Source organism: Lichenostomus cassidix, chromosome 7, assembly GCF_008360975.1.
Source record: "Lichenostomus cassidix isolate B80296 chromosome 7, HeHo_3.0, whole genome shotgun sequence".
Lineage (NCBI taxonomy): Eukaryota > Metazoa > Chordata > Aves > Passeriformes > Meliphagidae > Lichenostomus > Lichenostomus cassidix.
In genome coordinates this window covers 11,520,659-11,809,016 of record NC_139488.1, presented here as the reverse complement: position 1 = coordinate 11,809,016, position 288,358 = coordinate 11,520,659, and the positions used below count along the sequence as shown (strand labels likewise).

Below are 288,358 nucleotides of genomic sequence, written 5' to 3'. Positions count from 1 at the left end.
ATTGAGTGGGCAGATGCCCTGAGGAGATGGTGTTATTTGTCCCTCTTTATTTATTTATTTGTATGACTTGTTGTAGCACTGTAGTGGGTGGGCTCATAACTCTGGCCACTGCAGACATACAAGGAAGATGATATCTTCAAAGAGCCATGCATGCCAATTTTGCAATGAGAATTACAGGCCATTTTACTGTATTACAGAAAGAAGACAAAATGTAGCATCAAACCGATGTTATCACTGTCTTTAGCATCTGTAAATTTGGTGTTATTTTGTTTCATCAGAGACCTCAAGGCTGCGCACAAGGCTGCTGCTGCAGCTTTCTCTCATTCTTGTTTGTAGCTAATAAGAATAAAATCCTCATCTCCAATTATGCTAGGCAAGCAGAAAGGAAGATTTCTACTTGCTATCCCAAGTCTACTTGCTGTCTACTTGCTGTTTTGTGGTAACAGTTCTGCAGTGTTTTATGACTTGGGAAAAGGAGCACAGAACATGTAATCAAAGGTGTCAAAACTTTTCCTGTGACTGCCAGAGGTCCAGAGTCAGTCAGTTTAGACATCCCACAACCACAATGGAAGAGTTCCAGGATGTTCTCCCAGCTGATGATCCCAGTGATTGAAGAATAGAAATGTGATAGTCAAATGAAATGAACTATCCAGATATCATGCAAATTGTGGGAGGAAAAAAAAAAACCCAAGTGGCTGCCTTGGCAGAGTCACTAATATTTATGTTATTCTTTACAGCTGTATCTGTTCCTAAAGCCTTTCAGTGACGAAGACTTCATAGCCCCCATGCAGTCTAATCCAGCACATGTCTGCTCTCACTGCTGGAGTCACTCCTAAGCTTCGACCTGAACCTTTCCTGAGAACATTTCAGTTTACAAACTAAGTTTACAAAACAAAGAAACTGTGAAAGCACACACTGCAAGCTGCAGAAAAGTACATCACATTTCAGAAGTGTGGCAATTTAGCACAAAACTAAGTTAAGAGTATGCCAAAGGAACAGAAAACCAAAATTTTTACCATTGACTTATCTCTTTAACATAGGGAATGTCTCAGCATATATGTGGCAAAGGCTTAAAAATATATTCCTGTCTCTTAAAAGAGAAAAAGCATCAAACTTAAAACAAATTAAATTTTTGCTGAGTTCAGATTCTGTTCTACCTACAGCACACATAAAGAGCAAGTTCTGTTTTCTAATCCAAACTCTGCAGAGCAAGCACTTGTTTAACTGTTCAAAACTATGGGTGAGAAGAGATTAATGGTGGCATCCTGGTCATCAATTGACAGAGGGTACAATGCAGCTTTTTCTTCCTTAACTGGACAAGGAATCCATCCCAACATCATTTGGGACACAGGGCCATGCTTATCACTGCCATACCTGGAATATATTGGGGTACACTACTTGGTGATAACAGAAGGAAAATAGCTGTGTCCTGAGGTCCAAAGCAAGCTGTATCTCTGAACAGCCCCAGTGTTCAGATCAGAATCACTGTTCATCTCTCTGGATCAGGAAAAACATTTCTCTAAGCTTCCATAAGATAGAAAGCCATGGCTTTGCACACAGCACCTCCTGTGTGCGTCACAGTAAGAGCTGTATAAAAATACACACCCACATGTACATACATAAAAGCCAGGCCCTGCCCTCAAAGCACTTACAATTTAAACCAACAAAGCAAACACCACTTTTTTCAGTAACTGCCACATATCTTCCACCTGAAATGAGACAAGCTGTGTTTTGGAGGAGCCTCCCATACAGCCTCCCTGCCCACACTGCAGAGAGTGTCTGTCTGGCCAGAGTTTGGCTGCAGGTGCCAGGGCTGCCAGGGAAGAGAGAAGAGAATCCAGGAAATAGAGCAGGAGCAGCTAACTGCCCCACTGCCCAGCCTCCTGCACCCAGCTTGGGAAAGCTTAGGTTGCACTGGAGAGCAAGAGTTTGTCCCATTGTCTGCAGCAATGGGACAAACAAACAGGGTACACAGTATCTGAACATGTGCTAAAAGGATGGTGGCACAGTTATTTTAGATGATTTCTGGAACAGAGGCTTCTCATACAAGTCAAAGTTAAGAATAAAGGTAAATCAAACTTGCTTCTTGGTATATCTTTGTGCTGCTGTTCAGCTGGGGAGCAGTATAATTCTGAAGAAACAATTCTTCAGAATGGGTAAGGTGAAGGGGGAAACACAGGGACTGCCAAACACCAGCAGACAAACCGATGCTGGCAAAGGCTGCAAGAGTCTTGTGCAGTGGGAAGACAGGAGAGATGCACTGGGTTACGTGTTTCCTGATTCAGCAGGAGGAAGAGAAGATAAAAGGCAGCAGGGGCTATGGTACAAGTTGAAATCCCTTTGGATACATCATATTAATATGATTATGAGGGCAATGTGTGATCAGTCAAAGTTTAACTATTTGTCAGGAGGGCTGCTGGCCCCCAGAGGTTTCCTGATCCTTCTATTCAAAGACTGGAAGTAACTCATGGTTCCCTTGCTCCATCAAGGTGATGTTTTCACAAACATATGGACAGCCAGCTGTCTCCAGAGAGCAGGAACTGCAAGGGCCTTAGACCACAGCATCCTCCAAGCCAGAGAAATCCTCCTCAGTGGCCCACTATGTGCACAACAGGGCTCTTGGTCACAGACAGCTTTCGGAAGCAGCAGGCACTGCCCAGGAACCTCTGATTAGTGTCCCTGTGTCTGACCTTCACAATGCATTTCTGAGCCCACAGCACTGCCGCGCACTGGAGGAGAGGTGCTCCCCTCATCTGACACACGCTGAGTTACAGCTCAGTTACAGTTACAGTCCTGACTCCATCCCTCATGCCAGCTCCCTGGGCCGAGCACAGAAGTCCACTTCTGAAGGCCCCACTACCCAGCCCCAGCCTTGCCACTATGCAGCACAAACCCCCAGCCCCCATTACACACAGCAAAGGAGTCAAGTCACTTTGTCTTCACTTTTCAGTCAACAAAGACTCCTCGTATGAGAACATACTTACCAGCATGAAGGAGGGTTGCACAAACCAGTCCCATGGGAGAGCAATGTAGTGAACATGGTGTTGCAATATATGTTTTCATATTAAAAACCAAACTAGGAAAGCAGCCAAGGGAACAGTGGCAGAACTTCTCAAGCCTGTTGAGAGTTTAACCCAGAGAGATGGTAACCTAAACTCATGACTTGTAATAACTTTCTGTTCGGGAAACAGAGCAAGACCAAAAACTAGCCATGAAAAAACCCTATTACAGAATTAGAGTTTGTTCCAGTTCCTGAGAGTTGTTCAAATTACAAAAGGCATTAATAGAAGCCTCTGGGCCAGCCTTAGGGTGGGACTAACTGAAAAGCAAATATTGATTAGACGAGGCAAGCATGGAAGACCCCTCCAAGCTCAAGACTGTGTCATTTCCAAAGATTCAACATCCCAACAACTTTAGGGGGAACTAGAGGAGAGATGTGAAAAAACAGAAGGACAAATGAATTAGCTGTAATCCACTATTGCTTCAAGTAACACTTCCATAGCCTTCCACCCACCTATTAGATCAGGGCCACAGAAATACCCAAACTTTGCATCATGGCCACGTAAATCAGTACTGAAGTCTGTCAGATGTGATGAACTTTCTAGACAGGAAAGAAAAAACAGCACAGTTTTCAGACATTTCTGAGGGCATTGAGTGTTTGTTTTGAGGGCAGGGCTCCTGCCAGCAATGTTAGCTAAGAAGCAAAAGGTACTGAGTAAGACCTCCACCCCTGCAGGAGTCTATGTTGTGAATTTGAGTGAGAGTCATCAAATCTCCAACCCCGTCTGTGCATTTTTACCAACTTCTAAAAGTGTAGAAAATGTTACATAGCATGGAGATAATAAATGCCTTTGATCACCTACATTAGGACTGTCAGAACAGACAGGAAAAGGGAATATAGCTTGCTGAGCTTTCAGATACACTGCTCTGCTCAATGTGAGAAACTGCCAAGGTTAAGAAGTCCAGATTCTCAACAGTGCCATAGCATATTACAACCACATAAAGCATTTCTGGATTAAAATAATTTTTAAATTAAATTTGTTACTCTGATTAATTCCTACTATATGATAATAAAAGTAAAATCTAGCACAATCGAAACAAAAAATCCTTTAAGATCCAAGATAATGGAGAATCAACAGATGAAGGATATCTCAACAGAAGCTATTCAGAATCTAAGAGAAGGAAGAGAAATCTACCCACATCTGTGGATAGATATTCTGCTCTGGCACAAGGGGCAATCAACCAGAGGCATCATGTAAAAGTGTGTCTGGGAACACTGTCACTACACTGTGCCTAAGTGACCAGGGAACAAACACTGAGAGGGGAACTTATTAAATGTACCCAGTGCTCTTGAATCTTTAGATCAAGACCTGCAATTTCCTCATGTACCAGAAGCACTGGAGGAAACCCTGGTTATTATCCTCATAAAGGAGCACCTGCTGCTACTGGCTCTGCTTAAAAGCCTGGCCACCAGGGTTAAGTATTCCAGGTAAAGTGGTAAAAATACTGTAAAACTCAGGTTTTGTATTCCTGCCACTGTGAGACAAGCTAAATTTGCCAAATGGCTTTGTGACCCCACCCTTGTAAATCAGCTTGTTAATCATTATCGTCATAGAGGTGATAAAGTTGTTTTATGAGCCAGCACTGAAGCAGTAACATTAACTACTTATGCAGGGGCTGGTGTATTTCTCTGCAGATAACATTTATTAGAAGGCACTCTCTTTAAAGACACAGGTTTGCTCCATAACCTTCTTTTGGAGCACTGAGCAACCTGTTCCTCTTATTCCTCCAGTATCATCTACATGTCAGACACAAGTGACGCCTGGAGGGCATGGGTTAAGTGATATGAAATCCCTAAAACACCTTGAACTACAGGTTCAAATCCAAACTGGATTGTCCTGGCCTCTCCTCCTGACAGAACAAAATTTATGATTATTTCTCAAGGCCAGACGCACACTTGGCTCTACCCGAGAGACAGAGAGAGACAGAATTTGCCAGGAGGCATTGACGCAATGCAGAAGAGACATGAAAAGCCAAGAGGCACTGAGAAAGCAGAAGGGGTGGTAGACACAAAACTCATTCATGATCCCCAATTATGTAAATTGAAGAGATAGAAAGTGCTTTAATTCACAGGAATAATGTCACAAGTGTGTCTGGCAGAAGGAAGCTACCTGAAGGAGCAGTCAACAATCATGCACAGCTTTCCAACATGCTCTAAAGACAAGGTTTCTGCCTCCATTGGTTTTCTTTCTACCTCTGCAGAAAAAGCTAGTCTGAATCAGGCCTTTTCCTAACAAATGCAGAGGTAAGCTCCATCTTTGCCTGGACTTTCAAACACCACAGAGAATATGCTTCCTGGACTGAGGGAAAGGGCAGATGAAATATCCTAAACAGATTGTTTTGGATTCACCACTGGGATGCTCACTACCCTCCAAATCCCACTGGTGGAAGCTTTATGGAGGAGGACCAAACACTCAATAATCTTTCTTCACCTCCAGGACAGGTGAGAAATATGCTTTTAAAAGTAGTACCAGTGATACAAGAAAATAGGACTAGGTTTTCTAAAGGAAACCTCCAGCTTATTCCTCACCCTGCAGCACAACCGAGATGACTGTTCGACTTGCTTAAAAACTTCTCACCAGGGAGACCCCACCACAGTTCAGTGCTCAGAACAACTGGAAAGTTGTTCCTACTGCCTCCCTCAGATCTCTTTTGCTGCAGTCAGCTACCTTTACTTTACACTCTATCTCCTACTCCTACATTGCAACATCTGTTTCAGAAACCATTTTCTGACAAATTCTCTTGTCAGTCACAAGTGATCTCTGTCACAAGTCAGGATGAGCAAAAGCAGACTGGGGGTGCAGGAAAGATACAATGGTTGCCTCTACCTGTTTGTTTACTGGAAAACAAGCAGGTATTTTCTGCATTCATTAAACATGGAAGGTGGGCATTAAAGCTGAATGGGTAAATGGAATCTCTGCCCCACAAAGATTTCAGGGTCAGGATTTCTGTGATAAAAACCCAGACTTGGAGACAAGTGTGCCACAACACGCTTAGCTAAGGATAATGCAAGTTGCAGAAAAAATAAAGGGAAAACATTCCCTGGCTGGGAAGTTCCTAGCCATTTATATCTAAGGAACAGACAATGCTTGTGGACTGCTAATTTCCTTGAGGATTTTTTCTCTTCCGTTGGCCAGATTCTTAACACCACAAATTCTTGTTATGATTTCAATGCACAATTAATCTTTAGTTCAGAGGAAAAGGAAATGGAAGAAGGAAGGATGATCATGAGGTAAAGGTCCCAGAGATGCAGATATCAGATTTCAGGTCTGCCCCAGCTTTTGTGCAATATACTAGTCAGTCAGCTTTCCTTGCTCCATTTTGACTCCTAGTCATCTCTTTCAGACTGCCTGTCTTGTTTATTTAAATTGCAGGTGATTTAAGGGAAGAATGATCTCTTCTTATTTGTGTGTATGCACTCTAGAATCAGCCACTGTGCACTATTATAAAGCACATTTAAAAAGAACACAGCAGTAACTTTAGAAGAGCCCCGTCTTCTGTTGTGACAGGCATGCTATGGGGCACAATCCCAGCTTCCAAGAGCAGCAGTGATACCACCCCACCCTCTCCCTCCTCTTCCCTTTACACCCTTCGCAGGTCCCTCGCTGTCCCAAAAGCCTGTTCAGCCTGTGGTACAGGTGACAGCAGGGTGGGCAGGAGCAGGCGAGGCCAGGGACTCTGTTCACCCACTGCTGACACCAGCGCACATTGTGCCATGCTAGCTCATCACCCACACAGGGCAGAGAGCAACTCAAAAGGAAACCTTGCAATAAACACTGCAAAGAACAAAAGGAACCCCACAAAACCAAATGACATAATAAATCAAACTAAAGCACAGCAAACTAAATGAGTCAGAATTTGAATAAACAGAAATCAGAAGCCCCCTTTGACTTGTTTGCACCAGGCAGCCTGCCTTGATGGCAGAGCCATTTGCTGTTCACGGCTCCTTCCAGAGTAAATCCCTCAGTATTTTGCACTTTAATGTGGTATTAAACAGATAGTCCACAAATTAGCCCCTAACTAAAACAGGCACTGGGAAGAGGAAGAAATACAAGGTCAAGAGCAAACACTGCTAATCTGTGACAAGTACACATATGGAAGGGGCAAGGTGAAGATGGAGTTTTACATTGGTTGGCGTAGAGGACAAATAAACTGGTGACAGTTCAAGTGAATTTATAGCAGGAGACAGAGAGGATGACAAGGTTCCTCCAAACCCTCCCCCACTCCTCTCATTGAAAGGAAGAAATACCAGAAATTTCAGCAGGATGCAAGCTGACACAAGTGAGAAGGAGATGGAATTGTCTCAGTATAAACAACATGCCTGGAGATCACCTGTGCCACCTCCCCAGCCAGCTCTGCAACAAGACTCACACTCACTGGGTTTCAATTGTCTTTCCTCCTTTCACCTTCCCTCAAGGTTTCCAGGCAGCTACATGTCAATTTTGTCACACCCCAAGTTCTCCTGATCTTGTTGCAAGGATGAATTATAGGTTGTTTTGAGAAAAAAGTATTCAAGCAAAGGTTAAAGGCTGTTTTAATCAAACAAGGTTGAAAGAGTACCAGGAATTTGGCTGGTAGAGAACAGAAAGCACTTTACTTAGCTTAAAAACATACATGACTCCAAAATACAGAGGCAAATAGGCACTCAGGCAGAGAGTATATATACGTGCTTTTTTAAGATTAAGTAGGCAATTGCATGCAGAGACATTAACTGACTCTACATGCCCACTGAGCAAGTTGTTATTCCATGAGTGATAGCACAAAATTAGAAACTTTCCTGCCTTGCATAGGACTGGATCTGGGCATTTTAAGGAGGAGTCCTCTGAGGGATTTTAGAACAAGAAAGCAACATACCAAGAAAATGGCTAGGGCTACTCTGAAAAAAACCTCTGTGAGTACAAAATATATTTAAAAGAAAAATCTAAATAAAGTCTTCTCATATCCAAGCAGGTAGCCCTGAGATAATATTTTATTTCTTGGGAAATCTGGTTTCTACGGATGTTAGTCCTGAAGGAATACCCAGCTGGCTCTTCCAAACTATCATTTTATGTGAAGTAGAGCAATGAGCTCAGAGCCCAGTCTTTCACATTGATAACCTGCATCTCCAGTACTGGGCTTTTCATTCTGCACAGCAGAAAATAACGGAAGAAACCTGTTTAGCACAAAGCAGTAGAAAAGGGGCAATTTACATTACTGCTGCTGCTTCTACAGGCTGAAAAAAAATTAAAATATCTCTGGAGATCTCAACTCAAAAGCTCCTGAAAACCACTGGCACCACTATTGGGTCATTTTAAACCTAGTTTCATTCTAAAAAGCCACACTTACCCCAAGTGGCCTAGATTACATATTGACATGGGAAAGGACCACAATAGGACAATAGATCCTGTTGAAAATTCTGGTTTCATGCAGTGCAGGAACCAGCCCTACTATTAAAAATATCTACTAACAACCTTGCTAGATCTCTAGACTTTGCCTGCAATACCTAATTCTGATGAACTTGTTGTCCTGATAGCAACCTGCCTAAATGCTCCCAGCCAGCTCTTCATCCCTGAGCCTGGCTGGCTCTGCCATGCTCTCTGCCTGACCATGAGCCACTCTGAATGACAGCAATCCCTTCCCCAGCAGAGCTGAGGTAAAAAGGAAATGCCAGTAAGATCATTGTCATTACCACTAATTGCAACCAGAGCTGTCAGCATTTTGGGGAATTACACACACACCGGGAATATCAGCTAACCTGAAGCTTCCTGTTCTGTTGAAAGGCAGCTCAGTGCTGGCAAACTCCAGGAAGTGACAGAAATAAATGATGTGCCAGGTACTTTAGGATGACCCTGCTTGAGCAGGGAGGTTGGACCAGATGACACACCGTGGTGCCTTCCAACCTCACCCATTCTGTGATTCTGTGATAAAGGAGCTACAGCCACAGGAAAGTAGGCAAGCCATTTAACTGCTGCTTTGCTATCAGATCTTTTAATATTTATGAAGATGCACATTTTGTGTTTTACCCATCCTAGGACTATTTTCATATTCCTCTGCTAATATAGTTACCACTGTCAATCAGGCACAGGTCATAAAGCATGACATAAAGACAGCTATTAACACTATGCCATTGTGGTCAAAGATGCATCTTCACCTAGTTAATGAAGAGAATTATCTGGTGTTATTATATCGGTACTAACACACTGCAGGACTTGCACCTCTGTCACACATGCTGTGTCAACGTTGGCTTGGGAGTCTGGGGATGTGAATCACTGTTTTCCCAACAGTGCTGAACTCTGAACTGTGGCAGCTATGGCACAGATATTCTGCCTGGCATTTTGCTGCCCGTGTTGACCACAGTCAATTCCCACAGAGAACTGTGACAGACAAATCTTCAGTCATCTCAGCACAGCCAGGCCTGCCCAAAACATAATTCTCCCTCTCATTTGTCACCTCCAACCCCTCAAGCAGAAAAAGGGCTTGCCTAAAATTAAAAGGATCTGCTGGTACAGCTACATGAGTGAACCTCCTTGATAAATAAAAGCTTGAGATGACACAACTTATATTGGATCACTGAATGAAACAAATGACAGCAACAGACCTTCCCACTGACATAACTCAGTTTGCACTAATGCTTTCACAGGCACAGCTATATCCACTAAGGGCAGGGGGGTATTTGTCATGTACCTAGTTCAGTAATGCTTCTAAAACTAGAACAAACCCAACGTACACTAGCCAAACACCATTTTTTCAATCAATATCGCTAACATGCACAGGCATGTGGGTTAGATGCTACATCCCATCCTTTTTATGCATGAATAAAAAGGAGTTCCTGTGCAGGGATACCATCACTGATGGGCTTGGAATTCAACAGGCTGCATATTACTAATCTATACTAAGCATTTATCAGTAATTGTATGAGGACTGAGTTACCAGAAAAGAAGTTTTACTTCTGAAAAAAAAATCAGCAACTAAAAGGCAAAAAAAGCCCACATTTTGCATTCTTTGCTATTGTTGGGACTGATGAAACAACTCGTTTAAATCAACCTAAAGCTTTGCATATATAAAAATACTAGAAAAAGCATCTCCAGTCTCCTCCTTCACTTCTGTCTAGGAGGTCCAATGAAAGTACAGTGTGAGTTAAAAGCCTGGAGAAGTGAAGGAGACCTAATGATTTCTTTGCTGTTCTAAGGCTCTCTAATCCTGATCTAACAATGTATCAAGCTCAAACTAGAACTTTTGTTTCATTGAAGTTCATTTTTATTCCCTACATTTTTGTTAGGGAGCCTTATATGCAGAACATTAATATTTCCCAGCAAGGAATGCTTCTGTGAGACCAACAGTCCACCAAGCCTAAAATGCCAGCAGGGGCTGCAATCAGTGCTGTATGTAATCAGTGCTACAAATGTCAGAGGAAGATGAAATCATTGATTTGTCTGTCAACAGGGGAGACATCTTCCTAATCCCTTCAGTATAGTATGTCTAGTCTGAAATCTCATAATCCCTTTATTTTATGTACTGTAACTGTGGATATTCTCATTATGGATACTTAATCCTCTCAAAGATGATACACTTCTGGCCTCAGTGACATTACTGTGGCATTAAGTTCCTCATGCCCACTGTGTTCTGCAAAGAAGCATTTCCATTAAGGATTTTTATGCATCCCTCACACTCACTGTATGATCTGTGCCATATTATTGTGAGAACAGGGCTCTCCTGTTCATCCTTTCTCTGCACTATAGTTCACATTATTTTAGCTTCATCTGCAGGTAGTCAGGAAAGTTGATCTGAAGTCAATAATGTTTTGATTAAATTTCAACAGATTAGTTTATCTACAATGTTAAAATGGATGATTTATACTACATTAAATCCCTGTATGGACATACACTTTCAGAATGAAAATAGCTTAAATACAATTTATGTCACTTTGCTTCCAAAGTAAATGGAGATAAACCAAATGAAGGCCACTTATATTTTGAATAACAGTATTTACAGTGTTTCAATGTAATTCAACTCTTTTTAAATTCCCATATTTTGTCACTTCATTATTTTCTCCTGAGTGTTCCTGTGTAAATAAGTCTTCAAATTATCATCTTTTTAAACCTTCCATCTTGTTCACAATTTCCACTTTTGACATCCAGTAATTTTTGCCCTTGTGTGGATCCGTTTCATTTTAGCATATATTTTTAAGTTGGTACAACCAGAATGAAGTAATTGCCATGATTAAGAGAGTTTCTACAGTAAGACCATCACAGAATCACAGAATGGGTAAGGCTGAAAGGGACCATAGTGGGTCATGAGGCAGAACAGGCAAGCTGTGGTGTTTGTGCCTTTTAAATCACACTTGGTGTTTCTGCCTGTTAAATCTGAACTCACCTCATCAGTTGTCTCATCTGCTGACACCTCCAATGACACCAGGATTCTGAGAACATCCCATGGGAATGCCCACAGATAGACTTCTGCAAACTTTAATGTAGTCCCTGGGGCCTTGGTCTGCAATGAAACCTTCTGGAGTACAAGTATGCATTTGTGTGCACATACAAACAAAGACAGTCACTTGCTGCCTCTTTGGTTATTCACATCTGCAGTACTAGCATTTGCTAGTGACTCAAGTACTAGCAAAAACCACTGCCTAACCAGGATTTGCAAAAGTTCCAAAACTGGGGCCATTTTGTTCCAATTTTTTTTTTACTCTGCTTTTAACCTCACAGTTAAAGTCTTCCCCACCAGAGCCCTATCCAAATGGATCCATGCAACAAAGCAACAACCATCCTCACACCACCAGATAGTCCAAGTATATACTCTGCTAGATTCATAATATCTAGGCCCTGTTAAGCTTGGAAAGAGATTTAAATTGGATTTCATTTCAGGATAGTATTATAAGCTGCTTCATCTACTGGCAAACAGGCATTTCAACCTTTTTGCAACTAAGACCAGACCCTCCAACCCCATTTTTGAAACTCAGCTGCTTGGTAGGAAACAACCATGTTTTCTAGGATCTTTAAAGGGAACTTGGCCAGGAAACAAATCAGAATTGAGCTGGGACTAACCAGGGTAAAGGTTGCTTATATCTGCAGATTACCCCTCTCTGCTTTTCTAATTCACTCACCATGCCTTATCTTTCCATTAATCTTTAATAAACCTTTTAGTTAATTCCCCAAACACATGCAATCTACATGACAGCAGGATACAGTGCAAAAGCAGTCCATGGATATGAGGAAATAGGCAGCAGCGGAATCAAAAGGAGGGAAAACTTTCAGGATTAAAACTACCCAAACTGCAGGTCAGTGAAAAATGATGAGCAACTGGGAGAAAGCAGCATTAAGGGGCAAAGCAGACAGGAGGGAGGAGCTGTAAAGGGTATTAATATTTATCTGACCATTGGATTCATTCTCTCAAGGGGGCCCTCCTCTCTTTTCCACTCTGCTTCCACTTTGACAAAAACAGGCAATCTGATTTCAAACTTGGAGCCTCTGAAATGTGGAAAACCCTCTCCATGCTGACAACAAGGATATAGCTAGATTAAAAGGCAAACGCAATTTAACCCACCCCAGCAGAAATAGTAATCAAATTATATTGCCTCTAAATATGGTAAGTTTGGGACTGGGGCCCTTAGGGGAAGAGAAGGTGTCTTGCAAATACAAACACAAAGAAACATGTTAAAGGAAACTGCTAAATCAATGCCTGAATTATGACCTCTACCCTCCTTCTCTCCCCCAGGGTGCTTGATAAGCTGCTGATTGCTTCTAAAATATCTACTACCAATGTCAGGAACTGATTAAGCAGCTTAAAAAACACTGGGGGCTAATAGACAGGCCCACCAGGGAGACTGCAGCTCTGGAGTTAAGTAGCTTGCTTTTTCATGGCTTGATTATTAAAGATGAGATAGCAAAACATGCTGAAAAGATGTGAAAATGGTTTAGACCTCAGGCAATTAGCCTTTTTATTTTATATATGGAATCATTTCTACCCTGTGACTTCACCAGCCACCAAAACCCGTATGTTTCCTGCTGTTCTGTAGTCTCCAGCTCTGAGGGGCATCTGAACTCCCTCAACTTAATGCGCCAACTGAACACCCAGAAATGACTATGCTACCCTTATCCTGCAGAAAAGGCACCACTAGAGAAGGGAAACATAGGTGAAAGAAGCTTACATTGTTTTACATGCCACTGGCAATAGCATTAGATTGAACACAGAGGTGCCCATGTCAGCCAGCACATCTCACTTCATTGCTTGCTCCACTGTGCACCTGAGTACTGCAGCACACTCACCTTAGATTCCCTATCCTCCCTTTTCAGCTATTTTTTCCAAATTCTTGTTTAGTCTGTTACATAATAAAATTCTGCTGTTCAGCTAAATGTACTGCAAGATGCTTGCTTAATTAAATCAATATCGATGCAAAGACATGTTTTGCTGGCACATTACCTTTTCCATGGTCACATTTGTCATGGTAACACTGCATGGCTTAGCTCTGTGTAGCAAGCTTGCTGAGGTTTTTTTGGGATTGGGTTTTTTCCCCCTCTTGTCACAATGCTCAGCAGACTTTGTAAATAATCATGTTGCACTAGGGACTTTACAAACTTTAAAATTCCTGAGTAACTATTCTTTCAAGCAAAGAAATAAACACTACATGTCACCTGTAGGCTGAGATTTTAATGAGAATTTATGGAGATGAAAAATATCTCACAGCAAAGTTCTCTTTGCAGACTACAGTTTTCTTTCACAATCTCTTTCCATCCCAGTTTGAGCACTGATGCTCTAGGCTTTCTCTCTCTCATCCCTAACCAATGCCCCAGCTAAGCCATTTTTACACTAAACTACAAACCACAGAGACAATTTGGAACTACAGGTATTTGTGCTATGAATAGCTAGAAGGGAAATGTACCATTAGCACTGAAGGTGAGAACAGGCTTGATGTGTAACAGGTAGAATTAACTGATGACACTTACCTGCTGAAGGTCTGCCAGAGAATAAAGATGGATTTGCTGGAGAAGATACTCTCTGGGAAAGATCCTGAAAAGAGAAAAATGGATGTGTGTCACACCTTTTGACTGGGAAACTAAAAAGTTTCCTCTCTCCACCAAATAACTGCAGAACAGCGATGTCAGAGAGAGAAAAACAGAGATTATATCACCCTTTAAGCACCAACTATTTTACAGCTCCCTGCATGGGCACAACAGTCCCACAATAAGAATAAATTCTGTGCTAGTGTCATTCTCCAACTGTCAGGTCATGTTCTGAAACATTTACAATAGTTGAAACTATATTGGGAAAAAGGTCATGCAGACACTGTTCTTCCAACATAAAGCTGATCGATATCAATTCCCCTTTGCATACAGAAATACATGTATTAGTATAGACTCCATAATGACTTATTTAAGAAAACAGTGTTTACCTGACATAAGCCAAGGTTTCAGGCAAGACCATTGCTTATGTACTGACAGACCTGGTAAGTAAAGCTAAATTACAGGAAACTGAACAGAGAAGAGATGCCCTAATTAGAGTGATTGGCAGTAAAATGAAAAACTGGGTTAAAATAACATTGCAGAGAAAAAAAAGGACATTGCAAAGTTAAGTGGATATTAGCTAAAAAAGTTTATGAAAACCTATGTATCTGCTATAAAGATGTCAGGAAGAGAAAAAGTACGTCTATCTTTGTGTGCACACAGAGAAACAACAATCTGGCCAGCTTCATTTTCCATTCACACGGAACAAATACACCATCACACTCAGGTATCCTGGGAGTGGAGAGTCACAGTACGCTTGTAAAAAAAGCAACTGAGTATCTTAAGAGGTGAAACTATTTCACACTATGCATTCTCTTTCAGAGAAAAATAAAAAAAAGTAAATTAGGTTCCTTCATCTCAATCACACAGTTTTAACGCAATACAGAAATTAAATTCTTTATATTATTAAATGCATGAACAAGGCTCTGGCAAAGACTGGTTTGTAATGGTGGAACTAAATGGCAGTGAACAGAAAGACCACTGCACATGTTCAGAAACACCCCAAAGATAGTGAAAGGTCAACATGAACTTACATGATCTTGATATGAGACTAATGAGAAAGTACACAGTAACTCCAAGAAGAGATTTTAGAAGCTGCAACAACATAACCAACTAAATCACAGATCAACACTACCAAATGCAATCTTTCCACAGAACACTCCATCTAAGAAATAATGAAAACACCTCTGTTCCTTGCACTCCATCAGTTGTCTTAAACAAAGATACTTTTCAAACGTGTATGTCCTGAAGGGACTATGACTTCTCACTGCTGCTAAGGTGGGCAGTACAAAATCTCATTACTTCTTTTGTACTTTTGAAAAAATTTTAAGCTTTATTGGGGTGGGAGGAGAAGAGTTTTGCAAGCAAGGCACTGACAACTACACACCATCCATCTTATGGCACTCTTCTGGGGCTGGACTGTGCCCTTGGTCCTTCTCAGCCACCAAGCATATCCACTCCATCCACCCCATTCTCAGCTGGAATCTCGCTCAGACACTGCCATTTTCCCCTTTCAGCTCTGCAGACTATATTATTGCTCCTTTTACAGTGGACTGTCTTATAGTGCCTCTGTTGCATCACACTTTCATACTACATTTGGCACAATGTCAAAGACCATTGGAAAACAGTCAAAATCCAGACATCAGACAACATAGAAATTTCTCATTTGCACACAGAAGACTTATTAAAAGCTAAGAAGTCAACTCTACACTTTGAAGCATTAGTATTTTTTCAGCTCAGATAGCACTTCTTTTATGAAAATTTACCCACCATTCTCCCCTGATCATACAGGCAGGCACTAAACAGCACGGTAGCTTTGCCAGGAACTGTATTATTTGCTGATGCTCTTACAGCACTGCTAAGGAAAACAATAAGCTAATGAAAGATTTCCTTTTTCAGGAAATAGCCTGAATAGCCCATCAGGCAAAAATTGTCAACAACTAGTATTGATGACTAACATCACATTCCCCTGCCTTCAAGGATGGCATTTTATTTCCTTATTTCCTGCAAGTTCTATCTCCTAGTAAAAAGTGTGCAGGTGAAAAGCAAACTCATGATCAACCAAATTCCTTTGTCAGGCGAGTCTCAGCCAGCACAGACCATGCTGACAAACATCTTTATCCCTGTACCTGTCCCCTTCTTTAAGACATGTTAATTTGCAGCAATAGCTCTGCAGAGCTGGCATCCAACACACCTCCTCCCTTCCAAACCTATTTCCAGGAAAAGAAAGACGGCACCATCCTCCCAGTTTTATGCAAAACACATATATACACACACATATACTCGGCACTCAAGTGAGGGGAGTGATTTTTTCCATTGCTATAGAAACTGAGGCATAAGAAGCCACTCAGCAAGGCCAGTCCAGCTTCAGAAGTGCAGTCCTTCTATTGACTTGAAAAATTAAAATTGGTTCTCTGTGCTGGGCCGCAGAGAAACAGCCAGGCAGCCAAAGCTCACAAATGCAACAGCATTTACAAAAGTCATGAAGCAACTGGGCCAGTCCCTGCATGATTCCCAATACATGCAGACGTGCAAGACACTCCTTCAACACTTGCCCACACCACCATACAGCACACAGCCCCATGGCTGTGAAACTCTGAAACTGCCTAAAAGGAGGTAGCTCAGCCCCATGTCACATAAATGAAATACTTTTACCACACCTGTGGTGACCTGAGCAACTGCTTCAAAAACAGGTCTTACTGTGCTGCATGTCTGCAATTACGTGCTCCTCCAGAAAATTTCTATTAGTTCCATTTGGAAAGAAAACCCAAAGCTCAACAGCTACCTGAATGTAACTGGTGAAGCCACCTCTCAAAGATGCATCTGTTCATTGCCAGTTTTTGTCAGCCTGTAGTGGGTGGGGAACAAGAGTATAACTCTAACACATTTTCAAAACTCAAACACATTTTCAAAAAATGCTCATCATAAAATGCAAACAAATCAGTTGGGACAGGAAATCCATACAGACCAAGCACTCCAGCAAGCAAGGAAACGACTGATGGCCAGTTTCCAACAGTTTGCTTGCCTGCACAGGTTCTCTGAGCCTAATGAGGTCATGGCTTATATAAAGTCTTTTTCAGTAGGAGGCAAACAGGACTAATTCAGAGCCTCTTGCTTCCCAACACGGACACCTCCTCTCATGTGACTAGTAGGAAAGTAGTGTCTATGCCATCTCCATCCCTCTGCAACTGAAATTGTTCAAAGGAAACCAAAGTCAGTAGAGAACAGCAGGCTAGATGGGGCTCACAAAGACACCATGCCACGGCATTAGCACCCAAAGTACTGCAAGGCATCCAGATCAACCTAAAATCACATTCATGTCCAAAAATCTCACAGAGATTCAGAGCAGGCTAAGATAACTACACTTAGGAACACTTCACTAGAAAATACATATTTAGTTTCTGCATGAGGCTGTATGAGGAACTTCGAGCATGCTTGGATTAATACAAGGCCTTGATCCAAAAAGACCAAAACACATGCTTGAATTTTACTTTTCTCTTAATATAAAGGTCCTTTATAAACACCAAATGGGAAATCTCTGATTAGTCATTTGAAAGCAAAATAAAAGATGTCAGTTTTGTAAATCTTTTGACTGATGTGCTACAACTAACTAGATTTTTTTTTTAAGTTGGTCAATTAAAAGTATTCAATAAACAGTGGCCTTTCAGTCAAATCTTAACACAGAAAAGAAACTGGAGTGAACTAGACAGAGGTCAAATGCAAGATGTTAAGACTCATCACAATAAAAACTCAAACCTCTGCAGCTTCAGAATGTGACCTGTGACCCTTGAGAGGCAAATGGCATCAAGTGCACGTCCCACTAAAAGCACCTCCTAAGCTTTCACAGTTTGGAAACTCCCGGACCAGTTTCACCATTGATGAGTCACAGGACTGCTGTGCTGTAAATCCTGCCTACCAGTCAGGGTTTAGCCTGCAATGAACAAACCAAGTTCAATGCTAACCAGCTTCTAGCTTTGCCAGTTACTGTGAACAATGAAATCCAAAGTCTTACTGGTTAAAGGTCTCTAAATTGCTTTATTGTTATGTCCTAGATACAAACACAATCAATGCAAGCAGAAAAAAACCCACACCATCCAAGAGTTTTGGTCTGGATGACTAAAACTGAAAGAAAGAAGTGAGCATTCTCAGTTTCCGATTATTATTCTTTTTTGCTTGATACTTTGTAATCTGAAGTATAACCTTCAGGCAAGACAGAATCAGAAATTTCATCTGTTCCTTTTCAGATGATCTTATCAGGTAAGTATTTGCACAAACAAAGGTTATCTTTTAGTGTCCTCCTGCAAACAGAACTGCTGATAAGACTTTGCTTTCTGCATTTGGATAAAGCGTGTAGTCATGGCGCTTTGTTAGCACTAAGTAATTGCTCTGCATTTAAAGCCTGTTTATCATCAGCGTAGGTAATTTTTCTTCAATGGGTTAAATACCCTGACAGCCCTGCTAAAGCTACAACCAATTAATTTGCCTATGCCTGACACTATAACCAAAGTACAAACGTGATAAGCAGGGAGAACTCTTCTTTTTACAGTGCAATCAAAAGAAATCAAGTTAGTTGCCAGGTGGGCACAACCAAGTCTCCTTTGTACCAAAAAGCCTACTGAAACCTAGTATGTGAGGGGGGAGGGGAAGCTGGCACCACGATTTCATGTGCCAGCCAGGAGTGCCTCGTTTGACCAGGCTGAGAACTGTATGACTGAGCTCTGACTCACAGGGGACGCAGATGCCCCAGTTCTGCACAGCAGCCCATCCAGCCTCCTCTCCACCCCTCTGCAGCAAGCTGCTACACCCACAGCTGGCACAGCACCAGGGCTCCAAGTCCACTTCCTCATCCAGCACAGCTCATACCCTGGCACTGCAACTTACACCTTTCAAGCTACTGTGCCACGCCACAAACTAAAGCAGCTGAAGGCCAGCACATGCTGATTATTGCTGATTATTGTGGTTTTTTGGCCCTGAACAAGGGACAAGAGCCCTCTTTGGTCCCATCCCTGCAGCCATGCACCAGCACCAGCTGCAGCCACGTGCGGAGCAGACGGACAGGACCTGTGTGCACTCTGATCTCACTGAGAGCTGTTCCAATTTTTCAAAGTTTCTATTTGGTTCTAAAAGTACAGAGGGGTATCAGTGAATTGCCAATTATCCCAAATATACAGGGCAAGGTACATAACTCTTGCTGGGTTTTCACTTGCAATTCATTTGACATGGACATTGTCAATTTAAGGTAGAGAACAGCATCAGAGCTGAGGGGGAAAGGCACGATTTTTTCAGTGTTACTAATTCTCATAGTTTTGTTCAAGCTTTTGATTTTGTATTTTCTTGAAAATCTTAGCTCCAGGAAGTTTGCTGGGAGAGAAGAACCCAAACGTTCCAGCCAACAGAAGTTACTCAGGAAAGTAGGGCCTTGGGAAACTTAGTGATTTCAAAGTTAAAAGGCAATAATAAATGAATGAATTTAAACCAAACCAAAACACTAATTAATTTAATTCTTGTGGCATTATACCAGTTTCTTTTTTTTTTTCCCCCTCTAATTCTATGGGTTTATGCAAAAGAGCATTTGTGAATCATTTCACATTCGTGAGGTATGAACACTTCTGGTTATGTTCTGGGAACAGTCACTCCCACATATATTCAGCTGACACTAAGCCCTAGATTTATTAGCAAGCATGTTCAGGTAAGGTATAATTTCATGTTGTTATGAAATTCCCCACGAGCATCCTTATGTTAAAACAGTTACTCTTATCATTCATCAGCAATCCTGAACCAGTTTACAAATTTTCTACTAAAATGCAGTACACCAATTCTCTCCTTTGTGGTTCCTTGAGCAAGGTTACGGTAACATTGTGAAAGACAAGAATGACTACAGATCTAACTCATTAATCAAGTACCACTTTTACTAAAAGCAGAACACAGAGAATTAGAGACACAGTTTCATTTTGTAATCAAAATAGCTTAGATTCCCCAAAAAATTTGAAATTAAGAATACGAAATTGCTCTTTGCTTTTGTCAGGCACTTTAGAACCCTTGCACTTTTCTGCTGGAAGTTCTAATATAAAAACACAGGGATAAAAATGCCACCAGTCATATTTAACATGGTGTCCACATCCAACAGGAACTTGGTTTTAAATCATTATGTTCGTTTTTTTTAAAGCAACCTGATCTCAAAAGGTGAATGGAAACTACCATTGTGAGAAAGATGTAGTATTACTCATCTCTTTGACAAGGAGATACAGGTGTGCCCCCTAGACCGGAAAATGCTAACGTGAACTGAAAGACCCACCTGTCCTCTGGAAGACTTATCATGGAAAGCTCTGGCATGCTCCTCAGCTGGATGCTTACCATGGCAGAGCATTAGCTTGTGCTTTTGACCTTCCCTTGACATGAACAGACAGCAGCACTGCCTCCACCCTGGTTGCTCTGGCACACATCTCATTGCTACAGCTGTTACCTCTAGTTGAAATGAAAGCTCAAATTCCACCTTAACAACACCCCCACAGTTTAGCCAAACACTTTTTGAGATGCTAATTTGCAAAGATCCCGCATACATGGTCACTTCTTCCAAAAGAGAGAAGAGCTGAAGCAAAGGTGTAGAGGTAGTCTGTTTATATGAGTCCCACCAACAGGCAACTTTATTTCAGCTACTGCAATTACTACAGGCATACAGGATCTAAATGAAACAACAAATGGTTTGTGCACACTTCTCTGTGTCTATTTTCTCACCTCTCCTCACTTTGGGTTATTGTTTGGTCTTAACATTGGTTCCCCTCAGGATATAGAGATATCCTCTTTGAATGAGTTTCCCTCTCAGCCTCTTTCCAATCACCCATGCAACAAATTTTCTTCTTCTGTTGGTCTTGCCATTATCTCAGAGCACTGAAATCACATCCTTCTGTTTTTGCCCTGCTCAAACTTTCTTTTTGCAGTTGCTGCTTTCAGAGTCTGTATCTTTGTTCTCCTGCTCTGGAATTTTCCGCTCCCCAAATGGCCTAACCATTGGAAAGAAAGTGGAGAAAACAGTCTCCTTTGACAGTCTGGAGATGACTTAATGACTTTCTGTTGTCCTTGGTCTGAAAGATGACATAGCCCTGGCTTCACATACGTGAGGTATTTGGAGGTATAGTGATTGCGTAAGATCAATCAGGATTCCTGCGATGTGTTTAGACAGGTTTCCCAATTGCCACACAAATATTTTGAAAGTAATCTACTCCTGTGTCAGAAGTGATATGTCTAAGGCCTCACTGTAGGAAGTGACAGGACTCTATTGTTCAGCATAACGGAATTTGGGCTTGTTTCACCTCGTGCTGACAGACCAGCAGGCTCAGCCAGGACCACACGTCTGCAGCACTAGAGGTGTACCTTTAACCTCCTGCTGCTATACAGGAAGACCAAATTAGAGCCTATTTAGACGCTAAGTGATGTATCTAGCACTAGAGTTTTGCTGGGGTAAAACTGATGTATTGCTATTCTGGAGCTGGTAGGCAAATGATATCAGATAGACATGAGTAACAAGAAGGAAACTTTTCCATATAGCTTCTCACCACCCTTGAGATTTACTTACAGAACAAGGGAACTCCAACAAGCACTAATGCACAGGGGAATGTGCTGCAAAACATTTACCATGTTTCACTGGCATCTGTCTAAAGTACCTGGGCTAGCAGCACCTCAACTGCAAGTTTAGATGCACAGCTGAAAGAGCAGAGGGCCCAGAGGGCTCCCCACATGAAGCTCCAAGGTTGAGCTGAGTTACCCTACCCTACAGCAGATATGCAGGCAGCTGAAGATTACCCAAAAAAATCACTCTGACAGTTCCTTGACCTGAAGAATCTTCAATCATGATGAGAACAAAGCAAACCCAAAACAGAACTTGCATCACTCAGCACAGTTTCATGGAATACCCTCATTATTTAATGGACTCAGAGATTCTCACTGTTTCCTTCCCAGCCATCGATTTTACTGACTCCATCTTGTTTGTCTGGGCCATTCATTCATCCTCTCTGCAGGCTGTGGTGGGATCTGTACAGCTCCACTTGAACTAATTCTGTGTTGGCTCTAGGTTTTAGTCCTGTTTGCCTCTGCCTGAACAGCATCCACATGAACAAGGCAACCAAAACAAGTGAGAACTTGTTGAGTAAAGACATTTGAGGCAAATGATGTGTTGCAATACTGAGGTGACAATTACAGCAAACCAGGCATAACAACATCCCTTGTAAAACACGGAGCTCAGCAACAGCCTGGGAGCCTCACATGGCTAACATCAGAGAAACACTGCTGATATATGGCGGTGGAGGGCCTTATTTCACCTCCCAGCCAAGTCCATGTTCCTTATTTTTCTTCCCCCTGCAAATATAAAAGCTTAGAATCTAGTGGAGCAATAGGTGAGAATAAATCACTGTAACTGTCAAAGACTATTTTCATTGTAAGCCTTTGAGCTACTTTAAGGATTTCTTCTGTCTTTTCCTTTCTTCCTTCCTTTTTTTCTTCCTTTCTACTTAGTCACTTGTTTCTTCAAAGTTCACAATGTGGTTTTAGTTCTGAGTTCCCTGCTAGATGCCAAGTTTCAAAATTCTCAAAGTACCTATCTAGGCACACCAAACATTATAAATAACATTTCCACATTTAAGCTAACTGGATCCTGGGCTAACCTGGTTTATAGCCATCTGGAATTCTTCAGAAAAAGTGACTGTAAGCACTGTAAACAGTTTTGTCTTCAGAGAGGACACCAGGAGTTTCCAACTTCATTGCCATCTTAATTTTGTGATCTGGTTTGAAGAGCAAGGTATAGATTTAAAGTAGATGATAATGCAAATAGTATTAATAAAAGGAACATCAGTGTGATCTGCTTTTCCCTAATAAGGAAGGCTCTATCAGTGTCCCAGAGGCAGCAAGGTGCCAATACAATTAATCAGTCTGTTTTTAGTTCTCTGTAGACAGCAATATTAACAGTTTGTTTCAGTCTGTTTATATGGGTCTGACAGGTCTTCAAGATGCTGTATTCACTTTCTTGTGATTAATAGTTATTCACATACTAAGGTAAAGACCAAGCAGAAAAAGAATATTTTTAGAGCAGGACAGATAACTGGATTCTCTCTCCCAGTCTTTCACTTCTAATTAGGAAACAGTACTGAATTTAGGAATGCTGTCTCACCATATTGTTTAAACTCCTCCTTTTCTTGCAACTTGCCCCTGTGATGAGCCAAAGGAAAATTTAAATCACATATTTTCTTTGTTTACTTTTCAGCTGTGCTCTATAAAGTCATCACATTGACAGTGAACGTCTTCACACTGGGATACTAGATGAAGGCAGCAAAGCCATTGGGAGTATTTTGAGCAATAAGTCCTTATAGGAAATGAGCTTTTCTTCCTTCTCATCTCTGCAAACCTCTTGGGGGACATCTGAGGGAATAACTGAGCACCAAAGCCGCCTCAACGGAGACTTCACAAACCAAGAAGGGCTTCTAAAATTAAGTTCACTTTTCATAAAACTCCTGCTTTTACCACAACAAACTCAGTATGAAACACCTTTTGCTGTGCTATGACTATGTATTTTCCAATAAACAATGCAGTATTTCAGTGCAGCCATGTCATGGATACCAGCTGAGCAAGAGACCAGCATAAATCATATGCTGGGTCACATGCCAGGGGACTACATCTGGCCTCTGCCTTTGGCTGAGGTCATATCACAGAGGAGGGCAGAAGTACTGGAAGGGTGCTTAACTCTGGTCCCTCTCATGCTTTGCTACACTCTGAATGTTTCAAAGATCAGTGGCTGTCTCGCTGTGATGCCATGGCAGGGAGCATGAGGTAGCACATCTGAATGAAAATACTCACACAGAGCCAGAAAAGCCTGAGGAGGAGTAAAAGATGCTCACCACAATGTGTGACCCACCCTGGGCTAACAGCTGTCAATAACAACTTCAGATATTCAGACTCTATAAAATAAAATAATTTTCTTTGGCAGAGGATAACCCAGCTGCCCAGGGAAGTCAGATACAAGCACATCTTTCTGAATGGGTAACGCCTTCAGAACTAGAGTCTAAGAAAAAACAAAACAGGCAGCAGCAGAAGCAACCTACCAAGGAAGCCCTATCCTTGTGCTGTATTTTGGCTGTGGTTCTTTCTTACCTTCTACGCAGATCTTCAGCCACTGCTGCTCTGCAGCTGAACAAGTAGGCTCGCAGAGATTTCAGCTGCTGCCTCAGGCGGACAACAGTTGCCAGAGATTCAACATGCTTGTACAACATGGGATTTTCCTGCTGGATATCAATTAATGGCTCCTCATAAACATATTCCAGGAACTCTTTGGCTTGCTTTGATACCTAAAAAATAAAGCAATTTAGTTAGGCTTTTCTCCCAACTCTTTTTAAGCAGATCTCCCCTCTGTGATCAGTCAGCTACTTTATGCATCTGAAAACTTACTCTGTTACCAATTACAAATGGAGACAGAGTTGAGAGAGATCCAACTCTTCCTGCTTATAGCCAAGTCAAACTTTATCAAGCCCTTCAAAATTGAATGTATGTGATATCTGCAGCCACATATGCTTTTGCTGCAGTGCAACATAGCTTACTGGATTTTTTTGAAGTCTAAAATCTTAATAACCATTTTTTTCCCTGTTAGTATTTTTCTGTTTGTTCACAGCTCTCTTTTTGGCAAAAAGCAAGTTGTTGTGCTTTTTAAAATACAGATAAATACAATTTAATCTTACTGGTATTACTCCCATTACTACCATCTGTAAGAAGTTTTTCACACATTTTTCATGATAGTGATAAATCATTTTTCATGATAGATAAATGAATGGGACTTCTGTTCCATTAGAAAAGATACTCCTGTTTCTTGAGTGAAAAGGCCAAATTCCCTCTCATTCCTTATTTCTGCATTTTATCACAGCTGGAAAAAAGAAGATGTGATTACATGAAATGAGCTGCAAATCACCAGAAACCGTGCTACAGAAATACTATTGGTTCCACAATTCACTTAGTCCTCCTGGACCTCTAAGTCAATGTTTACACTGAGACAAGGGAGGGATGAGTTAGGCTAACAAAAGTAGAAAGGGCACACACACCACAGCCTCTTGAGATTTAGGAAGTTATTTCCCTTCTGGTGCTGTAGGTAAGAACAATACACATCCTTATAAATAGCACCACTTCCAAAACCAGCACGAGTAACTAGCTACTGAGAGGGGAAGCTAGCCCCAGATTTAGCCTTTTCACAACATACAATAAAAATCTAAGAAATAATGCCAAGACCAGCCTTCCCACCAATAACTACATAGATAACAAGATGTGTAATTTTAAATGCAGCAGACCATAACTCCACAGGCTCCCCAGGCCCCGAAGCTGTATTAAATATCTCACCTATTTATACTGAACACTCCACTAATTTCTTTTTTTTTCTTTTTTAAATATCATGCATGTACAAAGAACTGTGCCATCTAAGTGGAATCAGAAGCACCTTGGATTTTGTAGAACAAAATTCTATAAACTCCAGACTTACCAAGTTTTTTAAAACTAGCAATGTTGATATTTTATTATGCTTACTGCAGTGCATAAAAAACCTGAAGTTAAACAACCTGCTTTTACAATCATTAACTATTTGACCGCAGTATCTCAGCAAACCCCTGACAATTTTCATATCCATTGTAATTATTAGCCTTCTTCCACCAATTAGCAAATTAAGGCACATATTTCCATGATTCCCTAGGAGGCTTGTGAATGCTTGGCACAGGGACTAGCTCCTCCCACCAGGAGGACCAGGTGCTCAGTGATGCCTTTGTCTATCTCCTTTCTTTAAGGCTCTGTTGAAGTGATGGACTCCTCATCCCCCCGTCCTGCTGTCTTGGGAACTGGAGGGTGGCTCCTGTCTGGATACTACACCCACACCTGTACCCTGAGTTGGGCATCTCTCCTGAGGCGTTAAGAGCACAGAAACAAAGAGATGCCACAACTGAGGTCCCCTGAGTGACTCATACGTGTGCACTATGGTGACAAAGTATTACTGTGGAGCACTGGTGCTCCATGGTCTGAATGCTGCCTTTGAGGAGAGAGGGGCAAAGCAAACCTTTCTCTCTCCTTGCCAACACAACACACCCATAGAGTGCTGCTTGCAGGAAAAGTGGCTTTCCCCAGCATCACTGGCTGACAGGTAGGTGTCAGTTCACTCTGTATGGCTGACGCAGGCACACACATTTGTAAAACATTAACTCACACTGCCAAACACAGCAATGTTACAAGAGGCTGAAACACAGTCTTAAAATGGGAAAGGTCGGGCAGCAATAGTAATTCAATATTTTAGTATACATCCTAGCATACTCATAGACCCTCAGTTTTACTGGGCAGACAAACAATCCTATTAAATCAGCCATGAGGAGCGAGAAGATGCAAGGTACAATAGTGTTTTAGCTTTAAATGTCATACAAGGATGGATGCTAACATTTCCAGGCCTTTCTCTCATAGAGCCCGCAAACCTACAGTTCAAAATTCAATTCACCAGAAGTCAGCTTCTCTTGAAGCCTTCTGGCACAGGGAGTTAATTTCCTACTGTGTTTGTCTGGCATTTTGTGCAGGCTGAAAGCCACCTGAACCAAACCGCAATACTTAGTGGGCTTTGCGTGCAAACAAGGAAACACTTCGCCTAAACAAGAGGAAGAAAGGGTGTTCACTAGACTGCTTCTTTTCTTTTCCCTTCACACAAACACATGAAAAACACAAATATGAAAACAGTAGGAGACACGGGGGAAAAAGGGAACCTGGGGACTGAGTTGCTGCTTTGGTTCTGACAGAAGAAACATGTCTAAGTGCCAAGTCCTTTCAAAGAGCTTCAATTGCAGCCAAGAGGATTTCTCTTTTCCTACCCACATGCTATCAGATGTTAAATGCATTGCTGTTTTTCAAAATCCTGGGTATGGGAAGTGACAGCTCTAGAGATTTTTATTGTTTCTGCTTTCATGATCTGTCTTGCCTAAAGCAGACAAGAACCTCTTCATTTCCAAATTTTGCTTAATTGATCAAACAGTTTATTTTACTGCTCTGCTCAGATGTTGAGTGCATTAAACATAAAATGAGAAATGTGCCTAGGTACACTGTAAAAGCTCATGTCCTACAGTACCCTTTGGTGCCTGCTTTGCCAGAAAGAGATGGGACAAACCCCAGAAACCCCTGTGGAGGTGGGGAAAAGGTGGCAGTGGAAGGAAGTGCAGGTTTGCAAACTCCTCATTCAATTTTTCTTCCAATTTAAGGATTGACAGACACATTTCAGACTGCATAAAACAAAGAAACTTTTGAATACTGGAGCTCTCTTTGAGTTCTGACCATCAAATGTGGTATGTGCTTATTTCCTGCAGGACCTCTGGAGTGTGCAGCCAGAAGCAGCCAGGAGTGCAGCAAGTGCCCCAGTGCAGAAGTTCCACTTTCAGGCCGTGTTGTGCTACCTGCAAGGGGCAGGGCAATGAGTTTATCTTCATTTTGGGATGCTGCTGCACAGTTTTGTGTGGGCACACTGCCCAATTATGGGAGGTGAAATGCTGCCAAATTAAGTGATTTTACTTTAAAAATAAGCCAAAAGAAAATTACTACCGAGATCATCTCAAGGAAGTGAGACAAGATACCTGTCTTATGCTGCAGGTTTAGGAACCAACCCAGTTAATTTTCTGGGCAATATTACTGACAGCTTAATACGTGGTCTTTGCCTTACCATCCACTAGCCCCATATCAGGTCTACCTATACTACCATGCATAAGCAAGTTTAGTCCTTGGTAAAAGCATTCAAAGAAAGAACTTTTAAATATTCCTGACTTCTAGGCATGGGAGGGCTTTTTGTCTCCACACATAGGAGCTTTGCAACTTTGAAGAATCTTACATTTCACGGCACAAGGCTATAATTTTCCTGATGGCAGGCTCTGGCTACCTTTTAATAATCTCCCCGTCTGACAAATTTTCTTCAAGAGACCTGCTTTTCCTCTAATAGGGCATTTACTGGTTATTTTTTCCTTTTCAAATAGCACATAATAATAATATTCGCAGACACAAAACATCAAACAACCTCTCCTAACAGTGGCTGCTAGGTCTGAAGCCCTGGCATGGTCTGGATTCCTTATGAGTTTGTTATTCTTTCAGCATATACTGCCTGAGATGGCAAAACAACACTGTTACTGTGTTTGCCGGTATAATGCTTTGAGGCATGTAATCAGTGCCCCTATCTAGCAACCAGCCACCAAGGCAGCAGCAAATAGCAGATTAGAAAAGTTTTAGAAAAGCTCTTGTGTGGCAAGTGAGCAACTGCAGAGTTTTCTCTTTATGTTACTTTCGTCTGTCTGGTTCAATCAAGTGCTACAGCAATGTCCTTCTAGTGTCCTCAAAATGTTCATGCCAAGAGACAGGACATACTGGGCCTCACAAATATTGCATTTGGTAAGCCAGTTTCCTATGGGCATTTCCACAGTTTAGCATCCATCACTAAGCAGTGCCAATCCTTAGTCCCTGCTGCTCATGAAACAGGTACTCCTCAAGGGCCCAGTAACTGCATGGATTAGGGCTAAAACAGAGTTTGCAGTGTGCTACCTCTCCCTGTCTCTTGAACAATCACATAAACTATGATGGAAGAGAGGAGCATGGCTGCTCCTGTGGAGGAACACCTTAGGGCTAGCAAGGAAAACTGTGATGAAAATACGTCTTGTTGAGAGAGCATGGCTCATTCTGACAAGAGGGACAAAGAAGACAGTATTAGCAGTCAATGCCTGCAACCTTCGGGCTGTCGCAATGTCTGTGTTGCTATCAGCAATTCAGTTCACTTGCTAGCAATCCAACCTGCAGGCAGATTACCTTGTATTTGGAAGTGTCCCAGTTATGAACCAGCCGTGCAGGGATGAGGAAGCTGTCATCCACATGGCAGGTGCTGCAGTAGTACCATCCACTGTAGCTGCACACCTTGGCTTTCCCATTGGACAAACCTATGGAGCGCTGACAGCCTAGAGAAAAGAGGGTGGGAAAAGTCTGGGTTTGTACATTAAACCAGAGATACACATTTAGGATTGAGTCAGAAAGTTATTCCTCCATCTGAGACCCTTTTAATATTTTATTTATTTTACCAAAGAGACACTTCTCATTCCATAAGAAATAGAGAAATAAATATCAGTATTCTTGGACTAGCACTGAAAAAGCACACACTAACTTGGGCATCTGTGACAAAGAGCTCAGACAGCAGTGAAACGATACTTAGCACTTCTCAAGAAACAAAGGCAGAAGACTTACTTGTGAGACACTGGGCATTTAAAAGCCATGGCCATCTGAAAACCATGGTCTGGAGCTTAGACAGACCACAGAAGTAGTGTATGCTTGCTCCAGAGAGCTCCCATTTCCCCCACAACAGAATGGGCCAGCATTGCCTGCCTGCAGGAGTGCAAGCCAGCTTCCACTGACAGCCAGAAGGGATGCTGACTTGGCAGGTAGGATTCAGCCACAGAATTAGCACACCCAAGGCAAGCCACAGTCAGATCATGAATAATAACTGAGCAGCAGTCACACTGAGAATGAGTAGTTCTTGACTAGCAGTAGTGACACAGCCCAGTTTCCAGCAGGGTTTCTCTTTTCCCTTACGATTGCATTACTCTGTGTCCTACAAGGTCTGAGGTCTGCCTGACGCTTTTTTCACAGCTAGATCCCTTGCCTCTTCCCATGCCCTCTTGTGTGGATTCCCTGGGGTAAAACAATGTATTCAAAAGCTGCTGCTTTAGTTGGGAAGAACTAATGCAGAGTTCTCCTTCACCAGACCACCTGTTTTCACAAAACACATAAAAACTCAATGTACTTGATACCTCTGTCTTTCAATAGTGACTAAAACAAGCCAAAAGGTTCATATAATATTAGAGTGCATGGCTGAAGACAGACAGCACAGTCACATTAAACAACCTGTTCAGGAAGTGAGGCTAAAAATGTTTGGGTAAGATAGATCAAGATGTCTGTGGTTGTTAACACCACCTGTTTGACACACCACACGTGACGGTATTTCTGCTTTTCCTTCAAATGCTGGTGTCCCCACATGACATTTACAGCTTCAGCCACAGCACCAGAGGTCTACTCTACCATGTGCTGTATGCTCAGATGGTCTCTGCTGCAGCTGGTTAGAAATGAGTAGCAGAATCCTTGTACATCACTGCAAAACATCACTTGTTTACTGCAAAAACATTGGTTAAACAGAGTTTTTCAGGTAGAAGTCAAGTGATCAATTGCTTTTGCCAATACAACTAATTTTGTTTAGTGAAATTATGTGACTTCTCCCCAAATATTATGACAGTAAACTATTATCACTGTAGAAATAATTTTTGTATGGTAAATATTAGCAGTGCTTTTTGCAAAGCAGTATATTTGAGGCAGAAAAAAAGCAGGTATCCTTTTTATAAGGGCAAAGTAAATTCAAGTAATTCAGCAGTATGTCACCAAAAAAATGACCTACAACTGTTGCTTGGGATCAGAACTCGGAAACCAACAACTTCATCTTTCCCTCAGTGCAAAGCATGCATTTTCCTGTCTTTTCTCTCATGTTCTTTCCTCTTTCAAATAAAAGCAATTTTCTCAGTGGTCATTTGAAGGTTTCCATGCAGTCCTGCTCCACACTATGATGTTATGAAGGGAGTCAGCTGGCACACTGAGTAGTAAGCCCTGTATCAGTGCTATGTAGTACATACAGAATTTTAACCTTTTTTTTCAGTTTTTTACATGCATTTATACATAAAGGTGAAGTTTTAGAGCAATTTATGAGACATGAAATACCAGTCCTGTTTGTCTGACATGATATTCATCTGACTAGCAGCCCTGGAAGATGCTTGAAGAAGATACTCACACTGTTGCTAAGGAGCCCATGTTTTTAAAAGCACAACAGAGGTAAATCTTTCCCCGCTGTAAAAGAAACAGAGAAGCATACCCACTCCTCTCCTCATGGAGCAAGATGAAATCTAAGAAAGAGGGCATTCCCCTTTCCCAAACTAAATGGGAACAAGACCTCAGTTTATGTTAGCCATACCTCAGTACAGCATGTTCTTCTGTGCCAGCCTTGCTAAAAGAAGTGAAGAGTCTGTACCATTCTCCTTACTAGAAAAGCACTGAGTATCTGTACATAGCTCCAACTTGAGCTTTCATCACACAGAGCCAACTCACCTCAGATGAAACAGAGGCTACCAAATGTCATGTATTTTCTATCTCAGTATGTTTGGACTGGTTGACAAAGCACTAGTGGTAAAGCTGTGTCTGAATGCAAGTAATCTCCCAACTCAGTGTCACTGAAACCTCATAAATATTCTCCACTAGCCAACAGTTACTTGTCTGGGGATGAGGATGGGACAGGACACACTGACTTCATCTAACTAGCACTGTGCATCCCCTGCCACTCCACTGGCTGCTACTTTGTCTTAATGCCCTAACTCCTATCTGTTAGACTGAAGGTAAGAATAAGCTAAAGTACAATTTGAACTGCCAAAATTCTAAATTAAAACATTTGCAGTTGAGAACTCACCATTTTAAGGCCTAATTTCTTGCAGTCTCCTTGAGCCAGAAACTCATTCCAGTCCATGGAGAGTTTTCTCAGGAGAAGACTGACAAAGCACAGAAATGCTGGGGCGCTTCTCTCCTCTTCCCTGTGTTCAGCCCGTAAGAACTGAAATTCTCTGGGGTGAGGAGAGTCTCAGCAAGCAATCTTGCGTGCCCTTTATCTTCAGGAAGGGTGGTTTTATGAAGAGGAGGAAGAAGGAGAAAAAATTCCTACCCAAGCAGCAGGCATTGCTTTCTCCCTTGTTACAACCCTTTCCTGAGCCCACATTTGTTTCCTTTTTCTCTTTACACCCTCAGGTGTATATAATGCAGTGTTTTTCGTTCCTCTTCACACCCTCAGGTAAACATGTTCTGCAAAGCCACATAACAGTTGTATGGCTGGAGTTTGTTATATGATAATGTGGTGCTGGCATCCACCTTACATTTTCCCCTACTTTACAAGCTTTGCTGTTTGAAAATCACCATCTTTTCCATTCCTCTCTGTTGTGATTCATAATGATGGCTATTTCTACAACCCTTTCAAATCAAGTTATCAAAGCACTGATTTTCTTTGATGTTATGCAGTTCAAAGTGATGTAGTGTGACAAACATATATCCGTGGCATAGGCCACTTATGCTACTTTGTTTTTTTAAGATGGAAAAAATAGATCAAGAATGAGAGAGAAAGAAGAGGAAGAAGGAATAGCCATTGGCTTAATCACCCTGGAAATCCTGTACCTGGGCATTCAGGTACATACACTTGCCATCATTTTTATCAGAAGCAAAGCCAGTAGTAATTCCTGGCTTTAAACTCTGGAGCACCTCTCCCAGAAGGACAATCAGATGTAGCTGACCACCTCAGAGTTCAATTAACACAATTCAACAAATAGTTTAGGGTTTGGGAAGGGACCATGTTTGCAGAGAAAACACACACTTGCCTATACAACTAGGGAAAGCATCTTGCACAGGATGGAACAAAAAACCATCACAACTTTCACCAAACCTCTCTCACCTATTCCTAATGCTCACACAGAATATTATCTATATAATATCTGTATAAAGGTCTGGCAAACCATGAGCCTAATGCAAAGAGAATACCACAGTGCTAGCACCTAAAATCACCCCTACCTAAAGAATGTTATAGAGCAAGCTACAGAGGGAAGAAGTGTAGCTGTAAGGTACACTGTTAGCAAAGTGAGGGAAGGAGACATACCAAACCTTTCATCATGGAAAATACAACAAAACAGCCTTGGAATCAAGGAAAGAAAATAGGGGTTAGAAAAAATAGCAGTGAGAAAGTGCTGTTGGGTACAGATGAATCTCAACAATATGTCTGTGAGCAGAGCAGGGGTATCAACATCAAGAGGCTCATGTCCAAGTGCAAAGACTTCAGAAAAAAAGAAGTACAGAAAGTGAGGCTAAAAAGTTGTAACAAAACTCTCTCCTTGATTTAAGATGGAGGTCTAGTATGGAGGAGGAATCCAAGACACCTGAACACAATTCATCTTCTGTGAAGCACAGAAAACACCACTTTCAGGTTGCTGCATACGCTTGTGGTCAAGGAAGACACACACAACTACCCTTTTTATCCAGATACCTTTCTCTTTAATCTTTTAGCAAGAAAGGACTGGAGTAGCTCCACAGTGAAGCAGAGAAAGTGGAAGACCAAATTAGAATCAAGTGCACAACTGTTTTCCTTATTCAATCAAGTGCCTTGCTTGGTATCAGGAAAAGCAAGTCCCTTGTGATTGTGTGCCATAATTAAATCTGTGACAGATTATCTTAGAAGCTAATTCATTTAGAAACAACATACAATGTGAAGAAAAGAAAATGAACCACAGACTTCAAAAGGCTTTCAGCTTGATAAAGCCATAAAGCAGACTAAGCAGAAGGAGCACGACAACAAATTTTCAGTGTTAGATCAGACATTCAACATTGCTCTATCAGCTCAGCACAAACAGAAATAAAGTGAGAATTACTTCAGTTGCTTGCTTTTATTTCTGTGCATCTACATACCACCATGGAAAAACTCAAATTCACAAGGAAGACACACTAACAATCCAGCTTAATTCTCTCTTATGCCTACCAAGGGTTAAATTTGCATTACACTTTGTCCTTTGCCTACCATTACTTTCCAAAGCAATTTTATTTCAAAGAAACAATTAAAAACTTATAGACCTCCAAGCAAAGTCTGACACTACTCACCTTGCCTACATTTTTGTGAGCTTCTTATGAACTTTCAAAAAAGACAATGAAACCTGAACAGATTAAAGTAAAGAAAAAATCTGCATTGAAACCATGAGGGTTTGACCCCATCAAGTTACAAGTACCTAAGCAACATATAAAACCCATGTTATGTCAGCAATCCCACTTTAATTATAAACTAGGTCAGCTTCTCCAGAAATAAGGAAGGGTTCACGCATCCCCAGCTGACTCCAAGGGATGGCCCAACTGTTCCAAGTCAATGGAAACTTGACTATCAGCTATAGCTCAGGAGTAAGTGCTAAATAACAGACTTTCCATCTTCCTCAGCACCATTTGAAGATACAATGCACAGGACTGTCTTTCCTGTCTCACACATTCCAGCTCAGCTGACTTAGCCTGCCAGTGTATGCTTGACAGCTCTGGGCTGGGGAGACTGTTCACTCCAGACATGACCCATCCCACCCTACTGGAGATATCTCAAAGGCACACTGCCTCAGAGCAGCTCTCCGAGGCACATGAGATGAATCCTTCCCTAGGCACTCAACCTTTCTTCTAATCAGCAAAGATTGGATCGGTGTAGACATCCAATATTTAGACAGCTGGGGGTAGGTGAAGTAACACCCTTTATGTCAGTCATGCTGAACACAGAGCTGTGACTTTCTCTAAGATGATCAAGAAAAAAAAATCCCAAGTTGGAAACAAGTCAGGTGTTACAGCACAACATTCTTCATGTCTGTATTGTACTTGTCCTTTGTAGAAGACAGCATACAGGCATGCTGCAGCTTACACATCTAAATTCTGCCTTCCCAGTAAAGCTAATAGTAGTTAAGCCTGTAAATATAACACCAAAATTTAAAAGTCAAAGTGTAAGCTTGCATTTCACATATATAAGTCAAGAGTAACATTTCATCAATAAATGAGAATGAAAAATCCTAGCTGTGTCAAATGACAAGCAACAAAGCTATACATTTGGAAACTAGTTTTTTATGTGCTTGGATTTCCCCACTTGAGTTTCATCAGAAGATAGGTTCTTTTACCTTTAGTATCAAATTCTAAGAAGTGGCAAAATTATATTTTTCCCAGAGAATATGCTCTGACAAAATTACAAACAGATTTGAAGACATGCTTTACACATAACCTATTGTTTATGACTCTTAACACATGGCCAGTTTGCATTCTAGTATTGCACATTTTCAAATCCTTTCCCTGCATTCCCAGGACAACAGTGCTGAGGAATAATACCATACACCTCAAACTAATCTGGTATACTTTTCTCCCATGCCCTTATAGGATTATTGTCTGCAATATCTGGTGTTTTGCTGAGACTCTGAAGTGCTGTCTGAAAGAAGGGAGTGGGAGCTACCATGGAATGACTTATTGGCAGGATTCAGTAATTCACAAGCTCTTTAGTCAGGAATGGGAACTGAACACATTCTCTGGGCCAGCTCTTGCGGTCCGCCTGCCAGCTAGAAGTAAGGAGATAATGTGAGCATAATTAATAATGGCATTCCCATTCGTACAGTCGATTACATTCATGCTTGGTTCATATACTGAGAAGGCAGACCAGAGAACAGAGCAAAGAGCAGGCCAGCCATTTGTGTGACCACAACAAACACTGGTGCCAGCAGCCTCAGCTGCAGACAGGCCTCTTAGCAAAATGAGTCTCTACTTAACCCACTTTTCATTTCCACTGTGGAGTGAGTTTGAAGACCACTTACCCCTGCAGGACTCACTCATTTACTTACACAAGCAAAAAAGCAGCAAAAGCTGGCTTGACTGATTAAAAAGATGCTAGCCCAACAAATAAAGCTGTCTCTTGTACACAAGTCATGAAGAACCTCTGGGTTCTCCAGAGAAGAACTGTGGGGATGGTTTATAAGTGTTGGAACTTTTCAGATCTGAAAAATACTTCCTGTTGTCCAGATGTAACTTTTTCATCTCAACAAAGGTGAGACTTGGACATTTAGACTCCCAGGTTTTGGCATTCTTTTCTTTGAACTCTATGCCAAAAGATCCCTCAGGACTAGTTTCACACAATAAATGGACCACAAAAATCCCCAGGCAACCAAGAGCTCTTTGGGGGCAGTACAACTCACACTCACCCACAAGCCAGCAAGAAACAAGGCATAGCCAAGAACAAATAGCCTATGCTTACAGTAGAGACATGTTCACACCCAGCAGAACCAAGCTCACAACACTACAATAAATTAGCAGAAGAACATACTGAAAACCTGCAGAGTTCTTGGCAGGTGCAGATTTAGAGCAATGGGGTCACCTATCCCCATACAGGCAGCAAAGGCTCCCTTCAAGCCTGTCAGGAGGAACACGTACATTTATCAGCCAAGACAGCTGTATCTACAGTTCCTCTTGCAGGGCTGAGACAAAGAAGTCACTTAATCACCAGTCAATTGCAAAGTGCACATGAGGGTACAGAATAAGTACTGAAATGATCAAGTACTTATTCTAAACTGCAATTCCAGGCACCAGCATGCCATCTCCAAACTGAATCCCATGAAGGAGAATCTCACTCTGTGAAGGCGCCAGCTAAATTCCAGGAGGGTGAAGGACCCAACTTCTACCAGCTTAGACAAAGCTGACTGTTTTCACTGTCACTTCCTCTAGTCACACCATCCTAAAACTGGACTGAAGAACTCACCTTATCAATGAAGATTAAATGGTCTCTGTGATCATAACTGATCACCGATAAATAGGTTTAATCAGCTCAAGCATGGGGTATCTTCCAATTCTTTTCCCAAACGAGCTGACACATGGCAAAGAACTGTGGCCCAGCAATCTTGTGTTTTGAAACATGTAGGTCAACTGCAAAAAAAATGCTCCCTGCTACACAAATTCCAGTCATCCTTGTTTGGAAACACTACCCCCCCACCCTCCCAAGTCAGTGACCTTTTCCAAATACTGACTTAGACCATGTTTTTTTCTTTTCAGCTGGTTTAGAAATACCACTGTTAGCAGTGGAAGTTTTACTTCTAAATGAATAGAAACAGGGGCTGACAGTCACATACAAGACTAGAAGAATAAAGTCTAAAGTGAAGATAACTTAAACAATAAAACCTTTACAGTGCAAAACATTCCTAGGAGATTTTACAGAGTCTCAAATACAGGGAAGGTAAAAAGCTGCTGAAGCCTTGAAAGAAAGAGATCAATTGAAATGAAACCAAGCACAAAACAAATAGAGCACTTGGAAAAAGCACAATCCTAAAAGCCCTGGACAGGTGAGAACAATGGTTACTTGGGACTTAAATGTGACAAGAGTGCTGAAAACCTTCCGAAGGACCTTATGGTATTTTATTATTGTGCTGCATTTTCTAGGATTTATCCTCTAGCATTTTTATTTCAGTGACATGATACAAATAACTTTTGGGTGTAATGATGGTTTACAAAGCACTGGCTAAATTCAAGGATGCTTCTCAACTATCTGTATTTGAGAAGTTTCACCTATAAGGCTTTTTCAGAAGTTGAACAAAGTTGACATCACACCTGACTATTTCGTTTTGCTTTGGTTTTAAATCACACTGGCTTGCAAGCTATTAGGAAATACTTTCTTTTCATTGAGTGGGGAGAAAAACGGAACTTTACTTTTACTGCAGAAGGGCCTGATTCCAGATCAATGGGGTGAGCTGGAGCAGGGGTTGCATGAGCTGGGTATGTTGCACTGGGCCATCCCCCAGCTACACGCGTTATCACGGCACTACGTGCGGAATGATTCCTTGAAAGACAACTCTCCACCTGCTGCTTCGTTTGACAGGGCTGCAAGCTCAGGAAATAGCACATTTACTAACCTTGGCTTCTCTGCACCTAGTGTTCAGCTCAGCCAGCCAAGTCATTGAAGCCCTAATAGCAGCATTTATCGTTTTGGCAAGTGAGGAGACATGGAGAAAGCAGGGAGGAAAAGAGAGAAGGCAATCAAGAAGAGGAGCAAGGAAAGCCTCACAGACTTTGCGAATGAGGTGCAGAGCACATTTTCCAGACGGCAGAAATTCCCACATCCATTAGAATTTGCTGTTTAAGTAACGAGAGTTCCTGGCAGACACAACTGACATCTCTAGAAAAAATGTTGTTTTAATAAAGGACGGGGAAAGAAAATAAAAGGTGAAACAGAAGAGAGACATGAAAAGAACAGGAGCTATGCAAAACCAGGAGGCAATGGCAAAGGCCATACGTCTTCCCAATCTATGGAAAAATGATGCCACATGACAAAGAAATAATGATAGTGAAGGGCTCCTTATAGACCTTCAGGAGAGCTCCTCCAGGAGAAATGCCTACCTTTCCCCAGAAGCCTTTCTCTAAGCCAAAAATATAACTAATGGCTGCAAAAGTAAAAGCATTTATAAACCCCCTACCTCTCCACTGGTAATCGGTGGCCTGTTCATTGATTTTTTCAAATTACAACAAATAATGCCCTGCCCTCTGCAGTAAAACAGAGTTAGAAATGCGGGGAAAAGCTTTTGTATCTGCTGATTAGGCAAAGGCAACTTTTTTCACACTGCCCTTCTGACTCCAATGTATCAACAGTTTGTCCTCCCTGCCCCAGGACTACATGTGACACCAGTGCCCTGGCTTATATCTCGAGTTGAAAAGTGCTAGTCAAACTCCAAGATAAACCTGTCAATAGCGAGGCACAGACATCCACATTCTTCCCTACCTGCTTGTGAATATCAGCTGTTTGTCTGGGAGCAATTCCTTGAAAAGCTTTTACTGAGGCAGAAAAGGAAAAGGGAGATGCAGAGAGCATTTCAAACAGAAAGAAAAAAAAAAAAAAAAAAAAAAAGAGAAACAGGGAGGGGAGCCCCACAAAGACTGCAAAGAGAAAATAAATTTTAAAAAGCCTGTCCCCATCAGGTCCTCCCAGCAACCTTCTTTATCTGAGGTTCATTGTCAATCAATTAGCCAAGGCAGCAGGGGTCTGTAGGAAGGGGGGTAGCTCGAGAGACAATGGTCTGCCCTGTTGTATTACTATTTAATCATTTTTCCTAAATAAATAAAGCAGCCCTGAGGTGCTGTCATGTCAAGGGAATTTATAACAAAAAAACCCTTCATTTTTCATTGGTCATTACTTTTCCTTCCCTCCCACCCCTGCATGACCAGAGAGGGTTATTACTGTAGCCTTAAGTTCCATCTTTGTGTTGCTTGCCTTTGATTCCCACTCGGACCTTGCCACTTTCTGGCACTAATTTGTCAGGCTGAACAAAGGAGGGATTTGTACCTCCTGTAAGGTCTCAATTAGGAAAGGCTTCTGCTGTATTATGTGCCATTGGGACAGGACACAAAGACGGTAATTACAGGAATTTGCACTAAATGGCTGAAGAATTCACAGCAAAACTTTTCTTCCTCCCCCTCCTCATCTTTCTCCAAGCTCACCCCTCCCAGCAGCCCTGGGGAAAACCGCTCTCAATGCCTGCAAGCTGTAATTACCACCAGCAGGCCCCTCCGATTAAACAGCAGCCCATGCCCAGAACGGCACAACCTGCCCGCAGGGAGCAAGGAACAAGGAGAGAGGCTTAGCTTGCCCGTGTGCCTCCTCAGCACAAACTTTTTGAGCCAAACAAGTTTCCCCAGTTATAACTAAAACAATTTTTTTCTTGGCACCATGATAACAGCTCCAAGTTCCAAGGGTCTAAGAGTCTCAGGAAGTGGCAAAGGATCTGCTCCTACAGTAAGTGGTGTGAATCCCCATCCTCGGGGCAGAGAATCCCAGTGACCGGCTTCCCACAGACCCTCCACAACTCACATTTCTCTGCATGAGAGCGTTTGTTGTTTGGCAGACTAAAAGGAGACCACAGGAGCATTGGGAATGCCTCAGGTTTACCAGAAAAAGACATCATGCAACCCGAGTCAGAGCACCTTATTTTTGCAGGGAATACATGAGTGAGTACAGTTTAATCATTCCATGTTTGGCAGAGGGAATCCATCCTTTCCCAGAGAAAAGTCTGCTCCCATACTACATAAAACAAGACTAAAACCTGTTTCACACTGGACACATGTATTTTGTTGCCATCCCATGGCCTGATCCTATTTTAGAGGAGGTCATTGAAAATACCCACTTGGAACTCTACTGAACCTCAGTCAGAGAATGAACCAAAATATAAAACAAATTACATCAAGTCATACAAATGTGACCAAGAACAGACCTGAATTCAGGCAGAAGCCCACATACTGTGAATTAATACAGTATCATTAACTGCAATGATGCCAACCTTCATGATGTTCCAGCTGTCAGGTGGGTGCCATGTACTGTGGAGAGATGAGTGGGAACATGACCTGCAGGTGACTACACCCACAGTCAATTTTGAGGGCAGTCCAGTACTTCTAGGGCCCAGGTCTCTCCTGGAATGGATTCAGGCCAGCCAGCAAGTCCTGGACCCACACAGATACTCCCCAGAGTCATGTGCACTTCCAGAGCAATATGAGAACTCCACACCAAAAGCAGCACAGGGAGGAGGCAGGACTATCACAGCTCCCATAAGACAAGAGAAAAACTCTCCAAAAGAGTTGTTTCTGGTTGAGCTGACAAGTTCTAGTAAGTGTAACTATAGCAAGTCAGAGGCTATAGTTTAGTCAAGTTTGCTCCACACAGGTGCCCTTGCTAAAGTAAAATGACAATGAACTGCATTCACACAGGTCCTCTCTATTTTCACTTCATTCCTGAACTGGATAAAATCATGATCTGCCTAGTTCTAGAGTCAGACACCAAGTAAATTCAAACCCCTTTGATTCTGGACCGCTTTAGAGTGTCCTGAATCAAGAAAACAGCTCAGCCACTCTGTAGGGCAGCCCTGGCCCATGTAGTGCTGTATGTGCAGGATCTAATGTTTCAGCACTGCACATCAAAAGCAGACAAACGTCTGAGTATCCTATAGGTTTTTCTCCACATTTTACAGAGAGAGAGGCTAACTACAGCCACAGTGAGAGGCAGGGAACAGCTGTGCTGCTAAAACACAGAGACACACACACTCTTTCAAGTGATTTTCTTTTCCTGCAGGAGTGTAGGTGCAGATGCTGCAACCTGGTTGCTTACCTGCACACTTGAAGCTTTGAACTGTGAGCCCTCTCTCTAGGGACAGTGTGGTCAGGATGCTCAGGAAGCTGGTGGTCACTGACTGGCGCTTGGTCTTTCTAAGATCATTTCTAAAGGCCCGATCTCCAGGTTTGTTCCTAAGTGTGACCTGTGGGTTTTGAGTTAAACTTCGAGTAGCATTGGCTGCTGCTTTCAGTGCCTCCATCCACTCCTGGGCCCTCAGACGGGTCTCTGCGCGCAGGCGCAGAACGTCTTGGGGAAAGATGACCTGAAAGCAAGAGTCACAGCCATCCTGAGTATCTGTCTGGACCGACAGGCACACATCGACATTGTAGCTCAGCAGGGGATCTTCATCAAGCCTACCAGGCTGGAATGCCATGAGATAAGATCTGTTCAAGACAAAAGTAAATGCCTTCCAGTTATTCTGGACAGTTAACCTGTAAAGAGTCCCTGATTTGAGGATATTTTGGTACTCTTTAGTATTTTCAGTCAAATTCATGGATAGGAAGAGCTCCATAGGCTTCTCTAATAATCCATTGGTTTGAGAATGGTCACTGTTATTTTCAGGCTTTGGCACATTCTCCAGTTTCTCCTGCTGTCTCGTGAAAGCAGGCACAGAAGCTCGCACGGCTTCCCAAAGTTTCTGTCCCCAGTCCAAAGTCTCCCACGAGGACTCTGCCTTCAGCTGTAGCTGTGAGCTGTCTGACAGGACAGTGTCCACCACCTTAGTTTCAATGCCACCAGTAACAGTGACCCTTTGAAAACGCATGAGTGGATACATGGTGGGAAGAGTCTGGTTGCCACTGCTGTCCAAGCAATACAGGTACAGTTTGTACTGGGAGAGCTCAGCGTAACATGTTTGCCAGTAGCTGTCATTGTCTCTTCTAACTTCTAAGTATCCCTTCTTCAGAAGATTTGGGAACACTGTCTTGTGTTCTGGAGGAAACAAAAAGAGAATGTTATGATTAATTTTTTTTAATTGTCTCAAATCACCACATCATTCTGGCTTCTACCCATACACAGCATATCTGAGGATAGGATAACAGAGAGACTCATCATCTAACAATCAGTTTTGCTGATTTATGAGAATCAGGCTCAGAAATAGCAGACATGACCAAAAATGAAAAGCAAGAGGCTGCCCAGAGAGATTCAAACACATACACCTGAGTGCCTCAGCATTTCAGATGCTTCAGAGCAGACTTTTCACAAACCCCAGTCCAAGGCAAAGCTGAGGGGAATCGTCTTCATCCCCAGAAAACCAACCATACACAAGTCACTCCAGGCACTAAAGTGACACAAATTTAAAAGGAATTATCTAAAACATTTCTGAGTTTTAAAAAACGTTTCCATGCAAAATGTGTTTCAATCTGATTTGCGCCACTTCAGCCACCACGGGCAAGTAACCTTTTTCACCTTGGGCTAGACACGTGGCTCTGTGCAATTTCTGTTGGTTCCTGTATAAATTCAGAGGCATTCACTGTTACACTGTAATACTAACTGTTACAATTGGCATCCCAAAACAACCCAGGCCTGAGGAACAAACTCATACTCCCATTTAGGTTCTACTTCACCTTTCCAGTAAGGTTACCTATGATGGGTCTTGTCTTACAAACAGTGACAGATTTAACAAACAGAGGTAAAGGTTTCTGCCTCCGACTGTCCATCTCCCTTGGAGTCTGCTATTCCTGGCACAAGAGCAAGGTAGCCACTTGGAAACAGCTCCTCATCCACTGCCCAGCATAATTAGGTCACAAAAAAAATCAGCATCAACTGACCTTAACACACAGCATTACAAGGGCTGTTCTGCTCGAGATTTCTGCCCTGGGGCTGACAGCCTTTGACACAGGGATAGCTGGAGGCACAAAACATTTTCAGCATCTCAGCTTAACCAGTAACTACTCATGTTACCAGGCCACCTCTAACAAGGTTTAGACATGACTTCTGAGTATACTGAGGATGTCTTCAACACAGAGCTAAGAGAGCAGAAATATCTAAACAGGATGAAGCTTTGTGGCTAGCACAGGCTTTTCCCATGAGAATTCTTCTTGTGTTTTATAAATAAAGTTTGGATGTTATTGGAACAGTGTCCCAGAACTTGGATGGTGCAGGCCTGGCCAATCAGGCCTAGGGGAAGGCTTCTGACTGACCAATCTGGGTGACTTTTGAAAACTCTATATATATGATGAAATCAAAACAATAAAGGTCATTCCTTCTTGCCACTGAGAACTGGTGCTTTCATTACTCTGCTAGCTGCTCAACAGCGACAAAGCTTGGCAAAAAACCAGCCTAGTATGGAAACTACAATCCCCATCTGTACTGGGCTTCTCAGTTAATATGGCCCAGATTGCTGGCCGAACTGCTCTCACCATTGCCGACTAAGGGTGGCTGTCTATCCTCCTGGACCACAAGGAGAGTCAGGGACTCTTAAGTATTTGAGGAACTTAGTTACTGTCCAGGGGCTTCTGATACCAACTGGTGCAACCTTGGGCTGTAACCTTCATCCTAAGAAGATGCTCCTGCCTTTAGCTGAAAGTATTCCTGCAGCTAATTCTCAGTTTTCTCTATGGGCAGGAGGAAGAATCAGAATATCAGCAGTGTAAAAGTTTTTGCCAGCTCTTCAGCAAAGACCAACTTTTAAGGATTTATAAGGATTAAGTAGACAAACTCCAGTTAAACTTAATGAACATACCTGAAAATTAATTGTTTGATGTACTTAATGTCAGTATGTAAATCTCATGTGGGTTAAAAATGGGGGAAGGATGGTAGCTTGCAGGCACACTAACGAAAAGGAGGTGCTTAGGTTTCACCTTCACAGCTCAGCCTCAGCTTCCCCATTCACCCACATATTCAGAATGGAGCCTGCTTTTAACACCATGCTCAAAGCACTCCATCTACAAAGATCTCCTGCAGATATGGCTAAAACCATAACAACAATTTAAAAATTGTTACTTTGGCACGAGGTCTAAAAAGGTCAGTATAACTATACCTTGCATATCAATAAACTACTCGAGAGTATTTCAGCTAAATATGAAAACTGAAAGCCTAATCTATAACCCAGAATGGTAGAGAAAAAGCACACTTTGATAGCCCAAATGGATAGATATGCACACACATGGACACACTAAAATAGAACCAATTTTGTTCACCGTACATCTCTGGCCCTGACATTCATTAGTATTTCTGCGCTAACTCAAAAGCCATTAATTTCTCTGAAACCCACACTAATCCCTTTGTAGTGCAGATAATGGACAGCCATTCTAGAGTCATCTTCCCTTTCTATTAATCCAATCAGGGAGGCAGCGCTTCTGCAGCTCCAACTGCAATCTCTCTCGCTTCCATCAAGTACAGATGACAGTTCAAGCTTCTCCGTAATAAGACAACTCATAACCTTCCCCCAGCCACCCCTCCTTCATCTGCACACAGGTTTGCTTTCTTTTGTTGAGTTAGAGAAAGGCTATCTCTCCCTGTCTTTCACAGAGGCACCCCCCTCTCCCCTCCTTCACCCCACTCCTTCCCTTCAAGCTCTGTGAAATTGGCTCCAATGGCTCTTGCTCAAACTGGGACAGAACCAGCAGCCACCTTGATTAACATTCAAATGCCTCTTATTGGTTAGGTCAGGGCAATAGATGCTGGCAGAGACAGGTTGAATCCATATGCTACACATACACACACACCTTACATCTCTGCTCCTTTATCTCTTCCACATGCAGTGTGCCAGATAATACCTTTTTACTCTGAGAGCAAATGGTACCATCTCTCTATCCACCTTCCAAACAGAAACTGCATCTCTTTTCCTCCTTATGGAGACAGGCAAGAGTAAATTGAAGAAGAGTAAAAATAAAGGAAATAATCACAGTAAATGGCCCACATCTGAGCCATTTTGAGTTATAATTTCAAGGAAAGAAGTGGAAGAAGGCAGAGGAAAACAAAGAGAGACTCAGCAGCTGGGGACAGAGTAATATCCTCCTCAGCATCTCTCCTCTCCCTTAGAAAATGCCCACTTGCCCCAGCTAGGAACTCCTCACATAGCACTGAAACCACGACAGGCTAGCACCCACCTACCACTCGCCACACTTGGGGGCAGCTGGTGCAGGCAGCACCCTGGAGAGAGACCAAATGTTGTATCAGCATGTCCAGACAATACATGCTCTGGAACAACTGATTGTACTTGCAGCTCAGCAGGCATGGCAGGAAAACTTACTCAATTTTCCACCACTGAAGCATTTCTGACAACATTAATACCAAGGAACTTGGAAAAGAGCAGAAGCAGAGATGCCTGGTGAGTGAAGAGTTTGTGTCTTGAGGGGCTACTCCTCTCTGAATTCACTAATGCTTAGTAAGTAATGACTCTAAGTTACAGAGTTTTTGTCAATAGTTCTCCTCTCTGATTTTTATAAAACTGAGCAGACATGTTTGGGACCTAAAATGCTCTCAAACTGGGTTGGGTTAGTCACCTTCTTGGTGGGATTTGCCAGACTGGGGACAAACTGTGCCTCAGATCCACAATGTCCACTATCTTCCTACTTAAAAATAGAGTCTTTTCTTCCCACCTATTTTCCCACCTGGGTCTATAGATTTGTATCTTTCAGTTTGTCAGGGTGCAGGTGCTCAATGCAGTGACAGCTCTAGAGTTCCCTAAGCTCACAGGCACAGCAGGCAAAGAAAACAGCTACCTGGAAAAAGTACTACAGCACCCACATTGTCAGGAGTGGCTGTGTTTGAATGATAACATCCACACCACCATCAAGTTACCTGCTGTGTTTGTAACACTGTTTTAAAGATCCAAAACAGCTTTCACTGTATACTACAAAAGCAGTATTCTCACTTTGTTTGCCAGGCCACATGCCCAGAAACACAAGAGCCTGCCTTGAATTTGCTTACAACTTCTGTCTTTGCTAGCTCCACTTCCCGCTTGTGCCCCATAGCACAAACAGGGTTTATTTCCAGCACATGAGCTAGAAATAAACATTTCTACCAGCAGGCCTACGAAGATACTGCCCCAAAAGGCACAGCTTCTTTTCACATCCTTTTCTTTCTCAGCACATGGAAAGGATCCAGTGTCATTTTATTCGTATTACAGTTTAGTGGTAGAATTGGCAGTGCTGGGTTAATGGAGTAGATAATCTTAAAGAACTTTTCCAACCTAAATGATTCTGTAAAAAAGCAAGCAGCAGGAACAGATAAGCCCATAGTAATGGGTATACTATGAAGGCGAGGAAAAAAATAGTGAAGAGTTAAGCTATGCAGTAACTGGGACAGCTTTGGAGGACTGGGAGACCTCTGCAGGCTCCAGAGGGAAGTCCTTTACCGCAGTGAGGACTGACAGGAGTTGCTGAAGCTCCTCTCAGTATCTCATAACATTCATTTAATTTGGATTAAAACCCTGAAAAGGGATGTCTCCAAAGGCTGCAGCCCCTATGACCCCTTCAACCAATGCACCAAGTTTTATCCAACCTCAAAATATGTTCTTCAGTCTTTTCTGGAGAATAACTACAGATAGGAGAATCGCCACAGATACATGTCTGCAAAACCTACTTTCTTGCTTTTGTGCTTCTCTTTTCAGCTCTGCTCACAGTAGCAGCAAACTCTTTGTAAGGCTCTCTTGTAAACACAGAGAGAAGAAATAGCATGGCTACCTTGTAAAATCTGCACAACAGCTGAACAGAACGGGTAGAGGAAACAGGTTAAAAAGTTATATTTTCAGAGCACAGAAGCCCTCCTTCCTCACAGAAGGTACCCCTGCCTTCAAACAGTCCACACAGAAAGACTCTTGGAGGACACAGCAAGCACTGATAACTTTGAGAAGCGGGTCCATGTGATTTAACAACATGAAGTGCTAGGTGCTGCACCTGCATAACCAGGTAACTCCTGGTATCAGAACAAGCTGGGAAATGAACAGATCAAGAGGAGCCCTGCCACGAAGGACTCAGGGGTGCTGGTGGAAGTGAGGCTGGACATGAGCTGGCAATGTGCACCCACAGCCCAGAAAGCCAAATGTGTCCTGGGCTGCATGCAAGCACTGTAGGCAGCAGAGCGAGGGAGGGGATTCTGCTCGCCATTCCACTCTGGTGAGATCCCACCTGGAGTGCTGCATCTAGCTCAGGGGTCCCCAGCCCAAGAAAAACATGGACCTGTTGGAGCAGTCCAGAGGAGACCAAGTTGATTAGACGGACATAGTATCTCTCCTATGAGGAAAAGCTAAGAGAATTAGGACTGTTTAGCCTGGACAAGAGAGGCTTCAGGGTAACCTCACATGTTATATATATTTATACATGCACACATCTCCTCAAATACAAACACTTAGGCACGTGCTTTTCATGCTCCAATATAGCTGACTTACCTGGAAAACCCAAAACAAAAAAGTTTGTTTTAAGCCTAAACAGGCCACCTATTCATAACTGGAGTCAATCCACCATATGCATAGATGCACACTTTCACAATCTCTTGATTTTTCATTAAGCCCTACCTTTATTTAAATTATAAAAATCATCATGGCACTAGCTGCTTTTATTCTCCCTAAGTGCCCAGTCCACTTCTGGCATCTACAAAATAAGTTGTGGAGAGGGAGACACTGGGTCAGTGTTTCCAAAGCCCTGAGCAGAACCTCTTACAGTGCAGTGCTAGGGAAAGGAAAAGGAAGATGTATCACTTGCTGAAACACCACTTCATATGGCTCACTGGAGACGCCTGCCTCAATCTGATAACAACACTTCCTGTACCCCACACAAAGCTGGCAGGGATGCCTTAATATTGACAAGCACAAATTGAGTGCTTGAGTTTCTGTTAATTGTTTATGGACTAAACAGTCAGCATTACTTAAAGTAAGAGAGCAGAGATCTCAGACCTCACAGTAAAGCTCTGTATGGCCTCTTTTTAATGGCTGCTCTTTCACTTTATGAAAACTGCTTTTGTTTGGATTTGCCATTCTCCCAATAGCTTTAGCATTCAAAGCTCTTTTTAAAGTTTGGCATAAATAGTTAAGGAAATTATCAGAAATACATAGCAAATAAATTTTTTCCTGAGTCAATCTGAATAAGATAGAAGCAAAAAGTAAAACAGGCTTAGTTTTTTACACCATGAAAAGAAGTCAAGATTAGTTTAAGAAATGGTCCTTAGGCAGGCAAACAGACACAGCCACATCAAAAACAACAGAGCTATACTGATTTCTGTCCTTTTAAGAGTTACCTCACAGTTGGGCTTTGGGTGTTTTGTTTGTGTTTTTTAACATCCAATTCCTCTTTCAAGACAAATATTAAAACCAAATAGGAAACTCCTCATATAAATAGAAACAATAAAGCACCAGCACAAACCTGTGTTTCCTTGGATGTCCTCTCCCTTGGTTAATGCCAGGTAGGAGAGCAGAGCACAGTTATTGTCCTGACCAGGTGCAGGTGGCTGCTGCAGGGAGGTGCCTGTGAAGACCACTCTCCAGTTTACATGGCTGATATCAGAGCGTGACCTGTTGTGTCCTGGTTTGAATATGGAGGCTTCCTCATTCTGCACCAGGATGTCATTCACTGAGCGAGGTCTATCTCTCCTTCGCTGGCAGATCTTGAAGATATTAAAAGTTGTGGTCTCCCCTTCCCCTGCCCAAGCAAGGTTGTCAGGAGCTGTTCTCCTCTGCACCATGTGTTGGTCTTTGGCAGGGAATGCTGTCTGAGCTTTGGTTTCCAAGAGGCCATTTTTGCAGTGATCCCAGATGAGGCTACTTTTGGCTAAGGAGGCAACATTCCTCAGGTTCCTGCTCTCTGTTATCTGATCAAATACCTCATGCCCAACCAGTTCAGGGACCTCCTGTACACCATACACCTCAGAGGGCTGCACAATCTTTTCAAGCTTAGTATCAAAACTATTGAAAAAGTCTTCAGTCACTTCCAAGGCAGGGCTAATGTCATCCACTTCAAGAGCCTCCATATCCTTTGCTGCCAGTGGGCTCAGGGTGTTGCGATGCGTTAGGAAGACACCGCATCAATATCGACAGAAAGACCTGCTTCACATCTGTCCTTGGCACACCATTAACTTAGAGGTGGTGGGCAAATACAGTCACCAACCCCAACCCATAGTGGTAGAAGTAATCAAATCAATTTGTCTTCAGAGGGAAGACCTAACACTCACTGAGATCAAGTGGGCTATGGTCCCTGTATGACACAAGTTCATAGTGATGAAGAGTACCTGTAAAGCAAAGCAAAACATCACATCAGTAAGAGTCTCTTCCCAGATAAGTACATTTAATCACATCACTCCTTTCACAGTCATAGTCTAACCTTCTGTTCCAATTGGCACCAATATTACTGTGTATGAAGAAACCCTTTGTGGTTTCTGTTGTTCACTCTGTATGAACTCCGTGTATAATCACTTCTTGAACTGAAACTTGCAGAGAGCAGGATGGGGCACCAGATGACAGGAAACCAAAGCGTGACCATTTATTAACCAGAAAGCTGCATTGAGAGGCAGCCACCTAGGGAATGCTTCATACAGTTTCCCTTATGGCTCTAAGAAAATGTTGACAAAAGACAGGGTTGTAAAATAGGCCAACTAGCCTCAAATAGTTTGCCTTTTTGTCTTAGATTGCTTGAACTCCCAATTTTATGGAGACCAACATGAGTTTTACAGCAGCTACTTTGCCTGCCCATCTGCATGAACAGAACTGTGATATTTGCCAAATAAATCAATGCTATGAGGCCACTGCAGAGCACTGCACATAGTTTCTTTCTAGAATATCACTGTGAACCTAAGTGAAGCCGTGCAGCAACCTAAGCCCTAGAGAGACAATGCATCCTACCAGCAACAAAATATACCATATCCTTCATCGTTGCAAATCTGCTGATCTTCACTTCTAAACTGTTGACTAACTGGGCAAAACATAAAGCCAGCAAGGAGCTTTAAGGCTGGAACTATTGAAAAGCTGTATTGACCACCTGAGCTTACACCTGCAAGGAGGAAGGAAGGGGAGTTTCTACTCCCTGTGGTGCAATAAGGGGAATATCCCATTGCTGACTTCTGTCACACCAAGTCTGCTGCTGCCTAACTTCTCACTCTTGAAGCTCCATTACCAGTGCTGCCATGCTGAAGGAAAATGCACAGTAGGTATGTTTAAATGGGGGTAACCTGTCAAATGTCTGCAAGTTCTTGGGACCTGGAGATTGGGCATTTGTACTGGCAGGAGAACAGCCCTCACATCTCAGACAAATTGCAGCAGTCAGAGCCTGTACATGCAGAGCAACTTAAAGTCAGAGTTTTGAACACACCAGCTCAAATCCTAGAAGTAGCAAAGCTACATTAGCTCAGAGCTCTGCCTAGATTAATACACTCTTAACAAAACTAATTAGCCTGGGCTGGGCTGATAATTAGTGTCTCATTAGCTTGTGAATGTTGCTGAAGTGCTACCAGGACCCATGAAGACTTACACTTAGCAGGAAAAAACATCTATTAAACAGCATCAAAAGCAGATAATACTTCTATTTAAGGTGGTGGGTTTTTAATCCAGAACAGTCTATTAGCCTAACCTCTATTAGGAAAGCTGCTTAAATAGGCACCCTTTCCTACAGCAAGCCAGAGGGAGAGAGGAAGGTGTCCAGCAGACCCCCAAGAAGGTGGCACAGAATTCTGTAGCACAAGCCAATCCCCTCCACAGTCCCCCTGTGGCTTCCTCCCACCCCTGCTTCAGTTGTAGCCAGCCATGGCTCAGTTGTGCTCAAAAGCAGCAGCTCACCCTCCCTCCTAACAGATCTACAGTTCAGACTATGAACTCCACAAAGACACTTCAAGTAGATAACTTTCAAAAGCAAAAACTAATCACATACACAACTCTGGAACATCAAGCCTTTAGTGTGAGATCTTTCTCCCCTTAACTCTTTGCAAGGATTCATTTTGCTAGTCTCATAGTGAACTAGGGTAGGATCAGCTTCAGTAAGTGAACATAGACTAAGACACTGAAGGTAGAGACAAAACCACAACCAGAGGGCTGAACAAAACAGACCTGGAGTTATTTCAAATCAGAACAGTATGGGAGCAGACTCTTTGCAAAGCTGTGCAACTGTGCCAGTTTACAACAGTGGGAAATTAAGTCACCTTGGGCACATCTGCATCATCAGCTTAATGCAGCATGGAGTTCACTCTTGAAGCTCATTCCTGCCAGCAACCCCAGAACAGTGTTCTGCTCCCTGGTACCACAGAGTCTGGGAGCTCAAGGAACAGCCTTAGGGACATAATGTGGTGCAACCTATCCACTCATTCTACATCCTTCTGTGGCATATTTTTAAAGCAAGAATGGTATTTTGAAGTTGCAGACTGGAACAAGCATTCACTTGAACAAAACCAGCACTAACATAACCACAGGCCTGCAGTGAAGACTACAGCCTGGTCCATTCAAAGAAGCTGCCCCATTGGGATTGGCAGAGAATGCAGCCTTGCAAGCCTTGCACTCCCTCACACAACTGGAGTGGCAATCACTCCAGAAGGGCTTGTGACATTGCCACTGCAGCATTCCAGTCACAGCAGATATACTGCTGCTCTGTTCCTTATTTTAAAACACTAGAAAGGGTGGAAAGCAAGGGGAAAAATTGACACTTACATTTAACAAGTTCATTTATAAATGCCGGAGGCTTCAGGTGGCTGAACGTTTCCCTAGATCCTGTGAGACTGGAACTGTCCAGTGTCACCCAGCCAAATGTGGTGATGCCAAACTACAAACTGACCTCATATCCAGTAGGATGCTGAATCACATGGTGATGAGAAGATGACAGGCCCCTGCATCACATGGTTCACAACCTGCAGCATTTATGCCTTCCAAACTAGTCTATTTGCCCTGCTCAATAAAGATGTGAAAGGTGACATCAGTGGTGGTGAACTCATCCTTTCCTACATCACCAAGAGCTGGGCCAGTAATTCCCACTAGCGCTGGGATCCTGCAATTACGTATCCTCCATAAACCCTGTTAGGCACTTTCTGACAGTGGCACTGAACAAAAATTTAATTCAGATGTCTGCATGGATTTGGTGCCAAACAAAAGCAAACTCTGACATGGCAGCAAACAGTTCCATTAGAATCTCCTACAGGAGGGAAAGCAGTAAAAATCACTTCATATGAAGGGAAAAAAAGGGAAACAATGGGATAAGTTAAACTTCTTTTAAGTTACTGTAAGATGTATTGCCTTATATATTATTTCTTGAGACACCTTAGATTTTCCAAAGATATTCATTCTAAGGCAGTGAATATGAGAGGAAGAAAGAAGCAGCTGCCCAAACTATTAAAGGCTGATGAAGCTATGGGCAACTATAAGCCTGGATTTGTGCTCATCCAGGCCCCTGGGAACAAGTCTGACTGAAAAAAGGATGAAGCATGCTGCACTGTACTGAGCAAAAACTGCTGGACACAGGGATTGCAGCAGCTGAAAAACAGTTCTCTGTATGTCTGCCCAGCATGAACATACAGCAATCAGATAATTAATGTGCACTTACAACATGAGTAAAGTCTTTACTATCACAGGTTTACAGTAGCCCCATTACTCACATGGCTGAGGTAAACAGCAAGGATTACTGGTCATAGCACACGAGACACTGAAGTTCAGTTTAGTAAAGATTACCTCCCTTGGAGAAGCCACATGGCTTAAATTAGGTGACAGCACGGTGTGATGGCAGAGAAAAATCATGAATGACAAATGCCAAGGAACATACTCTGGAAAAGATCATTTAATTTCCTGATTTGTTTTCTGGATCCTCATGGGTTATTGGAAAATATCCAAGCATGGCATGGCAAAATTTAAAAAGCGCAGAAAATGTAAGGCTAGAAAGTAATCTTGCAGGTGATACGTGCCACCACAACAGACACCCATCGTGTAGCCCCAGCTCACACACGACATTCAGGACTGTTCAGTCAAGCTCTGGCAGGAGGGAAAGCCAGACCCAGGATGTGCTTAGGAACCAGTGACTGAAGAGATCCAGTAGGTTCACAAATCCATACAGGAAGTGTATATATAAAAGAAACACCTTTCAGTTGGGTTTTCTAAGGAAACAGTTTGTGCCACCATCCTGCCTATTGGCCAGTTATTCTCCTTCTCTCTTTTTTGAACTGTGTAGGTAATTTCCACTAGATGTGACAAAGCAGTAGTGCAGATCTTAAACTGCTGTTCAATACTGGACAGGAAACAAGTCCAAAGTCACCCTGCTACTAACAGAGTAGCAAGCAAAGTTCAGTCCCTTGTCCTCTCTAGGAAGCCAATTTCACCACATAGGTCCCTCCAAATTAGCCACGGCACAAGTGGTTAATGTGAGATGGATCTGAAAACACTGTGAAGCAAAGGAGGAAAGCAGGAAGGAAGAACAGGAGACATCACACAACTTGGTAAGTGATCTTTTTGATTTTGGTGCTTAGAGTACTTCCTACCTCTATCCCAGGTAATAGAGATGTGTAACACAAGAACTGATACACAACAGATAAACAGAGACTTCCCTTTTTCTCTGGTATTTGGAGAGAGAATTAGAAAGGAATAATCAATGATGTTCATGAGGAAATGCATAAATTACAGGAGCTCTCACTCAGTAAAAGGTAGAAAAAGACAGGTAATATTAAAAGTCCCTCAAGTTTCATTAATTCTTAATGACCCTTGGACTCAAATTCCTGGCAAAGATTTGGGTTTCTGAGAATTTTATCTTAAGAGCACAAAAGGAGTTTTTTACAAGCTACCTGTATGCAAACAGAGAGCAGGGGTGCCTCAGGCACTGGGGAGTTTGCCCTATCCCCTTCTCAACACAATGGAACCTGCTGTGGGAACCAGCTCTGCTTATCTCACACAGCATTACAAGTGTGGGCTAAAACTCCAATGCCAAGAAGGAAAACAGAGATTCTTTTAGTTGGGTAACAATTGGGTAGCTGAGCAAATTCAAGCTTCCTTGGGGACATTTATTTCTGTTATGCCACAAGTCTGGACCACTACAGTCCAGCTTCTGGGTTGTGACAAACCCCTGATCTGAAAAACAGGTCACTTGAGGAAGAGGTGGATGCACTGTTTCTTTGAATACAATCCACTGGGACTGGAGCAGCTAAGTACTTACTAAGCTTTTCTGTCAGTCTGAGTAGCCTCAGACTGTGACCCAAATGTCTTCCAGTGGCACCTCAAACAATCACAACCTACAGGTTTTGTTGCTGTAAGAATTTCTGACCTGCTCTGTGGGTCACATCAGACAAGTACTGCCCTGAATCTAAACAGGACACACTTAGGTCAATGACCGTCCTTGAAAACCAGGCTCTGCGGTGCAGAATCCCTGAAGAAGTTTTGAAGCTGATGACTTAGGTGCTACCTACTAGTTAAGAAGTGGAGCTGTATTTGTCAGGTGGGCACACCTGAGTGGGCAGAAGGGAGAACAAGGATGCACAGATGGCTGTTACACACACAGCCTTTAGCATTGCCCATGCAGTTGTGCACATCACTGGCACAGACTGCTTGCACAAGGAGCTGAAGAGCTGACAGTGACAGGTATTGTGGAGTGGCCACTTTCCAGCACCCCTGCTGTAACTATACAACAGATGATGCTTTCTTTATTTCCAGTATAACAAGGCCTACCCAGCAAACATGCTCCATCTCGTTCTGCCCAGAAGCTCTTTCAAAGCATTATGGCATCTTGGTCTCTCTGCCAGGCAAAGCCTCCTCTCCCTCAGCTGTACAGCAGCACAGTGTCATAGCTGCTGTGGATGAAGCCCCAGCATACAGTGTCCCCAGTCAGACCTGCTGCACTGTGTGCCACACAGATGTAATCAAAGAGCAGTCCTGGTTCAAAACACTTCCACTCCAAGAGATTATGAACCCCAGGAAACACAGTGGCCACTTCCCTGAGCAGCAACTGAAAGCTGCACTGCTGCTTGCCTGTCATACTCATCTTGGAGAGGCAACTGATAAGGAGGAATTTCACAAGCAACAACTGTAGACAGTGAGCATCAGCCAGGACACTGTCCTTCTGTAAGCTATCATGTTCTCCTGTCTCCTGGCTGTATTTTGTTCCTGTAACACAAGGCAAGCCTTTTCCCAAGTGATTCCAAAACCCCAGATGACCTACTGCTGTGTACATCAAGTGAGACAGAGCACACAAGCTTGTTAGATTCACCATTTCAATAGCTGGAAGAAATTTACAGTGCCTTGCAAAGAAGAGAAAACTACAGGAAATTTTCATACACAGGGGATCACAGTTTCAAAAGATTGCCATATGATAGCCAATGGTTGGTTCAACATCACCTGGGCAATTGTCTTCAGATCACATTTTCAAAGCCCCTCTTCAAAGGTCTCTTTCCCCAAAGTGAGAAATTAACTAGTTAACTTTTTCAGACCATCCCAACTTTAAAGAGCCTCACAAAAATACCTTTTGACTGATACTCCTGCACAAAAGCACTGACAATATTCAGGAAAAACTCACAAAAACTGGAGAAAGATACATCCTGGTCAGGAATACTTGGCTAAATGGTCAAGAGAGGAGAGCTGAATGTAAGCATAACCACTTCCGTGTTGCAAACCACCTGTTTGCCAGTCTCATTGCCCTTAAGGATGGAATTAACTGCCAACATTTATCAGTGAAGAAGAGCTCCCACATCCTGTCTGCTAGACCTAGGGAGAGGCAAACAGCAGGAACAGCCGCAATTAACTTGGTGCCTAATTACAGTCAAGCTAAAAGACAGAAGTGATCTCTTCTACTTGACAGAAAACAAAACAAAACAAGTGAGAAAAAATGAACTGAAGAAAGAGATGAAACCAGGTAGGAAAAAGAATGCCATGTTCTGAGAGAGGAAACAGAGCCTTAGCAAGGACACATGAGTCTGGCTCTGTGAAGCACAGATTTTCCCCAGCTGCTGATCTCACCCAGTGTCTCAAACAAGGAAGCTCCCCAGGCATCCCTCCCTGTGGAGAGCTAACACATCACAGCTCCAGAACAGCTCATGCAGTGATGAGCACACAGCAATGCACAATAAACAGTGCTTACAATACACATTATCTTTAACTGCCATTTGGAAACAGTGATTAAAACACAAGAAACGCTAAGCTGCAAAGAGACAACAGCCTGCACCAGAACAAAACAGGGCCAGAGGCTGAAGAGCACCTGGGAGTGGAACAAGACAGACCACCAGAAGCATTTCTTTTCCAATTGACTGCTGGACAGCTCTCCCAAGATCTTTATCGCTAATTCGTTTGCCTTGCCGCCATCTGACACATATCCCTCCTGGCTAGGGAGCACCACCAAGTAATGAAGGGCTATATCACTTCCTGAGGATGAGTAACCATTTAAAATCTCAGCAGCTGGACTGGGAGGAAGCATGAAGGACCTTTAGAAAGGAAAAGAACAAAGAGCCAAGCAGACTGACCAGAGAGGAGTAACTAGTGACACACAGTCCAGGCTGCAGCCAGCCAAACCCATCAGCACTAAGGCACTTTCTTAGGTCACATCAGACTGAAATCCAGACCACCCCCCTCTGCATGCTGCCTAGTGGCTGCCTGACTTTGCAAAATCCACAGGGACAAACAGAACAAAGCAGTGCAATAATTTGGACTGAGACATGGATGTGGTCTTAAACACACACGAACCCTCAAATAACAACCCAAAGGAGTGAACAATTTCTGTGCTTATATTCCAGTTTTGTCTAAAATTGTATGACTTGGATTTTACACGTTGTCCTTATCTACAAGAATGCTGCCTGTTTTGCCAGGCACACAGACACTGCAAAACCTCCTGAATTCAGCGCAGAGTACAGAAATTGTCATGGAACAGGGTATCCAAGCAGGGCGATACAAACTCCTCCAGGACAAGAGGAAACATGATTAAACTAGACAAGCAGGAAACAACAAACAACATGACTCAGTCTAATACTTCTAACTGCATCTTCCTCTACGGAGCAGGCCAACTCCTGCTAGGAAGTGAGGCAACTTTGTATATATCAGGTGAAAAAAACCTTTTCTTTAAAAAAAATAACCACTTCTACTTAACACAAACTGAATTTTTTAAAGTATCTCCTCACCGCACATTTTCTAGGACTAGGCTGAAGAGGAAAGACAGTCCTTAAATGCTTGACTTTTGTTTTAAGTTCAGAAATTAAGATATTTTCAGTTTGTCCTTTTTGAGCTGTGAACAAAAATAAAAGGCACAGCTAGGAATAACAGCTTCCACTGCCCCAGACGCCCAAAAGAAGTTAAGAAACTCAGCATCTCCCACAAGAACACAAGAGACCATTTCAGTCCTGAGATCTTGGCACAGCTGTCAAAAAATACACTTGACATCCAAATCTGTACTGCAGAGAGCTTTCTGAATAGCCCTGATCTGCAACTGGAGCTAACTCCTCTCTCCAACTGTGGTACCCAAAGAACTCACTAGGATAGTACAGACCATTCTACAGTGAGACCTGGACTTCCTGTAACTATTAGTGGTTGCATGCTGACATTGATGGAAATATAGCGCTTAATAACAAACTCATTTCAGATCTCAAACTAAGTTCTTCCCTCGTTTTTGAAACAGCCAGGACCACAGAGGTTTGTCACATCAATTGGCAGGGGAAGGACAAGAAGCATTGATCCAAATAATGCTGAAGTTCAGCAATCTACCACAGCAACTCAAATGCTCAGGTCCTGGCAGCCCTGCCACAACAGCTGACCCTGTGGGATGGTCTCACTGCAGAGTTGTGAGACTACTCAGCACAAGTGCTTGCTCTTTTCTAAACTGAACTACATCTTCATTACAGAAAATCTCAGCAGAATCATTACTTCATTACAGAAAATCTTAGCAGAAGCCTTGTAGAAACCTCAAGGCATCTGATACCAAAATGCTAACACATAATGCGACTTCAGTCTGATAAGGTCCTGCAGGAATGATGTATCTAGCTACTATAGACTGATGAGAACTTTCATTCTACAATATAGTGTCCTGTTTCACATTTTAGATTTCTGATTTTTTAAATCCCAAATTGAATTCATTAATTTTGAATATGACATAAAGGTGGCAAAATGAAAACTACCATTGCTTAACGTGTATGAGCATTGGTCCCACTAAGATTCAGATGCTTTCTTATTCTTACATACTGTGACATTTTGTAGTCACTTAGTAGAGCATGCAGTGCTGAAAATGAGATTTGTCTGTAAAACTTTGTGGGATGAGGGCCATTTGTGCATATTTGCAGAAAAGATCAGGAGCAAGTCATGATGCTGTACATAAACGCACACTCGAGTTTCCTCCCATCCCTTACCTCGCACTGCCAGCGACCCTAGCATTTCTGGTGATACTCCAGATAGCTCACATTCATTCCCACATAACAGAGACTCGGTTGTCAGGCCTATTTGTTTCCAGAAGGTATAATTCCACTGTCTGTGCCTGGGTGCCTGCTCCTTAAAAGAAGCAATTTTACTGCAAGGTAAGAAGAGCACAGCATTATGTCATACTCTAGGCTATTACAAGACAGAGGGATGTCAGCATCCTGAGCCTACACACAGTGGAGTCTGACTCGGGGAGCACCCAAATTCCTGCTGAGACCATGAGCCGGGTGGGAGAAACGAAAGCAGGGGGCCATTTGATGCGGAGGGGAACGTGTCCTTCCAGACGGGCACATGACCGCAGGCGTGTTTGTGCTATAAAAGCAACCGCGGCCGCGCCCGGGCCCTCGCACACCGCCCCGTACGCTCGGGCGGGCGGGCAGCGCGGTGAAGGCTGCGGGAAGCCCGGCCCGGCCGCCCGCCCCGGAGCCCCCTGGGGCCCCGCCCCGCCCGCGGCGCGAAGGGAGGATTTATTTACCTGCCGCCGGGGCCGCGCCGTGCCCCTGCTCCGGGAGGAGCCCCGCGCTGGCCCGGCCCGGCGCCCAGCGCCCAGCGCCCCTCCTGCCGCCGCGTCCTGCCGCAAAGCCGTCCCGGCCGCCGCGGGAAACGGCTCCGCCGCACCAAGGTTCCTGCCGCCGCCAGCGCCGCGCCCGCCGAGCCCCGGCCGAGCCGCCCGCCCTGCGCCAGCGCTCGGAGCGGCCGCCAGGCCCGGCAACCCGCCAGTCTCACTTCCCTTAAAAATACAGCAATAGGAAAACCACAGGCTTTCCTGTATAAACACTAGGGTAAAGTTGCGCCTTTTCAAGTTTAAGGCGGCCGAGATTCTCGGGGAGCTGGCACTGGACTTCAGGAGAGGTGGGAAACGCAAAACGCTAACCAGATTCTAAGAGTCGCAAGTGCAAGCCCGTTTACCTAGGCGTGAAGGGTGCAGGGAGCAGCATGGTACATGAATCCATATCGCCACAGGGCAGCAAAGGATCTCCAGCAGAACCTGTTACCCAAGGAAAACAAAGAGTTACAAAACAATTACAAATGGGTTATTTCAGGTAGCATGGCAACCCACCCGGCAATATTGTTCCTGTAAAAATAACCTCATAGCAAAAAACAGCCCCATCCAGATTAGGCATGCACTTGGATTTTGCCGTCCTGTGTACGCAGACCACCTCTGAGTAGCCCCATGCACATGTCTGCACTCACGGGCGTGGTGGTGGTGTCTCGCTGGCTGAGCCCCGGGGGAGTCGGTGGTGCTCTGCTGAGCAGCAGAGATCAGGTTCGTGCTGAAGTGGAACCACACGAAGATGTGGTGCTGAATCGAAACCATAAAGAGGATTCACAATCCACAGCCAAAGGCAGGTGTTAGGTCAGCTTACATCAGTAGTTTATCATCTCCTCACACATAAACCATTTAGTGCAGAGTGCAAAATGCAACTGGCATAATTAACAAAGTTGTATTTGTATGGGTTATCTAACTTCAGTGACAGCGAGGATGAATGAGAGCCTTTGGCACAAAAAATACCAGTTAATCTGATTGAAAATTAATTAACTTTGGCCTTTACAAATAACATTACTAGACCACCATACATTCTAGGTCCTGCTCCCAAAGAGGAATGGCTTCGTCACTGAGTAACAGTCAAGGACCGATCTTTTTATTCCAATTCAGCTGTATGCACTGAGATCCCACAAAGGACAAGGCAGTATCATTACCTGCCATGCTATTTATCACCATCCAGACTTTTCTCAAATGGTACTTAGTAATTTATCTCTTGGGCTTCTTGGAAGGAGAGAGACTCTCTATGACTCCTGCGTCAGACAACGTTTCAGAACTTTGCCTCTCTTCCAGTTACAAACTAAAAGTTTCCCTTCCAGGCCCAACCAAATTGTGCACAGGGCGTGTTAGTCCATTACCTGTGGGGACACAAGTGTCAGGGGAGAGGAGCAGGCAGGCAGTGTGTGCTGTATAAAAATCCATCCCTTCCTTACTTCTGATTCCTCTAGTTGATTTCTCTAGTCGAGACTTTCTTTCCTGCAGTCTGTGTGCTAACAGAGAAAGAAAAAAGAAAGCCAACCAATTATCAACATTATCTTTCAAAGCTGCAGAATAACACTCTCATTTCTGAAGAAATAAGAAACTTTGAATTTTTTTTGGTTTTATTACTATATTTATTTTTCAGAATGCATGTTCCAGGTTTTGCAATTTTCATTGTTTCAGCATATCACTGTCCCCCAACATGAAATCACAAGCTGTTTCCAGTAGGATATACTAGTTTAAGACATCGTGGTGGCTGCGTATCAAGAACCTTCCACGCAGCTTGATTTCCAGCTTTGTCTCCATTGCTCACCAACCATCAGCACATGGCCCAGCACTGAACTGTGCATGGAACCATATGGTAGTCACCTGTATAAGTCAAAAATGTGTACCTTATTTGTCCATGTGACAAAGACATAAAGGAACTCATTTTCCTGCTACTTGGAATGTGTTAAATGTCAGTTTTTCCTCAGTGTTTAAGATTATGGGTCTGCAAAATTAGAGAGTTACACTGAACGAGGGGAAATATGAGTCTCTTTAGTAATACTAGAAAGTTGAATTAGCTGCTTTCCTTGTGGGGAAGTTTGCAAGACCAAGTGCTCCTTCAATCTGAACATCTTCCATGACTACTGCAGAATCATCTTTCGAAGACCAGATCATTGTAGCATGTATCCCTAAGTCTGGCTCTTGTTAACAAGAATCTGAACATCTTTCTCAAACTGGGAAACTTTCAACAACCCTCTGGGCACATCCTTTGCTGGCATGATGTGGAAAGAGCAATGCCTATTTATTGTGGCCACTGACAGACTTGACAGCTCATACCAGCCAAGCATTAAACCCACCGTCTTCCACTACCTCTGAAAAAGTGGCCTTTTTTCACACATTTTAATTACTGACTCCCTACATAGAAGCTATTTCCTCAAAAAAGGCCATTAACTAGAACGTACAGCACAAGATGAAGCCTTTCTGATAATTGTTCCTTGAGCTCATGTTTGTGAAAATAAATATCATCAGATGATTAAATTAAACACCACAGCTAGCCCAGCTATACACTATTTTCACTTATCATGCAGAAGGGGAGATCAAAGAGAAAGGCTCAGGTAGAGTTATCCCAACTCTTCCAAGTTTGGTTGATAGCAACCCACTGAACACACTAATTAGCTTCCTGCTTGGGGTGTGCAGCACAAAATTAACCCTCCCAAAATTGGGTGGTATAGCCATTTTCATGCTCTGTAATCAACTGGATGCAGAGCAGTGAGTGTCTCATCTCCTCTGTATAGTAAAGCAGCAGCACTGCCTGATTCTGATTTTGGGGACTCTTGGGCCTCCATCCCCTTTGGAATTTCATGCGGGTGTGAGAAGAGCTGCGCCTGGAAAACACTGGAGGCACTCCAGTCCTGCGGGGTTTCTGCCTCCCAGCTCTTCCCTTCCCTTCTAGTGAGCAGACACGCCTGTCTCTGCACTCCTGCCCTGAGAAGCAACACGGCTCTCACCAGCCCCCTGGCAAGGGGGCTGCTTAAACAGGGAGATGGTTTCCAAGATGGAGTTTTGCCCAGCACTTGCCTGCTTTACTTCCTTGAGCCCTGGACGGCAGGAGAGGCGAGCGAAGTAGTGGGCAGCGTAGCCAGTTCCCACTGCGAGCCCGCTGTCCTCCCGTGAGCACACACACCCACACAACCAGAAAGCTCTGCTATTCTTCTGCTAATGGGATTGGCACCGCTTAAAGCAGTCTGCGAGGGTATTGTCTGCAACCACAGCAAGAGAAACATTATTCAAAGGCTATTCAGGCCCCAAAAGAAGCGGCAGAGCAGAGTAATTATCGAAGACTCTCCATTAACGAGGGCATCTTTGCCTTTTGTCTGTGTTGGTTTAATAAGGGCCACTAATGGGCCCGGGGGAGGGGCGCACTAATGCTTCTAAACAAACCTCCTTCCCTTCCCCACCCCCGCCCTGTGAGGAGAGCTGCCTTTATGGGCACTGACAGCCGGGCTGGGAGTTACCATATTGCAGAGTGACCTTCGGGAAAACTTAGTGTGAACCCAGCCGCATTCAACCCCATCCCCACCGAGCTGCGTGGAGCATCGTTTGGGTAGCTGTTCTCTTTTTAGCCTTTCCGTATTTCCCGATGCTTGCCAGACCTTTTTGTACACCCCCTGCACGACCTCTCTCATGTCATCTTGTGACCCTTCGTAGCTGGACACGACGGCACTGAGTGGCAGTAATGAGGGACGACAGTGTAGATTAAGTTCTCGCAGCAAAACCTGGGGCTGCTGTCCATTATCCAGCAGCTGTGACTGGGAGATGCTGCTGGGAAGGCAGGACTGGAGCAGCCTCCCCTTCCCACACTGCTGGAGAAGGCAGGCTGGGACTCAGCATGGGCCAATGTCTCCTACTTGTGGCTGTGGGAAGTTCTCTGGCCATGATGAGATGGACTGAGGCAAAAGCAAGCATGAACATCTATCCCAACGTTCTTCAGAGCCACTTTAAGAAGCATGCAGCTAAAATTCTTCTGAGGGCTACTACACTGCCCCCATCTCCAGTTCTAAGGGGCCAATTTTCGAGGCAATTTGCAATACTACAGGCCCAGATGCATGCTGGTCACTGAAACAGTGAAATGGGGCCAAGAGGTCTCAGGAGGTGTCTGCAAAAGAAGGCATTGAAACAGCGAACTGTAATGGTACACACAGGTGCAAATAACGAACGATGTAGCTTTTTCCAAGGTGTTGTGGATACAAGGTTGAGAACTGCTAGACTCATTTTCAGCCAATGAAGAATCTTGAGAACAATAAAAGGAAATTATTCCCCCAATATTTGGGAAGGTCTTTTACTGAAGCCAAGCCATGGACACTGTGCTATTCTATCTCACCTTCAAATCGATGCTTGTACTGTACAAGCAGTCCATGGACTGCAGATACAAAGCAGGGCCTGTGTGCTCATACATGTGCAGGGCAGCAGCCTTGAGAACCTCACTGCTGAGCTTCTTTTGTTATGCTAAATTATTTTATTCAGGTGAGGTTTGGAATCACAAAATTCTCAGTACAGACACCCACCCAGTCCTCTCCACTTAGGCAAATATCCTGGTATTAAAGGTTTATCACAAGCAGAGCAAGAAAGATATGTGGAGACTCCTCACTTCTTAAACCACACAACTCTGTTTTGAAGAAACAGCTTCCACAAAGGATTTTACCCTTGTTTCCTCAGGGCTTGGTAGTTTTGAAATTTTCATGATTTCGGCCTTTTCCTTTTAACATTTCACCAGTAACTGCTTCTCTTCTGACAAAAGAAACTTTTCCGAGGTGTTCCTCTGAGCACCATCTCTATAGGATCAAAACATCTCAGCACAACCTTGCAAGTCAAAGAAAGAGCAATCACCCTTTACGGATAGAGAGCTAAGCCACAGTGAAATTAAATAATACCCGAGGTCATTCTTGCCATGGCAGAGCTAGGAAGTCAATACAGTTCTTTCTCCAGAGTCTTGCTGCACTGTAACAAGATCACTGGCATTCCTTCTCCCTCTTTTGAATCACACTTCTGATACAGAAAATCCACCCTGTTTTCAGCATTTCATTCTTCCTGTTAATCAGTTTCTGTTCATATTCTTTCTTTTTCTTCTTAAAAGAATAATCATTAAACTTGCACAAAACAATTATTACTAGGAGCACAGGACCTGGCCTCTGGTGTGGGTTTTGCTTTTTAAGTGTCTTTAAAAGTTCTTCTTTGCTACTAGCAAATAATGCCGCCAGCTTTGTTGCATATGAAGACAATATTTGAATAAAAACAAAACAACAACTCAGAGGGGAGAACTGAAATGTCATTGATATCCAAAGCAAGGAGAAATGAATAGAAAGGTGGAAAAAAAAGTTGGTTTATGGCTTAGAAGATATGGGTACCACAAAAAAAGTAGTTGCAGCATGTAAAGGAGGGATGGTCAAGGCAGAGATTTGTCATGAGAAAGGGGATTTTTGAGACCCCACGTGAAGGAAATCTCAGTGAGCAGCTTGTGCTTGGCAGGCTGAACTGAGATGATCCTCTAGAAAGGAGGAAAACTCAGAGTTTCCTATCTTCCAGTGACAGAGATAGGATAGGCAAGGAGAGAGCAGTGGATCTATTTCTTGAAACTTCAGCCAGACTAGTACAGCTGAAGGTGAGGTATGAAAGAGATGGAAACTCAGCAAGTAAGGTCTTGGAAGCAAATCTTCAGTCTAAGAGCTACCATCTTGTCTGCAAATCTTTGTCCAATTTATTCTCCTTCAGGCCTAACTCCTGCACCAAGCAGGGAATGACTGCATCAGACCTCATCAAGCCAGTTCTCTTTAAACTTGTTCTTCCACACCTATAATTTAGTATGGAGATAGTCTCTCACCACCTTCCCCCCGCTTTTTTAAATTATTATTAATTCTGCTAGCATTTGAAACTAGCAGACAATGAGTGTAAGCGGATTCCTCCAGGTTGTTCTACTTCACTCTACTGCTGTTATTCTGTTACACTGTAAATAAACTATCTAACTGGGATCTGAATCCTACTAAAACAATGAAAAGGCCTTCATTGGCTGTGCAGTTCTGGATGGTGTCTTGAATTGTGTTTGATCTCACTTAATGTAGATTTGAGCCATTTATTCAATTGCACCTGTGCCTTGAAACCCAGGGGAAATTGGACAGGAGTGAGGAGGAGTAAAATACGCATTTCCAGAAAATCCTTTGTGTATGTTTGCAAGGAGAAGACATATTATATGGGACAGGAAGCAGCTATTAATCTCTGCAAGTGCATCCTGGTTTAGTTCAATGCAACTTCCCTGCTTTGTCTTTGTATCCTTGGAGCTCTTCTTTCTCTACAACACAGGTCTTGTTCTGCCAGCTTAGCAAAAACCTGTCCCTATAATGCCCTCAACTGGTGTTTCCTGCACCTGCCCTCTCCTTTTCATTCCAGCAAGACATTCTCCTGAATAGCAGGAGTGGTACACAGAAGCACACACTCATTTAGCAGCCAGGTAGACCAATGACCCACAAGAGCAGGGGAGACAGTAGCGACTGTGTGGTATTTTGCCTGTCCAAGGAGCTCCACTTGGAAAGGTTTACAGGCAGGAATGCCAGATTAGGGTGGTGACTTTCTGCTTTTACTCCTGTGCTATGCCATGGGCTTCCTGTGAGTTTAAGCAGGCTGCTTTAGTCTCCACGTCTTCATTTCCCTGTCCAGAAAGGGGAATGCTGCTGCAAGGGTACATTTGAGAACACTTAAATCTACCCTGAGAAATTAAGTTGTTCACGAACTCCTGTTCTGACCAGGAGTGGCTGCTGTATCCCTGCACCATGTTTTTGCCTCCCCATTTTATGGGGGTACAGGCAGCCTTAAGGGTTGCAGCTGACTGTCCAATACTCTCATTTCTTGTTGCCTTCTGCTCTGCTCTACCTGCCTATGAACTCTCCCTCCTTGCCTGCCTTTGTTCCAGGCCCATCTTTATTCTTGTCCAGGCCTCACCCATGTCTTGGCCTTTTGTGGCCTGTTTTGGTGCAGTCCATGGTTTCTTCAGCTTCCCAGTCATAAGCATTGACCTTATTCTGTTGTCAGGAAATTTCTTACTCTCCCTGTCAAGTCTTTAATACAGCAGAGAAGAGGAATATCTGTACTATGGGAGGCAGCTCAGCGCAGATATTCCCCTATCCAGCACCGATCTTGCCAGCTTTGGGACTGGGAGGAACACTGACACCTCAGTGCTGTGCAACACTTCACTCACCCCTGGGCCCCTGTGAGCAGCCATCCTGCACCCACAGCCTGGGCCAGTCCCTCTGCATAGCAGCACAAAAGTGTGGAGCCTCCAGCCAATTCAGGGATGTCTCACAAGACACTGCTTGCATTCAGTGTGGATACAGCCTATGAGAGCTCCTTGCTGGGCTGCAAATGCTGTGGGAAGGAAAGACTGAAGCTGGAGCGAGATGAGTGAACAGATGTTACACAGCAATAACTTCCACCCCAATTCCCCTGGAAAGGTTTGGAGAGAGAGCCCTGACCCAGATCCCATCTAGAAGAAGTCTGAGATGCCAAAGCCTTCACAAACATAATCTCTTGACTCTACCATAAAAAAAAAAGTCTGTAACAACTGACCACTCATAGTTGTGGCTGCTAGGAAGTTGGTTTTATTTTCTCCTAAGAAGCTACAGCCAGACCTTAAGTGTCTGCCTCTGCACTCCACTACAGTGACTCTTCATCTTAATCCTAATTTAATTAGCAAGTAGCAGAGTGGGGAACGCTGCCTGATGTTTTAGCCTTTCAGATGCAGTTGCAGTTACATGGAAGTTAGAGCAGCCTCAGGGCTCTTCTTCTCTCTGGCAGGAGGACCAGAGCTCTCAAAAGCATAAATGTGGCCTACAGGTATAATAGCTTACAACTGCTATACAAATACTGTCCTGAGACCTGAAATCCTCTTTACTCCATCTATACTCATGTTCAGAGTATATGCAAGAATATGGTCAACCTGAATAGTATGTGTTATAACAGTCTTGGCCTTTTCCATTTTAACTTCTAAAGCTAGGGCACAAATAAAAAGGAAGGCTGACAGAATTAACATGGAATCCAAGTAAATAAAAATTATGTGTTGGTGTTCATGCAGATGAACTTCTTTGGTGATAAAGGAACATAAATTTACCTTAGCCAGAGAAGTCTCTACAGTGTCACCTATAAGAGAGTAACAGCTGGTTCTGGTACTTACTGCATGCTGTAATAGTAAAGCCCAAGCAATCAAGCTTTATGCAACTGTGTCACAGAATACCAAGGGAAAAAACTTAGGCACTCTGAATCCGAGTACAGCCTGAAAAAGGCTGAAGTATCTCCTACTCCACAAATCAGAGCTGGAAATCATCATAATCAGTTAATGCTGGGAAAACTGTAGTACAAATAAAGTGAGTAAAAAGTAAAAAATGTTAGTGCTTACTTACTTTACAAGTAAGTAAAACTTACACATAGGTATCTATGAAGTCAGTGCTATTGCAATGCCTTCTCATCTTCAGCCTTTTGCAAGAGCCCCGTTGTTTGGCTTCCTTAACAGGATCTTTATCCAGCAGGACAGCGTATTTCTGGCAGCAATATTCCACTGAAATACTGTGACTTGCATTTGAGGGCTTATTGTGTGCCGTATCTCACATCTATCTGTCTATATGGACCTTGCTATCCAATATATTGCATTTTCCCCACCATGGCTACTCTGCCGGAGCACATAGCCGGGCATCACTGCCCTCTCCTGGGCAGAGCTGCCCCCGCACCAACACAAGACTTGCTTTGCCTCAGGCATTGGAGCACTACGGTTGTCCATTTACTGTTGCCCTGACACTTAAAGTAACCTCACCGAGCATTACAGTGACAGCTGAGCTACTTCTGAAGGAATAAAGATTGACTGAAATGCAACTACACAGGATAGAGGTGATGCTCCCTAGGATTAGAGGTCCACGTGTCAAGAACTCTGAATGATGAAATGGATGTAAATTAAAATTTGCTCTGATTATGCAAAGTTATCTTAACTAATATATTTAAGCTAGGCCAGTTCAAGTGTAGCTGCATTTCAGCCTCCAAAGACCCCAAATTCTGGTTGCTAATGTGCTGTCTACTGAACTGGTATAGTACAGAACCATAGTGGCAGAAAAACCAGGAGATGGCAAGAGTCAGCCAGTACCTTTCACAATGTTACCTTGTGTTTTCAAGTCTCCTCCTGGGTGCTTTGGAAAATTTCACTTCAAATACTACTTTGTGTGTATATATATACACACACACATAGTAACACGAGTGTTCCCTGTGTTACAGTCCCCATGTGTTCACAGGCATACCAGACACAACCTATTTCCTCACAGGAAGTTGGGAAGATAAATCCAGTCAAGCCAGAGAGGTGCTCAGATACATAAGAAATTGCAGCTACAGCATTTCATTATCTGAGAGTCTCTGAAAGCCATGTGTAATTTCCTAAGCAGATACATTCAGCCCTACTTATTTTGCCAGTGATGGAAAAAGGTGCATTATAGTAATCAATGGCACTTTCTTTTCCATCTGTGTTTCCTCAAGAACTGTACAAGAGTCATGATTTACTCTGACTGCTCAAGCCACGAGCTCCCTCTAGCATCTAAAAGGATTAATGCAGTTGGTACCTTCATCATCCTCAAGGAACAGGGAGCAAATATAAGAAAATATCAGTAAGATGAAGGAAGTATGACCTTTTTCTTCTTTTTTGACAAAAACAAACAAACAAAAAAAAACCCCAAAACAACAAACCAAAACCAAACCACACACACACACAAAAAAACCCCAAACCAAAAAAAACCAATCCAAAATCCTATTTGTTAGTTATGTGCATAGATAAACACTGTCACCCGAAGAAAGATGAACTAGGTTTCATCACTTTGCCTGGCTTAGTATATATGAAAAGAATTTAGTTGTTTTGAGTTTCAACTGTCTTTTGGAAATTACATAAAGCTTTCAAGAGTTGAATTTCCATCTTTGTGATTAAGTCACACCCTTGTCTCTGAAAGACACTGTGATTCTTTTGATCAAGCACAATTATAACATCACCAGGCTCCAGATCAGGTTTTTGGTCACCTTTTTTATCTGACCATCTTTCATAGCTTTGTCAACATGAACTTCTATGATCTTTTCCTGTCCTACAACCTTATTGCCATTGTAATTGTCACACCTGTCCTTTGGATTGATTCTTTCACCTTGGTCTTTGCATTTGGGACACACAGTTTGGATTTGCTGCACCATGCCAGGTTCAATCTGCTGAACTATAGCTTGCATTCCTCTTCTTTTACACACAGAACATTTTTCTATTGCCCTTCTCTTTCTGCTGCAACTTTCACACCTTGCACAAATAACATTTTTTAAAACTCGCAGCAGAATGTCTAAAAAAAGTTTTCTTCTGCTGACATTTGAGTCCCCATTTCTGTATTCCCAGCTGCTCACCTGGGGTCAGGTGTCTCTTTTATCTTTTTCTTTCTTAAATTGTGCAGACTTCTTCAGGATCTCACTCCACCAGCTTGCTTGGCTGAGGACCACTGCCAGCTGCTCTCTGATCTGCAGTCTTGACCCTTATCACATCAGGGTCACCATTTCACAGTGGACTCATGGCTGCCACTCACCAAGGTGGCAAGCATCAGCTCCTTACTATTTCCTGGTGCACCTTTTTATACCCTTTCTTCACATACATAACAGGTGCTTCTTATTACATGACAGTTAGTAAACTACCCACAGCTGCCTTTTCTAATCAGTCATACACGTTTGCATTCTCTGCTCCATTCTCTAACAAAGCTGTTTACCTCGCTTGTTTAGGGGCACAGCTGTAGCTTTTTTAGGTCTAAGTTGCCCGCAGCCTTTTCCCATCTTACCACAGGTTTCTCTGAGTGCACAGGTGGCTCCAGGGTCTCTTCTTTTTGCAAATTCCAGCCATTGAAAATTAAATACAATCCTGCTTTCCCTACTTGAAACCATTTTTGCTGCAGTCATTTCAAAATGGTCACTTCATTGCTAACAACTGCTGACAATTCTCAGAGAAATGGGAATTAATCAATTCCAAAACACAGATAAAAGGAGTGAATACAGAATGTGAAGTCTCTCAATTGTCTTCTAATAATTAATAATAATATTCAACTTTTACTATTTGCTAGAAAGTAGGTGAAATATCATGCTATGAAGAACTTTTGTATTATGCTTAAAGTATTAACTCTAACTTACGCTACGTAAGAGATCAGATAAAATAGACCCTACAATGGACATGCAAAGGAGTGAACACCCAGTAAAACCTTGACAAAGCCAACAGAAACCAAAACCACCATAGACTGGTATTTTACAAAGTGTTTTATTTCCCAGTTCTTTCTGCAATGGCTCAGAAAGATTATCTTTGTTTGCAAAATCAGAATAAACATCAGTATACCATCAAAAGTATTAGCCTAGGGTTAATCTCTGAAAGATCTTACCTTACTAATGTTAATTATGCTGGCTGACTTTATGATACATTTTGTTAGCACCTGTCCACAGTGAAACTTTTCCATTTTTGCCGTTATTAGCTACTCTCACTAGAGATCTCTCATTTTGCAAAGGAGTCCAGAAGTCTGAAATAAGAGGAATGGAGACACTTTTGTTCATAGATTAAACTAGATGAAGAGAAACATTTCACTATGAAAACATAAAACTTTTTACAATTGCAACTGATGTATGCTAGGTCTCAGCTCCTGAAGATGCTAAATTTGGTTTTTTTGGTTTTTTTTTTTTTTAAATGTCAAATTCACTTTGCCTGTTCCAAGGAAAAGTCACAAGTTTATGGAGTATTTCAGCGTGGAAGATTTTTTGGTAGCTATGGAACATGGATAATCATGGATTTTTCCAGAGCAGCTGGTGGCTAAATGCAAAATGAGGCATTTCTTTCCCTTTTATAAAACTTCAAGAGAAAAGAGAATTGCCATACGTATTATTTCTATGGCCCTGACATGGGCAGAAAAGCTTAATGAATAAATTATACAGAAAATAAACAGTAAGACAATAATTAATAGAGTGAAATCATTGGAAAAAATTACTTGATGAAGGTATAATGACAGTGCAATTCTTTCTGAAGCTCATCTAGATCATCATCAAAGAAGTCCTTTTCATCCACCATGAACAGCTTTATGGACAACTAAAAATTCACCATGCTCCTTTTAACAGAGGCTCTTCCATTCATATGTGAAGAGAAGGGAAGAAAAAAAAAAATATTTACCTAATGTTACCTAATGTTAGGAAGCTATCCACCAGTTTTGTATTCCAAACAGTGCCCCCATTATAAACCAGTAAATGTGTCATGTCACCTAGTACCCTGTCTAGATACCCTTGGTGTCCAGTGCCAGGTATTTTCCATAGGTGGTGTAAGAATACACATATGAAACTTACCCTCTAAAGGAAGTTCCCTTCTCATTCATGAAAAAAAAACCTCAGAAAACCACAAGAATATGAATCTCATTCCCAAACTCTGCCTATTTCTTTTCCTAAAGCAAACAGCACTTTCACCAAAGATGCCACTCACCACAAGCTTTGCCTCATTCTGAAGCACTGCGAGACTGGGAAGATGCTACATCCTTAACATCTCTAAGAACAGCTTTACCAAAGTAGATAAAGTAGAACCTATTGCTGCAGCATCCCCTCCTCAGAATGATTCTCCCATGCTCAAACCTGTACAAATATGGCTGGTATTCCCTTTCAGTTGAAATGTAATGGATTTGACACGTTCCTGAGTTAATTCTCCAGCTGAGATCTACTCTAGTGAAGAGGTGAATAAGCAGAACTTGAAAGGCCTAACCAGAAAATGGCGAGAAAAGCAACTCCTGACTCAGACAAGGTACACTCCTTCCTGCACACAGAATAAATTCTTAAAAAACAAAATTTGATCTATTTTGTGTCTTAAAAAATTAAAGGCAACCATGACTTGCAGTGATCAAATAGAAATCAGTATTTTCCACTGTGACTTGTGTCCAGATGTAAATTTCAATATTTGAATGAACACAAGGAAAACTAATTTCATTTATTGCCAATTAAAATAGATTACATCACTGAGAAACAAAAGCAAATTAAAACTGCACATTCCCTTAATGTTCCCTTCTTTCCTCAGACTCAACTTCACACTTTGAACCCCCAACTTCTCTGCTTCCCCTTGTCCAAAGCAGCACAGGGCAAAGTGGAATATGGGGGTTGCAGTCAATCTGTAACAGCTTTGTTCTGTCACTCAATCCCAGGTCCTCTCCACAGGCTGCAGTCCTTCAGCAGAAGTCTGTTCTGCCATGGCTCCTCCCCATGGACTGCAGCTCCTTCAGAAAAATCTGCACCTGCTCCGGCATGTGATCCTCTGTGGTCTGCAGGGAAATCACCTGCTCCAGCACCCCAAGAAATTCCTCACTCTCCTTCTTCTCCAACCTTGGTGCTCAGAGGACTGTTTCACCTTCTTCCTCACTCCTCTCTGCCATGCAGCATTTTGTGCTTTCTTACAAACACCTCCAGAGAGGTGTCCCCAGCTTCATCGATGTGCTCAGCTATGTCCTGTGGTCAGTCTGTTGCAGAGCGGCCTGGAACCAGCTGTGTCCTGCACAGGGCCACTCACACCAAGGCACCTGAACTCAATACAGAAGCCCAAACTGAAAATTGGACATCAAGAATTTCCTGGCTGTCTCCTGTGCTCTGTTTCAAACTGTGCCCAAAGAGTCATTTGTAGGGACACAATGGGGCAGATCCACAGACTGATCTGGATTCAGAACAATCTAAAGGGGACAAGGACAGATCTTGGTACTGATAACATGCTGCACTGTCTTACACATAGTGCAAGACAGTGCTCTCATCAGCACAGTTCTGCAGTCGTGCTGGCCTGTGTGGAGATGCAGGTGCAGAAGCAGAACCTGTGGCAGGTGCGTCCTGTGAGGACTTCTAGAGTGAAGGGCCCAGCAAAGCTCACCCCAGTATTTCCCATTCCTTAAGCAAAACATAGTGACACCTTACATTTCAGTCATGTAAGAAATCAAACTCCAGCACAGTAAAGCTGAGAGGAAATTAATCCCCAAAACATGGGAAACTGAGGGTAGAAAAATTTTTTAAAACGAGAAATTTGTGTCTGTGCTGCTCTGTGTAAGAGAAAGAGGCAACAGGAGAAAGGCAGAAAAGTGGAAAATGAGAACATGTTAAACGATTTCCCCACTCCCAAAAAGCAGTAAGTATGAGTACACTGGTAGGAGACAACAAAAAATATGGGTAGGCCAATTACAGGTAATTTTATGGCTTGTATTGTGTACACAGTTAGACATGCACTAGCACCTGACATGAAAAACCTGTACACCCACCAAATTATTGTGAGAATATTGATTATAAACCAGTAAAGCCCTCTTTCCACAGATCATCTGTTCTCAGTAGAAGTAAGGTCAAGAAGGTTCCCAGTTTCTCCATCTCCTTCCATGTACAGAACACCTCAGATGAGAGAACAGCTTTGTCAACAGCCAAAACCACGGAGTTGTCAGACCAGTTTGCATCCAGAAGATAACTAGTGCACTGAAGATAAAAGCAAACATACACAATTACCACTCCAGCTTTTATTAGATGTGAGCTCAGAGCATAAATAGTAACAAAATTAACAACTAAAAAGTAGTATATTAATAAAACATTTACCATCTAAAGGGAGCCATTTCAGCCATAAAAAATTGCAATCTTGAGCTGTAACTTTGAGAGCTTTCTATCTCCCGCAAAGCAGCTTTTTGCAAACTTTTCTTGCTTTTCTGTTCTCTGCTTTGGTTTCTTGACAGCTATCTGGAGTACTCTCAGAGGTAAGTGATCCTGAGAAAACATCCAGTATATAGTGAATTAAGAGATAAAAGTGGAAGACAAGGAGGAAACACCTGCACACTTCAGAAAACTGAAGTATCATCTGCAAGAAACAAATACTTTCCAATTCTCTCTTACATTTAATTTTAGCTCTAAGAGAAACAGCTATGTAAAAAAGTTAAATTAATCTAACTTAACAGTGACCTGACAAAGCAGAACTGAACTTAGATCTAGGACAGATTTTTAGGCCAAACTCGTGATTAATTTGCAGAAGCACTGTTCAACTGTAAGTTGGCAATGGGGAGAAATTGAGATTTGTTTTCTTCTCACTGCTGGTCAATGTTTGTCAAGAAACATGTTTAAGAAAATGTATTGTGTAAGGACAGTGCTATGTAAAGAGCAAGAATGCTTACTTTCACCATGATATTCTTCAGTTGCTTATTCCTTCTACCAGCTCCTGTTCTTAAATTAAGCATGCTTGGGGGTGACTGTTCTAGGTGCTCCCAACTATCTGTGTACATTGTCCATGAAGTTTTCATATACAGACCTCCCTTAAGCTAGAAAGCAGAATTCCGTAAGCCTTCCTTCAAGAGATTAATATGAACAGCTTTGCATCAGGTAGAAACACAAATGCACCTGTTCTTGGGAGCTGGAAGGTTTTTCTACTGCTCAACAAGTACTGCAGAACACAGGGGCATAGCCTCAGAATTTGTCCCTAGCTCAGACAGAGCTCAGATTAAGATCAAATCACAGCTGAAGGCTCTCAGTTCATGAGACTTGACCACTCTCGCCACCACTGGTTTCACTAAACCAATGCAAACTCCACACTCAAAGAAAATTCGCCACATCTGGAACTGATGAGGCATCTGGAACTGGATGTGACACAGATGTTAATAAACCACCTATGGTTTGCAGACATTGTTACTCACATGCTGTTAAGTGACCAGGTAGATTATGCAAATGAAAAAGTGCCCTCATGCGATGGGATAGGTCATAACTATGGATTCTGGTGTTATATGTAAGACCCTGAACATGGTGATTTACAGCACAGACAGAAGATCACCTACAGAGGAAGAAAACTGCCAAACCTTTCAGGCTCTGAGCACAGTGGTTTTGAGGGGTAGTTTGGAATGCTTCATGCTCTGGATAAAAAGAAAAAAAATTGAAAAGGCTTTTGTTATTTTAGGTTATTAAAGGGTTAGAAATATACAATGTTATTAATTTTAAGTTAAAGTTTACTCTGTAAAAAGTATATATCTGAAAAGACTCTGGATAAAAGCTCTCTACTGTTTCTTTATAAAACAAGCTTTCATTTACTTTAAGAAAATACACTCAGATAATAGAAAGATCAGGAGGTGCCACTGGCCTACAGTTTCAGTATGACATGCAAAGATGGCAATGTATGAATGAGTATTCATTAACGTTTTGGTACACACTCATAAAAATATTCAGATCTGTCTAAACACTAGGCATCTTGTCAAGCAGATCAGACAAGCAATAATACTAATATTCTGAAAAGGAAGATTTACTTCAATTCTCTGTTGAAAAATCCTCTTCCTCCCACCAAAGAAAGTGCGTTACATAGAAGTCATGTCATCAAACTTTAATCTCCTCTGTTCCATTCCTCCAGGTCGTCTCATAAAATCTTACACACCTTCATGCTCTCCATGTCCCTTGCAAGCTTGTAGAACTTCTTGAGTGGGCAAGCAGAAACAGCTAAGTCAGCACACAATCATTATCTCTCAAGGATGCTTTCAGGACTAGCACAGAGAATGTTAGTCTGGCCCAAGGACAATGGGACTAAACTTCTCCCCTCTCACTGATCTGCCAACACACACCTCTCTGTTTCTGGCTCTCCTACTGCCATTTGATTGCCACACTTAATTGCATTTTAAAGAGTATCTACAGACAGAGACTGTTGTCCAAAGAGCAGAAGCATTCATATGATTTCCTGGAGCTACTGAACTATCAACGTTTGACCAAGGGATAGAGTCAAAATTTTAACAGTATTTTAGTGGCACTTTAGGCTGTATTGACACTTTCCTGCTACAGAAATCCAAGTACATTAGACAAATAATGTCCAAATGGCAGAACCAACAGCATATACGCTTTTGCTCTCTAGTTCCTTCCTAGTGAGGATCCAGAAATCAAATCCTATGAAAGCACTATACTACAAACAGATTTTCATGATGAGCCTTATCAATCCCTGTTAGAAAAAAGATCAGGAAGAGTGAAAAATTTAATTTTCTTAGAACAGCATGCTCTTGTTTAAACAGGCAGAATGTCATTAACAGAAGCCAGTACATGCCAAATGACCACCTGAGCTGTGCTGCAGAGAGCGAATGATGGCTGTAGTAAAAACATTAATTCCAATTATCCACATTCAAATATCTGATTACATGTGCCCTAAAATATCTACATCATTTAACCACAGCTAAGTGTAATTAAAACTGTATTAAAGAATTACATGCAAACAATTATAGTCCTGTCTCCATTTTATTTTGAGGTACATATACATATATATGTGTGTATATATAGATATATATATATGCATACATATTTTAAAACTATTAAGGATCCAAGGGTAACTTGTATGAAGAGGCTACCTACTTTTGCTTTTTGCAAGATTTCTTCTATCTAGAAGAGGCTAACAGACTACTGCTGAGAATTACTCCCACAGCTCCTATTTTCCTGTCCAGGGAAGACTCCTTAGTACAAGAACAGGATGGGGTCCTAGATGACAAATATGCACTAGTACTTTGCATGACACAGCAGTACCATTTATGATCACTCCTTTGAAGACTCTCCAGAAAACACATCAAATCCCTTCAGAAAATAAACATGTCATGTGTCATGTGCATTAGAAATGGAATGGGATACTAAGATGTAAGAGGTTATAGTGGAAAAAAAAAGCATGCACATACATTGCTGTTATTTGCTCTCCCCTCCTTCTCCCCCCAGATCATACCTCAGTTGCTGCTGTTGGATAGACCAGCTGGATAGCTTCTGACCTAAAAAATGAACACCACCTGTTTTACACAAGGCTTGTTTCATTCATTAATGAGGTGCACTGCTGCTGGGAGAAGATAATTGTTACTGATGGGATAGGCTCTGAAGTCTGTTCCTAGGACAGCTTTGTTCAGAAAGACGGGGCAGATCAAAGATGATTTTCTCATCAGAGACACATAAAGAGCAGTAACTTTTCACAGCATCATCTTCAGCTACATCACACTTTCTATCCCTAATGGAACAGATTCTTCCAGCCTAAACATCTGAGAACATATCTGCTTGCAGAGGTTTAAGGGAGAAAAATGTTCATCTCCCAACAGACAGACAACAGGCAGCTACCTTCCACAGCCAGAATCAGGCATTCAAGTGGTATGAAAGAGGCCAGCCCTAACAGCTGGCTAACAGCTGGCAGAAACTGTCCTTTCCTCCATGTTTTATCAAATCTTTTCAACTGCTGTGAATGTAAATGTCCTGTGAAATGGGGCTCCTTCATATTCATCTATGTAATGATGACAAACCCCTAAGCAAGCAAGTTAACAAACTTAATGCAATTTAAAGGAACATATGTACTTATGATTGTGGGGAAAGAGGGAGAAAAACTGATGGGGGCAAAGCTCACCAGTGTTTACTCGTGCAGTGAACTCAGCAGCTCCTTTAACAGTCACACGGTTAAACACTGAGAACTGGAGGGCCTGAAGGCAGAAAGCCTTAGTAGGTGTGAAGAAAGAGACATTTCAGCAGATACTGAGCTGCAGTCAGCGGGATGAGGAGAGCAGCAAGTTAATTCAGTTAGGAAGAAAAGGTTTGTTTTCCTTCGTAACAGGTAAAGAAAAAGAGTCTGCAGCCCTGAGCTGAAGCTCCAAGAGGAGTTTCTTCTTCATATTAGAAGCTAAGAATGGGCACCTCACACTATGGGGAGTCATTTATCTGCCTCTGGTACTCACCAAAACTCAAGCAGCTTTTTTGTTTTTAAGGGCAGGACAGGCTTCCCTTTTCTTCCATACCTTTAAATTCCTACCATAAATTCACGCACTCCACTACCACCATAGGGAGGACCATGGATAGATTCAGGAGCTGCACCGAGCCTCTGGGCTCTCAACTCCAATGCCCCCCCAGCACAATCCCCATCAGCCCTCCCAGCAGGTTCCTTGCTTTTCAGGAACTTCTTTCACCTGGTCTCCCTGGAGCTGTCCTACTTGCTTCTCCATCATTTCTGAAATCCCTAAAATCCACTGTCCTGAAGTATCTCTTGCCTTTCTCCCCATGAGCCCCCACAACCACGACACAGACCATTACTTTAAAAAAACAAGTAGTTTACATTTGAATAGAAATATTATACATTAAGTTACTATAGAAAAAAAAGATATATATACCCACACATTCATATACAGACATTTGCGCCTCTAAATTTTGTAGGAACTGCAATAATTTTATACCACAAAAAGCACTCATTACCAGTACTGGTTTCCATCCAAGAGGCTTCCAGCCTTGAATGAGAACTATGGATGTGTACCTTTTTACACCTTCTCTACATTTTAACAAAAAGTTACTTTTGCATGCACATACAGAAGCACAGCTCTTCTTGTAAAGCAACCAATCACTCTTACAGACAACCAACAAAAAGGATAACTAGAGAGTAAGTTGTTTGCTTACAGTATTGCTGAAGGTCAGGAATTCTAGGTTTGCAAAATAAGTGCTTGCACACAACAACCACAAGAACACAAAGTAAACATCAGAAAAACATCAACAGTTCCAACACAAAGGAATAACTAACTACTTTGCATCAGCTACATAGCTTACTCTGAAAAACCATCCTTGAGTATTCTATTTTAAACAAATTGAACCATTGAAAGTGGTAGCATTTACTTGTATGATTTTTTCCATATACATAGCATTTTTTTCTGTAAAATTAAGGTGGATATTAGTGAACAAAGGTATTAAATTGAATACAGAGACTGGATATCAGTGATGAGTTCATGTTCCTCTAGCAACATGCACAAAACAAATGTAAACACACTCTTTGAAAAAGAAATATTACATTAAATTAAAAAAAACCCACAGTAATAAACTATGTATTTGAAAGACAAAGAATTGAAATTCTGTGAAAATGAAGAAAACTGAAGACAAAGATGTGAGTACTGGCTGAAGAATAATTTAAAGTAAATTTTTCAATACACAGAATTGCAAGTCTAATCCCTAAGCAACTAATTCTTTACTTAATTTCTTACTTTCTTTAAAATTCTTCCAACTTTTTCTTCTATTATTTTCAGAGTACCATGCAAATCAGGATAGAACACAAAATTAATTTCAGAGCCTGCAATTCAAGATGGACTACAAGAATGTTTCTTCCAGCTGTAAGCACTAGGTCAAAAACAGAAATACCATCAGAAATACTGTTCAGCACAGGGTGAGACTGCATGATGGAGAGAATGGCGTTAAAAACCAGAATTGGTAATGAGGGAACTAAGCAAGAACTGATGGAAATGTAACTTTTCTTTCCTTAAACTTTTACTCCCATCATAAATGTCTGCATTGAACAGAACTAAAACTGAAGTAACCTCTTGCTGGTAATCTTTAGCTGTAATTTATTCTTTTGAAAAGAAGCATTCTCAACAATGAGGAAAAATTATCAAAAAAAAGAGCAGTATAAGGCAAGATAATATAGTTTGGAATGCCCTAGTTTAAACTTAATAAAAACTGAAGGTGATGGAATTATTGAATACAGCACAGGGAAGGAGGTATCCATTCTCGTATTGAGCTGGAAAAGAGAAGGTGACTGCTGGCTGAGTGTTCAAGAACTAAGACTGCAGCAGTGAACATCCATCTGGGAGATATTTTCACAATTAGCTAAAAAAAACCTACCAAAAAAACAACCAAGAGACAAGTAAAAAAAAACAAAAAGCCCCAACCAAATTTTAAAAATCCCACAGGTGAGTCTTGTGGAATTTTTCCTGGCCATATATGGGTAAAGCATATCACAAAACAAGTCAGTGTAGGTACTAAATATGACAGGCTCCAAAAAACTGGAGATTTTTTTATGCACTTGCATGGTAAAATTCTGGCTCTTATTCAATAAGAGCATGGTGCTGTTGGAAAATTCTAATGGGAGCTAACCCATAAACATTAGCTTTAAACAAATAGTGTTTACAATGTTAGTTAACCTCAGGGAAGTTACTCAAAAGAAAATGAAAAAATAATTTTAAATGGCCACTATTTAGAAGATTTTTGTGAATGCTTGAATGTAAGTTAAATGTAACAATTTAAATGTTAATATTTTGGTTCCTATAATATTCACAACACTTTCTTCTCTACATAAACGAACTAATAATTTTCTTGGGGTTCTTTGTTTGTTTTCAAGTCTGAAAAAGAGAAAAGTCCTCACACTGCATTCTTCTACAGCATGCAGAAAAAACCCTATTTTTATGATGAAGCTCTCAACCGCATAGTAGGACCTAATAACAGAACAGCTCCTATTGCTGTACATAATCTACTCTGAATGTTGCTCTAGGAATTCAACATATTGGAAGCAAACAATGCAATTGCTTAACTTGATATCTATGTTGGCACCAGTCTCACTTCATTTACAGCTTCAACTTGATTCCATGTTATTTGTAGGTGCAATTTTTTTCTTAAAGAAACTTCTGTCACACATTACACAGCTCTGTGCTTGTCACTTATTATGGCTTTAACATAAATATTGCTAAAAGATAATTTTTATCACATTCAATTTTCTAAAGATTCCTGGTAATAATTTTAATGATATGGACCACATTAGTCTTAGAAGATGTCACTGTTGAGAAAGATGAGTTTGTTTTCTGAATGTTATGGTGACAGAATACTTGGACATATTGCTTTGATTGATATTACTTGCTTTGTTTTCTTGGGCTTCTCTTTGTTAGGAATGTGTCCATAAGCCCTACCCTACACCACAAACAGCAGCAGGTTAAATCACATTTGTCTGAGCTGATAGCTTTACATGCACAAAGCAAGAGGTAGATAAGCTGAAATGGCAGCATCAATCATTTTCCATGAGAAAGACTCCTGCATTTAATTGTTATGACCAACTGCAAATACAGTACCACTGCAAAGGAAGGCTGCATGCATCAATGAACCTCATTATAAAGCCAGAACATAAGTTCAAAGATGTCAAAGTTGAAAACATTCACTGTTACAATTCACACACTTTTCTTTATCATACAACCTTAAATTCACCTGGCAACCTCACCTTTCTCCTCTCCTTGATCTTCACACCATTAACATTATGATCAGGTCAAAGTTGCATTTTCTTAAGCATCCATGTTCTTTATCACTTTGAAGTAGCATCCTGGACCTTCCTTTTGTCACAAAACCATTGCCATACTGATCCACTTTGCTGTTGGATTCTGCGATCTTGGAGCTGACAGATTCTATGGTCTCTGTAGTGCAATAAGAGTCAAGGGTCTCAAGGAGAAAACACAAACCCAGCATTGTGACCCACATTTTAAAGCTAAGGAATTAAATTGTGGAAGACCTTCAGAAACAATGAAGAAAATGGACCATTTGGATAGAATCCAAATTATTCAAAACTTGAAACAGAAGAGAGAGGTGGTGCTCCACGGGACAACTGAATGACCTGGAGTTGGCAGTGAGCCACATCAGTCAAACCAAAACAGCTTTCTGTCAGAACTACTCTCAAATATGCTTAGTCTAAATGTCATAATACAATTATAAAAGAATGGCAGTACTTTGAGAGCACCTGCCTTTCCTTCCAAGACATTTAGAGTTCTCCAATTTGAAAAATCCTTCCAGGCTTCACAGGTGAAGGCGAGGAACTATGGTGAGGAACTGTGGCAGTCTCTGATTTTATCTGTCTCCATAGACAATGCTTTTTCTCTTGGTTCTTGTTTAACTTGGCTCACACAGGTAACAACACCCTCTGTAATTTCTTCAGCTTGAAAACAAAACAAAAATCAAACATTGAAGTTCAAACTCCACTGTGCATTTAAAAAAAGTATTTCAGGAACTCAAGGGTTCCTGATTAATAGGTAAGTTTACCACTATTTAGCTTGACAGACAGTTATGTCACCTACTGTGCTCTAAAATATGACAAGTTGACATGAAGTTATGGCAATAAGGCCCCCCTCAAGTAACAACATTTGAACCAAATTATTTTAAAAAAATATTTGGAGATAGAAAATCCCCTTCAAGCAAAATGTCCTTCCTCTTTCCCATGGAAAAACAAAGCTACCATCTTAATTTTTGGTTTTTGTTGTGAGGCCTTTTTTACTTGTTTTGCAGTGGAATGGAGAACTGGAAGTGCCATTGCTGAAAAAATTAGCTCTAAAGCACGTTGATTTAGAGAATGACTTATACTTCAGGCACAACTGGCCACTCCTTTTTGAGTAAAATAACATTTCTTTAAAAATTCACTTACAATATTTGTCACATACAAAAAATTTTGAGAGACATCAACATCTAGCCTGAACAAATGGGTTAAACATTTGAAAGGTTCTCTGAAATTCTTCTACCCTGGAGAAAAAAGATTTTCTCAGGAGAGAAGTCAAATTCAATTATAAAATAGAAAGCAGCCACTTACACAAACTTTTGAGTACAAGTGGAAAATGCCTTAAGTTTAACTTTGACAATACTGCCACAGCAAAATACTCCATTATTACCTTAACACATAAGAATTTCAGTATATTTCCTCATCTACCCTTAATTTGTACTAAATGCTGTAATATTCTGAAAATGAAAATATAAGAATACATGAAAAAATAAAAAGGTATAAAGTTTTGCTGACCTGCAAAAGTCATTGGTACTTATGGAGATAATTATTGCTATGTCATTAGGAAGGTGTAGCTATGACCTAGCACATCTTTACCTACATGTTCCTGCAGAACGACTTAAAAGTCATCTTTTTAGAAGGTACAGATGACATGAAAAGATAATATAGAAATAATAAAGCATGGCACACTAATGTTTCATACTCTGGGTACATAGAAGACCATGTTGTGCTGATTTCTGTGTGCTCCCTATCTAATAGATCTTCTTCACCGGGCAGTTTATGACAATGCAAGCATCCATTCCTAATCAGGTTCCATGGCTGAGAACTCAGAGATTGTATCTATATTTGATAGCAATGGTTTTAAAGAGCCTTCTGTTTTCACATAAAGTTATTTATGGTGTTTATCAGGTATTTTTTTAAAAACCTTTTCAAACAGGAGTTTGATATTCCAAGCAATTATATACAACTCTATCTGATTATGTCTAAAGCATATTGATTACTACAGAACACCAATAAAACATTATTGAAAATTTTCAAAAATCTGCTGGGATTGTGTCATGAAAAAGTCTTCAAACCCCCCATATTTCTTTCCAAAGAGTTCTAACTAGATTCAATATTCGTTACTTTCTATTCTTATTTCTCCCTAAAAAAATAATTTTGAGGATCATAATTACAGCTAAATATTAGGATTTCTGGCAGAAATACCGTGCTTAACATACCAATTGGCATTTGGTCAAAGAAACTGATTAGCATCTTTTTACAGCAAAAAAAAAGTTTGGTGGGGGAGTTGTGGTTTTTGGTTGTTTATTTATTTTGGTTTGTGGGTTTTTTCCCCTTTTTTTTAAACAGTAAAAGCTAGTTAGAATCAGGTGAAAGAAGTCTGTGTTGGCATTCGCCACTATTAACACATTTGTCTCTCTTCTTCAAGACACACAGAGCAAAATCCACTGTATTTTCTATATTTACATATTATTGAGAAAACTGCAACTTACTAAGTGCTGGATGACTGTCCACAATCTGTACTGGAATAGTGTGTACATCTCCCAAGAGAATCTGATGGACTCCTCCTTCCAGGCTTCTGGAGTCATCTACTCCTCCAGCTGGTACCAGCTGGTCCATGGCAACCAGACCCTGATCAGAGCCAGGCAGAGTCCCAAACACAGATGTAGCAGCACTATGCTGTGTTAGGCCAGCACCTGCTTGCAGACGATGTCCCTGACTAAGTGCTAGGGAATGGCTGGTTATTGCACTCCCTAGGGAATCCAGGAGACTTGCAGAGTTCGGAGGAGAATGGTTATTTACAGCTATCAGGGCTGTTGATCCGTTTGTCGAGGTAAATGTTGACTGCAGCTGTAATCCCTGTGAAAGAGAAGGCAGAAGTACCAACATACCAGTGTTTACAGTAGAAGGAGTTTGCATTTAACAACATGTGTTGCATTTTGGAACTACATAGCTTCTGACTTCCTACTCATCATCTCTTTTGAACAGTCAATCCCAGCAATTCTAGGCTCAAAATGTATTCGAAAACAATTAGGACAATGATATCCAGCAGCATCTAGAAGACTGCTTATGACCATAAAGCTCTGATTTTGGATTGATATTCAGTTTTAGTTCCCCAGTACTTCCCATTCTCATAAGAGATGGCTACTATAAGCTAAACACACTGCTTTTAAGAGAAATGGTGTGAGGTGGAGCCAGGCTATCCTCAGAAAGAGGAAAACGGCAAGTAGAACAGAATCTTACTACAGACTGTATTTCTAGGGAAAAGTTCATGCATTTCGTTGGGTTCAAGAAATACGAAGGCAGCTTTCCAAAGTAGTTAAGGAAAAAGGATAAGAGAGCCAGCTTTGAAGGGAGATGAGCTTTAGAAGAAGCTCTTTTAGCATGACATTCTTATCACTCCCTCTTCAGCCTTTCAACCTGCAAGTTTACAGCTCTGAGCTAGGAGCAGTTTTAAGATATTTTTGTAAGAAGCTGGAGAAGGATTTAAGAGGAATAAACCAGACTGCCTTATCTCCCCGCAGTTTTGCAGCATTTTCATTATGAAATGACTGGACTGTGTGGAAAATGAAAAGGTTGTTGGTTTGAAGTAGAAACTAACTTCGAAGTGTCAAAAGACAGTAGTGGGATCCTCTGCACCACAGCTAAATGCTAAATGTGACATGCAAGAGCAACCAGTAGCTGACAGCTACTTCAAAGTTTGTGTCACCCAGCTACTGTTTGGGATCAGCTGAGAGGGAACTTGCTGTTCTCAGCTCACCTTCAGCACTTCGAGCACAGAATGTTTGATGTTCTGTAAATGACTTGACTGTACCTGAAGTTGTGCAAATATCTTGGGCTGAAGTGAAGAGAGTGAAGACAACAGCTGAGCTGTTTCTGGTATCAAGGACTCCCCGCTCTGGTTGGAGTCTGCTTTGGTGATGACTGACTCTCCTCCTGAGCTCCCTGCAGTGCCAAAGTGAGGAAGCAGACAGTTATGACAAATCTCTTCCGTCTGTTTAATTAAAGCCTCCCCTGCGACCCAAACAAACTCCCTTTAAACTCAATACAGATATACAGAAGATATATATACACATACATATATGCAGAACTTGGATGCTGAAAAAAGGGCTGGGTCTGACAAAAACACCATACTGCAGTTTGTATGTATCTGTACAGAGCAAAAACCAGAGGCACCAGTAAATCTGCTCTTGAGATTGCATTGCCCCCTACACTGTGCAATCAACATGTGCCAAGACATGCTGCTTTGAATTTGTAATTATAAAACTGAAATGTTTCTAGCAAAACAGCAAATAATTTCACAATATCTACACCTCAGCAAGGGCTTAATAACAGACAGGTATCAAAAGAAAGCATTGTCTTCCAAAATAAAAATCTACACAGGAAATTTTCTATGTCTCACCACTCCCTTCCCATCTTTGTGAAATCAGCATAACTTCTATGCAGTATCATCCAAAGTCCATTTATCTTGAGCCCTTTCAGCCTACAGATTACATCACATCCTCAAAATTCTTATTTAATGCAAGAATGATGGACTTCATTTCCTGAAGGCTTGTGAAAACTGAGATTCGCTTGTAGCAATTTCTGCAAGAAAACTTCTCATGAGATCATTGCATTTCCTGTTTGAGCCACCCAGAACATTTTGGTTAAGATTTATGCAGACACAAGTAGACACTGCTCAGCTTCTTATTTCTCAGTTTCACTGTTATGAAGGTAAAAGAAGAACTTGCACTGTGAATGCAGATTAGTCTGGTGAATGCAAAAAAAAAAAAATTGAGAAGGCTCAATTGCAAAACACTCTCTATCAGAAAATCATAGAAAATGTTTCCAGCAATCTGACTGAAGGTAGATTTTTCAACATATATACTGATCTGTAAACTCTTAACTCTTTATCATGTCTGACCAGATGATATATATAAATTTATAAATCTTCTTGAACACAAGTACTTAAAATATTTAGACTCTTAAATATTATACAGAGATCCCATATGCATATGTGAATGTTCACATGCAGGAAGAGATAGTAGTTCCGTCCCTAGGCTGTATTCTACAGCAACACCCCTAGGAAAAAAGGCAATAGATCAATTCCTCCTCTACCCACTACAGAGAAAATTGTATCACATGGAGATAGGGAGTTCTGTACAAACAAATTCTGTTACTGCCTGATTTCTTAAATGTAAAGTTGTCCCCTTTTGGCACAAGTTGAAATTAAAAAAAAAAAAAAATATACAAAGAGTAGTCTGAAAAGTCAATGTTGTTTTCCCTTGCTACCACTTCACAAACATTAATGAGAGCTCATTTTTAGGAAGTCAGGTTTCTTTTTTGTAATACAACTATAAACCTGTGTTGAAAAGTGTACAAACATATACCCACACATATAAGGGGAGAGAAGACAAGCTGCAAAAAAGAGTTTCTGCTTATATTCACCGAGCTGGTGCCCATGTGCAGAAAACTAAACAAATCTCATTGTTTTTCTTCCTGTAAAATTCAGTATGTCACTGGATGGATGCTTACACATTTGATAGGCTACTTTGTTTTAGAAAATTATCTGTGTAAAACAAAGAAAGCAAAAATTGGTCTCCTGAATGTTCTCCAGCATTCAGTTCATACCAAAAGTCATCCCTGCTAAGCTCTATCAGAGCTGTTGAAGGCACAACTATTCTGTGTCTCTCCATAAAAACACAGTAATGGCAATATTAATGTAGGCATGCAAGCTTCAGCACAGTAAGTCTGTTCACATTGCCAATTTCTTTTCCCTTAAGAAACATAACTTCCTTAAAAAAGAGGGACACTGTTCAATCTGTGTCTAAGAATTAACCTCTTGTTCTCTCACAGCTGTAAACACTGGAATTCTTCCCTAAAAGCACCAATCACACCTAATGCTTTTCAGTTCAAATTAATCCATTGCAGCAGCAGCCAAAATAAGAGTTAAAAAATCCCAAACAAAACAGAGCCCAACCTTGGCCTTTTTAAAACGGAAAATGCACTGGTGTACATGAACTGTTTCACATAAATCAGATTCACCAAGTCATTTAGGAGAACTCATGCAGTGAGCCAAACCTCTGGGGGTTTATATTTCCTGCTACAACAAATAAGGAATTGGCTCACGTCACTCTCTGACCTAAGGGGAAAGGGATACAAACATATCAGGACTTCTTCAGGCAAGAACCACAGGACAACTGTTGACAGAAGTAAATCCTGAACAAGACAGCTGTGGCTGTGCCCCTTTGGTCCCTGTAGACTTCTCTTGTCAGTTGTCTAGAACATAATGTACCCACCACCATGTTTCAGTTAAATAGGAAACAAGCTGGCTACTGAGATTAAAAACATCTGTGAAGTCTGCAGCATTATCTGAATGTGTGCAAACAATTAGAATCTTCCACCTCACTTCAACCATATCTCTGCTAAAGGCCAGAGATGAGTTCTGATGAGTTTCACATCAAACCTATTAAACAAAGGATGGGGAGAACATCCACAAACAAAGAAAAGTTCTTTTGGTGTCACACTAGGCAAAATATCCTTCAAACAGCTGGGAACTGCAGAATAATCTAATTTAAAACTTATTACCAGCCACCACAATCCAACAGAACATCTTAGCCTACATGTAATTCCAACTGTGTGGGCAGCAAGTAGATCTAGTTACAAACACCTGTATTTTTTCTTAGCACATATTTTGAAATTGAAGTAATAGTAGTAGGGAACCACTTTCAACAAAAGAAAAACAGCATTAACGTCTTCAAAAAAACCCAGTCCTTTGACTAAGAATGCATAAAAGTAAGTTTATCTAGAAATCTACCATATCTACACTCTAGTTTTGCAACACAGTGGGAAAAAGTTTAACACTCTGTGGCTCAGCAATCACAGGGAAGACGTGATACTTGGGTGTTACATTAATAAAGAAGTTACATCACAAAAAACTGAAGAAACACATCTCTCAGCCCTGATGTCCCTCAACACCTGTGTTTCTGTTCTAAGCATCAAGGAAAAATGGAAAAGAATGCTCTCGATTCCGACAACAGAAATACTTGTTGTTCAGCGCCTGAGCCCAGCACTGGAATTCATCAAGCCAATGGCTTTGCGAGAAGCAGGAGTTTCAGTGTGCACTGAAGTTCTTTTCACAAGACATTGAAGCATATGTGAAGCACAAACCATCTGGGAACTCAAGTACCCAGCTGGATCCTGGATATTGTGTCCCCTGACAGTCCGATCTGTTCAGCAGGAATTTAATTCTCTCTAGACAGGTGTTATTAGCACCTTCATCCAAGGTGAAACATTCTTCCCACATAACCATCCCATTAAGATCTTTGATTGCTTGAAGATGCTAAATAAAAGCCAAATTTATAATTTTAATACTTCTGCCAGTAACATCATGACTACACATTTTTTCCACACATGCAGTCAAATTGTTTAAAAAAAGTAAACCAAAATAGTTATAGCAAAATAATCCTTCTTAAGTTCACCTGAGTGACAGGACATGACAGCAACCTCCCTGTAAGGAAACTGAACTTCTGTGACATAGCTAATAAAACACATTTGGACACAGACAGGTTGTACATGCAATCCTACCCTCTGAAGGTGGTGAGGCAAACGTAACAGTCACTGTTTCTGTGAGGACATTCCCACTGTCTGTGGTCCATTGCAGCTGAAAGGAAAATGATCTCAGTTCTCAGAAAGGATGCAAGCTTGTCTACTGCAGGAACAAAGGTTCAGAACAGGACTGACAAGGAAACAGTGTCTAAAACTACATTTCTTACCTTTTTATAACTAGGCATTTTGGGAGCCCTTGATTCATAAAAAAAAATTGTAAACATACACTGTATCAAGAAGGTTAAAGTCTATTTATGACAGTTTAATGACTTTAAAACAGAAAACAGTCAAACCATTTGGCTAACTAACAAGCACACTTGCTCACCTAGGTTACAACAGTGTAGGGAGAGGGAAAAGACTGATGACAATACTGTTTCTCAAAGCTGATTTTAAATCAGCAATTTCTTAGCAGTCAGTCTCATAACTGGGAAAACTACGATCACTGTGTACCCTTTATTAATCAATACATGGAAGAAAATTAAGGAACAAGATTTAAGAGCTACTGAGCATTTGGAAGAATCAACTCCAAGCTTACCTCACTTGCTCTAAAGTGCGTTTATTACTATTTACACATTCAAAATATTTTTTTAAGTTCTAATTTAGACTGCACCTGAGACACACTTCATCCCCATTTTTTCAGACACTGAAAAGTAGTAGTAACTTCTTCGAAACACAGTGACAAAGCCATGAATAAAATTTTATGCCACATGTCAATTTTTCTACACCAATGGGTTCCAGTTCATGCAGTTATCAGGAAATGCTAGTATTGTATAATTTATCAATCAACTAGCAGCAATCTAATGCTGATGAGATAAATAGTGAATAAGGTCAGAAGGTTTTATTCACATTTAATCCAATCTTGCTCAGCCAGAGATTCCACTGAAAATACTGCTGCTGGAAATATAAAGTCATAGAGAATTTTGGATGAAATACAGCTAAGTGGTAAAAGTTAAGATTTCCAGTATTTAACTCCAAAAATCAAAAAGATACACAAAGGCCAACATACCGTTGCTGGGATACTTTCTGAATTATACACCATTTCTCCATTCCTTAGGGATTTCTGCACTTCATGAATGTGGTTCTTGATGTCATTCACAGTGGGGAAGAAGGACAGGTTATGTCTTTCTGGCACTTCATCAGGTGTGAATAATTCTTTTTCCACATACTTTCTGTCATATGTTAAAGGACATTAAAATACACATATTTAAATATATTCTGCTATTTCCCTCTGTTAAGAGACACTGCTACCTTCTCCCTCCCCTTATTGCAGTGACAAGACAAAAGCAAGCTAGATGGTCTTCTGAGCCACTTTCTTGTGCATCTGCTACAGTCTGGAATTTAAAACCCCCGTTTATTCAAGTAACTTTAAAGAGTACAGCCGCTCTTAGTGGCTATCTACAATGATATGGCAAGAGACAAAAGCTGAAAGACAACTGGGAAATAGATTCAGTAACATGTCAGCCCTTTAGTTACAATCCAAATTAATCAAATGCCAAAGTAGATATAGCACTACAGACTGAGAGCACTGCAGACAGTTCTGTACCTTAGTTGCTTCCTCACTGCATAGACCTGCTCTATTCCCTGAGACACCAGTTCTCGGATCTTGTCTGCCACTTGAGGATGAAGTCGAGAAGGCAGAGTACTGTTCTCATCTCTAACAACTTCTTCCTCCTCCTCAGGAGAAGACACAGAAAAATGGGAGGGTGAAGGAGGGAGGCAAGAAGTTTCCATTTCATGATATTGGTGGGCTTGCTGAGTGGGTAACTGTACATACCACCTAGCAAGAAGGAGAGAGTTTATACATGCTATTCTCAAACAAAGGCAAAAAAATTAGTGTCTTGGGGAAACAGTCTGACAGCTACAAACAACCTAATCAGAGTGACTAAGTTTTTACAGTCCCTGAGCAAGAAGATAATGTCTTTCAGAACTAAGGGCTCTCTCACACCTTTCAATGCAAAATAAACTAGATTAAACCCCAAAATAATACAACTATTTCTATAGATTCCCAGCATGGAAACACCTGCTTAAGTTTCATAACTTGGTGCTTAACACATTCACCAAATTAATACTCAGTGACACAGAAGTCTTACTGATATTGTGGAGGTTTTTGCTATTAATATTAATCAGGAGTCTTAATAAGTGACTAAGTTAAAAAAAAAAGGAAACCAAGTACACTACTGCTTTTTCACTTCATTTGTGAAAATAAAGAAAAAAGCGGAAGTTTCACCTGAGGACACCACCAGCATCTATCAAGTTCTTCTTCAACATGTTGAATGCTTTCTCTTGCTCCATTCTTATGATTTTCTTGTCAATTTTAGGGTCAGTAGGAACCCTGTATTCTGGAAACTTTTGAACCTTTTTAATATAGATCCTTCCAAGGAGGAATAAAAACAATTCTCCATCAGTATACTTTGTCCTTGGGAGGGGAAAGGCAAAAACCCCACCTACTTAATATCAGGCATTAGTATAGAAAAAGTTCAAGCAGAGTGATGCAGGGTGTGAGGAGTCTCTAAAAGAACTGTAAAATTCTTCAGGACACATCAATAGATAAGGATGCAGACAGACACACTTCTGTTCTGCTCTGGAAGCCACTCAGCCAGAGTGATTTTACTCCTCAGCAAAAGCCCTTGTCCCTCAATATAGTAAAAGCACAACACCAATTGTGAACAGGCTGCAGCTCACCCAGCTATGCACAACTGAGCACATACAGAGCTAGCTGCAACTACTCATCAAACACACTCTTAGCTCAGGAAAAACTGAACAAGCACCCAGAAGAATGCTCAAGGGTGAGGAAAAAATCATTAGCGTTGAAGGAGAAAATCCCAGTGAACAGGAAAAGCTGTAACTCTTTCAGCACATAGGACACATGCTGAACTAGGATGACTGACTGATATCAGTGCAATTAAAAGCCTGAAGAAGAAACAACAAATAAGATGACAAAGTTTTAGGAGCAGATATAGTCACTAAAGGACACCACAGTGCCTCATTAATGCTTAGGTAGATAATGAATCCCACATGTATTTCATAGAGTGATGTACTGCTACTTTGCATCCAGGCAACCTATCAAATTTCAGGCTTATTCAGTCAAACAGGACAGTGTTTCTCCCTTACCTCTAAATGAGTATGGGCCTCAAGTTATCAAGGAGATGAAGCTAAAGAGCTACAGTGAGTATCAGCTACCACCCCAAAACAGTACTCTGTCATGGCTCACAGAAAGAATGCTTTCTTAGGATGCTCAGTCACTCTTACAGCTTTATAGATAATTCTTACCTTGCTGGACAAGTGGCTTTGTACAGCTGGCCAGAAGTGCTTTCCTGCTCACCAGCTTTTTTGGGCTGAAATCCTTTCCTTCTTGGCCCATATTGGCACTCCATTACAATGGCTCTGCTTCCTGGAAACAGAAAATAATACACTCTATTCCAGCAATCACCAAACTCATTACAGTAAAATAGTAACTACAGAAGAGATGAGAGTTCTGAAGCAATGATCTGTTTGCCATCAGACTCTTCAGAAGACAGAAACCTTAGATATAGCAAGCAAATACAACGCAAATGTTTCTCTCACAGCACGTACGAACACAGAGCACTTTAAACCATTTCTCAAACTCACTACACTTCACAGCGCTCCTGCAACCTATATGAAAGCAAAATATTGGATTCTCCCCTGGTGAACACCAATATTTTACGGAATGAGAAGTCTTGAAAGGTGCCAAAGGAGCACAATGCTGGTAATAAACATAAAAAGCAGAACCCCCAAAATAATGGAGAAAATTCACAGCTGAAACCAAAGGTGGGATGGTTCCGGTTGGGATAGGGCTAACTTCCTTAACAGTAGCCAGTATAAGGCTATGTTTTGGATTGTGCTGGGAACAGTGCTGGTAACACAGGGCTATTTAGTTACTGCAGAGCAGGGTTTATACAGAGTCAAGGTCTTTTCTGTCTCTTACCCCACCCCACCAATGAGGAGGCTGAGGGACACAAGAAATAGGGAGGGGACACAGCTGGGACAGCTGAACCAACATGACCCAAGTCATATTCCATGTCATATGGCACCATATGCAGCATATAGAGCCAAGGGAAAAAGGAGGTAGGGGGGGATGTTCAAAGTTACAGTGTTTGTCTTCCCAAGTAACCATTACAAATGATGGTGTCCTGCTGAGCTGGGGATGGCTGGACACCTGCCTGGCAATGGGAAGCTGTGAGTGAATTCCTTTGCTTTGCTTGTGTGTGTGCATTCTCCTTTCCCTTTTAAACAGTCCCTACCTCAACTTATGAGTTTTGTCACTTTTACCTTTCTGACTCTCTCCCCCATCCCACTGGGGGAATGAGTGAGTGGTTCTGCGGTAATTTCCAGCTGGGGTCAAACCACAAGAAAAAGTCAGCAGCCATTTCCAGTTTCCTGGCTCAAATCAACACTTCAGATCATGCTGTCCCATAAAAGCTCAGCCTCGCAGTTAGGAAATCTTAAATAACATAGTTTCAGCACAGCATACCCACACAAAACCAGACAGGCTTAAACAAATACTGCTTTGCTCAGTATTTGGAAGAGACTTCTTCCAGCCAGCCCTCTAACAAAAGGGATTGACAAGCAAAGCATTAAAGTGATCAAGAAAATAACATCTTCCAAATTTCTCCCACATAATTTTTAGTTATTTTTTAGCTGTAGTTCATGCACTCCAGTATGCAGGCAAGGAGCTGCCTATGCCACAAGTGAAATACCCAAAAACCTTTTTAAGTATTGTAACAGCAACATAATGTGTTTCTATAAGATACCAAATTACCTAGATGAAACTAAAGATGTCTCAAACGCATGTTGGAGGACAAAAAGAGTAAGTTGCTTTGATTTTATTCTTTGTTTTCTTTCATCTCACAGTTTACGGCTGAAGCTTTAAAACTGGTGCTAACATTTCTCTTTTTTAGTAACTTTCAAGGAAAAAAAGAAGAAAACACTCCTAACATAACCTACATTCCTGTCACTCATTTTCTCTATGTAGCAATTAAAGCCTATTCATTTTACATCCAAATTAAACTCTTAGTAATTTCACATATGCACTGCACAAGCTAAATATGTAATTACCAAGCTGTGAAGTCTGCATGTACATTTAAAAAAAACCCCAAAACCACCAAAAGTCTCTCTGCTGAGGTCTGTTGATGTTTATGTTGTTTGTTTGTTTGTTTGGCTTTTTGAATTTATTTATTACTTTAAAGGTTGCAATTTAAATAATTTGACTCCTAGGGAACAAACTCTCCAAAAGATTATCAAGTTAAGCAAGAATAATCTAACAAGCTCTTACCCTCATGAGAACTTTCATGCCCTAATAGAGCAGATGGGACCTCCACCTAAAGACCCCATCACAAGAACCCCCATCAAATGGTGCTTAGCTAAGTTCTAAAGAACAAAAGCAAATAATCACAACAAAACACAAAAAAGGAAACAAGCTCCTTCAGACTCTCACAGGAGCATCCAAGCTGTTCCTTTTTATATGTTTGTGTCTTGACCTCATCAAAACTAAGGAACAAAGATTCCTCTTTATGGCCAGCTGGCAGCTGATGCTGAAATTTTGAAAGTAGATATTAACATAAAAGTTAGTTACCTGCATTGACAAAGGGGATCCCATCATATGGGACATACTGAGATTTCCACATCAACCGTGTGGCAGGTTTGGCTGGGCTTGGAGACTGGCGTGTCCCCCACACACTCTGTGTCTGCTGCTTGTGGAGCGTGAGAACGCTCTCTAACTCTGTCTCACTCACACAGTAGCCGCGGTACGAGTCCCCAATTCTCTGCATGGAAAGGATGGGAAATAATAGGATTATTCACCCATCTGACTGCTGAACATTACACAAGAAAGCAAAAGCAGTCAGGGACTCTGGGAGGTGAGAACACAGGCCTAGATTTTTGGCATTTCACAGTTTCTGCCCCACACTAGTATCCTCATAAAGAGATTTACCATAGGATTCAACATAAGAGTGGTCTGCACTGAGGTCAGGAGTTTGTCAGCCATTCAAGACCCTAAGAACACCAAGAACCCCTGAAAAGGTTACAGTCACTGCCAAATCTGATTTCCAGAGGTCAACTTCACGCCTGTGGTTTACCCCCAACACACACTTCACTTGCAGTCACTGACTAGACAAATTAGTATTAGAGGAAGTTTTTCACTTGACTGCCATAGAGAATCTCTGAATCACTAGTAATTTGTCTCTCCATCTACTGCAACACACACACGCTGCACTGTGCTGAGCTGAAGCAGAATGCACCTGCTCATGCCACCAGTCTCACCTACTTAGTGCACTAACTTTGAACTGTCTCACACAACATCCCTTCCAGCCTTCAAGGCACTCTTGATTCTCAACATTACCCAGAAACATACTATACCAGATTTGCCATGTCAAACTGATGATGGTTTCAATGAACTCTGCTCATATCTGGGCAACTCCACAAAAACTGCATCTAACTTGACTCAAAGCAGTTAATCCAACTACTCAGTGCCACCACACACATAGTTGGTTCAGTGCTGGTCTACCAGGGCTAGCCAGCAAGCAACAAAACTACTGGGATAGAGAAGGACTTTCCATCCAAACTCAGAAAGCCATGCTCGCTTCTCTTTATATGCAGCTCAGGGTCAGGCTAGCCAACCAGCTGTAACAGCCAGAGTAGTTTGCCTGCTCAGTCTGACAGTGCATCTGTGGGACAAAGTCATGTTGAATGAGTACTAAGGCCTGACATTTATTTTGCCACCTTCAGTGACAGAACAGACAGATGTTTAAATAATACTGACAGCAAAAGCAGCAACGGTTTCTCTCCAAGATTCTCACACAGCTATTTTAGTGACAACTGCTTAAAAGCTGCCTCATAGTCATCTAAGAAAAACAAAATGTCCATGGTTAGCAAGACCTAGAGTCAACAAAAAACCAATGAAGATCTTGTGAATGAACTGGGCCAGCACAGTGCTGCTGTTACTGCAAGGCCAGACACGGAGGTTTGTGTGTGCATTGGGTGTGTGAGTCACTGAGACACAAGCTGTTCACACCTCAGAGCTCACTGCTCTGCAGGCACCGTTGCAGCAGCTGCAAAGGCTGCACTTAAACGGCTGTGGGAGCAAGGGACCTTGGCAATTGTTCAGCTAGAAATTATGAATAACATTTCTGTCCAAAACTTCACCTGAAAAATTCAGGAGAAGCAAAGCAGCTTGAGCAGTACCAGAACTACTTTCTTTCCAGAAGTTTCTTTGCCTTTTGGAAGAGGGATTACAGCACCACTCCACACAATAAATACTGTGCCACCAGCTGGGCTTTTTCCCCATATCTTATACCAGTCACTATAAATCAGCCACTGACCTTATTCCAAAGAGATGAGAAGACTGACAAAACTATTGTGTCAGAAAAGTAGCAAAAACAGTTAAGGCACACTCTCCTATTCTGGCTTTACTTTTGCACAAGTTAGATCATTTTCCCAAAACTGGTGGGAGGGAAGGAGGAGAAGAAGAAAACCATACAGTACATAAGATCTCTGCTCTCTACGAGCTTCACAAGGAGGAAAAGAATAGACAAATGAGACTATCTACTTCAGACAAATACATCAACTTAGCTTTGTATAGTTAATTAATGCAGTTTTCAATTACACTTTATTTCAGTATGCTGATACAGTCAAGAACTACATTCTGATCAGACCACTGGAAACTAAATACATCATTGAAAGTAACCGTTAATTAATTCCTTTTAAACAATGCAATTACCTTGAAGTAACTGCATACTCTCCAGCCCTTTGACTCCAAGGCTCAAGCCAAAAAAAAGGAGCAATTCCTTCTCTCTCCCCTGGCCTTGCCTTAGCAAAGGTACATATAAGCTTACCCCAAAGTACACAAACCAACACTGCAATTTTCCTTGAGGAAACTAACAGCAGCAGGGTACCAGAGGCATTACGCAGTCCAGACACAGCAAATGTAAGCTGAACATTTCAAGGCAGTCAGGGAATCAACACCAAACACAGAGCTTGCTGGTAATTTGGATGACTGTAGCTTTTACTGCTCCGTGCTTGCCTGCAGCACTAACTGCCAAAGGAGTCACTGCCCTTTGGAGTGCAGTGGCTTCACCTGCTGACATCTTGTTGCAAAGTCATTTAGACCTCAACACTGTTTTAAGTTTTTTTCCTATTCTGGCAGGCAACTGAAATAGTGGAGTTGTGAGCTGACATATTTACCAGCATCTCTCCAAACTGGATCTCCAAATTCCAGTAGGACCCTTCAATTCTGTTACTAATAACAGAACATTTTGGCACTTGAAAGATAAATACCTCAAAATCCCAATGTCTCTAGTCTGTGCCCAAGAAAAGGCACATACATTCCAGCACTCCCTGGTGGATCAGGAAGGATTAATGCACACAGGAAACAGTTCTGCTGAACAGCAGAGGGAAATGGTTATGTCCACAGAACACATTCAACGAGACATTATTTCTATTTACTTTTCTTTACAAATAAGAACTTTTCCATACATGCTGCTGTGAATTTTAAGCACAGCAGGTGAAATTTCTTGTAACAGATAGACAAAGCAGATCAATCGTAAGTCCTCTGATAATATGATACCAATAATAACAATTCAGATAAGCCACATGGATGTTAAGACAGGAAAGAATATGCCACATAGTGCTAAAAACACAACGACCTTTATCAACTAACTGGCCGACTGAATTAAGAGACTGATTCTATAACAATGGTATCTCCACCATGGAAGAATTAATGCTATTGATTTTCTGACCTCTTAACATTTAAGTGGACATAAAAGTGGACAGTACCATTTGTGTTAAATAAATAGCAACACACAAAAGGAATAGATTAATATATTTAATTTTAAAATTGTTTTAAGCTGATACCAAAAGAAATTCAATTTCTAGGTCCCTCAAACTTCCAGTTATCAGTGGCCAAGCCAATGGGAGAAAAAAAAAAGAAGTGCTAAAGATATCTACAGAGATTAAGCAGCTAGACAGTATGAGCTTTCCTTTTAAAAAGCATTAAGAGAAAATAAAATAAACATCTATCAGGAAGAGTCTGGTAGCAGGAGGAAGGGGTAGTTGATCTCTCAAGAAACTTCCCATCTCCCTTCCTGTTAAGTAACTTATGATACATTCTAGCTGTTGATAGCATCCCAGTCATCAGGACAGCTCTGCAGACACCTGACAATACGCAGATAAAGCAAGAGCTGTGGTTAGGTCAAAAGCCATTACAGAGAATGAAGAGAGCATTTTTTAACAAAGGAGAAAACAAGCACATGTAATCTAACCTACTGGGACACAAAAAATAAATCAGCAAGAATATCTAAAATAGGAATCCTTAGTAAAATATTGACATTAGGATGCTTTAAGTCTCAGACTTGACACTGGCCAGTCACATGCGTTTTGATTTCCGCATGATAACACAAACCAATATCAACAGTTGCAGAAGCCAGCAAAGTTTGCACTGTAGTTCAACAGCAAACTCTAACAGGGCACACAGTGGCTCTTCCCAGCATGACAAGGTATCAGGTTTTCAGGTATCACATTTCTCACTTTAGGACTTGTTGATGGTCAGTTATTCTGAAATTCACAAAACAGAAAGGGATTTCATAGCATTTTATGTGTTTAACTGTGCTAGCAGTACCGGTACTATATACCAGGAAGATTTAACACCTCCACAGCTATGAATTATCCCTTTCACAGAATAGGATCATTATGTCAGAGCTAGATGATAAAACATCAAGTCAGAATTCTTTGTGGCCCACCTCACAGTTCCTGAGACGGCGTGCCCATGCAGGTGTATTTAGTGGCAATGGTTGAAGAGGGATGGGAAAAGGATCTTCCACTACACTGAAAAAAAAAAATAATGGAAGTATATACAGACATTCAGAAGAGCAACAGTTTAGTCTAAACTAGAGCCAACATCAAATCAGTGTATTATGTATAACCCTGGAACAGATGATCAAACTATGGCTGTCGTATCAACACACCTTAAAAACTGGGGTTCATTTTCTTCATATTCTATTTCATTGTTAAAATAATTTACAAGGAATAAAAGGATTTTAAATCCCCACCGTCTTCTATGTTTAAGTCCTCCAAACACTTAGTATTCTTAGCATTGTTGTCTGATAACAATAGACAAAACACAGTGAAACAGAGCAGCTGATTGTCTTGATAATTTTCTCATGCAAAATGATGGTAAAATGTGGAAGATTAAAACCAGTATCAAACACCTGTTAAATGCTGCACATTTTAATATATTTTAAGTTACTGAAAAATAGTTCCAGTAACTATTTTAAGTACATACCTAGTTTCTCCATTCCCTAAATCCTGGGACAGAAACAAAGCTTACTTGCTGTTAATTACTCCAAAACAAATGTATCAACTCCTGTCTATACAAATATGTCTAATTTCCAAGATTATTTTTCTGACATGTAGAGACAGTGTGCACATTATCTGTCCACAAACTTTTCTCTTTGTTTTACATGTTTCTTAAATACATACAATTTATGCTTTAGTAAGATTACTCGGATCTTTTCCTCTTCTTTGAGGAAAAGATTTCTAAAGAGCATAAACCAATGCAAAGCCAGCTTGCAGTCCACACATAATTTCTAAAGAGCATAAACCAATGCAAAGCCAGCTTGCAGTCCACACAGCAAATGTCTTCTTTGGGAGTTTGTTGTTATTGTCATTATTTTTCATTGCTGTTGTTGTTTTATTTGGTTGGTTTGAGGTTTTGAGAGGTTTTTCAAGTAAAAAAGAATTCCAGAGCATTCAGGAATTTAAATAGTAGGCAACATTTAGCATGGGGAGAGAATCAGACTGGTATCAAGTGCAAAATACATAACAATCAACTAACTTTGGAAACTTGGCTAATCAATCTGCATAAGCGTTTCACCAACATACACCATTAGAAGCTACTTTCTCTTTTTCATCAAAGGACGCTCAAGGAGTTATCCAGAGAACAAATATTAGGCTCTCACAGTTAATGCCAACTACTAAAACCTCCATCTCAAAAATTCATCTCTACAAGTAACTGCTCTTGTGGGAGCACAGCTTGTATAGGTTCTAGAACACTCATCCAAGAAACTCTTCTGCCTCAAACATCAACTTTCCCTGCATTTCCTTCACCGGGTCACTTTCAACTCTTGGCTGGCAGTAAAAGTACCTGTTTAAAGTAATTTCAGTAATTTGCACTGTTTTACTTGAAATGCTCACCTATTCCTCTGGAATACAGGTACTTCAACTGCTTCTATTGCTCTGGCACATACAAAAGTTGCCTGAAATCACAGTTAGCTACACATCATTCACTAACACTATGCGTTCATAACCTCTGTTCCATGGTAATTTTGTGATAAACACTGCAAAAACAAACAGCAAGAAAAAAAGGCAGTGCTAACAGTGGGTCAAAGTGATTGCTCATCCTTTTAACTCCTGACCTACCTGGTGGTTGTTTTTTTTGATACAGTGAGAGATGCCTGTGGATGTAGAATGTAACTGCTTGCACTGTCTGCTATAGAAGCCACCACCACAGTCTGCAGGTTCCCATCACCACACTTCTCTTCTGAAACATCTTTACAAAAATAAAGCAGCTTCTTGGTTAATAACTGAACATAGAATGGGGAAAAACAAGCTATGATTAATGTGCGTTGTTAAAGCAAGCCTTTTGACACAGGAAAGAAGTCCTGTAGATGATAAAGTAGTCTAACAGTTGTGAATCAGTGCTTAAACTCCTGGGGCACATATGAAGATACACTTGATAAGGTTGCTTACATTTAAGGACTTTGGTAATCATGCTACTGCTTATGAATCCCTTCACAACAAAGCAAGTAATCAATAATCACTTGCAAATTACTCTGCTTTACACTTCCAGGAATACATATAGGAATGCACAAGTATTTTGTTCAGCTGCAAGTCACATACTGGTTGCTTTTAAAATAAGAAAAAAATGAAGTAATGATACTGTTTTGTGCTTAGAAAAGAACACTTAAACAAGAAAAACAGGACTCTTGTAATTGAATCTGACATGCTGTTACAGCAAATGTTTTAGCCTTTCTTGGTAAAGGGGAGCAATCCGTAAGCCAAAAATTGCTCTTAGATTGAAGCCTGTGTGTACAGTTAAACAAAAACATAATGGAAAACTGTGAAAGCAGACATTCGATATGTTGGTCTCTTTAGGTGAGAGATTTTTGCCCTTCAACTATGAAAGTTTATTTCTCTCATCCAGACAGAGAGTGGTAAGCTATTGACACAGTACAGAAACGGATCCACAAGAAAGCTCCATAAGAAGATTCGTAAGTGTGCACTTGAATTAACACCACTCTGGCTCACAGCACTGGTTCCTCCCTATAGATGTGCTCTTAAGACATGACAAGGCTACTCTGAAGTCTGCACCATTTCATGCACAACCATCATGCACAAACAAGTGAAACTCAGGGGCTGACAGGCCATTCTCCTTCCCCTTCAATCTCCATAGTAAACCACTGAAAAGTCTTCCTAACTGTCTTTTAAAGATCAAATAACTACAAAGTCTTTCTCACAGTAAGTCTCTAGAAAAAAACAAAACAAAAACATACCACAAATGACACCTGTAGCACTGTTGTAGAAAATGTATTCAAATACTATGACACCAAGCCCCACGTTGAATGAAAAATGAAGATGAAAAAATACTACTTAGTATTGCAACTTAGTGCTTACAAAGAGCAGCAATTGTTTCATAAGCTAAGGCTCTGTCAGCTTTGCAGTCACGTAAGACTCTGCTGTAACCAAACATAGTCCTATCTCTGCAAGAGCTGGGGAGGGAGCGAAGGCATTAGGGTAGGAATAAGCCTTTCAATGCAAGGTCATGAAACCATACTGCAACCCTTAGTGAAAAGGGCTAGATCATGACTTGAACCCCAAGTCTTTTTCCATCCACCCAGCACCAGGACTCTATCCTTACTCTGAGCTATCACTCCACAGGAGCACTTGATCAGTGCTCAGATTTTGAGAGTTTTATACAGAGAATGAATAAACAGTTTAAAAAATATTTGAGTTTAGCAGAACATGACCACCTAGTTCATAGTCTTACCCTGTGAACACAAACTAGTACACAGCATTTTGTCATCCAGCAAGGACTGAAGATAAATAATCAACACTTTCAGATTTCAGTATGTCCATTTCTTGAGAAAACCCTAAAAAAACCCACTTCTAGTTGTGCATCTTAGCACATGTTTAAAATGTGACAATTAACACATTCCAATGAATGGAAAGTTACATTTCATTTTCCTTGACTGGGAACTGAATTTCTACCTAGGTGATTCATTCCCGGCTTCACAAAAGATGCATCATCACCAGTGATCGCTGGAATAGAAGATTTAATGTTCTTCTGGCTGGTCTGCACGACAGGAATTAACTACATTCAAAATGAAATAAACAAATACTGAAAATTTGAAGCTGACAGTACATCTGATGTCACAAATGTCCTTATTAACATTAAATAAGGCAAGAAACAACTCTGTGCTTGATATGTCAATCTACCCATCACATACCCTTCTGAAAGGGGGCATAATAGCTCTTCTTTCATAAGGCTTTTGTCCAACAGAAAATGTGGTGTGTGAGGAGCCAGATTCATAATTAGAAAGGAGATTCAGTGCATATTTTGTCTTACAACTGACTAAGGAAAGGAAACACATAAAAATAAGGTGCTTAAAAAAGATCATGCGGGATGTACTTAATCACGGAGCACACACCCTCAAGTCCCACAGGTTAAACTCACCCTCTGTGCTGGTCACATCCAGAAGCTGACCTGGAGGAATAATCACTTGGGTCACTCCTGGCTGGGCAGAAGGAATGACATGCAGCACCTGTCCGTTTTCTGACTGGCTGGCAACAATCATCTGTAAGGTAGTCACACAGAAGGATGAATGGCACTGGTTTGTATGGTGATCATGCAGCACAACTGGGTTTGCTTATTACCAGAACAGAAAATATTTTAGAATATAATTAGGGCCTGTAAATTTACTTGACTTTATGTAATAAGAAAACTGTCTCTCTATTGTCAATGTCTTAAAATTACTTTCCCCTTTTTAAATAGCCCTTTAATTAAAGAAAACACCCCACCACTGTATATGATTTTATAATGAATTACACACTTATTTGAAACTTACAACACTATTATTAAAGCTATCAAACACCTGAAAGCCATTCATAGCTGGGTGTGCTGTAAATCCATTCATGGACTAGCAGAACTAATCATAACATAAAAATTTTGACATTTACTTCTAAGAAACTGACCTCTGGGCAGCATTTAATGCAAAACCAGAGAGAAGAAAAGCTCCAGAACTTTAAAAAAATACAAATTCAGTCACCTGGGATTCTGAAAAACTTAAACAACTCTTTATGGTATATTTTCCCCTAATTACAAAGGACTTGACCCCAACAATATTACAAAACCTAGAGTAACAAAAAATATCATCTTGTTTCTGATTTATATATATAACATATAAATGTTTCTCCATTTATTATAAATGGAGGAAGCATCTTTACTGAGAGCACAATACATGCCAACCAAACTCTCTGGGTGAGAGCATTACCTTTTTTACAAAATAGATGTTACAGATTACAAAGCAACATTTTAAGAATTAATTGAGGGCTGAGGAAAAGGTGAGACATAATGACTTATTTCTAATGTTCTGATTCCCCCCAAGAAACCAGAGACTTATCCATGGAATATAGAGCAAGCAGCAGCAAGAAGTACGCGATCTTACCACACTATAGCATCCAGGTTTAGTACTGACAAAATACATCAGTTGTTGTTTAATAAGATTAGTAATGGCTGCAGACAGGATTTGCCTACCTGAGGAAGGGCAACTGGAGCATGAACTGAACCACGGAGAAGTTTTAGCATGTTGCTAAAGTCTGAACCAGATGTTGCTACAACAAAGCACCAGGTAAGAGAGCTCTTCAAAGAGCTCCCTCATCTGTGAACACAGCCCCAGCCCTGTTTGCAGACACTCACCATGGGTGCACTGGGCCCTCCCAGGGGCTGCAGCTCACAGAGGGGCTGCAGCTCACAGAGGGGCTGCCTGCTCTGCTCTGCCAGGTGGAATTCCTCTGCAGAGTGGGACCGTGGCTGCGGCGGCCGCGCTGGCACAGCTGATGATGGAGAACTGCCCGAGAGGGGGACTGTGATGGGCAGGGCTGTGGGAGAGTCACTCTGGATAAACAATGGATCCCTGGAATCCATGCACGTTAGCTGCTCTCACAGAAGAAAACCAGTAAAATGTACTTCAAGCAGTAATGTCTACGAAGAGAAAAAAAAAAAAACCCCACAAAAATAAAGAAAGAGAAAAGAACATTTAAAACCAGTGTGCTGGAGTGTATACTCAAAGGTATCTCTTGTCCTTTTGATCAAGATGCTAACACTAGGAGTTCTACTTCTGTTTTCCATTTCCATGATGAAAAAGTATTCATATTCCTACTTCCTAGAATGAAGTCTCTCTACCAAATCAAAAGAAAATCCCTTTCACTCAAAATCTGCCCCCCAAAACCACTTATCACTTTAAAACGTCTCAAGTCTTTCCAGAAACTGAGAAGACTTATATCAAAACCAAAACTGTAAAATATTCACCAGCTTGATTTGACTTCAAAAGAAATCCTAGATACTATTCCACTTGGCCTTTCCATACATGCATTTAGCTATGAAGAAAAAAATCTCTATACATTTTTTTAATTCCTTACCACTGAAGAAACACAAGCAACACAACCTCCAATTCAAGGCCAAGAAGCGTACAGCACAAGGCCAAGAATCAGATCTTCAAAACCTTAAAAAAATAGAGCTTATCCTCATCAAGTTTGAAGAGCCAAAGACTTAGAGTACATCCCATTTTAATTTAATTGCATAAGCACAAATATTTGTCTTGGTGAAACTCTGACAACACAAACATTAAGCATGTAAAAATAATGTAAAAAATAGGCAGCCCCTGTGTACAATAACATGCCAGGCTGTTACTTGGCCAATGCAAGAGAGGCTGCAATTTCTTGTATTTCTTGCAGCAACTGCACAAATGATTCTGATGTTTTTGCGAGAAAAAAATTAATACACTATAAATCAAAGAATGAGGGAAAATGTTTCTAAATTTTATACAAAGTCAGATTTGTCCTAAGTAACTTCATAAAAAATTCTGCAGGTATAAATCTTCTGTGCTGAAACTGCGTACTATAAACTACACCAGAAAAGCAGCAGCAAACAAATGGCACTTCTTGTGTTAGAGATACTGTGCACAGACCATAAGCACACAACTAAATCACTACCTGAACAACATTTGATGTTAAAAGAATGTTCAGCAGAAGAGCATTCACGCACAGAAATCTCCCCAAATAAGAATATCTGGCAATATCTGATAAAGAATACATGAAAGACTCCTCTTCCCCAATATCTACACAGGTGTCCTGTGTCCTTACAGTTTTATTTGTCACATTGGGTCACTAAGCAATGTGACCTAATTTTCAAGTGTTCTGAACTTCTCCTATTCCAACGCACGTCATAAAGTATTCTTTATTTAAAAGGTTTTGTTAACAAAATAAAACACGCATTTCTTCAGCACTGTAACAGGACATAATTACTGAAAGTTGTCATTGTAACATCTGGATATTCATCAGTTCAAAACTGAAAGGCACAGGAATCTAAGAGGAGGATGTACATTCTTAAAAGACATGAGTTTAGTATTATTCTAAAGGCAAGAAAAAAAGCCTGCATTGGTGAAACAGTATATTTTAAACTCATCAGAGTGGATGTAAAGGAAGCATCTACAAGGACAAAGCACTAGTACCTCACCTGAAAAACCTGATCATCTGTTTCTGACTCTCCTGTACCATTACAGCTGCCTATGAACAAATTGTTAGATCCTTCCATAGCAATGTCATGGTCAGCTCCATTTTCTTCCATTACAAGGTGACCTGAAAAGGTTATAAAAGTTCATTTTAGCCTTCTGCCAAGAGATCGCTGCAGGTGTTGTCTTTAGGTCTTATACTATTCAGAGTTAGAAGTTCTAATGCTGTTGCAAGGTAACAGCAAAGTTCTCAAGAAATCCTTGCCTCCTTATCATTGTATTACTCACTGCAGAAAAATTTCCATGTGCTGCTCCAGGAATACAGCTTAGCCTTTTATATGAGACAATTTGCTTGGTTTGTCATTGCACACACAGATACAAAACTCACATACACCCTGCCATCACTTTCATCTGAGTATGTCCACAATCACTGAACTAACAACCAGAGAACACTTGATATTTAAACACATGTCAGCAGTGCTTTATAAATACATTAGTCACCTTCTTCCATAATCACCAGACAGAATTTGCACTATGCAACTCTGTCGTGCAAATATTTTGAATAAAATAAATTTATTTTAAAGGCTTATAAGACAATTTATACTTATTCATTTATAAGTATAAATGAAATAAAATTATTATTGTTAGTCTACAGCAGTATGCTTTGGGCAGAAAAAAAATCACCAGATATATGAAACTACATTTGGCATTTATCATGTGATGAAAGACAAAAAGACAGATCACCTGGCACTTCAGAGATCTACCTCCTAATCCTAAAGAAAGCTTCAAAATGCTCAGGTGCCCACTACAAACCTTCCAGCAGACAGATATTGGACAGTGAATTGCCATATGCACAGGATAATGCTCTCATGCACACAGCATACCCTCTAATGCAGCAACCAATCCCAAATACTCACAAGCAACAGGACAAAATGACAATTAACTTGGTCCCTAACTTACAAGAGTATACATATATCAGACTACACACATAACATACCCAACTGAACAGAAGAAAACTTAACTCCTGTAGTTTGGGGTGAAGGAGGGGGAAGGATGCTCAGGATGTTTCCCTCCAGTATTTACTTTAAAGACAGGCTGCATTATATTAGCATGACTGCTACCAGCTATATCTTCTTCACCACACCACGCAAGTAAGTTCCTCAAGATGGACCTTCTTGGCTGTGGTATTTCAACTGTTTACAGCTTTACTAAGGAGACTGTAACAGGCTAGAGAGTAACTTCAAAAGTACTGTACAACTCTTAAAGCACAGATTTATTCTGCTTTGCAAAGGTATAAAGGACGCAGGCAAAGTAAATCCACATCTCCTTGGCTTTTGAAGCTGAATAAAGCATCCTGCTGATACAAACAACATTGAGAAGTTAAGCTGCTCATATACTCAATATATTAATACTTTAATCTAAAGCAGATTTATTTTTCCACTCAATTTTCAAGCGATGACACTCCAGACCAAGTTCCAAATGAAGTTACCTCATGATTACCAAGTATTTTTGAGCTTTGGATCTGAGAACAATTATAAGAGGTTTCAGTTACAATGTCTGAAGCATGTTAGCAGCAAATGAAAAAAACCCCCAGAAGACTAGATTTTTTTGGTTGAGCAACATCACTCAACCACTTCCTCTCAGTTCAAAGATGTAAAGAAGACACAGCAGTTTTGCTAAAGCAGCACATTTGAGATAAACTGAGTTTGTTCCAGAGATACTGATGATAAGTACTCTGAGCATGTTGGAACCCAACAACAGAACACAAGGACAGCTGTATAGGGACAGAACAATGACCCTAGAGCCCAATATCCTCTATCTAACAATGATTAGTAACAAAGCTCGGGGGAAAATATCCAGCAGTAGGGTAAATACACAGTGATATGTATTCAGCTTCCTTTCATAAGCAGCCCAGAAATACCTGAAGTTTTATTTTTGTGTTTAAAATAATCCCCGTGGTACAATTTTGCCCCATGATTTTGTCTAATCACTGTTGTAATCCAGGCAAACGAGTGACACACACATCATTTGGAAAATTAACTTCATGGTTTAATCATCCAGGTTTTGTTAACCTAAGTGCTTGTGTGCAACCACAAACAAAGACTATTTTTAATCTTGAAGAAATATGCTTCTACAGATGTGTACAAGTACATACACAGTTAATAGATCTTACACAAATATTGCTGACCAATTCCCCAAATAAGAGAGTTAAATCCTATGTATTTATGTATATATTTGGATACTTTGTCATGAACGTGTAAATAACATGCAAGTATCTCAATAAATATTAAGTGAGCACCACAGAAATTCCCACTGTAACACCACTGTATCACATATTGATTAGTGGACTAAAGGAGAAAAATGGAAGTTTAATGTAAGTGTGAAGTGGGAACAAGAGCTGCATCCTCAGAGCACACAAGCAGCTCTCTATGCCTCAGCTTAACCTTAACAAAATTCCACCCAAACCACTTTGTAGGCTGCTTCCCAAGCCCAGCACTCCAGGGCTATTTCCAGCTCACAGGTTAGCGCATTTTAACGACACAGGTCTACTTACTTCACCCTGCCTCCATTTGGGAAGCGCTTAGCCCGAAATAAAAGGAAATCTGTGGCCATTGTTGTTCTTGGTTCACCTCTACAACGAGAGCAAGCAGCCACAGAAACTGCTAGCACAGGCAAACACGATAACCATTGTGAGCACTCTGTGAAGGGTGTTGGTTATACTTAATAGAAAATACATGCAGCTGAATACTTCACCATCAATCTCTTTTGGGTTTTCAGTGAAATGTTTCAGAGGTTTTATAAGAAGACTTCAGATAATTGCATAGCTTACAACAATCAAAATGCCCTCTGAAAAAGCTCTTTCTGAAAGCATTTCTCTACAACCATCCACAGTGGCCCAAATTCACAAGGACATGAATTACAGTAAAACTATCAAGGAGGAAATTAGAGCATAGCTATACTCTCCAGTAAAGGAGTTACAATTAGATTCGTTAACTTGTACCAGGTTTGAGATTTTGTATATCTCTCTCATGGAGGAGCAGGCAATGCTATTAAGAATGCACAGAAGATCTGGGGACTCCCACTTAAAAGGTTTCTCAAGGCAGTTTTGTGTAGGCAACACCAGCAACTGGAAAACGCGCCATGACAAACAATGTTAGGTCTCTGAAGTATGCCTAAGAAATAGATGAGATTTCAGTCTCACGAAACACCAGCACTCCACACCTGCCCACTGCAACCAGCGGAGTCACCAAAACCCGAGTCACCACCCGGGAAACCCCAACTGCGCCTAGAGGCCACGACGGACTGTCAAAAACGTGAGGGGAAAAAGTCATGCACAACCCAAACACACAGCAGCTCCTCACACAGGCAGCCTTCTCCCCAAACACCGAGTCACTTACAGCTTCTTTTAAAGTCCACCGCGCGTTGAGTTTATTACTTCTAGTAGCAGTTTATTGTGGGTGTGTCGCTTGACATGCAGAGAAACAACGCGAGCGGCTCCGAGCAGAGAGCAGCACTCGGGGCAGAGCCCCGCTCGGCACAGCGCGGCGGCCCCGCTCAGGAGCAGGCTCAGGAGCAGGCTCAGGAGCAGGCACAGCAGCCGCTCCAGCACCTGCCCGGCACACCCGAACGCGCCCCGCGCCCCAGCCCTCAGCAGCGCGGAGGGCGCCCCAGCCCGAGCCCGCCGCACCCCTCGGCAGCGCAGCCCCGCGGCGGGACGCGCCGGTCGGTGTCCCGTCGCGGCGGCCCGGGGGCAGCGATGCCGGGAGCGCGTTACTCCACCTGGGCTCGGCTCCCGCAGCCGCACCGCCATGCGCGCCTCCGCCCCGCGCACGCGCGCCCGCCCTCAGCGCGGAGCGGGGCGGGGGCGCGCGGGGAGCGCCGGGAAGGCGGCGGCGCGCGGGCTCTCGGGAGCGCGGCGGGCGCGCGGCACGCGGGCGGCGCGCGGTCCCGCGGGGGGCTCGGCCGGGGCTCGTCGCGACACGTGGTCGGCGCCGGTATCGGCGACAGCGGTGATGGCGCAGCTCACGGCGCGGTTCCGCACCGAGAACCGCAGGTGAGGAGCCTCCCCTGCCGGGCCGGGGGCGGGAGCGGGGAGCGGGTGACGCGGAGCGGTAACGGCGCGCTGTGCCCGCAGGTTCGCCGTGGAGGATGTGCCCTTCTCGGTGCCCGCGGCCTCCGAGACCACCGACCTCAGCCACCTCATCAACAAGCTGCTGGCGGCGGCGCACGGTAGGTTCCGCGGCGGGGCGGCGCTCGGAGCCCGGCATCCCTCGTGTCCGGCCGGCCGGGCCCGGCACCGGCACCGCGCGGCTGTCACTGCAGGCCCTCGGCGGGACCGCGACAGCCCCAGCCTGCTGCCTGGGCCTGGCTGCCCACAGCAGGGCTCTGCGGGAACTTGGTCTGAAACCTGCGCGTACCGGGCTGCCGGGCACTCCCGGGAGAAAGGCTCCGAAGGCTGGAATGGAATACTGTGTGTGCTCGGCGCCGCAGGCCAGGCTGCCACGGCAGATGGGGATGGAAACGTTGCCCAAAACCTGGCACAAGAACTAAGGAAACCAAAAGCTTGGTTTTTATGACAGCCTGTAAGAAAACTTAAGCTATTCTGTCAGTGCTGAAATGGCCTGACTGACTCGAAAGGTTATCTGGGCAAGAACGCTTGTGCAATGTTGCTGGAAGGTCCAATTTTGTATAACGAGTAGAATATTTTCTATTCTTTTGAACAGAAAACTAGTGCACAGTGCAGTGCTTCTGCCAAAATGCAGAAATGACAAATGTCTTTGTCATTTATGCCATTACAAAGGAAGAAATATGAACCAAAAACTCTTATGGTTTTCCTACTGCTGCCACAAATACAGGGCTCTAGCTGGTGTTACAAGTGGCCAGATCCATGCGGAACAGTCAGGAAGCACCACTGGGGTTTGATTACACATAGCTACAGAGGCAAACAACTCTGTGAACCCCAACAGCAAATTTTCCTTCCTCTTAACTTAAATAATCCTGTGGAAGTAATGAGCTGCCCACTTAAAATTGGGAGAAGAAACCAAGTGGTTGGGTTTTTTGTTCTTGTCGTTTGTTTAGGGGTTTTGGTTTGGTTGGGGGGTGGGTGTTTACGTTTGGGTCTTTTTTTAAACACTTCCTGACTCGATTTTCCTGAAACAGTCACAAAATTATTCCGCTCTTGATGGTTTCAAATCAGTAATGACACCTGAACATGGATTTTTCCTAATTTGTTTCAGCGGATCACAAGTATGTGGAATTTGACTTCCTTATCAATGGCCAATTCTTGCGAGTGCCGCTGGTCACACACATGGAAATGGAAAATATTTCCACGGTAAGTCATACTCAGTTTCTCCCCTTGGACAGTAGAACAGACTTAGCCAGTTAACTTCAATCTGATTTAGGTATTACACTGTCAGCTAGGTAGATTTCCTTGCTCAGTTTTATTTCTTTTCTGATTTTCCCAGGAGAATTCCCTGTATTTTTAAATCCATTCTGAACTGCAGTGATTAGAGACTACAGAGCAGTGCAAGGAACATCATTATCCAAACTGTTGTCTGTATACAGTTAAGAGGAAAAATTCGTGTCTTATTGAGTTCATCAGTAGTATATTTTTGTCTCTTATGGGGGGGCATAATGGGGAAGGATAAATACTATCTCTAGAAGATGTTGCAAAGTGTTTTAGTTACCAGTTTTATAATAGTAAATATAGAAGAAGAAGAATGTAAAGAAGAATGAACTCACTTGCTTTTGCTTCCAGCTTGCTATTAATAGTAATTTGATAAAAATATGGAAAGCAATATAATTTACACATTTTTTTCTAAATATCTTAGTTCCACTGATGTGGCAAAGGACTTGGATACCAAAATCTTTGCTCAATAAATTGAGCACACTACAGTTTGCTCAATTTATTTGTACCACACTACAGTTAGATTTTACTGTTACTGCTTAAAAAAACAAAACCATACTAAATCACTGAATAACTGTTTTGTCTGTGAGCTCAGGAAGAAGTGGTGGAAATAGAGTATGTGGAGAAATACATGGCCCCTCAGCCAGAAGAATGCATCTTCCATGATGACTGGATCAGTTCTGTTCAAGGCACTCAAGAATGGTAACACACAAAGCCAATTCTAAGTTTTGTCTTGCTTATTCGTGTTCCTCCATGGTGTCAAATGGAGCAGTATTCTCTCTTTAATAGTCTCTTGGGTGGGTTTTTTCCCCTCTGGTCTTTCTGTATTATTTTTTTTTAACCTGTCAAGTCAGTCAGCTACTTGCTTTTGTAAGCAGTTCACTGACAGTGACTTTAACATAATTAGAAAACAGCTAGAGACACTGAAAATGAGAAACTGCTTATACAAATGAACGAAACAAATGCTGTTTAGCATTCTTTCTCTTAAAGGAAAGCAAGTTTTCCTCATCTCTTTTTTGCTTAAACCCTTGACTTCCAATGTCACACCCATTAGCAACAAATAGGATAGCATATCTTTGTGCAGGGATTTTCCTTAAAAAAGGCCCAAGAGCCATAATTGTCTTTTTCTACTGTGTTTGCACATTAATTTTCCAATCCACTAGGTAATGTTCATGTATTAAGTAGAGGTTTGAAAATGCTCTTAGAACCTCTGGCAACATATGAAAAACAATAAATTAAATTTTAAATAATGTAAGCAATCTTGAGTCTCACCGATCAGAATGTGCAGTATTCTCTATGCTTGTCTTTCTGGCCTGTACTCTTGGCCTCCCAGTTGCAAGGCTTTAATCAAGCTTTGCTCTATAGCAAAAAGATTTTTTTTTACTCTTCCAAGCTATTTCTTTTAAACCAGTTATTGTGCTAATATTTTTCCAAGTTTTTACTTGAAGCTATGTTTCATAATTGGCCTAATGATGTTTCAAATACTGTACCCTGTAGGATATTAACTGGCTGCTACGATCAGACTGCTCGGATCTGGTCTGTGGAAGGAAAATCCATCATTACAATAGCTGGGCATACAGAAGTAGTGAAGGATGTGGCATGGGTGAAGCAAGGTCAGTATACATCGCAGGGGAATAGTAGTAGTTTGATTTATTTGGGGAGAAATGTTAGTATTCCTTAAACATGAATATTTAATTATCTAAATGTAATTACTTCAACCTCTGTCAGTGGTGTGTGTAAGGAACAAAGTCATGGTATGCATAAATAGTCCTTAAACAATAATGAATACAGTTACTTTAAGATGGTTGTTGTCTATCTACCTTGCAGTCTTCATTAGTAAATACTGGTGTATATAGCTGTATTAATTGTACTTGCAGGGTAACATGATGTAAACTGAAATACATACGAGTTTCTGTCTATCTGCAGTTTCTTCTACGATTAGAATAATTATTCATAAAGACTTTGGAAAGCTGAGTTGGGCATGAGTGTAACTTTTTTCTTTCTCAGATAGTTTATCATGCCTGTTACTCAGTGCTTCCATGGACCAGACTGTCCTGCTCTGGGAGTGGAACGTGGAGAAAAACAAAGTGAAAGCCCTTCACTGCTGCAGGGGACACGCTGGGAGTGTCGAGTCTGTGGCTGTTGATTGTACGAGAACCAAAGTGAGTGACTCCTGGAAAGAAACCCTTGTGTTTTGGGATTTAGCAACTTGTACCTCAAAAATCCTCCCTTTGTCCCTGCATAGGTATTCTTCACCATGATTTTAGAACACACTGATAATTTTCCAGTCTTGTTATAAGTCGTGTTGATTGAGAATTTGGAGTGTTAAATCAATGCTAAGCCATAGAATCACAGAATCATTTAGTTTGGAAAACAAGTTAAATTTTAAAGTATATTTTACTTCAAGTGCATGTGAATTTTGTGCTATAATGAACTATTTTTAATTTGACCTAACTTTTCACAGTGGTTTTGGTGGGAAAAAAATTTCTAGAGTACTTGGAAAAAGCAGGTAGTAAAGAGGTTCTTTGCCTTCATCCAGGAATTCAACAATTATGAGCACTCCTACTAAAGGTGGAGGGAGTCATTGCTCCCAGCTCAGGCAGGTGAAAGTAAAACTTTTTGGTGCTGAAGGAAATAAGTATTTTGTAAATATTTTTCCTACAAAGGAAGTAAAAAGAATAATTTTATATGTGCCAAACATTTTTGAGGTTTTTTTGGGACCCCAGCACTGTTCTTCATGTGTTACAACCCAATAGTTAGTTTTACAAGCAAGTCTCTCTTCCAAGGTCTGTCTGGATCAACTTTTAACAAAATGTTTCTGTTCATACAGTTCTGCAGTGGATCCTGGGATAAGATGTTAAAGATATGGTCTGCAGGTAAGATGGAAATTTGTAAGGCTGTACATCACTAGGCTGAGTTACTGGTTTGGTTAATTACACAATTTCAGATCTGGTTATTACCTGCATGATGTTTGTAGGCACCAGAAATTTTGGGATTTGCTTAATTACGTACACGGAGATGGAATACAAAGATCTCTAGCTCAAGTCTGCCTGTCTTCTGTCACAGTACCTACAGATGAAGAAGATGAAATGGAAGAAGCAGCTAACAGACCACGGAAAAAACAGAAGACTGAACAGTTGGGACTAACAAGGGTAAGATGAGCTCCAGGTTTGTCCAGGATTTTTCTTTAGAAGTGTAGCCACAAGAAATAATTTCTCTTTGCTGAAGGTGACTGTAAAACTTCTGCTGGTATGTCTCAGGCTAATCAGACATTTTTATTTGTTGAAATAATAGATTTTTTGATGATACTCACTCACATCTGTCACCATTAAATTTTAGACTCCCCTGGCAACTCTCTCAGGCCATACAGAAGCTGTCTCCTCTGTACTGTGGTCAGATGCTGAAGAAATTTGCAGTGCATCGTGGGACCACACCATTAAACTCTGGGATGCTGAGACTGGAGATCTCAAATCAACTTTGGTGAGATCATTATACCCTATAGGTTCAGCTGAAGTCCAGCTCAGAGAAAAAAAAAAGAGATGTGCTTTATAAAGAATGGTAGCTCCTGCCTTAGAATTACTGTTTTCTTTTCTGACAGACAGGAAACAAAGTGTTTAATTCAGTCTCCTACTCACCACTGTGTCGACGTCTTGCATCAGGGAGCACTGACAGACATATCAGACTATGGGATCCTCGCAGCAAAGGTGAGCTAAAACGTGCATGGTCTCAAAGCTTTCTTCAAAATCAGAACCTTTTCCTGTTGAGAGACATCTCACAAACTGTTTTCTGGTCCCTCTGCTTGAAACCAGTAGTTTGGGGGCTTTTATTAACTACAAAGGTTACATCTATTTTCTGTATTCCAGTGCAAGACTTGTTTTAATTTCTTACCTAATAATTTAGAAGTCTAACTGGGCTTAGGTTTTCCTTTTTTTTTTTTAAACTTACTAATGAATGTTCAACTGTGCAGTTGCATAATGAATTTTTTTTTTGTAAGGTTCAGACTTAGGCTGGTCTGATAATCATTGAAGTGAAATAGTAGTCACTTGGACATGGTACTATATATCATAGACAGATGGAATTATAGATACTATGACTGACCCTACTGGCTTTATTTTCATAGACATATTTCATAGAATGGTCTGGGCTGGAAGGGGCCTTAAAGATCATCTAGTTCCAATCCTCCTGCGCTGGGCAGGGACTCCTTCCACCAGCACAGATTGCTCAGAGCCCCACCCAGCCTGGCCTTGAACACTTCAGAGCCTGAGCAGCCACAACTTGTCTGGGCAACTAGTTCCAGCGCCTCACCAATCTCTTATCATAGTAAAAAATTTCTTCCTAATATCTAATCTTAACCTACTCTCAGCTGGAAGCCATTTCCCCTTGTCCTGTCAGTATATGTTCTTGTAAATAGTCTTTCACCATCTTTCTTGTAGGCTCTGGTCAGGTACTGGAAGGCCACAAATAGTAAAAAATGTTTAGCTTCTGTAAACCTAATCCAGAGTTCATTAGCATATTACATGTTGTTAATGAAAGCATTTTTTCTTTGCTTTTAAAAAAGATCTTTGAAAAGTCTAGTGACACAGAAATACATTTTGAGGTGTTTGGGGTTGGTTTCTTTTTTGTTTAGTTGGGTTTGTTTCTTTGTTGTTTTTTATCTTCCCCAGAACTTGTGTGGCTTGTGTTTATGTTCACTTTGAATAAAATTCACTTAACACTTAACAAATCCCACTGGATTTTGTACACATCTTAAAAGTGCTGGTTGCAGTTGGCATCTGCTGATGTCTGTTTTTTCCTTTTTCTATTCAGATGGCTCCTTGGTTCTCCTGTCTCTGACTTCTCACACAGGCTGGGTGACATCTGTGAAGTGGTCACCTACCCATGAGCATCAGCTGATCTCTGGTTCTCTGGACAACATTGTGAAGCTTTGGGACACGAGGAGGTAAAATAAACCTGTGTTAGTTGCTGTTCAAAGTCATGTGAGCTTATAGGGTGAGCTACCCCTCGTGAAATAGCACAGGCAGTCAGAGACTTCAATTGGAAACACCTGTGGCATTTGTGAAAACCCTCTAGATTTTGGAAGTCAACCATATAATGAAAGGGAGAAAAATACTTGTAGTCTACCAGAGGGCTGGAAAATATGCACAGTTGAGCAGCATCTGGAAGAAGGAAACTATAACAAACTCTTCCTAACAACTGGGTGAATTTCAGTCTCAAAGTTGCTTGTAAGCAGATGAAAAATGTTGCTGCTTTTCTCTTTGGGGATGTAGGAGAGGATAATACTAATGTGATCAGCTCTGAGAAAGCATCACAGATGGCAGATACCTGTATTCTCTCAAAGTGTTTATAACTTCTTGACCACATGTACTGGATAGCATTGTGATAGCATTTCTTCCTGGGACCAGCTGTTTCCTGTGATTGCTGACATAACTTCAAACCTGTTTTTCACTAGTTGCAAAGCTCCTCTGTATGACTTGGCTGCTCATGAAGACAAGGTTTTGTGTGTGGACTGGACAGAAGCAGGGGTAAGAATCTGAAGAGCAAGTTACTCAATTTATATGCGTGGTGTCCAAGGAGAGAGCTAAAAGCAGTCATGGACTGTTTCTTCCTTATGCTTAAAGCTAGAAGAGAACAGAGGGTTGTAGTTGTGCTGTGGTTGGTATCTGGGTGTTGGTGTCCCCACACTCTGCAAAGGGGAAGGGTGGGAACTGAAGCTCTGTAGCATTAAGTGAGCATTGTACTGATATTCCAAACAAGGAGAGATGAGAACAGCACTGCACCTTACTCAGAAAATGCATTCCAAGGTACTGTTTTCTGGTTCTGGGATTAAAGCAGCAGCATGCAGTAACAGCTGGGGCATGGCAGTCAGGACATGTACAAGGGCAAAACTGTGTAATCGTCTACAACAAGCTGTTCTGCTACTGTAGTGCTACACATGTGTTTAAAATGACCAAAAAAACCCTTTCTGTTAATCTGTAACTTGCCTACAAAAATTTCACTTCTAATTTTAAGAGAGAGTAAGAGACAAAGTTGCTTCTGTACTTTGATTCTGGGTTTTAGTCATGCATTAACAGTTCACAGTAGTGAACATTATCATTACCTTTTCTAAAGGAAAGAAAAATTGAGTCCTTAACTTTTGTGTACTTGCTTTGCTTAGCTCTGGTATTAATCACAGTTTCCTTCTCTCACCAGTTGTTACTGAGTGGAGGAGCAGACAACAAACTGTATTGCTACAGATACCCAGCTACAGCCTCTGATGTTGGGGCATGAAGGTCAACGGGCAGAAGACTTTTTTTTTAGAAACCAAGATTTTTGCAGCAGTTGCTCTGTATTTGCATCTCTACACAATCAGCTTCCGAAGAAAGGAGGAGTTTGTTGCTCAGAGAGCTGTTGTTCCTGGCTTTGAGTGGTAACCTATATCCATATTTGTCACAGAAAAATAGCAAAGCCCAAATGGGATTAATATGAAACAAAGCAAAGGTCATTTCCTCCCATTTTGATGGCTTTGCAGTAACATCTTTTAAATGAACATTTGTATAGCCCTTTTAATGAGAAGTAAACTGTTTGGTGATACTTACAGAAAACTACTTGATTACTAAATTATTTTTTGAGTTTATTGGCTTTCCGTTGGGGAAAAAAAAATAAAGCTTTTATCAACAGTTTGTTGGTTTAGTGTGTCATTCCAGATAAAAATGAGATCTCAGCTCTCCTCTCAGTCTGGCTGTTGGCAGTTCTTATGATTTGGTCCTTAATTAATGAACCCAAGCTTCTTTCTAGGATGAAGACTTGGTATGTTTGCAGTGCAGATGGCATGATATAGAGGAACTTGACAGAATCACTGGCAGATGAAATACTCCATATTTTAGTAGCTCATAAATTAGGGCTCTAGATTATAAGTATGCCAGCCCTGTACCACAGTACTTGTGTTGCAGTATAATTAATGTGGTGTTTTCGTCCTAAAAGCAGATGTGTAGAAGCAAGTGGTAGATCACACAGAGAAGGCAGAAGAATAAGTCATTTGTTCTTAGAACAGATTTGAAAAGTTGCAATAGCTTTTAGAGGATAAAAATTTACGACTGATTTTACTATTGAAACATGCTCAATTTTTCTGCTGGTGGTTTTGCTTTCAGTTCAGCATTTAAATGAAAAACCTATTACTGCAGCATGTTGAATGACATATGTGATGCTGAACCAGCACATTGTTAAACTATGTGGAAACCACACTTGAATATCCTCACCACTGTCTTGGCTTTCAATCATTGCAAGACCTGTACAGCACAAACAAGTCAAATGCTTAAATTAATATTTTTTCTTTGAAGAGTGAGAACTCTGATCTCCAGGTTTATAATAGAGACATATATTGCTGTATATAGACTAGATGTATAATACATGTATAGTTCTGAGTAAGGAGTTTTAATAAATATCAAAGAGCAAAACTGGTGAAAATGGCAAAGGACAGGGGAAGGAGCTCTGAGCCCTTTGCTCTGTAAGTACTGTAACTAACAATTTATGTGCATATGTCTGAAGACTCATGAATGCAAGATGGGCAACCTTAATATGGTTTTCTTGCCTTCCCAGATTGATTTACAAAATACTTTTTAAAAAGATCATGTCACTTGAAGTGTCAGCTTACCTTAGACTAACAATATTTAGACTTAAGAAAACCCAGCTGGCATTAGTTGTTTCAGTGAATCCATTATCTGCTATAGGCTCTAATACGCAGAACGTACCTAGAAAGGTAGGTTTTGACAGACCACAGTTAAAAGCAGGAGTATTTTTACACCCAGGAAAAGTACTATGGCAAAAGAACAGACAAAGAAGGAACTAAGTAAACCACATTAACATGAAGTGATACCAGTGTAAATACACTATATTTTTGGAATTTATCTGTATTACCACCATCCATAAATTATCCTGAAACCAGTACTTTTTCTATTTGGCTGAGAGTTTTTTGGATAATCTGTAATATTAAATAAAATGTTTTTATAAGACTTTCCTTTCAAACATGCAGTCCTTTCATTTGAAATAATGATGTGACATTACAATGGTCAACAGTAGCGGATTTTAAAATTGCAGAAGAACTCAGTCAAAAGCATGGTAATCCAGAATCCAGGTGCTGATGGTGACTCACAAAAAAATACTTTTTCCTCCCTTTTTAAAGACCTAGTGCCCTAGTAGCATAATACAAAACAGTAAAGCGTATTTATGTACTAATTGCTAGTTTTCCTTAAAACTGATACTACAAGTGAGGGGAACAAAGACAATAATCAACTACTGTGAGATTGACCTACATTTGTTTTTTTTTATCAGTGGGAGGTAGGGGGTTGGAGTAGCTTACATTGACAATTTATATGCCAAAAAAAAGCCCAGTCAAGTCTGAATCACCAGTTTTGTCTGATGTAAGCTCATTGGCAAAGATCTCAAATTACATGCAAAAAACTCGAGTTGAAATTAATTGTCACAAAAAACAGTTTAAATTGTCCTGTAAATTGCAGGAAATAAATGACTTTTCAGCTGCCAGTGAGAATATATGGGTGAGTCTGGTCTAGGAAAGACAGCTGCTCAGTTCTGATGAGTCTATCGAGCCATCCAAATCAAGACATGTACTGTATGGAATGCTGAAAATGTAACTCAAACCACAAAAATGTAAATTTCTGTACCAATCTCAATATTCATACTTGAAACTTCAAAATGTCAATTTTCCATGTCTTTGCAATTTATTCCATGGGACAAGTAGTCTGTGACCAACAGGGGATCTCAGTACAAGTTTAAAATGCTGTAATTCTAAATAAACATTGAAATAAGTGCTCTGTGATTACTACTGATACTTTCAGCCTATAATGTGTAATTTAAGCAGAGAAATTTCTTTAAATGTTTGAAATTATCTCTGGATGCAAACCAGAACTCACAAAAAGCTTTATGGAAAAACATGATAAACCAATTATAGCAAAATATCCCAATAATCTCTATTGCTTACCCAAAAGAGTCAACCTCATCATGCTTCGTACTGTCTATGGTCTATAAATATAGGATAGGGAAGTACTGATCTTCAGTCAGACCACAGCTGTTCTAAACTGCATGTGAAAGACAGCTGAAATCCCTTGGAAGAGCCTTCAGGAAATGCTCAGTGAATTAGTTCCTCTCTTTTAACTCCCTCTCTATCCCAGTTCTTGACAACTATTCAAGTTTGTTGCACACACATGCACAAACCAGAAGTCTCTCATGGATTTCTGCTCCCAAGACAGATCAGAAAAACAGCTGCCAAAGTGCAGAAGAAATACTGGAAATTGAAACATTCACAAAAGAATGAAGATGAGTATGTGATAACATCTGATGCAGAGCTGGATGCCAAATTAGTAATAAACCTATGGACCATGAGCAGAGTTAGTAAGAATTGATAGGCAGAATATGAATACATGAAAATGGATCATTTGTTTTCTAATTTAAAGAGCACAAACTTCTATCTCTCTCCCATTCTTTTCTTCTCAGGTTTTGCATCAACTTTAGCCCAAGTGTGGGTTGGTTTGTGGAAATCTGAAAAAATTTTTTGATCTTATAAAAAAAAAAAAAATCAAAATTTGACAGAATTTCCCTGAGAGAATTTCCACTGGACAGATCTTGTCTCTCAGGTCTTTGATTGGTAGTTTGTTATTGTGGTGGACTCTGAGCATAGGATGAGGTGTTACAACTCACTGGCGGTAGGCTTTTAATACTTGGGAGTAGGGCTCAAGAACACTTCTTGGTGTTACACAAAAGATCTTGTTTCCATCTTACATCAACATGCAAATGGTCCTCCTGATATATGCACAGGATTTGAAAGAATCATAGATTTAATAACCATAATGTTTTGCCTTTAGGTTTAAGAGTATACAGAGACCCTCAATGGATACTCTCAGTTGCTTGTCAGAAAACAGTACTTATCTCCTGCAGCTACAATACTAAACAAAGTGTTTCCTAGAGCTAAACAGCACAAATTTAAACAGATCCTGGTTTCAGTTACCCCTCAGTTAATATAGTGAAGTCTATGCAAATCAATTGAATTAATACAGATGTACAGAGGAGCTTACATTCAGTTTACCTGCATGTAACTTACAATAATTGGATCTTATACCTTAATGTAGCTGAAAACTGAGTCAGAACCAGTCTCCAAAAAACCAAATACTCCATGTCAGTGAAACCTTTTCTGACAGGAAATAAATAAGATTTGTCTTCATAGTAACTAAGCTTTGGACAGAATGGTGAGGGGGAGGAGATGATGGTTTTTCTCCCCTTCTAATCCAATCTATGTAAACAGAGGAATCAAAACAACAGATGTTTAGTATGATACTGGCGCCACAGAATCCGGCATGAACTCACCGAAGATGAGGAGACTACAGTTTCCCTATTTCAGTTTTCCAGTCTCTAGCCTGCTGGGATTTAAATGTGCAAGTCCAAACGGTCATGTTACAAAGAAGCCATGACTTTTGCAAGGAGAGCAGTTCCCAAGCTGTGCACCATCCCACCACACACCATTCTGAACCTTTGCTGTATCTATAGGTATTGCTTGCTACATGTAAACAGAGGATTATGAGAAAAATCTGACCAGATCATCCTTGAAAATAATAATATTATACTACATACCAGTGAAGTCTGCTTTAATGAAAGAAATCTCCATTTCTAATATTTTTCTCAGCCTCCTGCAGTATAATGCAGCAACTGAAAAATATTTGCACTTTGGGATGTCTGAATTGTAATCTTTTATATCTTGGCTGACACATTTGAAGGTAATCATTTTGCTTAGCTATCTCAAGTATTGCTTTTGCCATTTCCTACCATACTTCTGTATTTATCTTTTATAATTTATGATACAACAGTCTGTAGGGCTGCTATTTTGAAAAGTTAGAGGGAAACATAAGCTTTTTACATTTCCCTCTGCAGCAGCATCTTCTTGCCATTTACTCTCCTTATTTTGCTGCCCACTCCATGTTTTATAAGCAAAGTATCTGGTTTTTTATTCCTCACAGAAGTATCAAGATCAAGAAGGTAAAAGTCTTCCTCTTTTGAAACAGCCCTTTAGGCTAATGCTCCAATACAGCAGACACTGGGTGTCTAATGCATTGCCACTGTATTTCTCTTCCCACACGTATTTCTAACCACCCTGTGACAGCAGGGCCATGGCAGCAGGCAGTATTTGCCTTTGACACACCTTTTGGCATTTACATTTGCTCTGCATGCGCCTGTGCAGGTAATTTCCCCCCACCCTTAGCAGAATTACCGAGCACCTGAGGAACAGGGGCAAGTTAAAAGGAAGCACAGCTGGTACGCAAGTGATGGAGCAGCAGCCCTGGCTGCTGACACCAGTCCTGTCACCAGCAGCTGGGCAGAACCACTGCCCATGGCCAGATGTCTGCACACCGGTAGCTTAAGCCATCCCCATTCTCCAGGAGCTAATCCTCCCTCTGGGTCTGTGCTCATAAATACCCTTGATGAAAGGCACAAGTAGCTTGAGCCACCACTCTTCTGTGAGCTTTGTCTTGATTGCATTTCATAAACTGTCTACAGTTATGAATAGCAAGTAGCACTCAGCACCTGTCAGTAGTGAAGTTGGACTCTTGTTTCTGTTCTTTTGTTGCTGGGAAGCTTGGTTGCTATGAGATAACAGAATACTTCCACATACTACATTTTCTAGTTTTACATTCATACTGCTTATTTACATGCTTATGTAATTAATAGTTTAACTGATTATGTCCACAAAATAATAAATCAACAATTTCCTTCCAAAAAGTGTTATTTTTTAATATTCTTCCATTCAAATGGCCTGTACAGATATTTACTACTGAGTAGTGGAATACTGGGGAATACTGATGTAGACTTTATGGTACCATATACAGCAAAAGCTTATCCTAGTCTCAGGTTCTTCTTTCTTTTCGCCTCCTTTTTAGCATTCTTATTATTTAAGTAAGTACTGAATGTGTAATATTAGGGACATACATATAGCTATATAGATATATATTTTTATAGTATATAACATCAGGGTACATTAAAACATTTATGGTCTCCTGGGGCAGTCTCTGCTTAGGATTGACCATTGAGAGATTAGGTTTGAGATTTCATAGAAAAATGCATTAATGCTGCATTTTCACAACTAGAAGAATACAAAGTCCTCTGTTAAATTATACTTTGCAAGGCCTATTACCAAGCTGTAATTGTAATGAATAAAGACTTTTCTAATCTTTGAAAACTTCAATAGCACATTATACTAAAAAACAATAATTATGGATTAAAAAAGATTTTATGTCTTTCCAATTAAAAAATTAAATGCCAGCATAATAATAGGCAACTGCTCATGTGCTATTCATTACAAATCATACATTGCAAAATGATAACTAACGTGGAAAGTTTTGGAAAAGAAATTCCCCCTCCATTGCACCTTTACACCTCTTCATCCTTAAAAAAAAACCCCACCAAACCACCAAAACCACCTTGAGATAGTAAAATCAATATTTTGCAGATATATTAATAACATTTAAGGGAAATGGGTATGAAACTAATATTTAAAATTATATTAGAAATAGCCTTTCAAGCTGCTGTTTGCAATGAGCATTTAAAAAGTGTTAAATATTCCAAATTCTTTTGAAATGCTTAACTTATGCATAAAATCATATACACACATGGTTTCTCATTTATTTTAAAAACTTTTGTATTTTGTGTTATTTTTTGAATTATTTAGATATATAATTTACATATAAATCTATTTCGATATTATATTCTTTTCTAAGCTTCTGTAATTCTCAAGAAAAAGAACAGAAAATGTACCATTATAAAATTCCTGGAAACATTACTGGGAACATCCTCTTAAAACCCAGAGTTCAATTAAAGACATTTAGTAGAAGCCCAGCAAAACCCACCATATTTAATAATATGGTAAAATATTCACATTAATCTTCCTTTGTAGCATACCTGTATATCCAGTTTTTATTCCCACTGCCTATCATTTTCACCACTGTTGCATAAGAAGTCTGATATGCACAGTGGTGACTTATTTTTTTAATTCACTCTTCCCCAATCCCAGGCACCCCACATCTAACTGCAAATGTTGGCAAAATCTGAAGGTCATCTTATGCACCTTAGCACTTTGAATAATGTGCTGGTTCTTCCACCCCCAGAGTTCTCATATTAATAAATAAATAGTCAATAAATAGGAATTGCCACACAATTTCATCTTCCAATTACTTTCTTTTTTATAGCCATATATGAGGAAGAAAATAAGCTAGGGCTCTTATCAAAGTCTTGGGCAGATCACAATGCAAGTGAAGCTGGAAGAAGGACAGATGTCAAGGGAAAGGTTTTCAATTTTTCATTTTTGTAGTTCCCTTTCACTCACTTGAATACACTGCTGTTAATTCAATTGGAGGATTAATCACAAGTATAGGGTGCAGAGGTATTTGGAAGAACACATGTCAAAAGCAAAAACCATTTCATACTTGAGGAGAAAACGACTTTGCTAAACTTTGCTAAACTCTGATGTCTGCCAAGCTCACAGGTGTTGAGGATCTAGTGAGAAATGTGAGCTCTGCCCCTCTCCTCCCCAGCTCAAGCTGTGTGCCTGCTCTGTGTCTTTGCCACACATCCTTCTCCTGTTCAGACTGGGCTACACAAACCCCTCAGAACAACTGCTAATATAAACCCACCCAGAGATGCACCAAATGCCAAACTCCAGCCCTGTGCAGTTCTGTAGGAGGATCTTGCTGCTCAAGTGCCAAGGCAACAATAAGCAACAGCTGTTACACATTCCAGCTGTTCTTGGACATTTCCAGTCAACAGATTGAAGGGAAGTTCAATGCAACTGCTGGGCAGACAAACACCTTGCTATCAAAACCAGATCCTTCCCCCACGGGCGACTGTGAGTTGGCAAGAGCAGAGAAGTCATTAGTACTGTAGGACATTTTAGTTCTATTGATATTCAGAACGTTGGGAATTCCAATTTTAAAAATTGGCATTGCCTAAGTTGGTATTTGCAGTGTTCTGATGCACTGCTGTCCACAAGCAGGTAAACAGGTTCCTGTTATTGCTGTAAATTCAGAGCTGCATTTATGGAACACACATCTCTGGTACTTTTACACTTTGGGGCATGGAATGGCAGAAAATCAACTTCATGTACCACCTTCTAGCTTATCATTTACTATTGTTCTTGCTATGTGTTAAGAAGGCAGTGAGGCGCAGCCTGTATGTGAAAGCTGAAAAACTTGAAGACTAAAGTATTAACTGTTTGTAGTTATAGCAGTCCATTTTTCCCACATTTCCCCAAAACATTCTACTCACTTGGGGTCTTGCATCTTTTTACTATTTTCACTTATTTTACACATTGGCCTTTGTTTCACCCTTGGCAGGAACTACTGACATTCTGCCATAAAACTACAATATTGGATGCCCTCTGGCACAGAATAGAGAGAAGCAATGCTGTGGATGAAAGATGAATCCCACAAGTTGTATTCCTGACAAGAGCAAGCAAAATGGAGAATTCAGAAAAGTAAACATTTGTTCATCTATCTACTGTTTACACTACAGGAAGTACTGGCTGCCAACAATTTCACCATGAATTAACTGGATGCAAAGACATGTCACTAGTAGCTAAAATACATACTCAGATGTTTATTGGATGTCAAGAGTGAGCTCAGCAAACAAAACAGAACTAAATTAAACCCTCCACACCTGGAGAACAACTCCCTGTTGTTCTCTGTATTTGTTATTAAAACAGAAGAATGTGCTCACCACCATGAACAAGTCACCGTAAGGGAAACCTTGCAACAACTTGCTTACTCATGTAGACTCATGTAGCTTGCCTTCCAAATGTCTCTCCAGTAGTCACTCCTTTAAGTGCTTTTTCTGAGCAAACCAAAGGGTAAAGGAGAATTTCTTTCTCTTTTCTACCTGAAACAGTCTCCTCCAGGATGACAGTATAATTATATGCAAAGTGCACAGTTAAGATTCTGCAAAATAAAATGGATCAAAGCCAAAACTGCACATTTACTGGTAGATTACTGTAAAAGACTACCTGCACTTCTCAGTTCTAACTTTTAGGAAGTGAAGAGGTTATAATTACCATTCATCATTTCTACATTTTTCTCCAATAGATGGTCAATGTCTATGGAATAGACACGATCACATTACATAAGCACAAAAACCCTCATAACAACAGAAATCTGTAGGCTAGGACGTATTCTAAGTTGTTTTAAATTGACAGATTTTCTAAGCAGAAACTGTTGCAGGTAGCAGACTGAAGAGTAAGAGTCAAAGACTGGTCTCCTTTTGCCTTTGCATGTTCCAGTTTTCACAGGTTTAGCTACAGATGGAAGTAAGGGTTACCAAATCTGAGTTTGAGAAGCTGAAGGGGTGTGGGCCAGAAGGTGAACCTGCTTTAAGGCAGTCCCTGTGCTTGTTGTCACATTCCCTGCCAGTCCATCAGGTATCTGCTGTACCCAGACCCCCCTGCTCACCTGCCTTTGCCAATTCCCCATGACTGAGCGTGCATCTTCCCATGGTAGGTATGGAAGTGATGCTTTTGTCTGTCTGCCTGTGGGAACAGTCTCTCCTGAACTGCACTCTTGCGCAGTTTACTCATCCTTTTCAATGAAAGAGAGCAAATGTAACTGAAGTATTTAAAAATTTATTTTCAACTAAAAAAATATGAAGAATTCTGCAGAGCCTTCTGGGAAGCAACACAAGGAAAAGCTAAGCCTTAATTCCTTGTCTTCCTCCAAGCAAATAAAGATTCTGTGCTCATTCACTTCTGAGTATTCCAATTATCCTTCTATCCAAAAACTACATGCACAAAAATACCTGGACATGAGAACTGCATGCTCAGTAGTGAGTTTTCCAATTTTAGAATATGTTAAGCTTTATGAAGAAATGGCTATAAGATTGGATTGTATTTTGCAAGCTTGAGATGTCACATACTTTTTTTTTAAACTAAACTGAATAGGAAGCCAATTGTTTGAGATCCACATACTATAGAACCAGGCAGTTAAACAAAATGCAAATAGCAGCCAGCTTTAAACTTGTTTAATGAATTATTTGCCTCCCTTAGTATCCTTTCTGTGATTCTGTAAAATAGCTCAGCTCACGTCCAAAGCCCTTGAACAGCCTGAGGACTTCCATCTATATCATTCTGTTGCAAGGAGGCGAATTTCTTTTATACTAAGAGAGTGGCTTTCTTACAGATGCTAAGTTTCAGAAAAGGAGAATGATGAATTCAGCACATTCAAGATTATTCCCCATGGTCATTTGCCAATCTATACAGAAATGTAAAACATTAATTCTCCTTCTCCCTCACTTTTTCCTCTTTTAAATCTCTCTGGCCATATTGTATATTAAAATTCCATCTATAAAAGTGTTTTTACAGAATTAAGAAATCCGATGAAATTAGTATACGACTATACAGCATTGTGACTCAGAAAATGGAATCTTCTTGTTAAGTGTGACCGAAATTTTGGCATACCATCATCTTCCTGAGGAAATATAAACAGTCCCAGTGCTATGAAGTATAACCAGAATTTCCATAATAGTTTCTAAACACATTATTGAAACTATTTTTACAAGCAGAAACTTGAGAGAACATCATCATTACACATCTTGCACTGGAAGAATCAATAAATTGGAGCAATGGAACAATAGGTCAACGTGTTCTTTCTTTCTTAAGAAAGATTTTTTCCTAGCCATTACAGAAGTCTCCCTTATGCAACCCCAGTGAAGAATGTGGAGAGAAGAAAGATGACATTTCCAGAAATATCAGTAAGCAACAAGCACAAAAAATAAACTGCACTCCAGAAGAATCATAAACATTCTGTACATGTTTCATTAGAAAGGAAATAGCTGCTTCCCAGAATTCCTGAAAAAAACCCAAACCCCTCAACTAAAAAAAGACTAATTTCTAATCTTCTTCTTCAAGTTGCAGTCTTTAATTTTATTTCTTTTTCATGTTCTGAACACATTTGATAGTGTGTCTACTCTTTTACTTGGCTAACTGAATTACCAGGAACAGGAAAGCTAACACTTATATTATTTAAACACTTGAAATACCTAAGATAGTTTTCCTGTAGATTGAATGCAAGAGTTTAAGGCCCAGGACCACAGTGATGGGGTCACACATGATTGCTGCTTATCCTGGGCCACCTCACCCACAGTGCCTAGCAGTTCCCTCTGTACACAGGGCCCACATCTCCAGCCCTTAGAATTGCAAGCCCACGACTTACTCATCCTCTCTAAAGTGCAACTCCAGCTCTCAGTATTTGAAGCACATCAGAGGTGATCCCCCAACACTGGTGATACAGCACTGGGGTAGAGTTGGCACAGGCAAGAAATTGGCTCTGTTTTCACCTGATCCCCATTTGGGAGGAAGGCAAAGAAAACAGTTTTGTTTTTATTCAGATTTCAATAGCAGCTGTCGGAAAGCTGCTCAGCAGTTTGGAATGTCAGAAGTAGTCCCTTTGGAGCTGGATTAGAGGGAGATGGAGACAGCCAAGAGCACTAAGCAGATAGCTCTGTAACCATGGAGTAAAACTTACTGCAGATTCACAGATAGAAAGAACCCTATTCTCTGTCACATACAGTTCACCCTCAAATCTTGCAAGGCCTAAACTAAACCTATTCTTCAGGCTTGTCTAACCTACTTGCACTAAACTGTATAAGATACACATTGGTACAAGAACTCTAAAAATAAATCTGCCAGTCTTATTGGAGGGGAAGCTACAATGTCTGCAAGCCAACAAAAATAACAATTTCTCATTCTACTCACAGTTCAGGAAAAATATTCGTTTGCCAAATAAAAAAACCGACAAAACTGATGGGAACGGAAAATATTTTCATGCTGAAAGAGGATATTACAAACAATGGAGACTCAAAGTCAAATCTCTCTTTATCCTTTTTAAAGGAACTTTCTGAAATACAACACCCAATTTTTGCGAGAATGATGTAACCTTTAAACAATGCTACTCAAAATACTTTGTCATCTAACTTTTATGTAATTATTTCTTTAACAAATAATGATGGAGCTGATCCACCCATGCATACACATTTGTTTGAGAACTTCTTCTGGCCTCCTGGCTTTAATTTTCATCCCTTCTGGCAGCATTGAAAAAACTGAAAAAGAGCTGAAAATCTCAGGCCTACTTTTATTTCAGGAATTATTCCAGTAATTCAGAATACAGAAGTTCAATGAAGAAACAATTTGCAGATAAGCAAGCCTGATGATTCCCTGATTTAAGCCCAGAAAATGGTTAAAAAAAAAAAAACCCAAGAAAAATTGTCTGCAACACCTGTACTCAAAACTACTTTTTGAGTTTCTTACTATTATTCTTCAAAAGAGAGGGTAGGTGGAACAGCTTTTCCATGAGCAAAATATATACTCTAGGGCTGAACTAGACAGCACCTAGAACTACCTGCAGTAGGATCACTGTTCTGAGGTCACCTGGTCTGTTCAGCTGGAGAAGGGAAGACTGAGGAGAGACCTCATTGCAGTTACAACTTCCCTGTGAGAGGAAGAGGAGAGGCAGGCACTGATCTCTTCTCCCTGGTGACAGTGACAGGAGTGAGGGAATGGCCTGAAGTTTTGTCTGGGGAGGTTTAGGCTGGATATTAGAAAGGTTCTTCAGCCAGAGGGTGGTTGGGCACTGGAACAGGCTGCCCAGGGCAGTGGTCACAGCACCAATCCTGATAGAGCTCAGGAAGCATTCGGACAAAGCTCCCAGGCACATGGTGTGACTCTTGGGGATGGTGCTCTGCAGGGCCAGGGGTTGCACTCAGTGATCCTTGTGGTCTCTTCCAACTCAAGATATTGTGTGAGTCTATATAAATCATCATTCCCCTCCTCTAGCTGAGATGGTTTGAAAAACCCAACTGGTTCACACTGAAACACGTTAACAACATCATTAACATTTTCCACACAAAGTGCTGCAAGAGGAAAAGGAGGAGGGAGTGCTCCAGCCTGCAAGACCAGGAGTCATCCAGCCCCAGATGGTAGCACACATTTTCAAATGCTTCCCAGTCAGAGGCACACGCATGATAATCTCCTGCAAAAGAGAGGAACAGCTGGCTAATTAACACATTAGCCACACCCAATATTAGGATGAATCAAACCAGCTACAGCTTTAAAAGTCCCAAAACAGCTACAGAGAGCAAAAACTTGGCTCTGCCCTCTGTATAGTGGCCAATAAGCTTGTTCTATGCCACTTGCAGAATCTAAACTCCAAAGCATGAAAAAATTCCTGCAGACCCTGGACTTTCAAATGAGAACATGCACTCATTTAAAAAATGCCAATTGAAATATAGCAGCAACCAAATGAAAACTTCACTACTTATAGAAATTAATTTTTCATCTTGAAAGTAGGTTATGATACAGTTATCTGAATAAGTTTACACATAAAGACATTACATCCCACTGTCCTACTTTCCACATTGCTAAGTTTTGCAGGAGAGAAGACAACTAGAAAATTGAAGAAAGTAAAATTCTGTTGTGTTCTGGCAACTAGAGAATTGAAAGAACACAATTAGTCAATTCTCAGTAATGATAATATTCTGGGAATCTGTATCCCTTACTAAGTCCTGATTCGTTCAGCATTGAAGAGATTAGCCAGCAAAGTGAAAATACATTCTTATGTATTGGGTTCAGAATTTTATAATTTGAATGCACACTCTTCAAACATACATTTTAAAATACTCATCTGGGTTTCTCTGTCAAGACAAAGAAAATAAGAATCAGAAATAGGTTTGGACTGAGTAGATTAAACTGAATTCTTGCAGACTTTCCAGTAAATCCACTAAAAAAATTAATTTTAAAATTTAGGTGCAATTGTCTAGTATGCAATAAAAATAGTTCTAGTGTTCCTTAAATCTGTATCAGTACTTCAGCAAAAAAAAAAGAATCACCATCTCTAATTCTCACAATAATCATAGGTCTTGTAAAGCATGTTTTAAAATGTAAAATACACAGTGTTCAGCACTACAATAAAACCAGAAAGGGATAAAAGCTGATGCAGTTAATAATATCTACTGGGGCATTATTTCCTTAAGCTGCTCAGAGGAAAGACAAAATCCAAACAAGTGGAATAAGTACTAATTTATAATAACTGAGTCACCACAGGGTAGCCTGTGCCTTGTACTCAATCTAATAGGTCATATTTTACAGCATCTTAAGCTTGTAGTTGACATCCAATTCAATACTTCCCAAAAAGTTATTAGCAAAAGTGGTAACATCTGAATTTGCAATGGAAAAATGAATCAGCATAGGACCTCTAGTCCTACTGACCTTTTAGGCTCCCACAAATTCATTTTTCTCTCTTTTAGAGGTCAACCACATTTTGCACTTCCCAGTGAAAGCACTACACTACAATGTTAGACAGCAGTACTACACTCTTGGCTCAGAGAGAGGATTTGTTCTTTACTTTGCATGCTCTTAAGTTCTGCTATCACCAGAAAATGCCAGTAAGAGAAGGGGAAAAAAGTAACATAAACACTCTTATCACACAGTATTTGACACTGCCTGTGCCCAGCCTCATGTAATGGAACTCATGCTGAAGGATGGAGAAAATGTTTAAGCAGATTGTGTTCTATTGGATTATGAAATATTTTTTGTAAGAAACACCAAGTTTGTGCTTTATTAGGACCCCAATTCTTGGTGATCTGAAACATTCTTTGAGTTGCATTCGACATGTGAAGCAGCTCAATCTACCACTTCACTGCATGTACCAATGAATTCAAGTTAGGCCAGAACTTCTGGTTTGTTGAGACAAGAACATACCTTAGTTACTTTTTGTTTGCCTACAGATATATCCTGAGGTAATTTAAATATTTTATTATTTAAAAAGCTCTTATTGTATTTAACAACAAACTTTTTTTTTCTAGCTGTTAGATTATCAAAAGTGTATCAACATAGTTCAGTGGTTTGCAGATGTGAATCTCCTTTCAAATCCAGATGCCACTGGATATTCAGCAGATGAAATGCTTAATATTTAGATAGTTATTCTATGGGCAAATATTGACAGTATTTTATTACAGTGATCTTTAAAACACACCAGTTGCATTTTACTACTATAAAAAGTGTTTAACATCCTGCTACAAACACACATCATCATCTGGTATGATGGTGGACATTCAAGTTCCAAGCAGAACAGCATTAAGGGATTCTACTAAGAATTTCAAAAGAAAAATCAGTCTCTAACACCCTGGGACATTTTGGAGCTTTTTGAAAACCTATTAAGCTGGTATGGTTCAATGCAGATAAGATTTGATTTGTGATGCATCACAGAAGATAAAAACAGGGGGGGAACTAGATTTAGCTAATTATTTTTTATCCCAAGGCCTTCTAAAAATAAAATCCCTGGGGTTGCCAGGCAAATACTAGTTCCAGGAAAATACTCCAGGGCATACAAAGGATTCTTTTTAATTGTTCTATCTTCAAGGAAATCACATGCTTACAACTCACACCTGAGACAGCAAAACTGTATTTGGGACATAAAAGTGGATGTGATGATGGTATCACTTCCCAACCCTGAGAAAGCCATGAATTTTGGTTTTTCACAGAATCATGTAACAGCTTTGGTTAGAAGAGACCTTGAAGTTCATCTTGTTCCAAACCCCTGCAGTGGGCAGGGACACCTTTCACTAGACTAGGTTGCTCAAAGCCCCATCCAGCCTGACTTCCAGGGATGAGGCATCCACAATTTCTCTGGGCACTTTGAAAGCTTTGGAATTGTTCTGCTGGCTATCTGCCATTTCCCAGGACCTTCTCTGGCAACAAAGGTGAGGCTGAGCACAGGTTCTGCATTGTTTCTACTGCAGTTACAAGATGGACATGGTATGCCAAAACCGAGGCATGGTTGAAATCTTGATATTGCCAAAGAAACACACAGAACACCCATCCAGATTAGGCCAGGATGTAGCCCTTTTATGAATTTGCCCATGACATGCCTCTGCCTTAACTTGCAATTAACTTCTTGCAGCACCAAAACCAGCATCAATGCGCTGTGGGTTCCAGTAAGCCCAAGGCCATGGAGAATTACACTGCAGGACAGAGTTTAAAGATTTCCCAGGAACCTGAAGATCAACTTTATGGGCTGAAGGCATTGCTTACAACTTGGATCAAAAGTCATCACAAAAAAATCATTTTCTGTGCGAGGAGAGAGAATTGTTCCATTGAAACTTCAGGAACATGCTATAAAACAACCTCTTAATGAGGAATTAAATATCTATGATTCACAAAAGGTTGAGAATGTTAAAAAAAAGAGCCCAGAACAACCTCAGACCAAACTGCTCTATTTAAACTAGAAATAGAAACAAAAACTTCATCTCAAGAGTAACTCATAATTATCTGACTGCTCAGCCTTATTTGTGGTTAATGATGTTAACTGATGTTAACTGTGTTCACTACAGCAACTACAGGGAATTTTGCAAAACTGCAAACTGTAAACCAAATTCTGCTGTGTCCTTCATCTATTCTACACAGCACCTGACTACATCATGCAGCTGAGCAGTGCCTCTATGATTTCTGTATACAGAAGAATATTTTTCAGGCATGATTAAAATCCTGTAAAAGCCACAGAAAAGATTTGGGCTAGGCCAGGATGTACCTTCTCTATTAATTTGTCCAGTACAAGATATTGTAGGTCAAGTTCTGTCCTAACTTGTAATTAACTGCAGAGATTTGGAAAGATAAAGGACAAAGAGAACATATTCTTACCTGCTGCCTGCCTGACACACACAACTAGATTAATTCTGGCAGTGCTCACTGTTCAGCTACTTGCAGTAGACACCCACTGGCAGGAAACAGAGAAACGTCCCTAACAGCCATTTCCACCAACAGTGAAATTAGTGCTTACAGTGAAACAGTATTTACAGTGGTCAGCTACACATCTGCAGTTGGAAAAGGCATCCACAACAAACTGTGCAAACAGTTTCTTAATCAACAGCCTAATCACAGCAGTTAAACACCCATGCTCCTAAGTGTAGGAATTAATGAGCAGTGTTCTACTTTGCTTGCAGTAATGAGGTTTTAATCTACTACTGAATTTTTTCTTTACTACAAGCAATGTCACACAATGTGAAATTGCTATTGACCACAGACATGCTCCTACATCAATACAAGCATCAGTTACAGGGCTGTGACCCAGTTTATGTGGAACAGGGTTCTGTAAACAGTGCAGGAGGAGGCAAATCAGGCTTGTTTGGCAGGAGTAAGACTTGAAATAAGGCTATATGCAGTGGTGATGAATCTAGCCCATTTCAAATGTGGGAGAATTTCACCTAAGTTATCTCCTCCATCCTATTCTAACTTATGTGTGCACTACACAGCACTTAACCAGTGCTTCTCTAAATGTTATATACAGATGAAATAGTGTTAGATGGTAGCACTTGAAACGTTTTGAAGTCTGGGAGGGATGACCATCTTATACTATTTCCAAATGCTGAGTGGAGAGCCAGGAGGAGGCAAAAGGACAAGAAGGGAATGTGATAAGACACAACAAGCCTTGGCTACAACTTCTATAGCAATTTGCTATGCAGTCAGATCTAACTCTTAAGAAAAAACTGAGATACCTGAGAAATTCTCCTGGTAGTCTCCTGCCTGGTTATCTCTTAAAATCTCAAGGGAAAAAAAAAAAAAAAAAAAAAGAAGTGCTATTTAACTGAAGATTATAACTGCTCATAATGAAAACAGCGAATCAAGAATTGGAAGACTGTTATTGCTCACCACAGAGTTGCTCTTTCCATTCTCTTTGTCTTCATAGATGATCTTCATCAGCTTCTTAATGTCTTTTGCAGTTTACCTATATGTAATGCAAGGTGTGAAGATACTTTAAACACCAGATACATTTACAGTAAAATCATTCCCACATGCATAAAACCTTAAATACTAGATCTGTGATCAGTGGTGAAGAAACAGTTTAATGGAGAATGAAGTCACAGCCTATTTAATAAAGAAACAGATCCTGCTCATCTGGAGACAGGCAAACATCCACAGACAACTGAACAGGTAAAAAAGACTAAAATGTGAGAAAGCATCAAATACAAATTCATTGGCTGTGAATTCCTCTTTTAGATTTCAACCAAGTTTTGACAAATTGACTCATGGACTCTAGCTGTGAAATGCACAATATTGGGAATTTGATGCTCATGTCACATTTATTAGCCAAAGCTTTTCCACCAATGAGAAAGCACAAGCTAGCCTTGCCTTGAGGAGTACACACTAGCAATCCTTCAAGATTCCAAGAAATCTACCCCTCTGTTCTAGAATGAAATATAGCTGACACTAACTTTCCAGAAGGGGAATTGCTCCAAGCCTCTTAGACAAATTAGACCTAAAGTTAACAAAAGAGCTAGCAAAAAAAAACCCCAAAGCAAATAATTTATCTAGTTCACCACTTCTAGTTTAAAGGAATTTTGGCTCCAAATCCTGCTCATGAAGAAAGATGCTTGTTTTGAGTAAACAGACACATGCAGAAAAGGAGACTATTTCAACAATCAGCCTAAATGCCTCCCCAGGTAGGCTTCAGAAGTCGCATTCTACTGAACAGCAGAATGAACATATCAGCAGCAATCCAGGGCTTTTCCTCAGTCCTGCCCTCATACCTTCACTCCCAGCAGAACACATGCTGAATCCTTCTGTTTACAAAATTCAAGACTTTTAGCACCTTCCCCAATAGAGGAATTGTAGTGTCCTCAGGAACTGATCAAACTTACTGCAGATGAAGACAGGGAAAGGCAGAATTTTCAGGACTGTTTTCCAGGATGCACTGGAGGAATGAGGGCATGGATTAAACAAAGATTTCCATCATGACGAATTTCCTCCAAAAGGGTTAAAAAAGCACTTATTTTATTTGCAGTAAATGCCCACCACCCTCAGGCTAAATGCTCAGGCAAATCTTCAGACAGTGAGAACATAAAAATCCCTTGTTACTAAAAATAAATCCAAGATTAGCCCATAGCTCGAAGTGACAACTTTTTATTTTAGGCAGAAACAAAAAAAAGGCCAAAAACATTCCGCTATTGCAGTTTGTAAAATTTTCACTGTTTTCAGTAGAAACAGTTCACAAGTCAGAACGCAATATCCAAATAACATTGTGCAAAATTTTACTGGCATAACTACACATAGCAAAAAGACTAGTGTAAATCAAGAATTCCATTGAAATTAGTTGAGCTGCTCCAGTTTTACAACAGTGTACATCACCTCAGAATAGGCCCTTTTTTGCAGAACATCCCTGGAATTCCTCTTGCTTACAAAAATTGCTTTACATGCAACAAGTAACCTATCAGTACAACATAAGCAAGAACATCTCCACAAGTTATCACAGTGTAACAGAGGAAAACATATCAGCCAATTTCATACAAAGGCAAATCTAATGGCAGTTTTGAACATCCCTTGACTGCTACCCTCAAAAATTGCACATTTCAATAAATGAAATAATTTAGAATGAAGCCAAGCTATGTTCTTAACTATCAGTACATTGACAATTAGGATGGATGATGTGTTCAGAAGGGGCTTGTTTTCTTTTAGCTCAGTAGATTTTCCAAAGAGAGTTGTTTCAAAAGAAGTTTGTGTAAGAAAGTTTCACTTGCAGTGTTATCAGGCCAAGTTCTCTTCTGCTATTCAGATAGACCTGTCAACACTACAGAAGTCTCTGTAGTCAAATACAAATCCCAGTGAAGAACTATTAAACAAAGACCTCACCTGCAGTACTTACTGATGACATGCAATGAAAGCAAGCAAGCAGTAACAGGACTCCATTTACATTTGGAGCATTCAGAAAGAGACAGTTGTGGCTCAATTGGGGTACAGGACTGGAATATCAAAAAACACTTGGCAATAGTTAACATTCTCTCCCCATTTGAATGGATGTGCAAAGTAACAGTTTCCAAACAATGCATTAAGTCATTCTTTGCATGAACAGCACGTTAAGAGTGGATTTTCAGAGTTGCTGAACACTCACAAACTCACATCAAGAAAATACACAGGTATATCTTGCAGTGATTGGTCACTTTGTTTTCCTGTATACCCATATTCAGAAAAACAGTTCTATAGGAACTCTTTGATCACAGTAAAACCAATTGTTGCCCAGTGCTTTCCAGCTCCGTAGCTTACGAGTGGCATACCTTCTATTGCCTTTCCTAAGAGCAAACATTTTTGGTTTAATATATATCAACCTGGCTCAGGTCTAAGCCATCTGATGAAGGGCACACACTTAAACTACGGAATTATATGGAGAAAGCACAGTCCCAATATTCTCAAGTGTTTCAGTGCTTTTATTTCCTTTTTGCAGGTTATATTCATCTCATGAGGTCAAGTAAGAACAACACACAAGCTTTGCTTTTGAGATATATGTAAGTATGCATCAGTTCTGGAAGAGAACAGGTCTGCAAGTCTGTACATAGGAAAAAAAATAACAAGAGATTTCTCAAAAATACCAGCCCTGCCACCAACCATACAGATAAAAGAAGCAGACCTATGCAGACTATATGTGTGCATGCACACAATGAGTCAAATGGAAATCAAGACACCCAAGAAGTCGCCCTGCAGCAATGATCTCTGTAACTGCAAGTGTCTGGTGACAATGCATCCTCCTTTGCCCTCTCAGCTTCACGGAGAAGCTGTCAAGTACTCAGCAAGGAAATATTTAGGAAGGAAATATGGATATCACTGGCACTGAGTTTCTGTGAAGATATCACTGGCACTGTGAAGATATCAGTTAGCATTTTGGAGATGGCAAGGAAACGGAACAGATAATACTTTTGCAAGGAATTACTGTGGTACCACTGAATTATCTTAAACTCAATAAGCAACAAGAAGTTAGGCCTGAGGCAGAGGAAAGGTTAATGGATATGACTTTGTTTCCTTCATCCCAAAAAGCTCAGCTTCGGTGTTTTTCAACAGTCTCAGACTCTGAATTCCAGGAAACTGTATTTTAGAACAAATCAAAAAATAGCCCTGAGACTAAACATACTTTATAGGAGCTGCTATTGCTTTACATAAGTCAAACACAGCAATCATTTACTTCCACAGTATGCAATATTTAATTTTCACTCCCTTTTTTCCTCACTTCGGATGTGTACCTGAAACCAAGAATTTCTCTCCAAGAGTTATGTACTTAAGCATTATCTGTTAATTTTCCAAGTACTTAAATGCTACAGGATTATGGCACCAAGCAGGGAAAGAATAGCTGACGCAGATCAAACTTTAACAAAGGAGCCCTCTTCCCTTGTGCCTTGAGTTTTTGAAAAAAACAATTCCAATAATCACAGCTGCACCATGGACTTCATTACAATGAACTCCTTCCTTGTTATTTAAGTTGAATTTACAACTGGAGTAACATCATTTAGTATATCTCAAAATCAACTGCCAGTGTTATTGAACAAAACCACCAGTCTAAGTGTGGCTAGAAGTGTGAAATACCAAGGAAACAAGAATATCAAGTGTGTCAAGTTGTGCATAAAAAGAGACCTTTACATTTTCTTAAGCTACAAAGTAGGCAATCAAGGAACTGACTAGGTCTATGCATAGTTCGGATTTTAAGTAAGCCAAAAGAATTTGAACTCTTTCAGTAAAAATGTGCTTGTGTAATGCACAGGTCAGCTCACCCCCAAAAAATGAACATCCCACTCTATACATAAAAGAATCTTAAAAAAGCTCCATGCACTCTCAAAGCTATTTGCAAATTGATTTAAATACTTTAGCTAACAGCTATGCTATGGCACAAGACAGCACATAAAAAATTTAAGGCTATTTTTTGTCTGCACATATCAAAGCTGGTCTCAGAACAAGAGCTGTCACATTTTCTTAATTCTGAGTCTTTAGTGTGGATTCATAATAAAGTTGAGCTGCCATTGCAATAGTAGAGTTGTCCTGCATATAAAAAAGACTGAATGTTGTCCTGAATGCAGTTTTTTTATAAAAAGCAAAAACTTCACACATTTACATTTGGTTTTTATCAGAGCAGCTCACTAATTTGTACAGTACATTGTCCAATAACATACAAGGTAAACTACCAGAGAGATACTCAAAGTACTACAACAACAGGTGCAAAAGAAAGTCCCACGGTAAGAAAGCCCACTGCTATTTGGGAGAGTCACACTGTGATGAAAACAAACATCAGAATGCATTTTGGTGAAGTCAGTTAAGTGTCAAGGCTGTAATAAAGGCTTTGTTAACTTTAGCCCTTCGGTTCTTAACCATTCAGTTAAGATCTCCTAATAAAGCACTAGGCAGTTTGGCAACAATGAAGTTCTTTACATGCTACTGTTCCAGAAATAGAAAACAGACTTAAAAGCACTTCCTTCACCTGAATATGATCTGGATTCAGTCGCACCAGGTTTAAACAAACCTATCTAAAGCAGTATATTTTAAGACTTGAAATTGAACTGTTAGTGTTTCAGAAGAAACTAATTAATATACACAAAGCCTAGAAAAGAACTATCAACTGACAAAATAACAGAAGTTTGATGCACAAAGCTGCTTATTATGAAACTCTGCTCCTCAACAACTTCAGGTAACTGACAGAGTCAGTGCAAATCAAAACTGTTACTTCAAAACAATCCTGTCCATTTTCATGGGAATATACATAGTAAACCAAGTTATGCTGGTTTGCTAATTTAACGGATGTAATACTTTAATAATGCCTGGTACAATTGTAATTTACTGATTTTTTTGCATAATGTTTTAAAGATACTATAAATAGAGAACTTGCACATTCTAGTATGATTTACACTTGCTGAATAAGTACACTGCAATCATAGTTACTAATACAGGATTTAAAGGAACAGCCAATATGCATCAAAACTGTGATTGTTATCTGCACAGATATGCAGGGTTTTTTCTCTCAAACGAAATGTTTGCAAGCAAATTCAGCATAATAAGCACTGAACAAGACTGTTATATTTGCAGTATCACCTTTAAATAGTTGCCATTATGAGGAGACCTGAGAATGCAACTGATCCATGGAAGCTATGTAGATATAAGCTGGGTAGATGCAAGCCAGTGAGAACTGCTTGTAACAGACCAATATTCAGAGACTGCCCACAATGACACTAACTTTGAAATTACTGAATCTAACTCTGTTAAAGAGGTACAAGATCAACTTGTTTTGTAAGCAGATATGACACTGGTACTCAGGTCATTGCAGTTTTCTGCATATTTATATTGTATTAACTCAAACCCAAGTAATGCAGTCCAGGAACATAAGAAACGTCAGTGAAGTTCCTAGACAGTTTCTGTTTGCAGTTGCCTTTCCCCCCCCAGATTTTTGCTTCTTACTGTAATTTCAAAGCAACCATTAACTGCCACATTATCAGGACAGACCAAGTATCAAAAAAACATCAAAATCCTCTGTTTTGCATGCCAGCTTAAGCTGCTAGTCCAAAAGGGAGAATGTATCTGCTGCTGTAAACTTCTGGGTAACAGATATCATGCCTGACAAACCATCACCTTCAACGGACACACAAACACCACTATGACGAAAGGGAGGAAACCATGCACAGGTACTTCAGTATTATGTGGCCAGGGTCTATAATACAGTGATGAGTCACATCAGAGCAAATTTGTACCAAGAGTGATTAATGATTCAGGCTGACTCATAAGTAGCTAAGCAAGCCTGTAAGAGACAAGTATTTTCTGGAAGAAACAAGACCGAGTAAGAGGATAATATGTTTTTTCCCTAAATCTGCACAAAAATTCTATGGACAAACAGAACAATACTGGGGCAAGTGCTTTAAAATGCAATTTTCCAGCCAATAAAGCAACACAAGTAGGAATTCTGTGAAGAAAGGAGTTTTACGAATGTGACTTACCAGAAGCACAAATTTTTGATATAAAAAAAATGTACACTATATACTAACACTGTTTTTGCATACTCTTCTGTTTTAAAAGTTTCAAACGTATTAACTTGTCTTGTTTAGGTCTGAGGCTGTTCAGCAAGGTCACATAATTTGAGACTGCCATAATAGTCCAGCAATCCTTTGGTCCCATCAGCTGTAAGCCAGCCAAGTATAAAAGAACCTGCCCTACCAAAGGAAAAAAAAAAAAAAAAGGGTAGGGGGATCATCACCAGGAAACACCATCTGCTACAAACCAGAAAAGGCAAAATTTTGTTACAAAATACACATTTTCATACAAAAGACATCTTGCAAAACCATCTGATTGCCCCTCCCTCTGCAGATTACAATGGCAAATGGGATCAGCTGGTTGGTCTTGAGACTTGTTTTAACGGGGAAAAAAAGTCAAAGGACACACACCATCACAACAACTGGTCCTTTAAATGGCAAAGGATTATGACAGTCTTTGTTTTCACCAGTGTTTAAAAAAAGCAGGAGAGAAACAGAACCAGAGTCTTCAAAAGCAGAAAATGCAACAGCATATCAGCTGCTGCATCCTCCTGAACTTCTCAATGTGCTACCAAACTGTCAATTATACAAACAGCTCGATCATGGCAGTGCCATAAATTGTTAAAACAAAGCTTGTGTGTGATCAGAAAGGTCCAGTCAACTGGCTCCACCTTTTTCCCAGTAGTTGCCCAGAAAAATGTCAAGACAATTTAAATTATTCTTCAGCTTCCTCAATACATCCCGACTGCTGGAGCAGAGAGGTCTGTGGTATTACTGTACTTGTTCCACGAGAGATTCTGTCTTGATCTGTGTTTGTAGTCAAGGAGGCCATAGAAATGGGCTGTAACAAACCAGGCGTCATGCTGGAGGAGACAGTCAGGCTGTGTGTAGTGCCCTTAAGTGTGAGATCCTGTGTGGGAAGAAGTGGCTTGAGGATGCTGACAAGACAGAAAGCAGAGCCACTTTTCGGAATGAAATTCACTTTGTTCTTGTCAGGGCAATAGAAGGCTGGAATTTCATGCAATGGCTTTGGCCTAGAAATAAAATACACACAATAGTTTTATGGAACAATCAAATTGTGCCAATGGCAGGGATGTATTGCTGAATACATCATCAGAAACAAGCTGAGGATTCAATTTTGAAGTTTCAGCTTCTCAATAATGCCTTAATGACACTCTCAGCACACAGCAAACAAGATGTTTTAAACTGCTTGTCCACACGTGCTGCAAGGCAACAGCATGTTTTGGGCAGGCTGTTTCCAAACCTAAGGAACCCAATCAACTTCATGCTGCAGATCACAAACCCTGTCCATGAACTAGCACATTCAATATAGAAAGTATTCTCATTCAATGAGAAAGTACTTTAGGATTGTGTTCTCCAGAAACTTTCACAACCTAACCAGTTCTGCCTCACATACAGACACTATTTATACAGCAAACCCTGTGAAAGAAAGCTGGCACAGCAATGTTCCTAATATTGCATATCTCAAAGCGGTTCACGATGATTGGGGGATCCCCTTTTCTACACTTTTCTGCCTACTTTGCATGTTCACATGAGTGTGCCCTGACTCTCTGCAGAAGATGACCCCACCTTACTAAAAGACTCAAGGCAGAGAGTAAAATGTAGTTTTCATGATCAAGTACCTATAACCTGGGAAGGAAGTGTAAAACACATATTTAGATCCTGACTTGCAATTTTGCCATCTCAGCATAGAACTCAACCCAAGATATGCTTCATTAAAAACAGAGCTGGAATGGAAACAGTGGATGGCACAGGAATGCCTTCTGTGTTCACTTCTAATGCCACAATGTAAATCTACTTACAGCAGCCAAATTCTACTTTAAGACAGAACTATGGAAATCTGCTTTAAAGTCTCTCTTTACTGCTTGAAAAAATTTTTGCTCACTTTTTGTTGTTGCCAGCACTGTCCTTTAGCCTACAACCTCCCCCACCCTTCCTTGTGTTTGTAAGCCAGCCATATGCACTTCTGTCTTTGTTTTACTAGGCCAAGCAAGCCAATCTTCCAGTACACTCTTGTAGAGATACTCTATTCTGAAAAGTAATTCTGATCATGAAATAGGGTAAGTTTCCATGTTAGCCAATTCTCACAAGTGACCAGAAAATTCAACCTCACTTCTAAATTTTCTTTCCAAATGAAAGTCTTATATAGGATTTTCAAACAGAAATTAAGTTAAACAAAGGTTGAGCTTTAAATAGCTACACTCACATATTCCACAAACACAGGGAATTCAAGTAACAGATGTGAAAGAGACTAGAGTGTCTGAGAACTGCCATAGCTAGGTAAAAACTTCTGTAGAAACCTGTTTCACTCTACAGCAGAACGGTCCTACAGCTACACAGCAAGGACTTCCGAAAAGAAATGCAAATACAAGTCAAACTACAATAGAATATGCTCCTGCAGCAAGTGAATCCTATCTATTCTGTTGGCAACATAGTTTACACACACTAAAATAGAGACAGGTAACTTACCATAACCCTTTTTGCATTGCTATGGGACAGGCGATAGAGACCTCTCAAAATACATGTGCACAGGTCAGGCAAGCTCAATTTTTTTTTTAATGAATGTTTATACTAGATGGCATTCTTGAGATAATACAGGCAAAGAGAATTATAACCAATCTATACTCCTTGTGTGATGATGAAATTTTTAACTCTAGGTTAAGATTCTTGCATACAAGTGACATAAGGGCATAAAAGCTCCTCTGAAAATAATAATAAAACATAACGCTCCCAGAATATTCCCAAATGACAAAAGTTGGCTTTTTCAGAATCATCAAAGCATAAAATACTCAGGGTCAAATTCACTTCTCTGTCACAAGAAGTTTCACAGCTACATTGATTTAGCTGAAGAGAGTATGCTCTTCAGAGTCTAGATTACTTGGATGTGCCTGTCAAGCTGCGACATACATTTACTGATGCACCTGCACTACAGCCTATTATTATATCTCTCCCTATCTGATTGAGTTCCTCTCCCACTATCTGCCAGGCAAGAGACAGTCCTTTCATAACAGTCCTCATGACTGGTTTTAAAAAAAACATTTCTCAAGATTTTAATATGAAATTCCTGCAGTAAAACACATTCATATATGCCAGTATATCATTTCACCAAACAACAGAGATCAGGTTAAAGCATGGCTTTAGCAACTGGACTAATAACTTATCTAAAACAAAATCAATGAAGCAATAATTAATCTGATTGTTAGATATTATTTTTTATGTAGCAAAGATCTACTTACAAGTTTTCCTCAAAGACTTTCACCTTTTCACAGCCCTCAGGAGGTTCACGCTTGAACATGTAGCTGTTGTTGGGTTTTGGCGAGGTAGCGTATTTTGGCAAGGGAGAATTATTCCCATTTTCTGCAGGAATAGAGTTTCTCATTACTTAAATGTGTCACACTATAAAAAACCACAAGAGCTACCTTTAAATGCTCCCCAACTTTAAAGCCACTTCATTATCAATGTTACAAAATTAAAAAACATTTTCATTTGCCTTCAAGCATTCATTTGCATACAAACTTTCTTATCTTAATTCCTTTCCTTCCTTCTATTTCTCTTTATTACATTTTCAGGCTCCTCTGCAATCTCTAATCCTTCCTGGACATTTTCAATTTGTAACTGTAAACCTAAATCTATGATTGTCATCACCATCTACCCAAAAGAAATGGGCAGAAGCCACATTCCTTAAAAAACAGAATCTAAAAACAGGTCTATGTTGAATTATAAAATTCTCCTAGAATATCTTAAAAGATTTCAGGTAAAGAAAGAATAATTAAATAAACCCTAAACAGTTAAACTTTTATGGGTGTGCGTATGAAATGCTGTAAGGTTGCCCATTTTGTCCAAGACCATTAAAAATACCCAACACAAGCAAGAGGACTACTGTGCTATTTCACCTGTTACTGTACATTCTTGCTTCTTCAACTTACTTAAAATTCTTGAAGAATCTATTATTTAAAAATAAAAGCTTTTTGGGAAGCACATTCCTCAGTAACATCTACCCAGCTTTAATTAATGTGTACAAGCACAGTATTTGAAGCAATTTGGAAAAAAAATAAATCACTTACAAAAAACCCCACATTCTACCATTTCTCCATGGATGTAGGGAACAAACCCTCTCTTTTACCTTTGTGGTTATGCACACGGCATAAGTTCAGCAGTGTTGAACTTTTAGAGATACACAGTACCTTTATCTCTGGAATCACCAAGCAGATCATCTGCAGAACACGGACTTTCTTCGCTGCCTTCATTACAGATGGTGAGGAATGAGGTTGGAGACACTGACTGGGAGCGGCTGCTGTTGTTGCTGCTCTTGTCTGCTCCACCAGGGGTTTGGGTATCAATGCTGCGAGTGCTGCTGCTGCGCTGCACCAACGGAGGTGGGGCACGGTGCCCGTCTGGAATATCTTGAGGCTGGTAACAATTAAAGATATCAGACAGCTGCTTTTGTCTGGGGAGCAATTTCTTTAAATCCAGTAATGGTGAGGTTTTTTTGGGGTTTCATAAAACCATTTGAAGTAGAAAATTTTATTCATTACACGCAACTCCAAACGAAAATAAGTCAGGATCAGAAACTAAGGACAACAGTTTTTAAGACTTCACTTCATCACAAAATTGCTGAGGTTGGAAGGAACCTCTTGAGATGATCAAGTTTAACATCTCTGCTCAAGCAGAGTCAGGTAGAACAGTGCGTCCAGGACTCTGTCCAGTCCAATTTTTAGTATCTCCATAGAGAATGATTCCATAACTCCTCTGTGCTCCAGTTTTGCACACCCTCGCACATTAATGTTTTTAAATTTATGCCCACTGCCCTTTGCCCTGTCACTGGGCACTACTGAGAAGAGACCAGCTCCCTCCTTTTCAGTTCTGCACATGAGATATTTATATATATTGGTAAGATGCCCCTGAGCTTTCCCTCCTCAAGGCTGAACACTCCCATCTCTCTCAGCTTCTCTTCATATCAAAGACATTGTGGTTCCTTAATTATCTTCACAGTCTGTATTTCCGATACCTTATTAGTAAATTCACCTCTGAAAACCATTACGATAAAATGAACACTAAAAATGGGCAAATTAGGGTTCACCTAGGATGGGGACAGTTCAGCATGGGCAAAAAAGATTTACTACAAAAACTCTCAAAACAGATCTTTTACTTTTTCCCATTTTACTGAGATTTCTTACTTAGAGAAAAAGGTTCAGATTCAAGCTTTAACTCTTTCCTTCCTTTTGCTTTCCAGGAGACTTTTCAACTAACCTTATTAAAGAAAATAATAAACGTAATTAAAACTAATGCCAGACAAATTTAATTCAGAAATGACTTAAACTCAAAGCAAAACCAAAATAATTGTATAGAACAATCATGGCGGCAGATACATACAACAAGTTGTTCCTCTTTGTCTCCTGTCTCCTTAATTATTATCTCAATCTCCTGATTCAATCCTTCTACACTGTTTCGGAATCGTGATCCCGTTGATTTGGTGATAGGTATCACAGGAACGAGAGCACTCTTTGGGATGGGAGCCTAAAGAACCAGAGACAATGAGAAAGCAATGTAGAGTTATTTTCAAAACAAAGTTACTATTTCTACCCAAAAGTGACCCTTGAAACACAACACATCTACACCCCAGTATATCAAGGATTTATAGGAAACCATAATGATTGTGCTCAAATGCGTGCTTTAAGTGAAGAGAGACATCCTGAATTTTGTTTCAAATCCAATTTCCAGCAGGAAAAGCTACACAACCTAGTCTCAAAATGTCCCTTTATATGGTCTGCCTCTAGCTTGACACCACTTTACAAGTAACAATATAACAGTAAACATTTAAATGTAAGTAATTTTGAAGCCTTTAAAATACATTCACATTTCTCCTAAAGTGAGTTATACTACGTCACATTGCTCATTGTTGCATTTACCACGGGTAACCTCATTAAAATTGTATTTCAATGGAAGTGTGTGGCCACATGAAATAACATGACACATGCAGAAGGAAAATTATTCCACAAATATAAGATTGCACTATGCTAGAAATTAAGACCAACATATTAACTATTAAGCAGAATAAAAGGTTGACAAAACAACTTAAGGAGACTTCCACAGAAAGAATAAAATCCCAAACCCAAATGTTAATGCTTAGTTGCTTCAGAATGAAGATTAACATTTTAAAAATCCAGTGTTTCAAAATATGCACAAAAACTTCATTCTCAGAAAACACATTACTGAAGTCTCCCAAAGCTCCCATTGGCACACCACGACTTCTCAAAATTTCCCAATCTCCTCATTAGCACCCGCCCTCCTGTTAAAAAAGTCACACTACCAGAATATTACAAGATTCTGCTCTCATTAATCAGGGCTGTACTACAGGTAATGTACTGCTTCCTGCAAACATTTAGTTCAACTCAAAGAACAGCCCAACACACTTAAGTCACATTAGAATTCCCATGTAAAATTCCTGGACTCTATATCCTGATTAGGATGCCATGATTAAGAGCAGCTCCTCTACTGACTGAAGAACCAGCATTATCTCATCTTCAAAGTGTATTTTTGTGAGAGCGCTTTATTTTATTTTCCTTTATGTAACAAGACTACATAGACACCAAAGCGTTTCAATTTCCTGTGTATGTTCTCAAAAACCACACAAAGCTTGCCTGGCAGAAAAGCTACCTTAGAAAAATTAATGTAAACAAGATAATTTAAAGTGCAGATCATACTGGAGACTTCTTGTCACAATCACAAATCTCTACAGCAGCAAAACTAATTAATTACATTGGTTCTGCTTTTCTGAAACATTAGGTTAGCCATAGAAAGAAAAAACTAAAAAAGACTTGCACAAAAACTACAAAAGCATCTGTTCAGGAAATGCTTGTCACTCTGTTTATGTTGACAAAAATGAAACATTCTCATAATGGCCAAACTTATAAAGAGTTTCAAAAGCCTTGCCTGAAGATGAAAAAAAACACTGGGGAAGAGCAGAAAGAAGTCTGAGAAAGCAACCCTGCTAATTCTGTTCCAAGCAAGGCCCAGGATCAACAATCCAGTAAACTAATATAGATAGATATTCAGTCATTACACAGGTATATCAGCACAAGTTCAGGGACTAAAGACTGTTTATGTACCCAGTTATTAAATATACATGTTCTTAGGACAAACTGAACTTGTTAAAAAGTAGAATGCAAGTACGCTTTAAGATTTCAGCAGCCATTAGCAAAATGTGGGAATTCTTAATCTTTTAAATGTGATTGCCTACCCCAGAAATTCTTAGATTCATGTTATTATTTGAAGAGCTCAAAGTAGATTCAGTAGAGTTCAAAATAGCTCAGTACAGCCTGTTTCGCTTCCAAGTAAAATAATATTCTGTACATGACTGAGGATGATTTCTTAGCCCAGAGTGCCAGAGGGTGGAAAAGGAAGGAGGTATCATGACATGGGTAGAACAATCAGCCTCAAAGACAGAAACTTTTTATTAGAAATACTGCCTTCACAGAGGTCTGCATGGAGCTGGGCCCTGACATGCAGGAATTAGGCTACCAAGCTTTGACTAGTCACCTGGATACCTGGAAACGCTCACAATGAGGCAAGCTGACAAACACAGGATAATAATTACTGGGCTCACACAGTAACACACTGGCAGGGAATTTTCATGCAGGACTTTTAACAGCTCTGAAACTTCTGAAAGGCATGGCATAAACTCACGAGGTAGGAAACAGGGGTAACAACAAATCTATATTGCTCACAGGCATTTCGGGAAAGATGCCCTAAGCTCTTCCAATTTTTTAACAAGTAAAAAAACTATAAACAGAAACCCAGGTCTCATGATGCTTTCAGATACTAACATTGAGTCACCTCTAGGTTGAGCAGATCATGGTAATTCCACTCTCAAAATGAAATGTTCCACCAAATGAGGCGTTAAGAGTGATACAAAAAACCCCAAACCCTGAACACAGCAAACTGCATGCAGTTGGTCTTGCTATTATTATCAATCTATTGGTAAGACATTAGTGACACATGGTTCCTAGGAAAATGAAAAGAGCAAAGGTCTTAATGGTTCATAGTGTGAAGTAGAAATGTAATATCAGCCAAGTGCACTGAGGAAAGAACATTATGTTGGAAAAAATAATCCATTTATTCTTCCATCTGGTTTCAGTTCTGGCCTCAAATCTAGTTTCTCTGTGACACCAAGACTCAGAATATAGAAAGATCCCACTATTTTGACTCCTGTTTACAGGTTTCGTACCATGCAATTAATTCAAAATGTTCTCAGAAGCATCCTGAGATCACCTGAGGAGGCTATGGCCTTTCTGCAAACCCCTCTTCCAGTTAAGAGAGACAGCATGGAACATTTCTGGCATAATGAAAAAAATACACAAAGAACATTCATTTGCTCTGAAAAAAATTGTAGCCAGCAACAAGGACTTGGATCAAGGTCCTCACCAACTATTTCCTGATTCTGAGCAGAGGGTCAAGAGCAGCTAACAAGTCTATTCTATCGAGATAGTGTGGATTTCTTTCTTCACACAAAAATCATATTAGAAAAAGGCACAAATAAGCAACCAATTATAAGCTTAGTTGGCAAGAGCCACTAAAAATTTTGGTAGAATTCAAGAATTGTGGTAAAGTTTAAGTAGGGAAGAAAAGAGGAAATAAATGCACTGAAATTTCTTTTTTTAACTAGAAGAGCATGCCATTTTCCAAATGTTAAGCAGAGTTTACCCAGGCTCTCTAAAGGAACACAGTTTCCTAACACTTTTTCTCACCTTGTCAGGAATCCAACTCCTTCAGCTCAGAAATCTTTACATGACCCTTTAAAGTCAACAAACGCAAAAGTTTCCTTCAAGCTAGGAACACGAAAAAAAATTCTAAATATTCTAATTACTAAATTCTAGTTTCCACACAGTCGTTCCCACAAATCCTGCAGGAACTGAGCTGCTGCCAGAAATTCTAGTTTAGCAGCTCTCAAAAAAAGAATGAGAAAATCTAGGAACTTTGCCCTTGATGTTACAGATTTTCACTCTGACTTAGAAAACAGCTGCTAAATGTCATTAATCTAAACCCTTCACTTACTCTTTTTGAATCCTTCTTTAACTTCTTCCCTTCACAAGTAGCTTGACACAGCTGGCACAAAATTCACCAAGCAAAACAACATTTTGTTTTCTAACACAGTCCTGGAAAAGCTGCTTTGCTTCAGTTTAGATTTTATAGTTTGTTTCACAAGCCCAAAAACTAATTATCCATTGTGCAATATTTTATTCACATACTCTAAAATTTGGCACAACACAAAGACACCCATACAAGAAGCAAAATAATAAAGTAATTATTATTAAAAATGAAAGTTTTATACATAATTTGGGGGGTATTTTTCAGAACAGCAGCATCACAGTTCACGTTTGCAATTAAAACCCACTAAGATTATCTGTACTAAAGTGATAGTACCTTAGCACTCAGAAACCCACAGGTTTGCAGAATGCCAAGCAAACCCCTTAGACTGCATGTAATTCTCCAGTGTACTAAAAGGCCTACAGCAAACATTCCTCAGTAATAGTTTTTGTTTGACAATGTCCTCTAGTTCTGCAAATTTGGATAAAACACCTTCATCAAGTATGTTGAACTGCCTTTTGGTTTGGTTGGGTTTTGGTTTTTTTTTTTAACCAATAGTTTGACACGTTGTATGTTGATTTTCATGAATTTTCTCAGAAACCCCTAGAAAGGGATTGGGTCATTTATTTGTCTTCCTTCATTCATATTTTGGACTGCTCTGACTTGAGCAGTCAGTAAAATCAGCAGCACAGTACACTGCACCCACACAGTAGACTGTACCCATACCTCAGTAACCCCTAAATTGTTATGTCAACAAAATGTAATTCTAAAAAAATCCTAAATACTTCCAGCAACATAGAATCCAAATTACCAACAAACCGAATTCAAGAGGCACTTAAACCCTGAAAAGTCATGACTCCTAATTAAATTACCTACAGCAGGGATAAGAAGGCAGGGTCTGAGACAAGAATTCTAATGACTTTTATACAAAGTAGGAGTTAAGAAGAACAGAGCAGAGGAAATTCAAAACACTATTCTGTTTTCTTATTTTCAGTCTTGAAGCTGAACACATTCACTTAGACACCTGACTTTTACCTATGAAAGAAGCTGGCCTAAATTACTTCCAGGAAGATGGAATGACAGAAATGAAAATTTTTATTTTCTGTTGTCAAATTATGATATTTATTAGGACAATTAATGGTATTTCAGGAGTAATTGGGAATATGATTAGATTTTGAGAGAAGCTTCACAGCTGAAGTACTTCCTCAATTCACAACACTAACAGTTTCATAGTTTCTTTCAACTACATTGCCTTGCCAAGGCTATCATGAGGGATTTGTCCTTTTTGTAACTGTTAAAAAATGGTGTGTATCAAATGTACATTCATGAGATATCAGTAGGGAGAGAAAGAAAAAACATTTTTCTGCTGAAAAAATGACCAAACTTTTCTATTGGTTTTCTTAAAGTTACTCAATCAAAACACACTTGAGAAAGGATCTGTTTCTAAAAGCCTATAATTGTTTTACACCTGTTTTCAATTGAGCTAAAAATATTACACTTCTGTCAACCTGACCTCATTAGAAGTCTTGAGATAAAATTGAAACTGCACACAGAACATGTGGTGGCCTAACCATCACAATTTTTGTAGAAGAGATTACTACTTTAAGTCTCAAGGCATGATAAATGACAGGGAAAAAAGAAACTAAAAAGGCTGAATGAAGTAATGAAGTGTGCAAACAAATAAATAATCCCATGGAATAGCCTTTTGTCAGGTAAACTCTCAATCTCATCACTATTAGACAAGTGTCTGGCAAGACAACAAAATGTGGTCAGAAAAACTACCTTTTATCGGTGTATACAGTTTTACCAGCAGTTTGCTCCATGCCATATTCTACATGCAAAGTCATAATTGTTACAGCAACATGTAATGAAGATGATGATCTACAGTTTTAGATTAAACTTATCTGTCATCCTTTTGTGGAACCTGCAGAATGCACTTTGTACTGAAATTACCTGAAAATGGGAGTTCAAAGCCAGCTCACCCAAGTAACAAAAAGATGTGGGCCCCCATTTACTCAAGCAGCCAAAAGAAAGACATCTATTTCATAGAATTCACCTACAGCTACAACATATTTAGCAGTCTGTGGTATTAATAAGTTCCCTCTAAGACAAATCACAACCTTGAAAGGAGCTAAAAATAGTATTAGTTACCCAATATGGCGAAAAAAGCACACAGCCTTACCTGACTGTGGTTAATGGCTGCATGGTTCCCATGAAAAGGAGACTGTCTTTCCTTGTCACGGTGATGCCTGCTGCTGTGTTTGCTTCTCTGCAGCTGTTGACGCAGTTTTGCAATCTAACAAAGGAAAAACTCACATTAGATTTCAGCAGGTGTATTCAGGTACACACATAATTTCATCCATTTATTCCATCACTTAGTTAAAATTATTTACTAACACAACAGTCATAATTATTGCCAGCACTAGATTATACTCAAGTTTTTGCAAATCTAATATGTTAGCTACTAGTTCAGGTGATGCTCAGAAGACACCTCTGGAGGTTTAGTGAAAAAACTTGAAATACATAAAGTTTGAAAAAAGTGTGGTCATGGCTGTCATTTCCTCCTTTGATGAAAAAATGTCACCTGCATTTAACACCTTCTTTCCCACACATTCAGATAAAAAATATTAATACACCTGCATTGTTATATTAAATCAATATCAAATGAACAGCCATTTCTTATTTTTTACTAAGCCCACCATATGTATAATTAAACAAAGTAATAAAATACTCCTGCCTTCCTGAAGGATCATGGTATCAGAGCATAGAAAAAAAAATTAATCCAAAGGTATCTCACGTAATGGCATTTCTGACCTCCTTGAGTTGTTCATTGCTGCCCCATGATGACGAACGTTTGTGTGAGCTTCTCTTCTTTTCTAAATATTCTTCAGCCCAGGCACTTTCTGTCTGTAGGAAGAAGATTACAGGATTAATTAAAAAAGGTAATTGCTACTTTCTGGCAGAATATTTTGAGACAAATTAGAAAAGAGAACATTTAAGATATGCTAGATTCAGAACTGAAAGTGAACAGCAGTAACCCAACTAGAGCCTTTCTCACAGGTAAAGTACAAAAAAGGTGAAGTGAAACTATATAAATAAAAAAAAAGAAAAACAACAAACCCACAACTTTCAGACCTACTCTAATATAGGAGTGTGCTAGTTTCCCTTCCAAATTACTGAGCATAAGGCAGTATTCACAGCCAGGTGTACCACCAGCTGCTGCAGAGCTCTGAAGTACCAACATGATAGTGCCGAACTGGGGGGAGATGGTATCTTTTATTTCCTGCACAGATGCTGACCTTGTTATTTCTGACACATTAGCAAGGGTGGCTTGGTGTAAACGCTGTGAAAGCCTACGCCAGCAGAGCTCCAAAATCCTGTTCTTGCTCTCGAAAAGTGAGAGTAAGAAAGCAAGGCATATAAGCACCCCTAGAGCTATTGCAAAGCAGGGTATTAATTTATTAATGCCTCGAAGGGTTCCAGGTTCATAGCTGTCCCAGGTCAAGCAGAAAGCAAGACAGATAATACTAAGCTGGTTTCATTAAACCAACAGAGCCATTAGTGTTTAATAAAAAAATCTTGCAAACATACTGTGGTGAAAGAGTTCTGAGAAATGCAAAGTATCCTTAAGACACACTGTATTTAGGGTAAGAAAATGCACAGGCAAGCCTGTGATAATACTGCATGCTTTATGGGCAGTTTGTATTCCCACCTAGCCACCTCCAGGAATGTCTTCAAAAGCAGTGAACTGTAAAGGCTCTAAGACGACAGATAGTAACATCTATCAAGAATCTCTGTGCAGTCACACGAAACACACCTAATGAAGCCAGGGGAAGGATTTCTGCAAGCAGCTCACACACTGAAAGAGACAGCAAATTCCTTGAAATTCACAGTTGCCACCATGCAGCTCCTAGCATACAGTGGTGTTCTAGCTAACTTCATTGTTTGGATATTTCACCTTCTCCTACAGAGAAGAACTTTAATTGCCTCGAAGTTTTGACATCTGCAGTGTGCAGTGGTTGTTCTTACATGCAAGACTAACAGCTTGCAAAAGCCACAAACTGCACTTACTTACCCCATCTGCACTCACATTACAGAAACGCAAGTCTTTTGTGATATTAATCCCTATTTTGCAGGGAATATGGAGTCATAACTCCACATATGCAGGCTGCAAGGCCACCAGTTTCAGTTACAGACACAAGCTCCATACAAATGAAACCTTCACTATCAGTACTTTTTAATCTTCATCATTCCAAATCAAAAACTAACTAGGACAAATCTGAATAATGAAGTTAGTAGGGTTGCTTTGAAATTCCTATTTCATAGCAAAATCAGAATCCATTACAATCTGTTTTTCTAGAAAAGCCCTCACTGATCTTCATCATAAAATAGAATAATTGATAACCCCCATTCTCAAGTACCAATCTTTGTCTAGTCAATTCTCAAATGCCAGTCAGGAGTATCATCCTATCCTCTAGCTCCTGGAACAGCAAGCTTTAGCTACTAAATCTAGCTTCCCAACTCAGCACAACCATTGCACTTGCCTACAGGAGATTAATTAACACTCTAATTAGTCTTTGCCTTTAATTTATATTCAAGACTTTGACTCAATTCAAGAACTATTTAATAAATTAATATCTGATTCATTTTAAAGCATTAAAAGTTGCTTTGATGCTCATCCTCAAAACAAATAGTTAGAAATCTTTTCATATTAAACTAAAGGAAACCTGTAAATCAAGACAAGAAATGCAATACTATTTTAACAAGTCACCCCCTACTTATGCCCCACATTTTGTTTATAATTCTTATTATCAAGAAATAGACCAAATAATCAAAAGGCACAGAGGGATTTCTATTTCTCCAGGTTCTTAAAGTACTACTAATTGATTATTAGTTGTTACTATTTACAACATCCTCCCCCCCTCTCTGGAATTACAAAGAATTTAGTTTAAGGCTAAATTTATTACAGATAGTAGAACACTTCAGGAAAAAAAAGTTCCAAGAGGCAAAAACTTTGTAGTCAAAATGAATTATTAAAGACCTTTAAAAAAAGCCGAAGTAATTGTCTAGTTTTAACTTGTAAGCCTAACAAGTTTCCTTCAAAAGAAAAAAGACAAGATTACTAACACCAGTTATAGAAGCACTCAAAACAACATGAGCAGGTATGAATTCTAGCCAGACCCTTGGATATTCAATAATACACTTATTCATTATCCAACACATATTCTTCAGGTACATAATTCAGTTTCGTTTTATAGACAGGTTTCATCCAAAGAATCAGTTGAAGGAGGAGTCTGATAGAGAGACAGTCTCTGTGTGACCTGGCATCTCTAGCACAGTTCTCAGCTATGACCCATGGGCATCTCTGCAAAGGCCTGCAAGCTCAAGTGTGCCACTAATTGCTGTCTCTTCCCAGTCTGCTTCCTGAAAGACTCTACTCCCTATCCCATAACTCCCCAGAATCAAGATATCTGCTCACTCACGTTGAAAACATCTTTGTAAATTCAGTTCCTGTTCTCTAAATGCTTGAAATCAGAACACATAGGTTTCATGTCAGACTTTGTGAAATCTGATATTACACAGAACCAGAATATCTTACAAATGAAGCTTCATCCAAATATGACATTTTCAGAAAAACTGAACAATATAAATGGGCAGCCTATATTATCTTGGGAAACTAACTATTGTAAGTCACATTTTAAACTTTTCCCTAGCTCCAGTGGTTGCTCTCAGGCCCACCAGAAGATTAAAAGCAATAATATCTCATCAATGTCATATCAACATCAGCTTTGGACATACAGATGTATGTCTATAGCCCTAAATTTTCTACTGGTTTGATAAATGTTAAATTAGGAAGTGCAAACAGATCATTCTAGTTCTCTCAGAAATGCACTACTGTAAATCACCACTAAATGTATTAATTCTGCAGAAATATCTAATGCCCTTTACAGTCTTCCCATTAACCTTTCAAATATATTTCCTCTTATATACAAAAGCCCCACTACCACAGCAGTTAGATGTGTCAGCATTGGAAGAAAAAGAAAAATGCAAGCTAAAAAGGACGATATCTGAAAAATACAGAAATTACAAAAGCCCAACCATGACTCAGATTATATCAAAACCAACCTGAACGAGATCAACTGAACATAGCAAATACTTTGGCAGCAGTACAGAAATATAACTATTTTGAAAAAAGTATTATTCTAAGAAATCATATATGAAAATAAATTGTAAGGACACCCATACAGGTTTAGTTCTGCCCTTTAATGATGCCTTTTAATAGGTAAGCATGAACAGCCATTCCTTGTATATCATATACCTTCCTTCATCCTCCTCCTCTTACCTCAATTTGCTTACTTTTTTCACCCTGTTTTCTAACCATTTTTCCAACTCATTTTCCTGCACAGAAAACTTGCTCCTCAGCTGTCCTTTCTTCTTCACCAGTTTCTAATTCCACCTTATCCACATAGGCGTATTTCCCTACAAAACACCTTCCTTCTCTACTGATGTGCTCCTTGAATTGTGGTCCTTCCCACAGAAGGCTGTGGATCTTGAAAAGGCCACATAGTAACACTGCAGACCTCAGCTGCTCAACACTCTACACATCCTTAGATAATGAATCCTATGTGGACACATTTTTGCTGCTGTTACCAAACCTAACATGGGTTCAGACACAAGGACGTCCCCTCCCACACGCTATCAGGTCCTCTTCCAACTGCATTGTGTTTATGTTCTGGGGAATTAGCAGAGACCTCTTGTTGAAACCATGTTCCAGGAATATGGATTTAAAATCTGATACACTTGCCTCTTTCTTTCACTCTACACCTTCGAGAAAGACCCTGCCAGACTGCATGCACAGAAGGAGAAATGAAACACTAGGGTATTTTAAGGAACAATCCAACTTGAACCACTTCTGCATACAGAAGGGATACGATATAACAACACTCCCTTTAAAGGAGAATGCTAAAACAACTCTCATGTAACGCCAGCTTCATTCAATCATTTGTTGGTTCCATTTTTACAGGTGGCATAGGACTGAACCTTTAACCTTGCACCTTAAAAGCTTGTGAAATTCCGTTATGCAATTGATGTTTATTGGCAAATCAGGTACTTTTTTAATACTTTCCAGCTGAGCTAAATTTCAACACCATTCACGGTTCAACAAGGCAGCTCTTCAATGCAAATGATTCTATTCTTCGTACATAAAACCCAGGTGAACATCAAGGGGCTTTTACAATTAGAGGATGAAAAGTTGGAGATGAACATACATACAAGTATATATCACTAAGTCTTCTGTATAAATTTAAAGTAAACAGTACGTAATTCCAGTGCTATCTAGTCTACTGCACAGTGTAAAACAATGAGCAATAGAGATGTACAATGCACTAGTGTTTTCCTGAGGCAAGAAGGAAGTGGAACACCTAAAAGATACTACAGTTCTCAGCCTTTACTTAAAGAATGCAAATAATTCACATACGCAATAGCAAAGGTAGGATTCCTGTAATTTGAAAGTGAATAGAAATTCATGAGCAAGAAAGCTAAAGCTTTCAAGGGAAAAGCTTCTTACATTTAAATCCTGTCTTCACATTTAAATAGTCCAGAGACACAAAAAATCTGTGCTACCTGTGTGGCTTTGTCTCTCATACAGGGAGCAGCCTGTCCGTGATTATCACGAGGCCACTGTCCAGCAAGGTATGGAGCAGCAAGCGTATCCAGTGACGACGTCCGGCGAACTATACTGGAAGGGCTTGATGAAGGTGGTCTTGATTTGTCTGTTAGAACAAGAACATTTCATTACAAAGAAATCATGACAGAGAGCTTATCCATGTCAATAGCCTACAAGAAATCATACCAAATTGGAACCACTCTGTTATTAAGCATACAACAGCATACTTTTAATATGGAAATTAAGTTTGCTTTTCCAGGCTCTATTCAGTTTGAATAAGCTTTAAATCTGTTTTTACAGTTTTCTTAAAAACATCCTTATGTCAAAAACATTGTATTAGTGCTCATACACCACTATTTACTCCTTTAAAAGTCTAACAGTCATTTGGTCTTAAGTGATGAAGGTGTAGAAGAAACAAAAATTGTTATGTTTACACATACATAAAGGTTAATGAAGAAAAACTGTGTTGAACTTTTTCAATTTAATGCTGAGTTTACAGTTCATTCCACTAGCCCTTCACCCCTTCACCTACTTTACTTCAAAGGATACTATAAACCAGCATGTTTTAATCACCCAGTACATGATATACAAAGTAATCCTTAGATTCAAAAGTCAACTTTGATAAGGTAATGATTTACATTTTACAAGCTAATTGAGACATCTCCTCTTTTTACTGTTGGTAAGTACATTCATATTTGCCTGGTGATGTATCTTCTGCAACACCTCATCTGTAGTGTTTATATCAGTATCCTTTTCCAGAACAATTTAGATACCAAGAGGAATTCTTACTAAAAAAGTTTAAATACAACAACCATAGGAAGTAGCATGAGAAGGAAGGACCTGGTTAAAAACAAAAATTCGTATCTATCCCATCTGTCAATGATGTCTCAGGTAAAGTGGCAGTAAAAGACTACACTGCAAGCTATGAAGAACAAACACTGAAGAAAGTTTCCTCAAAACACTAATTGAGGTTGTTAAATTTAAGAGTTGATAAGCAGCAAAGACCTGGGGTTTAGCTATACATGCATGCTCACACATTCTGAGATGTAAAATGCAAATCCTGAGATCACAATGATCTAAGCTTACTATCTACTCATCTACTCTCCACAAAAAGAATTTCAATCATACTTGAAAGAACTGTGCATTAATCTTGCCTATAATGAATAGAAAGTCCTAAAATACACAGCTAGAACACAGCAAGCATGATTCAGAAATCAGACAGAAGCTTTATAAAAGGGCACTGGAAAACCTCAGTCATATGTCCTCCCTCACTGTGCCTTAGGATGAATTCTGCACTCGCAGTATCAATAACATAGCAATTTGTATTATACATAAACTCATTTACAGGCAAAGGAAAATGTGCCTGATCAGTGTCTGACTGCCAGTCAGAAAATAAAACTATTTACATCAAAAGTCCAAAATTCAATTTCTATGCTGCTGCAATCTACTAAAAACACACATGATAATTACTAATAAAACCTGTTAGGTACAGATTTCAGTGGAGTGGACAGCACCTAAGTCTAGTGACATTCTACACTAAATATCCTCAAGCAAATTTATTACAAATGTACACACTAAAAATATGGGAAATATATCAATTCAACTATAAGGAAACAATTATTAGTCAGGAAACCTCCTCTGGTTTATTATTTCTACAAGTACTAACAATGATACAACCTTACTACTGAGCTCATAGCAGATTTGCTCTCAGGGTGTAGCAGCAAATATGTTTTGGAGTTTGCACTTGAGACTCCTGTATCAAAGAAATTTTCTACTACTACCACCATACAGCACACTGAAGGGTCTGTTTTTGGTATCAAAAGATATCAAAACAATTCCTTTTGTGTGTACTACAGGACAATGTGGCATGCTAATGAAAAAACTACACTTAAAAACTGCGCTTGCTTCCAAAGTTAAATCAAACATGTTATTTGTCTTAGAATTAGCTGACATGTCTTCCTTGTTTGTTTTTCTTGTCAGTTATTATTCTTCCTCTTCAAGAAGCTTCTCTCTTTTTACCAAGGGGAAACAGAAAGGATGTGAAAAGAATTATAAATCAGGAAGTGTACGTAGTCAGCCACATCATCTGCAAAGCCACTGCAGCAGACGGATTCAAAACTGGAGAAGCAGTTTTTTATTACTCTCTCCTCTCCACCACAAAAAAATCCCAAAAACAAAACCAAACAACCCCCAACTGGAAAGACTATTTTGCTGAACATACAGAGAGAATAAGAACTGAAGAGCCTGTTTACTATTTAAGTAAAAAGGAAGCTGTTCATTTCGAGGCACAAAGCCTGTAAATACTCTTTTCTCCTGATTTAAAAAAATCATTCAAGGAATTCTGTTTTCAAATTACTTATATTTAGATGGGAGAATGATGTTTGAATATGTTTTTACTTACTTTTCTACCTTCACAACCTATCTTAATACAAATTGGCAAAGTCTACTACACAATTCTTCTTACTGTTCCAAAACATTTCAGTGGGAACATATACAATGTTTTCATTGCACTTTCCCCTACAATACTTGAAGCAAGTGTTCAGCTGCTATTTTTCCTTGATGTGACCTACATAACAAGAGATCTGCCTCCATAGAGATAACAGTTACAACAGCTGTGGCTGATGAAAAACAATGGAGCTGTTTCATCAAATAGACGCTTCTTAAATATTAGATCTCTTTTAATTGGCCTGATTATCTCCCTAAACCAGTATTTGTGATAAATATCAACCCCCCTATCCATCCACCACTAGTATAAATCTATTTAGAAGTTTTTCTGCAGTCTGGTCTCAAACAAATGAAAGTAATCAAACAAAAATAAAAAGAACATACACAATACAAATCAATGAAGTCCATAATGTGGGGAAATAACAAGCAAGTTGCTGTGTCTTCACCAGTCATTGCTGTACAAGTGACCAACAGAAGCTGCTAGAGGCGACCTGGTCTCACATGCACCTCTTGCAGAGTAAAGCCCAGTGCAAGCTCAGGCACTGTAACAGTGGGACTGCAGAGCAAAATTGAATCAATATAGATGCTTACCAGTAACTAACTGAAAGGTATGAAAGAAACCAAAGAAACATTGTCTAGTACACAGTGTGAGAAAACAAGCAGCAGAAAAGCCCAAGACACCACTGAACTCACAAAATTCCCTGACAGTTCCACTTGAGGCTTTTTTCATACAAGTGGGCTATCCAAAGCAGTGAGAAGGAGTGAGACCCAACTTGCTCCTCTGGCATCAAGGCATACAGCTGACCTTTTTGTTCTGTTTTGGTCAGGCTTTTCCCCAGAAAGGACCTTCATGGGATCTCTTCCATGCACAGCTGGCACAGCCATCTTTTCCAAAAACACAACTGATCTCTGGGGTTTCACCTACTTTTCATGTTTCATTAAAAGAACTGAACAGACTCAGAGCACTAAGAACAGACACACAACTCAACTGTGTATACTCCCTTTGGAACACAATCCTGGCTATCATCCTTACATAAATTTAAGGAGAACCAGTAATTTAAATTTAAAGAGAACCAGTAATTCAAAATTGTCCCACTGTAGAAGAAAGACTGAATTAGTGATGTTTTACAAAACCAAACCTCAGAAAGCCCAAGATGTCCAAGTTCCTTAACTCTAGTAAATTAAAATATTTTTAATCCAAATAAATTCCCCTGAAGTGCTGGCCGCAAGAAACATATACTATGATGCTGCAAAAATGAATTCACTTTCCTTACACCTACCATTTGTTAAACAGCTTAGGTAAGCAGAGCAGGAATGTAATGGCACACAAAGCCTTCTCTCTTATCCTACAGTGATATCTTTCAAAACTGCTGCAAAACCTTGGTAATTAAGATTGACAGGTCTGCAGCTATTATTGTGTCACTCACCAAATTATTAAAATAAATAAATTTTATGGTGAAATTTAAGAATGTAATGGAGTTCCATTTATTCCTCTCTACCTGCAAGGAAAGGTTCACATCTGACCTCTTTAAGACTTCATATACTATTTTCATCATTTCCATTCACACAAGTAGGCTTTGATATTACCCTTCCATAGACAAAAAATTAAAGTTTTGTTCCAGATAAAACTAACTAATTTTTCTCCTTAATTTTCAGAATGAGTTTAGATGTCCAATACAGCCAACTGGAATATACCAGAAAGTCCAGCATCCAGCAAAGAACTCTCTCACTACCTGAAGCCACCTGAAAGTAAACAACTGCTATGGCTCTGGTCTTGACCTTCTTGTTTACACAGCCTGGGACACTGTAACATTTTTGCTGCTGAGCAATTCAACTCCTCTAAGATGTGTTTTCTATAAGAACACAAATAACAAGATCCCATTAGAGGTTTACTCAGTGAACAGACTGAGGCAAAACCAATAAAGATACAGCATACACATTTCTCTATTTCATGCTGCAACAGTGTACTGGTAGGTCAAAATGATGTCCTGTAATGTGTGGTTTGCAGACAGGTAAAGAGTCATATGTGACAACTGAACCAAAACTGGAGATTGCAGGACAGCCATTGCAGTGTAGAAATGAGACCACACCAGAGATGGGAAGGGCAGAACATAAACAGGCAATTAGAAGCTGAATTCTGGGAAGTAAGTGTTAGAGACTGCAGAAAGGGAGGAGTAAAGATGAAAAATGGGTAGTAGCAAGATCTAGGTTCCTGGTCATATTTAGGAGGGAGAGAAGTGGCAAGAAAAGCATGCAAAATTAGAAGTTGTATGACAGAATCTTCTACTTGTAATTACCCTAAAGTCAACAGAAAATTCAGTTGAGTACTTCCAACATCTAATTGCAATTCAGATCAAAAAACAAGGGCTAAAAAACTCCTCCAAAAACCCCACAAAAGTCACATTTGTAAATTCACAAGTTAGGGTTCTCAAGTGCAAAGCAGGTTCATGAAAACTAAGTTCAAAACTATTCAACTGCTTCCCTGAAAAGAAAATCTAAAAACCATGAAACCAAGTCTGAAGTATACAACTTATATTTAGATACAACTTAAACCTAAATACAACCAGTATCTAAACTCAGAAAAAGGTATCATTTGCCTAACCTCAAAGTTCATTTTAACCTAGAAAAAAAAAATCTGCAGCTGTAGGAATGAACAAAAACTGTCATTAACTGAGAGCAAGAAACAGAAAAACCCAAGTTATTCTGCAGTAGATTCTGACCAATACCCTCAAGTGTCCTGTGTGTCTGCACAACCTCATTAGCAAAAAAAGTTCCACCTCCATGTTCTCAACTAACGCTATGTTTCCTCATTTAGATGAAGAAAAAAAACGGACATTAACTCAGCCTCTATCAAGTACTGGACTGCACAACTCAAATGTTAGGCAATATTAAAGAGATTTAGTTTGCTTTTGGGGCCAATACAAGTACTGCTCAGAAATTTGAACATGTGGAAGCAATTAAATGGACACCACTCTCCTGTTTTCACACATCTTGTAAAAGCTAGTGCAGTTATCTTAACACAGTAGAGTGATCAAATCACTTGTTTGCTTCTTTATGTTAATTCTTCAAAGTAGTAAAGAGGCCAGCATGGTTCCAGCAGGCTTCTCCGCAGTGACTACAAGACAGTGCAATTCTTCCATCCTAAGTGGTCTGACACATGCCTTTAAAAACAGTTTTTGGACCTGGACCTCAAGACTAACCATGCTGTTCCCCATTCTGCAGGCCAGGAGACTGCACCTTAGACAAGACTTCTATAAGTTCACAGGAAGAAGACAGGATTTTGTGAGGTGTATAAAGTCTTTCAGATTACTGATTAACGAGAATCGCAAATGAAAAATACGCACATTCCTCGATCCAAAGCCTTAGAATATAGCCTTAATAAAACCTCATTACTCTTATCTGGAAAGTGGAAAATCCAACTCAGAACTTTATCAGTACTCTCTTGCACTAGCAGACTAGCAGGCACAAAGTCATCTTGTACCAACTGGTTATGACTGTCTCATTTGGCAGCATCATTCCTCAAGAGCCAGGAGAGGAAAAAAAGAAAAAACCCAACGTGGTAGTCTGGTTATAATCATTATTTTCGAAAGGGGGAGGAACATTAGGAGAAGCAGAATTGTTAAAGGGAGGGCTAGTCCTAGATTTCTGCATATACATTTCTGCATGTTAGTCTAATTCATTGTTTAGATTACCACAGACAATTCCATGAAAAAGAGTAGCTGCAAGCTTTGGTATGTTAAAAGTAACATTTTTTTCCCCGATTCGAGCACATGAAGACAAAGCCTCACTCATGCACTTCTGAGTAAACTTTTACCCCAAGAAGAAAAGACTTACGTATATAAGCCTCTATGATCCTCAACCTGATGCCAGCTATTACTTCAAGTCCAGCATTCCCATAAAGAATTACTTACTTATTCAAAAACATTAAAAAGCAGTTTGTAACAAAATGTATGCTATCTTCACTGCAGCACAAGCTTGTCATCATTCTCAAGCACACACATCCTTCTGCAGGGTTTGCGTTGAAAAGCACCTAAGAGATCATGAATAGTTTTGTTCTAAATCTGTGCGCCATGCCTAAAGCACCAGTTCTTTAATTGCAAGCTTAGGACACTGTTTGGATCACAACCACAAACACCATCTGGCACGAGGTTCGCAGAAAGGGGAGATGTGAAGGCTTCACAACAGCCCCCAAACACCAAATTCACCTTAAATTTGTGCCCAAGTACCTCCAGTCCATCTGCACCACCGAACCCCTCTCATCTGCCAAGCAGAGGCAGTACTCGCGGTACTACAGCAGCGGTCACAACCCCCACATGGCACGCTTGGCTCTCTATTCCTCTTCTGAAAGCCAGGGCGCAACAGAGCAGCAACAAAAGCAACGAGCCCTTCCCCGCACACACAGCCGGCAAGCCGTGCCGCCGGCCAGAGCAGCGGCAGGGCGGCACCAGCCCGGGCACAGCCCTGTCCCTAGCTGTGCCCCGGGGCACGGCGCGCTCGGAGGCACCGCCGGCCCCAGCCCCGCGCCCGGCCCGGCCCGGGACGTGCCCTTCGCCGCCGGCCCGGACCCCCCGGCGCTCACCTTTGCAGACGGGGGAGCTGGGGCTCTTCCTCTCTGGGGAGCTCCTGCCCGGCTCCGGCGACTGCCGCCGGTGGTGGTGCCGGACCCTGCCCTCCGGCAGCGGAGACACCGGCGAGGAGCAGGGCGAGGGCCCGCAGCCCGGCGGCGGCGGCGGGGGAGGCGGCGGCAGGTGGTGGTGCCGCGGGGGGCTGCCCCGCGCCCCGCCGTGGCCACGCGTGGGGCTGCCCCGCGACGAGGCGCCGCCGCTCCCCGCTCCCCCCGGCGGGGCCGTGGAAGGGCCGCCGCGTCCGCCGCTGCCGGGGGGCGCCGCGCGTGGGAGCCCCGCGCCCGGGCCGCCACCGCTCCTCGTGGGGCTGCCATGTTGTTGCTGCTGCTGCTGCTTGAGCTGGAAGGGCACCGTGGCCCGCATGGGCTGGAGGCGGCTGCTCGCTCCCGCCGCTCCGCCGCCCGCCGCCACCGCCGCCGCGCCGCCTCCCCCCGCCAGGGAGGTGGCGGGGGTCGGGGAGCCGCCGCGCCTCACGCGCTGGTGGGACATTGTCCGTCGGGAGCCGGGGCTCGCGGAAGGCGGCCTGGAGGCGGGGAAGGGCGAGAAAGGTGCCGGGCGCGGGCCGCTCCTCGCGGGGTCCGACGCCTCAGGTGGCGGTGGCGGCCGCCGCAGCCCGGTCCCTGCTCCCGTCCCGCTCCCGTCCCCGCCGCGCCGCTGCGCCCGCAGCCTCCGTGCGCCTCATCAACAATAGTGCCCCGGCCGCGCGCCCCGCCCACCGCGCCCTCCCATTGGGCGCGGCGCCGCTCGGCTCGCGCAGCTACGGCGCGCCCATTGGCTGCGGGGCGCGCGCCTGAGTGGCCGAGCCCGCGCGGGGGCCGCGGGGGGGCGCGGGGCGGGGGCAGCGCTTAAAGGGCCGCGCGCGGGGCCGCGCGCTGCCCCGGCACGTGCCGCGGGGGGGCTCCGGCAGCCAGGGGAACAGAGCGCGCTCCCGGCGGCACAGCGCGCTCCCGAGCCCGCCGGGCGCTCGCCACGGGCACTGCCGGGAGGGTCCCGTTCCAAGGCACCGGTGTCCCTGTGCTGCTCCGTGATTCCCACCCCGAGGTGCTCCAGGAGCGGACGGGGCTCCGCGGCGCTTCATCCAATCGCTTTGCCACCATCTCGGTGTTAGCGATGATGGCACCAGAGACGTGGGCAATATCCAGGCAGACTTGACCCCCTTTTCCCTTAATTGCTGTGTTTACTCTCCTCCGTTAGCTCAGATTAGTTGCATCTTCATTGTTGCATCTTCATTTAATAATACTTGTTAACTGCTGACATCCTCTTAACCAAATTTATACATGAGAGCAGTGAATACGTGCATGGAACAGGCCTTAGTTCATGGCTTGGGTGAGTTCAGTGCAAGATAAACACGTGTTAGCCACCTCAACACAAAAAAGAATCAATGAGGCTTTTTTCTGTCTCTATTGCATACACCTTCTGAGCTACCAGAACTCACACAAATTCTTTTCAATACTGCTCTACAAGTTGCACGTTGCAATTGAAAAGCATTGCTATGATATAAATGGCATGACAACAAATTACATACTGCTCTCTGTTCAGCCTGGTTGTGCTTGGGCTTGGTTTTTCTTTCTTCCTCTTTCCTGTGCTGTTTATGATTGAAGCCCACTTCGCTTAAAAATCTCTGCTTCCCCTTTGAAGGGCTCTATCCTTGTGGCTGTCAAGTCAAACAAACCTGAAAAGCAAGAGTGTGCACAGGCCCTTCTTAAGGATGCCTAGATACTGCTAGATACTGGCCTGCCTGAAGCCTTGAAGGGTAAAGCTCTTGTCAGAGTTGAGAGCTTTTTATGAGGAATCAGACTGGCAAAAGAGAACAGGACAGATGTAGTGACAAGGTTGTTGTGAAGTAAACTCTTGCAGTCTGGATTAATTAAATTTATTTTGAAGGGCATTAGGCTTGCTCACAGGTACTGTAAATGCTAGTAATATGGCCTGAAGGAGAGCTGCATGGGTAAATCAAAACTAGCTACAAGAGGCTGTGTCCATTCTCAAGAATTACCCTGTGCTACCCCTGAAAGGGGCTGCCAAGGGGAAGCACCAGAAGCCTGGCAGGTCACCATCAGTCCTATTGTGTCCTTTTCTTCAACTGTGCAATTTACTTAAGTTACCTCATAAATTACACACAGGGCCACTTCCCAGTCCTTTTCCATCTCAAGCACTGCTGGTACAATGTGGCAAGGCATCAAAATCGCAGATAACCCATAGTTAATGAAATATCTGGGAGACAGTGCTCTCCTCACCAGGAATGGCTGAGAAGCAGAGAACAGTATAAACTGTGTACTGCTGTCTTTGGGGGTTAAGGGATCTCATAATTGCCTCAGTGACTCCATGTATCTATTGAAAAAGAGAACCTCACTTTAAATCTCTCCATGGGTAAACACCCAGGAGGTAGAAAACCAGCACCCAGCATGTCTGGAGCAATAAAAGAAACCTGTCTGCTGCTTTGTCCTTCAGCAGTTTCTGTGACTCATCTGTGGGGCAACACAGCAAAAGAAGTTTTTGAGAAGGGTAAGAAAATAGTGTGAATCCTTCTGAAAGCCAGTTTTGCCATAACACAAAGTAAGGTCAAGGGACAAGGAGAACAAGGTGAACAAGGTTTTAGGAACTAAATGGCAAGATGGACATTGTCAGATGCCAAGGGATGTGATCAACAAAATAACAGCTGTATTTTCACCAACTAACAAAACACCACAGCTGAAGAACAGCCCTACCTGGAGCTGCTGGCGGAAAGCACCAGGGGAGATGTGGACTTTTCAGCTTCTCACCCCATCCCACCAGCAAGAAGGCTGGGGGCACAAGAAGCTGGGGGCACACAAGCAGGACAGCCGACCCCAGCTGGCCAAAGGGATGTTGTGTACCACACAGCATCAAGCTCAGCACATGAACGAGGGGAAAGGTGGCTGGGGGCTGCTGCTCAGGGACTGGCTGAGCTTTGGCTGGTAGGTGGTGAGAAATTGCACTGTGCATCACTTGCTTTCTGTATTCTTCTATTATTGTTATCTATATATAATATCTCTCTATATATATATCTGTAATATCTACTGTATTGTATACATATCTATTATAATAATCATATACCCTATTAAACTGTCTGTATCTCAACCCACAAGTTTTACTTTTCTTCCCCCCCAGTTTGCTTCCCCCACCTACTGGGAAAGAGCAAGTGAGAGAGCAGCTGTGTGGGGTTACCCTGTCAGCTGCCTGACAGGTTAAACCACAACAGCAGCCCAGAACAGTGCACAGTGATCCTAAAGAAGGTTAATTTATGCATGAATTGTTTCACTTCTTTGCTGCAATTTTCAGTCAAGAGCAGAAGATGAGTTCTTCCTGCTGTGACAGCACCCACTCCCAGCAGCTGTACAGCTGTGCAGCAGACTTTCACCCCAGTTTATGCTCACCAGAAATATTGAGAAGCAGTATTTCTCAATATTGCAAGCAGTGTGCCATAAAGATACTTCTAAGGCGCAAAATATTCTGAATGCATTCTTATTGCTATTACTGTTTTGAAGAGGCCAAAAATGACAGGTACTGATTCATATTTATTTTCATGCTGCATGCTATGGAGCCAAGTCACGACTTTGATTGCAGAAGATACCTGTGACAATTATAGTACTTCCCACATTATTGTCACACTGCAGAGATGGCACTGCTCCACACAGTTGCTGTGAGAATATAAAGCAAAGCATTTATGTGTTCTGCTCATCATCAGTTGTATTGCTTTGCACGCAGCAGACGTGAGAGCTCAACATGTAAAGTCATGTACTCAGACCTACTCAAACACCGTGTACTTCTTACGTTCATTTGTTTAAACTGTAACAAATGTGTTACAACAGGATCTTACTCCTACACCTTATGGAAATAATGGAAGGAGCTAAAGCAGGATTATGAACTTGAAAATGGTTTTGAAACTACTTTTCAATTACAAAATAACCCAAACCCTCAAAACTAAGACCTGGCCCCAAAGAATTTTGATTCAGATCCCCCAGACTCTCCTTGTAATTCACAGCTTTCAGGCTCTGGGTTTTTTTCAGCTGTCGCCTTTGTTTCTGCCTGCACACTTTGCCAAATGTGATCCAGGCCACCTCTGAGCTACACATTTCAAATGATTTCACGTGGAGCCTCTAGGCCGGGGTTTTTTCCAATCTGTGACACCTTTACTCTGGCCATCACACCTAATGTAATGGTGCCAACAGTGATCCAAAAAATAGGAATGAAACTCCTCATCACCACAGAGGCTGTGAGCCTTCTACCAGCTGAATCTGCCTTTCAGTGACCACAGTCACTGCAGTGACTCCAAATGCCCTGCAGTCACACTGATCCCACATACACAGCACCCATCTCCATCTCCAGCTCCTCTCTGCCTGGAGGTTTTATCAACCCATTGGCCCTGGGAGCTCAGCAGATACTGGTGTGCTCACATACCAAGCTGAAGTGCCACCCCAGGAGGTGGCAAGCACTCCCACATCCCACTGACCTGGAGGCTCTCGGCACCCATCCAGAGTCGTGCAGAAATGTGCTGCTTTGTTCTCAGTGCTGGGAGATTAAACCCAGACATGGCAGCCACCCCCTTACGTGCAAGATGTTGGCTCTTCCTTAAAATATGGTGTGTGGCAAATGCTGCAGATACAAACAAATCAATCCAAAGGCTGGAAGCATATTGAATGCCCTCAAGGGCAGACTGATCAAACACACAGAGCTGCATGAGCAAATCTGCAACCTGCTGAAAGCAGGGGTGTAAACAAGTCAGGGAACTGGTCAACTGCTAACACCAAATGAAAACCAGAGAAACAAGGGTCAAAGAGGTTTAACTAAGTTGAGAGGCCCAAATCCCTTTGTACAGCTAGTAAAACATATATTATTAGGGAGTTTACTGGTACTAAGGACTGAAAATGTGTGATGAGTACTGCTCGCTGCTCATAATAATATATATGAAAAATGTTCTGTTAAAACAATAGCAGTAATAGTAAACATTACAGAAAATGACTATACTTCAAGCAGCTTCAAATATGTTATTGTCTTATTCTAAAATTAAATAAATGCAAAGCAGCACATGTAGAGGAGCAATCTACTGCCTGAAATTGTTTTTTTACCTACAGTTATTGTAAGCAATATCGAAGGTTGAAAGACTAAAGATTCTGGGAGTCTAATCTAAACATTAGATTATGCCTTAGGATATTTCATTGCATTTCTCATCTCTCCCCTGCAGAGTGAGTTTGTTTTGCATGTTTATGTGGGTGTTCAACATCAACTGGAGAAAAAGACATTTAAAAAAATAGGACAAATATAACAGAATTTGCTTCACACAGAACCTGTAAGAGCCTAGTTAATATTCCAGAATATCTGTGGGGATTTGAGAAGGCAAACAGATTGAAATAAGGTATTAAGATTAAAACAATAAAAAACAACAGATGGGACCTTGGACATAAATCAAACTCCATGCAATAGGAAAAATGCAAAATGCACTCCTGTCACATTTTATAAGGTACAGTCTTTAAGAAAAGTTGTCATAGAAATAACATCTAGAGGCTTCAGTGCCTCGCTGGCATTAAGATAATGCATTTTTGACAAAGAAACTCAGTTCTCAATGCAGTACTTACCTGCAGGCTTGGGAGATGCTCCCACTGCACATTCCTGGCACACATATTTATCTGGGAGAAGTAAAACGGTGATTTCATTAGAAGCCAGTGCTAAGTTCACCTACATGTGACGTTTTTCCACACATACAGATCAGTTTTCTGAGCATGTGTTCAATATCAGCAGCAACACAAGGCAATAACCTCGTGGTGAGTGTCCAGCTGCTGAAGGAGAGGGGCAGCTGGAGTCCTGCTTGCTTCAGTGATGGGAGCTGAAACTGTCCTCACATTGGGATGAGGGAAGAGAATGAGCAGCAGGAAAGGCAAGATGTCCACCTCATGCTGGAATCTTTTTTCAGTAACACTGAGAGAAGTGGCCTAGTTCATTTAAATAAGGGACAGTATAATCTCATTCAGGTATCCTCCAAGATGCTGAATTATAATCTGCACATGATTCCTGCCCTTCAATAAAACTTTCCTTCCTTTTAAGAAGCAAGGAATTTATCTTTCAAAAACTTAGCATTTTTAGCTCATATTTATAGAGCTTGCAAATATAATAGATTTGTCTGCATTTGTGTTGTGTATAGAGATGTAATATGTTTCTGTATTTCTAGTCTCATGTTAGAAAAACATGTGCAAACTATAGAAGGAAATTCTTGATTTAAAAACATTAAACACTGAATTCTCCTGCAAGTCACCGGCACAATTTCTGTACAATGAGTAAAATGGAATTAAATACTATAAAATATTTCTTTCAATTGTTGACATTATAGATTAATTTGGTATGTGACAATATTTCAATTATGTAGGTTTTATGACCATGTTGTAGGATGATAAATATCCTGTATAAATGACAAATACTAATAAAACTACAGATACTTAAGAGAGCAGAGAAGACAGTTCCCTGTTTCTGATTCAGGCCTACAATCTTGTTTTGCTTCTACTTGCTCATATAACATTTAGAAAAGCTAAAGAGTTGGTGGAAAGCATGTTGGCATGGCTTATTCATGCACTGAGAGGCACTGACAAAATGATTTTTCTTCTCTCTCCACAGACATACACTAGATCTGTAGTTAAACTAATTAAATTGAGCAGAGTATGTGATGAAGTGTGAGCATGTGATTCTCCAATTTGAAAAAACACTTACTGGGAAAGAATGGATCAAGCAGAGTTCTGAGTCCTCCCTTGCGCTCAGCCATGGGTGGCAGGGGAGCTTTTGACTTGTTTGGTCACAGCTGAAGCAGACATCAGTTTGTCTCCGTGGTATCATCCTGTCCTCATGCACTGCACCTCCCATTCAGCCTCCAGGAGAGCCAGGGATGTCATCTTGGGCAGGAAGAAAGCAAAGGTGGGCAAAGCCCCAATGCCCAGTGCTGCTCACAGCCAAGCGCTCAGACAAGGTCTCAGGCCCATGCTGCTCAGCAGCAGCAGGCACACATCTCCAGCAGCTGTGGCTGGCATGACTAAGCTGGTGCTTCATCATGGCAAGCCTGGAGGATATCTCTTCTCCTTGAGCCCAGCTGAGCTGCGTGCTGGGCTGTCCCATCTCCCCCAAGGAGGGGCACCTGCCTCATGCTGCGCGCTGAGCAAGAGCTTGGCTGGCAAGAGCTGCTCTCAGCTCTGCCACACACCAGCACGGAGCCAGAGCTCTTCCAGCTGGCATCCCACCAGGGGCTCATCCTGAAACAACCCTGCCCTTCCTCCTGCTTCCCCAGCAGAGTCCAGTTCCTCTGGCTGCCTCCTGCACCCCAACCCAAGACAGGGGAAGGATTCTCAAGGCTGTTGTTGGTTTACCACAGGAGAACCTGTGAGCCTTTCCTGTGGCTGGCTGCTGAGCTGGGGTTAACACAGTGCCCAAATCAAGTCTTTGTGACACTGCTGCTTGCTTCTGCCTGGCTGCAAATACCTCTCATGTCACTTACAGTCTCAGTTCACAGCTTATGTAAATAGAAGGGAACTTCTCTGTGTCTGTACCTTAAAAGCACATTTCCATCCCTCATGATCACAGGGTGAAGTTTAGTTTACTTAGTTGCACTCCGGTTTTCCAGAAGCAAACAATAAAGTTAACCTGTTTAATAGTGATTTTAAGCCAGCCATTTCTGAGGCCTAATTCAGAATTGTTAGTGGTCCTGCAAGAAAATTCTTGGCATGGCAACAAAAATACAGGTTCCCAATAAAGTATTTCTACCTCAGCAGAGATCCATCCTGCAGGAAATTCTCTGGTCACCCATACACATGTTGGCTGCACCAGCACAACTGATGTGTGCATCAGCAATGCCTACCTCCTGGGCTAGTCAGACCTATACCCAGCTACAGTGGTTTGGGTCAGTTCTGATTTTTTGACTAATCCAGAGATCTGGAGGTGCTAGAAATTACTCTTTACAACACATCTGCAGGGATCAATTATTACCTTTCCAATAAAATGAAGGGAGGAGGGGGACAAAGGGAAAGAAAGGGAAGGAGATGGAGAAAAGAGGTATAATTTCAATAATTCAGCAGATTGGCAAAATACCAGTCCCTGCAAAACATAGAGACTGTCAGGAACAAAACCAGGAACAGAGCACAAGCCAACCTCGCTTCCCATGCACACAGTCCCATGTGCACAAAAGTACCTTTTGAAAACTGTATTTCTAGTCACGCTGATTAGGAAATCTGATAGCTTGTGGCATGAACTTCTCCCAAACAAAGGCTGCAATAAGTGACAGGGGAAAGCAAACAGGCCTGTACCATTCCTAGGAGCTGCTTGCAGGCCTGTTTCAAGCAGTGGCACTGGTAAAACGAGCTGTACAACCTCTGTACCCTCTTTATCACAACGCCCTACACTATCCTTTCCTGTTAGCACTTGGCAGCAAGAACAAAGAAACTGGGCCAAAGACAAATGCTGAGTTCTACAGCATTGCTGATACCTGAAACAAATCTCTCTAGCCTCCCTTCGTGCTTTCTCCTTCCTCAAATCCACCTCATGTACTTGAGGTGCTGCCCACTGGCTTTTGTCCATTATCTGCCCAAACCACCTGCCTGCTCTCTATTGACTGTATGTCCTTGTTCTCAAAAGGACATGGGGGACCATGACAGAGGGTGCTGGAAAGCTCCTGTCCTGTGAACTGAAATGCACCTGGATCAGTTGTTTCCAACGTTTCTCAATATTTGCATCTTTAATATTTTTCCAGTGCTCATGTGAGCCCTGTCTAGAAATGCCATTTGCTCAGACACTGCATAGTAAATACAGACTTGCTTTCCTTAATCACCTCCTACAAACCAGCTGTCCTCAGGCAGCCTTATTTATTGTCTTTGTAAAAGAGGCATCAGTGATCCCCAAAGCATGACTTCAGCTCACATCACCATTTGTAGATTTCTCACAGACTTTCCCTGTGGTACTGAGAGCTGAAAGAAGATCCCCTGACATAAAAGCATATAAAAGAATACCTGTGTGCACCATTTAAATTCCAGGAATCAAAACATTTCAAATCTTTATTGGATGGAGAATGACAATGTTTCAGGTTAACATGAAAAGCTTAATTTATACAAATATTTTGGTATAGTTGAGTTTTCTTGCCTGTGGAAAATTAACCTTCTTATCCAATAGAATGTGTTTTGGGTCATGGCAGTGAGCAGATGTCTATAATCTCCTGCACGTGGAGAATTTCCATAACATCAGAATTAGCAAGAAGTAAATAGGCAAAAAACCCCTGAATGGAAACAAATGGAAGACTGACGTGGCTGTGTTCCACAAAGTACGTTCTGCAGCTGCATCACTGCTCTGGAACAAAGGGGAATATAATTATTGTTGTTTTACTTTCATTTCCCATTGGCAAAGAAAAAGCAAATAAAAGGGGTTGTTATTTCTGCAGGGGAGAGCTGGTGGACGTGTGTATGAGGTCACAAAGGGAAATTGTGAGGAGACTTAAAGTCCAAGTAGCTCATGCACCCAATGAAAAATCTATCAGTAAAACTCACCATTAACACTGTTCCTGCAGGGCTGAGTCAGGCCTCTCAGATGCCCTGAGGATAAGGCTCAGCCACACCTGCTGGGGTAGGGTAGGACTTGGCTGCTCTTACTGTCAGCCAAGCCAAGAGTGAGAATTGCTTTTGGGGACACATCTACTTTTGTCACACTGGCTCCCACTCCCTGCTTGCAGGGAAAGCATAGTCCCTTTCTGTAGCCAAAGGTTTCTAGGTTCATTTGTGGGACTGAGATGATTTGCCATACAAGCAGATACTCAACAATACACTACTTGCCTCAGTTTGTTGCTTCCTCCTTATTTATGACAGCTAGAAATGAAGCTCCTCATACTGTCTCCCTTTGCATTTTGGAGTTAGTTCTTTGGCCAGAGACTTGCACCAGTTATTTGCTTGCAAAAATCATCACTGTGGATAGAGAAAAATAAATTAACAAGAAAAACAACAATGCTACTGAGCTGCAGGATGAATTCCACCTATCCGTGTAGAGTGGAAAGCACCAGTCAGTGGAAATTTGCAGAATCCTTCTACTATAACTTAATCCATCTTTTTCAGTTCTGCTGGACAGGACAGCGGCTCTGGGCTGGGAAAGCTTCTGCTTTTAAGAATGCCAGGATATTGTCTCTTCGTGGGGAGGGAGAAGTGCAATAGTTTGTGTGGGAAGGGTGAGGGGCTGCTCTTTGAATTCCTGTCCCAGCGGCAGAGGTTGTTGCTTGCTGTGTTCCTCCACGTGCCTGGTTGCCATCAATCCTGTCCTCTCTGCACACACCAACCAAAACTGAAGGAGAAAAGTATTTAATACTTCCTTCTCCTGCTTTCTTTTTCTGTTTTTCTGCATTTACACTTAGCAAGCAGACAAAGTGTGACAAGAGGTCATGCAAGGCCTGCTGCTTTGAAATATCTGCAAAACTGTGTTCAGTTCCAACACAAGCACCTTGACCTGGCTGGCCAGTGAGAAAGAGGGAAGAAAGGAGCAAAGGCACTGCACTACTCCAGCAAGGGCAAGCCCTTCCTCTTCCTCTCATTCCTGGAGCATGTTACTACTCATGGTCAAGAATAACATGAAAAACCAACAAAAGACCATGCTTTTTGTCATTAATATGATCTTTAATAAATGGAATAATGCACCATTTTACAGCAAGCCTTTTCTCTCAGGCCTAAAGAATAGCCTTTTAAATGTTCTTATCCAATGTCTCTGTATCAATACAATCTCTTTATTTAGGTTTATATATAACAAAGCAATTCTTACAAGTATTCATAGAAAACTCTGTAGTGGCTTTAACAATGTCAGCTTTCATAGTGGCATCCACAGATGATTAAAACCAAAAATTAGCTTTTTATTTCATACTCACACTGTTCCATGAAACACAACTTATACAGCATAGCAAGGGTATTGGGCAGCTTATACAAAAGAAATAACTGAAAGCAATTATTTATAAACTCATACATGATATTTCCTCAGTCGTTTGAGAGGAAAACCAAAAATACCCGTTAACAAAAGGGTTCTGATGAGACTCTATATTCTAGGATTTCTCCCCCTCTTACCCCAGAAAAGCTCGCTCAGAAAGTAATGCGCTCTTTACAGTCTTTCATAAGGAAAATGGCAGTTTCACATCTTCTTATTTCAGCTTTTACAGAAGACCAAACCCTAGAAATTAATTCTTGCCACGTTTATTTTCCTCTTATACTGCATTTAGGGGGGAAATAATCAACAGCGATTGTAAAATATGATTCCAGCTTATATAAATGTGAATAGAGCACGCTTTCCTCTAGAGACAAAAAGCAGACAAGAAACATATACATACAAACTGTTTTAAATACATTTCAACAGAGTGAAAGAGAGAGAAGAGTCACCAATCAGGAAATTCAGAAGTGACAAATGAGTCAGCAATAACTTGGACTTGCCTGTTTGTTCTTGCGACTTCTTACAAATGACAAAAAGTAGAAACATTAACTATTTTCTGAATAAGCAAGACTGAAGTGTGATACTTCATGATACAGTTCTGAAGCACAAAAAACAAAGTGAATCAAGTGCTCTAGAAATAAACCTCACATATGTTTGCTGTCTTAAAAACAAGTGAATGGGCTACAAAAGTGGACGTTTGGGAGACCTTGGAACTAGGAAGTTATAAAGGCTAATTATTTCTGCTTTAAAAGAGTTACCAGGTGAGATGCTGTGCCCCTGATGGACACACTCCAGTGACACATCTGCAGAAGCCTGCAAGGACTGGGAAGAAATCCTTCCTTCCTGTGCCAGTCACTGTGCTGTGGAAGCATGGTGTATGCATTGAAGTTAACCAACTGAACAACTTGAGAATTCAAACAATTGCTGATGATCAAGAGGCTTTGAAAAATATCTGATGATTACACTGTGAATTAGCATAACTCCAACTAGTTCCCGCTTATTATGCACACATGTATATTAAACCATAGTGAAATGAAATAAAGAGAAATGGCCATAAGAAGTAGCTTGTATTAGTAATGCACTGCTAACACAGACCTGTATGGAGACCAGATCAACACTAAAGAGCCTTGGTGTAAATGAGGATTTATCTTGAACCCTTCCACTCCCACTCCCCCAGTGCAGTTGCACTTCCTGACAACAGCCACAGCTGCCCTGTGCTAACCCAGCCCCACAGCCTGAAACCCCAGCAGCAACACCCAGCAAGGCCCAGGAGCTCTGGCTGTCCCTGCAGCCCCACATTCCACATCAGCTTTCCCAGGGCTAATCCTCCCCAGAAATGTTTAACACCACAGCCAGCAGACCCCACCCCTCCTCTGCCCACAATCAAGGGCAGATTGCTCTGATTCCAAGAGCACTGGGCTCAGCTGTGAGCCCATGAGGTGCCTGTTCCCTCAGATACACTGGTGCTGAACAGAACATCCATTAGGATTTGCAGGAGCACCCACATCTGTTATTGCAGACATGGAACTTCTGCCTCCAATTCTACTCAGTACAGAAGAAACCCCAACATGAGAAATCGGATTTGTTACTCTTTCACATCAAAACTGAACCTACTTGGGGTGGGTGAGATCAAAAAGGGATGTATTTCTATACCTACAGTTTCATATGACAATATAGAAGCCTAAAATGTAATTGGATTTAATGGACTAAAATACTATGTTTAAATGGCAACCACACACATAACTATAGCTACTACATAAAAGCCTTGTAAAAATTATCATGTGTTAAGTGTTTTGGGTTATTCTTTGACCTTTGAGAGAGGTATCTGAAATTCCTCAGCTTCAGATATAGCTTGTCATGTGCATTACCAGGCTTCTCTCTCTCTCTCTCTCTCTCTCTCACACATAAGTCCATTGCACCCAAACAATCAGTGACAGGTCTGTGATGGGAGATCTTGAACTATTGGACTGTATGTCACAGTCTGATCCCAGCTTTACTGTCATGCACTAAAGATAATTTTTAAATGGCATATGAAAAAAAAATCCCACATTATACTTTCTACCAGTGCTACCATCTGATGCTGTAACTCACAGAATTTAATCCTGGAATTTACACACAACATACATATGCATCTAAATACATACAGAGTTTACATAAAAATATATATATCTGGCTTCACTGCAATATGTATAGTTTTTTTACTGAAGAAAGGCTTGAGGTTGAACAAAAAATAGTAAGCACATTTTGAAAAGAAGGTAACTATATTTACCTGTTAAAATGGGTACTGGGAGATCAGACAGAAAAGTTCAAATAATCCAAATTGATGCAAAATACTAAGTTGTCCAGTCTATGATCCAATTTTTGAAGACTGATCAATCCAATTTCAATTTACTTTGCTACAAATTTTCCAGTTAGACATCAGGTCATTTATATGCTACTGTGCTTGGCAATTATTATTTTTATGGCTTAATCCCAGCCTGTTTCAGCAATGGGACCAGCCATTGTTTTTATACAAATAAAAATTACAGCATAATTAATTTCCAATGTATAGACTAAATAAGTGATTTTAAAAAAACTCTCCCTAATTAGGCTAGAAATGTCCACAGTAACATTTCAATGGCAGAATGGCTATGAACTTTTGAGTATTTTTCATTAAAGAAAATTGTAATCTGAACATAGACACAGTAATGTTATATTAGTGGATATTTTTTAACATTTAAAAAAGGAATACCATTAGAGCAAAATGCACTGAACACCAGAACTATGGCATATACAAATATACATATATATTTTTAAGTAAGAATTCATTACCATTAAGTTTGGGCCAATAGCTTGTTCCATAGAATTAAAGAACTTCCTTATTCTCCTCTTGGAGGCAGGCAGGATTCTAGATTTCTTTTAGAGAAAGCTGACAGGTGGGAGGATATGTATTTTCTAAACATATTTATGAGGTGGTTTTTTTTTGTTGTTGCTTGTTTCCTGAAACTTGCCAGCATCTATCTTGCATTGTTTTGTGCCCAGTGCACTGAAAAAAAATCAAAATGTGTTGCCTTTGAAAATTAGGTAATTTTCTAAATGGAAACAAGAGACAAATGAATGGCACCAAGAAAGCAAAACAGGAACAGAAATGTTGTTTCAGAAAATATTCTAATTAGGATACTGTCAGATGGTGTTCTTTTAAATTAGGAATCCCTTTGCTTTAGCTGTGCAGTTTAAGTGCATCCTGGAGTTTCAAGAAAGGTCTTGGTAATACTGATTGTTTAGCATATGAAGCTATAAAGCATTACAAACAAATTCAGGGGAAGTGTTGCAGGTAACTTGACTTCTACATACCAATTTCAGAAGGAAATAAACCTGACTATGAGGCATGTCTGTTCAAATGGTTAAAATTCACATTCTAAAAACCATGTTATGTTGGTATCTCTATTACAGGAAACAGAACAAGAGACAATGCATTAACCTAAGCAACTCTCCTGGCTTCTACTAATAAGCCATCTTCCATAACCAGCAAGATTTTTGGATTTTGTCTTATTTAGACAAACATCAAAAATGTTTGCTCTACCATTTTATTTGAATTATCCATTATAAATTACCATAACAAATATTCTACTATTGCCTATTTGACAGTGGCAGAATTAATAGGTATTTACACTACCATTCTATTTTCATTTTGCTGTATTTATCTTGTCAGCAATATACATGAGAAATTGATAGAAAATAATCAACTTTCATCATTATCCTTTTTTTTTTCTTTAAAAGCCAAAGAAACAATTCAAAATCATAACCCACAAGGAAATAAATCACATTTGTCTTCCTTGTTTATGGTACATCTATCAACTATCCCTGTGTTGGATTTGTAAAATTTTTTCTCTTACATGTACTTTGTTTGGCTAAGGATGATTCCCTATGGAACGAGATAAAATTCAGTATCATTTAACTTACAGAGAAAGTGTTCTATGGAGATTGGATTATGTGCTGTGAGGAAAAAAAAAAAGGGCATTACTAAATTAAACACTAAAACCAAACTACTAATCTGATTTCATCTAGCTGTGCAGAATTAGAGTATTTTGGTACCTACTTAGGAGTTTGCTTTGACTGAACATTAAAAATGGCTAGATTTTTCTCTATTTAGTCTATGGGGTATTTTGTGATAAAGTACATTTTTCTTTCATGTTACAAATTATATTTATCCATGGTATATTGCACAGCCAATCTTGCTACTAATTATAACTCATTCCAAAGGCCCTCCAGCAAGTGATAGAAATAGACAAAGGAAAAAAAAAGTATTGTTTAAGGATGTTGAAGAAAAACTGCAGAACAAGATTATTAAAATGATTTTGATTGCATTGATCACAAAAAAGTTGGATTTCTTACAAAGGCCTGGCTTGCAAAGAAAGGCTAAAAGACTGGTGCAAATCTGTCTCAGCAGAAAGAACCAGCAGAGAAATAACTTTTCTCTCCCCAGAGTAGCTTGAGTTAGGTAAGAGTCGTAAATACTCTTTTCAGCCCACATTCTGAAATGCTGATGGATGATACATGCAAGGCAAAGCAGAAGTCATTGGGAAAGGAGTGAAGAATCTTCAATTCCACGATACAGTGCTCACCACAAAACAACACACTGCACTCCAAACAGAGACTCACAGGAGGCCAGAAGAGAAGAGAAACACAGTGAGCAATATGAACAGAATGCCAGAAATTCTGGTTCAGGTCTTGAAACCCAGCTGAGCAACTGGCAGGTTTTCAACATCTGGAACATGAGATTGCAGCAGATGGGAACCCATAGAGCAAATTCAAAGTCCAACCAGAATAATGCTGTATTTTTGAAAAGGGGAGATATAAATGTATTATACAGGGGGAAAACATAATTGTGCCTCAGAGACAAGAGGTACTATTTGAACTGGTGCTTAAAGAGCATAGGGAGCTCAAAATGTGCCTTGTGGCTTGTATTTCTACAACTACACTTAATCAAATTCTGGATTTATAGTGCTATCTCTTGGAGATATCTAGGAGAATCTAAGAAACCTTAAAAAGCATTACAAGAGAAAATCATAGCAATCAAGCACAAGCAAGGGATTTTGGGGAACGGCAAGAATCAGATGTAAGCAAGGCATATATTAGGTTAGTTGTATCAACAGATAGAGAAGAACAGGATTGGCAAAGTTTACCTCGGGGGGAAAAAATAGTAAAACAGCAAGGAAACAAATGAGCTTAAAAGCAGAGAGCATCTGCTTCAGTCAGCTGAAAGAAGACAGGCTGGGGGAGGCAATTGTTTGCTGCCAGTATCCTGCCACAGGAGTCTGGCAGGCTGACTGAATTGATTTTCTTTCTTTGAACATCACCAGTTTTCAGATGAAGTGATAAATCTTTGCTTGTTACCAAAGACTGCTGTGTTACATCTTTTTATATCTAAATAGTTTTTACTGAAGTGTTTTCAATCAGAAAGAATGTTTTTCAGGTGGAAGGCTAATTCTTAGGTGGAAGGAGGTCCTAACTAATAAGGAAATCAATTTTCTTTTAGTAGACAGTAAAACAAATCATTCAAAAAAAAAAGGAAAGGTTTACTTGAGATAGTGAAAAAACAATTTATCTCAATACATATTACATTCACATTCACTGACAGCTAAAATCAATGTGCATACAAACTGAAAGAAGGGACTAAGCAGAGGGGAAAAATAAATCCCCAACCCTCCCCCACAAACACCCATGAAGTTTAAAAGCATGCAATAAATTTTAACAAGATGAATGAAGGCCTCTAAAAACTCTGAAGGGAGGATGAGTTTCAGCTCAACTTGGCAACAACAATCAATTAGGATGCACCTACCTGCATACGTAATCAGGCTGATTTTTACCCCATACTGTAAGGAGGTAAATCAGGAAAGACTTTTGACTCATCACACAACTGTTTTGTGCCAAGTAAGATTCATGACTTTTTCTCTGTGTAAACAAAATACGTTCACAACCTATCTTCACTCAAGCTTTTAAGTATGATAGTTATTAATATTTCTGAATAAAAAGTATTTTTCAATGTACATCACTAGTGATCTAAATAAGGTTTTACATAAATACAGGGGGTGAAACTGCACACAAAATAAAATGGAAAAAATGGCTGACGACGTTTCCTTACATTTGTTCAACATCTTGTTACTCAGAACTTCACCGGCTGGCATCTACTACTGTAAAGGAAACACATTTTGATTTGGAAGGATCGAAAGAAAGGTACAGAGCTCAGATTTTTTTTTTTTGTTCCTTTTTCAAAGCCCTTTCAAGTTGGGGAAAATTCATGCATTGTCACCTCTGAGCACAATGTGATATTGGCAGCTGCTTCAAGCTGGCTACGATGTGCAAAGTTCACTGTCATGACCGGCTGACTGCTCAATTGTCAAGGAAAAATTAACAAATACAAAAATGGGAACATGTGGCAGTTTTAGAAACACACTTCTCAATAAAGCCTACTGTGAACTATAGACTATTGCACATTTCAACATGACACAAGGAAAATAAGGGGTTCAAAAGAGAATACACTTTGTAACATAGAAATATACAGACTAGCTTGTGCACAGAAATCAAAACATGGTTACAAGACACCACTGCAGTCAAACCTGTCTTATAGTCTGCTTATGATCTTAGTGACCTTAAGAAACTGGTCCAAACTGATTATCAGCAATACTTTTTTTTGTAACTTTTTTTTAAAAAAATATTTTGAGACCACATCTTTGATACACATATATATATTCCGTGGTCAAAACAGACAGACTTAACTTTAGCGATACTAAATAAAAGTGCAAAAACGTTCAAAAATAAAACAAAATAAAAAAATATGGAAGCATAAGCTAAAAATTTTCTGCATAGCTGAAATCTATTTAAAGCGAGTCCTTGGTAGGGGTTGCTGACAGGAGGAGAAAGCAGTTTTTTAAAATGTCTTCTGCATGTTTGTTTCAAATAATGCAAAAAAAGGGTCATTTGTCGGCTTTTGAAGTATTTCACAGGCAGTTCACCCCTGCGTCCTTAGAGACCATGGTGGTGGCAGTGCCCCCCTCTGCAAGGTACACAGCAGTGCTGGATTTGGGGGGCACTGCCTGCTCACTGCCGTTGTTGTTGACCTCGCAGTGCAGTGGCTCTGTGGAGATGACCCACGTTGATGGACGCCACCGCTTGAGAGAGTAAGGAGTTTTCACTCGTTTCTTGATCTTCTCTCCTGAGCCTGATTTGCCATCCTGTGAGGAGTCACCTACTGGAGGAAAAAAAAAACAAACCAAAACAAAAAAACAAAACAGAAAATAATATTACGAGGAGGGTAAGATTAGACTGGAGTCCAGGGTTGTTACTTATGTGAAACAGAACAAAAGAACAAAATCTTTAAACACAGAAACAACTGTGTGGCAGAGGCACGACAGGTGTATCAACTACAACAGCTGCCACTAAAACAAAGGGTTAGATTCTGTTCTCTGTCAGAAATTACTTCAGTGAAGTAATTTGTGTTACCTGGAATGCACACTGGCATGAAACAGGAGAATCAGCATTTGCAATTTGAGGGGCTTTTGCAATCATAGTATCTTACATTACCTGTAATGGGAGGTACAAAAAAATGTTGCTACTACAGGACAGGAAAGGCTAAACTTTAAATAGTGCAATTAAATGTTAGGTCTACTAATCCTACTCCACCTGGCAAAGCATTTCACCTGAAGACAAAATGGTCCATTCTCTGTTAAGATCTTAAGTCAGGATTTGGAATGCTGGGTTGCAAACCCAACTTTATTGTGATAAAACTTCAGCAGTAGAAATCTGATTGGTAAAAATCTTTACACAACCCCTTCTTTTAACTTAACCTCCAATTAAAGGAAGACACTGTGATAATATTTTTTCTTTATCTCAATAAGATTTCAACTCATACCAAAATGTTAAGACAAAAATTAAGGTTTCTTACTTATAAGGAAGGCTTAAACATTCCATTGTTGAATAGACAATAACATTTCTTGAAAGATATGTTCTGGTTTGGTTTTAAACCTTTTATTTCCAGAGATGCCTGGCATCCCATTTTATTAGTATCAGAGCATCTTTCTAAATAAACACAGTCAAGAGATTTGCAAGCACCTTTCAAGACTACTGTGACTTCTGGAAATATATTTTCTTTAAAATGCACACCAGGAGGTCTTTCCAATAGCTCAAACAAGCTCAAATGCAGAGGATGTACCTAATTTAACTATATAACTGCATGATTATATTCTTACTGTAAAAAAGGAGAGCCCCATTGTAACCTGTTAGACCTCTGGCCATAAAACTCTTTAGGAAGTAATTCTGAACTGGACTATTAAAATAAATTCCTTCTCTAATTACTTGAATTAATTTTTATGTACATAGTAAATTGATGAAGAATTACTCTAACAATTCTCATTGTTAGAGCAAGGACAGCAAAATAGAAAATGCCTGACCCTCCATTTAGGCTGGGCTAATACAGTAAAATCAGTTGCTTTAAAATCAGGAAGCACATAAATAGTTACTTATAAATTACTTTAATCAATGAGTCTTAGAGACAGCTACTCTTGATAGAATGAGGAAAAGTAAGGAAAAGAAGGTATAATGTGCCCCTGCAGAAAAAAATAGGACTCTTTTTCAATATGCTTTGCAGCTACCAAAGGAGCCTTGTAAGGAATAATGAAAGTTAACCTAGAGTCAGAGTAGATGGGTTAGAAAGAGACAGATTTATTTTGTGTATGTGAAAGGATGATAGTGATCTAATATACTGGAAATGATGGAGACAGGACTTTATCAAAAAGACTGAGATCGTGTTGAGAGAAATGAAATTTATATGAGATTTAATAAGTATGCTTTGAGGAGAGACAGGAGAGACGGAAGTAATTTCTATTCAAGCAGATATATGCAGTTATTAGGTAGAAAAGTGTCAGGGAAACTGTTCAGTCCTGCAGGCACTTACACTGCATACTACTGCTATCCAAACTACTTGTGGCTGACAGATCCAGCGAATTTGGCCTCTGTGCTCTTCTAGTCTGGGTCTGCCCAGGGTTCCTCACTACATTCTGGATGCTGGCTGCAGCTGTGTCTGGACACGGGTTACTGTTGTTGTTGTTGGCGTTTGTTCGGCCGTTATCCAGTGGTCGCTCCCTCCTGTCTACCAGGCGGTCCAGAACACCTTCATCGTGGCCAACCTGCTGCTCCCGCCGCAACAAGGGCTCGTGCTCATCGGGGCTGGAATTGATGTTCAGCCGACTATCCTCCCCACTGAACTGGTTCTGAAGCATCTCCTGGGCCCTCTGTGCTACTGAGCTGCTGGGCTGGCCGGAGGGCACCGTGCCATTGGCATACTGGGTTGTGCCAGCATGAGAGTTTATGCCGTGGCTCCTCCCAGCCACTCCATTCATGGTCACTGTCACGACGTGAGGTTCTGCAGCATTGATAGTGTTCATCTTGGCCACGCCAGTTTCCACTTGCTTCAAGTTTGATTTGTGCTTGCCACCAAATTTTAACCTTGACTCCTTTGTTGAATTTTTGGTGTTTAGAGGGAGGCTAGTAGGCCTCTTCGGAAGATTCTGTTGCTTGGGCAGAGGATAGACCTGAGCAGATGGGACATCCGGAATCAAACACGCTTGACCATTGCCAGCTTGTGTGAAGTCCTGCTGTCCTGTCACCTCTACTGCAAGTTTTATCAGTGGATAAAGCAAGCTGGAACTAGTGCTGCTGAGTGGATCTGGCCCACTAAACTGCTTAAGTGAATGTTCCATCAGATTCTCATCAGAGCTTTCTTTCAGGTTCTTATCCACTTCTTTTGGATCCAATTTATTTGTCTCCAAGTCCTCCTCTGTTAGCTGCAGACAAACAGGGGTGGGCCCACCTGGCTGCATGACATTTGTAGTATGTAAGTTTGTTTCATCCGAATAAGGCATTTCGGATATGGTGGTCATGCCAGTGCTAGGAGTGAGGCCTGTTGTATTGGTGGTGGACAAACTGGTGACACTTGTCTCAGGACTAGGGATGCGAGCTTGGGCTTGCTGTCGCTCGTAGTTAATGGAATTTCTGTTCTTTTCTCCTGAAGTCAATGGTGTAGTGGACATTGAATGTTCAGAAGAAATGTTCTTCACTATGCTGTCAGTGTGGTGGATTGAATCTTCAATGTAGGAAGAGGAAGAATAATCTGGATATGGCCTTATCTTTGAGACACGTCTATGATGTGACAGATTCCTTTAAGAAAAAATAAATGATATTATGATCATATATGTAAAAATCACCTCATACTATAAAGTCTCTCATTTAACAGGGCTGACTGTCTTTGTTTCTTTTCATGCATAAACTAATGATAGATACAGAACAATCTGAGATATTTTGGCAACTTCCTTGAAAAGGCCTGGGGAGACAAAAATTGGGTTTACTAGGGCAAAATTTCATCATGGATGTTATTTCCTAAGTGAACAGTAATTTTCTTCTATTTGTCCAATATGCTGTTTGTCCAGTTGACTGCTAAGGTACTCTATATATAGAGAAGTGATGCCGAGGAAGGCCAACAAAAACCCAACAGACACCAAGAAAGTGATACTGGGAAAATGTTACAAGGTCCTAAGCCATGAAAACTACTATTTTGACAATTTAGGTACTCTATGATTTGAACATAATTTTTTTCATGACAGTAAACACTGTCATATACAACAACATTACTCTTTTCTCAAATCCAGATTTCTAGAGTATACTATTAAGCACTAAAGTCAGTTGTGCAAATTCTCAGTCCCTCTGGATCATAGCAGAGAATGTGCAGCACTTCTCTGCTGAGGTCAGAATAACAGCAACTTAAACAATGGCCCTGCAGTTTGTTAACTGAAAAACTACAGGTTTGAGACTTGGTAATTTCCTGAACTCATACTGACTGCAAATTCACCATTTTTAGCAGAACACTTCAAACAGAAGTTTACGCATCATTTAGCAAGTGTACTTAAAGACAATTCACTTTGTCACTTCATATCATGGCAAGCCTGCTGAGGCAGTTTGCCTAAGCTCAGTTTAAAAGGCCTCTCTGTGAGAAATACAGCTGTTTACATAAAAGGTGCCTGAATTCTGGGGACACACTGGAGATCTTAATAACACAAGCAATTGGAATCATGTCACGCAATACCCATATGCAGACTAGGTCACGTAAAACACTCCACTTCATGGGTGCAGCAAGCGGTAGCTTCTGTCCTGGAGCAAGCTGAGCGCTGCATTGGGTATTTCCTGCTGACTAAACCCAAACGTATTCTTCTCTTACCTCTCATTTTGCATGGCAGTTGACATAGGGTTGACTGTCGGACTAACTGATTTATTTCTCTCCCAAATCATCATGAGTTCTGCCATTCTCTCCTCAGCACACTGTGCTGTTAGGCGAGCTTCTGCATCTTGATCCCAACAGTCTTCAATTGTTTCTTTAAGTGACCTCACAGCCTGCCAGGAGACAAAACCCCTTTATTTTGAGTTATTTTACCTTTATATTGTGCTTCTAATTTACTGTTTTATGGCAGCATTCTGCACACATGAAAACAGTCATAAGCTTGTGAAAGAGAGAAATAGAAGATACAAAATCTCATTCAAAGCTAATTTAACCTAATAATAGCAATATGCAAGCCTAATATTATCATACCTCACACACACACATCAATTGGGAAGACAATTACGTAGGAAAAGCTACATTCACCAATGCCCATACAACCTTCAGGCAGCTCTCTGATGGACACATGTTCAGCTCACTCTCCTTGCTTTATGAGAGCTGTGTACTAGATTGCTGATATTTTGGAAATGCTGCCATGACTATCTTCACAGTTCTGCTAATGGTTACTGCCTTGCTCCCCTGCACTGTATGCAAACAACACCGTGTTCACCCTTTCATCATCCTTTGCTTCCTCAGTCCAACACAGTAACATTCAACTGTCTCATAAGTATCAAGGAATTTGTCTGCGCCACGGGAGGAAATTTTTGTTGCACTTGTTTTACAGGTGGAGAAACAGAAATACACACAAGTTCCTGGCATCACACTGTGGGATAAACTGTACAGTCAGGATCAGAGCTCAAGACCTCCAAAATGTGCTGCCATATGTTCAGGGAACCGGAGAGGAAATAACCAAAATTACGAGCACTGAACATTTGTGCTTCCATTTCATTGGGAGTACAAAAGCCAGGCAGACATTTATGGGCTCCTGCTGCCAGTCTGTGTCCCATGGAGAGGATCTGGTTTGCCAGAACAGCTCACATCTACAGCCCAGCTTTAACCTTTCCAGCACTGAGGACTGTGCATAATCCCAGCTGGCTAAGGCACTCAGTGGGTCCTGCTGGCTGCCTTTGTGCCAGAACTGCCTTGTGCCCTTCTGGCACTGAAGGCAGGACTAGCTCTGAGTATGAGCCAAGAGCTCCTCACCCATGGAGCAGGCTCCTGGCATGGCTTGTGTTTGGCAATCACTGCTGCTTGGCCATGCAGCTCTGGCTGCACAGGTGGGGATGAGCTCCCCCACAAGCAAACCTTTCATCTCCCTCTCCACAGCAGATCACAGAGGGGATAAGCCAATACCTTCTTCATAGCTGAGGGACATGAATTTAAAAGCACCCTCAGGGACAAGGACAAGGACAAGATAGGGTACTGGATCCATTTTCTCTCCCACAATAAAATGCCTTCATTCAGCTTTTAGGACTTGATTTTATCACAATTTAGATAATATCTAAGTCAGTGGACACCCTAATCTCCTGCCTTTCCTCTTTGCAAGATTCTGTCCTACAGGTTTCACCAGCAGCAAATTCAACCAGTGTTTCATTTAATACTGTCTGTCCTCTAGCAGATCCTTTCCTTTTGATGTTTTAAGGATCATGAAAGGAGCGGTAATGACTGTAGAGACAGTTAGCAAAACCGAAGTTCTTGAGCTTCACATTTACCACAAATACGTGTTTTCTATTGCTTTCAGGTTTAAAGACAACTATATTAAAATGCACTATTTACAAGTACTAGCACTCATCAAAAAGATAGAAGGGACCAGAAATCTGCATTATTCTATTACTGTGTTAATATCCTTCAGTGCTGACCTCTGAAGTCAAGCATGGACCTCACTTAAGCAGATTGAGACTGCAGAAGTAACCACAAATTCAGGATTTCACATCTTTTGAGTGCCTTAATTATGTGATCTAAAAAATAAACCACTTTTTTATTTGTATTCCTGAAATAAAAAAGGACAAATGCACTTCTTTAATAGATGAATTTGCATGAAGGTGTTATAACCCATGTCAGCAGAGCTTTAAATAATGGAAAAAAGTCTTTTATCCTAGCCATTAGATAGAGGAGGTTAGGACCTTGGTCCAGAGTGAGGTTATCTGGAGCTTAGTTTTCTACACTATCTGCCCTAGAGTGCTCATTCAGATGTTATCCTAGACTGGCACAGGGTCGAGGAAGTTGTTTGATACCCACTCTTCTCTTAAAGCAATGGTGTAGATCAATCCTTAAAGCTGGAGTTATCATCACCATTTTGATTATTGAGAAAAAAAATCAGTAACAACACAAAGAATGTATTAGGCAGTTTAAATACAGGGATCATCTAGTAATGCTGGAGTCTATCAGCTTGTTAGAACATAATTAACATTTAAAACGGTAATCTGCAAAACAAAACAGCTTCTTGAGCTGTTTTAGTTTTAACTGTCTTCAGAAACAGCTGTCAAGATTGGTTCTTCCAACACTGCATTTGCCAACATGGCTATAGTTAAAACAGCTGTTGTTTGATTTCCTATATACTTTGGGCACTGATTCCTTTTTTTTTCCTCCTTCCCCCCTTTGCCCCAGGACTGGCTGGCCAAGAGTGTGTACTAGAAGAACCTCTCTGCAAAGCTCTCAGCTCAGTTACAACATGTTTTCCTGCAGTGTACCACTGCAGGCTATGCTCCTCTCTGCAAGCAGGTTCTTACATATTTACAAGTACCAGCACAGGTGAGGCCTTGGGCTCCTCCTTGTCTGCACAGTAGCTACAAACTTATCAACCACCAAAGTCTCTGAAGATTGAAGGGCATAATTTCAATAAGGGAATAACTGGAAGTATCTTTTTAAATAACAGTCAAATATGCCATTTTCATACATGCAATTAAGCTACATTACCTAAAGCAAGTTACCATATATCAGGTGCAACCCAGTAACTGTTTGCATTTCACATTGCTTGTAATAAAAGACAAACAGTCCCCTCCAAGCCAAGGGGATTCGCATTACCTGACCTTTGCTGCAGATGAAAGCAAGCACAGACTCTCACCAAAGTTCAGCTGACTTGCCTTAACTTGTTGGCCTGCAGCAGCAAGGCTCTAAGCCATAGCTACACTACTTCAAAACAACAAACAATATTATGATGTTTACAGTCTTGAAAATAAAAATTGAAGATCAAATGAAGCCATATAAAAATTTTGATGCAGTTATAGTGAAATGATTGCTAGAAGCTTTAGCCTCTGCAAATTCTGAAGATGATACAAGTTCAAAAAAGTTTATTACAATGTTTACTGATTTTACTTTTGGAGGAGTATATTGACATTTTTGCCAGTTATTTTAGGTTTTATTAGTTTACAAGATGTCAAAAGGCAAAAAATGCCTTCATGTTTCTCATTCACCACACAGAGAACACATGGGCATTCCAAGCACAATAGTACGAATAGTGTCTAAAAATTAATGAAAGAGGTTATCTTTGGTATATCACACTGCAGCATCAAACAACAACAATAACAATAGTATTTTTCTTTAAAAGAAATCTGGTTTTCATGTCAATAACTTTTAAAAATGGAATTAAATATTTAGGAAGTCCAGGCAGAAACAGCTCCCAGTCCTTAAACACTTAAAAAGAGGAAAAAACCCCAAAACCTGAAAAATTGCTTTTAAGAAATGAGTACATCCTAAAGCTGGTTAAATCACTGTTTCTTTGAAAATATTCTATCTCACCAGACTGTTCTCCTTCCATGCTTCTGGGAATTTTGGTCTTTGCTTCTCTCTAGACACCAAGACTTGCATATCTTCAAAAGTGGGATGGTTTCCGACTTCAGTCTGGAAAGCCATCTGGTACTCTGGCACAGACTCTCCTGTTAGCAAAAGAAAGGAAGGAAAAAAAAATCAATCACAGATTAAAAGGCAGAGCAAAGGCTTTCAGTTGATGAAAGGCATTATCAAAGTTGCTGTCTACCGAGATGTTCCCCACTTTCCCCAAAGTCTGACTTCCAAAAAAAAAAAAAAAGCTGAATTAACTGCAAATGAATTGAGTGCTGTTTAGAGCCTTTCAAAGGATAGCATCTTCAGACTTTGCTGGTTCAGTGGCACATTTGGAATGTCTTGGAGCCTGAGGATGACACCTACTTTCTGTGAAACACCATTGACTGTTTATATTAATGTACTTCATTCAGGAGGAAGCCCAGAAAGATTAGAAGCCTCTGCACATAAAATACAGCTGTTTGACTGTAGAGAGAATGCTGCATTTTAGATTCATTCTATATGCTGTAACTTGGGAAGAAGATGGTGGATGTGGCACAATCTCACACTTAAATTTTAAGTCTGCTTCCTTTGGTTTTATTTTACAGGTATGGAGGATTTCCCTGAATTTTCAATGTCACTATCATAAATAAAAGTACGACTGACTAAAGTCTACATTAAGTCATAGCATTTTTTCAGGAGGAAAGTCTGAAAGACACTTCAGGCACTTCTATCAGTTCTAAGAACTGGAAGCACTGCCTTTGCCATCAGCCTACCTCTCAATATTTTTAAACTCTGGACAATAATAACAACAATAATAAGGCCCAAATAGCATTTAGCATGAGGCCTGCAAACTGCCTGAACAGGTAATTTCAAACCTTTCAGCAGCAACCATGTCTGGCCCTCAGATGCACTGTCCTGACAAGCACCACCTCGAACACTAGATGGCACCGACTTAATGGCAGAAGCAATTGAGAAAACTACTTCCCTTCTTCACTGTCAAAAGCTCGGGCTTGGGAGTACCTTTGGTTGCTGGTGCCACTTCTACCATTATGGTTTTCTCCAGTTGTTTTAGTTACCTGGGAAGAGGTCTGTACATCTCATGAATATCTCCCAGTAGATAAGGCCCAGTGCATACATATCTACTTGTTTCAAAGCAGATTCACAGTCCCTCAAGTTCACTGCTCCTTCAAGCACTTCTGGGGCCATATAGCGGATCGTACCGACCTGGGAAAACAAAACCAAGGCTTCACATCAGGAAGGAATTTCCAAACTCAATTTATTTTTTCATACACTATTCTGCTTGGTATTTTCAATATTTAAGGAAAACATAGCTTGCTCCTAATCAATGTCCTCAGCTTCTAGACTCTCACCAGTCTAGTAATAACAAAACCCTTCCCCTACTCACTCTTTTGTATGTACCAAACCAAATTATTTTGCCCCTTACCTAATGTTCTCATATGAAATATGATATAGTAGATATGTTTCTTTTTCCTGAAAGGACTCTGTTAAACTCCAAGGTATGTGTCATAATGGAAGAGGATCCTGCTGAATAGAAAAATTTGTTCTCTATTCCTGGACTGTCAGCAAGGCTGCACCCTACATACTCCATTGTCACAGGTTATTAACAGTCTTGGAAGACACCTATTCATTTTCACTAGGACATGTGTTAGATTAGAGCACTTACTCTTCAGTACTTGCAGGACAGTATTTTGCCAAAGGATTACTGCTGCATTTTAACCAGCAGTTTCCCTGTTCCTTTGTTCAGTATGGGGAGATCTAGAAAGACCTTCTGCACTCGGTATTTTCAATTTAGCACTTGCTTTCTAAGGGAGGGTGATTAGCACTGTGAAAATTTCTTTGAATGGCATATGAAGTTCTTCTGTAAAAGCACAGACAACAACTACACTGAACCACTAGGGACTCTGTTTAAAACAGTCTCTGTTTTAAAACTGTATTTCGGTCGCCTGTATTAGATGTCAAGTAGAAGATGTAGAATGTGGTATGTTATCATTTAGGAAAACTTAACACCAAAACCACCAAAAAATGTTTGGTCTTCAGTTAGCACTTGCAGTACAAGACTAAAGGGACCTCCACCACATTATCACAGAGAACGTGGTAACCAAACCTACCTTGTGTCTTCTCATATCTCACACAGAAACTTCAGTCTGCCAATCTGTCGCCTTTCAAAATGGCAGGTTTGTTTTGAGTATTTTGAGAATAAAACCAATTTCTTCCTACGGAGGCTTCAGCCCCTTCTCACCCGTACTGCAGCCATTCCCCATCACAGAAATTGTACTAGCTGAACATTGATACAACCATTTGTACTTACCTCACTAATGGCTGCATTGTCTTCCTCACCTGGTCGTACCAGTCTGTTTCCAGTTAACTTCATGGAGAGCCCAAAATCACTGATCACACATGTTCCATCATTCTTTACCAGTACATTGCGGCTGTTCAAGTCCCGATGGGATATTGCAGGTTTGTAATGGTCTATTTGGACACACAAAAGTGCTCATTACTATTTGAGCAATTCTACTGTTTGACAGAATGAGAGAGCCTCATTATGTCTGCTCAACTATTATAAACAGAGAATCAATTTATTTTTTAGAAAGCCGATGTTTCTGCTTCTTTCCAATGAGCTCCAGAGTAAGCCATCTAGAGAAAACTGACTGGCATTCAGAGTTGCACTGTATCTATCCAATATATTATGCTACTGCTATATAGAGTTTTAATGTTTGCCAATAATCTTCTTCCCAAGGGATATTTCAGCATGATTTTGGCAGTGGAGACATTGTGTACTTAAACACAGACCTGCTGCCACAGCCCTAACAGCCATTCCAAATACTCTCTGTCATGTCCACACTCCTGTGTCAAATACAGCACCAATTATTTACGTTATGATTGCAATTACCATTGGCACCTAGTCAGAAGATATGCAGACAGTATTATTCCAGAGAGTCTGAACATGTTCATCTTGCAAGTGATCTGACCTTTTCCAAAGAATAACATCAATTATCCCCAGTTTTTATTTATTTTGTTAGTAAAGCAGTATAGAACTCATTTTACTGTGGAATTTATTCTATTTCATGGGCTCCTTTCTAGCATTCACAGACTGTGGCTGTCTCTCCTTTATGATGGAAGGCGTACACATTTTTCTGGCTGCTAATGGACACACCTGTCTGCACATTTCAAAACGATGAAGTTAAGATGATAGCTGCAGTTTCAATGGCACATAGGAATACTGATTTGAGTATTTTAATAGCATCTTTGGTTTTCATTCTTTGCTAGTGCTGATCCTTAACATTTGAGATATATAGTTTGAAATTTTAATCCATTCACACTTTAATGTAGATATAATGAAACCAGTCTTTTATTTACTGCCAAAAACCTAACACTTCAGTGCTAGGCCATATTCTGCAGCCTGATACATCACAGATCTAAGAATATCTACTTTATAATTATGATACTTCAGCTGCTGAAATACTGGCTGAAGCATGCACCCAGAGATATAAAGATACAAATCAGTATGCTGTCACAGCCAGTACCCTAATAAAGTACCAGAAGTCCAGCAGTATTGTTTGTACACAGCAAAGACTAGGCCCAACCCTCAGTCAAAAATCCAGAGACATGATAAATAAACCTACAGTGGAGATGGAAGATTTAATTATAAAATGTACAATTCACACGCAAACTAAAAATGGCTTTGGTGATTTCTTTCTGAACTGCAAAAACAGACACAACACCTCACTTGTTTGCCCTCTGCTAGAGAGCCAGCCAGTGCTTCAGGTCTTCAGTAATCTGTTGCCATGATACAGCAGCACTGCACAGCTCTGCCTCCTCTTCCTGCCTCTCTCTGGGTCTCTCCCAGCTCATACTCGGTATTTTCACACAAGGGTCACAGACAGAGCCCACAACACGGGGTTGTTCAGAGGGAAGGAACATATCAGTAGTTCTGAACAATCTCTACTTGCATTCATAATTTCCTACTCACAGTACTGTCACAGAGGAGAAAAGAGAAAGGCTGGAATCTGCTACCTGATAGAAATAAGAATATATTTGAGATCTTGGCATCGCTGCCTGGCCTTACCTCCTCGAGGCAGCTCCGTGTGCAGGTACGCCAAGCCCCGAGTTATAGAGTGTGCCAAACGACAAGAGCTCACCCAGTCACTTGTGTGGAGACTCAAATATTTGCACAAAGAACCCTAAAGAGAACCCCCCAAAAAAAGACAAAACAAAAAACAGGGATTAAAATCACTATCCAGTAGAATAACTCAAAATCATTTGGAGATTCAGTTTTATCCACTGCTTCTAAAAGGTATAAACGCACAACTCCTTATGCGTTTACCCACATGTCCTACAACACAAGATTGGACCAAAGTTTCATTAAATTCCAGGGCTGCCATTTCGTTTCTCTAAAGTGGAATAGAAATTTTATCACAGAATAACAGGGATTGCCTCTAGAAGAAATGATATTAATTATAAAAGTCTTCTTGCAGAACAGAATAAAGGTAACCGCAGATGTAACAGCCTGGGTTTCTAAAAAAGTGGGCTTTAGACCATTAGCACTTACAGAATACTTAACACCTCCATTGGCCTTGCTATAATCTATTTATGTATCAAAACAAAAACAGCCCAAAGAAAATTCCAAATAGGAGCAAGTCCAAATGAACTGAAGAAACATGGAAAAAAACAATGTAATGTACCCCTTTTCTTGAAAGAGAAGTTACATGTGTAAAATGGGGGATATTCTAGTAATTTGTCATGAAATCTCTAAGAAAACCAGAAGGAAATGTGTCAATTATGATATTAAGATATTCTAGAAACTGAGACTGCTATCCAAAATTAGTCAGACCCTGCAAACTGACACCTTTGATGCACAGTCCCCCATGACAATATACTCAGTTTAAACGAACTAAATCCTCAAGCATGAAGACCAAGTCAACTGGCCAATTCTGCATGCTTATTATATTTTTAGAACTATGAACTACCCTGGTTTTGCCTATTAAAGTCTGCCATCTTAAAGACGCACCATCTTATCAGATGCAACTAAATAAATCTCCTTGCAAAGTAAGTTCTATAACGTTTGGTTCATAAAAATTTGGTATGAATTCCTCTGGAGTTGACACTCAGGTATGTTAGGCACGCACAATTCAGATGGAGGCACATAGGTAACAGAATTTAAAGTGACCAAAGTATTAGATTGTTTTTTGATCCAGTGCTAAGACTAAAACCAAGTTCCTGACAGTCCTTAATAGAATCATGAAAGTCTTACACCTCTTCAGACTTAGCCTATGCAGAACAAGGAACCCCTAAATAGACAACCTCAGTGAAAACACAGACCAAATGTCACTTGTGCAAGTTTACACAAGTATTTTTTCATTATTTTAAATGCTGTTATATGAACTTCAAAGATATTCTGTAATACATTAAAAAAGCTGTAAATCCACCTAGAAACAAAGGAATTTCACATTTTTCCTTATTGTTCACAGCTCTTTATGAAATACAAGCACTCCTATTAGCCTCCAAATGTCATCATCTTACATTTTTTTCTTGGCTTAGTGGGTTGAGACTGAAGCCCATTCAAACAGAGACCACAGGACTGTTGTCATGATGTGACTGGGAAATACTCACTGTATAAACATCTTAAACCAGCTTCAAGATCTTTCTGCTGCAGAGCCTGACCACCAGCAGATGTTTATTAAACTAGCTGAAGGCTCTGATTTTATGTTTTTAGTGAAGTTCAATATAAATTATAACCATGGGAAGTCTTAGTCAGGATTTAGAGAGATATATATTTGTAATTAAGACTATCTTGTCAGAGTAATGAATTACACATTAAACTGGGGATATCTGTTCTGATTATAGCTTTTGATAAAACTGATGGTTTTAACAATCAGAGATTCCACTGCCATTTTAGAACAATTTTTCCTTTGTTCTAAAGGGACACGTGTGTCCCTCAGAGTGTCTGACTACTGAGGAGATAATTCCGCAGCTATTATGTATTTCCTATGTCATCCCTCACAACCTACTCCCTTACTGACCTCCTACACCTCAGAGTCTCATCAGAACAGCATGCTGATTGATAAACACACATAGCATTCCTTTCACTTGCCTATTTCCTTCAGTCTGAAGGCATGTTTGGATAATAACACAGCCTAGGTCAAACCTATCTGTCTTGCTTTCACCAAGGTAACACCAAGGTAACACCAAGAACAATTTTCTGTGTAAAAATACCCTGGTTCGTGTGTTCTTATTTCCAAGAAGAAAAGTATTTTGAGGGAGAATGATGTTTTGGATGGGGAATATTTCACCTGTACATATTGTATTGGTTAGTCCTTATTGAAATCAGATTTATGGCTCCAGTTTGAGCAGTGCAATTCCCTTCTAGCAGAGCTGCCACAGCAGGCTTCCTTTGCTGCTAACTCCACATACAGCAGAACATCTGCTCACTGAATTACAGATCACACTGTGCATTAATTACACCTGCTGTGCACTTTTTCCAATGACTTCCAAACAACCAGTGAATTGATTTTAGACTAATCTTGCTGTTCTTAATACCACATTGGGAAAGAATCTGGTAATATGATGCCATAAGCTTCATCTGTACATTTAATCAGGTCATTAACAGATCCTGTTTACATAAGCAACAAGACACAATTTTCAATCAAATTACATTGCAGCTGAAAAACCTTTCATTCAAGAAAACAGAAAAACCAGATCACCTGTGAAGACAGTTATGCTATGCCCTCCCAGGAGTAGAATACTCACTTGATTTTACTTAATTGTAAATGTAAATATGCCACTTTTATCAGAGCCACATGCTTTGCCATTGTCCATCTGGTATGGGCATAACTGACCTTTTTCATGCTCACTTCTAGTTTCTGCAATCTCTTCTTAGATGCCTGTCTCTTACAAGCTGACATGATTGTGTTCTTACTTAAAAGTTCCAGTTAAGATACTCTTTATATATTGGTGCTTTGTTGCCTTAAGTTTGTATATAGTGTATATGTGTGTAAATACATACCTGTGTAAGGTATGTATTTCCACATGCATTTAACTTTCAAAACAAACATATACATAGAGCCTAAAAAATCCTAAGACAGGCCATCATTACTGCTATATAGCACTGCTCCGCTGCTTTTTGCTATGCAAATAAGCAGCTTTTTTCCTACTGCCTCCATAAAAGATCAGGCTTCAGCCATCCCCTTTACATCCTGCAGGAAGTGCAATATGAATTTGCTTACTTGAGACCAAAAAGCCCATTAAAAAAATTATTTAACTAAATAAATTAAGTCCTTTCCCATACACAGGCAACCCCCCCCAAGATAAATTGTGACATAATTTTTTGCCTTTTCATATATATATATAATGCCCATATACATTTTATGATTTTTCATGAAAGCTATTCACATTCACATTGCACATTTTTAAAAATTTCTGTTTCTGTAGATGTGTGTACACACACAGAATATTAAGTACCCTAATCCATGAATCTGAGAAATATAAGCACTCCGTCAGCTGAGGAGATTTGAAAATATGGTTCTGGAAAATAAGGCTGCCTTCTTAAGACATGTCCTACATCATCAGTATATGCCACAGAAAGCTTTAAAGAAGATAACAGGGTAAAAAGGCACAATGATTTATTGTACCACAAACTAGTTTGACAACAATCCTGGATCTATTACATTTCACTGTAAAAAACCCCACTATTTACAGCTACTGAGTGAGGTCATAAGACAGAGATCATGCCTTAAAATCAAGACGTTTTTAATTAATTAAATTATTTTTAAGTAAAGACAACTCTTCAAATTTTGTTGTTGAATAAGGACAGAATTGACTAAAAATACCTTGCACCACAACCAAGAGCAAAAGCTCCAGAGCTGAGAATTTGTAAGACTATGTTTGATAAAACTAACTGGGGAATCTCAAAGGGTATTACAGTAACCCACAGTAAGTTGCATTAAAATTGTAATTTATATGGATTATTTTTACATTACTGTGCAAGAAGCACCACCAAAACCTAAAGTACATCCTTTTTATGTGGCTATTCTTAGGATTCTTAACCAACCCAATTGATTTCTTTGAAGCACTTACATTGGGGTAATATTCCATCACCAATAGATATTCCATACGGCCGTCTGCAGTGAATCTCTCATCCCCCACAATGAAGCGGGCGATGTTATCGTGTTCCATCAGTGGAATCCTGTAAATGTTCCTCTCATTGACAAAGTTCTGACGATTAGCAAAAGAAAATACTTTCACAGCAACTGGACGTTCATCTAGGGAACCTTTATACACTGCTCCATATCGTCCCCGGCCAATCAACTGCAAAAAATAGAAATAATTAGTTCACTAAATAATAGATGAAGACAAAACCCAAGTTTTCAACTCTACAAGAATTGTATGCCAACTTTTATCTTGACTTGTAGTATAAGAATAGCGAAGATTGTGAGTATTTTTTAATGAAAACCAGAATTAAAATGCTGTCATGAGGGCTATTTTGGAGTTGGAAACCTCAGCACAAGCCAACATAGCTGTTTCTAAATTGATCTATAGTCTGAATATCCATTGAATATATAATAAATAATCTATGCAGTACTTTTATATACAGAATCAATAAAATACACGTTTTGTGCTGCTAATTCTCTTACTAACTTCTGCCTACTAAAGATTTATAGCTTTTATGTGATCAATTTCATTTCACTCCAGAGATCACAGATATTAAGAGAAACATGTTAGGTTTAGGACAGTATATAAGCTGTACCTTTCAGGTTAGTAATAACAAAATATGCATTTGTAGTGCAAAATAGATGCCAAAAGAGTTAAACAGATTTTAACAGAAAGACGAAATTAATTCCTGACTACCTGTGTGTCTTTATTCTAGCCCCCACTATGTCAGACAGTCTTCAAAAATGACCTCTCTCATCTCCATAGTTACTGCAGAAGAAAGATGAGATCTCTGCTCTAAAGCAAAATGTAGGACCACCTTCAGGAAGAGCCCTAATTTCTAAAACTCAAAAAATCCCAACTACATAAGAATTTAAGCACCTATTTAAAATAATTTTCAGGAAGACCCATACATGAAACTGTAAGGATTTCATTAGCCTTTTCTTTTCTTTTTAAATACTTACAAATGGAGGGGGAATGGAAAACAGAAGGGATAACAAAAGTAGCGTTTCTAAAGACGATAAATTGTCTTATAGGAAAGTTTTCAAAAGTAAAGTATTATTTAATGGAGAGACTTTCTGTTTCTCAGTGTTTTCATATCACTGGGTTGCAAAGCAGCAGTGAGTCAGTTCAAGGTACAAACCTGGAATGCAATCTACCCACAGAGATGTCAAAAGGCAAGCACAGGTTAAAACATTTGTCCTGCAACACCCTGTGACAGAGGGTGGGGGGTCAGCTCCTTAGGATACAAGAAACAGGGCAGAAGACACCACAGCAGATCTCTCCACCAACAAAAGTGCTGCTTTCTCCAAGACTGCATTATCAGCACGAGTAATTTCATCTGGGGCTTTACACACTTCTACAATACACATTGTTAAACTCCTTTAAACTCTGCCTCAAGTACTTTTTTGTTGGCAGAAGACACCCAAGATTCTTTGTTCATTAGTCTGCTGTCATTATTTCAGCAGCTCACACTGCACACCTGCAGTCTGCATCTCTACATGCAGTTTCCATCAGGAAAAAGAAGAAAAGTACCACTCTGCATCTCAGTCATTCTACTCATATTTTTCCTGGCTAAAAGTTTTTTAAAATTCCATATGTTCCATTAAGCATACCAACTGGAAGCATAACATTTTGCAGTTTTGTGATGATACATCTAACATCAAGCTGAGTAGAAAGTTCTGGTTGGTCTCTAGTTGTCATGGAGATACATAGTACCCCAGACTGAAGCATTACTACATATAAAGGCACCACTACTGAAATACACTGCCCTATCTGCAGTACCTTCTATATTCCAAGATTGTTACTAAAGAATTTCAAGTTCCTACAGTAGGGCACTGTACTCAAAGCAAGCTGTGTCAAGCAAAAAAGATGGATCTTTTGATGCAATGCTGAAGTGCAGCACATTCTAATTTTCCCCACTACCTCCCAGTGTTTCTTCTTTTGTTCTCAAGGTAAAACATGCTCTAGCTAATACCAACAATATTACTAACAAAATGAGCCAAAATCTAACTGCAGTAACCCCTTTTTTATTTTCATTTCTTCTTGAAACTGTGATTTAGAAGTGAACATTACAGGAGCACTGATACATTCATTTCTGTAACTTTGCCTGGGATATGACCACAGGCATTATACTGAATAAAAATGAAGATTAAGAACTGAGTTGAATATTTACCTCTAACAGCTTTAGATTATCCAGATCCAATGAGGGCTCTGATGCTGCTGCCTCCATCATGTTCATACTGTGCAAACCTTGTTTACGGTCTCCTGGGGAAGATGGTGAGGAGAAAATTAGACAGTTTCCTTTCTGGACATGCTCCAAGTGAAAAAATGCAACTTACCTGGGACCTGGCAGAAATACATTGTAGGCAAGGATGTGACAAGTAAAAAGGAGTCCTGTAAAATCTTATTAAAGTCAGCAAAAAGAGCAATGAAGGTGCTGATAAGCTACAAACTACAGATACCTGCTACACAACTATTTCCAGAATTCAAAGTCACTGGCAATAACTATAAAGCATGTTCACCACCTCACTTGAGCTGTGCTGAGCAGAGGATTTGTGGAAGAAAAATGGGTCCCAAAATGTCAGGTTGGAGAAATCACAACTCTCTCTAAGCTGTTATGAAAGGGATATCACCATAAAATGTCAGAGAGGAGAAAAGGGAGCATTATGTACAAGCATATAATAGGGACTGGGGAGAACAGAAGACCTAAGTTTAACTTTGAGAAACAGCCAAATGAACAGCTGAAAAAAACAAAGCCAAAAAGATCCTCAATCCCTACCTGCAAGCATCCTGTATCCAAAGAACAGAGCTGCAATCAGGACAGCCAGTACAGACACAGATGCCAGGGCAATAACGATGGTCTCATCTCGATGAAAAGAATGAGAAGAATCTGAAAACAAACAAGACTCTTAAACTGTAAATTCAAAAGAATCAACACTATAAAACATGGAATTGTTATTACAACAATGAGAGGAAGAAATGTACACTGGATTGATTGTAAAACATCACACTAAACTCTTTTTCCTCTCAAAATCTAGGGATGGCAAAAGAGCTGATCAGCCCAAAACCAGCTGGGCACACATTCATCAGCAGCTTTTCCCAGTTTTCCCTTGCCATGCAGAGAGAGGCACTGACAGCAGAAAGTGACTCTTCATTCTATCTGGCCAAATTCAGCCCTGCCATACAAGGCCAAATTGATGCAGGCCTGCTCTGCTCTCTGTGCTTTAATCCAGTTTCCCAGTATGAATCAGATTGGTAACTTTTACAAGTTCCTTTTATTGTTTTTCCCAGGACAAAAGTCTCAGAAGAGTCTGCTAATTGGGCTGACAATATGATGAATATTCAATGTTTCACATTCAAAAACCTAAAACATATATAAATCCACCTATGCAAATATTTCAAAATACTTTGGGGTTCTGATTTGTTTTGCGTCAGCACTCAGATAATTTTGGCGTAAGTCTTATATCTTAATACACAAAAGGACAGGACTATGTCTACAGACTGCAGCAGGAAACCTGAAAAAACAATAAAACACTGAACAAAATTAAATAAAACTAGTTTTATTGAGCCTCTTGTAAAATACCATTTGATTTTTTTGTCAAAATGTGAGTATCTTGCTTTTTCAGGTTTTCTTGGTTGGGATTTTTTTCCCCCAGAGGGGAAAATGATTTCATGAAAACATTTGTTAGCGCCTTCAAATGCTTCTCCATGTCAGACTCCAGTCTTGCTTCTTGCAGGCATATAAAATTCCAGCCACTTTAATACAAAAAATTTTTAGTGCAGATACTTTTCTGATGTCAGAATCACTGGAATGTGGCGCTACAAGACCTCATTTACTTTGGCTTCAAAGCCAAGTTTGGGAACTATGTTTAAACATGTCTTATATAGTGCAAAAAGTACTCCTTAAAAGACTGTAATGAGACCTAACTATGCTAAAACCACAAAATATAAAATGCACACAAGACTTAAACATTGGATAAATCTTTAGGTGAGACTGAAATACCATTCATCCCAGTCTAGCTGAATAAACTGACAAATTCACTTTTCTTGAATTGCATTTAAAAGAAATTAAACATCATTCACTAGTTCAAACCAGTGTGGACAGACTCAAGAGAACCAGTTAAGGGAAAGCAAATTTTAAAGACAACTGTCATTTTTACATAACCATAATGGTGAGGGAAAACAATGATAAGCTGGTAAAACAGAATGCCAGAGAGAGTTTCAGCTGTGACAGAAGTATGTGAAAGATCATCTATCAAAACCCAGATGCAGCTCATATCTGATACCTTTATTTATCCTTTAAATAAGAGGGAGGTTGTGACAATCACAACACCATCAAATTTAAACTTGTTCTGTTAAAAGAATCATCACTACTGGTTTTGTTAAAAGAAGTTTAACTAAGAAAGTAAGTTATTGCAATAGAACACTAATGTGGAATAAGAGCTGTGACTTCCATTGCAAGGAGATTAAAAGATACACATTACAACTGTCATCTAAATTATGAATTCAAAACATAGGCATACATATATATTAAACCCCACAACATCATAAAGGAAACTGTTACACCATACAAAGCCATATGAAACATTACACAAGTGTAAGAAGATGAATAACTGCTGGCAGGGAAATGGTAGTTTTGACTTTCATATTTTTATGAATGGAAATTAACATTTTATTGGGTAATCTTTCAAAATATATATAAAATGTGGCAGGTTTTGCATCAGTTCAATACAGTGTCTAGTATGTACTAAGAAGTAGCAGGTTGTGAGAGACTAACCTTTTTGTTATATCTCAGCTGTATTTTCCTTGACTGCACAGCTAGAGCACAGCCATTTGCTACCTCCCCATGGCCAAACAACCAGCAATCATTTCCACCACTGTTTGCCAAACAATATCTGTTGCCTAGGTAGGATTACTCTTCTTTAGTTTTCTGTGCAAAGGGTTAACAGCATGCCTCCATCAGGGTCTAGAGGGCCCTCTTCTACCCTGGAATGGGATTTTGCTGTTCCTCCAATGCTAGCATGGCCCAGGGCAAGGGCATCCTGAGCAACACACTCCCCAGCAGCTCTGGCTGCCTTGGCACACTCCCATTAAAAGCCTGTGAATGGTGTCACTCTGCAGGCTGAAGAGATACTAGAAAATCTTAAGATAACATTTTGCTCCCAAAAGCAGCTGAAAAACACAGAGAAAAAAGATAATTTCTTTTTCCTTCCTTGATGGATCATCCCCTCTGTGTGCTTTTTCTGTTTAGTGGGTAGCTGTGCAGCCACCAGGTAACCTCACGGACCTCCCTGGTCTTCAAGAGAAAATAATGTTTTAATTTCTTTTAAGCAGAGCTGTTTCTTAAGAATCTTAGATTGAGCTATATTGAACTAATTTTCTATTCCTATAAATATTTTAAAATAACACTGTCAGCATTCCAACAGGCAAATCAGTCCTACAGGGCGAGTTACTACTGTCAGGATGATGAGCAATATTTATAAATTTAAGAATAAATACAAATATCTTCGTAAGGGTAAGTGATCACCCCAACTGAGTGATAACACACAGCTCAAAACCACACGAGTAAAATACTGTGTGTGACAGCCAGCCATTTCCCAGCAAGAATAACTTCATTATCTTTTGCTTGTAAATCTACCCAAAAAGCAAAGCACAAACCCCCACAGTGACAAAAGGCCCAGACAAAATCCCACAGAAGGTGTTATTCCTATCAACCCTCTATCCGCTTTGTAAGACAGTAACTTTGGATGTTGTCAGATTATCAATCTTTCTTAAATAGAACAAAAAGGATATGTCATTTATCAACCCAGTTTTAAAACCTTCCAAAACTTAAAAAAACCCTTATTAACTCACTGAATTTATTAATCCTTCTCTTTTACACCATACTTAACTTTAAATGCCTAACTAAGAACCCTATAGGACCTCTCAATGCATATACAGAGGCTCACATATCCTCTTTTATCTACTTCTCAGTAATTAATACATGTTTTTTTATATACATATGCACAACAGTCTTATTCCTCTTGGTATTATTTAGAGATGCATTTAAACGAACTCACCAAAAGACACATCACTGTAGGTCAATAAAAGTAATCACTAATCTTTAAGCAAGGATGCTTTTTAAGAATGTAAAATGCACATGTATAGGTGTTTCTTTTCATGCTTTCTTCCATGAACTTATAGTCTGGGACAAAACAACCATGACTCCTCATGAATAGGACATTCACTATGAAAGCTGTGATTTGATATTGCATTTCCTATCAGTAGCTCCAGATATATGACAGGACACAAACAAATTTTTCTGAACTAAGACTTGGTTTTCTTAAGTTCTTAACAACCCCTTCCCCAAATCAGTGGACTGTGCTTTTCAAGTTTATTTGCACGGACCAGACACCTGCCCTATAGCTTCAGTGTTTTTTCATCACGTCATTGTACAAATTGACTTCAAACATGCATAACAACCACTCAACAATCTTATTTGAATTTTTAGAAGCATTACTAGTATTTGGGTACTTAACGACAAATACCAATTGATTTAAAAACAAATTGTCCAACACTGTTTTCAAATCTCAGACCAGGAGTGCTGCTATCTCAGTATTATTCCCAAACCAATGTATAGCATAAATAAAGCCTAAAGCACAGAATTAGCTGCAGACTCTGGAAAATCCAATCATTAATGAATTGACTGCTGAGCTAAATTCTACCTACAGTTGTACACAGAAGATCTTGTCAGAGCTTCCTCAGATTTATGTTACTGTAACTGAAAGCAAGGCTAGTGCAGGTGCTTGTTTCACTGCCATCTGCAAATGAGGCTTTCATTTCCAACTTCAGCTTAGGCTCCCTGATCTACAACAAAACGTGCCACAACAAAAAATTAAAGCCAACAGCAACGGCTGTAAGGCCCAAACAACCTTAAGAGCTAATTTCTTATCCCATTTGGATGGGAAGGCAAGCACTGCTTACAGGGCTACTAACTCTGCAAGCAGTAAAGCATAGACACCACGAGGAGGACACCCAGCACATACACACTTCTGTCTTGAAACATTTTGCCAGAATTTCTGATAGTAGCCAGCAGTTTACTGAAGTCTACCAATCCCATCACAAAGAAATATCACAGCAAATAGTGTAAGTCCTGTTTTCTTTTTTTTTTTTTTTTTTGTAAGAAAGAGAAACAAAGCACGACTCATTAAAACAGAAGGACAGCCTCCTTCTGGCTGGGGAGCAGCTGGTAACCGACAAGCCACCATTCCCAGAAGCATCCTGACCTCATCATCAATAAAGAGCTTGTTTTCAGATTCCAAAAACCCGAGTACAACAGCTCCTGTGTACAGAGAAGGTACACACAAATAACTGGGAATGCATTTCAGGGAGAACCGTGAAAGGGAATGCTTCTAGTATTCAGTTAGAAGTGAGTCATCTGGCTGAACACAGCCCTGCACTTGGGATACTCCCTGCAGGCCCTTCTACCACATTAAGCATTTCTCTCTCTTTTCTCAGGCATTACTGCCATTAACAGTTTCCAAGCATTTACACAGTATCTTTGATAAGTTTTTTAAATTAAGCTTCCACACTGCCACACATGGAAGTTGTCAAAATGCTGCCTTCCTAAACTTCCCCAGGAATGACACAGAATGAAGAATCCCGCCAGTGCTAATGGCATCAGGAAGAATAAAGCTTTTTCTTCAAAGTAACTTTTCCACTATAAACATAAGCTTGTACTACTAATTAATGCAAAAGTATTCCAATCTGTGTCTATGCTTGAAAAACTTATTTCCCTGTAATATAACTTTCAAAAATTAAAGCCTCTTTTGCAGGCTTCCTGTTTCCATACTTGAAAATTAGCATTTATCCTATGACCAAAGAATGTTGTGAGAAACCAGAGAAAACTGAGACAAAGCCAGGTGACACCAGACAATGGCAAATGAGTCTGTAAACATACAGAACTCCTTCCTGGGAGCCAGAAAGGGGATGCACGATTCTTCTATCTTCCTTCCCCTTCAGCAAACACTGTGAAACCTGCAGACAGGAGGCTGCTCTGGATAAAGCACCAACTAACCCAGCACGACCCACGTCATGCCGTCAGTTCATCACACCCGTGGCTGTGCTCTTGGAGGGAAAACATTCCACCCTGACTGATGAACTGTGAGGAATCCATGCAGAGCTCTTGTATTTCCTACTTCACCATTCAACATGTTTCCCTGATACTATTACTGAAATGAGGAGGTATGAAGCTAATGGAAGAGGGAGGGAGGGAGGGAGGGAGGGAGGGAGGGAGGAGGGAGGGAGGGAGGGAGGGAGGGAGGGAGGGAGGAAGGAGGAAGGAAGGGAGGGAGGAAGGAAGGAAGGGAGGGAGGGAGGGAGGGAGGAGGGAGGGAGGGAGGAGGGAGGAAGGAAGGGGGAGGAAGGGGGGAGGGGGAGGAGGAGGGAGGAAGGAAGGGGAGGGAGGAAGGAGGGGGAGGGAGGGAGGCAGGAAGGAAGGCAGGAAGGAAGGCAGGAAGGAAGGAAGGCAGGAAGGAAGGAAGGCAGGAAGGAAGGAAGGCAGGAAGGCAGGAAGGCAGGAAGGCAGGAAGGAAGGCAGGAAGGCAGGAAGGCAGGAAGGAAGGCAGGAAGGCAGGAAGGCAGGAAGGCAGGAAGGCAGGAAGGCAGGAAGGAAGGAAGGAAGGAAGGAAGGAAGGAAGGAAGGAAGGAAGGAAGGAAGGAAGGATCTCCTCACTATGGCAGCTGAAAGCTGTCCAGAAAACTTCTCTCTACCACTATACCAAAGGTGCCACACCACGATGGCCAGAGAGCTCCCTGGGACACCAGAGAGGTCACTCTTATGATGAGACATCTTAAGACAGCCGTGAGAAAAGGCAGTAAGTGTTAACCAAGTTGAAAAACTAGGAATCCCAAGGGGAAAAATTTGATTGTATAATTGAAGGCTGTATCCCAACACAAACACACAAAAGGATATGGCCTTGAAACCGTGCAAGCAACAACATTGTTTCCTTATAATATTTGAATGTGAAACCTGAGGCTTTAGAATGTTGTTTCAATGCAATATATTTACATGGTGGTGCTCATATAATAAAGGACATTTACACATAAATCTCCACCAGATCTCTATATTGCTATTAAAGCTTTTCATTCCATTTTCAGAAATCTGCCTGCTCTTCATGTAAATGACTCACAGCTGTGTATCTGTCACACAGTAGTAAATAATTCTAGAAAATATATGTGTGTATTCAAGTTTAGAGAAGCATTGTAGAAAAACATTTTAGAGAACCACACAATTATTCTATAGAATGAAAATCAGTTTTAGAAATAATTACATATGCTCCCACTGAATTTCTGGTAGCTATGTATCAGAAGCCAAGTGGTCTTAAAGCTGATAGGTATCAAAATATCAACATTTATTTAAGTTGCCATATCACATGTAAGTAGCAATGTTAGTCTCGAACACGTAAGGAAAACACCATCCTTTAACCTTCACAGCACAACAGTAACATCTGATTCTTCAAAACAACTACAGCTGTATGGACTCTGATCAAAGTCAGTAAAATTACACAGGGATTCAAAAGATCTGCCCATACAGATCACTTTAAAAAAAAGCAGAGTCTTCACGCCATCCTACAACTATTTCTTTGATGTGATAGATTCAATATGTTCATTGCCAATCTGTTGCAGCAGTTGCTCTTGCATTAAGGAATCTCAATGATATGGAGGATGAGATCAGAAGGAAGAGGGAAAGCTTTCAGTTCCGTCACCAACACGGCGTGAGATGGAAGGCTGCAGTGTGGGGGCAATGTGGCCTTCAGCTGCTGATGACTGCAAATATGCTCTGCAGATCAGAAAGAGACCTTTCAAGTGTATTGAATTCAACTTGCTTTGAAAATCACATTTCTCTTCACAGTGGCCCTGCACAGTTTTTATGACAGTGATAAGATCTTGGTCCTTTGAAAAAACATACAATTAGCAATCTTTTCCAAGGGCCCACAGACCTCAATCATAGTCCATTCATCTGTTTTGTCTACACAAAGCTTCTATCAAACATGTCCTTGGAACTCTCCACAACCAGTAAAATATGCATCCCTTACTGCATTCTAGCAGCACATTCCAACCAAACCAAAACACCTCATCAGGTCTTTTTTCTCTTCCTCCTTTCTGGACAGTAATCAGCATTTCTTTCCAGCCAAGTGACCACTGCTCCATTCCTGATCCACTGTCCTGCAGCAAGAGACTTCAGTCTTCATATTAGAGCAAATGACAAGAAAGCCTCTGACATAAACATTATGCCAAAATGACCCAAACTATTTTATGTAAATCCTAAATTCATTCAGTGCAGGGAACAAAATGTGTAGAGAAGACAAAAAAGTAGAGAACTTTCAACAAAAAAATACATTCATAGCCTTTTAGATACCAGGGACATAGGTCAGACTATCATTTAATGAAAACAAGAACCCCATACACACCAATTTAATTAAAAGCATTTAAACCTGTATTTTTAGTTAAGTTGGAGCTACAAGGCTGGAACACTGTTAAATTATACACTTAAAATGAACTCCAGCAGGAGCTGTTCCAAATTTGCTATTAAACCTATGTATAGCTGAGAATGATGAAAAGAAAAAATAGCATTTCCTAGCAACTTCTGCTACTGACCTAAGCTTTTATAGGTGCATGTTTTAAAATGACTATTACCCATATTCTGTTTTATGAACCCATGTTTAAGAAGTAAGGTTGCATCTTTCTGTAAGCATTTGACAAACTTCATAAAATTAAGATCCATGTCCAAATTTTGCAATAGGACTACAAAATGTTATCAACATGACCGTGTTCAATACTTAAACCAAAGTTAAGATAACGAACACTCTTTCACATAAACTTTTTAGAGGCACTTGAAGGCATAATGAAGTTAGTGAGATAAGTTCTATGGAAGAGAACCAAGCACGGTGCTCATGCAGATGGAAAACAAAATGGGACCTGTATTTATTGTGGGAGATGGTGCAACATTCTTTAACAGAATAATTCTGCCAATCCACAGCCCTAAGGCAACTTTCTTTCATAACTGAAAATGGATCTTTTCCCTGGACTTAAGAGCAAGTCTCTGGTTTCTAGTCTACTGGCTTAGATGAAACAGAAAGTTTGCACTTGCTTCCAATCATGCCAATATTTGAAGAAAAGATTTAAACAGTCACCAATATGTTTCCACTTTGCACTTAGCGTCATCATATTTCACCAATTTTAACTTCATATATAAAAACTTATATACTTATTGTCATAAGGTGCCCTTTATGACACATCTTTTCATTTTTTTCCTCCACATCAGGAGAGCTAAAATTTTAATGCATTTTACACATAATCGCATCATTGTGTGGAACCTGGACTGTCAGAAAGCACCAGTTTCTCATGAGACTTGCAGTAACATCATAACCTGGCAATCATGCATCACAGATCCCATCTGCCTCCTCAGTGAATGCCTCAAAACATCATACAGCTTGGGCTGCAAAATTTATTTCCCATAATGTGCTCCAGAGGAATCCTGCTACAGCTAGAAGTCATTCATCCATGATGGCAGAGTTTCAGTGGACAGATCTCTACTCAAAAATCTGCTGCTGGAAAATGCAATTTGGATTTGAGCTTTGCCTCAAAGAAGAGGAGTCCCTCGCTGTCCCTGCAGCCAGGCAGTTCCAGAGATGGAATCTCTTCCCCAGTCTCTGCCCTCCGCTGCACTGGCTGCCACCAAGCAACCAATCCAGAGCCAGGTTGTGGGGTTTAGACTGGCCTTTTCTGGTTCCTTTTGAATACTGAAGGTTGAAGTGATACATGAAATTCAAAAATGAAGCATGAGTGGTGATAATGTCTTTGGTAGGAGAGTGGGTTATGAAATCCCTAACTGCTCTTTCTTTGATGACTAGATACAAAGAGGTGAATTAGCAGCTTGTCACATTTGTGCAGAAGAAATTAATGAGCTCATAAAAACCCAGCAAAACTTCTCTTTCTGCCTTTTCTTCTGGGAGTTCAGGCATCTTGAGTATAATTTCTAACACTACTGAATTGAACCTTATAATCATGATGTATGTAAAATAAATAGCAATTCAAACCCAAACTAAATTTGGGTTATTCTTTCTGAAGTTTCCTATACACCAATAAATATTTGATTACTAGAGAGATAAAAGAAATATCTTGGTTCTATAGTCAAACTGTTTTTGAGTACACCGCAACCTTACCTTCAAGTGTAATGGAAAGCTAATTTGAGCACTTAACAACATACTGGGGACATCTTCCATATTAAAATAAAGGTCAGAAAAATGTTTTTTAATAAAAAGGCTGAAAACAACATTATCCCCTTATATTCATCTTGGACCAACAGGACTTCCTGCTTATCAAACCAAATGGTAACACCAGCTTTAACATAATGGCACATTTCCAGCTTCTGTAACACACTGCATCAAAAAATACATGTGCGGCAATGGAAAAAAAAATAGTACTTCAGAAAGCCTCTTTAAAGATATTTGAAGTTATTTTGAATACAACAAACTTGATAGCTACATATTTCATGTCTGTAATGTTCACAGGCACTAAAAATAGAGCCCAAAAAATTACATCAAAACACCGAAATGCCTGCTTTTACATGGGTGAGCAAACCACCAATCCCCCCAGATCCTTCAGAAAAGGCAGCTCTGATCCCATGTGCTGCACTTTCCATGGCTTCAAGAGTGCAGAAGCCCAGGAATGCTGTCTACCTGTCAGTCATGATCCCTTTGCTCCTGCAGAAACCCACGTCCCTCCCCTTGCCAGGCATTTCCTTGGAGGGAAGGCAAGCCAAGCCCAAGCAGTGTGGGATGTCTGGGCCTGTCCCAGCAGGTTCTCGCTGGGCACACCTGAAGGAGTGGCAGTGCTGTGTTCACAGCCACAGCACAGGGATGCAGTGCTGCTCCCGCGTGGGCAGCAACACACAGCACTCACATCCCATCAGCAGCGCTGCACACCTCTCATTCACTTCCAGCAATATTTTTTTTCTTGTCAGACTTAGCAACAGGCAAGGAAGAACAAACTGATTTAATGGACATGATTGTACTGGGTGTTTATTCCAAATCATTTCCACAAGCATGCAATGAAATCTGAATTATAGCACAATTTTGGGCAGCCAACCTGCTTCAACTATAAGCCCAAGATCAATACCAGCAGGGTGAGAACGAGTTCTGACAAAACCTTTCATTATGCTTTTGGTTTATGTCCTAGCACTTCAGATGTAATACCCTAAATCAGCTTAATATTGTAATCCTCAAGTGTAATCCTCAAGAGTAGCAAGTAATTTAGTACTAAAACTTAACTTTTCCTACTCTAATTGAAGAACATTTTTCTATACTTTTAGTACAACTCAGTTTAGCGTACATTCTTGTACATAAAAGGTTTTGTGATTTTAAATGTGAAGGCCTAAGCTACAGTGTTGTGAGTTAAACCTGTCTGATATTTTAGAAACATTCACAGTTAGTATTAATAAAAGACTGTGCTTGTCTGGCTAATGCAAACTCAGGCAATGCCCATAGTATTCCAAAAGCTATGCATCTGCTCTAGCTCCTGCTATCATGGTTTAGAAGTAGCATGAATGTACATGTCCCATTTTCCCATTAATCCTACCTATGCTCTTATTTTCCCCAGCCATCTTCTCTACATGGACTTATCATTTCTAACTTTGGCAAATTCTTTTTCTAGGCCTTCAAATATATTTTAGAAGTCTTCTGTAGCTTCGACATGACAATAATCCCTACATTTCTCCATGCTCTAACATCGTACTGGTTGGTCCTACCAGGTATTTCCCAGATGAAATTGTTATTAGGAGGAACTGAGCAATGAAGCAGAAAGTGGGAAGTTGGGACCAGACAGAAGTCCCCCTCCTATCTTGCTCCAGGGTGCCTGAGGAATGCAGTGAACAGTATCTCCCCTTCTCTTCCTCAGGACCGTGGGCACTCTCATTCAGTCTGCATCAGTGTCTCAGACCAGTTCCTTACTTGGTCCCAAACAGCACTGGCCATCACTGAGGACACTGCTGTCCCCTTTGTCCATGCCAGTGAGTGGAGGAGGGCGGCAGAGCAGCTGAACCTCTCTTGGTTCCCGCTGAAAGCTGCCTCTCCTTCCCAGCTGAGAGGCCTTAGCAAGGGCTATTTCCCTCTGTCCTTGCTTAAATGGAGATTCAGATGGTTTTCGGGCAGGAGGAACCTCTCTCCCGAAGATACTTCACAGAGACGAGACACAGCTATCTGGGGACATCCTCAAGGATGTGTGTGTGGAAACAGAGGGCAGAAAAGGCTGTGGGAACCTGAAAGGGCCCATGAGGAGGAGAGGCAGAGCCAGCATTCAGCAGGGCAGGAGCTGAAACAGTGAGAATGGCCCAGAGAGGAGAAAGGCTATAACCTCACGAGAACCCCAGCAAAATCAATAGTCTCCACTGACACACAGCTCCTGTTTCCAAGGCACCAGCTGGAGGGACCTTCTTCAAACAGAAAACTGCATCCTGTATGAGGGCACACAAGTGCATGCTAGATGCATGTAAATGCATTTTCTTTTCCTTAAGGAAAGAAAAATATTCCAGAAGTTGAAATATAAAACAAAGAGAAACTCAGCTTGTGTTTCTGGCTCTGATACAGACTAGCCTGATCTTAGGTAGGTTACTTTGCCTCTCAGTGCTTTATGTTAGCTGGTTATATAATGGGAAAAACAGTACCTTCCCTAACTTCAAAGGTTATTCTGATTACTTTAAAATAGCATGAAGATGAAAAAGGCAATAATGATAAATAGTAATCCTTAGTTTGCACTTATGCAAAATGCTTCTACAGATCTAAGTACTTGATTTCAGATGAAATGCAGCCACCGTTTGATGTTCAGCTCTTGCAGCACAAGTGCCAGCTCAGGCATCCCTTGCCTCCTACTCCCAGGTGCCTGTTCCAGCCCAGCAGTGCCCAACAGCTGTGCTGCACAGCCACGGCTGTGCTGAGCAGGGAGCAGCACGGGAGACAACGGGGAGACCATGGGAGGGGAGGAAGGACCATATCTAAGGCAACATCCCTGCCAAAATAAATATACATCAATCAAGTACAAAGGCTGGTATCAAAGCTATCAATTCGTGTTACAGCTGACGTCACTTGTATAACATGTTCTGTCTGCCCTACAGTAACAAACTTGTTTCAAACCAGGAATAAATATTTCAACACAAATCTGAATAGGTCATGAGGAGACATTTCATAATCCTATGGAAATTACTTGCTAACGACGTTGGAATCTGCATGATTGCAGCTTCTGTAACTCTTTAACATATTTTCCATGTAATAAAATTTTTCTTAAATCAATCCCTGAACTGGTCACAGTCTTGAGTATTGGTTTCAGCTATTTTAATGATGCTGTACAATTAAACTGTAAGTCTGAAACCGGTACCTTCACAAGACACTTATTTACACAGATACTGTAGAAATTAGAATGGAAAAAGCAGCCTTTTTAAAAAAATTAATACAAAGAAGTCTTCTGTCAATCTAATTTACTCAAATCCTGACCGTACCATGAAATCCTATTAAATAAAAGGCAAAACCCTCAAGTCCCATTAAGCAAGTAGAAATCTTTTTTTGCAAAACAAACAAACAAAAAAAAAGAAATTTGAGACTGACTCCTTCCTGACAGGTGCTCCTACTTTAACACATCACAAAATACATGCCATCACAGGCAAGTTTTTCAAATGGTTCTTCTGGTTCCCAACTGGTCACCATAAAAGCATTTCTACACTTCAGTGAAGACACTTTTTAATACATCCTTGTTTGGTCATTCAAAATTTAAGACGCCCTCAATCATTAGTCGAGGTTTAGGAATATGCAACTCCATAAGCTTCATCAAAGTGAAAATGCATAACCAGGACAAAAATGAGGATTTATGATTGCAAATCAACTTCATGCTTTCAGCCTTAATTATGGTTTTGTTGTTGGGGCTTTTTTTTTCTTGTTTTCCTTGCTTATTCCTTCTAGAAACTCACAGGTAATCACACCAGTTTTGCCTCTGAGCGGATACTGTCCTATTATTGTTTTAGACAACAGTTCTGTTTCCCAATCTATCCTTTAAAAGGAAATCCACGTGTTCTGTGAGTTCCATGATGCTTACACAACATACTTTCTATTTTCCTTTCTAAACTGCCATTTCCTGAAAGGTTTCAAATCCTGGAAAGGTCTGTCAGGAGCCCAGTTCACCCCAAAAAATTATGAAGTTGTCAAGTACTTGACCACATTTCTACCAAAAAATCAAAACATAGCTCCATTACAGGTGGAAGTTGATGGCATTTCCAAGAACATATCTGCTTCTCAGAAAAACCTGCAGCTAACAGCACCTACCTGGTAACTGTTTCATTTCACAACCATCTAGAAATAATGGAAAAGCTTGCCTTCCAATCTCATTTCAAGGGCTCCATTATAACACAGGCCAGCATCATACCAATAGCACTTTTGGGAATAAGACATAACCCATTACAGTGATTACAAAGACATTAAGGCAGTGAAGAAATTCATGTCATGCTTCTGGCATCAGATGCGCTAGGCTGCTCATCAAGTTCAACTTAAGCAGAAACTTTAAATGCCTAAAAGGTGGTAATTTCAGTTCTTAAACAGGTAGAAAAAACTAGAAAAACCTCCAAATTTACCTGTTTATGTCCACCTACCAACTCATAAACTAACACGTAAGTGTGCAGGCATAAAATGAACATGTCCTCGATGAACATTTAGGTGACATATGATCTCAGCTAATCAAATCCTCAGTGCTATGTTCCCTTATGTTACAGGAAACTTCTGTTCCACAGCAATCATGGCACACTGACCACACAGCCAAACTCTTCTCAAAAGTAGGACTGTGCTCACCTCCACTCCCTGCTCTGAGTAGTCTACTACAGATTATAATATGACACATCATCTCAGTGTAGGATCAAGCTCAGCAGAGCTGGGAGAATCTGTTCAGACTGATATCTTTAGTATCCTATTTCACTTGGTCTATTCTGGAAAATCTTAGCAAAATCAAGGAGTCATAATTTATTACTTTTCCCCCATTAGCAATATTTAATTATTCTTGTCTTCATCACACGTATCTAACACCCCAAGACTATTATGAAAACTTTCTCCTCACAACAGAGCTTGATGTTTTCAGTTTTAATGAAAATAATAAATATAAAACCAAACCAAACAAAATGCTCTCCCCAAAACCCCAGACATATCTTCCTGAAAAAAACATTTAACTGTAGAAAAAAAATTAAAGTAACGTTAGCATACCTGAGCTATACACTGAAATCTCAAATTAGTTTCAAACTTTTTCCTTGATGCACTCCCTCCCACTGCTACTACTCACTAACTATTCTCTCAGTGCCAGACAGTAGTCATCTCCTATTTAACCCGCTGAAGCTGGGCAGGGACAGCCTACACCCCTCTTGGCTCTGTCTCCCTGTGCCAGCCCTGGCAGTGCTGGCAGAGCTGGGGACAGCACCCCCCAGAGCGCCTGGCACAGCGCTCAGAGATGTGTAATGCTCCTGGCTTCCAGGCTGTACTTACTGCACCCACACACAGTTTTAGTTTGCTCCAGAGACGCTGTGAATGGCTCTGCAGCTGGGAGTGTCTGAGGCAGACACTGCCACAGAGCTCTGCTCACCCAAACCACGGGCAGGGGGGCAGATCCAGCCTCACCTGCAGGAAACAAGTGCAGGATCTGCTGACAGCGCTGATATGAGCAGAGAAACTCAAGTTACTCTTCAGACTCATTAAAACAAACTTCTCAAAAAACAGCTGAAACATTTTCTAAATGTTCATCTGTCATTGATTTCTCTGGCTTTTCATGCCTTATTTCGCAGTAAACTGTCACCAAGTTTTCTCTGCTTTCCCATTGCACTGCAGAACAACAGTGTCTGGACCTGCATTCAGAGGAAGAACATTGCTCCGTGTAATTCACTGTGGCTCAGTCAGCATCATCCATTTTGCCTTAGTCACAGCAATTATATCCTCAGAGAGCAGAAATGGAGGAAAACAGAACCACAGTTAGAATATAACCAATTTGTATTTGCTGCAGTTTGGATGTCTACCCTGTAGGGAGTTCATCTTAGTGTGACTGTGGATATTTTCTTAATGCTTTGGGGTTACTTTGTCTGTTTTTTCTGTTGGGGGGCAGGGCGTGGATTTGAGTTTTGCTTCTTTTTAAAGTTTTTATGTGTGTGGTTTTGGTTTTAGTTTTTTTTCAAGAGTGAAAACCCCCAGGTCAAAGGAATATATACATAAAAACTGTGCTTCTGTTTTGTAACCCTAGTACTAATTTGTTGGGATTTAAAGTTCTATTTCTACTTGTATCAATACTTGTAGAGCAGGTTAATGCTTTAATAGGAGAAACAGAAGTACAACCAAGCAAAAATGATCACAGTGGGTCCATTTAGTTGGTTCAGCTGTGTAGAGCACATATGACCTGTGTATTCCTTTAGATAGACACATCCAGTTTGTGAACAGATCAACAGACAGGGCTCTGAACCACAACTCAAAGATAAAAAGAAATAAGATAAACAGAAATATTTTTATTTGGCATAGGGTAAAAAAATCACTTTCACTGCTACAGCTCCAACACTTGTATTTCCCGTTCTAGCATTACAAAAGTAAGAAGTGTTTTTACACAGGATGCAAGGATACCTTACACCCTTGCTCAAACTATATATAGTTTTAATTCAATATGATTGTCTGAAACAAGGAATTTTTTGCTAGTCTCAGAAAATACTTACAGGCCTGCAGGCACATTTTAAATGAGCCTCCTGCCACCAGTCTAAGGGAAGACAAAAATCCAGGCCAAAGTCAAAAGCTGTCTAATATCATTCACAGGTACTTCAAAAACTTTTAGGAAATAGTGTCAAGAAACATATATCCAGTATTTTGTAGGCTCAACCTTTAAAATACATAAAACTGTAGTGATTAAACATTGAGTCCACCTCACTGGATCCTTCAAAGGAATTTAAAAAAACTGGATCATGAGCTCCTATCTCACTGCAACTTGATATCAATGTCTTAGAAAAAGAAGTCCTTCCTCAGATCTCTCAGAAAATGACAAATCTATCTTTCTTCTTCAAAATAAGAGAAAAAAGCTAAAGCGCAATTAGAAAAAGAAAAAAACTAAGGTAATCACAAGTCTTCACACTTCCCTCTTTCAGTATGTTCCTTGCCCTTAAAGATTGAATTCCTAACTTCTCCACTCTAGACATATCTATATAGCAAATGTTTTTCCATTAATTGATTCTGCATGGAGGTATATTATGCAAATAAACTGAAATTTAAAAAACTTAGTAAGGTAAATTTTAAGGCTAATTAATATATTGCTTTCTTTCAAATTAATAAATGTGTTACAGAATAAAACATCTTAGTATCCCAAAAATGAAACTGTGATAAACAAACCAGGACTTCTGAGAAAAAAAAGTGTATGGACTGTCTACAAAATCTGATGTTCAGTTTTGAGAAAGTTCAATACATATTCTGATATTGAAAACAGGGAAGCTAAAAAACAACAACAAAAAACCTGCAGATCTCTAACAGCTGACATCAAAAATCAGATTTCATACCACAAAATTCAGTCCTAAGGAGAATTGCAACAAGGGAAAAAAAGGCTCTGTCACACACAAAAATAGACACAACAGTCGGTGTCCCAACTCTAATGCTTACGTATTAGTGACCATAGCAACACCTCACCATTCATTTTATTTATTAAATACAAACCAACAAAAATAATAATAGTGAACGGTATACATCAACAACAGCTAATTCAGTACATAAGGAAGGAACATTCCCTGAGCTATCAGACAGAGAACAAAACTGCAACATGACTGGGAAGAGTAATACCACAAAAACACCAAGATAAAATAAAAAGACACAAAGAAATACTCAGTATGGATATACAGAAGAAGTTATGGATTGAGGAACTCTATACTGCATTTAGGTCTCCTTATAACTGTTTCAGGAACTCACCTCACCCTAGTCTGCCCTATTAGCTTCAGTAAGCTTTCTTCATTATACAACCAACAAAAATGTAAATAGACTTCCGGTATCAACCTGAATCGCTGTTTAAGGACAATTACATTCAACATAAATCTTCAAGATTTCAGTGAATATACTGTCATCATCTTGCATTTGGACAGCAACAATAGGAGTTAGTTCAGGTAGAAAATTACAGCTTTGAAAAAAGCTGCAGTTGGTTTATTATCGGTGTAACGTGACCAGGAGCACACTGATACGATGTTTTCTGGGTTGCATTGGCTTCCCTGGATGCTCTATGAATGTTTTGTTTTTCAAACACATAGGTTCTGTTAACCAGAAAGCCAAAAGATCATCTCAGGTGACTTCAAAACAACCCTGACATCTTAATTCTTCAGAAATAATGGAGATATCTATAGCCAGGATGACATACGTCAGGAGCTAGATGCCCAGTTACGAAACTTCACATTCAGAATTCCAGAGTTAGTCACAAGTTCACAGTCCAAACACTTGAGGCACTTGCCTGAATTTGCCATTAATTTTTTAATAAAAAGGACATAAGCCTTTCTTTGCAAGGAAAACTGATTTAAAACACTGATCCCCAATATCCATCCACGTGCAAAGATTTTGTCTGATTCAATGAAGGGATGAAGGGAAAGAGACAACCTATAGCTTCTATTAAGTATAGCTCCTAATCCTTTTTTATACTCCCAACAGAAGATGCTCCAACAGCACAGTTGTGAAAGAAATCAGATGACATAAAGAAGAGTCACCTAGTGCATATATGCAAAGATAAGCACAGACAGTCTCGAGTTCAGGCTTTGGCTGCAGCACCTGCAAGCCAGATCCAAGCTGGCATGGTGCTGCCCTGCAGCCTTTGCTCCCTGCTTTGGGGGCAATGTGGCTAGCTCTGCTCCCAGCCTGCTCTGCACCAGCCTCTGCTCTGCAGGAGCCACCTGGCAGCTAACCCACATAACTACAGCTCTTTTGTCTAAAACTAAATTAACTGTCCTTAAAAATAACTGATCACACTGTTAAAAACCAAATGTTTTATCTACCTAGAGCTACCAGGATTGTGCCAGACTGAAAGGTCATTAGCATTTTACCTCCAGATAGCCCCCTCTCTGAAGATGCACTATATGCTATAGCTTAAGGAAAGGAGCCAGAAATCAATGTTAAGTAATGTATTGGATTTTCTGGATCACAATGCTTTTCAGATAAAGAAAAAAAAATACCAAAAAAGGCTCAATAAGGAAAGGTGATTAATGACCAGCTTTGAAGGGCCAACATATTTTAATTGTCTGTCTGGACTCTCAGTCTCCTCTGAGGCATCGTGCTGAGCTATAGCTGCAACTCAGGTAAGAACTGCAAAGCAGCTGGGCTAACAGGCTATTCTAAGGGTAAGTCAAATGCCAAGAACCAAAAGCTTTCTTTATAAATTGTATCCCTTTGAAAATCATGGGGGTAAAACCAAAATACAGGATCAGATTTTTGTCAGCAAACTTAGCACACAGGATAGAAACAAGTGTGGCTTACTGAAAATGTCTAATTAAAGAGCAAGAAAAAGACATGAAAGGTTTTCCATGGTCTAAACACTATTCTACCCAGATGAGCCTAACAGCATTGAACAGCAAATAACAGCCACGACATTTATAAGTGATCTTCTGTTTTGCACTCCCTAGTCTGCCTCTTACTATGTCAGTAGTCTGAGGACAAAGACTGTTACTGTACTGGGCATGGGCTGGGAATTTATTAGTAGTAGCTGGCAACACCTAGCAGTGCTTTATAACCAAACTTCACAGAACCCTTGCTCCTTTTAATCTTAACTCCATTCATTTCAAAATTGTTCAAGAAAACCAGAGCAGAGCCATGCTAAAAATTCTGAGGATTGCTCTGTGGGTAACATGGCAGGACAAAGGGGGTTATGAGAAACAGTGCTCTCAGCCCAGCAGCTCCAGGCTGCCCAGGGAGACACAACTACAGTATTTTGAAGCTAATGCCCTCTGTCAGGAGCTGGAGCCTGTGCACAGCCATTTCTGCCATTCCAGCTCATTGCAAGGAGCCTTTAGCATGACAAGACAGGGAAAGCAGGAGATCAACACAGCCAACGTGAAAATAAACATTTGAAAAAGCACAGGGACACAGACAAGTAGAACATCCACAAAACATAAACAGTGCTTCCATTTTGCTTGGCAGTGACTTCAACGTACACTATCTCGGCTAATCCAGTCAGTGTACTTTGTTGAGGAGAGTTACCTAAACAAAATTCACAAGTCTTTAAAGGAGAAATGCTCTCACAATGGTGTAGTCTTAATTCCCACTGAAATGTTAAAATTTACAGCACCCTATTACTACCACTACTACACCATCAGAATGCCTGTCAATCCATGTCACCCGAAAGTGCATTGATATGTCAATCTGCCTTCCAGAGAGCTCCTACGCATTTCTCCAATTATTTGTGTTGTTAAGTAGCAGTGTAGGGTTTGTTTAGATTAATGATGATATTATATATATGTATTACATTGCATATTGCAGCATGTGAATAAAGACATAAAAAGTATAGCACCCTTGTCTATTCTCCATTTCACCTTGAGAAAAGGCAAAACAATTTGTTATGCACTACCTTTTTATTTACAGTCCAGCTTTCCACTAATACATTCTGAAAGAGTACCATTCTTAGGAGCTTTATCTGCTTTTACCTTGTGTCTATAAGGCATTCACAAGAAAGCCCCAACATACACTGTCACAAAAGATATCTGCTAATGATGACATTGAATTCATTATACAACAATATAAAAATCTGTACTCAGCATTCCCAGTAAATGGAAAAAGTATCTTTACTGTATTTGTATTACCCAAAGATATTTGCAGATCTTTAAAGTCTTAGAATTTCATAAAACATAAGCAAGTGATTTCCAGCTGAGATGCAAATTAGTGCCTCAGGAACTGCAAATGATACAAGACTGCGAATCACTTATTTACAGATATTAGTTAACTTAAAATGCATGTTTTCACTATTACTGAACGTGGCAAAACCCAGTGATTACAGGACAAAAAAATTTGTGTTTTGTTTCTTAATTTTAGATCTTAAATATGAATCAAACAGTCACTGTGTAGTACTAGAAATAAGCAGGATACTTCAAGGATGACAAAGATGCAGATCAGACAATAATATCAAACAAATAATCTAAAAGTTATGCTCACAGGTACTTGAGGAATTGAAATCTCTAAGGACTCAAATATGTCTAGCCCTCTGAAACAAGGCACAAATATAGCTCTAGCACTTTATAAACACACTATATTGCAACGTCAAGATACAGAAAAAAATCCCACCTTGCATCCAAAAAAAGCCATTTTTAGATTCCAGCATATTTTAAAAAGAACTTTACAAAGATCCTTGCTCTCTGACCTCCAGGTCATAATGCAGCACTAATTCCTGCAGTTACCTTTCCCATCAAGTGTGCTCCAACAGTAGTCTGACAAAGCAATGAGGAATGCACTTATAAAAAGGAAAAAAATTAAAAAGAGGGTTTCGGTTTTTGGATTTTTTGGTAAAAATAATACTTGAAGTGTTTCTGCTTTTTCAAACAAACATGTTTGCTCTTTTAATATGGTTTTCAGCATTTTGTGGGTTTGGTGCACAGCAGAAATTGAAAAACATTTCCAAAACATTTCAATGTCAGTGCAAATAAAACACTTCAATTTTGTCTTCCCGATTAAATGTTTCTGTGAGAGAAAAGAATTACATATACAGTTTTCTGCCTAAGGAGGTTCTGCTTTCACAGCTAACACTTCATATGCAAGACTACAATTTCACATCAAAGCTTTACTTTTAAATTCAGTAAAGATTCAAATTTAATCTCAGGAGACTATGATGTCTTAGAAGTTAAAACAGTAAGTGCTGCTACCAACAATCTTTAAGAGATTCTGCTTTTGATAGATTCAGTTTTAATGGGAAACTGAAGTTACTCAACAAGCATTACCAGTTTGCTTGGGAGACTTGTAAAACATTCCACTGATTCTACAGAAATTAAGGTGTTCACCTGAATTTCTAAATAACCTCCTATTGCAATTGCTTTAATACTGTGTTTCCTACTATAACTTGCACTTCTACTCTTTCTTCCCTATACTAATCGACAACACCATCACTTTTCCCTCAGTTGCAACAACACATGACACAGCCTTAATTAGCACATGTTTCCAAAATCTTATCACTAAGCATTTGTAGCAATGTGTACCCAGTGTCACAGCCCCCTCAGCAGTTAATTAATTTCCTGTAACCAAACAGCAAAAAAAACCCCCACTAAGCACTAAATTTCAGACAGAAAGGCAACCGAAGGCTCAGGAAAATACACAATTGTCAACCACTGGCTAAAAATCAAAATACTTCATAATTAATCCAGTATATAAAAGAATTATTTTGATAAGCCTTATTTTTCATTTTGCCCCTGTATTAGCTGCTCCACAGACAATCTCTTAAAACAGAGACACATACTAAGAAATCTCCAAGCACATTCACTTCTATCTCCTTCAGCAGTTCAGCAACTTCATTTTCTACAGCTCTCTAAAATAACTTCCTCAGAGGCACAGTATCATCCTCGTGCATGAAATGCTTAGCTGTCTCAAAGTTAACTTCTTTTTTGAGAGACATTAAGGCCCTTAACTACTGTCTTTATATTTCCTCCCCTGCCTTATAACACCATGAAGGTACATGAACGACATGGACTGCCTTGTCTCTTCACTGAAGGGAAGAGGTGCCTGACTGACTTCTCTATCATTTCAAGGGTACAAGGTTTAATCCTTATGTAGATCAGTCCCACCTTCATCTTCTAAAACCTAAGATCTGCCACCTTGCAAAAGTTTGTAATTTCCCCTTTACATCTAAATCACTTGAAAAAAAAAAATGCACATGAAGGAAAAAGCTTTTTTACAGAGTATTTTTTTTTAGATTAGACAGATCAGAAATTAAAGACCAGCTTAAACATCAGCTACAAACATAGCTGATCAGGTACTGCAACCCAGCTAAAGTAAATGCATTTCAATTATAAATTAATATCGGATGCTGCTCTCCGGAAAAAGTACTTCAAGACAACTGAGAGTGAGCAGGGTTACAACTTTCCAAAATTAGCCTGACATGATCTAATTCAGCTTCAGTGGGAGTTAGATTGGGCCACGTGCCCACAGCTATGTGAGTCAAACTGATGCCTCTCAAAAACAATAGTTAAATGAAAACTGTCTTATTACTACCATAACTAACCTGTCCCAGGCATGTACGTTAGTAATTACTTTTTTTTTAATGGTAGCTCTTGTCAAAGTTTCTCTACAATTCCATAAGCACTTCAAGACAGATTTTTACATACATATTTTATATGCATAGCAAGAAGGCTGGCAAAGAATGGCAAGGATGTGACACTGGAAAGATAAGCCTCTCTATCAGTGTTTCAGAGTAATGAATAACTTCCTTCACACAGAATAACTGTGTGAGGTGGTCTCTTTCTATCCACAACTCAATGCTCTTATTTAACAGAAGTTTCCTAAATCCTTTAAAAATTACAGCACCACTTGCTGTTATGAGATGCAAACCTGATATAATTTTCAACCCCATGTACCAGTAACTCTCAATGGTTGCTGCCAGGGATTTTTCTCCATATATCACACAAATACATTACCTGTCATACAAAAATATATTCTTAACACTCAGTTGCTGCTACATTAATTTATTTGCAGCACCAGGAAGCAGCCTTGAGGGAAAAAAAATAATTAAAAATTGCTTTTTCATCATGATGTTATTTCAACATGATTATTTCATTACAGCAATACATCTATGACCAACGAGGGAGATCATTTAAGTCTTTAGCTACTTAATTTCTATTTAACTGGCCATTATGAATGAGTGAGGAAGTAATGAATTTGTCTTCAAAACAGGCTCAGAATTTAGGAAGCATTTTGTAGTCGTAAGAGGCAGACACTTAGCAAGTCTCAAACTACTTATTTAACAAAGTCAACGAAGTAAACACATCTCAAAACACTGATCCAGGAAGCCATAGCTGGCCCTTCTCAGATAGGGTTAAGGGGTATATGAGTACACTGGCTGAAGTAAAGATGGAATTTTTTTGGGTCAATTCTTTGTCAAAATGTAAGATGGAAGAATAGTGAATCTATTTGTGAGTGATTTATCACAGAAGAGGAAAGTGTATCTTCCCCAAAAGTGCAAGCTTAAGATTGATGGTGAGTGGTTGTTTTTGAACTTCTACATTTGAGTAGCTCCAAACTCCGCAGGCAAATCTCGAGATCAGAAAAACACACCATTCCCCAACCACTACTTCTCCTGGCATCAGGAAACAGCTATCTTAATCTTTGCATTTTTAATACCTCCAGACTGTGGGTTCTAGACTATAACCCATCCTACAGCATTTGCAAAATTCTAGCTGGAGGGATTAACAACCAACAGCTACTCAAATCTGCCTGGATTATCTTTAAGATAGAAGAGACGAATATTATGACTACTCACATGTCTGATTGTTTTAAATTACCAGCTGCACATTAAGAAGCAGTAAGGATTAAATTTAAGGCTTCAAGAACCTGTTTGTCTTCAATCTTATTTTTCATTTTTATATAAGTTTCATTACAAGACAGGATGGATTACATATATTTATACTCTAATCAAATATGAATTAAAAAAAAAAGCTGTACTGTTCTACAAAGATACAGTTGTGCGATAAATGTTTTGACATCCTAAAAACAACACTGACATTATCTCAAGTATTACACTTAATTTTTCTAATTACTATATGTTATGACAATGATAATTTGATATATCTAACATGTATTAAGATCTTAACTTATTTTTCATCCTCTTGAATCATTTACAGTCTAGCTACATCTTTCAACACACCACTGTTAAGTGTCATAGAAAAATTGCAACCAAAAGATTGTATAAAGTAATTGTTTTATTCATCCATTATTTTTCTGGATGGACTTAGCTCAAGGGCCTAACAGTATTGTGCTGTTTCCATAGATCCTTGCAGATAGCTGCAAGAATACATCTTTAAAAGAAAAACTGCAATTTTCCTTTAAAATTAAGCTTTAAATTGATTAGGGTAATCAGCAAGGTCTTCAGGTTCCATTAGTTTTTAATCTATAGCTGAATTTTTACCTGCCATTCCAGGAATTTTTTATTCTGTATGATTTTACTAAAATGAGAAGAAAAACATTTACAAATACTTAGTTAACTCTTGGTTGAATTCATCAGGCTTCACATAATTGTACACCAACCACCTCTGCTTTGAAATTTTCAGCATCGTAAGTACAGTTCTAGGAGGCCACCTACCTTCCTTTGGGCCATTCAAGAACTATTATGAAAGATACACATAAAAAATAGTGCTCTTACAGTTCACAGGCTATAGTGGAAGGACCTTCTGCAGAAGATTTCCCATGTGACTGTGACCTGTTCAACTTAATCATCTAAAAGGTATGGTAGCACAGATTGCCACAGCCTGTGCAGCGAACCTTGCTAATGTCCTTACAGCATTCTGACAACTATAATAGAAAGGCTGGAAGAGTGCCCAAGAAAGGTACCTAGTAGCTAATACAAAACTTTCCAACAATTCTACAAAAGCTCAATTTTGCCAAAGCAAGAATTCTGTGCTTAATGTTGAGGTGCCAAAATATAATCTTAGATCACCCAAATGGGTTCTGGAAGGAGCTGAGAGACCACGAACAATCCACCACTTGGATTGGAGGTCAGTAACATTGCATGGGTCTGTGTGCTACAGTCTCCCTGCTTTTTCACCCTTCCAGCTTCCTCAAGTATCCTGTACCTCCACAGCGCTACCAGTGTGCTGGATATAAACAGCCAGGAGCAGTCCCATCTCTGTCGGATGCAGCAGTGGTAGAGCTTTACAAATAAAACACCAGAGTGGCAAATGAGGCCATCCTTGCTGCTGGAATAGCCCATCTCCATCTCTTAATGCAGTCAAAGCAGACAGACAACTGTGCAAAGCAACCTACTTTGCTTGTGCTTACGCCTAAAGCCAAATTTGCCTATTATGAAAATGGAAGGTGACACAATAACACAAAACAGCTGGAGTCAGTAGAAATGTACACTGCAGCACTCAATTACAGCTGGGTGAATTAAGGACTGTGTTACAGATTTACTTGCCCCGCCCCCTACCTTGCAAGTCAAGATAGATCTTTCAGCATTAAAAATTCCACTTAAAATTATTTTAAGATCTTATCACTCAAGAACTGGATTAATTCATCTTGTAATTTTAATCCTTGGAGAAGAATAAGCACATTATTTGTAGGAACCTGGTCTTCCTATTTTACAGGGACAGAGAGGGACAAGAAATTATCTCTACACCTGTTTTTCTCCTGTCTCATTTCCCTGTACAACACTCTAACTCCAGTCTCATTTGGGGAGCCCAATCTGATGACTCTTACCAAAGCCAAGAAGAGTCTGTTCTGCACTGCACAGTGCTCAGACACTGATTCCAAATGGTGAATATTTACTGGTTCTACAACCCAAAGGCACCATGTCTTACCTACTTTCTTTACCCATTCATATTGCAGGCACTTTCCAAGCCAAAGGCTGCTGGTTTTTAGCAAGCCAAGCCCTCATTTTGATCAAACTTCCTTACAAATATCAGACCTTACAGCCATTTTTGAAAGCACCAGCGATTAAAGTATCAGTATCTTTACATGGAAGTTAATTCAAATGCTATCATTCCTAAACACAAACTGGTTTTTTGCATTCTGCAGTTGTAAATGCTATCCAATCAGACATCTTCATTTCAAAAAATACTTGCCATTGATAAAGAACTCTTGACATACAGAACAGTTGTGCCTCCATTTACATACCTAACTTTATCCAACTTCCATTTCACAATTCTTATTTAGAAAAGGCTATCCAAATGTTTAAATTAGGCCACTAAGTCAGCTTTTTCACAGGTTCTTTGGGATCACAGCATAACAGTGTGCCTGCTAGTTATGATCTTGCTTCTGTCATAGCAGGTTGAGGGGTCTGAACCCTTGATTTGGATCTGTATGTTAGGGTGATTTTATAACAAATAACTTAACAGAAAATTACATTGCTCAAACTAGTATTCTTTGAACATTATGTCAAAGTTAACCCTTGCCAGCGATATGCAGAAGAAAGCAGTGAGATTTCAGAGTCTGTTGGAGAGAATCTCAGCAGTCTGATACAAGACCAGTTCTACCATGCAAAACCACCTGTGATTCATGACTGAACAGACAGGCCAAACTCTCCAAAGGTACCGTAGTGTTAATGAAACTACTGGTCTGTTTTCAACAGAAGTCATGAATCCTTTTGAATGCCTCCACAGGCTAATGAAGCTGGGCACCCAAATATCAAAACACACAAGATTAGAGACCATTTTGGAAAATATAATCTGCATTCAGCAGTTGCACATACAAACAATCCTCTAGAAAGCATTTAGCTCATTCTTTGAGGACCACTGTGGAATATGAGTGTGACAAACTTTATAAACTCTGTTCTCTTTGCCACCTTGCTGACATAAAAATAGAAAGGTCACAGGTTTCACATTAAACAGTACCATAAAGGAAAGATCTTTTCCTAAAATCTTTACAGCATAGAATGACTAAGACAGAAACATCTGACTTACTGTAAGGTGTTGTATCAGTAGGGTCAGGAGGTGGGAAGTTTTCTGTGAAGTTGACATTACACAAGTCTGTGCTACAGCAGCAGAAGCGGTATGTTCCATTCTGAATCAAGGATGGCGTGGTTGTAACTATACACTCTTCAAAGTGACACTCCTGTGGGTCTCCTATATGAGACCAGCAACCTGTAAAAAGAGGCAAATTACAGTGTTTTTTTCAAAGTAAGTGTAAAATTAGTTCTACTGACTGGATAAACACACCTATAGAAATCCAAACATTACCTAATTAAACATTACAGAGTGGGGTGGAGACAGTTGTCATAATTTGCTTGTCTGACTTTACTACCAACTTTTAAACCAAAACCTACAGAATTTCTTTCAGAACTCCCCACAGCCAAGGAGAAGAAAACAGAGATGAAGACCAACATCAGAGGTGACCAGCTGTCATCTTAATATGATAAAACCTGAATTATTGAGCCTTCTAAGTAGAATGATGCCATTCCCCATTTCCCTGATACCACAGACCGTATCAGCACCCTCTGGTCCACAGTCTAGATGAATTGTGACCAAGTCCCTTCCTTAGGCCACAAGACTGCATCTGTAGCTTGGTGCTTCTTGCATCATTTTCAAAATTCTGCCCTTCCTCATTGTCAACATCACTGGGCTTTTCTACAGAATCACAACTTATTTCCTGGTTAATATCAGGCCCTTTGTCCCTGCAGCAACCATTCCTTCCCAAGTATGGTCAACATCAGTTAAATGTCATTTATCCACAAATACCTGGAAGGGAAAGAGAGAACAGTGGGGCAGAGGTGAGCAGTCAGACTGCTCCCTTCAGCAGATTGCCGATCAAACATGAATCATGGACTACAACTGCACAGGCTGTTTGTAAATACCAGCTGCATTTTCATTCAGCCTTACACTACATTAACTTTCATCTAAGTAAAACAGAGCAGAGTTCCTGAGAATGGTAATCAAAACATGTCTCCAGCAACTCCAAGGCCCTTCACCCCTTACCTTCACTCTCCCCACAGAACAGCACTGAACTACAGTACTGACATGTGACAGTTGTGAACTATAGCTGTAATTTCCTATGTAAACAAGCATCCAATCCATATGAATATACACTTTTCACTTAGTAAGACACTTACTGTTAAATTTGTCATTACATCAATACATACACTGAAATTCAAGAAAGCCATTGTACTCTGGACATCCCAAGTAAAAAGAAATTTGAATGCTTTTTCTTTCAACTGTGCATTGATGTCTTTGGTCTCTTTAAGGAGTCATTCATTTCAAACAACCTTTCTGTTGACATTCAAAATTGCTAAATGAGAAGTTTAAAATTATGCATTTTGTACAATGTGTGAGAAGTATAGTTTTGCAGCTCATCTTTGCATCAGCTGGCTAGATCACAAAACAGTGAAATAAGTAGCAATACTACTTCACTTAAACTGAACTGTTACATACCTTGTTTTACAAGATGTATATCTCCTTCTCGTGTTTTTTCCCAAAGTCCATAGCAGGTACTACCTTTCATGCACAAAATTGTGCCATTTTCCTGGGAGATTCGACTCTCACTGATTCCATGGTCCTGCTGATATGGGTCTTTAAATGCACACAGCCGCTCCTCACTCTGTGTAGCTTTACACAAAGAAAGAAAAATAATTTTTGTCAGTGATTCTACGCATAAAATATTAACTTGAATAAAAGAACTATTAAGATCTTCTGAAACTATACATTCAAACTATCCTGAATTACAGATATATGTTCTTTAGACTGTATTCCCACAGTCAGAAATAAAAATGAGGTCTATCCTCAGGTTTCTTGCACACAGAGGGCAAAAAAAACCCAGCAGATGTCATAAGATGCATGTGCCAATGAAGTTCAAAGGCACAGAATAAAAATTTCATTGCATAGTCTGCCATCACCTGCATTGCTTGTCCTCTAGCCTAAGTTACATGACTGTTTGCTGTTTTGTCCAATGATCACATGCACTACTTAACCGTTTCCAGATCCTAAACCAAGATGATCTTTTGCAGACTGCAATCCAAAACAGTGCCTACCAAATTCAGAGGGCTTTTTTCCACTCTCCGCTATTGACCTATCTCTTTTTTCTCCATGTTAGTCAGCCTTACACTGACACTTACTGCTTTTTGCTCAGCAGCCGAGCAGTTTGGGCTCTTTCACACAGCTTCACTAGCAACCAACCACAACAACACTAACAACAGAATAAAGCCAATACAACTGACTGGCAGTTCTGGGAAACACTGCCTGTAAGCAGGAGCAATGCAGCACGTAAAGTCTCCCCGTGAAACATCCAGCAGGAACATCATAAATGTACAAAAAGAGCTCAGAACCAAATACTCCTTACCACCTGAAAAAATTGTGGGTTTTTTTTCCTTAAGACAAAGCCAAAGCCACCCACAAAAAGTATACTGATTTTCACACAATTATTTAATCAACAAACTCCAAAAATGTAGCACTTTAACTTAAATGTTTTAACTGCCTCTGTCATCTTTTCGCTAGGAAGAGTAAAAACATTCAATCAATAAATTCTTCTGAAAGGCATCAAGTTCAAGATAAATAAATCCTACATTTGTAGTGACTATATTTAGAATATTTTCACTCTCCTGTTACTGATTTTACAAAATGCATGGAAAGCTAGATGTGTAACTACAAGGCACTTAAATATTATTCAGAATACAGCTCAGCAAACATCCAATCACAGTAAGAATTTGTACTACATATTTCAAGAACTAGACTTCATCCAGTTCTTTAACTCCCATCAAAGCTTTGGCAGCAAAAAGATGCAAGATGAAGTAGATTGGTCTTTTGGGAAAAGCATATTTTGAACTTAAAATAAAATTATAGCATATGTAACTGTAAATTATTAAAGGTACTGTAAAAAAAACTGTCTCCTCACAGATGGTTTATTTATTTGATCATTCTTCAGCACTGGCCCCAAAGAAGCCATGTTTTAGCAAGGCAGACTTACTGCAAAAACACTGCCTCACTGTGTCACTGGCGCGGGTGAATCGGTAATAAAAAGAAAAACCAAGAGACTTGGATACATGTGTCTCACTTTTAAGGCTGTTACTACTCATTAAGGAGTCAAAATTTGTCATTCTTTTATGCCGAGACAACCATAAATCGCTGCAGTCTTCAGGCCAGCATTCTGTCAGCGTTTCCCAGTTTATTCTGTGGCGGCAGTAACTGAAATAGCACAACTTCGCTGATTTTTCTACTGGTCTGGTAGGGCGGGTGTGATCAGTTGAGCTGTGTGTCAGCTTAGTGGGGGTAAAGCTCTCAGCTGAAGAGACAGGAACTTCTTAAGCCAGTGTAATTCAATCACAGCTCCATGCACTCCCAGCCCATGCTGCTCACCCACCTCTCCAGCCTCTGGTCAGGGCACTATTAACACTTTGCACCTGGAGCCACACTTCTGCAGTGATAAATGCATTGATGATGAAGCAGGAACTTCCTCAATATTCACAAAGTCAGTTGCCTAAACTTCATATCCAATTTTTTAAAAAATCTCTGTGAGCAGATTTAGTCAAGTAACTGAGTGCAAAAAGGTCACACATTAACAGCCAGCATATGCTGCCTCCAGCAGAACTTGCCAGTTGCACTCTGTAGTTTTATTCTCAGAACAGCTGAGTATGCCAGGCGTGAAGCATCTGTCCTGCATTCTCTGCTCCATGACATGGGACTGGCTAAGAAACAACATATAAAAGGACAGGACCCCACTGCCATAAGGGAACTGGATCTGACCAACTTTCTGAAAATTCAAAGAAATAAAAACTATAACAGAATTACAATTTTCAAGACAGAATGGGATGGAAGTATATAGCCTTGTGAAATAGGACACATCTGCTCCAAGGGACAGTACAAAGGTTTTAAAACCTGTTGCATACGATAGCTGAGTGGGGCTAAGGCCATCCAAGATCTGGGTGTTTACAAAATGCTCAAATTGCTGCAAGATAAGCCCTTTCATAACTTGCTTTTATTGTGAAAAATAAATTTAAAAGAACAGAATTTAAGAAACAGCTACTCAAATCTGGTTTCCTTATTAAAAAAAAAAAAAAAGTAATTCCAGGGAAGTCCACTTTAATAATACCTTAATATGTTTAAAAAAACCAAAGAATCTTTTAACCTATGAACTAATGGAAGAAGGAAAAAAAGACCAAAACAAACCAAAACTTTTCGGGTTTGCCTCAGACTCAGAAAAAAAATTACATGTATCATGTCTGTGCTCCAGAGTCTGCTTTAATTGCTTACTTTTCAGGTCTCAATCTTTCTATAAAACTCTTTTATACTCTATTAAAAATAAAAGTTTTTAACTGTCATGCTAGATGCTGTCCAACCATACACGTACTACAGAAAATAAAAGTAACTACCAAAGGCTTTTCTGATTTAAAAAGACTGTTTTGTCCTGTAAGTATATCCCCCCCTGCAGAGGGAAGGATGGGGCAAGCATGAGAAAATACAACACGCAGAGCAAGCAACCTGAGTGTCTATCTTTATCAGTTCTCTTGCAAAGTAATAAAAATACAAGTTAACTTGACACAATTTAATGTCAGATGATCTCAGTGGGAAACTTTTCCAACAAAAAATAAAGGTTACTCATCCAACAACTAGAGTTTTCATGCTGATCACTGCACATTCCTGCTTCGATTATAACTTGGAGAAGCACAGCCCCTGGGGGAGCAGTACCCACTGCAATACTCTGCTGACCCCTGCCCCTTCCCTGATGGCATGGAACATCTGGAGAACAGGGGACATGGAACAAAAGCCACTTTATTTCTCTCTGTGGCCTCTGTATGTTCATTGTTGAAGCTGTAATGCCGAAGAAAATTGGGTAGGGCAGTCAGATGTACAGAAAGCATCTTGAAGAAAAACAGAATAGATGAGCTGCTTCAGTTACTATGTATGACTTGGGTACATTCCTGCTCCGGGATTTCCTTCTTCCAGGCAGTGGAAACTAGTCAGGTTTAAAAACTTAATACTGGAATACTTCTAGGTCAGGTCTTGAAAGCAGCTTCTAGCCTAGGTGAGTATGCTGTATGCCTTAAACCTTGCCCAAAAGAAGTACTACAAAGTATTAGTACAAAAACCACACAAAAGTGCTAGAGTGCCTCTTGAAAAGTTGATCTGTTTCAACAGAAATCTTACTCTTCAAGGTAAAATACCATTGCTCATTTGGATTTACACATGTTCCACATGGATGACTTTTTTTGCCAGTTTTCAGTCCTCATGGGAGCCAACAGGTATGCAGGGTGCACTCAGAGCTGAAATTCCATCTTCCTGTCCCTTGGGAGCTGTGCACCTGCAATAGCTGAGGGCAGCCGCTAACACTCTCTGTAGCAGCTTCGCTGGAAACAATTCCAAAGCTGCTTCATGCTTGGAGATACTAAAAAACCATCTGGATATAGTCCCAGGCAGCTGGGTCTAGGTGACCCTGCCTGAGCAAGCAGTTGGACAAGATGACCTTCAGAGGTCCCTCTCAAGCTCAACCATTCTGCAATTCTTACATGTCTCCAAGCACTCAATGTGCAGCAACCAGACAGAAAAACTGTTCCTCAGCTGAGCTACTTGGTCTGTTTTGGCTCTGAGGCAGGCGAGATGGTAGGGTAAGACTAGAACTACTGGATTCTCTTGTTTGTCTTCAGTTCAAACAGATCCAAACCCAAGGAAATACCTTAACGTTAAGATCTTCATTAAACAACAAGAGCAATTAAATAACTTATCCTGTGAAGACTGAGGCTCCTGAACTGCTCTATTCGATACATCTGGTTCATTTGCTACCTGCTAGAAACATGAAGGGCAAAGTCCCTGCAGACAAGTGTGCTCACCAGGTATTATGAAGCCATCAGCAGTTCACTGTCCTGTGCTTCTTTCCTTACAGATTTCACAGACCCAAGATGCACCAGCAGTGTAACTTCAAATCAGCAAAATGCAGAAGCCATTTACAGATCAAGCTATGCAGGGTATCTGCCCAGACATGAAATGTCCCAGCATACAAACACAACCAAGACCAAGCACCAAAGTGGCAACATAGGTTTCACAGGACATCTGCGGCATGGCTGAAGTCATCCTACAAAATCCTGAATTTATCTTTATAAGGCAAATTTTATAATAAACTCTGCTTGTTCATCACATAGAACTCATTATACATTTAGATCTTTTCTAATCAACCCTTTAATGAAAGATCATAAGAGATTTTGAAACAAAAAAAAGGCAACTGAATGCCTAAGTGTCATACCCCATCGAAAAATTTGCAACTGCAGACAACTGTAGAAGGAACAGATAGGCTGACACTGAAGAGCACAAAAAGCAAAACTTAATAAATTATGAAGGATTTATAATGAAATGTCAATTTTTCATTCCTCTTGTGTACCAGACTATGTCAAAATAATTCCACAGAAATAATAAAATGAACTCAAGTGTCTGTTCTCTCATCCTGCAGAGATTTCCAACAAAGACAAGAGGGGAAGGCACCATTGCCAGAAGTTCTACCAAGGGAAAAACCAGCAAGAGCATGGCAAGCTCTTCAATTCCCTATCATAAACCAGAAAAACATCCAAAAGCCAAAACGAGTTCTCTTGCTCTCCAGCCTGTTTTACACCTCTGTTTATACAAAAAGACACTTTTATATCCAGTTTCAGAAATGAACAGGAGTGGCATTAGAATTGAATATGAGTGCTCCAAGCAGTCATCTAGGAAACCATAAATGTTCTCAGCTTTCCTGCTTGGCTGCCTTTACCAGTGAGTCTGATCACCATATGCACTTGTAACAGACTTTACTTAAATCAGATTATGAAAACCTATTGTCATATTTCAAGAGGAGAATGGGTAAACAGACTAAATTAAATTACTTTCCTGAAATCACAAAGGAACTGGGAATAGTCCATGGTTTCCCAAGGTCATCCTGTGGCTCATGCTTACTACTTGTCACAGTGCTCTGGGGGGCATGAAGTTCATCCCCGTAACACTATGCAGCCTCAAGAAAGAGGACCACGGCTTCAGGATGTTCCTTTTGGCATATGGCTCAGGTTTTTATGTGATTTATCATCTTAGAAGTAATCAGTTCTATCGTCAACAAAATAAATCTCAATGTTATCACAGAAAAAAATGCTACATAGATGTATTTTCACCCTGTAATCATGCTGCTATTTCCAGCTGCTCAGAAACAGAGAACTGATTCACACTGATAAGTGAATTCTGTCTGTTCACTACAAAAACATCCTGAGATACTATTTGAATATTTGCCTTTTTCCCCCACTAAAGACATTTCTGAACAGTAAAGATCAAAATATATTTACAAGTGCATCTACTTTGTCAGAAATGTTGTGTGCAACTAATTCATCAGTACTAGGATGAGTTTCAACAAGTGTGTCGCTATTGTTTTTAATATAGCAATTCTTTCACTATCACTGTGTGTTCTAGGAAAACAACTACTGAAAACAATGAAAAAGAAATACCAAAAGTTACAGGAATCCAAGTGCAAATCCTTAGAACGTGAGTCATGTTTTCACTAATAGCATCGGAAGTCAGTTCCATTAGTACTTCACTGAATGACACTTCCTGACCTTCATCTACTCAATGCAGTACATAGAATTCACATCAAGTGCAAAGCAAAGGGGAAAGGAAAAAAAAGACTCGACTGTCACGCAAATGCTAATCCATGGTCTAATGGCTGGGATTAAAAATAAATACATACATAAAACGTTTGCCACTTTATGATTAATGCCAGGCAAAACGTTTTGTGACTCAACAGTCACAAATACAAGAATCTGAGATAGCAGTCTGAAGACAAACCTGCATATAATCTACAAGAACAGACCTGCTGGCATCACAGATCACACACAGGGGTACCATGTAGGTAATTACACCAACTGCCTTCAAGTCCATATAGGTGAAGACTTGGGAAAAAAAGGCAAAAAAAGAGAACAGTTTCCACACATTAGTCTGTAATGGAATTTCTTTAAATACAGGCCACCATACATTCAACTGGGAATCTCAGTAGGCTGCAACAGATTTGTTTTCAAAGACTGATGTTTTTTCTGCAACTTGTCCTTTCAATTACTGAGATTTTCATCAGAACAGCCACAGACACAAAACCTGTTTTATTCTGGCCCTGTCAGCTTTCTGTGGAGTTCTTTTATTTACACAATATGGGGAAACACCATTGCCCTTGAGGCAGGGTTATGAGATAGCATGTGTCTTCATAATGCAAACTATTATAAGGAAGGTGCACATCAGGAGGCTCCTCTGAGTGTATCTTTCCAAATACTGATAGCTGAATTCTGCTGTGATGTATAGAGAAACAGAATCTTGAAATCATCGCTTACCAAAAACTCTAATGCTGCTTTTTTTATAACTTTCTCCTCAGAGTTTTCAACTACAAATATTTCTAAATGTGTGTCCACTTATATTAAAATGTATTATAAGCAGATGTCTTTTGAAGGAAGTCATGCTTCTCCAGACAGACCATCATTAATACCAACTTGGAGTGCAAGGAAAAAAGCTAAACTGCTGGTAATGTTCTATGTATTTACACTTCCAATATTCTGCTTTGTAGCATGTTTGACCAACTGCACAGCAGGGATCTGCACTGACTGGACAGAAAAACAAATAAATTGTCTGCCTAAGGATTAGGCATGAGGGCATGAAGGTCTAAACCAACCCAAAATGGCCTGGAGACTTTCTGAGCAAGAGGTCAGGAGCAGCACAGTGCAACACAAAGCCAGGGAATGTTTGGTCAGGCAGGCTGCACAGCCTATTGCTTTACAGCAAACTTCCATGTCAGAAGTCCTCCAGATGGGCTTCAAAATGCAACCGCTGGACTAATATTTTAAAGATATGAAGATTAAATAATGGAAATTTGCACAAGAGAATACAGCAGAACTTCTACGAGGGAGACAGGAAAGAAAAATGCTTCAGAAATTTACATCTGTGGTAAATTTACATGTTTTCCTTCCCTCCCAAGAAAAAGAGGGAAAATAAAAACCATCACAATCATTAACTATTTTACAAGACATAATATGTACCTCAAGATATACTGTAAAATATATTTTGACAATAAACCCCTTACAGTGTTAAAATCTGGAATAATCTGTTCACAGTACTCCATGTCCTCAGCCTTCATTGATGAAAATTATTTTGGTTTTGTCTGCTTTTGCTGACTAACATCACAGTTTCAAATGCTGGCAATTATACAGAGCCAGGCTTTGATTGAGAACTAATGCCAAAACTAAAATGAATGCTAGTACTGATACCCAGTTTGAAGTGATCAACTGCACATGCAGATGACAAAATAACTTATGTTCCTTACAAGGTCCTTTGCTCTCAAAACAGCATTAGACTAGAAAATTCAAGTGTCTTTTTTCTGTACACGATATACATAGTCTTTCCCTTCTCCTCAATCTAGCCTTCAAGCAAGCAAGTAAATCTGAAATCTGGTTTTTTTCCTTGCTCACTGTCTAACAGTGTTGTGGGCTGATCAAGGCTAGCAGCACTGATGGAGACAACAGCCTTTTCCTGTCGAGTTTTCTTCAACAGTACTTGAGTATCTTGGTGTTTCAGCCTCATTCTGAAGAACCAGTGTTCTGGTAGCATTAAATCAGTGCAACAGAGCCAGATCATGTGGCAGCTGTATAGAGTTATGTTGTGCACAAGGTTCATGCTTTGCTTCCCACTCAGGCACTGCTGTCTCAGGGCACTTTGGTACATAGTCCATGGCCTCCTCTGGGTCCCCACCTGGGACCAGCAGACCCTCCTGGCACAGCCTCACTGGCACCTGGCTACCAACACATGCCCCCCCCCGCAGCTTTACATTAGTATTATATACCTCTGCCCAGATGCATCCACCATAGCAGGAATTTCATCAACTGGAATTCATGTAAATGGAGAGGTATGGAGAGGCCAAAAAATAAATTGTCAACTCAAATTCTGTACTGAAGGCCTTGTTCTCCTTTTACCGAAATTTACTCTCAAAGGAAATGTTACCTTAGAAGAACCCAGCTTAAGCAAGAGGAGCGATGCAGCAAAGAACCAGGATGGCAGAGATTTATTGCTAGCAGCTGACAAATTATGTAGTTCCCAAATGCTGCCAGATTTTATGAAAAAATACCTGAGCTTACTGCCAATAAACTGTGTCACTGCCTTATTTTTACAACTTTCTAAATGTGTCTGAGGACCACCAGACCACCTTGTTATGCAAACCTCCCCCAAACCAGACACTACCACAGATGCAAAATTTTATCCACGTAGTTAGTAAGAGCACAAGGCTTGGTGGCAAGAAAGCAAGAAACATCCGTGTTTAGGGTCAAAATTCAAGAATGTCAAGTGAATTTGAACAGTTAATACTGCTTTATATCAAGAGACTGAGGCATTTTTCAGCTGATATGGGAAGGAACAGATTTGAGCTGAATGTGTAATGAGGATATACCTCATTGACTCAGCCAGGGTCAGAGAAGGACAAACTGCAGAATTAAACCCAAGTGGCCTGAAGTCTCAACTACAGCCACAAACAGTTGACCTCTAACTACCTTTACTTGGTGGCCACTAATCAGAACTTCCCCCAACTTACAAGATCTCCTCAGCAATGTATACAACTAAACAAGAAAAAGAACCTACCTCTCACAGTGATTCAGCATTTTCCTTAATATTGTTTTATAGCTGTGTTCAGCTGGTACACAGTTAGGACATTTGTTTTTATTTTATAAGTCTGTCTAGTTCAGCAGGTTTCTTCCTTCCATCTTTTCTCCCCTCTGCTAAATTCCCATTGATTTTTAACATGACATAATTAAAACAAAAGGCACATAAAAAAAGACAGTGGGAAAAGGTTATCAATCTGACCAATATGAAATTCCTAAATATATCACCTGCTAGCTGTGGAAAAAATCCTCTGGTACATTAAAAAAACCTGTTAACAGTATCTTAGTTCAGTGATTACACAGGACTGATGACATTTTATCGCACAATTTAGCGCTTAAGAAGCAGTTAAAGGTTTCATAGCAAGAGACTGAGGCAGGTTTCTTGGTGTTGTAAAAATAGTAAAATGTCATGGCATTTCAGCATGCACTTCGTTAAGCTTTAAAATACTATTTTGTCACCAGACTTCAACTTAGAGCCATTTTCAAAAACTTTTCATATCGTAACAAAATCCAGTCAGTGTGGTCTATGTGGAGACACAAGGGTCCAAGCACATTCAAAAAGTCTTCTGAAAAAGCTTTTAAGCTCAAATACTCGAAAGTAGAAGCAAATTAGCATAAAACATGATTAAACCATTAAATACTATAAAAGTGTCAATTCACAGAATATGTTTAACACTCACTTAAGGGAGAATCCAATCTAAACACACTGGCGGAGGACAAAGCAAAAAAAAAAATTGCCCTCAACTCCAAATGCTTATCTTATTTAAAATAATCTTAGAACTTCCATGAAATTAATGAAGTCAAAGAAGATGATTTTCTGTGCGAATTCACATGGCAAAAAACATTCCTATGGGAAGTCAAATCACATTTATTGGTTTGCACTGCCTTCTTGTCTCAAGATGCAATGATTACTTATGTTACTCCAGGAGCAAACAGGAATTACAGGCTTTACACATAGTTGAATCAGCTCAGAGAGAATCCACTCACAGACTCACAATGTAGAACAAAAGAAAAATTTTCAACAAAAAGCATTTTGCAAGCCAGCTTTAAAGTACACCTTCCACTTCATTTAAGATTAGTCCAACTCATACTAAAGGTTATTTAAGCCCAGATCTCTGGAAAAGCACAGGGAAAGAAGTTGCTGGCCTTCGCTGGCTTGATAGGATTTTGGACATCCAGCTTCTTGAGGTCTCCTGGAAAAATCCTAGTCTACATTTAATCTGAAAGCATGACTAAATTACAGGATTTAAACAAGTCTAGCATTTTTCCAATTATTTTTAATATATTTTTCACTTCCTAAATGACTATGTCTCCATTCAAAGAAAAAAAAAAGTAAGTTCGTGTTGCTGTTTAGCAATTATGTCAGAATAGAAATCACCACAGCCTTAGTCACACATAATCTTTTCCAGTGGCCAGTTTCTATTCATGGAACTGAAAAAGCCTGAATTCTTTATCTTTGCCCTAGACTGGAGTTCAGGGATTTTTTTTCTGGGTATGAGCGTCTGGCTTTTGTTTATCTGGGCTGTCAAAGTAAAGTATCTGCAAGGAATAACACAGGAAACTCTGCAGTAAAAGCAACAGTAAAGCAAACTAATGATGTGGTATTTATGCCCCAAACTCAGATGTAACAGACTTCCCACAGCAAAATCGCTTATTTCAGAGTCTCCTTTACATTCCCTCGAAAAAACATTTGCTACTTGGTAATCCCCTAACACGTCATGTACTCACGTTTCTACCTAGCAGGGATGCCATTTCTACTGCAGATATTACTGAAGCACTTTCGGGAGAACTTTTCAGTAGCTTAAATCTGGAGAAATATAGTACCCATACAGCCTGTCTCTTACAGCATATTACAAAAATTCTTCCTATAAACATCTTTTAGAGAACTTACACTACTGGCAATATCCTGAAACATTTGAAAACTGGCAAACATTCTTCAACGTGAAGCTACAAGGAAATTAAGCTCCTTAATAATCATATTTTGCCCTCAGACAGAAGCATAATCTATTTGGCTTTGAAATCTTAAACCCTGAAGAAAACAACAAGAACAGCAAAAGGCAGAAATTAGCTTCTACCCTGACATGCTTTATGAGGGTATGGAGCCTCTCACCTTCTCAGAATTCCTCACTGAACATATGTTTAAGTTCAAAAACATCTCAAGTCTTTATCTTCAAGGCATTTATTAGTATGCCACGGAATACCCCACAAACCATTGTTATCTTGAGTCAAGAGCATGGTCAACATGACAGCTCTCCAGGCACCTTAACGCAGCCAGCGCAAGGTAAAAGCCAACTCATGCTGGGGACAGACCATTATCAAGGACCAGTAAGAGACTGGGAGCTGCTACAGGAACTTGGGACCTACTTCAAACATTCGTACTCTGTATTCCTTAACTGAGAGCAGATATGGAAAGAATTGTCAGCTAAAGGTATTTATGGTGTTTGTTGAACTCAGCAAAACCAGAAAATAGTGACTTTTGCTTCTGTTAGACTTCAAGGTTATCAGCCCATTGAATAGAGGTCTCTGTTCATACATTTCTTGATGTTACAGTGCTTAAATTGCTAGAAATCTATGGGCACAACACTGAACTATTCAAAATCAACTCATACATTTTCTTTATGCATTTATTCTTTTCCATTTAAATCTTTGTTGTACCAAAACCAACTTCACTGGCTAAGAAGATGATACAAGAAAACTTTTGCAGACTTTGTATTGCCAGGAAAAAAAAAAAATCAGTGTCTAGTCAAGACGAGCTCTTCATTAACTTCTGATTTCTAAACTTACACAGCTAAAAAGGGCGTGGTTGGCACATGCAGACAAGGCCAAGTTACTGAACACACTTTTGTTTCAAGTACTGGTTTCACATACTGAAGTACAGTATGTCACACCAAGGAAACAAACTTCTGGGGACAAGGAAACAAAAAGAAGTATTTTAAACAGAAGAAGATTGTTTTTTATTATCTTTGTTGATGCTAATGACAGGAAACATGGAAAAGGGCACTCCCAAAATAGGCACTCAAGGAAAAGACTGTAATCAACTTGCTTAACATTTTGCATTGCACACCTGAGGACGATGGCTAGAGTTACACTCATAAACCATCTGAACTCCTCACCCTATCTTTGTACCTCAGGTAGCACAGGTTAAAACACCTCACAAGACACAGCAGTAGTGTGTGACAGCAGTAGTGACAGAAAATGTCAGATTCTTCAGGTCACAAGGCAGCACAACCCACCAACCAGCTGCTGCAGAGGTGAGCACAGAGCCAGACTGTGCGGGGGCTTCCCACACACACTGCAGCTCTCCACCACAGACACAGAAAAAATAGCATTTCAGTCCGGGAGAGTCTGCATTGTTTCTGATTCCTGTCCCTACTTAAAGGGCAGGAAATAAGCACATACAGCATCTTGGCATTTGGGACGAGTGAGAAAGGAACAATGCCAATCTCATTATGACAACCAAAAAAACCACAGTGGCATAGAGGCTTTACAATGGCAGAATTTACAAGTTAAGAGGGGTTTCTTCTATGTTTTCACTTTTTTGGAAAGACTTTAGTCTTTCAACACCACAAAGTGTTATATACATTAATACAAGGACATCAAACAAATATCACTTAGTTGATTTGGTGTCTTTTGAAACAAAACTATGATCAAAGACTTTGTTAGCCACTACTGAGAATGTTTTCACTTATGACTGGGGACAGAGTTGAGTGGTGAACATGGTTGTGCTGGGTTAATCGTTAGACTTGTTAATCTTAGAGGTCTTTTCCAACGGTAACAATCCTATGATTCTATGAAATGGTAATTTTTTTCTCTTTCATTTGAACTAGAAGCATTAGAAAGCAATATAACGTGTAGCAAATATTTAAATAGGAGCTTTAAATACGTTCAGATCAGGCTTATTAACTCATGTACTTACTTCCTAGCAAACTGGCTCTAATTTATGAAAATTAAAGTGCAACATTGAAAAACACTCACCTTTGCACATGCATTATTTCGGCTATGTTTCTTTTTAAAAAATAAATGGTTGTACAAAATACTGCATATTTTAAGTAATCCACATGTACTTACAAAGTAGGTTTTCTATTCTTTTTAACAGATTTGTATGAAGGAAAACTTACTTGCAATCTCTCTGTAAATAAGAGATCCTGATCTGAGCCTGAATTACTTGACAGGGCGATAAGCCAGATAAGGACAATTTCTGGTGATTAAAATACAAATCATTCCAGTGTTAAATGCATTTAAGTTCAATGTTTTGCTAAGCAGTTGTAGAAAAGACAGGTCGTTTTTTTTTCCCCCTTTAAACATAGCTATCAGAAAAGGGAAAAACCCAGAAAATACACAACTCATAACCTGAATATGTGTTTTAGAGTCTTAAGGCAAGATATAATTTATTCTACAATATTCACTAAACACATTTACAGGATCAGACAGGTTTTCAGAATCTCTGAGACAAACTAATACTGCAATCAAAGGATTAGCAAACCAGCTGCCTATGTGCCATTACAGCTGATTATCATAGACTGTAGACAGCTAGCTTACTTGGAAAGTGCTTTCAAGAATACTCCATTGTTGCCAGAGAGAAGGGTATAGCAGGGTAATGTGATAATAACTCATTTTACTTATTATACATAAAAAGGGAACTTATGTAATATGAATTGCATGGAGTTTTAGAAAACCTTGTTATAAACTACATTTACAGTAAAACCTGACAAAATTAAGAAAAGACTTACTAAACACTGCCATTCAGATCTAATGATGCTGTGCAGTGAAGGTTTGACTTTTCAATCTTCTCTCCCAGCCTTACTAAAAACTAAACCAATGTCAAAGTTCATCTTATCATGAGACCTTATTACCTTACATATGCTTGAATAAAATCATGGAAGGAGAAAAAAACTGAACAATTTGGAAGTCAGAAAATCTTCAAAATCTTCAAAATCTTTTCAGGTATCTTTCCAGTTCATCACAAGTAGAAAAAAATTGTGAAATAGAAACTTCCAATAGCCCTCAATAAAAAAAAACTGTCCTTGTTATTAAATAGTCCTCTAATAGTTTGTTATGTCCAAATACTTTTCCCTCCCTAAGGCTATGAGAAAGAATTATTGTTCTTACTGGAGACTGAGCTACTACCAAACAGGAAAGCAGCAGAACTCAGCATATTTAAAAAGATACTGATGTGTTTATAGCATTGCCTACAAAACAAAAACAGAGAAGTGTCTTCCATTTTCTAATACCTTGGCATCATATTCTTCACTCCAACTTAACACAACTATAAAATTCAAAATTTATTTACTAGGAAGAAAATTCAGATGTGGACAGAAATTATAGTAGTTTATCTGGTAAAACCACTCCTTTCAGATTACACTGATGCAAACACAAAACTAGTAACCAACTGACTTAATCCCTCACATAGTTAGTAAAAGAAATAATGTTAGCAGAGGAGAGTTGTATCTATCAGAAGTATGGACATGGTGTTCTTTCTGCTGCATATGGTTTACTTTGACTAACACTGGCTTTAGTCTGTGTAATTTGAAATTATATATTAAATTCTGAGATTCCTGTACAGGGAGAAAAACAGGATCATCTTAATCACAGTATCTAGCTATTGATATGGCTTTTGCATCTCAGAAGAGGAAGCCAAAGTCAGAATTTCACAGCCAGTCAAGAGAGGACAGACTGCCTAGGGGGAACTACAGAAGCATAAATATGCACCAGTTATTCAAAGCACAGCTTTCCAGAAAGCTTTTAGATTAAATAGATTATTCCTTCCTACTTGCTTCTTCTCTAGTTTGTCTTTCCTCCCTCACCTTCTGGAGATTTAAAGGTCTTTGAACATCCTGTGTCGGAGATGAAACAACAGCCATTCACAGTTTTTAAATGCTCTGTCTGAACGAGGCAGAGTAGTTAAAGAAAAGCAGCTTACCATAATTTTATCCTCAGCTTCTTTGTTTACAACATGGTTACTCTCCAAATCTTACTTGCTGTCTCTATCCCATAATACTGAAAGGTAAACCTCTCAGGTTTGCAAGCTTTTTTCACTCTTACATAAAATCTCTTGAAATCCACCTCCCTATCCATTCATCCAACTAAAGATGTCTAAGAAGGTCTAAACACAACTTCATCCACGCTGCCTTTGTCTTCTTTATTTTTAAAAGCTGTATTTTAAATTACACCTTGGTTTTTTCTAAATCACAGTTGCATGTCATTGAGGACAATGAGGATGAGAAAAGAGGAAATACTTTGATTGATGTGGGGGTTTCATGTTACCCAGTCACTGTATTATTCAGGGACCAGAAAAGCTAACAGAAATTAAAGTGCAGAAGATCCCAACAACAGAATCAGTTGGATCTCACAGAGGAAATACAAAAGGAGCTCATGCTCAGCTTCATTAATCCTTTCCCCCTGGCCCCCTGCCGCTAATTAGTATGTGGTAAGTGCTCTCTGAGAACACTGGACCATAAGGACGTATGACACAGGTATCAATGCTAAATTGAAAGTAAAATAATGAAAATGTTGGCAGATAAATAAGTCTCTTCTATGTGAAGAGAAGAACACAAAACACAAAACACAAAAACAAAAATCCGGGCCAAGTTACCTTTGCAGAGTAATAGCAAAAGAAAATTTAAAAAGTCCAACAAAAGAAATGTGCAACTGTTACCATCTGACATTAAACAAGTGACGACCAGTTACACAGAAAAAGGAGCATTCCATGGATCAAAAAAGAGGAGTTTAATTCAGTCACATCTGAGCTTTCTCTACCTAATAAGCAGAAACACATCATTCCCTTCAGCTGAAGCTCTCTTGGTTGAATACAAAGCCAAACGAGGAAGCAATGGACAAAAGTAACTAAAGTTCTAAACAAAAATAATTGTATTTTTCTCTATGCAAAAATCAAGTTTCAGGGTATTTCCAGCATTACAGAAAAATGTTAATAGGACACGACAATTCTCAAGCTTTGCACAAGATACTAACTTGTAACTGAAAACAGACAAGTACAATGAAATTCAGCAATCTCTGAACACACTGAGTAGCTTACTTATAAAATACTATCTTTATAATAGTAGCACTTGGACTTTAAGAGCTACTGAAACAATGAGTGCAGAATCTGTCCCACGACATTTAAAGTTCCAGGTAGTTTTACACCACTGCAGAGGTCATTATTATGTACCCTTCCACCTCCCTATTGCACCCCTCAAGCAGTAAGGTTCTCCCTTGCTATTCCTCCCCTTGATGCTTAACCACATTGTACTTCCACCTTACCTTTCAAAGTCCCACTACATTCAGTCCCCCACTGCTCTTTCATCAATCTAGTTATCATTTCTTTGCCTGCTCCTCCCCTGATGTATTTGATAGCAGATGCCAGTTTCTCTCTTAAGCATTACTACACCTTTTCTAGGTCACTCTATACATACAGCACTGTTCCTGTGAGCAGCCGCCAAGTCACAGTCACTCTCACCTAATTTTATCCAAGCTTGTGCAGAAATCAATTTCTACTACAATGTAAGTCCACAATGAAATTAGTTCCTCTTTTTTAAACCATTAAAAAAGTACCAGCAAAACCCCCACACTAACAGATGCATTAAGTTGACACAATATATGGCTCCATTTTGACTGTCTTTGGCATCCTTCAGCCTGTGACCTGGCCTCCACACTTTGGTATTTTTTGCCGAGTCATTTCACTGTGTCGTTATTCTGATTATTAATAAACTGAGGCAGGATCCAACTCATGCTTTCATCCAAGTAAACATCAAAACCAATAAAATAAGAAAGATGAACTTCATCCTGCTTACTCTAATGTCAAAATGCTTACCAAAGTCCCTATTCAGAAGCAACTTGTTCTCTCATTTTATGGGATAACACATATAACTCCAGAATCTGAGGGATAGAGTTATAAGGTGAGATAAGGTGAGAATATTCTAGAGACCTCTGTGGGCTCCAGTGAAGTGACTGGCACAAGCACTCACAGTGGAAGATTCTCTTGGTGACCCCAGGTGAGTCTGGCAGCCAAACCCACAAACTGGAGCAGGAGCTCACACTGATATGCATTCACCAGTGGATGGGCACAGGGCTGCAGTAAGAATGACAGCAGGGGAGATTTCTCCCACGAGGTTTGTTTCTACCCACACAAAAATCAGTCCCTTTCTTAACCCTGTGTCTGCTCTATAACTTAGAGATACCAGATGCTAAAACAGCAGAAGTTCTTTTTTTCAGACTCTGTCCTCCTCTCCTGCCCATCATAAAATACTGCTCACTTGCTATTTCCAATCAAATTTGACAGAAAAGTGAAGACCTCGTGGATACTCATTTCTCCAGGGTTCAATGAAAGCATGCTGGATAGAGGCAAGTGGCACCAGAACCACTCCAATGGAAAGAAAAGTTGCTTATTAGGCACAAGAGATTTGACAGCTGAATGAAGATTACTTAGAAGTGCCTCCTACTTAATCCTAGCACAGCAGCTCACAGAGGACTTCTGGCAAATACAGTGCCCCCAATTTGGCCAGAACTTCCCCAATCATCAGAACTAATCCACATTTCTCACTTCCATAACATTTTAGCATACACATGTAACCATTTACACTTTACTTAAATTGTACTGAAGTTGTTAAGTTCCAGTCAAGTGACAAATGGCAGCATTAGAGGCAAACACAGTGTCAGGGCAGAGGCTGAGAAACACTGCAGAGGTCTCTGTGCTCCTTCTCAGCAGAGAAATGGCTTCCTAACCAAGACCAGTTGAAATGGAGCAGGAGAGGAAATGGAAGTAGAGCCACATGCCGTGTCTTGCCGTGTGTTAATCTAAGCTCAGCCATACGCTCCTCACAGCAGTGTCCATTTTCAAGGCATTACAAACAATTGAATCCTATGGGATCTACATACACACACCCCCCATCACCTTCTGCTGAAGCACACACTAACTTTAATCCTACAGTGGCATAACCATCTTAAAAGAAACGAGAATTTTGTCTATTAAAACCCCAAACTTACACTCAGCAGTAGGATGAACAGAGCAGACATTCTTTTCATTTTATACAGTTTTCTTGACATGCATAAATTGATTTAAAAGATTCCACTCCAGACATAATTTAAAGCTAAATGAATCTGAGGCTGACAATTTTTATTTTCTTCAGCTTTACTTTTTATATGTGTTCAAAGAAAGTAAGTACTGAAAAACATCGCTGCAAGCATCACTATAGCAACTGCAGCTCTTGAAATTTCCTTGATGCAACACACTCAGATTCCAGATGGAACAAAATGCCATGTCTATCTTGATTTTCTAAGGAGTCTCTCTTTCCTACAAAGCCTCCAAAGACTGGCAGGGACATCTGCTGCAGAAGTCGCTCTTGTAAAGACCACACAGACTCAGATAAATTCACCTATTTTCACAGTTCTGAAAAGAAAGAAAACAATCAATATCTGCACCCAAATGCCGGCATGAAATGTCACTAGAACAAGAAAAGAGTTATGCAAGCTATTTATTTGAGTCCCTTTACAACCCAACAGTTGACCTCATTAAAGTCAGAGGCAGTTCTGCCACATATTTCAGCAGAGCCAGAATTCCACACTTATTGGAGATTTCTCTAGTAGACCAGCTCTTGGACTCACCACACTGCATCTAGGGTATTTTATAACATTTCACGACATCTGCTGCCAATCAATTCTGCCTAACTACCTGGATGCAATTTGCAGAAAAGGCTATGTATCCTTGAATTAAAATCTTAGAAAATACTAACAGCAATAATAGTAATTAAGGTTTTTTTTAAAAAGTACTATGGAGATTATAAACAAATCCAGGGTTGTTTTACCTCTAGGAAAAGACAAAAGACTAGAGTAAAGGCACCATTGGCTTATATATTTATGCAGCCATCCAGGGATGAATAACAGATAATTGTGTATTTTGTTCGTTGATTCCACTGTTCCACATGAAATTCAGTGTTATGGAAACAAGAAAAACCAAAATATCATTTCAGGTGCCAGTAAAAACTATAACTGTCACTATAATATTCAAGTAAAAATTAAAACACCATCAGAATGCATCAGTGAACCACCATATCCCCATTGCCAAAAACACATGGAATTAAAAACAATGAAAATTCTGACAGATTCTCTGGTTTGGCTCCTATTCTGAAATATAATTATCAAAACATTCGCCCAGCTCTTGTCTAATCCCTTTGTGAGTTCCTCAGTCCCGATATTTATTACACCTTGCAGGCCAAATGAAGGCCCTGGGCAGGACTGTGGTGCCAGGAAAGACGAGTAATTCACTGCTAACGGCAAGCACAGATGCCAGCGTTTAGAGGGCTCTTGCAAGCCACGGTTTTCAAATGACAGTATGGTCATGTCCTAGTAACATCCTTATGCCCTGGAGAGTCAGCCCTTTGTCCTCCAGTTCACATAAATGAAAACAAGTGTTTATGCATCAAAGAATACTGTCTGTAGTTCTGCTACAGTACAAGTTTCTGCTATAGCTGACAGATGGCTCAGTTCTTATGAGTGGAAGAAAAAACATATCCTACCAGACACCAAATATTTGTGCTTCCTTGGCACACTTCTCAAAGAATTCAAGAACAGAAAAATGGGGACAGTATGAATTCTCCTTCTGAAAGGAAAATAAATAATGGAGGGAAATATACAGGTAATTAAATTAATTAATACTGTGCAGGCCATATTTGAACAATACTAGCTAGAACATACATCTGTACTTCCCTTCTAGAGCCCTGGGCATAACAGTCAAAATAACCTCAGCTGCCAATTATCTACAGTCCCTTGAAAGTCCTTCTATCACAGTGAGGAGCCTGACAGCCACTAGTGGGGAAAGCACAATGGAAAGGTTCATGTTACCACTGTCATTTGACAAATCCATAAGTAGTAACTTATATTCTTTTTCTGTAATAGTAGCTTTTCAGTTTCAAAATTATGAATGAGGGAGTGTCTACAATTTCTGATGGATATCCTATGTATGGAGTTCAGGTCTGAGACAAAGTAGTACCAATATCTAACCTGCAAGCAATGAGGAGAAACTATCATCAACAGCAATAACAACTGAAAACATATTTTAAATGGTTGTCTAAATTCTTAAATCAAATACCTAACCAAAAAATATTTTCTAAATTACATACATGGAGCTTTAGGTACTAAATGCAAACCCAGACATGCAAATTTGATTATATATTTCTGGCATGCTATCAAGGCACAGAAAAACACCACATATATTTGTCTGCTTAACTTTAACTGAAGATGATTCTCCTCATAATTATTCATAATATTTAAAACTTTTTTTTCTGTGAGCTTAACAAGTTCAAGGAAATCACCTCTCACTTGCGCATATTTTACGGGGAAAAAAGTAAAATTTCAATGAAATTACTTCCTTCTAACCATCTCAGCTACTTTTAAGTAGCTGATGGCATGCAGGATCTATGGCTGTAGAGTTCCCATGTCACAAAATATGGCTCTAAGAATGTGCAGCATTAAGATCATGTCAAGGAAAGCTACAACCACCTAAACTATCAAACAGATATATCTTTCACATTCTGTATCACAATATGACATTGTCAAGCTTAGATGGGGAAGAAGTCAACAACAAATACTTCTATGAGGAAGTTTAAGTTTGTCCTTCACCCATTCTAGCATTACTAAACAAATAAGCTGCAGTGGTCAGTTACACTTTTCCTACACACTATTATCAATTACTATGTACTATTAATACAGTAAATGCTTAAATCAACTTATCTGTTCCAACTGGAGGAGAAAATCTGAGTTTTTCAGCTTGGTCAGCAATATTTCCAATACTTTTAGCTTTTGACAATGTTATTTTAAACACTTGCAGAACTACCATTCCTTGAAGATGAAATCCAGAGAAAGTAATAGCCATCAGTACGTTCTCCTCTCTCTGAGGCTACATCCGCTAAAAATTAAACCAGTATTCTAGGAGAAATTGTAAATCAACTCCCTCGAGGCTCCAGTACCAACTATATGTCAATACTTGTGTATCAGCTCAGTGCTCACTCTTCTCTATGCATACATGAGATTTACTAACAAAAGACAGTACCACTACACTGACTCAACATCAGTTTGTGCAATCCTTACAGTAATTCTAAATCCCTGTGAAAAAGCAAACCAAAAAAGAAGTACATTTTCTTTCAGACAACTTATCTGCATTGTAAAACAAGTGTTGGTTTAAAAGCTAACTGTAACCACTCAGCCCTGCCTTGCACTGCCCTGCTCCCAAAAAATGATTAACACCACCGTATGGGACAGGCTGCTTCCCTCCTTCATGATCAACCCTGCTAAATTTTCAGACAATATAGGACTATTCAGATCCCCATCCTGGCCTGCTTCTTTATGTCTCTATTAACTGACCTGCAGCTGTTCAAACAGCAGTGTTTCACCAGCATACAATCTCCTTTACTACAATTTATCTCGTTCAATAACACTTCCTTAAGCTTAAATAAGTGCAGCATCTGAAAAACAGTAACAAATAACTTTCAAAACATACTCCCTAGTCTACAAAAAGATACATACAAGTCTCAGTCAGTTAAGTGCATGACAGTCTGTCTACTGCATCTCCACAAAGGGGTTTTGCTGAAATCACAAGTCCTGGGGAGTCTGAGGGGCCATGTGTTAGTTTTATGAATATTCTGACTCATTATCAGGTTCCGTTCTCAAAACAGAAAACAGCACTGTGTAAGCTTTGCCAGAACAACCAACAACAAAAGCCACCATTTATTTCTTCAGGTAGAGGAGGTTTCCCCAGCTGTGCTAAGAATGCCATCATCTTCCTAAATAAGCTATTAAACTGATGAGGGGACTGTAATTTCTAAAGAAAACTCTGGAAAGAGTTGTTTTTTCAAATTTGCAAAACAAGTCAGCTAACACGAGCAAACAGTCCCTCTCACAGCTGACAGCCCTGGCTGGCAGCAGGTTGTAACTCATTTTCATGCTTCCCCCTGCTCCCCCTGCAATCTTTTTGGGCATTTCTGGGTGAAAGAGAAAGACAGAGGAGAAATCCAGACACATCCACACAACACACATCCAATCCACTGTTAAAAGCAATCCACATTACAATGGCTCAGCTACACTAAATTATTCTGGATTGTCTTTGAACAGACATCTCAGGACACAGTTTTTCATCTTAGTTGTTCAAAACATTCAGCAGGGGAACGCTAAAATGAAAAGCTCTTTATATTGGTGCTGCTCAGAGCTACTGTGTTTTTTAGAAAGCCTTAAATCTTATCCAGATCAAAATCATAGGTTCAATACAGAAGGAAAAACGTGGCATCAGAGTTGAAAATCCTTCTGTCAGGCAGAACTTCTCAAAAAATGTTCTTTCCTGATCTCTTAAAAACAGTTCCCTCAGTTACTGAGTTTTTCAGAAAAGTTACAAATTACCTGAAATTTTCCCCATAACTGATATAGAGAATACATTTTTAGTATTAGCCAAAAAATAGCTTTATGTCTTATAGAAATTATTATTTCAAGCATTTGTAGTTTAAGAAAATGGATTTAAATACATTTAAAAACATAATTTACAGATTGCAAAGAAAGGGACTTTAAAAAAAGATCGTATTTTTCTAAGGTGTAGATGTTTACGTCTTTCACACGTTATTTCTCATTTGATTTGAAGTCCAGCACAAGAGCAGTCAGTTTTACCAAGAGTAGGGGAAAACCTTTGAATGTCCTGTTAGAGCTATTGTGTCCCACGAACGCCAAGGAAACAGGCGAGGGACAGGAGGGACTACATTCAACTTTTACAAGAGGCAGCACAAGTTACGGCCTGGAGTTCATTTCCAAGAACTCAGCTAACCCCTTCGGCACAATAAAACACAGCAGTTGATGGGTGAAGCAGTCTTTTCTTTCTCGCCCTCCCTTTCTGAGCTGCGAGAGAAAGCGTCGAGGCTCCCCTGGCCTCAATGCCTGGCTCTGCTCCAAGCTGCGCTTAATGAGCTCCTGGCAACTCCCTGGCACTGCAGACGCCTCTCAGCGCCACGAACAGCCTGCATCAAACACACAGGGACCCCGGGCAAAGCCGCGCCTGACAGCAGGGCTTGTACTTCAAAATAAAGAGACTAACAGACATTCTAGAATATCGCATAGCCCGGACTGGAGCTGAGCTAATCCATGTCACTTCAGTTCTCCGCCAAGAAAAGCAGGCGCTAATGCCTTATAACAATTAACAAAGTTTACATATAATGCTCTTCAAGTCAGCTAACATTTGATGCAAAAAAAACCCTTAACTCTTCTAATTTCAATTGTCAGAAATACACTTATATATTCAATATTTGAGGGAAAAAATAAATCACTAGTAGTGAAGTTCTGATTACTCTTCCAAGCATCACTGATAGGCAAAGCACTACAACAGGAACCAAACTCTACAACGCAGAAGGAGATTCATTCTTTAAACAAGTATCAACTAAAGAAACACCTCAATAATACATTAGTGACACTACTTATTGTAACTTACTGAAGAATGTAATGCTCATTCATACTTCCATGTCTTTTAAATTACAGTAATTTTTATGCTTTGTATCTGTATTTTAGATTATCTCCTTTTCTGACTGACTACAAGCTTGGTTTTAAAAAAAATACAACCTAGCTATACAATAGAGAGCAGTTTCTCTGCTTCCAAGCTGATCCACATTAAGTTTCAAGCAAAAAAAAAAAAAAATTAACCAGGCTATAATGAAGTGTGCACAGAAAGTGCTGTCTCTTAACCAGTTATGAAGTAGGATTTTCTTGTTTGGTTTAGTGCTTTATTTATTTGGAAAGAAATGTCACTTTTCTCTACAAGAATTTGAAAACTTTATTAAAACTATAATTTAATTGTGTTTGACTGGCTATCATAATACAGGGTGTAACCCAAATCCTTGCTAACAAGGCTCAAAACACTTCTCTTCAAAAAGATCACTTGTGAACAGGAGAGACACCCTGCAAGAAACCACACATTCAGATCCTACTAGCAGCCAAGTTCCATCTGAAAAGGGCAACTTGTGTAAATTACCAGCAGAACTAACAAAGAATCCCATCTCCTCAAGCTCAATGCCAGCACTGTCCAAGCTTCAAAACAAACATGTAGGAAGTTTACTCCCTTAACCATCTTGTGCTGAAAGCAGTTCTCAGCTCTAGTCTTTTGTTTTAAACACAAAAATTGCACACATACTATAAATGTATAGTATATAGCAAAGATATTTACTCTTCAAACCTTAAAGACATTCTGTTTGCAATATCAAATGAACATACCAAGTAAATCCTAGGTTAGGACCAGCACTAGCTCTGTCCACCCACACCAGCCCCGCTGGAATGGAACAAGCTTTTCCCACAGGTAAGGGAGAAGGTTACTGCTTGATCATGTATGACTGAACAAGGAATTAGGAACAGCAAGAGATTGTACCTAGCAAAATATGTGGATGAGCTTAAATGAGCACAAAGTGAAGTTGCAATAAATGCTACAGATAAAACCTAATGCCTCCCCACTGCTGAGAGGAAGAAGGGGGTGCAGGTCTCTCCAGATGAGACTTGGCAACACGATACTGCATCCAACGAAAGGTATTTTGTAGCACATTGCTCAGTAAAGCACTGCATTTGGATAATTTTCCAAAGGCAAACCATTTAATCAAATTCAGTAGTAACAGCACACACAGGGTATGGGAAATACGAACAGCAAACAAGAAGTACAGGTAAGGAAGGTTAAGGTACAAGAGAAGAGATACTGGAAGACAGCAGGTAAGTCCATCTGCCCAGGAGTGGCAAAGCACTGGCTGGGTTACCATTGCTGTGAAAATCCATTCCCACATTAATCACAAATTATACATAAATCGGTCATAACACTGCTGTCAGCTGAAATGTAAAAAAAAACTTTTATACCTAAATAATGATTCTGTGTATTAGATATCACTTAATTTTAAAATTAATTAGCAATCCACTGTATGGTACTGAAGAAAAGGGCTGCAACCAACATCATCCTCTCACTCTGTTAGTTTCAGATTATAAAATACATACAAATGAATGCCTGTGAAATGCAAAAAAAAAAGAATTTATATGTAAGGATACTTGAGAAGAGACACTGATTCTGCCTAATTAACAGGATGGAAGAGATGGAAATGTTTGCTCTTCTTAACCATATTCAGCAACCTGTAATTTAGCAAGCTGCTATCATGAAAAACCTGTTATTCTGTTTATCATTTTCTCACCAAACTGGACTAAAATTTTAGTCTGGATTCCATTTAAATCTTTGTAACGGTGCAGGTGAACATAGTTCTATAATCACACCACTGAGTATTTGCTAAACAGGCTATATTTTGAGGAAGGAGGTGAAAGACCTTTTCCTTTAGATACACTAGAGCAGCCTTTGAACCAGACTGAGGGACAGAGTGAAAAGGCATCAACAATGCCCAGATCAGGGTAATGAAGCAGAAAAGCAGCAGGATCAGCAGCAGCAGCAGAGTGAAGGAGCTGCGAGGACACTGGACCTCCCCCACTGCAGGCAGGATGGCACCACCATGTGCCTACGTGACAACACGGTGACAAAGCACTCCACACTAAGGGTGAAGCTGCAGCTTAAGGCCATTCACCTTCCATGTACTCCTTCTTTAGGGAGCAGCTATGTGTTTTGGAAAACTGCACTTCTTATTCATTTGTACCACCACTGGTGTGCAGCACAAATCCCCTGTGTGATACTTAACAAGAAGGAGATGGGAAAATGCACAAGATTGGCCTTTCGTCATTCTTAATATATGGCCAAAATGATCAGAAGACCTTTATTTTCAGTATGAGACAAAAGGGTTTTTCCCAATGACCCAGTGCACATCATTTACAAGGATTATCCTGCTGGTTAAAAGGCATTTCAGCAAGCTCACTGCTCAGAGAATGAAAAGGTTTTAGGGTGTTACATTAGTTTCCCTCCAGCTATTCACTTGGTGCCAGTAACAGTACAGTACTTTTGAAATCCTACACTTATATTGCATATGTTTCTTGGATGATTTCCAATACTGACCAGTTTCAGATGTTAAACACACAAACATACAATATTTTCCAGTACACTTTTCTGGTTTCTAAGCAGGAGCAGTTTAGGACTCAAGTCAGCGACTACAGCATTTTTTGTAAAAAAAAAAAAACCCTCTAGAAAATTTTCCTCCACAGATATGTAATGAGTATCTCTCTTTTGCATCACTCTGTTCTATCCTGCACATGTGCCAACAGTCTTTACAAAGAAACTAACTGTATCAAATCACAACATCCATAGAAAAGAAACAATGGGCCTTACCCAGCTAATATGCAAATATGGATGTCAAGCAATTTAAAATTTTAAATGCAGTTCAATACCCTTTAATGTCATTAATCAATACTCTTTTCAGGAAGGTAATGGCAAGAAAGAGTTTGTACTAAAAACAACAACAAAACATTTTGCTAGCAATGACCTCTTTCAATCTTGGTAAGATTGACATCTTTCTCTAGAGTTGGAATACACAATTATAGCCTTAGTACATGTAAGCTCACATTTAAAATGTCCATAATTGACTACCAAAAACATTTGTTTACCAGGTCACATGAAAAAAAAGAATTATTGAATTGTGTGGAAGTCTATTATAAAGTATTACTTTATACAAAAGCAATTAAGCACCAAGAAAAATCTGACTTCATGCAAATCCAAGCTGTTTATTATGAACACAAGATAAATGTCTTTGTTTGGCTTATCATTCAAACCAGTATTCAGCAGAACATAAAAGTATCCTTAATTTTGTGCTTATCATTAAGGATTTGTTAATTTTCTGTTGTACCAAGAAACTAGGATTTTGAACCTGGTATTTTGCAAGTTTGCAACAGATCATAAATATGTTTATAGATAGATTATCTATAGATGATTATAGATTATCTACAGATGATAGATATGATGATCTGTCATCATCTAAAATTATGATAGATCATCATTTATCATAAATAGTGATAAAATCAATAGTCTTTACATCCTTTTTATTCTCTTATGCTAGTATCTCTAAAAATCATAGAGCTGTCTAACACCAAGTAAGTTTGTATCAGTCCCATATTTTCTTCAAAAATGAAAATTACTTTCTTAAAATCTCAAGTAAGATACACATTGCACATTGTTCAGCATGTAGTGCTTATAGCTTATCCAAACATGATGCAGAACCACATAGTAACAGCTTGTGTCCATAACACATCTATCACTTTACCAAGTAATCCAAAATGGAGCAATAGATGAAATGGGAGAAGAAAGGAAAAACAGTCACAATCAACTCTTCAGTATGAAATATTTAAGAAAAAGCTTATGTAAAATTGTACTGATGATTTTATTTAAACAAGTGGCTTTTCGAAACAGCAACAATATTATTTTAAAACACATCAAATGTGATACAAGTAGCAGAGCTAGGAAAAGTTCATCAGAGCTCTGCAAGTTTTCTATTTCAATGTCTCCTACCTCTTACTATCTGTCCCACTTTAGAAGTCTCTCAAGAGCCACCTATATCTGCAGTATACTTCTTAGTATACTTCTTAGACAATAATATCCACATCATTTACATATCTTTATTATTTACATTTTCTTATTATCTTCAGTAACCAAAGGCTCACAAATCCAAAAAGTTTATAAAGCCTTTACCCTCCTGCTGCCAGGGATTAGCATATTTAAGTATTCTAGGGAGGCTCACATGAAACAAAAGATAAGGGCTGGGAAGTACCACAAAGAAATGCTTCTCAAGTGGAAATGTGTGCTTTAAAATAAAAGAAAAAAAAAAAAAGAAAAAACCTCAACACTTAAGCATTCACACCACTTGCTATTTACCCAGTGACAGAGGTTAAAAAAATCACTGCAGAAATTCAAAACATAACAAAAGTAGGTGTATCACACACAACCAGCTCAAAGTTATTCAGTTCCTTTTTCCTTGCAGCAAAGGTCTGCCCCAAAGCTCACTAAAAAGCACAATATAGTCAAGCCCCAAAACAAGCCTCTTTCTCCTATAAATCAAGTAAACTTGATTTGAAATCTCTCTTGAAAGAAATCTCTCTCTCTTCAGGCAAGAAGTTCCCAAAACATCAACACTTAAGCCAAGATTTTCATTGAGACAATGCAGTTTTAAATTGCTTGATGTGTTTTTCTACACATCAGTAGTGAACTACTGGGTCTCTTGTGCTCCACGAACCAATTGTGGTGAGACAGATTTTTCTCCTAATCAGCTGCTCAATAACTCTAGACAACCCTGTTATTCAGTAATCCAGGAATAATTCTCTCTTTCTCTCCCGGGGCCATAACACTGCCTCTTAACCCAAACTGAAGCAGGATTAGCACCATTTTGCCTCTTCCCCTCCCCTACTTACTGCCGTTTCACTTGAGCCAGAGTTGACACTCATGAAACTGCACAGTGAACCAGTTTGGAGAGACAATCTGGGGAAAGAGCAAACTGGGAGCAGGGGGAGGTTAATCCTGAGAAGTCTGCTCTCAGAAGGGTCTCACTGAAGCCCTGCTGCTCGCAGGGAAGAGAAGGCAAGGCCAGCTGGCTAAAAGTGCATATTGGAGGCTGGTGGAAGTCCACAAAGGCAGTCCCTGCCAGGTCAAGGTTTAGTTCAATTGGCATGGAACTGCACCCCAGGCTTCACTGCTTCCTTCAAAAGTGAACCAAACATCTAACAATTCTACAGATGCAAAGAAACCACTATTTTTGAGCCAACGGTCGTATCATTGAAATAGAAATTTGTACTCATCAAATGCTGGCTGGAGGCATGTTAGAAAACTCTCATTGTTGTCTGATTGTTTCAGTATTCCACTCTGTGATTTCATCCACACATCCACGAATTAAAACCAAGAACTTTTTCATAGGGAAATGATTTTTAGAATCATTGACTTGTCACACTATGGGAATTTTACAGAAGTTTAAGCTGCAACCTCATCCTACACTGAGTAATTAACAGTATAGAACAGTACAAAGAGCGGTAAAATACTAAACCTTTGCAGACTAAATGCCATTGCACTTCATTCTTTGACCTCTGTGGAGCTAAAATGTAACACCATCTATTTCACAGCAACCTATTACCAAATACATCTACTAGTCTATGGAGAAATTTCAAATTTCTTTGTAAAGAAATGAGAAATGCAAAGAATCTGCTGTGTTATTGATAACACTGCAGGATTGCTTGGTTCAATTTTTTTGAAGTGCTTTAGTACATTTTTGATAGCTCAGTGAATGGACTTCTGGGTAGTTGATTTGCATACATTTTGATAGAATATGCAAAGAATTTCTCTGAAGATGCCTTTAAATAAACTACAGAGAAATCATTCATTATTTCAGTAACTACGAATGATAGATTTCTGTGTCCCAGAGAAATCAGACACCCATGCATTCTCTGCATTAAAATTTAATTGCATTATTTACTAACAACGTGATTTCCTTCCTGAAAATCATTTTATACTCATCTCTGACAAGCCTCTAGAAACTCCTCTAAAAGCCAAGCAAAAAATTTGAAAAATTTACCATAATGTTGTATTTAAAAACAATTTTTTTAAAAATAAAAATTAACAAATCCACATCGAAATACCCAAAATCAAACGCAGATTGTTGGGCAACCATCACTCAAAGAGAAAAATCAGTGATGAGCCTGCTAGTCACAGGTGCCTGGATTCTCCCCAAATCTCATAACTCGCCAATTTTGGCCTTTCCAGACTTCCTATTCCCATACAGCTTCCTGTGAGTAATTACTCCACACAGACATTTCTGAACCATCTCTGAGCAGTAAATCTGTTACTTCCTTCTTTGTACTGACCCTGAGTAACTTCACTCCCGAACAAATACCAGTGGACTTTGGAATTTCAAGTGTTACAAATAATCAGACTTGCCTTTCCTCATACACAACTATTCATGAAATTCAAGACTACTTGTCCAAAGCAAACATCTCAGGTCTTCCTCTAGGATAAGGTAAAGGCACTGGGAAAAGGGAGTGTTTCAAAGAAAGATGACATACAAGCAAGACAACTGCACTGTATCATAACAAAAATGACCTTAAATTAGTTTTATGAGAATGAACTTTGATAATAATGAAAGATAAAAAGGTGTGTGATTACTCAGAACATCTTTTCAATCTCCTTAATGTAAATGGTTACTAAAATAAGAAAAGATAAGCAGGCAAATATTTCAGCCTGGATGGCAGGTGAACTAGGTGAAAGAAATTCAAAGATCTGTTGTTAAAAGAAAAATACACAGCAACAAATACACTTTTTTTCTCCAAGTATTAAAAATTTGTGTCTTACGAATTTAACCAGTTAATCACCTGGATTTTGCATTACGAAGCCATTTCTTTTAACTGCTTACACCTTGTAAACCATTCTGTACAGCACATAAATACTGTATTGTTCTACAAAATTCTACAGCAATTTTCACATTTGAAGTGCTGTTGTAACATTGTAATATTTTATGTTGTTACAATCATTAATCTCCTATGCAGAAAACTCATGCTTCACCAACAGACTTGAATAATATCTATCAGTCTGATACATGTTTAAAGGATAAGTTTAGACAGCTAGCTATGAAACTTTGCTCCAAAAACATAGAAGAAATACAGACCATTCTGCACCAGAGGGAAGTCCCTCCGGCTCTCCAAATTTACAACTTACAATAGGAGACAGATGCATCTTATTAAGAAACCCAGCCACTCACAGAATCTAAGTACATACACAGATCATGTCTGACCATCTAACAGCCTTCAGTTCCTGAATAAATACAGTGAGCAGACAAAGCTAAATTTCTTTCTCAGAATAATTGCCAGAAACACTGAAAATTTCAAAGCTGGGTACAAAAGCAGTGCACACTCCCACTATTTAACAAGTGTTGGAGCTGACCCACAGCAGGAGCCCCACGAGCTGCTGTAACTCACCAGTCTGGCAGAAAACTAGGTCAGTAGCCCCACAAAAACACTGCTTAAATTTCTGCCAGTTAGAGACTTAAAGCTGCTTAATGAGGGGTTCCAGATGAGTACAAGGGAGAGGAAGGACTACATAGCTAGGAGCAGGAGAGAAGCTGGGAGAGATTTCCTAATGGATTGCTGCTGTAGGTAGGATGACTAAATCATCAGCTCCAGGAGCTGCAGTCTCCTGCCTTGTTCCTGAAGGCTCTTGCTAGAATGAGACGAATGGGACACAAGTAAGCAAAGAACCCTAAGTACCCCTCTGCCTCTCCCTACCTCAAAGGGCACTCACTCACCAAACCTCAACTACTGTTAATTGCAGACATGTCTTACAAAGCAATGCTGTGCAAACCCCAAATTCGGTACTCATAGCTACAAATTTATACATCATCTTTAAAAACACATTAAATACCACCTCCATGGAGAAATTACTTCTGTTTGCCCTGAAATGAAAAAGAAAAAAAGAAGGGTGGTGGGGGAAGGGAGAAGGCAGAGAGGAATGTATTTCTTGATAAAACTATTCACATAGAAGAGGTGCAGCAAGAATTTGATATTAAAAGTTTTAAAGAGAATAACTTCCTATCTCAGGAGTTACTTATTTTCAAGGTAACAATGAGCATGCATGTTCTACCAACACAAACTGCTCACTAAACCAAAAATTATATGAACGACAACACTGTAGCATCACATGCAAATCCTCATGCACTGACCCTGCCAAGCACCATTTTCCATCAAATTAATGACAAGTGAGTATTACCCTTTGCTTCCAGCTGCCTAGCTTACACACCAGTCCTGAAGTTTTCACTTTGCCCTACCTGCTCCAAGACCATCAGTAACAGAGATTACATTTCTGAACCACTGAAATGCAGAGTCTGTCCTACCACATGGCTATCTGCAGCTGAAAGGACTTGAAGTATTTTCTAGCTGTGGTGCACTACTTCTGTGTATATTCAATGAACACTGCTCAGTTGCAACTGTTAAGAGTAACAGATAGATAATTCATTCATTAAAGGATAAGTTACAGAGAATTCTTCAAAAATTGACTATTTAGCCTTACCTTTAACAGGAGCCATGACAAGTCCAAAAGAAATATTATTTCTTACAGTGTTATATATTAGCTCTAAAACCATTTCCTGTGGGATAATGGCTTGCTTCTAATGATATCATAAATCACAGGGAATAGTTAAGAATTAGAAAAACAAGGCAAGATATCTATTACTGTTTACAATGTTTAGAAACGTTCAGAGAGTTTGTCTGCAAGCTTTAGTGGCCATTGGGGGTGTGTATGGGGGGCATCTACCTTCAAAACTCATTTTTCTCAGTTCCACACAAATTTTGAAAATGTATCATACCCATAATCACTGTCAACCCCATAAAAATAGGCATTTAAGTTACAGTAATAAATACTGTAATGTTTAATATTTGATCCTGGAGTTAACATCAAATAACTCACATAAATAACACCTAAAAACTGCCCCAGATGGCTTTTAAAGATGTACTAACATAACCTAAAGCTTGTAAGGATAGTACTAGTCAATAAATTCAAGTTGTGGTAACAAAGCAGCCATATTTGACAATATTTGAAAGAATCCATGAAATACTGAAATGTAAGGCCTTTTGAAATTTCCAGTAAAATACAGCTGCTTATTTCTGCTGAATTCCTCCCTTATACCCATCCAAGACAGCTAGCTACCTCTGTCCCATGTTCTGTTCAGACGAGGCTATGGACCTGGGAGGTCTGTGTAGTCCATGCTGGATGGTCACAACAGGAGGTTACCATCTGCTAACAAGTCTGTTCTCAGTCAGGTTTTTGCCTGGGATGTGGAGGGTGGGAGTAGGTTTGGACATGGAGAGAAAGAAGTGTAGTTTTGTTGCTGTTGTTTTAAATATACTATTTCAGCCATAGAGTGGACAGCATACTCTTCTAAACAAGCTTGAACTGAAGTGACCCTCTCTCCCCAGCCTTGCTAATAATACCTGAGGATCTGTGAATCCCTTACGAGTTCTTGATAAGCAAAGCCATAGTATCTTATTAGAAGATGCTATGACAATCACACATTTTAGTCACCTTACAGACAAAACCAGAAAGCTCTACAAACTTCCAGGGCTGCAGTATCAGATTACAGACACAAACCCAGCCAGTACTTCAGAAAACCCGACCTGACCTTCTGACTGGCTGCCACAAAATCTTTACTTCGTTCAAATTCTGCTCCAATTCTACTCTCTATTGTTTCATTGCTTTAGGGAGCTTTCACTTCACAATGAGGGCACTTCTGCCAATGCAGCCCTGCCTCTGTAAATAATTTACTGGTTACATGATTTCATCTTAAGCAGCGACTGGAACTGCAGCATTGGGGAATTTAGAACATGAGTGTCAAAACACGCACTTACCAGAATCCCCCCAACAGCCAGTGCCCTACCATCTGCACTGCCTGGCAGACCTGGAGCAGGTTTCTCCTTGCTGCAGGAACCACCAAATATGTTTCATCAAGATAGGGGTGAAAATTCCCTCCAAGAAGGGTAACTACGTCAACACAGCCACTGTAAGCTTCACCTGGACTACACAAAAGGCAGCCATTACAACTGCTTCACAAGTGGAGCCACGACGAACATTTACTTCTCCTGTAAAGGCCTTTCAAACAATCTTTCATATGTAAAACTAGTTGTCAGACACACAGTTTATACCACTGGGACTGTTCAACAGAGAACACAAACATTTCTCTCCATTGGGATATAAGGTTTTGTTATTCGAAAGCCTGATAGTAAAAATTGGAGCATGGGCAGCTCTGAGGAGTTTTATGCTCTTGTGAACAGATCCATTAAAAACACTCACCTGAATACACATTCTTCTGCTTACAGAGCAGAAAACCAGCTTGAGCAGTCACTAGAATACTGTTCTCCACAGATGGCAGGTGGTTTGAAAAGCGCCAGGAGTGGGGACAAGCTGCAGAATAGCACTGATGTCAACTCTCCATCATTAGATAATAGAGTGCTTGCCTATCTTCTTAAAAAAAAATTGCTAGGAGTTAGATTTCTCCATGCAAAGTCCATGAAATTACTGAATGCTGCGTTGATTTTTTTTGTTGCTAATAATGTCACAAATTCATGCAGAAGGAAAATTTTCATCAAAATCACAAAACAGTGGAAGACAATGGGAATTCCAGTCAAACAGGTTATAAATATTTGCATTAACAGACTTGGTCTGTTTTGTCATTGGCTTTTTCTCACTATTTCGTTTTGTTAAACTGACCACCACAACAAATACTCCTGTCCTAGTTTATCTTCACATTATTTCACCTCAATATGTTCATATACATAACCTGAAATTCAAGTTTTAGACCTCTTCTAAAAACTAATTGCACTGTTAGCCAACTTTTCAATGTTAGTCAATTGCGGACAGCATTGAGGGACAGTTGGGTTGACATTATTTATATTTACTTACTTTAATTTAAATTGAGAGGGGAGGGAGTAATTATATTTATTACAACCCAGCCTGGAATTCTGCTTGTAATTAAGGATCTGACACATCTTAGAACAACCTCATTTTCAGTTGCTTAAGACATTTGCTGGACTATCAGTGAGGTCACAGATTTCATACAGCAGGCGTTTTTCTACTTTTTTACTTAGAAGTTAAAAACAGACTCTGTTAAAATGATGTTGTCATGGCTGAGAGTAAGACCAGAAAAAATAGGTTGTCAAGTCCACATTAAAAACCTTTCTTAAAGTATTCTGTTGACGACTTCTAAAAGTGGAAGAAGCTGAATTTAAGCTGTGGCAGACAGGCTGCCTCATCCCAAGGGTGTGGCTCCTGGTTGGTTTGCGGTGAGCTTTTTTTTTTCTTGTGGGGAAGTGGAAGGGGAACAGAGAGAGGATTGCTCATTTTCTTGACAAAGTACCAAAATTATAAGCCTCTGAAAAACTTCAGAAGAGGTTGTTAGTTTGGAAACTCAATTCTACACAGACCAGCAGCACTGGACATGCTCTACAGTCTCTCTAGGACATGGGATTGTTGCACATGCTGCTTCCATGGGCAGGTAAAAATCTGCTGCTTTACGAATAAGTTGAGGTGAACTTCAGGTTCTCATCCATCACCATTACCTACTCCGGTAAAGCTGGAACTAAAAGCATGATTCTGCCTTCTAATCTCCTTGCTCTTGTCAGAGAGGTCACACAAAATAGAAGAAAAGCCCAAAAATATGAAGAAACTTGGTATGTTAAAAACAGTGAAAAGACAGAACACAGGTCAGTGGAGAAAGGAGCAGTGGTGCCACTGCTCAGAAAAGCAGATAAAAGCAAAGGAGGTAAAAAACAAATGAAAAGACCAAAAGCCAGGGAGAAGATGCAGCTGAAACAGAGAAAAGAAAGACTGGTAATGCTTGTGGTCTCCAATACAGAGTATCTCTGCCTTGCTTTGTAGAAGCAGCTTTTTATTCTTCCCTTTCCCCTGCTTACTCTCCAGGTCCCTGGCATTTATTCCATTATTCTGGTCACAATGTTGAGCTTAGGAGAAAAATATTATTGTAGCAAACAGTAGGAAATAAACTGATCAGTTCAAAGAGATCTTTTTAATAACATCTTGTTTTCACTATATGAAGTTTTAAGTTTGTGCCTGTTTTTCTTTTTAAATTAATTTCTTCCATAACCTTACAGCAGAAAGCTCTCACCAGGCTATCTGGATGCAAGACTGCATACTTCTATTCTGTAGTATTTAGAGAACTACATCAACAAATAAAAATGCTAAGATGCCATGTATTTTTAAATGGTTTGCTGCAGATTCCTGTTTAGTACCAACACAACTACATACTACAGACCTGAAAGAAGGAACATGTTCATACCATGGCAGAGACATAATTATGCACCTCACTAAATTTTCATGTGCATCCAAGTAGTAAATCATTGAAATAACCATTTCTGTTAGAGATGTCTTATCCTTGCAAGTATTTACCAATACTCTAGCATACATTCATCTGTATGCTACAACAGATTGTGATATTTCTAATTTTACTGTACTTTTTCACAAATATAGTTTGACATCTGTACCTAGTTAGAATGTTTGTCCCACAGGAAAGAAAGTATAGCTCAGTGTCCATGTTCCCTTTCATAATGGTTTTCATATGGCCATAATGTAAGGTTTGGCAATGAGAGCATTTTAATTCAAGAATCTAATAACACTATATTGTCCATTTTGGAACTTGGATTCCTGGCTCAAAGTTCCAGCTGTCCACAGATCACTTAAAATATTGTCTCCTAATTCCAAAGCTAATAATTTTAATTAAGACCACAATCATCCTGGGCTTGCTCTCTCCCACACACAAAAAGCCTGAAGAAAAATTACAAAGCTCACCATTAGCAAAAATAATGGCTGTTACAAATATGAAGGGATTTGAAATGAGATTATTACAAGAAAAAAATAGCCACAACTACATTAAAGTTTCACCATAGCATGTGCATCTTAAAATTCACCTAACTGCACTGAGAAGTTGACAATATCTGAGTAAATCCACATAATCGGCTTTTACTGATTCTCAGACAGCAGCCCATAGGACTCCCTCACACTAAACTTTCTATTTGAGATGTGAAAAATTAATAGCTTCAGAGAAGGTTAAAGAAAACACTCTTAGGGTTTCATATGTTCATTTAAATGTCCTTTGGGTCTAGGAACTCCTTGGTATCTACAGAGAAACCAGGACTCAGAATAATTCTACATGCACCAGTATTAGACACCAAAGCATTCCAACAACATAACTGGATAACGCTAAGGCTCAAATTACCTCTTCTATCTTCTAACAGGCAGAACAGGCACTTGAAGAATACTGGGCAGAAGAGAGGAAAAAAAGGGGGGAAAAAACCAAGGAAATACACAAATACGAAAAAAAGGAAATAAAAGTAATGAAATTCCAACGATGTGTTCATGTCTCTACAATTTGGGTTTTTTTGCAATATAAAACCCCAACCATAGTCACTGTCAAAAGAAAAGGAAGAAAACAAGTTACATAGGGAACATTCTAGTTTCCTGCTGCTTCTAAGAAAAGCAGTGAAAGCATGTCAGAGTACAGACACTTGGAACTGCTAATTTAGATGAAGCTTAAGATTAGAAATTCACTTTCATCTAAAATAAGGAACATCCACCATGTGTCTACCAAATAAACACTTTTTTTTGCTGAATCATTAAAATATATTTAAATAGTTGGGCAATTTTACACACTACGTCGTTAGTCATCTGCTTGGCTTTCTTCGCTGTTTTATTAAACACCTCAGAAGCAGCTCAATCAAAAAGACAAGGAGTATGAGTGGATGATACAAAACAGCAGATATTTGAAATCTGTGGCCTGCTTGGCATAACAAGTTGAAGAAATGTAATGGTCAGGAATGATTTTAAAAGTCAGTTTAACTAATCAGAATTCAAACAATAGGGTAAGACACAAAGTAAAACATTCCAAAATATATTTGAAATGACAGGGTTTTCTCTTTTGAGCTTTTTGCATAGAACTGAAACAGAATGGTTGAAAAAGTAACAGAATTAGTGAGAAAGTAATAAATGCATTTCTAAACCTTCCAAAACCAAAATTTCCTTTTAAAATCGGTGTCTCTAATAGTTATATGTTTTGCAATAAAGCTGCCACTTTTCATAACTTTTCTCTGTGAGAGCAGCTCTATTTAGTACAAAGCTATCAAAACCAGCTTTGTACTATGAGATATCTCAAAAAACCCATCAGTCTGGGATTGTAGTGAAAGGATGGTGAATTGGATGCCAATGCACTCGGAGGCAGCAAACCTCTTTGCTGGTGGCACACTAAGCAACAGCGAGATACTTCATCTCACTATGGTCCTCCTCCCACCCACTGTCCATATATTTTTATGTACTGTCAGGCTTTTGCTCGTTACAATCACAGTTAGGCCTCAGTGTTTGTTTTTTTTCCTTTTAAACATCTGTACAGCAACAATCAGCATGCATAGAGCAAGTTCTCAAAACACAATTGGTGTTTCAGAACAGAACACCCAGGGAATGAGACTTGTCTCCACGTTCCAAGAAAAAACAAGATTTATGGCAACTTAGACAATTGTTTAGAGGGGAAAAGCAGCTATTTTTAACTATCCTTCTTAGTGGCTGCACTTAAGGGAGGCTCCCATTTCCTTTCTTCATCTTACGCAGCAGCCGTAACTACTATTTCCTTTTCCTTCAGCTGTTTTTACAAAGTCGCAGCTTGCAACTATGCACTGTCTTCAGTACTGTCCCAGGTTCAAAGCAAAAGCCAAATACTGCTCCCAAACCAACTTCTGCCCTGAAGGGCAGCAGACAACTTTACCTTTGAGTGCATCTATTTCTGTTCCACACAGAAATAGCAAGCCTGAATTAGGTAGGACCCTGAGGCCAGCCAGGGGATCCAGATTGAAGCTGCTGGTGTACAAGTGCAAAAGGGGGTGCAGAGCTCCCACAGATTCTGACTGTGCTGCTTAAGCACTGCTGCTTGGTGTGATCAAGTACAGGAATCTACATGTAGAGACAGACAGCACTATATGAATTGTCAGCTCCTGATGGCCCAATCAAACATTTGGTGGATCACTGAAGAGGAATTTAGGAGCTTCTCTCTTGGAGTACCATTGCTGAAATCCCAGTTAACTCTGACTCTCATTTAATTCTGTATATTTTAAAGCTATGAGATGCTTATTGTCATATGCTAGAGCAAGTCTTCTGCAGTCCTTAACAAAACTAGATAAATGCTACCATATGCCAAGTATGGGACATGAGAAAGGAACTCTATCTTTTTCCTCAGATGGAGACATTTGAGATGAAGACAAATTGTGTTCACATTTGTATACATTTGGTGAATAAAAACCGGAAGGATAGGAAGGGCAGAGCAAGCAAAGGCTACAGCAGTTCTAAGCTAACTTCCAAAGCCTGATCTCATCAGTATTGCACAATACAATTCCAAACACAAAGATGAGAATTCAAAATAAATCTACGAGAACTACAAGGAAAGGTATCTTGCTATCACACTAATGACTAGATACAAATCTCCAAGAGAGATGATCATTTTCTTTTTGAACTGTTACACCCACCTTCCCCTGCCACACAGGAGTTGACAACACTGAGAATAATTTTGGTTTTTGTCTATGCAGTGACAAATTATATTATCAGCTTGCCTTTCAAAAGTCGTGGAACCTTTTAATAAAATGCACCAAAGGATAAATAGTTTGGAAATCTGTGGCATGGAACCTGTATATTCCCCAAGGACTGAAAGAGCCCGTCACAAAATTTTACCTTAACTGCCCCCTCTCCCCAGATATTAACCAAAGCTTCATACAATTCTTCTGAAAGCATTATTTAAATATATATCTGAAATCACTTCCTTAATTACTCACTCAAGCTCATGCATGTTTAAAAGAAGTTTAGTAGATGAGCCACCTCTAGTGAGCTATACTGAGGCAAGTTTAGGTAGGCAATGAGTATCCTACACTGCCTCTAATTTCACCCCACTGCTTCTCCCCCAGAACAAATTATACATCCACAGCAAAGCTGTCAATTAAGATTCTCAGAGTTTGTGTGTGTGCTGAAAGATAATAAAAGTAGAAAAATAAAGGAGCCTTACTTTTTGAAAGCATAGCAGAAGAGTCAGAGAAGCTAAGCATTCCTCTAGGGAAGAATAAACTTCAGTCTCTTGCACTTCCTTTATGCACCGCAGTTGATCTGAGCACTTATCAAAGATCTCTTTTTAGTAACATGATACAACTAGTTTCTTTTCATTAAAGAGAAGAAATGCATAAAACAGCAATGTTCAAGTGGAAATAAAAATGTCTTTCTACAATAACTGAAATAAGGGCAGTAAGTGAAATTTAAGAAGAGATACTATCAAGAAAGAAGCACACAAGAAGAACCACCTCTGAACTGGGGTATATAACATCCAAGAGGAGGAGAGAAGCAGGAAAGTCTGCAACTGTGAAATTCAATTCTCTGCAAGAACATTACCCCTTTTTCTCACCAAATGAGGCAAATACCCTGCAGAGAAAAACACTTTATAAAAACCATCACAGTCATGCACAAAGCATCTGAATTAAGGTCAGATAATTGTTATATTTTAGGGGTTTATATGACTAATTTAATCTTTATTATTAATGCTTTGTTTTTACATAATTCTGATTTTGTGAGTGAAAATAAAACTACAGAATCCTGCTCATTCTCTGCTAAACACATTTGCATCTTTCCTTCTTTAAATGCTCCACTTAGATCTTAATCTGCAGGATTATGATCTCCTGCTCAAGCACAACAATTGACCAGGGAGAAGGAAGAATGTCCACAAAGCCAGATAACATAAAACATGAAATTACAGTGGTAATTATCCTACAGCAACTCAGCATCTGCATACTCACAACTTCTTTCCAAGAGCTATCTTAACACTTACTGCAGGTTAGGAGCATGCACAGAGTTAGTCAAAGCACAGCAGCTGTCAAACGAGTTTCCATCTGAACTCATCCTCTTCCTTTACATCTCTTTGTTCAAGAGTTAACAGTTATCCTCAAGCTGTCATGGTGCATCTTATTCTTTGTGCCTCCTGTGCTATTAGGGGCATCTACTATTAACTGTCCTCACATAACCATGAAAACCTGAAAATACCTTTCCACACTTTCCTCAATAGCTCCCATATTTTTCCACTTGTCAGTCCTCCCCAACTAATTCTGGCAGTGTCTATGCAGAGACCAGGCTGACAAATCCAGCAGAAATATTTAAACAGGGCTCACTTTGAGCTACATCACACTTACCTCTTTAATTTGCTATGCCTTAGCAGTAGACAACATCCACTCTCACAAAATAAAATACAATAAAAAAGCTCTTCTACTGTAAACACTGAAAAGTCAAAGCTCACTCTATTACTCTTCAGTTAAAGAGAGCTGAGGTTCTACTAGCTCTTCCTAATACTTATTGCTCTAAAAGTGCACTTCAAACTTCCTCCCACCTCAACTAGATAATGAGCTTTTCCTTCAATCAAATATAATTAACTGTACAGCAATTCATTAAACCATTTCTTTCAAAAACCACCACCCCTATGAAATGAGAGGGAACCAACATTCTGCAATTCAGATTGCATCCTTTCAGGTGAGACCCTTAACTCCCGGACCTGTGTTGCTGGTGATGGTACTGAGCTCTCCACTTGCCTTTCTGCATGCCCACCACAGCACATTCTTTAGCTGCAAGGTCACTTTTAAGAAGGTGATTAGCCTTCCTTGTTTGCTACAGGATGAATGATGCTCTCGTGCCTGTCTAGACTGAGACTTGATGGAATGCAGTTACCTCTGCACCTCATATTCCCACACCTCACGGAAGTGAAGCAAGTCTCAGTGTTATCAATTAAGCCCTGAAACTAACTGCTTTATGTAATTGCCACAAAGGAATTTACTATCAGATTCCATCGCATACGTCATCCTCTTGTGCTATTAAATATTTCAGCTAAATGTAATAACTGTTTGTTTGTGGTATTCCTAGATTTTAAACTATTCAGTTGCAGTTATATGTTGAAAGCACACGTCGGTAACATAAAGGTAAATTCATGACATGCTTATTCTAACCATCCTAAAAAGAATAACAAAACCGAGGGTGGAGAAGGATGGACAAATCTAGGAAAGAATCAAGACACAAATACCTTCTTCTGTAATAACACTGGTAAACATCCAGCCAGGATGTCTAGTTTTATCTGGAGAAGCCAAGATACTGCAACAGGCTTACACTGCAGTGTTTCCTGGCAGTCTCACTAAAATGCCTGATCTCCAAAATCTCCATCAAGTTCAAAGAACTAACTACAAATTTGTACAAATGAATAAAGTATTCAGGACACGGGAATACTACAAAGGCTTGTGGGATTACACCAGCAGTTTACATAATAAGCATCTGGAAATAGAATATAACTGTACTGAACTTCATTGTCCCAAAGTGATTTAGGGTTTAAGCTTATAGCATGAACACAAAAATGCAAAAAAAGCAACATCGAGAGGCTCAGAACTGGCATCATATCAGCGTAGAAAGGGAAAAGTGACTTATTTATATTCCCATTTAAATATAGAACATTTACATAAATGCTCATTTTCCCCACAGTAATCAGATACAGAAGACAAGTTAGTTGATAAAGCAAAAAAAGTTTAGTATATAGAAATATCTGAATTTATCTTCAGTTAGAAGCCTGTCTAAAGCTGTTGATGTCTTTGGGTTTTTCTTTTGCATGATATGCACGAACATATTGCAGGAAGACTGGAAGTGATATACAACACTGTCGTTAAATGTATGTTGAATTCTGATGTCTGAAAACTATGGATTTAACTACATTTTAAGATTTGAACTTGGCAGAAAAGATACCATATGCACAACAAATACATGAAACCAGCATCAAAGAGGAGCCATATCTTGTCTTGCTGTAGTAAAGCAACACTGAAACATAGGTTCTGTATGTAAACTCCATAGCCATTCAATCATTTAAACTAAGCACTGATTTTCACAAATACATAGCAAATTTATGGAAGATTAATTATAACCAAAGTGGAAAAATCATAAAAAGGATTGAGATTCTAAGCAAATTCTTATTTCAGTACAACCGTGGATTATTCAGGCTCTCTGAAAAACTTTTCAAAAATGTTTTTTCAAAGTTAAAATTTTGGTTTTCACCTGCTTCTTTACAGTTCAAACAAAAACCTGTTGCTGCTATTACCATGAGCATTGGCTGCACACAGTGCAGTTCAGACAGAATTCTGGGGCACATTCTGGATGTACTGGCAATTTCAGATCTTTCTCACCTAGCTAGTGCAAGCTTTGTTCTGAAACAGGCCAGAGTAAGAGTACAATGTACATTGCCTTGTGTGCTACACATAAATCTCTATTCTTCACAATGGGTCCCCCGGTTTTTAATGAGAACCTTTATTAACTGCAGAGCTATTTTCTTCTCCACCTATCTTCTTCCCTGGTTACTGGATCACCAACTCTGTTCCCAGTTTTGTTTATACCACGTTAGAAGTCTATTCTTTATTTTTCTGCATGCCTTATTACGTTCTCAGCCCAGCTCTTTTGTTACTAACCCTCTCCCACTCCTCTAAAACCAGTCAAGAAAATCAAGTTACTGGCCATGATATCACTTTGACAATATCTGCTTCCTTTTGCGGACCTTCACTTCTTTAAGATGAAAGACTTTGTTTTGAAGACTGCTTCAAAGTACCTAACATCTGAATAGTTGTTTCCACATTTAACTCTTCCACTCCTCAACAGAACTCAATTCAACATCCCTCTGAGCACATTCCCTCTTCAATACCTCTACATTTCCTCAGTGAAGTGACTCCTGCTCAGAATATTCTTACCAGTCTCATATATCATGGCACCACTTATTATTCAAGTGTCTCAGGACCTCACTGATTTTTCTCCCCTGCACACTGGAAAGTGAGAAGAAAATATTCTTACATTGTGAAACCACAAAGTTGTTTGAGTTACTGTATTATTACTATATCACTAGTCTTCCTTATTTTAAACAGACCCCCCTTCTCCCCATTTTTAAAATTAATTTCCTATGTGGTCATACCTGGACTGTGTATTCCTGTGCCCAAAGGCCACATCTTTAGTTTTAAGTAGCTATATAGTCTACATACAGATTAATAAAATAATAATTAGGGGGTTATTTGTTTTGCACACAAAGATTCTATTCCAGTATTTCTTAAAATAAGGGAAGCTAAATTTGCTGGCAGCTTCCTTAATGGTACTACATCTCTGACAGGAAACAATAAAAGCGAACAAAGTCTCTCTATTTGCCACTTAAGTTATTTCTAAACCTGTATGGAAAAATTCAGGAATTGCTAGATTTAAAATTCTTGGCTAAAACAATGCGAAACAACTGTGACCAAATAATTGTGTTCTGCTGCAACAGCATTAACTACTACAGATTAAATTTAACTAAAATTTAATTAGGTCAGATTCATCTTAGCATAACTAAAAGAGAAATTATTTAACAGGTCCTGATAGAATCTGGATGTAATTAATAGGTGTAAAGTTTACCCATAATGCAAAATAAACCATTTATAAGGACCATTTTGAAATTAAGATTACCATGCAAACACTAAATTTGCTAATACTAAAATATTAGGTTTTACAGTGGAGCATATTGGTAGGATCAAATTTTGGTAACATACTGGGTACATAAGGCTACATGCACACACACACACACACACACACACACACACACACACACACACAGTTTCACAATTCATCTTCACTGTATCTATGTAATACACATTAGAATTGAGAATTTGCATATATTCTATATTAAAAAGTTTAAAGAGATCCAAATACTGCCGCGGTGGGCATGAGGAATGATTTGTCCTCCTGTTTCCACATCTTTTTTCACTCATTTAGATTCACTGAGTCATTCATCCCTGCCTGCAGAGCCGAGTAAGAATAGCACAGAAGGCTGGAACGAGTTCTTCCACTTCTCAGGCGAGTCCTTTTCCAGCAGCCAGGGAGGCAGGAGTGTGTGCCCTGCTCTCCTGTTTCAGCTGCAGAGCCCAGGCCTGGCTGGTTATTTCAGTCATGGCAGCTGCTCCGGCTGCAGCTCCCTGGCCTGGGCCATGACAGCCAGAAATAAAGGAAAAGAACTTCAAACATGCAAACATGAGAAACCAACACCGCAGTGGCATCCAGACGAACTTCATTACAGGGCTCCTTTTATCCTTCTCTGATTGCAACTGAAATTATTTTAATACAGAAAGCTTGTTCTCAGGCTAAGTGCCTGCTCTGCGTCTATATGGCAGTGCCACTGTCTAACTAAAAAGAGGTGCTACAAGTTTCCTACTACAACCTTCGTTTTCTTCACCTTACTATATTGGTTTTACATACCATTCACATCTCAGGCAGGTAAATATAATAAAAATTTATATGTAGGAACTTGGTAGTGGGTTGGGTTTTTTTTATCCTAATTTTCAGCTAAGTCCCCTCTCTTTAGAAAAACATTTTGTGGTGTTTCGGTTTTAAACAAATAAAAGGACCAACAAAAATTCACAGCATAATAGCACATAATCTTCTGAAAAAAATATGTCCACACCAATATTTTTACAGCTTGGAAGGTATAGGAACACTAAGCCTCCCAATTAAATGAGCTTCACTGATTTCTCTCAGAAGGACAGCATCAGAAGGAAGGACTAATTTTCAAGTAAGTTCAGCAACAAACTAACTACAATAGAACCACTCCATCACTAACAAAAGCAGGCATTTTTAGTGGATAACTAAGCATACTGCTGTGAGATCATTTATATAATGCAATCATGACTATAGAAAATAGCTTTAATAGTAACACAACCCATAGTTTTTCCACACAGAAGTTTGTCAAGTCTAGCAAAGGACTGTAGATTTAGAAAAATCTAAAGAAGGTTCTTTAGCATGGATGGTCTGTGAGTTTTGTTTCAAGTATCTGCTGCTTTGGTTGTAGAAACAAAATATTTTATTTTTAACATATTTTTAACATAAAACCAAACCATACTGAGGAAGTCTTGTAAGGCAAAAGCTAGAGCAGTAGAGCATGTTTAGTCAGTCACTCTTGTCACTGAACTCCATTAGAGCTTCTCACACCAGGTAAACCTGACCTTTGTGACTTAGGCAGAGGGAAGTGCACTCCAAGCCAAGAATGATGAGCTTGAGAGATGACACTGCCAACGCCCAGTACTTTGACATTAATTAAGTGCTGCATTCTCTAATGTATAAACTAAGGAACCCAATTAACATACGTGACCTACGATCAGACTTACAGCCATCTCACCACCACAAAAAAAAAAAAGCCTCTTACCCATATTTTCTTACACCCATCCTGCTTACAACTCAGAATAGTGAAAGCATATATTGTAAAACAAGGACCATAAATGTCAGCTTTTGGCTGGACATAATAATAAGAGCTTCTGTACAGATTTGTTAGTGGCAGGTGGGCAAGGTAATGCAAGGCTCCCTGTACCACCACCTGTGTCACTGTCTGCCATTTACTCCAGCCCAGAAGGTCACTGTACACACCTTGCCCTTATTCCTGCTTAAATAAATAATAAAACTATTTTTTATGCACTTCACAGATTGAAGCAAGTATAATACATTACAAATACATTCAAAGGGACCACAGGAAAAGTCTAAGTTCCAGCACTGTTGGAAAGAAGATCATAAGGAAGCTTGAAGTGTGGGATATCTGAACTACAGTGTATACACAGGACAGTCAGTTAAACCCAGTTTTGAAAGTGTGAAAAACAATGCATACCATTTAAGTTACTCATACACACTGTTTAGTTCCTAAATGGATGACAGCCATTCAGTAAAGTGATTTGGGCACCGTTTTGCAAGGTCAGTCAAAAACCTTGGCTACTACATTGTCTCAGAAACACCAGTTGTTCCACAAGCAGCAAACTAATTGCCTGTAAATGTGACTCTTCTGTAATTGCCTGTAAATGTGACTCCCACACTTCTCAGCCTACTCCCATATCTCCCACAGAAGGGATCCCTCATTCTCCCCCCAGTCTCCTACAGCATGCCAGATGAGCAGAAAACAAAATACACTGTGCATAGTACAGAACAGTGTATGCACCAACATACTACCAGTGTCCCTGCACTGACTGGGCAGCCAGTGTTAAGCAAAGAGAATTACCTAGGCTGAGTTGTGCTCCTCTTTTTCCTTGAAAAACCTCTACCTTGGAACTTTCCTCTACACACTTCCTAATTTTCATGCAAACGGTAGCAAATTAGTATCTTGAGACTTTTCTCATCTTTCACATATGGTTGAAATTGGCTAGCAGATTAAGGAGTTGAGAGGTGGAGATAGAAAGGTTCACAGACGCCAATGACAGTCTTCTGCGTCCATAGTGCCTATTTTTCCTTCCTTCTCTCACAGAAATAACAAACCAAAGACAAAATACAAAGTACTGAGAGATGCAAAAGGTAGACACATTTACAGTTCAAAATAAAAACCATGATTTGATGCAAACTCAAGAAGGCAACTGGCAAAACTGACACATCCCAGTGACTTGAAACAAAATGCCATCACCACCCAAAAGCTTGTGGTTTCCAAACTTACAAGGCGGAGGGAAAAAGAGAAGGGTAAAGGCATCATCTAAATGACTTGGTCTCTCATTCATTTTCACAAGAAAGAAGTCTTCAAAACAGCTACCTACAACTATGCTTTCTCTCTTCCCAGTGCAAAAGCTTCATTCCACTCATTCTCCAAGCAAGTCTGACAAATGTTCAGACACTATCTCTGTCTAGCTGTCTAATACGCCTTGGTTCTCATCCCACAGCAGACCAGACTGAATCCTTCATCCTTTCAAATCTCTCCTGCCCGCCTTTCTTCCTCCTCACCACACCCCCTGACTGACCTCTCCTATCAGATTCTCAGCTGCTCAGCCCAGCTTCCAGCTCTGCAATTAGCAGATTAATAGACATCTCGAGTCAGGAAGGCACCATCAGAAATCGACATTTTGGGAAGAGCATAGTTATCAAAGTTTTTTAAAACTGCATTTTAAAACACTGATGGTCAACTCAAGGTTTCCATCACAAATTACTGCAGCCAAGCTCAAGACACAAAGCTTCAACATGGGAACTTATCTAGACTGATATTCCCTGGTAATTATCTGTGTGTACTCCACACTACATTTTCAGGTGGATTGCCACATATTAATTAAGGCATATCTTAAACAATCTTGCATTATAAAAGAGGGGGGGAAAAATCTACTACTGTTGCATTATGAAAAACATGATAATGAAGCACTGTAACAGGCCAGACTACCTAGACAGGCTGTGAAATCCCTCTTCACAGGAGATTTTAGAGATGTTAGACAGACATTATTATCTGAACTTACACAACCAGACCATGGAGGAAATAGAGAAATCACTTCCAGCCTTATGCTTTTGTGAACTTATGCTTCAGAGAAAAAAAAACAAACAAGGAAAAAAACCCCAAAAAACCTTACTACCAAAAACCCCAGACAAGTAAAAAAAACCAACAAACCAAAAAAAAAAAAAAAAAAAAACCCAAAACACAATAAAACACCCAAAACAAAACACCATAAAATGCACACTGCAGAACATCAGTTGGCCTACTGAAATGTTAATATTTTGGGGAACAGTTCTTGTATTTCACTTATTCTTAAATTCAAAATCAAGCAATGAGTAGCTCCACTAAGTCTACAATCTTAATAAAATTAATAGTTACTGCCTGTAAGCTATGCACAGATTCCAGTCCTACCCAACATAAAGCATCACCCAGCCTGTTTTATTCAGGGCATAAACATTTTGTTCCAAATGAAACTTTACACTCAGCTCACAGCCCTGACCACGAAGTTACATTCTGCCCAGAAAATGACAGCACATATTCATGGCACAGCCAGGCTGAGTCCAAACACAATGCAGCTCCAAGTATCAGGCATTCTGTTGTTAGGAATAAAACATTTCTGAAGAACCCAATATAATTTCTTGTGTCTCTAGTGAGAAAGGCAGAGGGAAATGGCATCTGCCAAGGAAACAATACCACTGACTATACAAACTGCTGAGAAATACTTAATGGAATATAAAAAGGAAGGGGAACAACAATGTAGAAGTCAACAAAAATTTTTTTACAGAAATTTGTAATAAGTGCTAGGAGACACCATCAAAACAGCCACTTCAACAAACTTCACTGCAGGAATAACTTCAAGAAATACAGTTATGCTTCCCTCTTTGTCCAGAGTGAAGTGAGGTTGGCCTGCCTTCGTCAGAGGAGGATAGGCAGACAATTGAGCCAAGCTTTTATACATGGTTTCTTTGAGGGTAAAACCATTCACACTGAAACAAAGTATCTGTGTAACATCTCAGGGCTTGAAATTTGGGTTCCTTGGCCACCAGATGAGCACAGCTTCCATTTCCTCACAGGCTGCGGCTACACTGCACAGTGAAGTACCCAAGTACTGACATTTGCTTGGAAACTCAAACCACCTTAACTGAAACATCACAGAGGTTCGTACAGGCTGATTTACCTAATGGAAAAAAGGCTCTTCCCAGTGGGGTGAAAGGCTGTGTGCAGAATGCTGGGCTTTCACAGCTACACTATTTTTTCACACAAGCACACAGCCCATGAAGCCCTAGCCTGCCATCCAGGCTGCACTTGTGTCTATGGTTATCCATCAGGCACACCAGCGTGCTCCTCAAGAACACAGCATGCTTTCCATCTCCTAGGCTAATATTTCTGAGATAGCTCCCAACACAAAGAGAAAAATAAACTTACTTTTTAGGTTACATTTGAATAAACCATAAACAATGGTTGTAGCTCGAGTAAATAAGTAGAAATTGGGGTGCAGATGAGTTTAAAACCCACCCACCCCACTGTTTAAGATGCAAGATACACAGTCAGTTAGTAATTCGAAACACTGAATTAGAGGAACTGAGTTTAATATCCAAAGGAGATTCTTCCTCATGTCACCCAATTCATGTCAAACAAATTATGTTGAGATTCTAAAGTAACTTTAACCAGCAAAACAGAATTAGATAAAGATGGTTCAGTTCACTCATTTTAATTAATAATTTAAAAATCATTAAAAAATATTTCACTCTCCATCTAATTCCTTTCACACTCTAATTTTTGCAGCCCTGTTGAACCACATAGATATAGAATTATGAAATATTCCCAAAGATAAAAGGATATTTTGTTTGCTTTAGTTTTAATTTTATACTTTCTGCACATAATTTACACATTAGACAATGGAATGCTGTCTACCCTGGACATGTACGCAGAAGGAAAAGTGGTTCAGTATTGCATATCACAGAACGTAAGCAAGTGAAATGAGGAAAGATTGTATCTTTAATATCTGGTCCTATGAACACCCAAACAAAATTCTTTCGCAATACTGGGGAACAGCTCAAAGGTTCACCTCTTCAGGCACAAATCCTCATGATTAACACATCAGAATCCTCTACAATATAAAGACATATAAATATGTCTCATAGTGCTAAACAAAACATTTAGAAACAGGTATTTCAAATAATTTGGGAAATAAAGAACAAAGTGCTGCAAACCGTTTTTGTTCAACACTGCTTTTTAAACCTTTAGCCAAGACTGTTGTCAGCAAAATGTCTTCGCTCTGTAGAGAATGTAGCATTTCTCTTTACAAGGACTAATACATGATTTAAATACAGATTTACCAGATAACTGTTAAGATTTGCATTTTATGGAGGAAGCCAGTAATATTTTCCTTCTAATAATCAGCAAATATTTCTGAATTTAGAGCTAGTTCTTTATTTTATCTTCAATTACAAAGGGAAAGGAAGAACCACATTCTTTCTTCATTCATATTTCAGATTATGAGTGGAACTATCACCTACAGCCCCACTGTAAATTTTTTTGTCATCTTCTTTATTCATCTTTTTATCTTCCCTTTCCTATCCATACCAAGCCCAGATCTTTGTGGGGCTCTCCCCACAGAGGTCTAGATATTCTCCTCCAGACAGAAACTTAAAAACCTGTTATCAAAATACTTTCCTTCTGATGTCATGATTTTGCATTTATAGGCACTCAATACTATACACTGCTGAGATATAGTATCTGTTCACTAATCAGAAGAAAGAATTAGTAGGGGTTTCAAAGCCACAAAGGCAGCATTTTCACTCTGATGGGAGTGTACAGTTCATACTTTGGGGGAGGGGAGGAGAAGAAAGAGTGTTGGCTCTTTCATGAACATAAAAGGGCAGAATTAAACATTAGTGTAGCTTCACCATGCACAGACATTTTTTTCTGAAATGCAGTGTAAACTTAAAATCAACCATTAGCTTCTTTAACTAAAGCTCAAATCATCCATGTAATTACTTTTACAGAGGATTATGACCAAGTTTTTTTAAATGTGAATTGTTAAAATTTCACAATTAAGAAATAAATCACAATGGGAAAATAGGTTCCTATTCACAAAGCAACCAACCAAGCTGGCATCGTTAATACTCTTTTAACAAGGCAGAACTGAAATACTGGGAATGTTGTTGCCAGGTCAGAATGGAAGAGAATTGGGTAAACTGTGCAAATGGGCTCCTACAGCACCTGCCCAGCCCTTGGCCTGCTACAAATCTCTACTTGCTCCTTCAGTAACCCTTCTTCATCAGGGCACAGTAACTACCAACTCACTGAAGTTTTCACAAAGGCAAAAAAAAGGCCTACAATAAAAAAAAAAAAAAATTGAAAGAAAAGTTAAGATGCTGGGCATTCTTGATTCATATGTGCTTTAATACCAAGATTTTTGACCTTCAGAAGTCCCTTCTCCCAGGAAAAAAAAAAAGAGGGGGAAAAAATAAAAACACTCCTCAGAAACGACCACAGAGAGACGCTGCAGACATCCATCTAAAATAATGGCAGTCAAAGGTCAGCATGATACAGGGAACATCAAGCTTTTCATTTATGAATCTTCCTGAAAGAGACCTCTTAGTAGGCAGAAGCAAGAAAATTAGGGACTATCCAGTCAAAGCGATACACAAACTGCCTAAACATGTGTCATTTACAGGATTTTCCTAATAATGACACCAAGTATCTTCAACTTTGACAAATTAATTTTAAGACCTGACTGAAATATAACATGGAAACTACCATCAGCTTGTTGGGTCATCTTTAGCTAGATTCAGCAATTTTCCGACAAGATTTGCTTATGAACTATATATACCCAGCAGCTTACAAAATAACACGAAAGAAAGCAAGCACTGCAGATTGGATCCCGATCTGTAAAACGACAGAAAAGTCGTAGGAGTCTTCCAAAAGTGCTGGGAAATGCATACTGCAAGAACAATTGCCTAACAAAGCTGGGCTACAGTCAAAGGCTCCAACATGCTAATCTGTCACCGTGACAGAAAAGCAAAGGATGCCAGACCAACACACATCTCTCTTCCAACACCCTACGTATGTAACACCGAGCTTCCGAACACAATTAAAAATAGGACTAGAGTGTCCAAATATATGACTGAGGATGCTCTTAGCATTTCTGCTTCCAACTTCTCGTTATAAAACAAGAGTACTCTTCAAGATCTTTCAGCATTCCTTAACATTGGGGTTTTTTGTGTTCTATAATCACAAGTGACAAAAGAAATATCTCCATATTTGCTTCAGATGTCTCCAAGGGAAAAAAAATACCCATTACAGTAATTCTGTTATAAAACTACAGCACATGTGTAAGGCCCCGAGAAGCACCGATGCTGATAAAATTAAAAATGGCTGTGCCCGAAGATCCCACAGCAAAACAGGCACAGTTCTGCTGACGATTAAAATATATATTAAAAATTCCTCCATTACCTTACAAAGGGCGAGGTATGCAAAACAAAAAGATTATATATATTTCCAAAACTGAAGTAAGTTATTAGACAAGAGATGCAGATCTAAGCAAAGGCATTCTTACTGAGCGCAGGTCGAGCTCATTTACACAATAAAGCAGATTTTATTCCCCGAGACAGTTAACGTATCAGGATTTCAAAACTTTTATCAGCCTTCGCCGCCGAAATAGATGCACAGCACTCCGTAAGGAGGCACAGATGTGCCCGAATAGCAGCGGACCCCACCCCCTTGCCGCTGCCAAAATGGCCAGTTCGTTCCGCCCGGTGGCTACTCACCAGCCGCAGTGCCGAGCAGCAGGGTGGCACTGGAGAGCAGGAGCACCAGCACAAGGTGCTGCAGTGAGGCAGGCATACCTGGGCAAGCCGCGGTTCGAGTCGGGAGCAGAAAAAAAAAAGGGGGTTAAAAAAAAAAAAAAAGCCAAACCCCGAAGAGAGGAAATTCCTCCTGCTTTCGCACAGCCTGCCTTAACTCTCTCGGTTTACAATCTCGTCTGGAAGGGCAAATGGCAGATGAGAGGAGCCGTCTTCGCTCTTACTCCATTACAGCCGCCTGCCGTCATGCCTCGGGAGCCGGCAGCGCTCAGCGGACACGGGGGAAGCGCCTGGCTCTGCCTCCCAGCCCCGAGGCATCTCCCCCGCCGGGGAGCACGGCGGCACGCTCCCGACCCCGCTGGGAACCGGGCTATTTCCCACGCAGCTTCACGACATCGAAGAAAGCGCCCGGTCGGGAAGGGAACATATCCAGACGCGCCCACAGCGGTGTCAGTCAGCGCGGGCCCTGAGGGCTGGCCGGGCACGGAGAGCGAGCTACGGGCACACGGCGGCGCCGCGTCCCATCCCGGCAAAGGTCTCTGTCCTCTGGCCGCCCCTCCTCGCTGCCTCACGCTCCGGGGAAGGCGGCGGCGAGGCCCCCTGCTCTCACGGCGAGCGCTGCGGCCGCATCCCGGCCCATCTGCCTCCCGCGCCGGGCGGGCTCCTCTGCGCTGCCCCGGCCCCCGCCGCAGCACCGACGCCACCCCCGGCCACCCCGACAAAGGTGGGGCCCGGGGCGGCGAGGCCCCTCCTCGGCGGCTCCAGCTGCGAGCGCGCCCGGCTGCCCTCCGCGGGCGAAGGCCCTTCGCCTCCTGCGCCTCCCGCCCCGAGTTTCCACAGCGCCGGGCAGCCCGGCCCGGCCTCCTCCCGCCGGTCTTCGCTCAGCCCGTCCGCGCCGCCAGCGCCTTCCTCCCCCCGCGCCGGGCTCGCCGGCGAGGGGCCGCTCCGCCTCCTTCCCCTGCCCGCCGCCGGCTGCGGGCGGGAGCCGAGCGAGGGCCGGAGCTCCGCCGCCCGCGCCCCCTCTCGCCCGCCCGCCCCAACAGCACGGGCGGCTCCAGACACAAAGGGGAGTCGCTGCAGCCGCCGGCCCGGGCGCCCGTCCCGCCGCACCGCCCCCGCCGCCCGGCCCCGCCCCGCACCATAGAGGTGGCTCCAGGTAGGCAGAGCGGGGCCGCCGGGCGGAGCTCCGCAGGCTGAGGGCGGGGCGCGGGGCCGAGGGCACCGCCAGGGTTAGGGGAGCTGAGGGCGAGGGGCGGCTCCGTGAGGCGGGGAAGGCTCCACCGGCCCTGCCCGGGAAGGCCGCGGGAAGGCGGCTAACGGCCCCCTCAGGCAGCCTGTCTGTCAGAGAGGCTGTCAGCAGGGAGGCGTGAGCTCGGGATTCACAAAAAACGCCTGTAACAACACGAAAAAAACGTTTAGCAGTCTCTGAGATTGCATCATGTTTGAACTCCGTGGCCTGCCTGTCAGGCACCCCGGAGCTTGTGCTGCGGCCTCTGGTTCAAGCCCCCGTTATCTGTGTCCCGTGAGCTCCTCTAGCCCTGGCCATACCACCTACTGCTCTCCCGCGGGGAGCCCAGGAAAGCCACCGAACCACAGAATTAAACAGCTTGGAAAAGACCACTGAGATCATCGGATCCAGCCTGTGACCGATCACCCCACTCTGTCAGCTAGACCATGGCACTAAGTGCCACGTCCAGCCTTTCCTTAAACAACTCCAGGGATGGTGACTCCACCACCTCCCTGGGCAGCCCATTCCAATATCGAATCACCCCTTCTGGGAAGAATTTCTTCCTAATGCTGAATCTGAGGTCCACCCAGCTTGTATGGCTTCAGCCACCTCTCCCAAGTAAAACCATTATTTACCTCTTAAATTAAAGAGATGTTATGCTTTCATAAGAAAGCTGAAGTGAGCCCACTGAGCTGTTTGTATGCTTTAACCTTTGCTATATTGCACAGGACCAAAGAGATAAATTGAGGCCAGCAGCTGATGGGAGAACTGTGACTGGAATGTAGAGTCTGATGTTCTGGCCTAGCAAGGCTCTTCCAAACAAGTTTTACAGGCTGTAGCATAGAACAAAAGGTTCTTAAGAACACCCTGCACACCGAAGGCACCTTCATATCTGGGCATCACCGAAGGTTTGATTATGGGAAATGCTTCCCTCTGCCAAAATTCCTATACCAGTTTCAAGAATGGGATACAAGGAATACTAATTCAGAAATCCAATTCCACACCTCAAAATATTAAATGCTATTACATAAAATGGCGTGGTTGCAAATCAGAGTTACAATTTTAGTGATAATAAAGTTTTCTGCATAACTTCATTCCTCTTCACAAGCCATAACAGATGAAGGAGATATAATCTGATACTTTGATCATCAAGAGAATTATTAAATAAATTGTAATAGGATTTTCATCATTGTGATGCTTTGGCCTGGGTCATAGTTTTGACATTCCTAGGGTCAAGATGAATTTATACTAATAGTGATAAAATGTTTTTAAAATTTCCTACAATGTTTTTTCTTCCAATCTATGCAGATCTAACTTGGATACTGGTGAAACAACAAAATATAGAATCCCAGATTCTATATTCAATTTGTATTGCCACTTTCTAGAATTGCAACCACATGTTAACCACAGTATCCTTCCTGTTATTTGTGGAATGTGTCAAGAAATAACCTTTAGAAGCAAACACCCCCTCCCCACCCAGCAGCCAGTACAGTTTTATCTCCAAGAGAGGAAAAAAGCCCCAACACTGAGTTGGTTTTTTTTCAATACCAAAATCCAGTGTTCTTTTCTGGTTCCAGAAAGACACCAAACTATGCAACACACCTGCCCAGCTGTACCCACCAATAAAAGAAGCGAGAACTACTTTGTTCAATGAAAACAAGAACCTAGCCATGTGGGTTACACAGCACTTTCACTGTTTAGATGGTAAAAGAAAATTACTGTAATTGTTTATGACGTGTATGAAAACCTGCTCAGCCTGAAGTAAATGTCAGAAGTCTTCCTTGCTTCAATGGTTCTAGTTTTGGCTCATTAATTAATACTAGGAGTTCTTCTCTACAAGAAATTGTACAAAAGCATATATTCTTCCTTAAAATACTTTTCTTCTCTCCACAAAATGGATTGGATTTTTGTTCTGTGTTTTCCTAAAATGAAGGAACAAGACATGCCATTTTTAATACAATTACTTCCTTTTAGTTTCACAAAAACCCCAAACCTGATCAAGAAAACACCCTAGTGAAGGCCATGGAGCTGTGCATCTGCTTTGCCTGAGTTTATATCAGGCCCTTGGACTAATCTCACAGACTTGCAATCACAGCAGTTTGCAAGAATTTCCTCTCCTTCCCTAAGCTTTTTCGAGATCTCCTCTGCAAGGGCCAGGTCCCTCCTAGCCCGGTGTGGCTGTGAAGGCTGCAAAGGGCCCCTGGTCACACCCCGATGCCAGGCTGCAGAGCAGGAGCTGCTGCTCCCCTGTTTCCCTGGAGCTGGCAGGACTGAGGGGGAGCTGACCCCCACTTCACCACACAGATGTAGAAAGTAATTGCTGCTGTCCAAGCACAGAAGCAGCTTCCTTTTCCCACGGTGGTGGGAGGAAACAAGAGATCCAAACTGTCAGAGTCAGGCTCGCTCATTGTTATGTGCTTGGACAAGAACATATTTATAATTCTTCCTGTGATATTGTTTTATCTGTAAGCTAGGATTTAGCTGTCCTGATATTCAGCAATGTCAAGTAAGGCCTACAGAAAAGCAGTCAGGATAATGAGAACTTGCAGAGCTACAGGACAGTAAATCTGTGGTGCAGGTTCAGGTAAAGGTAAGGGGGAGACAAGAAAAAACATGTCAAATTTACCAAGATTTGAAAGACAATATTCTGACTGAAGCACTGTATTTCCACCAGGAAGAACTCCAACCAATGCAACAACACTATTGAACTTAATGGAGACAAGATTGTTAAAAAATGATATGAGGAGGAAAGACCTTAGGAAGCAGATGGTCTTTTGCAGCTGTGTTCACTGTTATCATAGCCAGGCAGAGGCAAGGCTGCCCCAGGAGCACAGTCATGGGGCAAGGACAAGGAGGACAGTGGCAGAGGAGTCAGGGCCTGGTGGCTGGAAGCTCCCCAAGATGTGAGTCAGATACAGCAGGGGACATGTATCCTGCCCTTGGGTGAGGGAGCTCTGAACAGCACAGGCACAAACAGCACGTGGGGGTTGCCCTTTGCTTCAGCGAGACACTGAGGAGAGAAATGCGGCTGATAGGAGGCTCAGGAGTGTCCTGCTCTTGGTCAGACTGATGCAGACACAAACATGTTGATATCACTTGCAAATTCAACACCACACGTAAGAGAAATTAAACATGTCCTTGTTAGCAGCATCTCCTTTAAACAACACACATCTTTTTTTTTAATTAACTGGAATAAGGGAAACTTATTTTCATGCTACCAAGAGAGTATTCCAATCAGTAGAAAATAAAATGAACAAAGAATGAAGAAAACTGAAATGAACTATGAAACAATAGCTTTAGTTCAATTTCTTTTCAGAAAATCCAATGTTCAGGCACTTTAAAAAAGATTTCTCAGGATGGGTTCACTGTTATCCAAGAGTTTTTCAGCACTGATGCAATAGAACTGTTATCATTGTTAGGACTCTGGGGACTGTTCCTTTGACAGGGCCTTTCATGAAGTCAACAAATCAGTTTAAAACAAGCCATAAATTATATTTGGCTGCCTATCAGCTTGGCCAGAGTGTTCTCCCAGTGCTGCCATAAGTGTTGGGGAAAGAATATAACAATATATCCAGATATTTAGCTTTTAGGGGAGATTTTTTTTCCTAATTTAAAAACAAAGCATCCCCCTAGCATTGACTTTGATGCATAAACATATGTTGGAACAGCCATCAAGATGTTTACAGACTTTCCTACAAATAAATACATCCGTTCTAGATCCTAAGTGATAGCTTAATAAATAATCAACTTGGTACAGATCTCCACAATGAATGCCTGCCACTCATTGCTAAATCAGGGAACTGTCAGCAAGATCATCTCCCCAATCTTGCTTCTGTAACTGTATGTGGAGAGAGAGGTGATTCCTGATAGACAGGATCCAAGACTCCTATAGCTCTCTAGATGTTATTAACATCCTGAATTGCAGCCAGGACGCACTGAAAAGACAATAGTGTCTACTTACAGTCTGCTGAGTTAGCAGCTACAGCTTCAGCCAGTGCAGCCAAACAAGTAATCACACGCAGACGTCATTACCTTCGGAAGTGTTTGGTTACTTGTTTTATAAAGATTTTCCCATCAGTGTCCAATCCTGGGTGTTGCAGACAGGCATTAACATACCCCGATAAGTCCCCCTGGAGTCAGCGTAGGGAAGGTGGCTGGGGAAAGACCACAGTTACAGGGAAGCAGGCACATATGCATAAAGAAAAATTATGAAGCCTCTGGGGACTTCAGAAGCAATCTGAACCCAAAAGTACCTTCCTCAGTCATGGGCATGTTTCCTTGGGAATAGGGAGAGAGAAAAGCACCCTGTCCTTGAGAGCCTTTTTGCAACCTACCAGCAGCACTTTCATCCTGTCTGAATTATTGTTGGGTTTTGCTTCTTTTCCAGGGCTTCATATTATCTTGGGAAAACAGATTCTACAAAAGAGGGACAGAGGGACACCAAGCTGTGACTGAAATCCCAGAAAAGTCCTTTGTGGGGTAAAGTCCTGTTTCTTTGTATTCTTTCTAATATGCAGGATAAGCCCTATCCACAATGGTCAGTCTGTCCTGCCAAGATGTGAGAGTGGGAAAACCTCCAGTGGCATCACATACCAGAACAGGCTCTCATGCTCCCAATTCTACCAATAGCCTTAAGGAAATGGTAAATCAAACTCCCTGCCTCAGAGGGAATTAATTTCCCCTTTAGTCCAGTTAAATAAGTAAAATAATCTGTAAATAATCTGTGCCAGACATTACTTTTGGCCTTTAGACTCATAAAAATCTGTCTGAAGGCTGTTATGACTTCATTTTTCTTTGTCTCTGAAGCACAGAAAAGAGCACCTACTGTTGAGCTTTTGAAAAAAAAACCAAAAACATTTGTGAGTATGAACTAGTAAGTGTTTTCAGACCTGAGTTTTTCTAACTCTAGTAGGCTGTTGTGTAATCTACTACGAGGTGAATCACACTGTGCAATGAAGTCATGACAGTATTTGACATCAACATCCTATATCAGAAGAGGTTTGCAGCAGCTTTGTTTACCTTTTGATGGCAGGCTTTTAATCAATTTAATGCAAAAATTAATTGCACCACTTTTATGGCAGTCACCAGAAAGAGCTATTCT

The 288,358-nt window shown here is 40.1% G+C and overlaps 5 protein-coding genes across 22 annotated transcripts in view; 1 reads left to right on the top strand and 4 right to left on the bottom strand.

Moving 5' to 3' along the window:
* Positions 1-69,504, bottom strand: part of PLEKHM3 (pleckstrin homology domain containing M3) — an 86,398-nt gene extending 16,894 nt beyond the window's left edge. The window contains exons 1-9 of one of the 5 annotated variants that reach the window (XM_085066194.1): positions 69,054-69,504; positions 59,996-60,127; positions 59,182-59,396; positions 59,003-59,081; positions 48,123-48,984; positions 40,813-41,748; positions 28,872-29,017; positions 24,180-24,373; positions 13,986-14,049 (exon numbers count right to left, since the gene is read on the bottom strand). In XM_085066194.1, the coding sequence (XP_084922320.1) occupies positions 13,986-14,049; positions 24,180-24,373; positions 28,872-29,017; positions 40,813-41,748; positions 48,123-48,726 (1,944 nt within the window). In that variant the 5' untranslated portion in view covers positions 48,727-48,984; positions 59,003-59,081; positions 59,182-59,396; positions 59,996-60,127; positions 69,054-69,504. Of the gene's footprint in view, positions 1-13,985; positions 14,050-24,179; positions 24,374-28,871; positions 29,018-40,812; positions 41,749-48,122; positions 48,985-55,317; positions 55,408-58,026; positions 58,252-58,568; positions 58,700-59,002; positions 59,082-59,181; positions 59,397-59,995; positions 60,128-69,053 lie in introns of those variants that run through there. The other 4 variants (XM_085066196.1, XM_085066195.1, XM_085066197.1 and 1 more) reach the window with 4 other exon arrangements.
* A 422-nt stretch (positions 69,505-69,926) lies between these two features.
* On the bottom strand, positions 69,927-108,925 carry CARF (calcium responsive transcription factor). 12 transcript variants are annotated; one of them, XR_014853429.1, is made up of 18 exons: positions 108,855-108,925; positions 105,080-105,201; positions 103,262-103,498; positions 102,020-102,140; positions 99,706-99,835; positions 98,028-98,112; positions 93,869-94,058; positions 91,546-91,666; positions 90,503-90,646; positions 89,819-90,052; positions 89,282-89,444; positions 88,255-88,330; positions 84,503-84,633; positions 83,181-83,547; positions 76,384-80,839; positions 74,345-74,557; positions 73,263-73,427; positions 69,927-73,145 (listed from the first exon to the last, which is right to left on the bottom strand). XR_014853429.1 is itself a non-coding variant. In XM_085066191.1 (15 exons), exons 1-15 carry the CDS (start codon positions 108,883-108,885, stop codon positions 81,236-81,238), a joined length of 2,271 nt encoding a protein of 756 aa, XP_084922317.1. In that variant the 5' UTR covers positions 108,886-108,924; the 3' UTR covers positions 80,699-81,235. The 12 variants fall into 12 exon arrangements, 1 of the variants encoding a protein (XP_084922317.1); XR_014853430.1 differs by having other exon boundaries at positions 74,504-74,557; XR_014853431.1 differs by having other exon boundaries at positions 80,650-80,839.
* Positions 108,926-108,968: 43 nt separating this feature from the next.
* On the top strand, positions 108,969-117,140 carry WDR12 (WD repeat domain 12). The gene is made up of 13 exons (XM_085066192.1): positions 108,969-109,128; positions 109,210-109,304; positions 110,312-110,406; positions 111,077-111,183; positions 111,979-112,094; positions 112,489-112,643; positions 113,312-113,357; positions 113,548-113,633; positions 113,821-113,961; positions 114,080-114,185; positions 115,288-115,420; positions 115,931-116,003; positions 116,671-117,140. The coding sequence occupies exons 1-13, from the start codon at positions 109,088-109,090 to the stop codon at positions 116,746-116,748; spliced, it is 1,272 nt and encodes a 423-aa protein (XP_084922318.1). The 5' UTR covers positions 108,969-109,087; the 3' UTR covers positions 116,749-117,140.
* An 18,292-nt stretch (positions 117,141-135,432) lies between these two features.
* On the bottom strand, positions 135,433-164,850 carry FAM117B (family with sequence similarity 117 member B). Of its 2 annotated transcripts, XM_085066188.1 has the most exons (9): positions 164,115-164,850; positions 157,048-157,196; positions 152,239-152,331; positions 151,607-151,720; positions 145,711-145,854; positions 144,522-144,747; positions 144,231-144,281; positions 143,574-143,694; positions 135,433-141,350 (listed from the first exon to the last, which is right to left on the bottom strand). In XM_085066188.1, exons 1-9 carry the CDS (start codon positions 164,647-164,649, stop codon positions 141,032-141,034), a joined length of 1,752 nt encoding a protein of 583 aa, XP_084922314.1. In that variant the 5' UTR covers positions 164,650-164,850; the 3' UTR covers positions 135,433-141,031. The 2 variants fall into 2 exon arrangements, with proteins under 2 accessions (XP_084922314.1, XP_084922316.1); XM_085066190.1 differs by lacking the exon at positions 144,231-144,281.
* A 9,926-nt stretch (positions 164,851-174,776) lies between these two features.
* Positions 174,777-282,126, bottom strand: BMPR2 (bone morphogenetic protein receptor type 2). 2 transcript variants are annotated; one of them, XM_085066187.1, is made up of 14 exons: positions 281,994-282,126; positions 229,311-229,484; positions 227,847-228,026; positions 200,991-201,101; positions 200,385-200,476; positions 198,137-198,367; positions 194,130-194,244; positions 192,372-192,532; positions 191,119-191,266; positions 190,019-190,155; positions 186,344-186,516; positions 184,028-185,289; positions 182,578-182,658; positions 182,191-182,326 (listed from the first exon to the last, which is right to left on the bottom strand). In XM_085066187.1, exons 1-13 carry the CDS (start codon positions 282,067-282,069, stop codon positions 182,609-182,611), a joined length of 2,910 nt encoding a protein of 969 aa, XP_084922313.1. In that variant the 5' UTR covers positions 282,070-282,126; the 3' UTR covers positions 182,191-182,326; positions 182,578-182,608. The 2 variants fall into 2 exon arrangements, with proteins under 2 accessions (XP_084922312.1, XP_084922313.1); XM_085066186.1 differs by lacking the exon at positions 182,578-182,658 and having other exon boundaries at positions 174,777-182,326.
* Positions 282,127-288,358: the final 6,232 nt, after the last annotated feature.

Coding starts and splice junctions, on each gene's coding strand:
- CARF (XM_085066191.1), bottom strand. CDS start 108,885: ATGGCGGTGCGGCTGCGGGAGCCGAGCCCAG. Junction 91,667..93,868: donor GATCCCCTTTGTCAATGCAG/GTAACTAACTTT, acceptor TTCTGTTTCCAG/GAAGCAGAGCCATTGTAATG. Junction 83,548..84,502: donor AGATATTTGCACAACTTCAG/GTACAGTCAAGT, acceptor TCTCTTTCACAG/GGATTACAGCTGCAGTCAAC.
- WDR12 (XM_085066192.1), top strand. CDS start 109,088: ATGGCGCAGCTCACGGCGCGGTTCCGCACCGAGAACCGCAG. Junction 109,305..110,311: donor GCTGCTGGCGGCGGCGCACG/GTAGGTTCCGCG, acceptor AATTTGTTTCAG/CGGATCACAAGTATGTGGAA. Junction 112,095..112,488: donor TGTGGCATGGGTGAAGCAAG/GTCAGTATACAT, acceptor TTTCTTTCTCAG/ATAGTTTATCATGCCTGTTA.
- FAM117B (XM_085066188.1), bottom strand. CDS start 164,649: ATGTCCCACCAGCGCGTGAGGCGCGGCGGCTCCCCGACCCCCGCCACC. Junction 157,197..164,114: donor CAGCTCCCCCGTCTGCAAAG/GTGAGCGCCGGG, acceptor TTGTTCTAACAG/ACAAATCAAGACCACCTTCA. Junction 151,721..152,238: donor GCAATGAACAACTCAAGGAG/GTCAGAAATGCC, acceptor TTCCTTTGTTAG/ATTGCAAAACTGCGTCAACA.
- BMPR2 (XM_085066186.1), bottom strand. CDS start 282,069: ATGCCTGCCTCACTGCAGCACCTTGTGCTGGTGCTCCTGCTCTCCAGT. Junction 229,485..281,993: donor GCTGCTCGGCACTGCGGCTG/GTGAGTAGCCAC, acceptor CTTTGTGTAAAG/CTACACAGAGTGAGGAGCGG. Junction 198,368..200,384: donor ATAATCTAAAGCTGTTAGAG/GTAAATATTCAA, acceptor TATTTTTTGCAG/TTGATTGGCCGGGGACGATA.